The sequence below is a fragment of the Anolis carolinensis genome, chromosome 1 (assembly GCF_035594765.1).
Source record: "Anolis carolinensis isolate JA03-04 chromosome 1, rAnoCar3.1.pri, whole genome shotgun sequence".
Lineage (NCBI taxonomy): Eukaryota > Metazoa > Chordata > Lepidosauria > Squamata > Dactyloidae > Anolis > Anolis carolinensis.
The window spans coordinates 57,712,224-57,972,195 of NC_085841.1; the positions used below are offsets into that span (position 1 = coordinate 57,712,224).

Sequence of the window (259,972 nt, forward strand, 5' to 3'; positions counted from 1 at the left end):
GTCGACAAGATAATGCACATAGTAATATACGTAAGATAAGCAGAGTCCTGTGATTCTGTAGTACGCAGCCAGATGCAAACCGATAATATCACTTGGGAAGAATGGCTGTGGTACTCTGGATGTAGATGATGTCACTTATTTGTGTCTGGCTACAGGAACACAACTAGAACTTCTCCAATCCCCACCTTCTCACCAGCCACAGAATGGCTATGCAGAAGCTACAGCAGTTGAATGGAGATTTGAGCAATGGAGAAGGTGGAAGAGAATATCAGCTCACACATGAAAGGAGAATACAAACCAACAACAACAACAACAACAACAACAACAACAAAGATAGACAGAGGCAGAAGGTGGGCTTGTGCATACATATATTTCTTAACAGGCTTCTAGCATTGTCAGCTTCCTCCAAGCTCAGTCATATTCACATGTTATCCTTATGAATGGGACTCTCCATGATCACCAGGGAAAAGGCCTATCTGCCAGTTCTGCCTTTAAACTACTGGTCTATAAAGTTCCTGCAGAAAGAATAGCTACGCTTGCACAACAGCTCATGAGGAAGTATTATTTGTATGGAAGTTGGTACCAATTCATGAGCATTGAGGTAGCAGGTCCAGTGGTGTGTTCATTGTTTAGAGCCATTCTGATAACTGCATGGAGACCCTTTCACAAAAATCAGCCCTGAAGGACGATACTTCTGTTCACTCAACAAGTGACAAACAAAGCTCCTGGCTTTACAGTCTGTCTACAACTGCTTTACAAGGGTAGCAGATCCAAAGGGACATCTTTGGCAGATCCAAAGGGACATCTGGTAGCTTGCAAGCAGCATATGTACTTAAGGCCCAGAGAGTAGTCCTTGAGCTTCCACATCTTGAAAAATATCCAAGTCAAGTGGGATATCTGCTAGCCCAAGCACTTAAAACGGAGGATCCTCAAGCTCTGGGGCCAAATTTGAATCTTCTGGGTCCCAGACTTTTGCAGTTCCCAGACTGTCACACCCCCTTTTCCATGACGCCATAATTTGGTCATTTCCCAGATTTTATATAGGCTTTCTCCATTTTAAAATATTTGAAATGCCTCTCCTAATACTTAGTTGCTGGTTGTAAGAGCTTTAAAATGGAAATATGCTGGGTTTTTTTTTTCATTCTAGCATTTTTCTTTTGGCAATGCTATCACTAGAATGCAACCCATGAGAACATTTCTGAAACTGAATTTGGCTTTGGTGGAAAAGAGAAGTTTCCCTTGATTGATGATTAGCATGGCTGTCCTTGAAGTGGCTCCAGCACACTGAACCAAAAACCTTTTCACAGCCAGCAATGCAGGACACGAGGCTAACCATGCCAATTTACAATGAACTTTCTAACTGATAAGCCAATGTCATGAGCAAGTTGAAAATAGCTCGTTTCTCATGCTTCTTTGGAGCCAGCAAATAGACTGCTTGGGTGCCAACAGTAATTATAGAAGTAAAAATGTTAATTAAAATCTATTTTCAAAAATGTTTCACAGTTTGGAACATGGCAAAAAGTGTGTGTTACTCATGTGAATTGTCACATTGACTGTACTCAAGAAAACAGGCAGGGTGTGTGTTTTTTTTTTTTTGGTCTTAAATTAAAAAAGGAGAGAATGAGAAAGCATACCCTGCCTGAAAATAAGATACTTTGCATAATCTGAATCTACCATATTTGTTTTGATCTCATGTCAAGGACAGGTTTCGTGGTCAAAATTATCGGTTTTGATATGCTCCATGGACAAGTTGATTATCTATCCATGGTGAAGGGAAATCAGCAATGCCACCTCAGGGGGCCAGTCACCTCTGTCATTTCCCATCCCAGGAATTTTCAAAGGCCAGAAGTAGTACCAAGGCAAAGAGAGTAAAGGGGGTCAATGCATCTTTTAGGTTCTCCCATTACAAAGTAATTCTTGTCTTTTGCCTCTCTACTTAGAGAAAGGGGTGGTTCTATTTTCGATATCAATTAGGGAACAGAACTTACATTGACCAATGCTAAAATTACATCTTCTTTTTAAAATTATATTATGGCCCATACTGGGGTGCTTCCATAATTTTAGAGCCTGAATATCCTAAAGGTACCAGATCCTGTCTGATCATGGAAGCTAAGCAAGGTCAACACTAGTAGGGTTGTTGTATGTATTCCGGGTTGTATGGCCATGTTCCAGAAGTATACTTCTGGAACATGGCCATACAACCCAGAATACATACAACAACCCTGTGATCCCGGCCATGAAAGCCTTCGACAACACATTCAACACTAGTACTTGGATGGGAGCCCACCAATGAAAATCAGGTGCTGCAATGCTATATTTCAGAGGAAAGAACTGGAAAAATGATTTCCGAGAATTCCTTGCCTGTAAAATTCATTGTAACTAGAAGGCACAAAAACACACACAATCACACTTTGGGGTTCTCCTGCTTCAGGACTGAAATATGAAATCAGCCCTCCACATTGACTGGGATTGAGATGCAAGACCTCCATGAAACTGAGGAAATGCAACTTAAAAAGCTTCTTCTTCTTCTTTTTTTTTACACGAATGATCACTTTTGGTGGAAGTTGACCATAGAAATGCATTGAAGGACCTAGCAGTTTCTAGAAAGAACATCTTAATCAAATCCATGAATATCCATAAAAGTCAAACTTTAAAATGTGGTGGGCTGACTGCATAATCTGAAAACATTGCCGTGCAAAGCTTCAAAGCTTGCTGATTATCTTGCAATTTTTAAAAGGAGGGCTCACACTATCAGTTTCCCTGGATCTTTTGGTGGTTTTCAATATTATCCGCCATGGTACTTTACTGGAATGAATCTTTTGAATGGCTGTAGCATAAAGCTACAGTGTCTTGCACAATCACTTGTAAATTCATTATTGATTGATTGTCTGTTTGTATTTATAATCTGCTTTTCTGCTGTGAAAGACACCAAAGCAGTTTATTAAATGGATTACACTGCCTGCCCTCAGGCTTACAATCAAAGCAAAACATAACACTCAAGGAAAACAGTATGAGGAGGAAAGAATGCTCAACGGTTGCATGATCTCCAACATTTCACAGGTGAAAGCTGGGATGATTGTATCCAAACACCAGATGGGTCAAAATGGCAAAATGGCTAGATGAGGAAGAACACACCAGCTTTGTGCTTTCCCTGTATAGCAGGGGGTTGGACTGAATGGTCTATTTCAGGCATGAGGAAACTTTGGCCCTCCAGATGTTTTGGATTTCAACTCCCACAATTCCTAACTACCTGCAGAGTGTTAGGAATTGTGGGAGTTGAAGTCCAAAACATATGTAGGGCCAGAGTTTGCCCATGCATGGCCTATTTGGTCTTTCCCAACTCAATGATTCTATGATCTCTGCTTGCCCAGGTCCTGAACAAAAATCTTGTGCCCACAAACCCACCCTGCTCCAGCTATCATGCCCAATGGAATGGCCTTGAAGTAGCTCCTGCCAAAATAACTTACAAGTAGGCATGGAGAACAGGCAGAAAATATCATGGAAATAGAGTTAGAAGACACTCCATGGGTCAACACATGCAAAAGCCCAGTTAAAATACCCTTGAGAGATTAGCATCCAACCTCCATTTAAAGACTCTGAAAGGAGAGACAATGTCTAAAGTCTTCTGCTTGCAGTAGCTATACCACCACTAAAGTTGCTTCAGTGAAATGTCCAGCCAGGGGTAGGAAAAATGAGTGGACCAGGATGATAGTTCATCTTCACCTGGACCCACTGTCACCAGCAGAGCTGTTTTGGAAGCTCAAGGAAATATTAAATTGAAGACAGCTAGGTTGCAAAGTTCTGAGAAGGGTTTTTTATTGTAAAGTTTACAAAGTGATTTTATAAAGAGCCAATCTTTATTTTCTGTGAATGCTAACTGAATGGTATTTTCCTCTCAATGAATGCTGCTGCTCAGTTGTTTAGTCGTCTCCGACTCTTCGTGACCTCATGGACCAGTCCACGCCAGAGCTCCCTGTCGGCCATCACCGCACCGTTCCTTCAAGGTTAAGCCAGTCACTTCAAGGATACCATCCATCCATCTTCCCCTTGGTCAGCCTCTCTTCCTTTTTCCTTCCATTTTCCCCAGCATCGTGATCTTTTCCAAGCTTTCCTGTCTCCTCATGATGTGGCCAAAATACTTCAGCTTTGCCTCTAATATCCTTCCCTCCAGTGAGCAGCCATTGGGCATTATTTCCTGGAGGATGGACTGGTTGGATCTTCTTGCGGTCCAAGGCACTCTCAGGATTTTCCTCCAGCACTAGAGTTCAAAAGCGTCTATCTTCCTTCGCTCAGCCTTCCTTATGGTCCAGCTCTCGCATCCATAGGTTACTATGAATACCACACACAAAATGAATACCACACACAAAAGGATGCTGAAAGATGGGCTTATGGGATTTCACTGACAAGTCTGAATTTTAAAAATGATGTATCATTTGCAGTGTTATTTATTCCACAAAACACCAAGAACTGTTATGAGGACTCTGCTGTGATTCAGCACAATGCCTGAAGTCTGCCTTTCGAACATCTAGTAAGGTCTCATCAGACTAAATACCATAATTACCACCTTTATTAGCACCACTTATCATTCTTATGAAGACTTGGAATGCACTGCCAATGGTACTGGGGGTTTTAAAAGGAGATTGTGATACTTAGTCAACATATCAGATATATCATATGTTTCTTTTCAACACCCTATTGACTCAGGCAGTAAGAGTTTGCCTGCACTAGCTACTTTCTGAACACCTTTTGACCTGAAGGATGATCCAGCATAGATCTTCCTGAAATAAATAACGATTTCCATGAACTCTAATCTGCCACAACAAAGCTTCCATTCATTTCAATAGGACTTGCACATTAAAACTTCTTGCTAAATTATGCTCCGAGGCTGCAAGTGCAATCTAGCTGAATTGCTATGCATGTTTTTCAGAATTTTCTTACATTCAACCTGTGTTTGGATGAATATCCAGGATGTTGCTGGTTGGTAGTTAAATGGGTAAATCTAGTAATGTTTGTCTACCAGTCAAACAGAAATAACTGGCGGAATGGATTTCCCCTCTTACTTGCAGTATATGTAACTCTGTATTAGCTATTGCTCCTTAGGTGAAGCTCCTAGGTAGCAGCCAGAAGTGGTTCAGTAAATACATTTGAAGCCCAGCAGAGTAACATGGTTATAGGAAATCCTTTTATAATATTTTAAAAGACTGGATAATCATGAAGAAGTATTCCCTAATTGGAATTTGGACGTAATTATTGTGATCTAAGGGCAGGGAGAAGGGAAATAAGGCCATTGCCTGCCTCTAAGAAGAAGTCTGTCCTCCCATGAAATTTTCCTTCAGTTCCTTTTTTTGTTTTTGTTTTGCATTCCAGATCAATAGTCCTTATACTTGCCACTTGGCCACGGGCTGCAAACGCACGCACACAGAAAGTAGATACACACATTCCTACTTTGAGGATTTGGGGATTGGTGGATAGCTTCAATAATCTATGAGTCTCACAACATGGGGAAGACCACACTTTATCCATCTTAGATAACAATTAAAGGTAAAGGTTTTCCTCTGACTTTTAAGTCCAGTCGTGTCCGACTCTGGGGGTTGGTGCTCATCTCCATTTCTAAGATGAAGAGCCAGTGTTGTCCGTAAACACCTCCATGGTAATGTGGCCGGCATGACTGCATGGTACCACCGCCAGAGTGGTACCTATTGATCTACTCACATTTGCATGTTTTCAAACTGCTAGGTTAGCAGAAGCTGGGGCTAACAACGGGAGCTCACCCCGCTCCCCACATTCGTACTGCCAACCTTTTGGTCAGCAAGTTCAGCAGCTCAGTGCTTTAACCCACTGCGCCACCAGGGCATAGCCAAAAACAGGTGCACATAAACAATGGTTTGGGTCAATAGTCAGGAATTATTTGCCACCAATCTTTCCACAATATTTACAATAATGTGATAATGAAGTAAATTGTCTGGAAAATAGTCACTGTGACTCCTTCTTCTGCAAGTAAGTTATGAAGAACTCAATTTGCAGCAATGCAAGTCTTACTGTTGCTTTATTTTTCTTGTTGTATGTAATGGAGAATAGTGAGAAATAATCTGAACAAGGATCATACAGTTGATAAAAAGGAAAGCCAACCCTGCTAGCCATATGAGCAGAAATGTATTCTGCCCTTTAAACTCTAGCCAATAAGCAGGTGCCAGCCATAGCCCTTGTCCACTGAGCCACAGCAGCAGCAGCAATGCAGCCCGCTGCCAGGACATCCTCAAGAGAGGCATTACAGGTGGAAGCAGGCAAAGGTACCACAGAAAATACTGGGAAGTGCACACTTTGTTAAAACTCACAAAGACTGCTGTGTGCAAGAAACAGCAAAAGATGAGATCTCTGTAACATGCAAAAGAAATCACCAAGAGCAGCAGGAGCTGAGGCAGGAACGCAGCAAGGCCAAGGACAAAACTCCACTCACTTTCTGCAGTCAAGTACAACATGTAGAAATAGGGCGAGAAGTTGTGGCGGATATCTCTTCTGGTCAAATGGTAGAGGTAGGTATGCTCCAAAAACTCCCAGCCATAATATAAATAAAATGAAAGGCCCAGGGCAGCAAAAGTACAACCAGAAACCAATCCAAAAATCAAAATATCATAGCTGAACAACTTAAAGAAAAGTTCCCGAAAATCACCTTTTGAAGAGACGCTGCCTGTTTTGCCGTGCCCCGCATCTCTCTTGTTTTGCAAATGGAGAACAAGTGGCAATGCATAAGTCACAGGGTAAATTTTCATGTGCACAGAGAGGCCATAAAAAACAGCTGCCTTTATGAAATGTCTCTTTTCCATATAATACATGGTGCCAAGGACAAGGGCGGCGACAAGAGATTCAGCATTTCCTCTGCTGGACACAGTCATTGGTAGGGGATTGAGGAGCCAGAATGCACAATACCCACATGCGCTTCTACTATCAAGCCCTCGGAGAAGGAGAATTTGGTATGTGAGGTATGCAACAACCATATCCCCAACCACAAAAAGGATCTTTCCATATAAATCTGTAAAGTAAACATTGGGTGTTAAAATCCAGCCCAGTAGCGGAGTGTAACGGTAGGTGGCTCTCAAGAATGGGGATTTTCCCTCTGTGATGTATCTGGCAGCATCAGTGAATACCTGGTAGTCAATGTCTGTATACTTCACCAACATAGTCCTGTCCTGAAAAATGCCATAAAAGACCAGTGCAAGCCTGAGCATGAAAGCAGCACTAAATAAGACGTCCTTCTGGAGGAATCCAGTAAAAATGTGTTTCCTTTGTATTTGATGGGATGCCATATTTGCTTCTCTGAGAGATTATTGTGAGAAACAGAGTTTCCTCTTGGTCCAGACTTGAGTCCTTCGGTTGTGCTGCTCTCTGAATAAGAAGCAGAACTCTCCTTTCATGGTTTTAGTGTTTTAAGAATCCAAAGAGGAAGCATTTCTATGGAAAAAGAAGATAATAGTTAATGTTAGCTAGTATTTTAAAAAGGAGGTGGAGATTGGAGGAACCTATCATTTGAATAATAAAAAGAACTTGTATTGTTTCCTTCGTACTTTGGAAAACTTTGATCAACCTTCAATTGCCAACCCCAACTAGAATAGATTCACTCAGCCAATAAGAGATATATTGCCTGTCCAGCAATTTGTTGGTCTTAATCTATTTAGGACTAGCCATCGAATTTAGACCAGTGGTGGGAATCATCTGTGTTTCCATAGACTTGTGCGCCAGCTGCAACCGTACCTTGAGAAGCCACACTTGGCTATTTGACGAATGACAGCAATACGCAAGCCGCTAAAGGAAACCATGGGATCGATGCAATGTTTAAATGTCTTAATGCATAATGTTTTAATGTTTTATGGTTATGCTGATGGTTTGTGTAGCTTTTAATGATTTAATTTATAGTTATATGTAATTGCTTTTAGACTTATAATGTTCTTTTATATTGGTGGTTCTCAACCTGTGGGTCCCCAGGTGTTTTGGCCTACAACTCCCAGAAATCTCAGCCAGTTTACCAGCTGTTAGAATTTCTGTGAGTTGAAAGCCAAAACATCTGGGGGCCCACAGGTTGAGAAACACTGTTTTATATTGATGTGATGCATTGAATCTTTGTTGTGAGCTGCTCTGAGTCCTCCTTGGGGTGAGAAAAGCAGTAAATAAATAAATAAATAAATGGTGGTCCATGCCTTAGTTACATCCCACCTAGGCTACTGTAAGGGTTCTACATGGAGCTGCCCCTGAAAAGTGCCCAGATACTTCAACTAGTCCAAAAAGTGGCAGCCAGGCTACTCACAGGTACTGGACCCAGGAAGCACACAACTCCTCTGCTACAGCACCTTCACTGGTTGCCAATTTGTTTCCGAGCCCAATTCAAGGTGCTGGTTTTGACCTTTAAAGCACTAAACAGTTCAGATCCAACTTACTTGTCCGATCGCATCTCCTCATACCAACCTGCCCAATCCCTAAGATCGTCAAGGAAGCCCTACTCTCAAATGTGGTTGGTGGTAACATGAGAGAGGGCCTTCTCAGTGGCCATCCTGAGCCTTTCAAATACCCTCCCCAAGGAAATTAAAACGGCACCCTCTCTTTTTTCATTCAAAAAGATGAAAACCTTTCTGTTTAGGCAAGCCTTCAGTGAAGAAACCTATACTGAAGTGACAGGAAGGCTAATTTTTATCGACTGGAGCAAAGTGCAATATGATCTGACAAAACTCCACATTAATGTATATTGTTTTTTAAATGGGACTGGAGCTCCCAGAATCCCTGATCATTGGCTAAAGCAACTGAGCATTCTGGGACTGGATCCACACTGCCATATAATCATAGAATCATAGAGTTGGAAGAGACCTCGTGGGCCATCCAGTCCAAACCCTGTCTGCCAAGCAGGAAAATTGCATTCAAAGCACCCCCGAAGCATGGCCATTCAGCCTCTGCTTAAAAGCCTCCAAAGAAGGAGCCACCAGCACACTCCGAGGCAGAGAGTTCCACTGCTGAACAGCTCTCACAGTGAGGAAGGCCTTCCTAATGTTGAGGTGGAATCTCCTTTCCTGTAGTTTGAAGCTCTTGCTCCGTGTCCTAGTCACCAGGGCAGCAGAAAACATGCTTGCTCCCTCCTCCTATGACTTCCCCTCATCTACAGTATGGCCATCATGTCTCCTCTCAGCCTTCTCTTCTGTAGGCTAAACATGCCCAGCTCGTTAAGCCGCTCCTCATAGGGCTTGTTCTCCAAACCCTTGATCATTTGTCCCCCTCCTCTGGACACATTCTAGATTGTCAGCATCTCCCTTCAACTGTGGTGCCCAGAACTGGACACAGTATTCCAGGTGTGGTCTGACCAAGGCAGAATAGAGGGATAGCATGACTTCCCTGGATCTAGACACTATACTCCTATTTTTGCAGGCCAAAACCCCATTGGCTTTTTTAGCTGCCACATCACATTGTTGGCTCATGTTTCACTTGTTGTCCACGAGGACGTGTGATTTTTTCCCCACATGTACTGCTGTAGAGGCAGGCATCTCCCATTCTGTACCTTTGCATTTCATTTTTTCCTGCCTAAGTGGAGTATCTTGCATTTGTCCCTGGTTGAAATCCAAAACACTGGGAGAATTAGGCTTTAGGAATCACCGCTTCTCTACTACAGAACTAAAGCAGTTTGATGCCTCATGACACTAGAGCAGGTATGGGCAAACTTGGGCCCTCCCTCCAGGTGTTTTGGACTTCAACTCCCACCATTCCTAACAGCCTCAGGCCCCTTCCTTTCCCCCCTCAGCCGATAAGCGGAAAAGGAAAGGGCTTGAGGCTGTTAGGAATGGTGGGAGTTGAAGTCCAAAACACCTGGAGGGAGGGCCCAAGTTTGCCCAGGCCTGCACTAGAGCATGAATCCACTTTAAATCCGGTTTCTGCCTCCTGCATTGTTTGGAAGAAAGAGGAGACGGCACGCCATGTGTGGACACAGCCTCATTTCCTTTCTCATCTAACACCAATTGCTTCCCCATTATCTGAATTGCTGACCCTTTAAGCGGACGCGAGATCTTTTAAACGGGATTGGACTGCAACGCCCATCACCCCCTGCCATTATGGATGACAGGAACTGCATCTAGCAAGATGTGGAAGGGCAGATTTTCTGATTGGAAAGCCGGACTACTTCGCCCCTTCCAAGCCAAGGATTCTGGCCAATCCCTCCATGTCCGAAGGCAGAACGCGCTGCCCAGCAAGGATGGAAGGGGGCTCCCTAAGAAGAATACCTGCGATTCCGCAATGAGGCTTCCGAACTCGAAAGAGACGTCCCCGAGGAAAAGAACCAATCAGCGTTGGCCACACACTGACGCAGGGGATTGTGCGCGTGCGCTTTAGTGCCAACGAAGCCCGCAACGCTTGCCCTCTTCTTCTCACTGCCAGGTTCCAGCAGAGTGAGGCTGAATTGAGGGAATGGAACAGGCAAGATGGGAGAACAGACTTCAGATTGATGTACAGAGCATGCGCAGAAAACGAAGCCGGATTTTATACAAGGGAAGGTGGAACGAACGCCCTCTATCGTTCATGAACAAGATTGTTTCTTATTGTGTTGTGGCCGGAATCACTGGGTTGCTGTGAGTTTTCCGGGCTGTATGGCCATGTTCCAGCATTCTGTCCTGACGTTTCGCCCGCACCTATGGCAGGCATCCTCAGAGGCTGTGAAGATTTGTTGAAAGCTAGGCAAGAGGGGTTTATATATCAGGGTGGGAGAAAGAACTCTTGTCAGTTTGAGGCAATTGACCACATCATTAAACAGGAGCCTCCGGTGGCGTAGTGGTTTAAAGCCTTTTGACTTGAAGGTTGGGTTGCTGACCTGAAGGCTGCCAGGTTCGAATCCCACCCGGGGAGAGTGCGGATGAGCTCCCTCTATCAGCTCCAGCTCCATGCGGGGACATGAGAGAAGTCTCCCACAAGGATGGTAAAAACATCAAAACATCTGGGCGTCCCCTGGGCAACATCCTTGCAGACAGCCAATTCTCTCACTCCAGAAACGACTCAAGTTGCTCCTAACAGGAAAAAAAAAATCATTAAACAGCCTCGCAGCTTCAAGACCTGGTTGATTCCTGCTTGGGGGAATCCTTTGTTGGGAGGTGTTAGCTGGCCCTGATTGTTTCCTTTCTGGAATTCTTCTGTTTTCAGAGTGTTGTTCTTTATTTACTGTCCTGATTTTAGAGTTTTTAAAATACTAAATTTTGTTCATTCTCATGGTTTCTTCCTTTCTGTTGAAATTGTCTCCATGCTTGTGGATTTCAGTGGCTTCTCTGCATAGTCTGACACAGTCTGGCATTGTGCTAATGTGCAATGTAGAATTAATGCAGTTTGCTAACAGCCATGGCTCAATATTATGGATCCTGGGATTGGTAGTTTTGTGAGACGAGCACTCTTTGGCAGAGGAGGCTCAAGACCTTGTCAAACTATAATTCCCAGGAGTCCATAGCCTTAAGGCAGGGCATTTAAAAGTGGTGTCAAACTGCATTAATTCCCCAAGACTCTGGAGACCAGGGATGGTCACACATGTCCTGTTTTTCGCTTGGGACATGTTGGAGGGCAGAGAGTTCCACTGCTGATATAAAGAAATCTTTTATCATTTTGGTTGCCCTTCTCTGGAAATGTTCCAGTTTGTCAATATCCTTCTTGTATCGTGGTGCCCAGAACTGGACAAAAAAAAGCAATGGCAAAACTTTCTTATTTATTTATTTATTTATTTATTTATTTACAGTATTTATATTCCGCCCTTCTCACCCTGAAGGGGACTCAGGGCGGATCACATTACACATATAAGGCAAACATTCAATGCCTTAACATAGAACAAAGGCAGAGACAAACGCAGGCTCCAAGCTGGCCTCGAACTCATGACCTCTTGGTCAGAGTGATTTGTTGCATCTGGCTGCAGCTGGCTGCTCACCGGCCTGCGCCACAGATTACAGTGAAATCTTTACACATGTGGATTTTTAGTCATGCCAAAATCATGCTGGGCAGGACATCCATCAACTAGGTTTTATAACACAAGTATCTTGAGTTAAGTGTTTAATTTGTTCCGTGACTGAGGTCTTAACTCAAATTGCTCTTATTTCAAAGTGAATTTTCCCATTGAAATGCTATTAATCCATTCCCTGGCCCCTCCCCCTCCCCTTTTGTGTGTTTTTAAATAAGAAAGTGTACTTTTAAAATAACAAATACTTTATAAATGCACATTCGAATGGAACAGTAACAAAAGAAAGGTCAACTTCAAAATGGTAGAAGCACAAATTTGCAGTAAGGAAGCACAGAGCACAAAGTGAAGAGGCAGAAGCATCATTTTCTTCATTCCAGCCTCCTTCTCTCTCTCTCTTCATGAAGCCAAACATACCAGGAGTAAAAACTACACAAAGTCAACCAACCCAAAGTTCCTCAAAGCGGGGAAAAGCAAAGCAGACAGCAATCTCCCAAAGCGACAAGAGAATGAGGCAATGAGGCTGCTCCCTTGGAGCCCTAAAGCTCTGCACTCTGGTGCTAGTGCTCCCTCAAAATGCTGTTCGTATGTCCAAGTGAAACCTGGGTCGAGTGACAGCTCTTAACTCAAAATGCTCTTAAGTTGCAATGCTCTTAAGTCGAGGTTCCACTGTATAAGTAATACAGAGGTAGCATACGCACGCATTGAAGTTAACACACTCTGCCTTAATCTATCTTAACCTCATCTACCAACAGGCCTACTTCACACTCTCCTCTCCATAACTGAGAGCTTTTTCAACATTTCATGTTTGGAAAGCACAATTTGTAGAAATGCATCATTTCATAACACAATAATTCAGTCTGACTCGCAAACCAGAGGTTAAACCAACCTCTTGTAAGCAATATGGACACACACACACACTCCCACATTGTAATAAAGAAATGTATGGGGACACAACATATCCCATGAAAATCTTTCGTTTACATATGTTAAAAATATATGATTTACTGCTAGACCCAGAGATTTCCTGTTACATTTGTGCAACACAGCTACATACTGCAGCCAACACCCACAGCTTGGAAAGCTCTGCCCTAACCTGATGGCATACATGTCTTTCTGCAGATGCTTCACTCCATGCCTCTGATGGTGCACTATAATTCATTAATAATTATGCTAGAAATTTATTTTTCTAAGTCTGTAAGATGTGTAAGACTAACACATCTATGCCATTGAATGCTGGCATACAGAGTATTGTAAATGCAAAGGTAAACAGATGTTTGTGTGAGTGGAGAGAGGGAATGCCAAGAATAACAAGAAAACATCAATGGAGGAAAGACATAATAAAAATGTAATACACAAATCTCAGTCAATTTAAAACGAATGACATGCCTCCTTGTAGCACAGATTATGTTTGCACATTCATAACTCCCAGATATCTACTTAAAGAAATGGGAAAATTGGCATTAAATGTTTAATAAAAGTATAAGACTTCAGAACTTCTCAGTGTTATAGCCCCCTAAAATGTAGTCATTTCTAGACAGAGAAATGTTATCCATTAAAAACACACATATACTTGGCAACCTGATGAAAACCAGCCATGAAAATGTATAGGGATCATAAGAATAAAGCATACAGCTTTTCTTAAAGGTGGGTGTTCGTGACATGTCATCTGCAATCCCCTATGGTTTCTGATAATGGGATAAATTATAGAATCAGAGAGTTGGAAGAGACCTTATGGCCCATCCAGTCCAACCCCCTGCTAAGAAGCAGGATAATCAACACCCCTGACAGATAGCCATCCAGCCTCTGTTTAAAAGCCTCCAAACAAGGAGCCTCCACCACACTCCAGGGCAGATAGTTCCACTGCTGAACAGCTCTCACAGTGAGGAAGTTCTTCCTAATGTTCAGGTGGAATCTCCTTTCTTGTAGTTTGATGCTGTTGTTCCATGTCCTAGTCTCCAGGGCAGCATAAAACAAGCTTGCTCTCTCCCTATGACTTCCCCTCACACATTTATATATGACTGTCATGTCCCCTCTCAGTCTTCTCTTTTGCAGGCTAAATATGCCCAGCTCTTTAAACCGCTTCTCATAGGGCTTGTTCTCCAGACCCTTGATAATTTCAGTCACCCTCCTCTGGACACAGTATTCCAGGTGTCAACATCTCCCCTAAATTGTGGTATTCCAGGTGTGGTCTGACTCAGACAGAATAGAGGGGTAGCATGGCTTCCCAGGGTCTAGACACTATACTCCTATTTATGCAGGCCAAAATTCCATTGGCATTTTTAGTTGCCGCATCGCATTGTTGGCCCATGTTTTACTTGTTCCCCACGAGGACTCCGAGATTTTATGCACACGTACTGCTATTGAGCTAGGCATCCTCCATTCTGTATCTGTGAATTTCATTTTTTCTGCCTAAGTGGAATATCTTTCATTTTTCCCTGTTGAACTTCATTTTGTTAGTTCCAGCCCATCTCTCTAATCTGTCAAGATGGTTTTGAATTTTGCTTCTGTCTCCTGGAGTATTGGCTATCCCTTCCAATTTGGTGTTATGTGCAAACTTGATGATCATGCCTTTTAACCCTTCATCTAAGCCATAAAGATGATGAACAGAACTGGGTCCAGGATGCTGGAGGGAAAAGACAGGAGACTCACCAACTAGATGGTCTTTCATGCTGCAATGGAGATAAATTTTCAGATCCATAGTAAAGTGTAATTTGAATGAATCAGTTCATCTTCAAGGCCACTATCACATATTTTCTAGAAAGGGCATAAGAAATGATGCTTTGCTTTTTGTATTCTGTGCACACCCAGTCATGATTGTTCCAACAATGCATTTTTTGTTTACTACCACGTGATTCTACCATATGTACCATATTTGTTTCTGCTGTATATAGGCTAGCTTACATATATGAGAAAACTACCTCTGGCTGCCTATATCTAGCTCAAATATCCATAATGTATGCCCAATTCTCTGTGTGTGCATATTTGCTTTGTCTCAAATTATTCCTCTTTTACCTGAGGCGTTGTTTGGACATCTCAGATAAAAGACCAGCTGGGCCCGCTTTTTGGGCTCTGTCTGGAAAGGCCCTCAGCAATCTCCAAGGAGGGAGCAGTATAAAGCTGACTCCACCAGGCCTGGGAAGATTTATTTTATTTTCATATATCTTGTGTATTGTTTGTGTCAGAAACAGAAAATTAAGTGGATACTGGTCACTGTGGTACTGTTACACCAACCAGTGTTGAGAGAGTCAGATGAAAGACTGGGTAGTAGGGAGAGGGCCACCCAGAACCATCTAGTTGGCTACAAGGCAGCTCCCTGGTAGAAGTAGGATGCTGCTGGACTAGCTAACTATCAGCCTGGTCAACTGAAAATACATCCATTGACTGAGTGTTAAGTGTTGTCATTAATGTCTTATAATTTGTCTTTTCATTTTTTGTTTTTGGTTGTCTCTTTCACCCTGTATTTTTTTTATTCAATGTATTCAGAACCTGGGGTGTCAACAAAAGTCATACAGTGCAGAGGTAGATATGGCAATGGCAGGGTCACATACCCTTATAGAGGAAGGAGAGAAATGTGTTTAATACCTATCCCACCTTCCAGTCACCCTGTGAGCCTGGCAAACTCTGAGAGTGAACCAGACCACCCACAAAAAACTCACCTTGTTATTCAAGTCAGTGAAAATAAGATACATATCATTAATGATCTTCTCAAAGATGAGGGAGATCTTTGGCATGCTTCACAAAAACTTGGCTGGGGGATGATAGTGGGCCAAACTGGGTTCAGACCCTCTTGAGTTATTACCATCATCCCTTCATATCTACAGATTCTGTACCCACAGAATCAATTACCCATGGCTTGAATATATATATATCTCAACAGTAAACATTGATTTTTCCACTTTATATAAGAATACTGTTTTACAATGCCATTGCATACAATGGGATAAGAATCCACAGATTTTGGCACCCAACTGGGGTCCTGGAAACTTTACCCAGTGTATTAACTTTGCCAGTTCGAATCCAACTCAGGGAGAGCTCGGATGAGCTCCCTCTATCAGTTCCAGCTCCATATGGGGACATGAGAGAAGCCTCCCATAAGGATGGTAAAAACATCAAAACATCCGGGTATCTCCTGGGCAACATCCTTGCAGACGGCCAATTCTCTCACACCAAAATTCTCTCACACCACACTTTCAGTTTCTCAAGTCATTCCTGACACGAAAAAAATAATCAATGGGCATGGAAATACTGGAAACAAAACAGAACAGAAGCCTCTTCTTTTATAAACCATTTCATGCAATAATAGAGTTGTAAAGTTGGGAGGGAGCACAAGGTCATGCTTTTCTTGAATAGTGGTTTTCAAAAGGTGGCCTCCACATATTCATGGAGATTAACGTTTGCCAAAAGGACATGTTTCAATGAAAACAGATGTAAGTGTCCAGACCTCAGTGGAGGTGGATGCATGAAAGCTTAGATAGACTGGGTGCAGTTATTTTCCAATAGTTTATGTAATAACGCCCACTTGCAAGTTCTTTTCAATAGCTATACTTCCCTTTTTTGCTGTATCACCAGGTAGAAAGAACTTTGCCCCACAAAAAGGACTCCTGCTGGGCTTGACTGGAAGAAATTCCTTCTTTTTGGTAAACATAAACATTTTCTAAAGGAAGGAAATAGAAGGGCAATTAATTTTAGAATCCAATATACTGATATGACTAAAATGCTGATTGACTCTGGAAACAGCAGTTTTAGCAGAATGAATAATTGCTATTTTAAGTAAAAAGTGCAAGTAATAACATGCCAGATAGATTTAAATCAGACCCAGTAACTAACTAATAATGTTAAGTTTAATGTTTATCGTTGCTGTTTATTTTGTCCAGATAGATGTAGAATTTTATCCAGATAGATGTTCAGATTAGTTGTATAATCTAATAAGAATTTCTAGACAATTTCTTATAGGAAACGGTTTTTCTTGATGTGGAGGAAGAGAAAAAATATTTTCAAAATGTTAAGAGTAACCAAAACATCTCCTGTTTCTGAAGAAAAAAATCAGTAGCACTTCTGAATTTCAGTCTGCCAGAAACAAACATATGGTGGTTGCATTCTTATTGTAATCTTTTTTCAGAAATAAAAAATAGGACCAAAAAGCTTACTTATTGAAAAGATTCTTCATATAAATATATTAACAGGAGACATGCATTGTTCTCTTTTGGAATGTTTCTTCTGGAAATAATTTTGTTTTTAAGAGCCTTTTTTTTTTTACAACAGCACCAACTGTTTTACTGATTTTTGTCTCAATACCAGAATTTCATTATCCTGACATCTGCCAGAAAGTAGCAGCCAACAATGAAAGGACCAAGGCAGTGACATCTCTGGCCCAACCTCTGTTTGGATATCAGCCAGCATGCCAACATGTTAAATCAAGAAATAGTCTCCTAAGATCTACAGAGATGCACGTGCTGGGAAACCTCAGCAAGTGAGAGTCCAAAAGTGGCAGGCTAAAACCTGGAACCTCAAGCCATGGCTGATACCGAAAGAGACTCCCTCCTGGGCACACAGAAGACTGGGCAACTTGGAAGGCTCTGAACAGACTGTGTTCTGGCACCACGAGATGCAGAGCCAACCTTATGAAATGGGGCCACAAAGAAGGTCCTCCGTTGTGCATGTGGCAGAGCTCAGACTGCATTGTAATAGGTGGTCTTCTCCACTATGCGATAGCGATATGCAATAGTGGAGAAGACCACCTATTACAATGCAGTCTGAGCTCTGCCACATGCACAACGGAGGACCTTCTTATAGCAACACAAGAGGCACTCCAAGTGGCCAGCTACTGATCAAAGGACATTTAATATTATGCCAAATATTTAAATTTGTGTTTTTAAATACATTACAACTGTACCCTTGGTTCATTTCTGACACGATAAATAAATTATCAAATTATTTTTATTTGTCATATTTTCCACACTAGCCATTAACAATATGATCCTCCAGATGTCTGAATGGAAATGAAATCTCCTTGTGTTGCCACCAGCTTGTTCCTCGGGGGTTCTGGGCATCTTTGTTGAAGCTCATTTTTCCATTTAATTTCTCTGTTATTGGGGAAGGGGACAGGTTATGTTCCTTTATGACATCTGGCTAGTGTGGGAGGACCCAACAATCTTCCTGATGAGACAGAATTCGAGTGGAGGGAGAAGAAGAAAGGAACATGTACAGAGCTCTACTCTGTTGGTGCATACCTAGCTTGACTCCAGAAGGCATCACAAAAATTAGAGCAAACATTCATTCACTGAAGTGCAGCATTTAAAAGAAGCAAGGGAAAAAAACACAAACACGTTATCAGTTTTGGATCAGATTAGGATTGGATATGGAAACAGAGAAGACATTGCTAACCCTACTTCCATAAATGGCTTCCTTCCCATATGAGAAATAGAACTCTCCCTCCTGATTTTCTCCTTATATCCAATCAATTGCTGAAACAGAAAAAGAAATCATCAAATTTATCTCTCTCCCCTTTAAAAAAAATCCATCTGCCATGAACTTTTCCTACCCAGCCAATACAATGCTTTCTCTCTCTCCCCATCCCAAAATATAGCTATCTCTGATAGGACAAGAGAGAATTTCTTCCTCACATTTTAATGTCTTGTTAAAATATATATTGATAAATCACTTTTCTTCTCACCAGGCCTTTCAAAATTATGCACAACAAAGTTGGCATTTAAAAACAAGCAAAGTGTTTGTTAAGAGTAAACTAGAAATGACTTCAGAAGTCAAAGGCCTGAGAAATAATACAGTTTGGACTGCTGTTGGAAGCTCGATAAAGATGGAGACAGTCTGACTTGTCTTGAAAGAAAGAGCTGCGATCAACAATACCCTTTAAAAAAAAACCTGGCTCCATACTCACAAGTACCTCAGAGTTCCTTCCATGAGTGAAATATTGGCATATTGGGTACATGTTAAACCTATGTACCTACCTATCCATGCTGCATTGGGATCTTTGCTGTCCCCAATGGCAGTTCACCTCTCTAGAACACATCTTTTAACCTGAGATCTGCAGTGCATTTGTCATTTTAATATTTTCATATTCACAAGACAAAGAACTTTGAGCTAATTCTGGTCTTTCTAGCAAATCTAAATCCAATTGTTAGTTCCCACTAAAGCAGATCCACAGACTCAACAGAAATTATATTATCAAGTATACGATATTATATATCATATACTTGATAATATAAGTATTATATTGAATTACTCCATTAATTCAACTGCTGTGCTCTGTTTGAGATATAACAATTTGAATCAGTTTCAGGGAATCATGTGGTTCTCTCCCAGGTTCTTATGCTGCCACTTCCAAACTTCTCCATTTTTGGCCATACTGGAAAGGCTGATGAGAATTGCAACCTAATAACATTTGGGGGGTCATAAATTGCCAGTCTAAATTTGGCCATAATGTCCATTGGCCACAACATCTAGGCTTAAAACTCCTGTCCCTGCTTTGTTCCTAAGAGTGATATATAAGATGTCATTCTGCAGTTTTAAATTATGTAGATTTCTCCAAATTGCATTATTATTAGTGATAGTATAAGCACTGGTACTGGTATTATTAATATTGATAGCTGTGTTTATATGGTTCATGATGGATAGGTTAATATCTTTGTGTATCATAAATTTGACAGGATATTGACAAGCTGGAACATGTCCAGAGAAGGGAAGCCACATTAGTTAAAAGTCTGAAAGCCTGAAGTCCTACAAGAAGTGGCTTAGGGAACTGGGTATTTTTAGCTTGGAGAAGAGAAGGTTGGGAGGAGACATGATCACCATGTTTAAATATTTGAAAGGATGCCACAAGGAAGAGGGATCAGGTTTGTTTTCTGCTTTTCCAGGGATTAGGACACAGAATAATGAATTCAAATTGCAGGAAAAGAGATGCCATCTGAATAGTAGAAAGAATTTCCTGTTGGCAAGAACTGTTTTGACAATGGAATATGCAGCCTTGCATAGTGGTGGAATCTCATCCTCTGGAGATTTTGAAACATCAGTTGGGAATGGTTTGATTGTGCTTTCCTGGATGGCAGAATGGGATAGCCCTGATGATCTCTTCAAACATGATGAATCTATGTCTTTTCTCTTTTGAACCCTTGCTACCTATCCATCACCAATTGGTTCAACCCACTTCCCCTAGCTTGTTTGGTTTGCCTCCTCCCAAGGGGGACAACCCAGAGTCCAGCTCTTCCTAGCCTTCCTGGAGTCTAGCCCTAAATCTCCACCCTCCTTTTAGAAAAGAGAACTTGCCATCTCACCATCCCAATAGAAAACCCAAGCACAGGTGGACATCTCTGGGTGGGAAAGGGGAGGCCTGAGAACCATAGATTCATCAAGTTGGAGGAGACCACAAGGGCCATCCAGACCAACACTACACCATCCAACACACAGACCAACCAGGCTCCAGCCCTCTGGCACCTTTGGACTCCCAAGCCCTATCGTGCATGCACAGATTGTCCCATTTGTGGAGGGGGCAAACTTGTTTTCTGTAGCTCTGAACATGAAGCAATGGATTCAAATTTCAGAACAATAGATTCCACCAAGGACCTCATCACATGATATGGGGGACAGCAGGGCATCCATAGGGCAGAGGGATAAATCGTGGGGCAGTGGGGCAAATCTGTTGCCCAGTGCCCTGTATCACCCGCATCACCTGCTTGCCCATCTACATGCTGGAAAGAAAGTGTACCTTAATGTGTACTCCCATGCCGTCCCCATGATTTTTAATCTGAACACAGGTAGTCTCCCATGTTTATAATTCACAGAGCCCTACTATAAGTAACTGCCATGTGATGAGATCTGGCGGGCTCCATGCTGGCTGTGTCAATAAGTGTTCTACGATGAAGAATTTTCCTAATGCGATGAGGTCCCTAAACATTAGGAGTGGTAATAGCTGTTCTGACAGTGGAATATGCTGCATCTTGGTGGTAGACCTTTGATGTGTTTTAATCATCTGAAAGATTATTTATAATGGATATGTATATATTCCTTCACTCAGCTTTCCTTATGGTCCAGCTCTCTCATCCATAGGTTACTAATGGGGAATATCATTGCTTTAACCTTTGTTCCTAGTGTGTCTCTACTCTTCTCTATTTTTCGAAATTAGTCTTTGCTCTCCTCCCAAGAAGTAAACATCATCTGATTTCCTGGCTGCAGTCTGTGTGTTTTACTGTTACTGTTATTGTTTGAATCTGGCATTGAATTATTGCCATGCTTTGTAGGCCGCCCTGAGTCCCCCTTCAGGGGTGAGAAAGGCGGGCTATAAGTACAGTAAATAAATAAATAAATAAATAATCTTCCGAGTGTGTCAGAGTCTCCATCTCTGGCAGGGTTTTAAGCAGAGGTTGGACAGTCATCTGTCATGGGTGCATTATCACAGGATGTCTATATCCTACACCACTGGAGAAATTATACTGTTTAGCTGGCATTGCAACACCTGACATCCAGTGGGAAGTAGCAGCCAGCAATGAAAGGACCAAGGCATTGACATCTCTGGCCCATCGGGTATCAAGTAACACCCTAATGCCTTAAATCAAGAAATAGTTTTCTAAGATCTACAGAGATACTTGCAGGAACTCCTCAGCAAGCAAGAATCCAAAAGTGGCAGGCTAAAACCTGGAAGCTCAATCAATGGCTGACGCCGGATGAGAGACTCTTTCCTGGGCATACAGAAGACTGGGCAACTTGGAAGGCACAGAACATTCCTTAAGGAATGGGGCCACAAAGTGGAGTCCATGATATGCGAGAGTGGAGAAAAGCAAACCACAGACCGCCTACTACAATGCAGTCTGAGCCCTGCCACATGCACAAGGGAGGACCTTCTTAGAGCAACACCAGAGGCACTCCAAGTGGCCAGATACTAGTCAAAGAACATTTAGTATAATGCCATGTTTTTAAACTTTGTGTTTTTAAAAACATTACACCTGCACCCTCGGTTTGCTTCTGATACGATAAATAAAAATAAATAGCAGAGGTTGGCTTTGTGTATTCCTACATGGTAAGGGCTTGAGGTCTCTCCCAATGCTAGGCTTCTATGATTGTAGGAAAAAAAATCTTGCCCAAAGTCAGAAACAACTTTGAAGGCGTAGAATAACAGTCCAACTTGGCCCCATTCCATACCTCTGCCTCGAGTGCTTTGATTCCTCGCTCCTGCGCGGCAAGAGGTTGGGCGGAAGGGCCCTTGGGGTTTCTTGATGATGCCGGGGACCCTACTCCCCTCGGCGCGTCCCTGCGCAGAACCTGTGCTGGAACGAGAGCGGGAGGCCGTCTGACACGTCTCCCTCCCTCCCTCCTCCTCCTCCGGAGCCCTCCCCGTTTGGCGCGAATCGCTGTCAAGGTTATCTATCGCCAGCCCCGCCGCCCGAGAGCCCAGCCCAACCCAGCCGGGAGGGAGGGAAGGAGGGATATTTCGCAGTGGCGGCGGCGGCGGCACCTTTGACGTGCCGCTTCCCCACGTGACGGGCGGCCTCGCTCCTCCGGTGAAGGCGGAGGAGGACGGAGGCGAGCAGGAGCAGGAGGAGGAAGAGGAGGAGGCGCTGCTGCTGCTGCTGTTGCCGCGGTTGCCTCCGCTTCTGCAAGGCTTCGGAGTAGTCGCAAAGAGAGGCGGGCGGGGGGGGGGAGCATCCGCCTTGTTATTGTGATGCACGGGCCTTGCTTCTTGCCGCCCGCCGCCGGCTGAAAGGGAGAGAAGGGAGCCGGGGAAGGAGGTGAGCTGCCGCCGCAAGCCGAGCCGGGGTGACCTTGGCCCGGGAGGGAAAGGGGGCGACCCAGCCCAGAAGGCGGCCAAGGGGGAGGCTGCTGTCCGTGGTGCTGAAATCTGCTGCAGGGCAGGCGCCTGGCTGGCGCTCTCCCTGCCTCTTTCTCTGCCTCGCCTGCCATTGGAAGGGCTGCCTGCGAAACCTGGGGCGGGAGAAGTGCGGGGGAGACTCATTGAGGGAGGGAAGGGGAGGGAAGGGAAGCCAGCCTCTGGACCTTGGCGGGTTTGTTTTGGAAAATGTTGCGGCAGAGTCCAAAAAAGAAGAGAGAGAGAGAGAGCGAGCGAGCGCGGAATTGGCTGGGTCGCCTTCTCTCCTCCAATGCTTCCCTCTCCCTGGTGTGTGTGTGTGTGTGATTTTCTTCTTCTTTTTTGCTTGGAAGTGGTCTTCTTCTAGGTGGAAGAGGAGTTCTGGAAGGAAGGGCAATAGGTCCCTAAAGAGCTGCTGCTGGCATCAGGGGCAAACAACACATGTCTATTTGTCGCAGAGAAGACCCGGGCTTGGGCCGGTTTTTAGGCTATTTATTTATCGTATCAGAAGCGAAATGAGGGTACAAGTTGTACTGTATTTGAAAACACAAAGTTAAAAAAAACTTGGCATTGTACTAAATGTCCTTTGACCAGTAGCTGGTCACTGGGAGTGCCTCTGGTGTTGCTATAAGAAGGTCCTCCATTGTGCATGTGGCAGGGCTCAGGCTGCATTGTAATAGGTGGCCTGTGGTTTGCTCTTCACACTCGCATGTTGTGGACTCCACTTTGTGGCCCCATTTCTGAAGGTGGGCTCTGCATCTCGTGGTGCCAGAGCACAGTCTGTTCAGTGCCTTCCAAGTCATCCAATTTTCTATGTGCCCAGGAGGGAGTTGCTCAGCTGACGTCAGCCACTGATTGAGGTTCTGGGTTTTAGCCTGCCACTTTTGGACTCTTGCTTGCTGAGGTGTTCCTGCAAGTTGCTCTGTAGATCTTAGAAAACTATTTCTTGATTTAAGGTGTTGGCATGCTAGCTGATACCCGAACAGGGGATGGGCCGGAGATTTCAATGCCTTGGTCCTTTCATTGCTGGCTGCTACTTCCTGGTGGATGTCAGGTAGTGCAATGCTGGCTAAACAGTATCATTTCTTCAGTGGTGTGGGGTGTAGACATCCTGTGATAATGTGTCATGTCTCATTAAGAGCCACATCCACTGTTTTAACGTGGTGAGATGTATTCAACACCGGACATGCATATTCAGCAGCAGAGTAACAAAGCACAAGGGCAGATGTCTTCACTGTGTCTGGTTGTGATCCCCAGGTTGTGCCAGTCAGCTTTCGTATGATGTTAGGTTTTTAGGCTGCAGGCATAGGCAAACTTTGGCCCTCCAGTTGTTTTGGACTTCAACTCCCACAATTCCTATCAGCTGGTAGGCTGACAGGAATTGTGGGAGTTGAAGTCCAAAACACCTGGAGGGCTGAAGTTTGCCCATGCCTGGGCTAGAGGCATTCCTATTGCCCTCTTCGAGGGGACACCCAGGTATTGACCCCCATAGAGTCTGTGGCATCTTGGTTCCAACAGCACTGGTGCCAATACTAAGGTCTCAGAAGGTCCCTCTAGAAACTAGATGGAGTCCCAAAGAAACAAATTTATAGGCTTCACGAGTTCTTTATTGAAACCAAACTCATAATCCCCAGTAATTTTTTTTCCTTCCAAGCATGGAAACAATCTCCTTTGCTAGAAATTTGCCTAATCTCCTTTGCATCGTGATGGGTTTTTTTTTTTTAAGTGGAAGCTCACTTCAATTCTACATGGACTGACCAACCTGCATGCTAGTTTTATACAGGGAGAGAAGGAAGATGAAAATGAGCATAGAACCATAGTGTAGGCCATCCAGTCCAACTGCCTGCCAAGAAGTAGAAAAATTGCATTCAAAGCACCCCCGACAGATGGCCTTCCAGCCTCTGTTTAAAAGCCTCCAATGAAGAAGCCCCCACCACCCTCCGGGGCAGAGATTTCCACTGCTGAACAGCAATCACAGTGAGGAAGTTCTTCCTAATGTTCAAGTGGAATCTTCTTTCCTGTAGCTTGAAGCCATTGTTCCACATTCTGGTTTCCAGGGCAGCAGAAAAAAGCTTCCTCCTTCCTCCCGATGACTTCCCTTCACATATTTATATATGGCCCTCATCATAACTCACCTCAGCCTTCTCTGCTGTAGGCTAAGCATGCCCAGCTCTTTAAGCTGCTCCTCATAGAGCTTGTTCTCTAGGCCCTTGATCATTTTAGTCACCCTCCTCTGGATACATTCCAGCTTGTCAACATCTCCTTTAAATTACAGTGGCCATCTGTTTGGAGTGCTTTAATTGGCAGAATGATGTTGGACTGGATGGCCCTTCAAACTCTATGACTTTATGAAAAGGAGGGAAAGTGGCACTTTGGGAGGAAGTTGGAGCTCTTGGTCCTGGGCATAGAGAAGACAACTGGTAGAAATGTTTTACTGAGACCTCTTTCATTCTTTTTAACTTAGGCACCTTGCTCTGCTAAAGATTGTCCATCAGCTGAAGCCACTGAGACATGGCACAAGGAAATAACTATGGTCAGAGCAGCAACGGGGTAGCTGACGAATCCCCCAATATGTTGGTGTACAGAAAGGTAGGAAGGAAGCTTGTGGGAATTTCCTGGGCACATGGAAATGGCTTGACTCTTTCTTTTCACTATAGTGAAATGACTGCCATATGCTGCCAGAGTGTAGCATTGTTGTGTACAATCACTTGATATCATTTCTGTAAATACAGTCTTCAAACCTCTGTTGTCTAGCATTTGGCACTGTTATATATATGTACTGGAAAAGAATGAAAGTATGAAATAAAGCTGTGTAGAACCTAATGACCCTGCAAATGCATCTTTATGGCATGAAGTGATGCCAAGCTCCTGCATGGATAAGATGAAAATATTTTCACTGTGCATTTCTTTTTGCTAGGAGTAATGGAATATCTTGTCATTTTGGGGACATGATTTTACAAACAATCTTCATTTGAAACTGATACCAGATATGTTCTGAGATGAAAACATGTGTTATTAATTAGTAAAAAAACAAATATGAATTCTAGGTCATCATTCTCAATTCAATACAAGCTTCTGAGTGGTTTTATCTGTACTTGCTCTGGGGGAAAGTGTGTTCCAAGAAGACCTCTGTAGGTCAGAGATGACAATAACAAGAGAAGCTGCTTATTTTTGGAACACAAGGCATAACCCTCTGAGAACATTTTTAAAGGAGCCAAGTGACAACCTTGTGCCCTTTTGCAATTCTGGTTTATTTTGACACAGTCCTTCAGGAGACATCAGGATCTTGTGCCTTGTGTTTGGGAATAGATTTCCTAATCTAATTGTAATATTAATTGTCTTAAGAAGCCAATGTTTGTATGTAATGTGTGTGTGCTATGATAGTCAAAGGATGTCCACTAATTTGAAAGAGGGCACATGATTTTTGCTGCACACAATAGTCCCCTGTATCCTGAAAAACTACTCCTGAGAGCTGAGATATCCCATCAGATTCATATTAGGTGTGAAAGAGTGGATTTCTGCACGTAAGGGAGACAGGCAGAAACTAGATGCCCAAAATCATAAGTTCTGATACACTTCCCTTGAGTATAATTTCCCCTGAATATAACTTGCTAAATATTAATAAGGGAAGTCAAATGGTTGCTACATTTTATTGGATACATTGTGCAAGGGACTCAAAAAGATTTAGACTTTTAGAGTAGTTCTACCATTTCTGTATGAATGTAAATGTCTGGGTTTTCATGGAAATTGTGATTTTAGTATCAGTTTCAACAATATTTTATAGTAATAGTAACAATTTGCTTCCAAGTTGCTGCTGCTGCTACTGCTGTTGTTGTTATTGTGTGACTTTGAGTTGTTTCTGAAAAAGTAGACCTATCATAGGGCTTTCTTGGTAAGATTTTTTCAGAAGGGGTTTGCGTTTGTTTCCTCCGAAGCTGAGAAAACGTGTTTTGCCCAGGAGGCTTCCATGACCAAGGAGGGATTTGAACACCAGTTTCCAGAGTTGGAGTCCAGTGCTCAAACCTCTATATCACACCTACTTTCACTGTAATAGTATTAAAATACAAAGCCATATCAATCTGTTTCAGCATTAAATATAAAGGAATTTTATTGTCAACAGATACCAACTGAGGAAAAAAAATACTTTTAGTATAAATTTTCATGGATTCCAGTCCATCAGCTTTGCATCTGACAAAACTGACTGGAGCTCACAGAAGCTTATGCTACAAATTTCCCTTTTCTCAGTCAGACTTAAATGTGCTATTGGATCCCCCTATATCTTTTTTGCCTCCATGTTACTCTGTTGTGGCACATGTATCAGAAAATCTTGTTGTATCACAAAAGCAAATAATCTCAGATACCATTCCTATTGTAGAAATGCTGTTGCGTGTGATGAAGTCCATGAAAGTTGAATTAAATTAATTTAATATAATCTTGTTAAATCACAACTACATAGGGTTGCAGTTATAAGCATGTGGCTATGGATACGCTCTCAACAGAAATAAAAACAGAGCTATTTAATACAAGAAGAGTAACAGAGCAATCTTATACATTTCTACTCAGATGTAAGCCATATTTGGATGTATTTCCTGGAAAATATGTGTACAATTTTGTCCTAAAATTATTTATTATACTATTAATTATAATATTGATACAAACACTGGGATCTGTTTAGTATCTTTGGAATATACAATCATCCTCAAAACTAGGAATTACAGTGGGATAATAGTCCAACAGGATTCTACCCCCTTAGATTATATTAGAAATATAATTTTATATAATCAAATATGATTTGAGGTTGTAATCTTGAACAATTTTAACCAACATAAACTTACTAGTGTTTCATTGGGAAGTGTGAGCCTGCTTTTGGCTGATGGGATAGTCAAGTTAATTAGGACTGTTGCTGTTGTGTGCCTTCAAGTCATTTAGTCATTTAGGATACTCCTAAGTCTAAAATTTAGGGTGGAGGGTGGGTAAGTGACTTTGGAGGGTCACATCTGGCCCGTGGGCCTTAGTTTGGGGACCTCTGTACTAGTCCAACACTTAAACCACTACACCAGGCTGAATAGATAGTTTTACTGGATTGACTTGTCTTAACCAAATATGATGCCAATTGGGCAGAAAGACTATGTTGGTCAATATTTCTTGAAAGCATCCTGCAATTTGTCTGGTTGTACAGGAATTTTCTTCTCACTCCTTCTGTTTTTATTTAAATTTATAATAATCTACATTTCCACATAACAGTGAATGAAAAAGGCCTAAATGTACTTGCCAGTCCTTAGGAGACCAACTGAATTAATGACTTCCATATATGTTTATTTACTATTGAACTTTACTAATTTATTAATTTGCATTTTTTTCCATTTTATGGAGGCTCTGCACCCCTCATTCCCATGAAAGTGGATAACACACTGTACATATTCCTCTTAAAGGAAGAGATCAGGATGATGGTCCTTATGCTATCTAGTTTACCTTAAGCAGCATCCAGACCTGGCGTCTGTACGCCTTTTTGGGTACTGTGCTGCCAATTACAATTGAATACTGCAAACATAATTGCAATTGAAGTACAAACACACACACACAAACTACATCTAATTATTTATTAAATGCATATACATATGCACAGTCCCCAAAGTTCAATGTATCCAAGGAGATGCATGTGCAGGACCTGATTGCAGGATTCATCTGCCTGTGCTGCTCAGCACTATTGCAGTATTGGAATACAATAATAAAACCGTAAATAAAAATACAATGCCGATGTAAATGCAGTTTAGAAATTACACTACAAAAATACACCAATTTGTTTCTTTCTTAATGTATAATACAATATACTAGAGGTGTGGAATTTGGCCACAAAGCATGGTATTTCGGGGTCCATTTTCAGCTAACTCCATATTCTGTTTACTGGGAAGCTACTCAAATTGGGGGGAATGTTGCCATTTTCATATGGCAAATATTTGGCCCATTGGCTACAATGGGAAACTTTAAAGGCTCAATCCTCTGTCATTTTAAGGCCTATCTCCATGAAATCTACCTCAGTTTTAGAACACATTTACAGCTGCAGGCCTGCCAAGTTTCAGAACAATTCACCAACCTACTGACTTTTTAGAATTATTTTAAGTTCTAAAAATAAGTTTTAAAATAAGACAAACCGCAAGAGAAGGTTATGGGAATTGTAGTCACTGGTTGTGTCCTTTCTCAGCCAATCAGAGCACAGACACAACCAGGCCTTTTATTGGCTAAGAAACAGAGAGAGAGAGAGAGAAAGAGAGAGAGAGGGAAACTCCAACTCCCATGATGCTCCAAGAGGAACTCAGAGACTTTTCAATGTCTGCCCCATGCAAGTGCTGCTGGGAAAGGGAGTTCCCAGCAGGGCCCTCTCTGGAGGAGGAGCCTAGGGAGGGAGAAACGATGCTGTAGGATCTTCTCCAGGAACCCAGTGGCAAACCAAATTGAGCTAGCAAGTACAATCCCTTCCTTAAGGTTTCCTAACCCACTGGATCAAATCAGAAATTCATAGGGGTTACACTACAACTTCTCTTTCTTCATGTCAGTTTAATTCTTAAACCATGTAACTGTCACCTTTTACTTTTGGCCTGCTCCTGGTTTCTAGGTCCATTCATTCTCACACTTCCACTGTCTTTGGTTGTGACCCCTAAAAGAGCAGATGAAAAACACTTTAAAAAACATAGTTAAAATGAAAAGTAGCAACATTAGGTAGATCAGAGCAATGGTGTAACCGACCAAAGAGACGTCTAAATTAAGCATTGTGATGTCACAAGGGCTATTACAAAGGAGGCTAAATGGATTTCACTAGGTTAGAAGTTCAGATTCTGAATACAATAGCAGAAAAATACACTTTCTCTTGAATCACTACTAATCCTATTTTAGTCATTGGTGAGTCAGGAGAAACAACTCGTGAAGATTGTAAAACACAGCCAGATTCATATCATAGAAAGAAGTCCTTGAGAGGTTAGAGATCATGACCACCACTTTGAAATTCATAAAGCTTACTCTATTTTTTTAAGACTGGCTCCTAGCAAAGGACAAATCAGGAAATAGACCACTAGTTAAGGAAGCTGTTGTGGTGTCAGTCTCATCTGCCTCAGAACAGGCTCCAGTCAACAGCCTGTATCCATCCTTTGGATCCTTTAGTTTCAGCCCCATGAAGAGCATCTTACAGTAGTCTGAACAGGATGAAACTAGGATTCACATCTCTGCAAACATGGTCTTAGTTGTGGATGATGGTTGCAGTGCAGGAAAGGGCTGCTTATGATAGACTTACCTGTGGATGGTGACTGTAGTACAGGAATGGGGGTGTCAATAAAATTAGCAACAGAAGTCCTGTACAGATTATGAATGTATCCTTATCGGCAGTCTAGTTCTTGATAATACCTCCCAACACGTTTCTATCTTTTAAATAACATGGATATCTCTTACAGTTCTGGTGTCACACTGTGTAAAAGGTTGCAGGCCAAGATTTCATCAAATAAGTATATCAAAACTCATCTTGCTTTATAAGGATCTAGTGTCTTTTTGGCTTTCTCTTGTTTTTCTGGTAGATGTATGGAACACAATGGATTTTATCAGCTAGTTAGTGTCTAGCTTGATTTGCCATCTACTTCAGCGCTGTCATTTCCTATTTTATTCACCCATGATTAGTTAGATTTGTGGCAGTCGAACAGCAAAAATCCCTTCCAGACTTGTCTTACTGAACAGGCCACTTGCACCCCATGTTCTGGTCATAAAAAAGCCTTACCATGGGATATGTGAAGTTATATAATATAAACTTATATTCCAGACCTAAAACTACTTGCATATTAGAATATTTTACTTTGAGAATAAGCTGATTCTTTTAATCAAATGACAGCTGCATTATTCTTTTAAAATCTAATCTTCATCATTAAAATGACACCAATTTGTCACACAGGCTGGATCTACTCTGCCATATAATATATGTATGTGTGTGTATGTGCACGCGCACACACACACACACACATATATATAATGGCAGTGTAGATCTGTCCATTGTTGTTGTTAGTCTACATTAGGAAAAAGCATATTATTTCTCTGTAGTCATTTGTGATGAACATTAACATAGTAATATTATTTCATTTATCTCCTATAAAAGTTTTTTTCTTCTCTGGTTATGGAATGAACCATACAGAAATAACAGAATTGCTAGCACCTGAATTGAAGTGCTGCCGCTACAATTGTGTGTTTTCCACCTCCTTACCCTTCTTTTTAAGAGAAAAACCACATGTTTTCCCAGTATCATTTCATAGCAAAAAAAATACGCCTTGCTGCTGTGGTTGAGAATTAAACTATGGATAAACTGCATATCCATTATACTGGGGTGCGGAAATTCTGATATTTTGAGGAATGTTTTAGACATAAACTTTCCAAAACTCCAGACAAGTCAGACTTCTGTGAAGCATGCACCTAGACACCAAGTGGATGGTTCTATCTTTCTACCAAGACTGTAGCTTGGAGAATTTGAACTAGATCTTATAATCTTTCTGATTCAGTGATCTCAGAGGGATGCCACCACATGATGCAAAGACCTTAGCCATGTTCTTTTGGCACCTTGTGCCACGCTATACATCTGCATAATCAGGACCATAGCTTCCCTTTCTATTGCTCGTCTTCTTTTGCTGTCTGTCAGCTTCAGGTTTTTATCAGGTGTTAGATGTAAACACCTGGCAATTTAGGAGATGCAGTCTTCAGTTGCAGTTTACTCTCTTGTGTGTTCTTGTAGAAAGCTGCCAGGCAATCTGAGAACCCTATAGTGATGGCTTGAAATTCCTGCTGAGTTGACTGAGGCATTCTATGTCTGAAAAAAAAAGAAGACAAGGAGCAAACCCAGTCATTTAGCAGCTGCTGCTGATCCATGCCATCTCTGTTCAGCCAAAGAGCGGTAGTCTTGGCTAGCTGAGGAGATCATCATATATATTAAAAAGGAAGGCACTGTATATGGTTAATTGAGAGCATTGTGTAACATCTGGGGAAGCCTGAATGCCTTCAATGAGCATTCAGAATTATCTGGATTAGTGCTGATTTCTCAATGTTCAGCATTAGCCAAAGCTTGAGAACATTCTTTTTTAAAAAAAGTTACGGAAACCACCAGCAATGAAAAACTGAGGTGGGGGTGGGGGTATGTTTATAAAGTAAGGATAGAATAAAACAAAATGTTGTTCTTCAAATCAACACTTTCTTTTTTTAGCAATCATGCTTAGTCACAGCCGGCCCAAGATAATTTTCAAGTGTAAGCGAATAGAAATTTTGGTGCCCCCCCCTCCCCCCCCACACACACACCAAACCACATGAACAGGCCAGCAGAGCATTGGATAAGCAAAAATGTTGGATAATATGAAGGCCAAGTGTGAATAACTGCAGTTGATCACCTTGATTAGCATAGAATAGCCTTGCTAGACATGGTTATGGTTATTGAGCATTATTCCTAGCAGTGCAATAATTGAGGACCTTTTAAGTATTGACCACTGGACTGATTCTGGACTATGATTTTGAACTTATGTGGTTGTAATTGTTGTTTTTAGTAGTTTTTGTTTTAATGTTTGAGTTTAATTGTCATTATATTATTGGAATTTGTATGTCGGCCATCGAATTGTTGCCAGTTGTGAGGCCACCCTGAGTCCTCTTCGGGTGAGAAGGGCGGGACAGAAGTATGGGAAATAAATAAATAAACAAACAAATAAATAGTAAAAAAAAGGACAGTAAAAAAGGACAGTAAAAAAGAACACTCAAAAACAGGGGAATTCCAAACATGAAACAATCAGGGCCAGCTAACACCTCTCAACAAAGATATACAAACCCCACTTGCCTAGTTTCCAACACACCTCACAACCTCTGAGGATGCCTGCCTTAGATGTGGCCCTCCTCTGGACACTTTCCAGCATTATTTGGCAGAGAAGGAGAAAGAATTTGGGCCCTTCCACACAGCTCTATAACTCAGGATATCAAGGCAGGATAACCCACATTACCTGCTTTGAACTGGATTGTCTGAGTCCTTACTGCCATATATCCCAGTTCAAAGCACGTAATGTGGGTTATTTGTTATTTCTTCCAAGTTCTAGTCTCCAAGGCAGAAGGCAACAAGCTTGGTCCATCCTCCCTATGACTTCCTCTCACATTATTATACATGGCCGTCAAGTCTCCTCTCAACCTTCTCATCTACATGCAAAACATGCTCAGATCTTTAAACCGCTCCTCATAGGGATTATTCTCCAAAGCCTTGATCATTTCAGTCACTCTCCTCTAGACAGATTCATGTTATCATTTAGTATTACAGTAGAGTCTCACTTATCCAAGCCTCGCTTATCCAAGCCTCTGGATTATCCAAGCCATTTTTGTAGTCAATGTTTTCAATATATGATGATATTTTGGTGCTAAATTTGTAAGTACAGTAATTACAACATAACATTACTACGTATTGAACTACTTTTTCTGTCAAATTTGTTGTATAACATGATGTTTTGGTGCTTAATTTGTAAAATCATAACCTAATTCGATGTTTAATAGGCTTTTCCTTAATCCCTCCTTATTATCCAAGATATTCGCTTATCCAAGGATTAGCTTGGATAAGTGAGACTCTACTGTACTCATTATTTTTCCTGGAAACTTTCCAAGGCCTGAAGATAGGAGGTATGGTGGCACAACGGGTTAAACTCTTGTGCCAGCTGAACTGCTGAACTGAAGGTTGGGTTGCTGACCTAAAGGTTGCCAGTTCGAATCTGCAAGACAGGGTGAGCTCCTGTCTGTCAGCTCTAGCTTGTAGGGACATGAGAGAAGTCTCCCAGTAGGATGGTAACACATCTGGGCATCGCCTGGGCAACATCTCTGTAGATGGCCAATTCTCTGACACCAGAAGCAACTTGCAGTATGTTCTCAAGTCGCTTCTGACAAGGAAAAAAAGCTGATGGTTTGTAGATCAGTCATAAAGAAATTACCATAAATAAATGTCTCTTAAATATTTTGCCAATATCTGCTTATTATTCCTTCTATCCAATAGAGAAAAGTTCCATAATAACCTCAGGCCCATCATGAAAGTTGGGCAAGGTTACCTTCCGTACAATTTACAGAATCTTTCACCTAGCATGAACACAGAACTTTTGGTAGGTAAAGGTAAAGGTTTTCCCTTGACGTGACCGACTCTTGGGGTTGGTGCTCATCTCCATTTCTAAGCCGAAGAGCCGGTGTTGTCCATAGACACCTCCAAGGTCATGTGGCCGGCATGACTGCATGGAGCGCCATTACCTTCCCGCTGGAGACCTATTGATCTACTCACACTTGCGTGTTTTCAAACTGCTACGTTGGCAGAAGCTGGGGCTAACAGTGGGCGCTCATTCCGCTCCCGGGATTTGAACCTGGGACCTTTTGGTCCGCAAGTTCAGCAGCTCAGCACGTTAACACACTGCGCCATCAGGGCTCCCACTTTAGGTAGCTCTGCTCAAATGAAATCATCCAAATGAAATCATTACAAAGGAAATCCAGTTAGTTCATCCTTTCATAGACCAAAACAGTTTAATGGAGACACCCAACCCACATAAACTGGATTACTCAGGATGTGGTCAGAAACAACCAGTCAGCTAATCATAGAATCATATGGGACATCCAGTCCAAAACCCTGCCATACAGGAAAAGCACAATCAAAGCACCCCCAAAAGATGGCCATCCAGCCTCTATTTAAAACCTTAAAAGGAGAAGCTTCTACTGAACTATGAGGCAGTGAGTTCCACTGCTGAACAGCTCTTACAGTCAGTAAGTTCTTCCTAATGTTCAGTTGGAATCTCCTTTTCTGTAATTTGAACCCACTGCTCCATTGAGTCCTAGTCTCCAAGGCAGCAGAAAACAAGCCTGCTCCCTCTTCCTTAAGACATCCTTTTAGATATTTAAACATAGTGATCATGTCTCCTCTCAACCTTCTCTTCTGCAGGCTAAACAGACCCAGCTCTTTAACCTACTAATCATAGGGAAGGTGGGAGCCCCCAATAGCACAGTGTGCCAGCAGGACTGATGACTTGCCCGTTCGAATCCAACCTGGGGAGAGCACGGATGAGCTCCCTCTATCAGCTCCAGCTCCATGTGGAGCGGTCTGAATCAAGGTAAATCAGGATGGTGGTGATGAGGAGAGCAGCCAGTTAGGGAACATTTAAAAAATGGTAATCAAAGATATGGGAAATAAAGAACATGGACAGACTGACTTTCCTGATGAAGAAGCATAATGGAAAACCAATCAAAGAAACAGAAATATATAAGAAAAGGACAGACACAGATTGAAGGAACTCCATAACTGAAATAAGAAATAGCCAACCCAGGCAACATAAAAGGGGGGCACAATCTGCCCCCTAATAAAATAAAACAACTACTCCTCTACATCCAGCAACTTGCTCCACAAAGAGACTAGACTCATTGAACCGAAGATCCAATGGAATGTACCGATCCTCTCCCCCTCACCCAATCCCCCCTCCCCCACCACGAATTCCATGTTTTTTCTTTTATTTTTAATTGTAAATTAAAAAACATCAATTAAAAATATTCAAAAACAATTTTTTTATCATGACTGTATGCATTGCATTGCTGCTGCTGCTGACTGACCTGAAGGTGGGCACTGACTGGGCAGGCAGGCACAAGTGAGATGGTTTTAACAGCAAGATAGAAGCTGCTCTGCTACGATCAGTCAGCCGGGCCCTATCACCTCCTGGCTGGCTGTTCCACGTGGTGGGTGGCTGGAGGCTATGCCTGCACAAAAACAGCCAAAATGGCTGATGGGAGTCCTGTGCGCGTGCGCATAGAAGTCCCATCGGCCATTTTGGGCGATGGCATGTCAGTCCTGTGCATGCGCTGCACTCAGGGCCTCCATTGCCGGCGCCAGGACAAAGAAGCCCCATCGGCCATTTTAGGCGATGGCATGCCAGTCCTGTGCCGTTGTGTGCATGCGCTGCATGCAGGGCCTCCATTGCCGGCGCCAGGACAATTTGGACAAACACTGTGACCGGAGCAAAACAGGGGTGCTGCCAAGGACTCCACACAGCGCCCCCCCTCGCCTGCGCCCGACGCCAAGGCGTAATCTACGTACTGCATTGGACCGGGCCTGTGCTTAGTTTTAAAGATTCCCCAGAACAAGGTAAGTATGATTTGTATTTATTCCTCCCTAATGAAGACAGCTTTGATTGTTTGCCTTTTCATTAAGAGCTAAGAAGTCTAACATCCTAGTATCTCTTAGAAAGATCATCCAGCCAATCCATAAATAGCTCACAGGCTTAGTTTTCCTTATATATCACTCTGAGAAATTCATTCTCTACTGTGGTTATATTGGTATGCTGCCATGGTTAGCTTATATTTTTAGACTAACTATTTGTAATCTAGGACTGAAATATATATCTAGGATTTTCCCCAGAAAGGGTATATCTTCATATCAACAAAATAATCTTAGAACATGGAGTGAAGTGAAATGTTTACAGATCACATGGACATATTGCCTGCAATTGTAATTATCTTTGTGTCCTCATGAACTTTCACTTTGTCCTTTTAAGGATAACTTATGCGATCGTGGCCAAAATATGAAGAGAATTTAAGTCACTGGAATATTCTGTTCCCAACATGTTAGTGAGTCTTCCCACCCTACTCAAGTTATTGATAAATATTATTTGGGAGAGTTTAAAAGAAAAACATATATTTTTAGTTTATCCCCACATGTAAGGACCCTTCTACACAGCACTATATCCCAGAATATCAAGGCTGAAATCCCACAATATCTGCTTTGAACTGGGTTATCTCAATCCACATTCAGATAATGTGGAATTTTCTGCCTTTATGTTCTGGGATATAGGACTGTGAGGAAGGGCCCTAAGCCCCTTTTTTTGTAATATGAATTGACAAGAGAGCAGGGCTGACCAACGATTGGCCAATTTGAAGTTTTGGCTGTTTCAGCTCCCAGAAATCCCTGTGACCAGTGGTAAGGAATAAAGGATCCTGAGTTGGATCGAGAAAGGTCAGTCACCAGGTAGCAGAGTACTGTATATATTTCAGAGGACCAAACTATTTCAGATATGGCAAATAACAGTAAGCAATGTTAGTTGTTATTAACTGCCTGCAAGTGACTTTGATTTATGGTGACTCCATGAATGAGAGGCCTCCAAGTCACTCAACATCCCTACCCAGGTCTTTTAGACTTAGGGCTATAGCTTTCTTGATTATGGTCTTCCTCTTTTTTCTACTTACCAAAGATTGTAACTTTTTCTATTGAGTCCTGTCTTCTCACGATATGGCCCAAGTATAAAAGCCTCAGTTTAATCATCTAATTTTCTGAGAGAATATGGCCTGATTAGTCCATGCATTTGTCTTTCTAGCAGTCCATGCGATCTGCAGAACTCTTCTCCAGCACCACATTGTAAATGAGCTCATTTTATTCCTTTTCTAACTGTCCAGCTTTCACAATCATACATAGTTATGAATCACACAACTGTGGGGACCACCCTAACTTTCGTATTCAGTGATACATTTCTGCATTTCATGATTGCTCTTCCATATCTTAGACTTCTTTTGATATTCATATCTGTAGTCTCCATTCTGAGTAATACTTGAGCCAAGGTGAGAAAACCTTGAACTATTTCAATGTCTTCATTATCTGCTTTAAAGTGGTGTAAATTATCTGTGATTAATATTTTTGTTTATTTAATGTTCAGCTGTGCAAAGCTTGCTTTTGTACTTTCTGTCTTGACTTTGTTCAAAAAGCCTGGTGGAGTGCAATTGGTGAAGACCGCACTAGGAGATAGAGGTGCTACTGATCAGTTGAAAAGCAGACCAATGACCTCATCAGATGCACAGTTTTTCACATTGTAGAACACTTTCGCTCCAGTTCAATGACGAGGAGGAACAAATGCAATTCCATGGGCAGTCCTTCTAGGAACAGCAATTTCTTCACTCTTTTAAAATAATGCTTGAGACTTCTCTGTCTCCTTTTAATAATAATAATAATAATAATAATAATAATAATAATAATAATAATAATAATAGCAGATATAGCAACATAGAGGAAAGGAAAGGACTAGTCCAGTGCTCAAACCGCCATATCACTCTAGTTGGTCCTGACTCCTTCCTCTGCTTAAGGCTCTATTTCAGTGGTTCCCATTCTTTTTTTGATGAGGGCCCACTTTGACCAGGGACTACTTTCCAGCATTAGTACCAAATGGGTTACGAATTAGTTTTTGGTCAACTTTAGATTCGGTTTGGTTACTTGGGGTGCTGATTCAGAAAATTGCATTGGATAGACCACATCAGCTCTAGTTTCTGATACAGAACATATGCCATCTAGTAGTCGCCATCTGCTCACCCACAGAAAACCATATTTAATAATCTAGAGCTGATGTGGTCTATCCAATGCAATGGTCAGCTCTGCGGAAAGGAACGGAAATAAAATAAATAAGATAAAATAAATAAATAAAGAAGAAGGAGGTTTGCGGACTGGATTTTCGTTCTCGCATCCCACTGCTGGGCAGCGGCCCATAGGTTGAAAACCACTGCTCTATTTGAAAAGTCACTAGATGCTGAAGCCCCAGTCAGTCCTTAAAAAGCACTGGAGAGGAGGAATATAGTTTCCCAGGGAGACTTGCATCTTACTTCTTTGCCATTAAGCCAGCCTTTTCTTGGAGCAATTAGGTTTCCCAGGAAGGGCCGGATGGCAGACTGACTGGATGGCATCTTGTTTCCTCCCAGCTGGCAAGGCACAACCACACAGAAACCAGGAGAAGGAGGAGAGCCCAGCTGGTCACAACGCAGGGAGTCATGGGCCAGGAGTGAGTGACAGGCATCTGGAGAGCGAGTGAGTGTATGTGTGTGTGTGTGTGGGGGGGGGGGTAGGCAGGAATCTCCTCCTCCTTTTGGTGTCTGTGTGGTTGTGCCTCGCCAGCTGGGAGTATACAAGGGACCAGCCAGTCAGTCTGCCATCCATGGAAAGGACAATGCGGGGGGAGGGGGGGGGATTAAATTTTGTCATATGATGAAGAGGAATGTGGGCAACAATGGAGGAAAGAGTCCAAAGCAAGACACATGGGATGGGAAGTCAGGGGATAAAATGGGACAACTGACCGCATTAAGGCACAATTCCCTAATTGGATGATACACAATGCCCCCCACCAACATCTGATGAGGTCATAAGAAATAGAAGCTGAAACACAATAAAGAAATTAACCAAATGCAACCTTGATCAAGCCTATCAGCACCTGATTGTGGGTGACAAGGCTGCTAGTTCACAAAATATAACAACATTTGGGAGACTTTCCATTTCAACTGCACGCAGTGTGGACTTTCAATTGCACAAGAAATTTTCTCCAAGGCTTCTTGCAAGAGTGCTTGGGGGTGTTTTCTGGCTTGATGATCTCTTAATCATGGCCTCAGCCTATGAGCAGCTCACAGAAATATCCCAAGATGACCTACAGATATTTGAGTGAGCAGACAGGCTTCACCGTCAAAAGAGAAATTTTATTCAGAAGTTATCACTGCCACTTTCTCAGAGCATTGGAAGTATCTCACTAACCATGTATATATAATTAGCCCCATCCACATTCATGGTTAGTGGCACAGGACTCCTATGAAAGTTAAAACTGGAAATAAAAAAAAATGCCAGAAGTTGGCTAAAGAGTCACACTGGAGGACCTAGAGATTTCTAGAGAGGTGTCCCCCTTAGGTCCTCTAGTGTGAATTGATGGTCAAATTCTGCAAGAAATTCACCATAGAGCAGCACTGGTGAATTTAGATATTCATAGAGAGAACATTTTAATCAAATCTGCAAATAATCAAATCCACAAAACTCTTTTCTGCAAATGTAGAAATGGATCCAGCTGTAATAAATCTGAGAACTGACTGCTGAAAAGCATTGTATTTGAGAACAAACATGTCCAGATGAAAATTGAGTCTGAAGTATGGTGTTATAGATCTGACGGAGACATGCAAATCACAATTCCCGTTGAATCATCCAGTGATGAACATACAAATGTGAACCAATCCACAAAAAATCCTTTGAGGTTTCCAGTGATGTCTCCCTTTGTAGGACCGGGGCATAGGTACACTGTCAAGCTTCATGTACTCTTTTCACTTGGTGTAGGTGATCCTGCATTAAAAGAACAGAAATTTAAATGACCCATGTGTATAAAATTAATTGTCATCCAAAATATATTTCTGCTCGCTAAGGAAATTAGTCTGGCAAACCCAGTTTCCTAGCATGCTGGTTCTTAATGAGTCATAATTAGCTATAATTTAATAGTCATGAAAATAAATGTTTGCTTTATATTACATTTGCATTTATAATAAAGTATCTGTCTCAACCAATTAATATAGCTTGGAACAATTGTTACAGTTATTAGTTAAACTTTAACCTGAGTCCTTTTTTTCTTAGTTGTACATAATTTAAAATGAAACTGATACTCCTGAAACTTTGAGTTTTCAGCAATAAAGCATCTGAAATAATAACTGTGGAATTTAGGTAAATGCTATCAGTTATGCAGTTGGTATTTATTTACATATGTCTTACATTGTTTTCTTTTCTTTTCTGACAGTACAAATTGTATTGTTATCAAGAAATTATATCTCCCAAAATATGAATAGAATAAAATTACATGAAACTATTATGAATTGGCAGAGCTTCAGCCAGGAGGCTTTTTCACCCTGCCTCACGCTGCCTCTGTTCATTTGACCCACCCTGGAATACAGATCAGCCACACACAAAAGGAAATTTATATAATCTTCTTAAGTAAACACATCACCCTCAGGCAGTAGTTCTCAACCCTCCTAATGCTGTGACCCCTTAATACAGTTCCTCATGTTGTGGTGACCCCCAACCATAACATTATTTTCATTGCTACTTCATAATTTTAATTTTGTTACTGTTATTAATTGCAATGTAAATATCTGATATGCAAGATTGATTTTCATTCACTGGACCAAATTCGGCACAAATACCTGATACATCCAATTTGAATACTTGCAGGGTTGGGGGATGAATGATTTTGTCATTTGGGAGTTGTAGTTGCTGGGATTTATAGTTCATCTGCAATCAAAGAGCATTTGGAACTCCACCAATGATGGAATTGAACCAAACTTGGCACACAGAACTCCCATGACCAACAGGAAATACTGGAAGGGTTTGATGGGCATTGATCTTGAGTTTGGGTATTGTAGTTCGCCTACATCTGGAGAGCACTGTGAACTCCAAACAGTGATGGATCTGGACCAAACTTGGCACAAATACTCAATATGCCCAAATTTAAACACTGGTGGAGTTTGATGAAAATAGACCTTGACACTGGGAGTTGCAGTTGCTGGAATTTATACACCACCTACAATCAAAGAGCCCCTTGAACCCCACCAACAATCAAATTGTGCCAAACTTCCCACACAGAACCCGCATGACCAACAGAAAATAATGATCTTTGGCAACCCATCTGAACCCCTCATGACCCCCCCTCCCCCAGGGGTCCCAACCCCCAGGTTGAGAAACACTGCCCTAAGGGAAGTCAGATGAAGAGGAAATGACTAAATACCCCCATGGATTGGGGATAGTCATGTCCATCCACAGGAAAAATTCCATTCACAGACTTCCAGAAGTCTACTTTGTTTCATTCATTCATTCATTCATTCATTCATTCAAAAATTGTTTTAAAACTTTTTCCCCCCACAATCTTACAAGGTCAGTGGGTTGCTGGTCTAGAGAAACCAAACGCGCTATGAAACCTTTACTTCTTTCTTATCTGTAACCTGGGAATGTATGTGTGTATTTTCAATTTACCCGATCCCAATACAAAAAGCAAGCAGAGGCAAAAGTGGGGAGAGTGCTCTAGGCACACACACATAAAGTGCTCCCCACTATCACAGTTGAGTAAGTCCATTAAGAAATACCTCTTCCCATTGATAAGCTAAAATGTTGCCTACTGTTGCTGAGGAAATTTCCTGCTTCCCATTAATATCCCTTGATAAAGGTCAGCAAATAATTTCAGCCATTGTACTGTTCATGTCTCACAATTTCACACAATGTTTTACTAGACTTTTCACTTGAATTGTTAAATCATTTATGGACTCATTTGCATGTTTACCATGCTACGTTCCTGGGGTTTGTGCCCCTTTGGGGGGCAGAATCAGAAACAGATTCAAACTTCAAATCAACAAATGACAGCTGTTTATTTTTCCCACCATGAGCAGACACCAATCGGCAATGACATCAGAGGGAATCCCTTGCAAAAGGGAACCAGATCCTAGCTTTGCTTTTTTTCAGAGATTGACACAGGTATTTGAAATGACTGTCAAACTGAATAAATATGTCCTGTATTTTCCAATGCAATATGTCAGATCTTGGAAGTGCAGACTCTATTCTGACATCCTTTTGGGTCTAAAAGAATAAAACCTTTTTACCCTCAACCTGGTTCGTGTCCTGATTTGACCATTTGTGTGGTGTAGTGTACCAAGCTCAGATCCCATGGATAGAGAAATCACTCAACAGAATCAAAAGGATTGAATGAATAACTGATTTTGAAGAACAGGGAACTCTAATAACAAATCTTTCTCTTCCAATTACTTTAATCTAGATTCCTAGAAGTTGCGTAGTTAAGCTGTTTCTTATTCTACCTTTGGATCTCCCTCATTTATTTGGGAACCATATTTATATCAGAAGAAGTGAAGTGATACCAATGACAAGAAAGAGAAATGAGATGTGCTCTTTATCTTTTCCATGTTTACTGAGAGGCAAGGCCCTTTGTGTTCAAAGAGCGTGCCAGGGAGACTGCTGTATTTTCAGGGAGATTCCAATGCTCTTTGTGTGAACTATAAATTTTTAAATCTCACTTGTATTTTACATTGCTGTAGTCCATTGGGGGGAGTAAACAACGCATGAGATCATTGGGTAAACAGTTCTTGAGGATCTCTGGGGTCCATTATATGATCCCCATGGTTGTCAGTGGAATTTGGAGAGATGTGAAAATGCAGTGCTTGCTGCAGTTGTTTTTCTTCTTCATCTACTTCAAAATCCTCTGTGAAGAATGGTGGGGAGAAAAACTGCAGGACGCAAGACAAATGGTACCGATCTATCTGTGAAAGCCATATGTAACCATTCTCCCAACAATTTGGTTACTCTACTTCCCATCTTTCCATTTCCTTATCATCAAGGGAAAATTCATGTGCTGTAATGAGCAAGCACAAGAAAGGTACTGACCTTTTACAGAGGGAACAAACGTTCATAAATTTTCCCCTCATATGTACAGTCCCTTCTTTCACCACCAGTCCCTTTAATGTTGCTCAGCAGAATAAATAGCTTTTGTCAGGAAGGTCTCCCCTCCCAGCCGGATGTTTGTTTGAGATATTTATCAAGAGCATTTTTTAGCATTAAGGATTTGGATCTGTACTCTGGATCATGCCATAGTTTAATGTTTTCATCAGAGCTGTCAATGAAGAATGACAATGAAGAATCTTGTGGTGCCTTAGAAACTGATATTTGCCATAAGTATTCCTAGGCTGCATCAGTGTTTATATCTAACCTAAAAGCATGAAACTTGATTTCAGAATCACTAAAGGTTCAATTAGCAAAGTTTAAAATAAATTATGTTGCTGTGATGTCAATAGTGTCAAAGGAGCCAACAAGGCCAGTGTCAAAGGAGCCAACAAGACCAGAGTTTCTGGTCGAAGTGTATTAACTAGTGTAGACCTTCTCCTCTCCATATGCTAATGAGCACAAATAAGATTTTAATTGTTTTTTTGAAGGAGAGAAGGGAGGGGGCGATTTTTATTTCTTTAGTGGGGTAGTTCCAGAGATAGGGGCGATCACAGAGAAGGCCCTTTCTCTCATTCCCACCAACTGCGCTTTCGATGGGGGTGGGACTGAGAGCAGGACCTCCTCCGCTGACTGCAGTCTGAGTTGGTTTGTAGTAGGAGATACGATTTATCAAATAATCTGAGCCCAAACCGTTTAGGGCTTTAAAGTTAATGATCATACATTTTGCAACAAATATTGCTGTGTGAAGTTTCCTGTCAATTGTTCATAAACTTTAATTAATTTATGATTTACACATCCACCCACCCACCTTTTTGCTTTACAGCTACTTCACTTGCTGCACATTCTCTTAAACTAATAACATTTTTTTCTGATTTAGCCATAAAGTAGCTTTTTTGGTTTGTTCTTAACTGCCTTCCAGTCAATTTTGATGTATGGCAATATTACAAATGGGATACCACTAAGAATATTTTTACATGGCCTTTTCAGGTCGTGCTGTTGTGCTGGCGACTACTGGCCCATCACATGGTGGGGGTGGGACAAGGGTGCATTGGCACTCTGTCCCCATCAGATGGGAGAAAGGAGGGCAATGCATGGCAACACATGTTGCCCTGCCACTCTTTTCCCTCATACAGGGAAAGGGGGAGGAGTGTGAGTGGGGCCTGCCATACATCATGTGATGGCACACGACAGGCCCCATCTTTGCCTCAGCAAAACGGGGCAAAAATGCCCTGTGTGAAGAGGTGGATATTCTCCCTATCATTATTCACATTGCTGACGTCTTGCAGATTCAGGAATTTGTTTTCCTTGATCGAGTCCATGTACATATTTACTGCTTTATAGCTTCCTAAATGTCACTGCCAGCCCTGTAAACATGATTTGGGTAGTAACTTTTACAGTTTTCTTGATGCTTACTTTCAAAGTGTAAATTTTCCTAATGTCAGGAGCAAATTATTTTGTCCTAATGATTATCCTACCCATCTCAGCTAATACAAGGCTTTTAAAAATCCTTCCAGTGACAATGACTATAAAGCTGTTGGTTAGTTCTAAGTAGAACTCTGACCCCGTGAATCAAATGTAAATGATGAGACATATATAGGTAAATCCATGGGATTCAATGATTTTTCTAAACGGGATTAAGGGTATTATTTTGAATAATATTTACAGAACTATCCCAAAACATATTCTGTTTTAATTTATGATTGAGTCCCATTCATGTGAGAAGTGAGATAAATAAATAAGTCTCATTGTGTTCTATAACTTTGATTCTCTAGGTAAAGGTAAAGGTTTCCCCTGACGTTAAGTCCAGTTGTGAGTTGTGACTGACTCTGAGGGTTGGTGCTCATCTCCATTTCTAAGCCGAAGAGCCGGCATTGTCCATAGACATCTCCAAGGTCATGTGGCCGGCATGACTGCATGGAGCGCTGGTACCTTCTCGCCAGAGTGGTACCTATTGATCTACTCACATTTGCATGTTTTCGAACTGCTAGGTTGGCAGGAGCTGGGGCTAACAGCGGGCGCTCATTCAGCTCCCAGGATTTGAACCTGGGACCTTTTGGTCCGCAAGTTCAATAGCTCAGCGCTTTAACACACTTCACCACCAGGAACCCCCTCTAGTAAATGAATTTTTCTTAATTAAGGAGAAAGTTCCTTGAACACATATGGTCTTATCTCTCAATAAACATGTGAAGCATTGCATTACATGTCCCATAGCCATAAATCTCCCAGTATTTATAGAATTGATCACTTTGGTCTTTTGCTTGACTTAATAGTTGGCTATATTGTTGTGTTTTGTTTATCTGAAGTTTCACTTGTTCATAAAACGCCTTTGCCTTCAGTACACAATTCAAAATTGTGTGCAATTCCATAATGCATGAGAAAAAATAATCTGAAAGGTTTCATGCTGTATCCAGTGCCTGCGATCTTTTATTAATGCCCTTATGAAATTTTGCATATGTTTTCTGAGATGTTATGGCTTAGGCCCAGGTTTTTTTTTAAATGACACTGCTGCAAAAATGATATCTCGCCAATGAAATTGTTCTAGCAAAGATGCCCATAAGGCTTGCACTGCCAACATTTTCCAGCTACATGGGGCACAGATAGTCAACATTTTGATTGCAAATCAATCCAACAATGTTTCTCTAAAGGAAATAAGGTCATTTCAAAAGTCACATATGTATCTCTTCACAATTGGATCAACTCTAAATTGATTCAGGTTTGTTGTTCATTGCTTCTTCTCCTGCCATAGCTCATGACTCAGTCATGCAGAGTTTTATATTTGGCAGATAAACGTATTCTGAGAAGAGAAACGAAACAATGGGGAAAGCTTCTGATTCTTACGTTTTTTCAGTCCGGGCACAGAGGTAGGTCAGAAAAATAGTATAATTTACTTTATAAACAGAAATAGTCAATGCAACTAAAGAGCCAATGTGATGTAATAATGTCAGGGTTCACCCCCATTTTAAGGTTCTCCCCCATGATCTCATCTCATAGTACTTTTAACTTCCTCCATGTTTACAAGTCCCACTTAGCGCACTTTTGCCCAGCTTATTTTATGATTTCATTGCTGTATTTTAACCTGTGTTTTATTAATGATTGTAGAATACATCCATGGAAACATTAGGCATGAAACAAGGTCCTTAAAATGAAGCCAAAGTCCCAGAAACGAGGATACACCCAGGCTATAAGATAATACAGGGAAGCAGACTTGGTTCTTGATTCAAGTGAAGAAATTGCTTTGACGAAGATTTCCCTTTCAGCAGACTGTTTTAATAGCATAACATGAAGGCATTTCTTTGCCCTTTGAACTCCCTCTTATTTGCTATTCTGAGACTTCTGTGCAACCCCCGAAATTCCAAACGACTAGCCCGATCTAGAGAAGCGGCCTCATTGCTTTCGCTTTCAAGGCCACAGGGCTCATTAGTGTTATCAGGCTGAGGCTGGGAGCTGCTCTTCCTTTCTGCTTCTTGCACCTGAAAACCATCATCATTAACAACTACATTTCTTCTCGTGGGAAAGCCTCCCTGCTCCTCATCTCCCACAGCAGGAACACTCTGCACCTGAATCCCATAATTCCCATCAGAGTCATCATGAAACACATCCTGAACCTGAATCCCATCATCTTGAAACTGCATCCCAGAATCCTCATCAGAGTCACACAAAGGCTGAGCCACAACAAGTACGTTCCTTGTACACCACTTCGATTATCAACCTGGCTGCCTCCCGTTGGTCTAATTGGAGCTTCGGAACAAGCTTCAAAGGCAGCCCCACGTAGAGCGCGCTGCAGTAGTCTAATCAGGATGTAACAAGAGCATGGACCACCGTGGCCAAGTCCGGCTTCTCAAGGTACGGGCGCGGCTCGTGCACAGGTTTTAACTGTGCAAAGGCCCCCCTAGCCACTGCCGAGACCTGGGGCTCCAGGCTCAACGATGAGTCTAGGATCACCCCCAGACTGTGAACCTGCACCTTCAGGGGGAGTGTGACCATCCAGCACAGGCTGTAACCCAGTACCCCGATCGACCTTCTGACTGACCAGGAGGACCTCTGTCTTGTCTGGATTCAATTTCAATTTGTTGGCCCTCACCCAGACCGACACAGCGGCCAAGCACCGGTTCAGGACCTGGACAGCCTCCTTAGTGACAGGTGAGAAGGAGTGACAGAGCTGGACATCATCTGCATAGAGATGACACCGCACCCCGAAACTCCTGATGATCTCTCCCTGTGGCTTCATGTAAATATTAAACAACGTGGGGGACAGTACAGAACCCTGCGGGACCCCACAAGTCAATGGTTGTGGGGCCAAGAAGATGTTCCCCAGTGACACCATCTGGGACAGACCCTCCAGGAATGAGTGGAGCCACTGCAAAACAGTACCTCCAAGACCCATCCCCACAAGGCGTCCCAGAAGGATACTGTGGTCAATGGTATCGAAGGCCACTGTGAGGTCCAGCAGAACCAGCAGGGAAACACTCCCCCTGTCCAGTTCCCAGCGAAGATCATCAACTAAGATGACCAAGGTGTCTCGATACCATGCCCCGGCCTAAAGCCAGACTGTGCCAGATCCAGAAAATCAGTGTCATCCAAGAATCCCTGAAGTTGCGAGGCAACCACATGTTCCAAGACCTTGCTCAAATAGGAAATATTGGAAATAGGCCAAAAGTTTCCGAATTGAGTGGGATCCAGTGATGGCTTCTTCAACAGCGGCTTGATCACAGCCATTTTTAGGCTCTCTGGAAACTTGCCCTCCTGAAGGGAGGCATTCACCACCACCTTCACCCACTTGGCCATTCCCCCTCTGGCTTTTCTCACCAGCCAGGATGGGCAGGGGTCCAGGATGCATGTGGTCAGTCTCGCTTCTCTAAGAATCTTGTCCACATCCTCAAGCTCAACCAATTGAAATGAATCCATCAAAATTGAACAAGCAGGTACTCTCGTTACATCCTCAGACTGCCATTAATATGGCGTCAAAGTCGGAGCGGATCAGAGCAACTTTGTCCACAAAGAACCGAGCAAATGCTTCACAGCAGGCTGCCGAGCTATCAGGGATCCCACCTTGAGCGGTGAGAGTTAACAGCCCTCTGATAACTTGGAACAGCACCGATGGTTCTTTGCGGACGCAATGTTGGCCGCAAGGTAAACTCTCCTTGCGGCTTTGATTGCTGCGGCATATGTCCTGAGGTAGGAACATAGCCGTGTTCGGTCTGACTCGTTATACTCTGAACACCACACGCACTCTAGTTCCCTCTTCTTTCGCTTCATCACTGCCAGCTCCTCAGTAAACCAAGGAGCTGGTTTAACTTGGTTACTCGAGAGGGGATGCTCCAGAGTGATCGTGTCTATTGCCCTAGTAATCTCTCCATTCCAGAGAGAGACCAGAGCATCAACAGGATCACCTGCCGAGTAGGTGGGAAACTCCCCAAGAGCCATCAGGAATCCTTCTGGATCCATAAGTTTCCTGGGGCGGACCATTTTAATAGGTCCACCACCCCTGCCGAGGTTGGGGGGTGCAGTAAATCTGAACCTGATCAGGTGATGGTTGGTCCATGGCAATGAAGCAATGGTAAACTCCTCCATGCCGCCACCTTCCTCCCATCCCTGACAGAAGACCAAGTACAGTGTGTGTCCTGCACTGTGAGTAGGGCCTGTTACTAATTGGGACAGCCCCATGGTTGCCATGGAGGCCATGAAGTCCTGGGCCACACCTGAAAGGTTGGTCTTGGCATGGACATTGAAGTCCTCCAGCACTATGAGCCGATGGGACTCCAACGCCAGGCCCGAGACCTCCTCAGTTAGCTCAGGCAGGGAGACTGTAGTGCAGCCGGGTGGTCGGTACACTAGCAGAATCCTTAATCTTTCCTGGTCTCCCACCCTCAAGTGAACATATTCAAACATGGTCGACTGCAGGACAGGGCACCTGGTCAGGGGGATGGGATCCTTATAGACCACTGCGACCCCACCTCCGCATCCTCCAGGTCTCAGCTGGTGCTGTACAGAGTAGCCTGGCAGGCAGAGTCTCCAGGGCAGCAGAAAACAAGCTTGCTCCCTCCTCCCTATGACTTCCCCTCACATATTTGTACATGGCTGTCATGTCTCCTCTCAGCCTTCTCTTCTGCAGGCAAAACATGCCCAGCTCTTTAAGCAGCTCCTCATAGGGCTTGTTCTTCAGACCCTTAATCATTTTAGTCACCCTCCTCTGGACACTTTCCAGCTTGTCAACATCTCTCTTCAATTGCGGTGCCCAGAAATGGACACGGTATTCCAGGTGTGGTCTGACCAAGGCAGAATAGAGAGGAAGCATGACTTCCCTGGATCTAGACACTTTTCTGCTATTGATGCAGGCCAAAATCCCTTTGGCTTTTTTTTGCCACCGCATCACATTGTAGGCTCATGTTTGACTTGTTGTCCATGAGGACTCCAAGATCTTTTTCACACATACTGCTGTCGAGCCAGGCGCCCCCAAGTCTGTATCTTTGTATTTCATTTTTTCTGCCTAAGTGAAGTATCTTACATTTGTCCCTGTTGAACTTAATTTTGTTAGTTTCAGCCCATCTCTCTAATCTGTTAAAATCGTGTTACAAGATCCCTTTGCATATTGATTCTAAGTAACATGGCTCTCTGTTTTAACCCAACAACAAAGTAAATGCAGTAACTCTTTTATTTGACTTTCAGTTGTGTGCAGGCAAGATTTCTAATCCTCATTTCTATCTTTATCTTCATACGAAAGTGAGATAGATGATATTTTAGTGATTAAAGAGAATCTGTACAGTAACATGGCCCTTTGTTCGTCCAAGAGCATGAATATAATCTAAGGAAAGGTAGAACTCTGCTATAAGCTCTGATTCTTTCTACTTGGATTTGCTCAATCCTATCCCATCTGAAACCTACATTAATATGAGTTATTTTAATGACAGATAGCAACACTACCATGAAAATAAGACAGTGTCTTATATTAATTTTTGCTCCCAAAGACGTACTAGGTCTTATTTTCAGGGGATGTCTTATTTTTCCATGAAGAAGAATTCACATTTATTGTTGAACAAAAAATGAACATTTATTATATATTGTACAGTAGTTGTCATCACAAACCAGAATAACCAGACAAACTGTGAATCCTATCAAGAATTTCTTGTTACTATCATTATTTCCATGTGCATTTACCAATCCTGCATGCTCTGGTGTTCTGTTTGGCGGGCATGCTTCCATACAAAAACTTTGCTAGGTCTTACTTTCAGGGGAGGCCTCATATTTAACAATTCAGCAAAACCTCTATTAGGTCTTATTTTCAGGGGATGTTTTATTTTCAGGAAAACAGGGTAGCCTATGTGCAGAAAAGATATTTTGTACACTTCAACTGTCTTGATTAATCTTCTGCTATCCCATATTTCAGCTTCATTTTTCTTTCTCCTCCCACACTTTTCCCTTTCGTCCTCAGTTTACATCAATTACTGAAAATTGAGTTCAAAATTTTAAAACAGCAGGCACTCAACTGACTTAGCTGGGAGATAATGGGTTGGACTCTTGCCTCTCCTAGTAGACTCAGGCAAAAGCAAACTGCTGTAGCTTCTTCTAGCTCAGGCATGGGCAAACTTCAGCTCTCCAGGTGTTTTGGACTTCAACTCCCAGAAATCCCAGCCAGTTTTCCAGCTGTCTGTCTTCTAGGAAGAGTTCAGGCTCAAATTACTACCTCATCAGATGGACCGATTTGCCTGTTGTATGCTGCTTCCTCTCCATTTTCAGCACAGAGCCCTGCACATGACATACATGCACTTCCGATTGGGCTCCGTGCTGGAAAGGGAAAGGAAGCAATTCACGTTGCCACCTTGGGAACACAGGAGCCTTCCTGAGTTACCTTTCCAACAATGGGATGAGGAGCAAGGTAAGGCGGGCAATGCGGGATGTCGGGCAGCGACTTCTTCACACACCTCGCCAGGAGCCCATGGATTCGCCCCAATGTGGGTGAATCCATGAGCCTTTTTGATGAGGTCCTTAGTCTAAAACACACTGAATTGTCTTTTTACCAGTTAGTAGAATGTTTCTTCAGCAACACAATGAACACACTTCATGTCTGTTCAGATTCCATCTCTTTTTTACTTCTCTAACAGTTACCAGTTTTTCTAATAAAACTTAACAACCTTTTGCCTTGTACAGGTTTCCACCAGGAATAACTGAAAGGGCTTTTGCTTTTATGGCTTTACAAGATGATTTCCTTTGCCCTTGTCCTCTCAGTTCTCATCACTGGACAAAGTATTACGATGTGCTTCTAAGTCTTGCTAATGCACTGTATCTATTTTTGCTCACTTTCTGAAATAAATGATACATTAAATTATGTTGTATAGCATTTGCATTTGAAAATCAGCTGTTTCCAGTGGTAACAGTGAGAGCAAGCTTGTAATGTTAGTAGGTCTTGTCAATACAATACATTCAAATTTAGGAATACCTGGAGGCCCAGGGAAAGAGAGGTTTAGAAAAATAGGAAACTAGTGGAATCATTGATGGAGGCAAAGGTGGACGTAGAGACATCTGTTAAAAATGGTGGGTGATTCTGCCAAACAGTTTTATCTTGTCAATGTTGAGAACAGGAGAAGTATGCTTAGGGCCATTTCAGAAGTATGCTTAGGGCTGTGTCACTTGCCAAGCAGGAACATTTTTCCTGACATTGATGACTGACATTTTTTATTTATGAACCCAACTTAGTTTTTAGAATCAAAATTTGAAGGGAAGTATTTCTGAAACTGAAAAGGAAAATTAAACAAGATAGGATGTTTTTCCCTTTTATGAAGTACAGCTGAAGTATTTCTGCTGTAGAGTCCACTGCACAGCATATTGTTGCTAAGAGATTCATGTAAATGTCTGAAATAGCCGTTAGTTGGCATTGAGAAACTTTTTACTGTTGCCAAATTTTTCACAATCTCCACATTCATTTATGGAAATCCCATGTGGGGTTGTGATCCACAGTTTAAGAAGCTTTGCTTAAGCTCAGCAGCTCATGCGGTTTCACAAGATCACCTTAAGATAGCTAAAAATGTTTCTGTTTGTGCAGCTTTGTGGCTGCAATATCAATGACAGACGGAATCACTTTCTCCATTATTTTCTGGTATGAAACTTGGCAAGGCAAATAGCATTTTAGAGCATTGCAGGAGAGCACTCTTTCATAAGAGATGTGACAGTTAAGGGACAGCAGCTCACATCTCTGCTGAAGTGATTTCCTGTGACTCTGCTATCAAAGATTCATTTTATATTAAAGTCAGGGTTTTTTGTGTACTTCTGACACAGATCTGGCTTGGCTTGCTAGATGACAACTGCAGGCTTTAATTGCAGGGCTTAAGGGTGTGGGTTGATACTGGATTCCTTCAACTCCTCTTGGAATATATTCCCCCCACATTCCCCCTGGAATACATTCACTGCTGCAAGAAGGGGAAGAAACATAACAAGGGGAGAAGAAGCACAGAGCATGGGAAGTGTGAAAGATCTGTTGTGGATTGAAGACTGAATGCTTTCCTGTGGATGGTTGAACTGTGAACCAAAATCTTAGTGTGGATATGGTGGGGTCTTGCTGTTCACTTGTGACATTGCCATTTTAAATGCCACCCCTGCCACATTTAAGTACACAGGCTATAAATGAGGTACATATTTGTGTTGCTCAAGAAAAATTCCACCTTCAAGATTCCACCTTCTCTTAACCATGTTGGTGTCATTATTGCTTGAAGACCCCAGTGGCAATCTTTGTTTACTCCTTTGGCCTGTACATGGTTGCAGATTTTATTTATATTTTCTTCTGAAAATGACTGATTGGGGCAGGGAGTAGGACATCAACTACAGATACGACTGGAGAAATGAGCATTAAAACAAAGAAATCTAAAATAGAGGATACCTGTCCCTGGGTTTCATAACAAACATCCCTGGGTCTTTGGTTTAACAAAGCACTAATACAGTTGTGCCCCATTTATCCACAGGAAATTTGTAATTGGTTAAGTGACCAAACCCAAAGGGTACTCACCAATGGTCCATCTTCATCCTGGAAAGAAGTGACTAGTGGGGTGCCACAGGGTGCTTTCCTAGGCCCAGTGCTGTTCCTCATTAATGACTTTGATAAAAGTTTAGTGGGCATGCTGATCAAGTTTGCAGATGACACGAAATTGGGAGGGATAGCTAATACTCCAGAAGACAGGATCAGAATTCAAAAGGACTTTAACAGATTTGAAAGCTGGACCAAAACTAACAAAATAAATTTCAACAAGGAGAAGTGCAACATACTTCACAGGTAGAAAAAAATGAAATGCTCATATACAGGATGGGTGACGCCTGGATCAACAATAGTACATCTGAAAAAGATCTTGGAGTCTTAGTTGACAATAAGTTGAACATGAGCCAACAGTGTGATGCAGTGGCTAAAAAAGTCAGTGGGATATTGGGCTGCATCAAAAGGAGTATAGTGCCTAGATCTAGGGAAGTAATAGTGCCTCTTTATACTGCTTTGGTTAGGCCTCACCTGAAATATTGTGTCCAATTCTGGGCACCACAGTTTAAGAGAGATATTGATTGGGTATGTTTAGGTGGCAGAAGAGAAGGCTGAGAGGAGACATGACCACCATGTTTAAATATGTGAAAGGCTGTCATAAGGAAGAGGGAGCAAATTTGTTTTTTGCTGCCCTGGAAACTAGGACTTGGAGTAATGAGTTCCAATTCCAGGAAAGGAGATCCCACCTGAATATTAGGAATAACTTCATGACTGTAAGAGCTGTTCAACAGTGGAAGTTCCTGCCTCGGAGTGTGGTGGAAGCGCCTTCCTTGGAGGCTTTAAAACAGAGGCTGGATAGCCATCTGTCAGGGGTGCTTTGATGGAGCTTTTCCTGCATGGCACGGGATTGGACTAGATGGCCCATGTGGTCTCTTCCATCTCTATGATACTATCATTTTAAATAGAACAATTACAGTGGGTCCTTGGTACTCTGTTTTGGCTCCAGGACCCCTGATGGATACCAGTATCATGATACTAAAGGTTTTCATAAAATGTTGTCCCTTTTTGAATTCATGGCTATGGATCACCAGCTACAGGCAGTCTCCGAGTTGCAAACAAGATTGGTTGTGTAGGTTTGTTCTTACGTTTAATTTATACATAAGCCAGAATAGGTATATTTTTAGGTGTAAGTCTCTATCTATCTATCTATCTATCTATCTATCTATCTATCTATCTATCTATCTATCTATCTATCTTTGGATAGCATAGAGAAGAGTTAACACCCCTGTGGTGTTCGTTTTGCTGTCTGTACCTGCTTCCTGTCCCTGTGATAATTGAATTGTGGAAAATTTGGCTTGTTGTGGAAACAAAGATTGGTGAGAAAGCTTCAGTGGAGAAACCTTTTCCCCATGATTCCCTTCCTAAGGGTAGATTTCTCTCAATCCTGCTGTCTCATCCACATTCTTAACTGGATTGTTTGTAAGTTGGAAGTTTGTACCTCGGAGACTTCCTGTATGTAATAGTCTTCTCTACTAAACATTATATGACTATGGTGCATAATTTAAAATGTATGAATTGTTTATTTCTAGGAATTATCCATTTAATGTTTTCAGACTACGCAGGTGACTGCGGGTAACTGAAATCATGGAAAGTGAAATTGCTTTTAAAGTGGGGTGGTTACTGCAATTTATCAAAAATGCACCTCCTTAAGAAATATGTTACAGAATAGTTTACATAATAGTTTACCTAAGATGGGGGTTGAGTGGGATCATTACTAACAGAAAGAGAGAAGTGTTGATTTGATCCTTCTGCTCCACAGGTGACTTTCCCTATCAGTGTGAGATCCTACTTGTAATGCATTGTTTCACCAATTACAAAATGTAATATACGGAGACAGAATGCTCATAGTTTATGGGCATTCATGTTTAATGTCTACTAATTTCTTCAGGATGGCATCCCTCCTGGTAGTAATCAATGGAGTTGTTTGGATGCTGTTACTAGAATCCCATCTGCAAGTGACAGGCAAAGGCAAATACATACCTTGGCTGGTGTGTTGTATAAATAAAGCCATCTTACCATCAAGTTTGAAGTAAATCACATTGATTGATGTGAATGTATAGACTGAGTATCACTTCTTGAATTTGTTTCGGACCAGAAACAAATGGTTTTGGACAATCTTTATTGTCATATATGTACATAAAGACATCTTGGAGATGGAATCAAACAGGAATGGAGATGGGAGTGCAAACATGAAATAGATGTTTTTATATGCCTTATACACATGCCTGAAAGTAATTTTATACAATATTTTCAATAATGTTGTAGATGAAAAAAGTTTGTGTACATTGAATCATCAGAAAGCAAATGGTGTTACTATCTCAGCTACTCATATGGACACTTTCAGATTTTGGAATATTTTGGATTCTGGATAAGGGATGCTCAACCTTTTAAAAAGATAGCCCAAGACATGCCACCAGTATATTTTTATCTTTTAGGATATCTTTATGCAAGTCTTCCCTTTCTAAATTGTATTATACAGATTTGTTTGTTTAAGTTTATTTTATTTTGGAGAACTATAATGCTTGCTTAGATGGCTGCTATATGCTCTTCCTCTTTCTTCCACCTTCACCCTTCCCTCTTCACGCTGTCACAAAATCTCATCTGGTTCATAAGGAGGAAGTTCCGTGGGCTCAGGGGAAGTGAGAAGCATATGGTTTGGGCAGCCTTTAGTGCCCAGCTGCCATGATCAATGGAAGTTGGCACAAGCTCCTTTCCGGCTGTGACGCACGTTCAGAAAAGCACAAAGTCCTTTACAAGATTGGTTGCATATTTAAAGAAACATGTCTTGTGGTGTATGTGGGGATGAGGAAGCAAACTTTTAACTGTTATACATAATGACTGTCTTTTTGCTTTCTATCTCCATATGATGCCATATGACAGATCTTTTGAGCTTCAGCCACCTTTTAGTGTAGGAGGCTGGACTAGAAATACTGCTTTCCCCAATGGAGCATTGCATGTTAAATTGATCTTCAGTGTAAACAGGCTTTTAAGGACACAAATAGTGGTTTGGAAAATGTTATTAAATAGATTTTAAAAATTAGAAATGGTTTTGTCTTCCTCAATGCACTTCCATGTTTGTTTATAAATATAAAAAATTGAGACTGTATATGGTCTTTGTGACATATAAACTAATATCACACAGTGTGTACGATCATATACATTTCAGGCTCACTTACCTTGAGGCCAATTTTTTGGTATGTAACAAAGACTAGATCTTGCTGCATGAAAAATCATTTTGTAATGATTTTCTCTGTATTTATTTCAGTTTTGAGGCAGTACAATAGCTTAACAATTCATAAATGATGATTTTGTCAGTTATGAATGAATTCTTGTGGCCCGTGGAAGAATGTTATGAGCCATCACATTTTTGTTTGGGTCCCCTTTTGATGGGAAGGGGAAATACTGGAATACTATGTCCAATTCTGGACACCACAGTTCAAGAGATATTGACAAACTGGAAAGTGTCCAGAGGAGGGCAAGAAAATGATCAAAGATCTGGAGACCATGCCCTATGACAGTGGCTTAAAGAACTGAGTGTGTTTAGCTTGCAGAAGAGGAAGCCGAGAGGAGACATGATAGCCATGTATAAATATGTGAAAGGATGCCATAAAGGAGAGGGAGAAGGCTTATTTTCTTCTGCCCTGGAAACAAGGACTCAGAGCAATGGGTTCCAAATACAGGAAAGGGGGTTTCACCTGAATATTAGGAAGAACTTTCTGACTGTAAGAGCTGTTCAGCAGTGGAACTCTCTGCCTCGAAGTGGGATGGAAGCTCTTTCCTTGGGAGCTTTTAAACAGAGGCTGGATGGACAGCTATCAGTAGTATTTTGATTGTGCTTTTCCTGCATGGCAGGAGGTTGGAATAGATGGCCCATGTGGTTTCTGCCAACTCTATTATTCTATGATTCTACGAAAGTTGTCTCCCAATAGCGAGGGAAATCCAGTCTTGAAAATGTCCTGCCTTTAACTGTAGAAAAGTGTGCTGCTGACGGAACCACAGTATTGGAGATTACATAGAATCATAGAATCATAGAATAGTAGAGTTGGAAGAGACCACATGGGCCATCTAGTCCAACCCCCTGCTAAGAAGCAGGAAATCGCATTCAAAGCACCCCCGACAGATGGCCATCCAGCCTCTGCTTAAAAGCCTCCAAGGAAGGAGCCTCCACCACAGCCCCGGGGAGAGAGTTCCACTGTCGAACAGCTCTCACAGTGAGGAAGTTCTTCCTGATGTTCAGGTGGAATCTCCTTTCCTGTAGTTTGAAGCCATTGTTCCGTGTCCTAGTCTGCAGGGCAGCAGAAAATAAGCTTGCTCCCTCTTCCCTATGACTTCCCTTCACATATTTGTACATGGCTATCATGTCTCCTCTCAGCCTTCTCTTCTGCAGGCTAAACATGCCCAGCTCTTTAAGCCGCTCCTCATAGGGCTTGTTCTCCAGACCCTTAATCATTTTAGTCGCCCTCCTCTGGACGCTTTCCAGCTTGTCAACATCTCCCTTCAACTGTGGTGCCCAAAATTGGACACAGTATTCCAGGTGTGGTCTGACCAAGGCAGAATAGAGGGGGAGCATAACTTCCCTGGATCTAGACGCTATTCCCCTATTGATGCAGGACAGAATCCCATTGGCTTTTTTAGCAGCCGCATCACATTGTTGGCTCATGTTTAACTTGTTGTCCACGAGGACTCCAAGGTCTTTTTCGCACACACTGCTGTCAAGCCAGGCGTCCCCCATTCTGTATCTTTGATTTTCATTTTTTCTGCCGAAGTGAAGTATCTTGCATTTGTCCCTGTTGAACTTCATTTTGTTAGTTTTGGCCCATCTCTCTAGTCTGTCAAGATCGTTTTGAATTCTGCTCCTGTCTTCTGGAGTGTTAGCTATCCCTCCCAGTTTTGTGTCGTCTGCAAACTTGATGATCGTGCCTTCTAACCCTTCATCTAAGTCATTAATAAAGATGTTGAACAGAACCGGGCCCAGGACGGAGCCCTGCGGCACTCCACTTGTCACTTCTTTCCATGATGAAGACGACGCATTGGTGAGCACCCTTTGGGTTCGTTCGCTTAGCCAATTACAGATCCACCTAACCGTAGTTTTGTCTAGCCCACATTTTACTAGTTTGTTTGCCAGAAGGTCGTGGGGGACTTTGTCGAAGGCCTTACTGAAATCCAGGTACGCTACATCCACAGCATTCCCTGTATCGACCCAACTTGTAACTCTATCGAAAAAAGAGATCAGATTAGTCTGGCATGACTTGTTTTTGGTAAATCCATGTTGACTATTAGCAATGACCGCATTTGTTTCTAAGTGTTCGCAGACCACTTCCTTAATGATCTTTTCCAGAATTTTGCCTGGTATTGATGTGAGGCTGACCGGACGGTAATTGTTTGGGTCGTTCTTTTTTCCCTTCTTGAAGATAGGGACCACATTCGCCCTCCTCCAATCTGCTGGGACTTCTCCCGTTCTCCAAGAACTCTCGAAGATAATTGCCAGTGGTTCTGAAATAACTTCCGCTAGTTCCTTCAGTACTCTTGGGTGTAGCTGATCTGGCCCTGGGGACTTGAATTCGTTTAGAGAGGCCAAGTGTTCCTGGACAACTTGTTTCCCTATTTGGGGTTGGATTTCCCCCAATCCTTCGTCCATTCCGTGTTGCTGAGGTTGAAGATGGCTTTCTTTTTCTGAGAAGACCGAGGCAAAGAAGGCATTAAGTAGTTCTGCCTTTTCCCTGTCCCCTGTCGCCATCACCCCATCTTCTCCTTGCAGAGGCCCTATCGCCTCCTTTTTCTTCCTTTTTCTACCAACGTAAGCAAAAAAGCCTTTTTTGTTGTTTTTTATGTCCCTGGCAAGCCTGAGCTCATTTTGCGCTTTAGCCTTGCGAACCTTTTCCCTACAGGTGTTGGCTATACGTTTGAATTCTTCTTTGGTGATTTCTCCCCTTTTCCACTTCTTGTGCATGTCACTTTTGAGCTTTAGCTCAGTTAGAAGTTCTTTGGACATCCATTCTGGCTTCTTTGCACTTGTCTTATTTTTCTTCTTTGTTGGCACTGTTTGCATTTGCGCCTTGAGTATTTCACTTTTGAAAAACTCCCATCTATCCTTAACTCCCTTGTTTTTTAATATCGGCGTCCATGGAATGCCGCTCAGTAATTCCTTCATTTTTTGGAAGTCAGCTCTCTTAAAGTCCAGAATGCGTGTTTGACTTGTCTTAGTTTCAGCATTCCTTTGTATTGCAAACTGCAGGAGCACATGGTCACTTGCCCCTAAGGATCCAACCACTTCAACTGTATTGATCAGGTCTTCCACATTTGTTAAGATTAGATCAAGAGTTGCTGATCCCCTTGTTGCCTCTTCTACCTTCTGGACCATAAAATTATCTGCAAGGCAAGTGAGGAATTTGTTGGACTTTGTACTCTTGGCTGAGTTTGTTTTCCAGCAGATATCGGGATAATTGAAATCGCCCATGACTACTATATCTCTTCTTTGTGCCTGTTTGGTCAGCTGTTGACAGAAGGCTTCATCAAGTCCTTCATCCTGACTCGGAGGTCTGTAGTAGACACCCACGACAAGATCTTTTTGAGTCCCGGTTCCCTTGATTCTTATCCAGATGCTTTCAAGCTGGTTTCCCCGATTACAGTCTTGCATTTCTTCTGCAACGTAACTGTTTTTGACATATAAAGCTACTCCCCCTCCTCTCCCCTTTGTTCTATTTCTGTGAAAGAGGTTATAGCCCTCAATGGTTAAATTCCAGTGATGGGAGTCATCCCACCAGGTTTCAGTGATGCCTATGACATCGTATGTGTGGTGCTGTGCTAGGAGTTGGAGTTCGTCTTGCTTATTTCCCATGCTCTGAGCATTAGTGTAAAGACATGTAAGCCCCTGTGACCTCCCCTCGAACTGTTTATTTGGGATTATTGTGCTCTCTGTACTTGGTCCTTGCTGTGTTTGTGCAGCCCTCCGTTTGGCCTTTCGGCGGTTCCCTGTGGTCGTGGGTAATATAGTGTTCGCCAGGCTGTTGTTCCCCTCCCCCTCCCCCACATAAGGAAATGTGTTGGAGGGGTGCCCCAATTTTTATTATTCTCTGCACAGGGTTGCTATGGGCATCTTTAACCATTCAAGGACATGCATTACCATAAACTCCAACTAAGTCAGTTTGGCAGAGACAGCTCTGATTAATCTCCTGCTGTGTTTTTGAGCTACTTTTCAAATATCCCAGTGTCTTCCTCCCACTTGTCCTCTTTGCATCTCAGTTTACTTCAATGTTTGCAAGTTCAATTCAAAGTGCAAAAGTAATATACACTCCATAAACTCAGCAGAGAGGAGAGAAGAGGAGTGGGTAGTCTTCCCCTTCCCAGTAATCCCAGGCAAAAGAAAATTGCTGCAACCTCTTTTAACTTGGATGTCCTGCCTCACTGATGTCTTTTTCATTTTGACTGTATGCTGATGCTGCTTGGTTACATGTATCCTAGATTTTAAATATGTATTTGTTTAGAAATCAGTTGTTATACTTGGATGGACAAAGTATAGCCCTGGAATTGCATTTAACTCACAGCAGCCCCTGAGCTTTCTGAATCCCCGTAACCAGTGCTTCTTAAGCTATTTGATGTGGAGGACCAGCAGTGCTATCCCCATCACTATCAAAGTATGCCAGTGACCAGCATTCTATTTGTGGCCATGACTACAACTATTTCTTTCTTGGAAAGTTGTCAGGGATCAGCATTCCTGCTCCATGCTGGGCTCAACTTAAGTGGCTTGTGTAAATGAAGCCCAAGAAAAATTAATGAAGTTCTTTTTTTGCACTGTCTAAAGTTCTCAACGAATGTACTGTTCTTTGTTCCTGTTTTGTTTTTTAAGCTGGCCATTGTTTTCATGCTTAATATGGTATTTTATTTATTTGTAGCAGACTCTTGATCTCACAGTTAGAGTGATGCAGTATTTTTACTTCACTCGTAGAAGGTTTAAATAAATGCACAGTGATAACAGTGACGTAGGCCTGCACAAACCTTATTATGGGATCTGAGCAACCATAAGGCAACCAAAAGGGGGAAATACTTTGATTTTCACCATAAAACTCTTGGCTAACAACTTCTGGAGCAGTGAGTTCTTCTACAAGCGGTCTACTCCCCTGTTTAAGGAGCTCCACTGGCTGCCGTTTATTTTCCGGACCCAATTCAAGGTGCAGGTGTTGACCCACAAAGCCCTGAACGGTTTGGGACCCACTTACCTTTCTGACCGCATCTCCCCCTATGAACCTGCACGATCCCTTCCTTCGTTGGGGGAGGCCCTCCTCTCGCTTCCGCCTCCATCACAAGCGCGGTTGGTGGGGACGAGGGAGAGGGCCTTCTCCATGGCAGCCCCCCGGCTCTGGAATGCGCTCCCCAGGGAAATTAGGCAAGCTGCCACCTTGGAAGTGTTCAGGAAGAGCCTGAAAACCTGGCTCTTCACACAGGCCTTTGAATATGTACCGCCCACTATACGCTAAACCCTTGTACTAGCGGTTACTTCTGACCAGTTGTACCTGTTGGTTAACTCCTCGACATAGCCACAGGGTTCACACCAGTTTAAGGTTCTCCCCATGATCTCATAGCACCTTAACGTCCTTCATGTTTACAAGTTTTACTCAGTGCACTTTGCCCAGTCCATTGTATGATTTCATTGCTGTGTTTATCATGTGTTTTATAATGATTGTGATTTTATTTTATGCCTTTTAATCTTATTTGTGTGTTTTTGGTATTTGATACTCTGTATGCTGGTTTTATATTTGTGAGCCGCCCCGAATCCCTCTGGGGAGATGGTGGCGGGGTATAAAAATAAAATAATAATAATAATAACAATAATAATAACAATGGAGCTTTTGCAAGAATTTGAAGAACCAGCACTTGAAACATCTGCTGAACCACCAGGAACCTTGACAGCAAGACAACAAGAGCTCAAGGATAAGATCGTGGCTCATGCTGCAGCAAATGCAATAAGAAAGCGGCTCCCAACTCTAAAAACAGTGCCCAAGAGACAACTGGCGCCTCTCATGAAAGATGTGAATGCAGTACTCTCCACTGTCTAAATAACATCAATTGAACAAACAAACCAGTATGCCTACAGTGCAGCAGTGATAGTAACAGAAGAGCTTGGGCTCCTACAACCAAGTCAGCCCCAAAGAAAATCGACTGGAAAACCAAAGTGGAAGGTCAGGCTAGAGTTGAAAATCAAAAAGCTTAGATCAGATGCAAGTAACCTGAAAAATATGAAAGAGAAGAAACTGAAGAATGACAAAATCAAGCAATACCTGATCCGAAAGTACTGGCTGAACACCAGAAAAATTGAAGAAGCTTTGGAAATTGTGAAAGAACAAATTACAGCAACAGCCAGAAAAATTGAAAGGTATGAAGCCAGAATCATCCAGTACAGACAAAATCAACTGTTTCAATCAGACCAAAGACGGTTCTATCAGAGCCTGAACCAAACAACAGACACAGTAACCATAAAGCCAGAGAAAACTGCAACAACGAAGTTCTGGAAAGAGCTTTGGGAAAACAATAAGAACTACAACAAAAACGCTGGGTGGATAAAGGAGTTTGAAGGAAAATTCTCACAGAACAAAATGGAACAGATGGAAATAACAACTGAAATGATCAGCAAACGAGTGCAAAAAGTCAAGAACTGGACATCGCCTGGTAGTGATCAACTTCATGGATTTTGGCTCAAACATCTGATTAGTTTACATGGAAAAATGGCCAAACAATTCAATGAGATGCTGCAGAAAGGAAGTATCAGTGAATGGCTAACAATTGGAAGAACATACCTGATACAAAAGGATCCAGCAAAAGGAGCAACACCAGGAAACTACAGGCCAATAACGTGTCTGCCCACTATGTTTAAACTACTGACTGGCATCATAGCTGACAGAATTCAAGACTATCTTGAAGAAAAAAACATCTTGCCAGATGAACAGAAAGGCAACAAATGGAAAAGTAGGGGCACAAAAGACCAGTTATTGATTGACAAAATGATTCTGGAGAACTGTAAGAGCCGAAAAGCTAATCTTCACATGACGTGGATTGACTACAAAAAGGCCTTTGACTCACTCCCACACAGCTGGATCATCAAGTGCCTGGACGCCATCGGGATTAGTAAAAACGTTGGCACTTTCATTGAAAACATGATGGAGCACTGGAAAACTGAACTGTTTGTTGGAAATGAAAGTTATGGACTTGTCAACATCAGAAGAGGAATTTTCCAGGGAGACTCATTGTCCCCTCTGCTTTTCATTATTGCCATGATCCCTCTGTCAACAATCTTACAAAAAACAAATCTCGGCTACCAAACATCTAAGAATTCTCACAAAATCTCACATTTGATGTACATGGATGACCTGAAGCTATATGGGAAAACGGAAACTGAAATCCAATCTCTGACCAACACTGTCCGAATGTTTAGCACTGATATCAACATGGAGTTTGGTTTGGACAAATGTTCGACAGTGGCATTGAAGAAGGGAAAAATAATTGAAAGTGAGGGCATCAATATGCCCAATGGCCAAACAATAAGGTGTCACCAGCCAGAGACCTATAAATATCTGGGCATATTACAGCTGGACAACATCAAGTATGAACATGTGAAGACTGTGGTCAGTAAAGAATACACACAAAGGGTCAGAAAAATTCTCAAAAGCAAGCTCAATGGAGGCAACACCATCAAGGCCATAAACACCTGGGCCATACCTGTCATAAGATATACTGCTGGCATCATAAACTGGACACAGGCAGAACTGGACAATTTGGACAGAAAAACAAGAAAACTCATGACCATTCATCATTCACTGCACCCTCGCAGTGATGTTGACCGGCTAAATCTGCCTAGAAGATCAGGGGGCAGAGGGCTCCTACAAGTAAAACAAGCAGCCAAAGAAGAAGAACATGCCCTGGCAGAATATGTAAAGAAAAGTGAAGAACCTGCTTTGATTGAAGTCAAAAATCAGAAACTCCTCAAAGCACAGCAGACAAAAAACCAGTACAAGAAAACCGCACTACAAACTAGAACTGACAGCTGGCACAACAAAACACTGCATGGAAAGTTCCTTGACAAAATTGAAGGAAAAGCTGATAAAGAGAAGACCTGGCTCTGGCTCACAAATGAGACCCTGAAGAAGGAGACAGAAGGCCTGATCCTTGCAGCCCAAGAGCAAGCCATCAGAACAAATGCAATCAAGGCCAAGATCGAAAAATCAGCTGATGACCCAAAGTGCAGACTGTGCAAGGAAACCGATGAAACCATTGATCATATCCTCAGCTGCTGTAAGAAAATTGCACAGACAGACTACAAACAGAGGCACAACTATGTGGCCCAAATGATTCATTGGAACCTATGCCTCAAGTATCACCTCCCTGCAGTTAAGAACTGGTGGGATCACAAACCTGCAAAGGTTGTGGAAAATGAACACGCAAAGATACTGTGGGACTTCCGAATCCAGACTGACAAAGTTCTGGAACACAACACACCAGAAATCACAGTTGTGGAAAAGAACAAGGTTTGGATCATTGATGTCGCCATCCCAGGTGACAGTCGCATTGAAGAAAAACAACAGGAAAAACTCAGCCGCTATCAGGACCTCAAGATTGAACTTCAAAGACTCTGGCAGAAACCAGTGCAGGTGGTCCCGGTGGTGATGGGCACACTGGGTGCCGTGCCAAAAGATCTCAGCCGGCATTTGGAAACAATAGACATTGACAAAATTACGATCTGCCAACTGCAAAAGGCCACCTTACTGGGATCTGCACACATCATCCGAAAATACATCACACAGTCCTAGACACTTGGGAAGTGTTCGACTTGTGATTTTGTGAAACGAAATCCAGCATATCTATCTTGTTTGCTGTGTCATACAACATCATTGTGTCAATAATAATAATAATAATAATAATAATAATAATTATTATTATTATTATTATTATTATTATTATTATTATTATTATATTACAACTTCTTTAAGCCTGAAATGATTGACAATTTTGCAAGTTGTACATCCAGATCCATTTAATAACTTCTTATGTTAAATGTTTGCAACTTCGTAAAGGCACAACTACACGTTATTTTTAATTTTGAAGCACCACATTCAATTCCATGTTTTTCCTTTTTATTTGTCTGCAGGATTTTTCCATCTGCATAATTATCTGGAATGATTTTGTTCTTTTTAGCAGTTCTCTGTGATTCCCAAGGCTATCTTGAAATTAATGTTGACAGGCTTGGTTTGTTCTGTCCACTTTAATCAGAGAAAGCTGTATTAAGTAGTATTTCATCCAAAATCCACAAAGTTGAAGCCAAACGGAGCAACCTGAAAACAATGTGTGTGTGTGTGTGTGTATAAACCAATATCCTTTGAAATGTATTTAATCAGGAAGTTGTAGCACATACAAAACCCTGTGTATTTGTGGAGGATAAACTGGTTCTGCTTTTAGGACAGAATATTAAATGGCAGATGCTTACAATTCTAATACCAGATGCCAATGATGGCAAGGATTTATGACCTAAATACTTGTAAAGAATTTTCTCCTCTAAATACACATTCACATTCATAAGGACAAATGACTTCATTGATCTCAGGAAAATGGGTGGTAGAGGAGATTATTATAATCTTTGAATATGTTCCAAGTCTTCTTTTGTTCATATAAATATACTGTGGACAATACTGTTGATTAAGACAAAGAAGCAATTTCCTTTATTTTCTGTTGGATTAAAGCTGTAGACCTATCTTACTGGACAAAAAATGTAACATTAATCTATACGTTTTGGGTTGATAAGCTGTTGATATATTTGAATTATGTTGAAATATCTGCTATTGTCAGCAAATGGGCTTCATTGCATACATTCAATTCATTTGTGGTAATCATCAGAGTGTTATAGAAGTTTCTTCTTTAAGCTAAGATGTATTCAATTGCTGATTAATATGGTAAATTGACCTTACTGCATAAAAAATCGTCAATGGGAATGATAATAGGATTTGCATTTGCTATAATGAAGAAAAAAATCCAGAAAATGTTTAGTAGCTAGTGAAATGCATTGACTCTGGTTGCAAGAAATATCTACAGGAGGAAAGTTCCATTTTGTCTCTTCTGTTCTACAGGTGCTCTTCCAAAAGCACCTCAGTGTAAAAGTTGGTTTGGATAAAGCACTGGAAACTGCTGTTGGAGAAACTATTCTATTTATTGTATGTTTATTAATATAAGTATCCTATATTTGAGGATTCCAGGATCATTCAATTAGAATTTTTTTTTAAAAAAAAGAAGAGTAATTTGAAAAGACTAAAAGCATATTAAAATATGTATCACTCAAGACAATACCAGTAACATAAATGTATCACATATATTCAGAGTTTTCTGAAAAGAACAAGCAATTTTAGCTGGAATGTACAGTATTATCAGCTGAGATTCAGGGAGGGGAATTATTCCATAACCAGGTTACAACAGAAGGAAGACCCTCTCCCATGTTTTCCCACAATGTATTCCCCCCCACACACACACCGTTGGACATAGTGGAAGAACCTTCAAACAGACCTTAATTCTCAGGCCTGATACAGAGGGAGAAGTACTCTCTCTCTCTCAAGTATCAATGTCTCTAATTGCTTCATTAGTTTTACCAATAAAAATGTTATTTAAGAGAGATAAGCGATAAGTTTCCCATTGTTTCTTCTTCAGAATTCCACAAAGTTCAATCCCTCATGAGGTCCGCATGCTCATGTGTCAAAGCCTCTAGTGGAAGCACAACAGAATATATAATGGCGAGGAGGAAATAGGAAATAGTTGTTCTGTATGAACTTCCATGAGTGGCATTAACCTTGTCTACTGTTACTGAGACTGCACACTCATGCACACATTTTCTTCAGTATTGTGTAGTTGCACATATTAATAGCTGATGGTAATTATGCCATAAATTCTTTTAATGCCAGATTGATTACTGGCCAAAGCTAATTTTTTAAAGGGCATTTTCATAACTGAAAATCAGAACGTTTGCATATTCACTGAGCTGAGTATTCATAGGGCTTGGAATATTACTTCTTAAAAAGAGCTAGTTTACTCATAATTTGATTATCATCAATTATTATTTTAATACAGTTACATTACACTGACTTTGGCGAAGTGTGTTAAAGCACTGAGCTGCTGAACTTGCAGACCGAAAGGTCCCAAGGTTCAAATCCTGGGAGCGGAGTGAGTGCCCACTGTTAGCTCCAGCTTCTGCCAACCTAGCAGTCGAAAACATGCCTATGTGAGTAGATTAATAGGTACCGCTCTGGTGGGAAGGTAATGGCACTCCATGAAGTCATGCCAGCCACATGGTCGACATGGTCCAATTGAAGGCTAAAGCATGAGGTTTTTAGACAAATGGATCTAATTTACATATGTTTTAATTGTTATAATGTATTTTAATGATGTATTATATAGTTTTAATTGATTATATGTACTGTTTTTGTTTTATTATTATGTTCTTGGCATTAAATGTTACCAACTGTTGTAAGCTGCCTTGAGTCCCCCCGGGTGAGAAGGGTGGAGTATAAATGCTGGAAATAAATAAATAAATAAATGACCTTGGAGGTGTCTACAGAAAACGCCAGCTCTTCAGCGTAGAAATGGAGATGAGCACCAACCCCCAGAGTCAGACATGATTGGACTCAACGTCAGGGGAAACCTTTACCTTTACATTACATACATTACATTACAAATAGTCCTTTGATTATGCATACCTGCAGAATGGGTTTGGACTAGATGGCTCTTGTGGTCTTTTCCAACTCTGTGATTCTATAGCCCTGGTTGCAACATGAAAAAACACTGGTCGGCTCTTCCTACAACAAAGCATCTAATTACAAGGAATTACAAGCCCTGGGTTTCCCAGTTTCCTGGTGTAGAGTCTTTCAGTCTTTCAGGTCCCTGCCTTTCTTCTTTTTCTACCTTTCCTACCCTTAATCTTGTATGAGGCACATGAGAAGGCCTTTATAAGACCAATTTCTTCAATTAAATGAAATATTCATATAAAATGAATATTTCATCTCCTGGGCTTTTGACTTCTGGAATTTCTCTTGTAGCAGCTGAGGCACTTAGCTCTGTTGATGGATTCTGATGGATTGTGGCTTTGTCTTAGTCTGATCCCAGATAAAATCAGACAGGCTTTGGTAATCCTAGTTACTCAAAACATCTTGTGTGTGTGAGAGAGATGTGTCTGTATGTGTGTTACATACACAAAGTATTTGTGTATGATAATATATCTTAGTAAACTTAGTAATTTTTCCTGCTATGAGAAGGTCTTTGAAAACCATGCAGTTTTTGAAATTCAGAACGTCTGTGAAAAACTTGCATGTGGCTATTTTGTGCATATAACATTTGTGGGTATGTATGTGTCTATGTTTGTACGTATTTTCCAAATACTGTGGTTCTCATATTAGAGAGCCCTGTGACTGCCAACAATTCCTGCCCCTCCCCTCCCCTATGACCTACTACTGGTGGGGTTTGGGGGAGATTGACCCATGATGCTGGGAGTTATAGTTCACCCATAATCAAAGAACCCAACTTATGATGGATCTGAACCAACCTTGGCACACAGCCCCCCCCCCCCCCAAATGACAAACAGAAAATAGTGGCAGGGTTTGGGGGAGTTGACTCATGATGTTGTGGGTTATAGTTTACCTACTCTGTTATGCATTTTCTAATGGGCCCATTCCTGAAACCAAAAACCAAAGAATGACCCACTTTTAATGCTTATCCCCACAAAATCCTTAACCCGTGCATTATAGGGTACTTAAGCTTCTCTCTCTCTCTCTGTCTCTCTCTGTCTCTCTCTCTCTCTCTCTCTCTCTCTCTCTCTCTCTCTCTCTCTATATATATATATATATATATATATATATACACACACACACACACACACACACACACACACACACACATATCTCAAGCATTCAGCTGGCTCTTTTCAAAGAACATACTTTGTAGCTGACATTGCAGCAGCTATGAATGATGGTTCAGTTGATTCTACCACTTCATTTCTACATTTTTTTCTTAAAACATTATTTCTCAAAAGAGCACCTTGGGAAAAATAGGGACGGGCCCATGTTTGGATGTTGCATGTTTGGTTATAAAGCAAACCAAATAGTACTTCCCTCACGTTTGTCCTGGATCCTTCTGAAACACACATAGACTTACCTCTATTTTTAAAGTTCTGTTTCTGTTCACTTGAACACAGACATCCATGCATATTGACTAACTTTGAACTCTTATTTCAAGTTCACCTAAAATGGCCATATCAGGTCTAAGAGGCAATATTTTAATAATTCCTGTTTAAACAAAAGTGCTGTAGCAGGTGAACAAATATTGATATGCTTGCACATTGTGTGCCCTTTCCACCCATGATATCATTTAATGCTTGAGCGGTATATTAAAGTCAATTATCTGAAAAGAATTCTGTAGAATGATTAGCAACTTCTTCTATTTTTATATATCTCTTTCTCCTCTTCTTTTATTTTTCTTCTTCCTTCCACTATTTTTCTTTCTTCTTTTAATCACAATTATTGTTAACCATAAACGAAGCCTTCACAAAAGGAAGAATTGAGACAGGTTTGAATGATGAGGGAGGTAAGACATGGCAATGGGAAAGGGGCAGACATGAACGTTTGATTTAGATTAGGTTAGTCAACTTCTAAGGCTCATTTTTGCTTGAGTCCAGATCTTAGTTTGATGCACCATCCTCAGACACCCTCATTTTCCCCAGTGACATTCCTCTAACTGTCCCTATATGGCATGAACGGAGATACAATCAGGCCCTATCTTGGAAGGTCATAACCAACATTACAGCTTTAGGCTGTTTGAAATGTTGTATCTCCCTGTATGAACCTGTCAGAGTCTGTAGATATTTAAGGAAACGGTTTTCTCTCACTTCTGCTGCCATCAGAGGTCTTCCTATGTATGCATGTCCATTTAGAACAGTGGTTCCCAACCTTTGGGCCTCCAGTGTTTTGGACTTCAACTCCCAGAAATCCCAGCCATCTTATCAGCTGTTAGGAATTGTGGGAGCTGAAGTCCAAAACACCTGTAGGCCGAAAGGTTGGGAACCACTGATTTAGAAGGAAACCCTACTAGGTTTAGTGAGATTTACATACTACATGCTCCAATTGTATTTTCAATATTTTTGGTGTGCTTTGTGGATTAAAGAGATAAATAAGGAGGGTAGAAAAAGGAAAAGGGAAACATGATAGGCTTAACGAGGAATTAAAGGAGAAAACAATGACCAGAAGAATTGTGGATGCGGAGAACGATAAAGGAGATATGAGGTAGGAAGGAGGACTAGATAAGCTAGGAGAAGGCAACTGGAAATTTGGAGATATGGAAAGGATGCAGAGAAATAGGGGTGGAAAGGGAAGTAGTAAAACCAACAGCATTGCCTGTCAACATTGCTAGCAGTGAGGGTTTATGGGGGTTGCAGTCCAGAAACATCTAGAGAGTCACAACTACTTTCCCCTGAATTGTAAAATAATTCCTTTTTTATTTTATTTTAGTATTTTAGCGCCCGAATGGGTGTATGTTATACTACAACATTTTGTGGAAGGTTCCAATTGTACTTACAATATTTGCTTCCATGTTTTTTTTTTTTAGTGAAAATCATAAGAAGCTGCCAATGCAGAGCAAGTTGCTTCTTCATTTATTAAACGATGCAAACTTAACATATATAATGGCAGTAAAAATAGTAAGAATAAACCAAAGGTCAGAACATCTAAGTAGTGTTTAATCTGATCAGATAAAGGGTCTTCAGCACAGCCTCCAGCTAATTACAACATATGGTTATTTATTGATTTGAAAGTAAAACAAGCAGATAGCATGGTGAGGAAAGACATGGCTGTTAGAAAAATTAAATTAATAGTTTTTGTGTTTGTTTGCTCCCTGGAAAGCTCCCTTCTACTGATATTGGATGCTTGTGATAGTCTGCTGAAATCATTTCCTAAATATCCTTGTTGCTATAGCAGCCAATGTTGATGATGACATTTAAATGCAAAGAGAACTCAGTGCAAAGATTTGCAAGGGAGCCATCGAAAATGGTCAAGTTTGTCAGCTTCTTTCACAGCCCTCCTGCAAAGCAGTTCATTATGCAAGGTTTTAAGGATGAAAAGATTTGTTGCCGCTGGAGTAGCTAGGGCTCTACGGTTTTGGAGGAAGTGGCTGGCATGGTGTTTTAACTCAGGGCAGCTTCTCATTTGCTCTCCTCCATGCACTCCCATATCATGCTGCTCCCCCAGCATGCAGGAAGAAGATACAATGGTGATTTCAACTAGCATCTGTTTTCTTACAACCAAAAAACAACAAGGGTTGGAAACAAGGGCTGCATATTTACATGTTGTAGTTCAAATCAATTACGTTTCCTAACTGACTGAAGGCTGAAATTCTGTGCAGGCTTAGCTGGAAGGAGTCCAACTGAAGAAGCAGATTTCTATCCAAGGAAGCTCATGTGGAGAAAAAACACCTCAGTCTCAAAGGTGCTGTCACCCTTCTTTTTTTTCTTCCTTCTTCCTCTTTCTTTTTATGCCTCAAGGGGTTAAATCTGAGTTCTGGGTTTCTCAGCAAAATGTGTACAGAGAGGGTTGTTTTTTGTTTTCATCTGAGACAGAGAGTGTGACTTGCCCAAGATCTCCCAATGAATTTTTATGGCTGAATAAGGATTTGATTCCTGATCTTCAGAGTTGTAGTCCAGTGCTCAAACCACTTTATCACTTTGATAAAAATTACCACCAATCAATTAAGCTGTGCATTTTTACACACTGTTCAAATTATTAGTATATTTATGAGTTATTTCATTTGCATTATAAGAGACACTGCTGCCAGAACAGTGAGTATGTTTGGATTGGACTGGACTAGATTCATTCATTTATCCACCAACTTTCTTACAAAATTGGGACTCAAGGCATAATGTGTGTGTGTCTTCAAGTTACCTGCCATGTTTGGTGACCCCATGAATACTTGCTCTAAAACCTGCTCTGAAATGTACTATACCATGCTAGTATTAGCCTGGTGTGACCCTGCTTAGCTTCCCAGACCGGACACGATATGTTGCCTTTGGGGCATTTAGTGACTGTACCCCAGTCACTTAAAAAAATTGTCAATGAGGACCAGTAGAAATAGTATGGGGGAAAAATTTCATCTGAAAAATGTTATAGAAGAACCAGTTCTTCCTTGCTCCAAGCATGATGTGGTCTTGATAAGGATTCTCCCTGCAGCTGGGAGCCCCTGGTGGTACAGCAGATTAACTTGCTGACTGAAAGGTTAGTGGTTAAAATCCAGGGGACAGGGTGAGCTCCCACTGTTAGCCCCAGCTTCTGCCAACCTAGCAGTTTGAAAACATGCAAGTGTGAGTAGATCAATAGGTACCTTCTGGTGGGAAGGTAATGGCGCTCCATGCAGTCATGCTGGCCACATGACCTTGGAGGCGTCTATGAATAACATTGCCCCTTTGGTTTAGAAATGGAGATGAGCACCACCCCACAGAGTCGGACACAACTAGGCTTACTGTCAAGAGGAAACCCTTACCTTTACCTTACCTGCAGTTGGATTCTTTCCCAAATAGAAGTTTGGAATCAAAAATCACATACAGTAGACTCTCACTTATCCAAGCTAAATGGGCCGGCAGAAGCTTGGATAAGCAAATATCTTGGATAATAAGGAGGGATTAAGGAAAAGCCTATTAATCATCAAATTAGGTTATGATTTTACAAATTAAGCACCAAAACATCATGTTTTACAACAAATTTCACAGAAAAAGCAGTTCAGTACGCAGTAATGTTACATTGTAATTACTGTATTTACAAATTTAGCACCAAAATATCACGATATATTGAAAACATTGACTACAAAAATGGCTTGGATAATCCAGAAACTTGGACAAGCGAGGCTTGGATAAGTGAGACTCTACTGTATTTCAAAATATCTTTTTGGGGTCTTAAAAAGAGGCACTACATCTTTACTTTTCAGAGGTAGAAACGGCAGTGATGAAAAGGTGTATAATCTAAAATCAAGTCTAAGTATGCATTCTTTTTTTCCAGAGGTGGTGTTTTATTTATATGAACATTGTTACACATTAGTAATCAATTCATTAATTATTTAGCTAGATTTCTTTGAGTGCCAAGGGCATTGTGATGTATTTTCCCTATTGTACATGAACATCTTTCACTTGGTTGGTGACATCATAACTAGTGTGGTTCAAAGGATATGCATGAAGTTGTCCTTGGTATATAGAACAGAACTCTCTCTTTATCCAGTTAAAATGTAGCAAAATTTCAGTGGGTGAAGAGACAAAGAAGCAGCTCATGATTGTTAAGTGAGACTTACCTCACTTCTTGAGAAACCCACAGAGAAACATCATAATGAAGAGTTGAATATATCTGGCTGCTTCATTCCTCTTAGTCATTTATTTTAAAGTAATTTATAACCACAATGGAGCCTCCGGTGGCCTAGGGGATAAAAGCCTTGTGATTTGAAGGTTGGGTTGCTGACCTGAAGGCTGCCAGGTTCGAATCCCACCCGGGGAGAGCGCGGATGAGCTCCCTCTATCAGCTCCATGCGGGGACATGAGAGAAGCCTCCCAAAGGATGGTAAAAACATCAAAAACATCCAGGCGTCCCCTGGGCAACGTCCTTGCAGACGGCCAATTCTCTCACTCCAGAAGCAACTCCGGTTGCTCCTGACACAAAAACCCCCCCACAATTGTTCAGTATTTTAGGTTTCAGGATTGACTGGAGTGCCCTCAAGACAGTTGGCTGGGTCACAAAAGGCATTTCCATAAGGTTAAGAAACAAGAGGTTGGTGCCATTGCATCATCTTGGCTGCCTTGATTTTTTATCTTTCTTTTTGAAGGTTAAGACACATCAGTGTGCACATGTTCTTAAGTAGTGTGGCTTATAAATATTGATGTGGATTGAAAGCATTTGCAAAGATGTTCCAACAGACTGTAACTGGAAGCTACATTTTAAATAGGTGACTAATTATTATAGAATCTTAGAACTGGAGGGTACCACAAGATCTACCTAACCCAACCCTGTGTCATGTAAGAATACACAGTGAATGCTCTCTTGAAGGATGGCTGTCAATTTAAGGGCTTCCAAAGAAGGAAAGTTTGCCATTCTGTGAAGCAGTCCATTCGACTACCAAATAGTCAAGAAGTTCTTCCTAATTTTTAGGTGGAATCTTGCTTTCTTGAAATTTGAATCCTTTGGTTCTAGTGCAGTTTCTAGAGTATCAGGAAACAAATCGGCTCCATTTCCTGCATGACAATCATCCAGGTGGTTCAATATGAACATCATATTCCCTTCTTAATCTTCCACTCAGCAGGCTAAACTTATCCAGTTCAGTTATTTCTCATCAGTCTTGATTTCTAGACTTTAACAACCTGATGGTCCTCTGAAAACATTGCACCTCACCAATATCCTTTCTGAACTGTGATACCTAGAATTGGTTACTGTTTTAGGTGAGCTCTGACCAAAGCAAAACATATTAGTCATACTAGTTCCCTCAGTTTGGATACTGTACTTCTCTTGATACTGCCTAGTATTGCATTGGCTTTCTTGACTGATGTTTATCATATAGTTAACTAATACACCTAAGGCATTTCTAGACAGCCATACACCCAGAATATCAAGGCTGGAAATCCCACAATATCTGCTTTGAACTGGAATATATGGCAGTGTGGACTCAGATAATTCAGTTCAAAGCAAATATTGTGGGATTTCCAGCCTTGATATTCTGGGTTATATGGCTGTGTGGAAGGGCCCCTTGACTCTTTCCACATGTGCCATTCTCAAGCCAGGTGTCACCCATCTGATATTGGTGTGTTTCATTCCCTGTTGGAATTCATTTTGTTAGTTTGAGCCAGACCCTCCTGATTCAGTATCACTTACAGATTTAATAAGCATGCCATCTGTTCCTGCATCCAAGTCATTTATTAAAAAGTTGAATCACACCAGATCCAGGACAGACCCTGCAGTACGTTACTAGTCACATCTTTCTATGATTAAGGAGAACTATTGTTGAGCACTCTTAGGGTTTATTGAATATTCAAAGTGATAAAGACAAATGAATGGGAAACAATGAAGTAATAACACGAAGAGATCACTACTTGTTCGCCTTTAAAACAGTGGCTGAAATCAAGAGAAATATTTAGACATGCTTTAAAGTTGGGTATGTTGAATAAGATTCTAATTCCTTTCTCTCCCTCTGCTTGGTCGCAAACTGCTGCTGGAAAGTCTTCACTGTTCCAAATGAATTGCTCAACTGTGGTTTAAGAAACACGAGCCTTTGGGCTTGTACGAGTCATTGCATGATTCCTTGGATCCCTGTTCGTAGTTTCCTTAAATGTATCTGGCAACCCTGTACCAAATTAAAAAGAGAGATGATACAGGATTTCTAGTTAACCCTTACTCCCAGCAGAATAATTAGAATCTCTTGTTGTGTAGCAAGTTAGGCATATCAACATTAAGTCTTCTGGCAATTAAGCATATAGTAGTTGCAATGACTCCAATTCCTATATCAGCCCACCAGTCAATGAATGACAGTATTATATGCAGTGAGTTCTGACAGGGAGCGTAACCAATGAATGGTTCTGTGCTGTGCACAAAGGAACTATAGGGTTAGTGGTTTTGAATTTTCAAATTTATACTCTTGCCATATATGTCCCTGCTATTAGGAAAAATGAGGGGACTCATGGAAAGGGGCATAGTATGACCATAGAATGTCCAAAGACCGAGCTTCATGTGGGCCACTCAGTTCACTTTAGACCCTTAGCTGTGTACTGTCATCAAAAGTACTGTTCCATTGTGATACCAAAGTAAAATTTCCATACATGGAATAAAGTGGCCAGATGTGTTCTTGAGCCCAGGGAGAAAAATGGCTTAGTCAACCCAGTGGTGACAGTGTCTTTTATTTTGGGGGTGCAGTGAATGTTTTTGTTGTTATGTGCCATCAACTTATTATATGCCATCAACCTATGGTGACTAAGGTGAACCTATCAGCAGTCCCATTTCCAAATGAGGATTTGAGCCCTGGTTTCCCAGAGTCCTATAACTTTATTTTTTTTATATCTCACTCCATCTCCCCAAGGGGACTTGAGGCGGCTCACATGGGGACGAGCCCAAGATCATCAAACATCAAAACACAATTCATAATTTAAAACAGTATAAAACAATAAAAACAATATAAAAATATAAAAAAAGCATAGAACATATCAAATCCTTAGAACCTGAATATAGTATGGAATGTGTAGTGGTGGACTCTGTGTGATGCTCAGGATAATAATAAAGGGGTGATCAGGGAAGGCAGGGAATCTCATTAAAGAATTAAAAATCAACAAGAATGAGGGACATTGATACAGTGCAATAGTTATAACAAGTTAATCCTAATTAAGCCCTTCAACCATGACACCACACTGGTTCTCAGGTGAATGTGCTCTGGGCTTTATGGTACACTTGAACATGTGGGTTCCCATTGGGAGATATGTTTCAGCACTTTGGATCGTTTATTTAAAGTGTCACATGTAGTATAACAAAACTGCACTTTGTTCAGCACCTTGAATAGTTCCTTTATAACCTGACATAGAATCCAGGGCAGATTCACCATACCCTTCACACAGAAGCCACTGACTGGCCCTGTCCAAAATCTCATTCTTTCTTTTCGGACAGTGGGCCAGTTAACACAAGACCACTGGCACTGAGTTTGCCACCAACAAAGCCTGGCCAGAACCAGCATTCTTGCAGCTGTATGCATCATCCACATATACATATGTAGATGTAAACCTCGTATTCTGTAGGATTTTATTTTATTTTATTGCTGAATACTTTGCATGATCACTATTGAAAGCCCCATGTGAAGCTACTAGTTACAGTAAATGGAGCCACCATGAAAATGCTACTTGATGGGCTAATTGCTCAATATCCCTGAAGTCACATAGGATTGTATTAGGTATAAAATAACCCCATTCTTCTAGTACCTGGATAACTACAGCCAAATGAATTTATTTTATAGCATTCTGTTTATTTATATATTTATCTATTTATTTTATTTGTTAGCAGCAGTTCTTTACTAGCTATTTTCCATACTTACAAAAAAGGCTGTTATTTCAATTACTGAAAGAAGATCAAGGGACAGGGTCTTATATCAAGCCATTTGATTTACTAGTTCACCTGACCATGTGCTATCTGTTTATCTTTTTGCAGCCTGGTTGCTCAGGACCTTTAAATTGATTTAATTTATTCTTTTGTACCTTACCATGGAGTTATGTTTCTTGTAATACGCAGCTGTGATGACCATACCAAAACTATATAATAAAATCTGGATTTTGACAGTTGCAAAATTAGATTTGCAGTTGCATTTTGTTGTAATATTTCCTCATAACGTCCATAGCTTTACAGCTCCTAGCGCTATGCTTGAATAAGCTGAGCGAGAAGGTGACCTTTTGGGTTTTTATAGTCTCTGTGCCAAGATGAGCAAGAAACATCTCTGTGAAGCAGCAGCCTCTAAGACAGACGAGGCCCTAGAGCATTTTTACTGAAAATGTCCATTAATATATCTCAGCAGGGAAGTAAACATTTCTTTGCTGAACCTTTTACTAGGTCAAAACAGGGTACAATGAAGCCACAAAAGAGTTGTAGCAATCTCTGGCAGTGAATTAGAGCAAGCACCATTTAGGAAGAAGAAAAGAAAAATAACATTTAAAAATGCTATTGAATGTTAGCCATAGTCACACCTATTAATCATTTGTCCTTATCAGTGTTTCATCCATAAAAAAGAGCATGCCATTATTTAAAAAAAAATTGGTTGAAAGAGGGATCCAGTTTCTAGCTTTAGGAAATGAAAAATATTTTTGAAATTCTTTGCCAAGCATGATTTTCCATCCTCTTTGGAGACCCATTTCCCCCCTGTAATTTGTTGATTTGTTAGAAAATGCTGTCATAAACATTTTTGCTTCTCATTGTGGGGGTTGTTTTTCAAAGAAATGAATGTGCTTTTTATATGGGCCTGACACTCTGTATTGTGTGTATAGGTTGAAAATGAAAACCCAGTGTTGTGTATTTAAAGGCTTCAGTGGACTCTTCCTTTTGTGGCAGAAGTTTATAGATCTGAGTTAGGGATTCTCATGCATGTGGGAATGCTTCAGTCTTGAAGAAGGACCATGCTGTGTAGTGAAGAGTGTTGAATTTGCATTGGCAAATTGTTCATGAGAGTTGCAGAGTAGTAAGACACCAGTGCTCTTTGGTAGAGAAAGCTAAAGACCTTGTAAAACTACAAATCTCATGATTCCATAGCATTGAGCCCTGACAGTTGAAGTGGTGTCAAACTACATTAATTCTACATTGTGGATGCAACCTTAAAGATCGTGTCTGGAGTCTAGAAGAGTGTATGTGAAAAATAATGTCCTCAAGATAGTACCAAGCTCTATGTTGGTTTTACTGGAACAAACTAACATACCAACTCATCTTTAAAAATGTAACCAGACAAAATTGTTGGCAAATTAATTAGCAATAATCTAGCTAACTAAACCATTTCACATAGGAAACACAACTTACAAACTATCCACAGACTCACTAAGAAAATCCAACAAATGTTCTGTTCAGCAAAGGACAAGAGGGATCCTCTCACCTCTGCAGGAATCTACCATATACCATGCGGCTGTGAACAAGTCTACATAGGGACCACCAAATGTACTGGCTACCAGTATTAAAAAAAAACTAAAGCCAGGACAGTAAATAAAGAGCAACACTCAGAAAGCAGGGAAATTCCAGACAGGAAACAATCAGGGCCAGCTAACACCTTTCCACAAAGAATTCCTCCAGGCAGGAAGTAGTCAAGCTTTGAAGCTGCAAGGCTATTCAGTGCTAATTGAGGTTACCAATTTCAACATTCACACGCCTCAAACAGACAAGAGTCCTTTCTCCCACCCTGGACATTTCCACAGATATATAAATCCCACCTGCCTAGTTTCCAACAGATCTCACAACCTCTGAGGATGCCTGCCATAGATGTGGGCAAAACGTCAGGAGAGAATGCTTCTGGAACATGGCCATACAGCCCAGAAAACTGACAGCAACCCATTAAACAATTTCAGTTATTTGAGGTGGTCATTTTTAACATTTAACATTATTAAGTAATTTCCCAGCTCAAAATTCTAAGGTCCGATTGTGAAGATAAGATGGGAAAAATCACATGCAAGCAGAGCTATGTTCCTAGAGGAAGAATGTGAGACAAATGTAATATATATATGCACTCTTTGCTCATTTCTGCTCAATCATGTGGGAATGGGAAGTAAATATGATCTATTAGCAACGTTGTGATGTCATGACCTTTCTCTTGCAACTCAACAGGGCCAAACAGCTGTAACAGGTATGTGCCTTGATCTTGATTCCCTAAACCAGTGGTAAATTTCTAGACATATTGCTGCCTTCTTCAGTCCATTTAAAGTCCAGGAACATTTTTTACTGGTTTAGTAAAAAAAAATATGTTCAGACTGGTACATAATGTGAAACAGAGTGCTTTAGAAAGTTGTGTAGATGAAAATATAAATGCCTAGAAAATTACCCCATAATCACAGTTTCTCTGCACAAAATTGTCTCCACTGCATAGATGACACAATTAGAATAACTTTGAAATCAAACCTCACAGCATTGAAACACTACTTGGTACAAGTATTGTATGAAAAAATACCAGAAACCTCTTTACAGAATTATAATATTATTTTTTTTTGGAGACTTTTATTATTTAGCAGCTGTGGCTGCATTCAAGGCAAGTTAATAAGGGACTCCTTTCCGTGTGGTATTAGCATTTCTCTCTAGCGGTGAGTTGAAATGATTATTTCTTCCTCTTCTTCTTTGTCTACGCTTTCATCCAGGCTTTCTCACGTGGAATGCAGCCAATACATTTAGTGGGGTTTCTCAAAGGATTTATATGTTGCTAATACTTTGACATATAGCCACATATTTGAGTAGAAAGAAGGAAATGAGGGAGTCTAACTATAACTATTATCCCAAGCTTATTTGTTTTGATTTCTGCCAGATAAATGCAACCAAGTTATTTTGGTAAATGAGGGACACAAAGTCCCATATAAGCTTTTCCCGTTTGCTTTAGAAATGCCAAATCTACTTGCCAAGGTGGCTTCCCATTCCACCTAATGATAATTGGTGCTCTCTGTGGCTCCCATATACATTAATAATAATAATAATAATTTTATTTTTATACCCCGCCACCATCTCCCCAGAGGGACTCGGGGCGGCTCACAAATATAAAACCAGCATACAGAGTATCAAATACCAAAAACACACAAATAGGATTAAAAGGCATAAAATAAAATCACAGTCATTATGAAACACATAATTAACATTGCCATATATGCAGTTTGAATTTATGTTATATGGTCAGTGTAGACTCCTATAATGCTATTTAACTGCACTGGACTTTTTAACTGTTTATCTATAGTTTTGTATAGTCAAACTCAGGGGAAAAACATACTTTTCTGGACAAGAGTTTCAAGAATGTCTTGGGCAGCATAGCTGTTCTAAATGTCCTCACAGTTGAAATAATCATAATAATCAAAATCGTAATCATGAATGTAATGACTACTTTGGAAGAGAGGATCTATAACATTCTGATGAAGTGAAAAATATGTTGAGGAGTAACTGCGTTGGCTGTGCAGCAAAATACAGCATAATCCAAAATTCGCAAGCTGCTTTGGAGTGGGCTCAATAAAGGTATCACTCCCTGATGAGATGAAAGTAATAGATGAAAGAAATGGTTTACGGGAAAAAAAAAAGCCGTAGATGACATGGGAAGCCCATGATTTATTGGGAAAGCATGCATGTATTTTCAGAGTATGAATAACGTTCTTCTTGCATCTGGTAAATGCCTCGATTTCATTCTGCATTGTGTGGGTTTATCAATGTAATAAGTAATTCAGCTATAATTTTTTATGATGACTTTGCCATGTCATTTCCTCCCCTCCTCCCATGGGCTAGAATTTTTATTTTGCAGTATACTTTCTGAAAAAGTATAGTTATGGGTATGTCAAAATGACAGCATTCTCCCCAGTAAGGATTCTGGTCCTCTCCCAAAAGGCATATAAAGAAGAGGGGTGACAAGGTTACTAAGGAGATGAGAACACAGAAGAGTTCTCAATTACCGGATTTCAATCCCTCACTTTCTAGACCAGAGTTTCTCAACTTGGGGGGTTGGGACCCCTGGGGGGGTCATGAGGGGGTGTCAGAGGGGTCTCCAAAGACTGTCAGTTCCTCCAAAATCATTCTAGTATTTTCTGTTGGACATAGGAATTCTGTATACCAAGATTGTTTCAGTTCTATCATTGGTAGAGTTCAGAATGCTCTTTGATTGTAGGTGAACTATAAATCTCTGAAACTACAATTCCCAAATGTCACGGTCTATTTTCCCCAAACTCTACCAGTGTTCACATTTGGGCATATTGAATATTTGTGCCACGTTTGGTCCAGGATCCATCATTGTTTGAGTCCACAGTACTCTCTGGATGTAGGTGAACTACAACTCTCAAACTCAAGGTTAATGCCCACCAAACCCTTCCAGCATTTCCTGTTGGTCATGGGAGTTCTGTGTGCCAAGTTTGGTTCAATTCCATCATTGGTGTTCAAAATGCTCTTTGATTGTAGGTTAACTATAAATCCCAGCAACGACAACTCCCAAATGATAAAATCAATCACCCCCAACCCCATCAGTATTCAAATTTGGGCGAATCGGATATTTGTGCCAAATTTGGTCTAGTGAATGAAAATACACCCTGCATATCAGATATTTGCATTACGATTCATAACAGTAGCAAAATGAGAGGCATGAAGTCGCAACAAAAAGAATTTTATGATTAGGGGTCACCACAACATGAGGAACTGGCATTAGGAAGGTTGAGAACCATTGCTCTACACTTTTAGGAACTGAAATAAAATTTAATTGGTGAGAGCAGAATTCTGAATTGGAGGGATTATCCTTTCTTTTAATTTTCGCTTCAGCAATACTTCTATTGTTGAGGTCTTTTCTAGAACTGTTCACATTCTGCAGCAATAGGAGACCTTCCAGTTAGATAGAAAAAGTACTGACATAAGGAAGTCAAAGAAAGAGCCAGACAAGGCTCTAATCTGGTTCCCTGTCCAAACAGCAACAGCTTATTTTCTTACTAGCAGATCAAAAGGTTAAGAAAACCATTTCCTCCTCCAGTGTAGTTTTAAAGAGGTAAAGAACACATTTTCTGTGCATTATAAGAAGTATTGGTGAGCATACATCTATGAGCTTAGCCTAATCTCATGCATAAAGAAAAAATGATTTAATTGGAAAAATAAGGGATTTGCTGGTTTTTCTGAAACATCAAGGAAGATTGCTGTCATTGAAGATTTGGTTCATCCAGCTTTCCTGTCACACTCTGATTCCCCTTCGTGCAGACATTAGTCGGATGGACAGCTTCATAACAAGAGTTGCATTGATTTTCTAATATGAACTTTAAAACCAATGATGGTGTCTGTACACCCCTTTTGGATAGGTGACTTACACCTGAAGGTTGTAGACCTGCACAATTATACTTATTCTTGTTTAAGCAGATTGCATTCTCAAGGTCATTTTCACAACTCAAGTGTTACGCCTCAAATGTTATTGCAAAGAATATTGCTATTACCATTATTTACTGCTGCTGCTACTATTATAGACTGAGTATTCCTTAACAACAACAACAACAACAATCTGTATTTTTAACCTGCCTGCTCTACCTGAGGGGACACAGGGTGGCTAACCAAAATCCCAAAATTCCTTGGCCAGCATTAACCCAAATCAGATCCATGCATCATGAAGCTGATTCATGCCCCCCTCCCCACTTCAAGTGACTGTGTAGATATTAGGGCTGTGCGATCGATAAAAAAATGTTTTAAAACTCTTTGCACAATTATGGGGTGCTAGCGTTTCGTTTCTAAAGCGTTTCTAAAGTATAGTTAGTGAAAATGTTGTTACTATAGTGGAAGTAACAAAAATTCGTTACTTTTTCATTATAGTAATTGCACAAGTGGGGAAACTTCAGGAACTCTATTCTCCCTCATTTTTACAGCTATATATACAGCTATATATGTTCTACAATGGTAGAACATATTTACCACTATTAGCCCATCAAGTTTCAGAAGGTTTCACCTATCCATGGAGTTTTGTGGAATTTTCAAATTTTTATAAACAACATTTTTTTTAAAAAAAATTGACAACAGCTATCTCCTTGAATTTTCTAAACAATGACACAAGATATCAGGGGATCACTCCCCCAACTTTCAGAAATATTCATATGTCTATTAATTTTAGGGATTTTAAAAAAAGTTTTGATAAAACATTTTTAAAGCCTCAACAGCTATCTCATTGAATGTCTCTCATATTAAGCAATAGAAGTTCCATTTAGGGATTTTCTTCCCAGCCCAGCACAGAGACTTACTTACTGCAAGTATCAGTCAGTTCTCCTCTTTACAGATTCAACAGTTCATTGGAACTCTGGCTGGCTGCTGCTATGGAGTGACAAATCGCTTCCCTATCCTGATTGGGGCTTTCTGGTACTGGGCAGAATTCTGGGAAATGTAGTTTAGGGCAGGGCCTTTTGAATTCTCTGCCATAGGGCTCCTCGCCTTCCCAAACAACATTTCCCAAAATTCTGTGCTTTATCTGTCACTTTCCCAGAGAACTCAGCTTTCTCCCTGCTATTTCCCTCTCCTAATGATGAGAGGCCATTAATTTAAAGAGAAAAGGCATCATTTGCTTTGCTTCCTTGTGTTGAAAAGGAAACTGACTTTGGGAGGCTTCTAAGATTTACAAAATACAAATGGAAAAGTATTGGGTAAGTTCCAATTACTAAGTTTTTGGTGTGAGCCATGCCTGTGTATTGGATATTGCATTGTAAGTACGAATAAATAAATTTGATATGATATACGACAAAGGTGCAGACTCAACTGAGGAAGGTCAAACTATCTGCCTGGGTTCCTCCTCTGCCTGCCTCAACTCACACTTTCCTTTTCTGGCTGCACAAAAAATCATTCTGATTGCTTTTGGGACAGGCCATGTACTTGCCCTTCCACATTAACTAAAATTCCATACAAGCAAGGGATTCCCTATGGCAAGTGGTAAGCAAGAGAAAGCTAAAGTACCATTAGTGTAAAATAATTGCAGTCTCCCAAGTGCATTTCTGCATAATTGCCTCTTCACAGATTTTCCCGTCTGGGACACGTCTTTCAGATGGCCTATGGAAAGAAATCATGCACTGTGCCACCTAAATTGCTATAGAGCAAGAGTTAGGGATCATTGTAAAGCCAAACTGCTAGCAGCCATCAGTAAACATTGAAGCCATCAGAGCACTTTTTGACAAATGGTCCCCTAAAGACCTGTGAGGCAGAAGAGGCAGTCAGCTATGAACAGACAATCAAACTGGTTCTTAATCTCAGTGGCTCTAGAATGCCTCACTGATCATTTTTAATGAATTACATAAAAGATCTTTTGTAATGGCATGTTTTCATATTCAGCACAAGTTAATAGTATTTCTTGGAACCCCCATCAGACTTGTAGGAATATACATTACAGATTAGTTCTTTGCCATTGTTTTGTAGAATATGGATTAAAAAAAATAACTAAACATCAATCATTGTTTTTCCTGCTCAGTGCTTGTTTTTATTGGAGGTTCAGAAAATGATGACAAAAATGGTGAAGAATTTGGAAAGGATAGTTCGGTATCTGATGCAGGTGTATTTATACACACTCTCACAAATCTACACAGCCGTACCATGTGACTGCAAGTCATTGCTCTTTATTTAGCACATTCTGTCCTTTCCTCAGACATTTCAGTCATCATTGTCAGAAAACACTGATTGCATGCTGACAGTTTGCATGCATGAAATCATAATTCATCACGTTAAAACCATTAAGATGTGACCTCATGCTTGTCATCATAGTGTGGATAGTTCGCTTAAAAGATCATTCTAGTAGTCATTTCTCCCATGGCTGCTTGTTTAATTCTTCTCTGTCTGCATGTAATCTTTCATTTGCATGTAGTTTTGGTCATGATTTTCTGAGCCTGGATCTACACTGCGATATCCATTTTCTGAATCCAGATTATCTGATTTGAACTGGAATATATGAGTCTACACTGCCATACAATCCAGTTCAAAGCAGACAATCTGGATTCAGAAATTGGATTATAATGCAGTGTAGATGTGGCCTGATATTGAGAATTTTGCCAGATAACCTCAAGGGCCTTTTCTAAACTGCCCTATATCCTAGGATCTGATCCCTGCTTATCCCAAATTATCTGGCAATGGAGACTCATATAATCCAGTTCAAAACATAATCTGGGCTCACATCCTGGGATAAAGGGCAAAATAGAAGGGTCCTAAGAGCCTCCAGTCATATTCTTCCAACTATTCCTTACTTCACCTCCAAAAACAAAATATAACAGTCAAAAGTGTAGTGATTAAAATAACTTTTTGTTAATTTTTGAAATATACTTTATTTGTGAAAAGGATGGAAATGACCATAAAGATGGGAGAGAGAATAGCATAAAGCACACAGGTAGTCCATATTTAGAATAATGGCAAAAATCAAACTTATTTCCATGGAAAAGTCTGTTTTTAATTTAGAGATGTAAAGAGTGCACTTCATTAGCCATCTGTGTTCCTGGTACTCTACACTGTGGCCACTAAAGCCTTAGTTTCCCCCCAATTGATTTTTTCTGGTTGGACCTTCAGCTTCAAAACAAACACATACCCCTACCGTAAACCCATAACTCTATCCCCAGCTACTAAGAACACATGCACGCACGCGCACGCACACACACTTCATCCAAATCTCAAAACCAGAAGTAATATGGCATCATTTCCAGGAGTGCTGTGATCCTAGGTATTACTCATAAAGGGGTTGCGTGTGTGAAAATGACATCTGGCCCTTCAAAGTTGGCTGATCCCTTGTATTACTAATGGGATTAGCATAGATTTAAATGTTACTGTTTATTCTGTTCTCTTAATTTTTACTTTTTATTTTATTGTTTGTATGTTGATATAAGTTACACCATGCATACAATGGTTTATTCTTAGTGCCTTCCCCCTTCCCCCCAAGTATTTCAAGTGTCCAATAAAATGGTGGCTAAGGCTGCATCTACGGTATACAATTAATGCAGATGGACACCACTTTTAACTGCTATGGCTCAATGCTATGGAATTCTGGGAATTGTAGATTGGTGAGGCACCAGCACTCTTGGGTGAAGAAGGCTAAGGACCATGTAAAACTACAAAACAACCATTGAAAAAGGGCTGTTAAAGTGGTGTCAAACTGTATTAATTCTTCACTGTTGATACATCTTTCAGAAGAGATATGTCTGTGTAGTATGTAATGCTGATTGCGCCCTGGAGTCCAGGAAATGATGCTTTCTTCATATTTTCCAAGTAATGTTCAAAGAAAGGCTTGTTTCAATTACTATAATCTACTTCAAAAAAAAAAAGGCATTTTGTTATATTCAGACAAGAAGGTCTGGCAGAAGACATTCTTAGAGCTAAATTACACTTCCAGTATTTTAACAGAGTCCCAGTGCAATTATTCTTGTGTATTAAAGTTCTGCCAGTTGCCAGATAATGGCACTGGTATTCCCCTGCGTCTTTGTTAATCATTCTTTTTAAATGGATGATATTTGGCAGAAGTCTCCCTGAAATAAACCTACCTTTTCTAAATAGCCATTTCCCATGAATCAGTGAAAGAGCTGCATTACCTCAATTTATTAACATTAAGTCAAATGGTGATGAGATGAGATCAGAGTTATACAGAGCTGACCCCTATTGGCGCTCAGTGCAGACATACATTCTGGATTGTGTGGAGGCCCTATAGTTGTTGATTCCAGGCTATGGTCTTCTGATGGAGGGCAGAATGGTGCATTCCCAACTTCCAGGATGTTGCTTTCTGGATGATGGAGAGTGTTGCCTTATCACTGGGGCTGAAGTGAGCACGAGGCACAGAAGCACGGAGGCTGCTCCCTTGAAGCCGAAAACCCCGTACTCTCACGTTAGCGCTTCCTCTGGCGCTAGCTCATAACGCAAAATGTTGCTCTTATGTCAAAGCGAAACCCGGCCAAGCAACAGCTCCTAACTCAAATCAGCCTTAAGTTGGGACACTCTTTGAGATTTCACTGTATTGTGTTTAGGACTACTTGGTTTGAAAATCAACTGTGTTATGGCCGAAAGCAAAAAAAGTAAATTCAACTTTTTTTGTCTATGCATTTAACTACTGAGAGGTGAAAATGTGGTCTTGATTTTTCCAGTAGTTGCTAAAATTGTAGTGGGCATAGGCTTAGAAATATTGCCTTCTCTGTAATTTTATTTCCATAATCAGTAGAATTCATAATGAGATAATTTCATATGGACTGAGGATTGCCCTAAGTCTGGAATGACTTGAAGGCACACAACAACAACAATCCTAATTAACTTGACTATCTCATCAGATAAAAACAGGCACACACTTCCCATTGAAATACTGGTAAGTTTACGCTGGTTAAAATTATTCTTCATTTTAAATATTGTACTGTTCTTTCATCCTTTTTGGCACAACAAATATGATATGTGCAGTGTTCATAGGAATTCGTTAATGCCTTCTGCAAACTATAGTGTGGCCCCTCAAAAGTCTGAGGGACCATGAACCGGCCCTCAGTTTCAAAAGTTTGAGGACCCTGATCTAGATGGATAGAGTCAACCAAGGAACCAGGACCTTGGGTCTACAAAACCTGAGCTGAGTGATTGAGGATAGACAGTGAGTAATGTGCAATGCATTATTTTAAACACAACTAAAGCTTTAGATACTTGCTATTTTTTTTCTATCCATAAAAATTGAGAAACTGACATCCCTTCCCACCTTATGAGGAATATGAAAAAAGGTAGTCACCATTTTCTTTGCCAGCTGGCAAACAACAACAACAACAACAACAACAACAACAACAACAACAACAACTTTATTTATAGACCACCCTCTCCCCCCGGGTGGACTCAGGGCGATTTACACACCAAAAAGGGCAAATATTCAATGCTCTACACAAATACAAACATCTCAAAAATACAGTAATACCAAATAATACAAAATAATAAACATAAACTTGTGACAAAAAAGAAATCAACATCAAAATAGAAAACAAAATATGAATCATCAAATAAACATAATTATACTAATAACATAATTAACAATTAAGACATAAACCCTGAGAGAACAATTAAAATACATAAAAATGGCTATCATGGTTGTTGTTTCTCATGTACTATACTAGCAATGGAATACAAATAAGTCAGCCAGCATTCTGCTGGAATTAAGAATGTCTTCCTCCTCTCCATATGCTAAAGTGCATAAGTTCATTTTCAGGAGTTTTTTTTGAAGGAGAGAAGTGTGGGGGCTCTTTTTACTTCTTTAGAGTGGGCGTTCCAGAGATGGGGAGTGATCACAGAGAAGCCCCCCTCTTTTATTCCCACCAACCATGCTTGTGATGGGAGTAGGACTGAGAGCAGGGCCTCCTCCGTTGACCACAGTACACAGGATGGCCTGCATAGGGAGATGCGATTAGACAAATAGCCTGGATCCGAATGGTTTAGGGCAGCGTTTCTCAACCTGGGGGTTGCAAGGGGGGTTCAGAGAGGTCACCAAAGAGCAGTATTTTCTGTTGGTCATAGGGGTTCTATGTGGGAAGTTTGGCCCAATTTGATTATTGGTGGGGTTCAAGGGCTCTTTGATTGTAGGTGAACTAGAAATCCCAGCAACTACAACTCCCAAGTGTCAAGGTCTATTTTCCCCAAACTCCACCAATGTTCGCATTTGGGCATATTGAGTAATTATGCCAAGTTTGGTCCAGAACCATCATTGTTTGAGTCCACAGTGCTCTCTGGATGTAGGTGAACTACAACTCCAAAACTCAAGGTCATGCCCACCAAACTCTTCCAATATTTTCTGTTGGTCATGGGAGTTCTGTGTGCCAAGTTTGGTTCAATTCCATTGTTGGTGGAGTTCAGAATGCTGTTTGATTGTATGTGAACTATAAATCACAGCAACTACAACTCCCAAATGACAAAATCAACCCCTCCAAACCCCACCAGTGTTTAAATTTGGGAGTATCAGGTATTTGTGTCAAATTTGGTCCAGTGAATGGAAATACACCCTACATAACAGGTATTTACATTACGATTCATAACAGTAGCAAAATGATAGTTATGTAGTAGCAACAAAAATAATTTTATGGTTGGGGTCATCACAACATGAGGAACTGTATTAACAGGCAGCAGCATTAGAAAGGTTGAGAACCAGTGGTTTAGGGCTTTATAGGTAACAACCAGCACTTTGTATTTAGCCCAGAAGCAGACCGACAACCAGTGAATTTGATCCAGCTTGGGAAGTAGTTATTTCTCTTCTATGGATTCTGCTTCCTTCTTATCCATAAAATTACTCTGGCCATGACTTCAATAATATCTTTAGGTATTATCACTATTTAGTAGCATTTTCTCTAGCTTTGTTTCTTTATACTCTGGAGCCTTTGCAAGAGGAGGGGATATAAACATAGCAAACATGTTTTGTTTGGTTTTTAAAAAATAATCTTATAAATTGTCCCTAAAGCTGTTGCCATTTTAAAAGAAACTATATTTTCCATTTGGCTTTTCATGTCATAAAGAAGTATGACATGGAAAATAAGGAAGAACAATGTTTTTTCTACAAATCTGATATGCTGGGATAAAGATTAGTTCTCTAAAGAGAGGAAAGGCACTAAGCCTTTTCTTGACAGCTTTAAGTTTTATATAAAGAAGACTCCTCTGCCAGATTCATCATCCCACATATTTGTTCTTAAGGGACCTTTTCAGCCTCAAGTATTGTGATTGGATCCTCCATATTATTGATTCACTACCCCACTCCCTGTGAGAAACAGGCATCCTTCAAATACAAGAAAAACCTTTTCTAAAATCAATACACATCATCTAGTTATACAATAATAAAGAATAGAGCTGGGGAAAGCAATCTGGATCGGCCACACAGCCGATTGTGAGAACTATAGGGATGGTTGCACTTAGAAAAGAAAGAATCATTCCCAGGATAATTGATTGTGCTGATCTACCAGTCTCCGTTACAATACTGTGTGTTTACTTTTAACAGTTGATATATCGGGGTGGTGATCTTCTGTACCTTTACTTGCATGTAGGCTTACTGCTTATAATGGATTTTGATTCCATTTTGTTAAAAAGTAGGATATATTTTTTAATATGAATTAGCTGTAGTGCTACCCATTCTAATGATTCCATTATAATAGTTCTGTGCAATTCAGGGAATTGTATAGGTAATTGGAATTCTTAGCCAGGGAGCTCTAGGAAACTATAAACTCCACGACTCTATAGGATGCAGTTATGGTAAGTAAATTGGAGTAATAGTGGATAATTATATAGTGTAAAAGGGACTGCAGAAAGGAACTGTGATGTATTTAATAGTGGTATATTGATGAGGACTTCAAGGTCTGCAAAGAAAAAGTACCTGAGGTAAATTAAAAATAAAGGTAATCTATATGTATTTGTAGAGCAGCTAAAAACGCATCAAGGAATCAGATTTAATCATTCAGTGCTGATTTCCTGGTATTGCACACAATCACTGTTAAGTGCAATTGCTTTCAGTGTGTTGAATGAGCTAATTCTCCTACATTAATCCAAATCTACAGTTAGCATGTGATAGTTGATTTCACAATAGTGATATCCATCAAGTGCTTTTATAATGGGAAACAGCCTCCGTGGTGGAGGCTCCTTCTTTGGAGGCTTTTAAGCAGAGGCTGGATGGCCATCTGTCGGGGGTGCTTGAATGTGATTTCCTGCTTCTTAGCAGGGGATTGGACTGGATGGCCCATGAGGTCTCTTCCAGCTCTACTATTCTATGATTCTATGATTCTAGGATTAGATTTTCTCATTCCTTTATTAAACAAATACAGTTGTTCACAATGGTTTTTCTATTTTTGAGCAGGAAAAAGTTCCTATTGTGATTTGTTATTTCTTTGTGGAAAACTCACAACTAGTAAAGGCACTCCAGTTTCATCAATACAAATTGAGGTTTTGCTTAGTAATTGCAGAAATCAGACAGCAGGCCATTGAGGTAATGTAAAGTTAATGGCTCGCCTAGAGAACTTAAAGGCCCTTCCAGGCAAGGACAAAATGCGGCTCAGAACCAGCATAAAAATGCCAGTTCCGAGCCACATGGAGACAACACAAGGCTGCCCTAAGCCAGTTCTATGGCAGAACATTGATCTGACAGTGGAGCCATGCCAAGGCCAGTCAGGAGGATTGGCAATGTCCAGGCAGTCCCCGAGTTACAAAAGTCTGACTTACATACAACTTATAGTTAAGAATGAGGGCGAGACACCAGCAAGTGAGAGAAATTTATCCCTTGGAAGGGAAACTCACTCCTGAAAGAGTTATCATGAGAAAAAGATGTCTCTGCTGTAGCTTTATCATCAATCCTTCTTTCCACAAGCCAAAATCCCATTGTCACAGAGACAAAAAGTGAGATGAAGTCTTCTGAACAGGGGTATAGACAGCAAAAGAAATGTCACAGCAGTGTTAACCCCTTCCCTATGTTATTCAAAACTATATATACAGTATAGTATGTGTGTGTGTGTGTGTGTGTGTGTGTATGTGCATGTGTGCATGTGTATGTCTGGAATTACACTTCAAAAAGTACCTGTTTTGATTTATATACAAATTCAACTTAAGAACAAACCTACAGAAAGGATCTTGTTTGTAACTTGGGGACTGCCTGTACTCAGGTTCTCACTCTCCTAGCACCTCCATCTGTTGTCCCCAGAACTAACAGAAAATCCCACCTTACTGGCACTGCCTGCTTTGTACTTCCTAATTCATCATTCAGTAAGCAAAGGAGTTTAGGAAGAGTAAGCTGCCACCACACTTCTCCAGCTGCCTGAACCCAGGAAGCACAGGTTGGTTGTGGAGATGCGATCCTGGATCCCACATTGGAATACTATCCCAACACTAGGAAAGGTCCAGAAATTGCAGCAGGATTCAGACATTTCCCAGTATTTTTAACATGGATTAAGATGCTTATTCTTAAGTTGTGTGTTATATGGATGTATCAGGCTAATAAGATTGCTAATTAATAATCATCATCATCATCTTTATTTATATCTCAGGGAGGCATACAAAAGCACTACACTGCATTATGTTAATATAGAAATGCAGGGTTGCCTAAAATTCCATTTAAATGATGGAGATGATTATAATGATAATGATGAATATCCCACCTTTTCCCCAGTTTGAAATTCAGTGTGTCTTAAAGCAGATTAAAAAGTCACATAACCAAATTTACAAAATATAAAAGTTACAAGATAATAGATTTTATTAAAACAAAAATCAACACAACAAAACAAATCCAACATATTGTTTAGGTAGGATGGGCATTGTACACTCACTCTTCAAAGGCTTGTCTTCATCAGTCTGCAGAATGAGAGTGGGGAGTCTGCCAATCTAACCTCTCTGGGAAGGGATTCCCTGAACCTGGGAGCAGCCACCCAGAAGGTCCTCTCCTGTGTGTTTGCATTAGATGACTTACAAGGGACACAAGTCACAGGCAGAGAGAAGGGCCTCCATAGCAGATCACACAACTCAGGGCAGTTCTTCACCGACACTATAATCCTCTTCCTAACTTAATTTTAGTGTCTGGATAAACTGCCCCCAGCCAGACAGCTTCGTAAGGGAGGTTACAGTCCTTTGAAAGCACCTGGACCTAAGCTGCATAGGGCTTAGATCTCACTGTGAGAGTATAATTTGAATTTTCAAATTTGAATTTTGAAATTATTATTATTATTATTATTATTAATTTGTGTCTGGGATTGTTATTATTTGTTTATTTAAAACCTTTTTGTAATCAGCTGCCAAGCCACAACAGCCTCAAGGCGATGCACAATAAAAACTAGTTAATAAAAATAAAGATAATGTAAACCATATTAGAATACTCTTCAAAAACTCCTAAAAGCAGCTCTTGAATTGTGAATCTAGCATCTGGACACAACCATGTTGTCAACTCAATTCTAAAACTGCAAAAAGGAAGAAAAGAAAAGAAAAGAAAAGAAAAGAAACTATGTTCATTGTGTTTTTCCTTATAGGTGGTTCACACCTCAGCAGTGCCTAAGTTATGTTTTTCTGTAAACCTCTCCCCCTCCAAAGATCTTTTAAACTTTAAGTCTACTACCCTTCCAGCTTATCACACAAAGATGATATTGCAGACATGATGGCAAAGTATGGATGAGGTCACTATTAAAAACTGTTTTCTTGAGCCCAGCAATTTCAGTGTCATCTCAATTCCAGTGTGTTTAGCGATGTTGAGGGCCAAAATATTTCTGCAGAGTTCTTGGTTCTTTCTTTTAGAGATGAAAAAGCACTTTTTTCAACCAAGCCAACTAAGTACAGTCTATTATCTGTGGATGCTTCTAGTTCAAAATACATTGTTGTGATTAGGTTACATTTCAGGAAAGAGCCATTGCTATAGTGACATACCAAAAGAACACAAAAAAACTGTCAAGCGGCATTGGAGCATTTTGTCCAAGATTCTGTTTGCAACAGTGACTAGCCAGATGCCTCTGGGCACTCACAAACACAGCATTATTAACCATGCATGTGCATTGTTCTGAACATTAATAGAAAATACAAATTTGTAGTGAAAACCTGGAGGTAGCTTTGCTCTGCAAAATGGCTGAATCATTCGCAATAGTGATTGCAAAGCTCATGCCAATCTTTCCAGTTGTGGCTCCATCTGTTCTCATGTTCTTACTGGCACACTGGTGATCCATTCCTTTTGCTCATCATTAGTCAGCTTTCCTCCCACTCTTGGGTAAGAGCATGTGTCAAGGAAAGGGATGTGAACAATCTTTTTACAATTTCTTGTTCTCCTAGAGAGAGACTGCCTTGATATTTTTAAGGCAGCCTGGTCAAAAATTTGCCAGCCTCTGCATGACCTTTCACTTCCAATGCAGTAATGAGAAAATGAATTTTTTGTAGGGATGCAGAGTGGGGAATAGAGTTCTGTAATGTATGCAAACATGTCATTGTGCCTTGAAAAGTGTGCACACATACATATACACAAAGTGCATATACTGTACTTATTTCTGTTAATGGCATATGTCAACCTGAAATATGTTTTGGCTTATTTTGACCACTTTCCCCCTGGATCTGATGTGGAACCACTGAAGACCCCCCCGTGGCCATTCTGTGCCTGTTTGAGATGGAAAGGAAGATTATAGAAGCATCTGGCTATATCCTTGGAGCCAGATGTGAAATGGGTTAATCATTTGCTCAGACCTCTGGGGAAAATCACTGGACCTCATTGGAAAATGTAATGGCTCTATGTCTTACTACAGGGACAAAGCTAAATATTTCTGTAATCTTCTCTGGTGTCCATCAGGCATGGAATAGCCTTAGCAGGGAGGGGGGCTTTGCCAGCTTACCTGTAGGTCCAAAGGGAGGTAAATTGCTCAGTGTAGCATAACCAGGGCCCAAGCCAGAAAAAAAATTCAGGGGGAGGGAGTTTAAACTTTTTTATTAGTGAATCATGAAGAGTACTTCCATAACGCAAAATAATTTAGAAATCAGGCTTCATCAATAAACTCAAGACAGATAAACTACTGAACTATGCTGAGCTATGCAGGATTGCACCCATGGACTGGCTAGTTGAAGGGAAAGTTGCAAGCAGCTCACTCAATACACCTCTTTAGGAGGCATCACAGATCATATTCTGTGTAGGTGTTGTAGTTCTGTGCAAGTGCACAATTGGACTATTTCTCACTTTGTGCAAATATATATATATATATTTAAATGTAGGAATTATGTCGCTCACACACACCAAAAGGCTGAAAATATTCTTCTCACATATGCAGAGAGAAACTTGGTTTCTTGTTCTCACTTCTGAAAGTAAGACAAACAAAAATTCACATTCCTAATTTAAGACGGTAGCATGGGGTCCTGGGTGGAGGAAACACTGGAGATATTCCTGGCACATTTCTTTGACTTTTCACATTTAATTTGGAAAGCAGATCTTTTATCCCCCTTGCTTGTTGGCTTAGAAGGCAAAAAATGAGGGAAATATTTTATGCAGATTAATTAACAAAACCAAAATCCAAACATATTGGGCTATCTAATATCTATATTAATTTATTTGACTATTTGCTGTTCCAGAACAACTCCTTGCTTCCTTAGGCCCCCTCAGTTTTGGGGTTTGCTCATATGAAAGCTTCCTAATTTAAAAAGCCCTTAGATATGAAGGTAGTTTCTGATGACTAGCTTTGTTTGTATTGTAAGAATTATTCCAGTTGTTCTGTGTGGAAGAGAGCTAGACCGCTGTCCCCTGCAACTCTTGCCAAGCCCATCAGTGTAAAAAACATATACAGCCAAACTTTCCAAAGATTTAATGTTGATGTCACACTTTTTAGGCAAACATCATTTCAGGAAACAGTAATACAGATACATATCAGTTATCATAAAATGTATGGGGACACAACACATTTCATGAAAATCTTTCATTGATATATTTTAAAATGTATGATTTATAAGATAATAACATACATTTCTAAGATTTTTGCCATTTCTTGTTATGTTTGCGTGATAACCTAAACCTTGCAGTCAACACATTGGCATGGAGTGACTCTCAGTTTGGAAAGCTCTGTTATACAGGGTTGTGTGGATTGGACCCAAAGCTGAACAAATATGAAGCAAACTTCTGTGTTTGACAGGCTTATACATCATCTGGACCCATCTGTTTCATAGAATTTCATGTTTCACTACCTCCAGATGAGACACCTATCATAGGCAGAGCCTGGAAAAGTTACTTTTTTGAACTTGAACTCCTAAAATTCTATGCTGGTTGGGGATTCTGAAGTTGTACTTTTAAAAGGGTGATTATTCCATGCTGTGAAAGCTACCTACCAATTGCTTGGGTGAGGATGCTAAGCAAGGTGACTGAAAGCATATTTACCTGCTCGCATTTTTTTGTCTTTGTTACAGAAGCAGATGACTTGTCATTACTAGGATATTCAGCATTCCCTATGTTTCACTGACCTTCCTATTTATACTACACATGTGTATTCAGACTTGTATTTCAAATCATAGTATACTTTGGGACAGGGGAACATCTGACCAGACAGGCACATGGCTTTGGAGTTTCACTTTAACATGCTATTTGTATGTTAAATTTATAGCACTCTATTTGTAGCCTTTGAGAGAGGAAAACAACGAAAGAGTTTTGAAGTGAGTAGTATTGTCTCCACAGGATAATGACCAACGAACAGCATAAGCATAGCTGCACAAAATGTGCCATTCAGATCAAAAGCATTGAGATGAACAAAGGCTGGATCTATACTGCCAAATAATGCAATTTGAACTGCATTATATGGCCAGTGAACACCCATATAATGCAATTCAGTTGAGTTAAAACTTCATTATATGGGTTTACCCTAGCCATAAAAAGCGATTCAAGCTGCATTAGCAGCGGGGGGAAAAATCTACCTATACTTTTTGAGACAGCATTCTCACCTTGAGATTACTTCCTCTTGCCCCAAGGACTGGATAAAAGATCCAGGTTTTGAGATTCAAGGCCACATTTTGAAATGTGCAAACTCTACTAGCCCATCTTCCTGCTTAATGCTGAGTTTCCTCAATTACAATACCCCCAACAGATGGTAGCTTGACCTCTGCTTCAACACCTCCCAAGGAAGGTGTTCTGCTGTCAAGAAAGTTTTGCCAACAGGAAATTTAGTTGAAATCTGTTCCCTGTAATTTCTGCACATTAGTTCTCACCTTGTCATTAGCAGCAAGAGAAAGCAATCCTTCTCCATTTTTTGTGTGCTAGCCCTTCTAACAATAGAATATGGGGTGGAGAGCAATGCAGAACTTATTTTCCTAATGGGGAGTTAGAATAATAGAACTATAAAATGCCTTTGGGAGAGTCCAGCCATTTATGTAATCTGAGACAAAGCGAGTGCTTGACAAATATGTGCCACCAATTACCCTAATATTTGCATAATTTCATTTTAAGAGGAGCAATGGGTGTCTTTGGGGATGGAGCTACTACTATTTGGCCTTGGATAGTATGGCTGCTGGCAATGGTTAGATTATATTTCTCAAAGACAGAACTAAGTTGCCACTACTTTTCCTTGTGAGTCTCAGTCTGTGAGACTCTGCTCTGAAATAAATGTCAAGTATGACTCCCCTTGTATTAATCCCTCAGCTTTTAGAAGTTAACGAAGCAGTATCCACATTTTTACCACTTTAACTGTCATGGCACCATTTTAAGGAATCCTGGGATTGGAAGTACATTGAAGAAAAGCAGAATAAAATTTGATTTAGAGTGCATTCACTGAAATCATAACAAATGACAACTGTTATAATTCTGTAGTGTAGATATGACCAAAGATTAGTCAAATATTCTTGTATAAAACTATGATTGAAAACATTACAGAAGAAGGGATTTTGGACCTCAAATTCCATCTGAATAGGTTTACATAAGAATACCAAACAACTTGCATATTTCAGCCTGTTTTCTTTCAACAGTGTTTCATTGCAGACTGAATCTTAAAAATTAGCTTTAGCTGCAGCATTGGTTGGAAGTGTGTGTGTGTGTGTGTGTGTGTGTGCATGCGCAACAATAAAGCTAATTAGTCCTAATTGCATGGCTTGCTAGATCATGGCCAGAGTAATTATCTTTGTTATCCTGAGAGGGAAAAAATAGCTAATAATATAGTACCAGGGCCAGCTGAAGACATTTTGCTGCTTGAGGCAAAGGACAATATGATGTTCCACCCATTTCAGTATGCCAGTTGGCTCTGAATATTAGCTCTGTTAATTACTTCTGCTTAGGCAAAGGTTACCCTCCAGTTGATACAGCCAATGGAAAATCTGCTTGGAAATCTCTTGTGAAGGTTAGATCTGTCCTTTCGCCTTGAATGAAGGACCAAAGTGGGAAAAATGCAGCCCATCCTCTTCAGCAATGTCTCAGAATCATAAAACTGGAAGGAATCCTTGGACCTTGAGCTCAATTACTTGCTTGAGGCAGGAACTCCAACTAAAGCCTCCCTAGCAGGTAGATGTTCATAGAATCATAGAGTTGAAAAAGATTGCAAGGACAATCCAGTCCAGCCTCCTGCTATGCAGGAATGCACAATCAAAGCACACTGGAAAGATGGCAATCCAGCCTCTGCTTAAAAGCCTTCAAACACAGAGACTCCACTGTATGCCGAGATGGTGTGTTCCACTGTCGAACAGCAATTACCATCAGAAAGTTCCTCTTAATATTCAGGTGGAATTTCTTTTTACTCAATTGCTTTGTGTTCTGGTTTCTAGAGCAGCAGAAAACTAGCTTGCATCATTTTAAATATGATATCTTTTCAGATATTTAAGTATGGCAAGCCTGCTTCATTTTTAATATGACAGCTTTTCAAATGTTTAAACATGGCTGTCATGTCCCCTCTTAATCTTCTCATCTCCCAGCTAAACATACCCAACTCCCTCAGCTGTTCCTCATAGGACTTGGCTTCCACACCTTTGACCATTTTAGTTGCCCTCCTCTGGAAACAGTCCATCTTATTTATTTATTTATTTATTTATTTATTTATTTATTTCTGGTATTTCTACCCCGCCCTTCTCCCCTGGGGGACTCAGGGCGGCTTACAAATTGGCAACACAGTGCCATCACATCAACAATACAATACAAAAGGCATTAAAAACTAAAAACATTTAAAACATCATAAAAACCAATATACAATAATAAAACATTACCATGCACTGAGGTAATGTCGTTTCGTTCACATCTTGTCAATTTCTTTCTTGAACTGTGGTGCCCAGAACTGGATACAGTATTCCAGGTGAGATCTGACTAAAATAGAGTAGGACTATTATTTTTCTCATTCTAGACATTATATTTCTACTGATATAGTCTAGAATCACATGGACTTTTTAAAATGGTGCATCACACAGTTGACTCATGTTCAGCTTGTGGTTTACTAAAATTCCTAGATTCCTTTCACATGGACTGTTTTCAAGACAGGTGTCACCCATTCTATATCTCTGCATCTCATTTTTGTCACCTAGATGTAGCACCATACATTTCTCCATATTGAAATTCATTTTGTTAGTTCTGGCCTACATCTCTAATCGGTTAAGGCCATTTTGAATTCTGATTCTGTCTTCTAGGGCCTTCGCTATCCCACCCAATTTAATATCATCTGCAAATTTGATAAGCATGCCTCCTTTTTTATCGTCCAAGTCATTGATAAAGATGTTGAATAGCACTGGGTCCAGGACAGAGCCCTACAAGCCCCTACTGGTCACTTCTCTTCGGGATGAAGAGGAGCCATTGGTCAGCACCCTTTGGGCTTGGCCAGTCAACCAATTTCCATTCCACCTAGCAGCAGTATTGTCTAGCCCGTATTTTAATAGCTTTGTGAAAATATCACGAGAAACCTTGTCAGTTGCCTTACTGAAGTTGATATATGCTATATCTGCAGCATTCCCTTCATCTACCAAGTTTGCAACTCTATCAAAAAAAGAGATAGGGTTCATCTGGCACAACTTCCCCTTTGTGAAGATGGGAACAACATTTGCCTTCCTCTAGTCTTCTGGCATTTCTTCTGTTCTCCAAGAATTCATAAAGATGATTGCCAGTGGTTCTAAAATTACTTCAGCCACTTCTTTTAATACTCTTGGATGTAGTTCATCTGGTCCTGTAGACTTGAATTTATTTAGATTAGCCAGATATTCCTGTACTGCCTCTTTACCTATTCTGTGCTACATTTCTCCTACTGCATCTTCTGCTCCATCCTCCCCAAGTTGAGCACTTTTGGAGAAGCTTTTGGAGAAGACAGAAGCAAAAAGTAGTTCTGCTTTTTCTCTGTCCTCTATTAAATTTCACCAGCACACTGGAGCCACCAGTGGTACAGCGGGTTAAACCGCTGAGCTGCTGAATTTGCTGACTGAAAGGTCACCAGTTTGAATCCGGGGAGTGGGTTGAGCTCCCACTATTAGCCCCAGTTTCTGCCAACCTAGCAGTTCAAAAACATCCAAAAACATTCAAATGTGAGTACAACTCCAGTGGGAAGATAACGGCACTCCATGCAGTCATGCTGGCCAAATGACATTGGAGGCATCTATGGACAGCACCAGCTCTTTGGCTTAGAAATGGAGATGAGCACCAACCCCCAGAGTCGGACACGACTAGATTTAATGTCCGGGGAAAATACCTTTACCTTACAGTACATGTACCCTACCATTTCCTTGTTCTTTCTTTTGCTATGGAATCACAGCACTATATTAGGCCTATCTTATGAACCTCTTCAGAGATTGCCTGGAGAAGCCCTTCTTTCTTCCCCAACACCCTCATAGATATAGCAAGCAGAAACACAGAAGAGGGCCTTCTTCACAAATACTTTTAAGTTCTGGAACTTCTTTCCTCAGAGAGATTAGATTTGTACACTCCATCTTGCTCATTACTGTGGTAGCAAGGTGAATATTATCTTATTTCAATAAGCCGTTCAGAATTTAGGAGTAAAGTAAGTCTTGTTTAATTTCCTGAGTTTCTTTTATTTATGATTTTTAATGGTTTCTAATTTTAAAATGGTTTTTAACCTTTTGAAAGTTCAATATTTTTTAATTTTTATACAGCCAGCCATTTATATTCAGATTCTTTATCCATATATTCAACCAACCATAGCTTGAAACATTCACCCCCAAAATTCTAAAGGCTAGGTTAGATTTCTACCATTGTATACTATTTTACTAGGCTGTTAAAATGGGATTTGGGCATCCATGGATGTAGGGGGGGGGGTTGTCAAACCAAATCTGAGCAGATAGCAAGGGACCATTAAACTGAGAATGTTTTTCTATGTTTGTTTATACTTTTTGTATGCCATCTTGAGTCCCAAACTGCGGGAAACTGGGATGTTGAAAATGAAGACAATGTTGAGGGAAAGGTCCCATGGTGTATGCTGGTAAAAGACATTAAAGGCTTATGAACAATCTCCACAATTTCTCTGAGATGATTGCTAAACATTCTGTATAAATATCAGCTAATTCTTTAAACATTCAAAGGAGCAGACCAAGGGGTCCTAGATATCCTAGCAACCCAATTCTGCTTCTGTCTGCTTCTGTTTAAATGTGAATGAGGGCTTCATTTGCAAACTACTGTATAACTAAAACTAAAAATACTTAGCTGGTCAAGAAAACCATGCATTAAGTGCATGGAGGATTTGGGGGCACATAGATCTCTCAAATAAGATCTGGAATACCCACCCCCCACCCCCTCTATATATATATGCTGTTTTAAATCTCCAAAATATGAAGAAATATTTTGTTAGTTGTTTAAGCTTCACACAGCATGCCAAAAAAAAAAAAAAGCTGACATATCCAAACCTTATTTTCAAAATAGGTTTAGGATCTTATATAGTTTCTTTAAAATTTGAACTAAATCCCAGAGCAGATTCGTCATCTTGTGGACTTGAGAATCATCATTCATTGCTGATTCCAAGCTTGTAAACCTGTGCCCACAAACTTGAGGTAAATATCTGTAGAGTTTACTTTGAGTAAAAATGTGTTGGACTGTATTGTAAGACTAATATTACAAACATGAGTGAGATCCTTATATACCTATGTTTTCCCTTAAAAAGACATATATAAATTATTAAAGCCCCACAAGGAAGTATGGATCCTACTGCTTATGGCAGTATCTATGAAATATGCATTTTACAGGTGCAACTTCAACATATTTTTGACATACGGTCAGCTTATATTAATGCATGCATTTTTTCAGACTTAATGCTTTGGTTCAGTCTGATTTATTGTAATATCTTAAACTGATAAAATAATGAGTGTTTTAAGGTTACATAAATATGTTTTGCTTGCAAATCCTTCTTAGGGAAACAACCACCTGATTTTCTTGTGTCTCTTCTGTTTTGAATTCATTAAGAGAGAATCAGGTTACATAAAACAAACCATCGTTTGGGAAGAGAAATACAGATTTCATAGAAGTGACAAAGAGGTTCCAAGAAAAAGAGGATAAGTATAAAAATACTTGGGTTTAGAGTAGAATGACACAGTTAGGAAGGAAGAGCAATCAAGGCACAACAGAGTGGTTTCATTCAGTTATAAAGTGTCATCAATGTTGCAATCTTGTTCTCCCAACCCTGGTTTTGAAACACATCCTTAGATTGTTCAGATTTAAAACAAACAATCACCAGAAGTGATAAAGAAAATACTTTTAAAACTCATCAATTGATCATGCTTCTAAACTTCTGACTAAGGGGCCTTCCAGACAGGTCCCATATCCCAGGATCTGGTCCCAGGTTTTCTGCTTTAAATTGGATAAACAGGAAACCTGTGATCAGATCCTGGAATATAGAGCCTGCCTGGAAGGGCACTGAAAGGCCAAAGAACAGGTAGAATTAAGTTTTGGTATATAGTAAGAATCCATATTCAGAATGTTAAGAGGATAGGTAATTAAAAGTACAGACAGTTACAAGAACAGATGACTTTCAAGAAGATAAGTCATTATAGTCTTTGTAAAAAGGAAAGAAGGGTGGGGGGGGGGAGGATTCCAGCAGCACCACAGAAACTTTAGCTTGGGGTTTCATGCCTGAGCTTTCTTTCATTGATTTGCATCCACTTCCTCAGATGCACAGATTGGTCAACTGTAATCCAGGAAAATTCTAATTAAAATGAATCACTTAGGGTTTGTCTATGTTGATTCAAACTTTGGTTTTGATAAGAAATTGAATCTAGATGTCTAGATGAAGTCCAAAGACTTCTAGTTCGTAACAGAAAGCAAAACAGGCTAACCTGGTTTAACCGCATATTATGAAAAATTGGATAATGCCCTGGAGTCTTGATGGAACTTCAGAGCAGCCTCACAGTTCATGGTTTGTATGGACAGATGGGGCAATTCTAATACAAACTGGCCCATTATTTACAGGGGCAGATAAAAGGGGATGGATTGGGCACATCTTGCCCTCATATCACCATGATAGTTGTCCATGGAGCTCCAAAGAGCTCCATGGCCATCTGCCATCGCTGGGTGCCTTTGCTGGCATCAGAAGAAACTCTCCAAAAGCTCCATGGCTATCTGGCAGCAGCCCCAAAAACATCCAAGATAAGGCTTATATTGGAAGACAGTACTATGAGGTCAAAACCGGTTTACCCCTGCTGATGGTCTAGACTAGGCCTGGCCAACATATGGCACTTCAGGTGTTTTGTACTTCAGCTTCCACAATTCCTATCAGCTGGTAAGCTAGCTGCGATTTCTGGGGGTTGGAGGACCAAATACTTGGATTGTGTGGTCTAGACTATGGTCTAGACTTTACCCTGTTAACAGAGATGGGCAGTACAGCTACCCCTGGTTCTAGGGTAGCATAAAAATATGCTATAATATAAATACTGTAAATAAATAAATATTGCTAATCCAGACTGGCCTCAGAAAAGGGGCATTTCTAGCTATGCTCATATTCTAAAGACAGTTCTACTCATAAGTTTCCCTCCCAGTTCTCTTTTTTGGGATCAGATAGGAAGTTGCCTGTGTAGTGTGGTGATCTGAATGTTGGACTACACCCGACAACCATTGTTTGAATTCCTGCTTAGCCATGGAAAATGAATGGCAAAATCACACTGTCTCAGCCTTCAATAAAGGCAATAACATATCTTCTCTGAATACATCTTTTAAAAACCTCCATAAGGGTGGAGTTTCTTATAAAACAAAGTTGATCTGAAAGCCCATAACAAACGAAGTTGATGGGGGCAAGGGAGTTTCAGCTTGGATGGACTAGAATATTAAAGAGCACCAATAGAGTAATCTTGCAAGAACAAAACAATACAAACTTCCCATATCATTTTTTTTTTAAAAAAACTGCTCTCTCTAAGCCTCTTGATTTTATCAAGTGATAATGCCAAAATGTAATAATTATGCAATATCCTCAAAGATATTGTGTTAAGTAAAGTCTTGATGACCATTCTTCCTAGAATTTAGCAGGGATTACAATCCTGGAAATCCCTCTTTCATAAACACATAGTAATCGCAGCTTTTTCCTGATTTTTACAGGACCTTGACGTTATCCAGTGAGCAACTCAGCAGATGTGGCTTTTTTTTCCTGCACAGGTTATGGGCCTTCATACTACATTCAAGTCATCTTAGCATTATTTTATCAGGTTCTATAGCTCACCAAGGCTTTCAATTAAAGAAGGAAAATAAACAAGCAAAACATCTTTAGCGATAGGTCTAACCAGATTTGTAGTAGGGTTGTGCATTTCTATGGAATTGCTATCCTTTTCTGTATGTTCGTACCTTTGTATTCAGCTGGCCTATATATGTTATATTTTTCCTACATAACTTGACTTGGGAAGCTTATATGTCCTCATATATGGGGTAGAATCAGATGTAGTCTGGTCATCTCTGGTGGAATTCATAATTAGAAAAGCCATGTCTGCTTCCTGGTCAACAGCAAAAACCATTATAAATATTGCTACAAGAATAGCTACAAAAATTGCAGGGTCTGCAATGGCAAAATGAATTCAGCCTGATTTTTGAATTGGATAATTTTAACCACTCTCATTGCAGTGCCATAAACAATAGGGATAGAAGAATGATTTCCACGTTTACTTATTTCTCTTCCTTATGTATAATGTCTGAAAGGACATTTTCCTCATGGAGTAAGCTCCCTCATGAGGTTACATTTCACATGGTCAGACTTTTTGCTAGGAACTCATTTAGATAATGACTTCCTGAGTTCAAGAGAAAAGCCTTCATGTGGGCACTCGGCCACTTTTACTAAAAATGCCAGCTATGCATTGATAGGATCCTTTGTGGTTTGGCTAAGAATGCTAGTTTCTCAGTCAGCTCTATTGGACAGATAGCTGCTTGTCCCCTGGCAGAGAAGAGTCAAATTGCACTGGGAAGCAATTCCCCAGTACCCCTTCCAGCTAGTCCTCCACACCCAATTATTCACACTATTAATCTTCTAGAAGGATTTATTTTCCCTGAACACTGAGAAATGGTCTGCAGATGTGTTGAGAGATACATATTTTGAGAGATATATCTGTTCTGTCTCCATCTGTTCTGTGGGTGCTGTTCATTATCTGAACATGCTTATGCCTTGAAGAGCAATTAATTTCTTCATAAATCGGTATTTCTCAGTCTGTCTTGATCAGTGTCAACAATGGAGAAGAGAATGATGGAAATGAATATTAGATTTCGTTGCAACTTCAGTGCAGAATTAATGTAGTTTGACACTGTGTTAACTGCCATTTCCCAATGCTGTGAAATTCCGGGAGTTATAGTTTGGTGAGGCACCAGCACTCTTTGGCAGAGAAGGCTTAAGAGCTTATAACTACAACACCCATGATTCCATAGCATTCAGCCATTGGGGTAAAAGTGATGTCATACTGCATTAATTCCACAGTGCAGATGCACTCTTGGTAATTTACTGAAAGTCTGCAATTAGCTTTCAAACCTACTAGGAAAAAACTCCAGTCTTTCTCTTTGGCCTCCTAAAATCTCATAAATGACAATAGATATCATCACCCAGTGTCCCTGACATTTAAATGGACATTTGTGCTATTCATGTATTGGCATTTTATGTTTACTAAATTTCTTTTGCAGCTCTGTTTGAAAAACAGCAGGATGCTTATGCATTGCATTGCAGGGCCCACATAATCTGTGCAGCTATTTTATGCTTTACACACAGAAAGGATTTGCTCCCTTTTGAAAAGAAATGTTCAGACTCAAAATGCTCTACTGCATTGTTGGAGCAGGTCTGGTTTAAACAGATAAGGAGATAAATGGAGCGCAAGAAGCAAAATTCTGAGGCAAAGCAAAGGAGCTTATCCTTTGCTTTGGAGTTTAGGAAGCAAATGGTGACATATCAGGGAGGCAAGCTACTGTGCCAAGGAACAGCTGGCACTCTATAGATTAGACAACTTGATCAAAACTAGAATCTAATTTCATTGTATTGCCCTAATTAAGCTATTACAGAATTGACATTCCCCTAGGCAATGTGGACTAATGGAGATTGGCGGAGTGACTTTAGGTACAATTTTCCAGCTATAAGGATATAATAGTTTACAGTGGAAAAGAACACATCTTCCCTGAATTTAAAGCAGGCAACAGCAGAAACAGAGATAGTTTGTGATGAAAACAAAGTTGTTACCTGAAAGGTATTTAACTTCATGTGCTTCTGCGAACTCTGTGAAGTAATTCTGCAACATGAGATAAATCTGCTAGCAAGGAAAGCACAACATGCTGTATTGGAGGATTGAATATGACCTGTTGTCTCCATATTCAACCCTCCAAATGACTAGTGTGGAGACAAGAGGTCATATTCAGCCCTCCAAACCACGCCTCAGGTAAAAGAAAATTAATTCCTCAGGTAAAAGAGGATTAATTTGGGACAAAGCAGGTAAACCTTGCTTTGTCCAGAAGTAAAGAAATACCCCATTAGATTTGGGCTTTTCTGAAATGGGGTAAGAAGCCCAATTCACCTCTTCAGACTCCATAAATCTGGAGAAGCAAAGAGGGCACTCACCCCCCCACAACCCCCCTCCTGAAAAAAGCCCTTTAAAAAGAAAAAAACTTACATGTAGAAATGATGCACAAGGAGGCAGGCAAATTGGTCATGCCCCCACCACTTCCCCGCCTCCTGGCTTATCACTTCCATGTGCCAGGAGGCCTGCTGAAAAGACCTCATGGTGCCTGGTAGGTTTCTTCTTATTTTAAGGGCTTTTTTGGGGTGGAAGTGTTTTGGTGTCCTCATGCCAGTATGGAAGTTACCGCACTGGCATGGAGACACCAACCAGGAAAACCCAGTTATTTTGGGCAGGGCATGGGGACTTAAACCTTCTTCGGAGCGGGTTTCTTTAACCCACTCTGAAGCGGGTTTAAGCCTTGTCTGGAAGCACCCTTATAGAGGGGAATTTGGAAGAACCATTAAAGCAGAAAAACACAGCATGGTATAGTGGTTGCAGGATTAGATGATAACTCTAGACTATGACTCCAGGGTTTGAATCCTTACCTAGCTTTGGAAACGCACTGAGTGACCATGGGCAAATTACACTCTTTAAGGACCCATCCAGACAGGGCACATAATGTGGGAGCTTCCGCGGTTTTACTAGAGACATCCAAACAATGTCTCTGGTAAAACTGAATTAATTCGAGACACTCCGCATTAATTCACTTTTATTGGAGGCATTATTTTGGGCCTGTCTGGATAGGCCGTCTGTAAGCACTTCTCAATTCTGCACCTTTGAAGACCATGGTTCCTTTTTGCTACATAAATTTACTGCTGCAGTGCAATGAAGACATGGAAACTAATTTGTTTAGACCTCAAAGTCCACAATTATTATTTTTCCATCATCTTTTTAATAAAATTCATTTGCAAATAGTATTGTGTGTAGTTTCAGATTTGAGCACTTAAAATGTCACCTTAACCTTGGATTAAGAATGTGTATTTTTTTTATACAAAAGACTGACCAAATGTTGGCTGCTGTCATGTTTCATAGCATTGAAATACCGTATAGAAAAAAATGTGCTCATTTTTTTCCTTCCACATTATTTGCAGAAGAGATATGTGTGCTTGTGGAAGCTTCTTCTTGTCTCCCATGCCATTCAATATTTCTATAAAACTTCTCAAAGAGGTAGTCTGGAGAATTGGGTATTCGTGCCACCAGTATGTCAATGCCACCCAGATGTCTTTCTCCTTCTCATTTTAATTGTAGATCAGCATCTGGTGTCAGCAATGGATAGCAGGTGTGGCCAAACTAAAGCTTAATCTAGACACAATAACCTTGCCCTTGGTCATTCAAAAAGGGCATCAGAGAATGGGAATTCAATTTCTGCTTAATGGAGCTATACTTTCTCTACAAGATGCTGGTTGAGTTGGCATACTTCTGGATATAACCCTGAACATGGATTGTCATATTTTTATGGTGCCTGAGTGAACTTGTACAATTCAAACTAATGTGTCAACTACATCCCTTCCAATAAATACCTGTCCTGACTGTGATCACTGATCCTTTAGTTAGATCTCACTTTGAATTCTGTAATGCATTGTTTACGGTTTTGCTTTTCAACAGAGCCCGAAAATCTCAGTTGGTTCAGAATGCTGCAGACTTTTGAATCAGCTGATCGGCTCTGTTATCAGGCTGGTTAAAAGGAAGTCTGTGGCCCCATCTACACTGCCATATAAAATCCAGATTATCTGTTTAGAACTGGATTATATGGCAGTGTAGACTAATATAATCCAGTTCAAAACAGATCATCTGGATTTTATATGGCAGTATAGATGAGGCCTAAATCTCCTTTGCTACAACAGCTCTATGGCAGTGGTTCTCAACCTGTGGGTCCACAGATGTTTTGGACTTCAACTTCCAGAAATTCTAACAGCTGGTAAACTAGCTGAGATTTCTGGAGGTTTTAAGCCAAAACACCTGGGGACCCACAGGTTGAGAACCACTGCTCTATGGTCTACCACTCTATTTCCCTTCACACTCTAGAATGATGGCTATGATCTGTAATGCCCTACTTATTTTGAGTTTAGCCTGTTAGAAAGACTGGTAATTTCTCATGCAAACCTATTTGGGCATTGAGGAGTGGTCCTTTTCTTAGAGCAGTGGTTCTCTTAGAGCAACAGCCTCCAGGTGTTTTGGACTTCAGCTCCCACAGTTCCTAACAGCTGGTTTGCTGGCTGGGATTTCTGGGAGTTGAAGTCCAAAATACCTGGAGGCCCAAAGGTTGGGAACCACTGTCTTAGAGTTTCCTTCCAATGAAGATTAAAGAAGATTAGACTCCCACAAGCAGGCTGAGATCCTTCTATGCAGGTGGGCCTTCTGCAGTGGATTGCTAGAAACAGACCAAGGTTTAAATTGATATGCTGAACCTTTTCATATTTTAAAAAGACTGGCAGTAAATACTTATTTTTATTTAGCCAATTTTTTCTTCTATTTCTTGAGAATGTGTTTATGTGCCTTTACTTCACCAATCAACTTTTGGCAACTTATTTTTGTAAGGTTTTCTTAGGCAGTGAATGGTTTTCCAGTTCTTCTAAAATATAGTAACTGACAGAAAAAAATGCTTTGTTTTGTTTTCAATTTTGAGAGTCTTTGCAGTCCCAGGAGCATTGGACACTAAAACCTGGAATCATTACACTTGCCCAGTCATCAGCTAGCATTTTATTGACATGCCCCATAAGCTACTGCAGCTTTCTTCTATGTTTGCTGAAGTTTCCAACAAAATATATGAAAACAGGATGCCTCAGCACCACTGTACCTAAACTCTTGCATATGGTTGCTTTCTATTGAGCACTTATTATGCTTTGAAATCTTTTAAAAATAGTCTTGTCCTGGTACAAGATTTAAACTACATTTCTGCCAAAACCTTTGTTTTGTATTTTCTTAGTTATGACATCACCTGTTTTATTTATTTTCCAACTTTTGGTAGCCCCTTATTCACTGTATTCGTAATAACCCTTTTCTTATGAAATAATAGCATTTCCAGTCATTTAAATCCTGATATTCCTACTAAATTTTCTGTCAATGTGAATAGGCCATTATCCAATTTAATAAACTCCCTGCATGATTGAGAGAAGAGCAAATTTCACTATTGTTTAATTCTCATAAACTGGTCCAGACATCCTTTTCATGAATTGTCTGTGCACCCCCACTCACCACTGCTCCCAGTTGCCCCATCTAAAAATGTGGTTGCCAGTCTAATGTGAAAGGTTATCTGCAAGGCATGCCTATTGAAAGGGAATGGTGGGAAATTCAGGGCGAAAAAGGAAGTACTTTGTTGTGACTGCGCCTTCGGGGATTATGGTTGATGGTGATGGAATTCGAATAGGAAGAAAAAACCCTCGTGATGAGGGTTCACTGGAGGAGTTGCGCAGGAAGCGACTTAGAGAGCTATATGGGGGATCTTCTGAGGAAGATTCAGATGGGGAGATGGATGCTGAGGAACAGGTGGTGGCTGGGGAAGCGGGCACTGAATGGGCACAGCCACCGGAGATGTCTGGGGATTTGGGGTCTATGGATACTTCTGAACCTGGGGTTTCTGCAGGAGCTGATCCCAATTGGGATGCTTGGAGAAGGGAGGATGGTTCTTTAAGTGTTCATGGGGCTAAGTGTGGGCAGGATGATTGTGACTCCGACGAATTGCTAGGTACTCCAGATCCACGAGCTCTAGCTGTGTGGAGTTCAGACTCTGAGTAGATTTGGGACACCTGGTGTTTGGGTGTGAGTGTTTGGTCACTCAGGAGGAAGGGGAATAAAATGGGAATGTTTGGCCACTGCACTTTGCGTGTGGCAAGGTGTTGCTGAGGCGCCATTGGGATCTCTGTGCTTTCGTGAAGACTGGACTTGGATTGTGATTCGGATCTGCTGATACCATCTTTGTGCCTTTTCGTGGACCTGGTTTGGATTACTGCACCCTCTTCGGACTCTGGATTGGTATTTGACCTGGCTTCTGTCTTCGCCCTCTGACTGACTACTTCTCCCGGCTTCTGACTACTGGTTTGTCTTTCGGAATTTCTGCTGCCTCCTGACCTGACCTTGGATTCTTCTGACCACGGCTATTCATCATCCCTTTGAGGCTCCCGGCTTAGCTGCACCGTGGAAGCAGTTTTACTGATTTTCTAGTTTGTTTATTTTCCAGCAATTAACTCTATTTGTTTTCCAAAGCTGAATTGAAGCGTTATTTAGTTTTTTATTGAATGCCAGCATGGGAAATTAGCGTGGCTCGTTTTTGAGTTATTATTGTCCAATCTACTCTCGAAACACTGATAAGTGAAGTGTTTCAAGGATATTTCCTGTGTTTATGTTATTTTTTGGCTTATCTTCGGAATAAACTGTTTTGTAACTGGCGTCTGACTCTTGACAACTTTCAGAGCACATAGTAACACTGGCATTTGCTGCCACAAGATGTAAAGATGCCTACTAGTTTGAACAGCTTTTGAATGGATTTTAAAAATGGTAGAAATAATACCAGTGGCTATATATTATTTCAGTATTCAAAATAGTATGACTTGAACAAATACTAGTTGCTGGTAAATGTGAGCATGAGAGTGCTATTGAGCTTAATTTTGTATGTGGACTTCTAATAGAGAAGCTGGATAAGGTAGACTTTGATCAGATCCAGGATGATGCTACATTTTTTATTTCTTTTCATTCAGATGGAAGATGTCATTGCCCGTATGCAAGATGAGAAAAATGGGATTCCAATTCGGACAGTTAAAAGCTTTCTTTCCAAGATTCCCAGTGTCTTCTCTGGTAAGATTCAAAATGCACATGAATTGATTCTAATAGATATATGTGGCCAGTGATAGACAAGAGAATGAGCTACAACAAGGGTCAATAAACCGTCATTAGACATATGTCTTTTTAGTGTTATGTATATTGAAATTATAGTTCCAACTTTATTTTGAGTGTTCAATAAAATTAAGAGCAAGACCACTGTATATACATACATTAGTATGTTGCATGAACTTGGGAGTCTACAAACCCAGGCTGCCTACCAGCCCTGTATTGTGGCCTATAATGTGCTTGAACTGACCCCCTCCCCTCCCAAATACTTCCTTTTGTTTCAGCTCTAAGAAAGCAATAGAAACAGATATCTTATTGTATTCCTGATGGGTTTTCACATATGCCTGATTAGCTGCATACCAGAAGTTGCATATGGTATGAGTACATTGTCTTGTGGCGCTAGAACCTGGGGGATATGAGAACAAAATATTTGCATGATTTTCTGTTTGTATTTGAAGAGAGGGATAGGTCAGAGTAGGAAGGATTAGAGAAGTGTCAGAGGAGTCTAAGAAGAGAAGGTAAAGCAGAATATTAGAGAAAAGTAATTTTTGATGATAGGAAAGCAGATGGATGGAAGTGCTATGAAAAGCCGTAAACTGGCTTCAGGTTATCCTGTGATCTTTGTCTTTTTGGCAAAAGTGACACCAAATATCACTTGGCACATCAAATAATAAAATCACAGATTTCTTGATGTCACAGTATGTTGAAGAGTTCATGGTTTGACAACAAACATGTTTTATAAAAAGATCAAATAATATCCAATTAGCTATGTTACTTAGTTTCTTCCAAATATTCAAAAGAAATAAAAATGATTTTTGGAGGATTAAGTCTCAGCAATTGGCCACTGTTAGATCCAGTTCCAGGGTTCCCAATTGGGACAGGTTCCCCATGTTCAACCCCCAATTCCTTCAAAATGCGTTGAATACTGTGTGCTTATAATCCCACAAAACCAAATTCTCCTGATATACAGAGATACTGTATATAGACATATAATCAGTAGCTTTTCTGTTGCTACGACAAAGGGCAATGGCAATAAAATTAGAATCTCCAATGTGAGATAACTATATTCAGCTTTCTCAAACACTTTAATGACCTATCCCCAGTTAGTCAGTGAAGAATAAAAAGGGCAAGGATGTTTTAATGTAATGTTGCAGATAGAGTTTGATCAAGAATTGATACACAACTTGTTTCTAAAGTAGTTTGACTGAAACAAATTTAGAATATCTTTACCAAAAGTTTTTATTTTCTTTTGATGACGTAAATATGGATAGTTTCTAGCCTCAGCTCCGTTTGCTCATTTCACCATTGCGTTTTGCTTTGTTTTAATAGAAGAATGCAACTGCCTCATTTCACCAAGAAACCTTAAATAAGAAAGGCCCTAGGGCATGTTACATTTGTGGCAGATGTAGGCCTAAGATAATTAATAATAATAATAATAATAATAATAATAATAATAATAATAATAATAATAATAATTTATTTATACCCCGCTCCATCTCCTGAAGGACTCGAGACGGCTTACACTGGGACAAGCCCAAAACAGTATTACATCAATAAAAACAGTAACACAATAATCACAATGCAGTTTGCTATTGTTAAGGCTGAAGTATCAGTGATGCTCTTGGACCAAATGCCCTTAGTTAGGGCGCTTCCAGACAGTGCCAAAATCCACATTTTAAATGGTGGGTAAAAATCCTGAAACCTCACTGCAGCTCCCCACAGAGACCTGTTATTCCCGGGATTGGGTCCACCACCATCCTCATCGGCTTCCTCTGTACTGGAACAAGATGGAGGGTGGACAGGGGATACCTGGTGGAATTTCTTTTTTGAAAAAATCACTCTGTTATGTGCTGGACTGTATATGCACACAGGCGAATATCTTAATTTTAAATATAAGCAGCTTTGCCTGTGTGTATATGAGGTTTAGCACATAACATAGGGATTTTTAAAATAAAAAACTGCCAGATCTCTCTCTCCTCAATTGTTAATTCAAGTTCTGTTTAATATTCTGTTCTGTTTAATATCATAAAGTTTAAGATAAAGATTTTCAGAGATTTCTAATTGCTTTCCACTTGTGCTTTCCTTGAGCCACCTGTGTATCTGTTTGACAGCCCAATCAACTGATCGGCTGTTTGGGGTTTTTAAAAAGCGCTCATGCTCTGGAGCAGTCTACACAGGGGGAGGGAAGGAAAATATGTGTTTTTCGGAGTGCAGGGATATGCAGTGATGCAAATATGCACATTTTCTGGCCAAATTGGGATATAAGCAGACCTTTTTGACACCGTTTGTTGTCTGTGGCAGAGAATCAGTAACTTCTGCATTTTAGGGCTGTGTAGAAGGGCCCTTAGCTGGGGAACCTATGTTTGTTCTACCATTAGTACTACTCTGATAAGGAGAAATGATCCTGCATAGAGGAAAATGCTTTGGCTCCAACTCTCTCTGCCTGCCTCCCTCCCCTCTTCTAAGATTAATAACATTTATCTTTGACTGGGGGCCCATTTCTCAGCTACACAGAAAGTGAAGAGGTGCTCAATGCAGTAGGACTGCTGCTTTTGAGCTTGTGGTCTTGGTGGCACCACCTGGGATATATTGAAAGCTGTCTCAAACTTGCCTCACTTTTATATTGTTTCACACTTGAGCTGAAGTTTTGGACATGGATAGATTCTAGCCTCCATGACGAAAACCCATAGAGCCCATAATCATAGCTCCCCTTCCCCTAAGACGTTTAAACTCAATGTCTAAATGCTTGGGAAGAGATGAGGAACCTGTGTGACATTTGGGGTAGGGTCTTGCTGCCTCTTTTATATGTGGATTCTTTTCACATAGATGCTTGTGTGTGAACTTCATCTGTGATAAGAGATGGCATGAAGTCATTGGTGATTATTTGGTCTAAACTATGGTGATGTGAAGCAAGTGCATCTTTTGTTTATAAATGTCACATAGGAAGATATTTAATATTTGATCACACATCCCTTGTTACTAAAATGATATACTGTATATACTGTGTCTGAATTTAAATTTTCAAATCTGTACTGGAATATAATATATTAGTTCCTCTGAGATCAGCCAATTACAGAAATTATATTCATCTAAAATGGGACTGAACCAGAACAACGTCGCCTTCAGCATAACCAGAAGTGGAAACAAACCAAGAAAGATAGAAGATAATGGTCTTGTTTAACCTGTGACTGGAAAGCTGTAGCTTTTTTTTCTAGCCCCACTCCTGATTCTGTGCATGTCTTGTTATCCTGCCTTAATATGTGTTAGTACAGGCATTTTCTGAGTTATAACTTACAAATGACTCATAGTTAAGAATTGCGATATCAACAAGTGAGAAAAATCTACTCCTAGGAAAGGAAATTCACTCCTGAAAGAGTTATGGGGGGAAAGGTGTCTCAACTGAATCCTTGTTTCCATAGAAACATTTTTTTTTCAAAATCCAATAATCACAGGTACAGAAAGTGAGGCGAAACATTCAGAACAGGGGTACAGACAGCAAAACAAAAATTATTTATTTATTTATTTATTTCCATCATTTTTATCCCGCCCTTCTCACCTGAGGGAACTCAGGGAGGCATACAAAACTGGCAGAATTAATGCCAATACACCACAATACAATAGAATAAAACTCAAAACAGTTAAAAACAGTTAAACAAAGTAATAATATACAATATACAAAATTTAAAACAATACAAAGTGCTTGAACCATTCATCCACAAAATCTTGTACAAAAACCTTAATCCAGACGAAGTTGAAACCAACAGAACTTATTCTTTAAACACTTGCGCACATAGGTCTTCAGTTTCTTTCTGAAACCCAAAAGGGATGGAGCCTGCCGGATGTCACTAGGGAGGGAATTCCACAGCTGAGGAACCACCACTGAGAAGGCCCTGTCTCTCGTCCCCACCAGCCTCGCTTTCAAGGCAGGTGGGATTGAGAGCAGGGCCTCCCCAGATGATCTTAAAGTTTTCATAGGCTCATAGGAGGAGATACGTTCGGACAGCTAAGTTGGGACAGAACCGTTTAGGGCTTTGTAGGTCAAGACCAGCACTTTGAATTGGGCTCGGTAGCATATCGGCAGCCAGTGGAGCTATCTTAACAAGAGAATAGTACGCTCCCTGTATGCCGCACCAGTTATTAATCTGGCTGCCGCCCGTTGTACTAATTGAAACTTCCGGGCCATCTTCAAAGACAGCCTCACGTAGAATGCATTGCAGTAATCCAGGCGGGATGTAACCAGAGTGTGGACCACCGTGGCCAAGTCAGACTTCCCAAGGTACGGGCGCAGCTGGCGCACAAGTCTTGATTGTGCGAATGCTCTCCTGGCCACTGCCGAGACCTGGGGTTCCAGGCTCAGCAATAAGTCCAGGAGAACACCCAGACTGTGAACCTGTGTCTTCAGGGAAGTGTGACTCCATCCAAAACAGGCTGTAACCCTATACCCTGTTTGGCCTTATGACTGACCAGGAGGACCTCTGTCTTGTCTGGATTCAATTTCAATTTGTTCGCCCTCATCCAGTCCAACACAGTGGCCACACACCTGAACCTGAACAGCCTCCTTAGTGACAGGTGGGAAGGAGTGACAGAGTTGGAAATCATCTGCGTACAGATGACACCGTACCTCGAAACTCCAGATTATCTCTCCCAGCGGCTTCATGTATATGTTAAACAACATGGGGGACAGTATTGAATCCTGCAGGACCCCCCAAACAATGGTTGTGGGGCCGAGCAGGTGTCCCATAGTGACACCATCTGGGAACGACTCTCCAGAAAGGACCAGAGCCACTGTAATACAGTACCTCCAAGCCCTATTTCAGTGAGGTGTCCCAGAAGGATACCATGGTCAACGGTATCGAAGGCTGCTGAGGTCCAGCAGAACCAGCAGGGACACACTCCCCCTGTCCAGTTCCCGGCGTAGATCATCTACTAAGGCGACCAAGGCTGTCTCGGTACCATGCCTCGGCCTGAAGCCAGACTGTGCCGGATCTAGAAAATCAGTGTCTACCAAGAATGCCTGGAGTTGCGCTGCCACCACACATTCCACAACGTTGCCCAAAAAAAGGGAGATTGGAAATAGGCTGATAGCTGTCCAATTGAGTGCGGTCCAGTGATGGCTTCTTCAACAGCGGTTTGATCACAGCCAATTTAAGGCTTGCTGGAAGTTTGCCTTCCCAAAGGGAGGCATTCACCACCACCTTCACCCACTTGGCCAAACCCCCTCTGGCTTCCCTTACCAGCCAGGATGGGCAGGGGTCTAGGATGCATGTGGTAGCCTTCACCTCTCCAAGCACCTTGTCCCCATTCTCGAGTTGAACCAACTGAAAAGAATCCATCAAAATGGGACAATCAGGTGCTCGTGTTACATTCTTGGAAGCTGCCGTTAAACCATAGACAGGGGTGTTAACCCTTTCCTATGCTATACATATCTGGAGTTACACTTCTTAAATGTACCTATTCCGACTTACATTTAAATTCAACTTAAGAACAGACCTGCAGAAGCCATCTTGTTTGTAACTTGGGGACTTCCTGTATTGCAAAGACATTTTCAAAGGGAGGCCTGTACTTGAAATCACTATACAATTCAGGCTTGATAGCAAATAATTTATTTGGAATTAAGTAAAAATTGCATCTGTACAGGATAACTCCTGTATCTGTGGCACTGATATAAGTTTTACTTACTTACTTAGGGCCTCCTGTACTAGCTACTCTTTCTTTTCAGTACCACCATCACTTGTTACATTGAAAATAATAGGGTTTGCTATTATGTTCCATTTCATATGTTCACACAAAGTCCAGGAATGTATATCCTGGAGATATGCAGGAGCATATTGTATGTGCAAATATAAGAAAAGCAAATATATGGCATGACCTCAGTCCTTGAAATTATTCAAAGAGAGCTACTTCTAAACACTTGAAGTATTCCTTACCCCAGGTTTTTTTTTTGGGGGGGGACATTTTCTTGCTCATCACTGAAAATCAGAATAAGGCCAATAAGTCCTCTTCCCTCCAAAATCCAGAGAACTTGTATGGCTGTGTTCAGTATATGTTCTGACAGGAAAGCTGCCATTTAATCTTTTAATCATCTGAAACAATCAGCAGAGATAATCACATTGAAGAGTTTTAGGTATATTTTTGACTGATGCTGATTAGATGTGAATATTGGTAATAAGAAGAACCACTTGATTTATATAGTACAGGTTTCATTTCCAGCATGGTGATTGCTTGCCTTGAACTAATGATAAATGAAGAGAATATGGTGTATTAATCACAGAAATGTAGATAGAACAGAGCAATATCAGATATTTTATGTAAGAACACTGTAAAAATATTCAAAACCAAAATATTTCCAAAGCACAATAGCCTTCTGGTTGATTTTCTGTTAATTTCAGTAAGAGTTTCAAAGTTGAATTTGACATTGAAGATGTTATGGGGTTATTGGGACTTACCATTTCTGGTATGGTTCATCGGTCCAAGTAATCTGTATTAATTATACCTTTGTGTACATTGTCCTAATTAAATTTCATCCCAGCCATTTACTCAGGTACAGTTTACTTGATTATTCTTCAAGATGATGTCAGAATCAATTTGTGGGGCTTTTGTCAGTTTGGCACTTTGAAGACTTTGAAGAATTAAATCAAACAGAAACATTCAATATGATTTGTCATGAAGACGCACTATCAGTGGGGAGCCAAGTCCCAAACAGCTGGAGGGCCACATGTCTGACACCACAGAAAATAGCTGGACACAATGCTGCTGATCTTTCTGCTCTCTGACAACCTATAAATGGTCATGCAATATGGTACCATTGAAAGACCTAGCTATATGAAACTGTTCAATGATTGGAAGAAAGAAATAATCAAGTTTATCTGGAATAATAAGAGACTGAGAATAAAATTTGAAATTATGATTGATTTGGAAAAAAGGGGATGATTTGGTCTCCCGGACTGGAAGATATACTATGAATCATGTGTTCTATTATGGATAAAAGAGTGGGCAAACCTCAAAAATATAAAAATTTGAACCTTAGAGGGGTTTGATTTACATAAAGGTTGGCACTCCTATCTATGGTATGGGAGGTCAAAACTCGAAAAAAATTGGAAATCATTTTATTCAATCTACGCTCATAAAAATTTGGAATAAATATAAAAGTTATTTATATACTAAAACTCCAATGTGGATCTCCCCTTTGGAAGCAAACCAAAGGAGACTCTTGGGATGGGTAAATTGGCCTAGTTATAAAGACATTTTAGTTAAAAGAAATAATATATGGCAAGTACAACCTCAAGTAGAAATATCTCAACAATTCAAACAGATTACATGGTTCCAATTTAGGCAAATTAAGGAAAACTTTAAGGAAGATATAAACATTGGATTTACAGAGAAAAAAGAATTTTGGGACAATATACTGGAGACAGAAAAGAAAACAATATCAAAAATCTACGAAAAGTCAATTGGCTGGGCAACAGAAACAGAAGAGATTAAAAATTCAATGATTAAATGGGCAAGGAACATTGGAAGAACAATAAATTTTAATGAATGGGAAAAGATATGGACTAAACATTTAAAATATACATATGCAGCAGATTTAAAAGAAAATTGGCTCAAGATGCTGCATCGTTGGTATATTACACCAAAAAATTGGGGATAATGTATAAAAATGTAGATAAAAACTGCTGGAAATGCCAAAAGCAAGAAGGGACATATTATCATTTATGGTGGACTTGTGAAAAAACAGAGAAATATTGGAAAACGGTTCATAGTGAATATAAAAAAATATTGCATTTTGACTTCCCAATGAAATCAGAAACCTATTTGCTAGGAATGTTCGACTTCCAGCTCTTTAAGGATCCCAACAAAGATAAATTGTTTACTTTTTTTGCTATGGCAGCTAGAATGGTTTTTGCAAAATTGAGGAAACAAGAATTAATTCCAACAAAGACACAATGGTTAGATAAAATTTTGGAAGTAAAGAATATGGACAAACTAACTCTTTTACTAAAACAGAGTAATGGTATAAAGGCATAACAATGACCGATTGGTCAATCTCTGAAGATCATATAAACATGAGTAAATACAATATTTTTGAAATATAACAAGAGTGTTAAAAAGGAAGGAAAGAAAAACTTGTAATAATACTATTGGGTAATTTTTACTGAACTAAATGGGGTTATGGATTTATATCCAAACCATCAAGGCCATAAGGAGGAAGAACGGAAGTAAAAGATCTCTCTCTTTTTTAAAACTACTTTTTATTTTATTTTAATTTTATTTTATTTTACTTTTTATTTCTTATTTTTCTTTTTGGATCAGGATGAACTATGGGGGTGGGTATTTTTCTCTTGTTCTTATTCTTGATCTATACTATCTTTTCACTCACTTTTTCTATAAAAATGTTCTCACACTTTTGTTGTATTTAATAATTGAAATTTGAATAAGAAATAATGAGAAAAAAAAGAAAGACTTAGCTATAGAAATGCTGCTACATGAGACATGTACATATCATGATTTTGGAAACTGGTGATGAAAATACTCTACTCTGTACACATTCTACTCTAGGAAATGTATTGTTATTTCATTTGTAAAACGCGATATACAGTGACAGCACTATATAAATACATTGATGATGGTGAGCACATGCATAGCTCTGTTCTAGCTCACTTTCTGTATTCCACTCCAGGGTGTCCCTCAGTAGGAGTTTAGAGATGAAGGAGAAAAATTTAATATTCAACAGCCTCATTCATGCCTTGCATGCATTGAGAACTTTATCACATTATTAGTTTTCAGTGTCATAGGATCCTTCGTCCCCAATTGAACCATGGAGCTCTACGCTGCCCATTAGACGATGTAGCCTCACCTCTGGTGGGACACCATAGCTCAATTAGGGTGGCAGTATCCTACAACACTGCACCGGCAATATGGGAGTCTCTCCGTGTTCCATTTGGACCAATGGGGCTAGCACAGGGGAAAGCCACATGGTGATGCTTCCCATTTGTGATAGGGAAGTGTCGGTGAGGTGCCAGGATTGCCCTGCTACCCCTCCAATTCACCACAGAGGCTGAAAAATTGGTGCAGGGGCCCTTATCAATGTGGTGAGGTCCTTACATTGTAGTTTTCATGAAGTTTGACCACACTCTGTCATGGTTCAATGCTATGGAGTCATGCAATTTTACATGCTCTTTAGACTTCTCTGCTGGCCCCTCACTAAACTACAACTCTTTGGATCCCATAACATTGAGCCATTTTAAAATGGTGTCAAATTGTACAGTTTAAATTCATCCCTTATGGTTCAACTGATGACCAGAATACTATTTTCAGCTTTAATATTTTACAATTATCTGCAGCACAGTTTGCCAATCAAAATGTCTATGAAGAGTTCTGATGAATAAAATGGAGCAGTGTCTCAGCAAGTAGGCTAAGCACTGGAACATTCTTGGGCGTTTACCAAACATATGTAGTTGACCAAAAAAATTCAAAAAGAAAAAGGACAGACACAACCCTCTCAAGCTTCAAAGGATCTCATTTTCTCCCCTGAAACAGGAGGAGAGAGAGAAGGGGGAGACATTACATACCCCAGCGATGTTGACATGCAAGCAGATGTGGACAGAAGCAGCTTCGATTCACTTCTTAAATTACTATATGTATACAAGGTCTGAAAAAATGAACTAAAAGATTGCCTTAAATTTGCTGTAAGCATACCTACTTCATAGACAAAAAATCTCTGATAGGTAAACTGTATTTTTCTCAGTTTAAAACTAGTAATAAAAAGGACTTTCAAATCAAATTAGTAGATTCAAGAATTTTCTAGGTTTGCTAAATGAAAATGTCTAGTGAGACCAACAACAAGTGAAAGTGAATTAGTTTGTTAAAGCATATGCTGTAAGAACAGTGGGAATTAAAATTGTTTAACATACCTGAGAACTCAATAGCCAAAACATTCGGGACCTCATGGAATCTCTGGACTGATTGCAAAGAGAAAATAAGACAGGAAGTAACCACAGAGATGAAAATCATAGAGAAAACCACAAAGCTTGAAATACAGAATATAGGGAAACAACTAAAGGGGCTGTAAGCAACAGCATACTAAAAGTGAAAGTGGCTGAAGGATGCAGTACAACAAATCTTCAAAAATTAGATGTCTTTTTAAAAATACAAAGATAGCTTGACTGCAGAAATGATTATAATGTCAACAAGACCAATTCAAAGATCAGAAAGAAACTTCTAGGAGATGATCTCTTCCCCAAGAAGAAGCTCCAATGAGGAAAATCTTCACCCAATTAAAAACCATTACAGATTGAATGAAATTTTTTGATTTAAGCATTAATAAGAGAATTACACAGGCAGAAGATTATTTAGATAAAGGTCAACAAGATATGAAGAAATATATGCAACAGATGGCAGACATAATGAATGGTATATTGAAGCAGCAGGAACAGTAAAAACAGAATATAAGGATAATTGAAGAACCACAAAAGAGAATGCAAATGTATTTCCAAACATATTCAACCAAAATCCAAAGATTAGAATATTCCCAAAGAGAATTGTTATTGAGGTTGAGAGAAATACTGGAACCTGTACAGGAACTTGATATGGTAAGAACTGAAGTTGTGACTGGAATCCTTGGTAGAGCAGAGCATGTGGCTGAGACTCAAATTGATAGGGCCTTTAAGGTCCAATCCCAACATGCAATAAGGAATAAACTCCCATCAGATATGATTGTGTACTTTACAAGAAAGAAAGTACGAGACCAAGTTTTGCAAATTCATGCCAAAGATCTGATTCAAATAGGAAATACCAGGATTGCAGTAATAAGAGAACTTCCACCTCAGACACTAAAGAAAATAAGGTATTACTTTTTTCCGACAGATAAACTTAAGAAGAAAGGCTACAGATTCAGATGGGAAAACCCAGAAGAAATGATGATATCATACAAAGGACAAAGGTATCAGTTAATATCTGTCAGGGAGACTCAGAAGTTTTATGAGAAATTAAAAAAAAGACCTAGATTCAGAAGAAAGACCAAAAGACCTAGGAGAAAGAGAACATCCAAGAAGGCAAGAAGAGATGGCAGCTTCTAGAGATCCTAGATAAGGAAGACGTTCAGCAACAGAAACAGGACACTTCACATGATGACGAAGAATTGGATGATCATCTTCTATCTCAAGAAATAGGAGCCTAAAGATACTTTTAAAAATATAAATAGACTAAATTCACCCCAAAAGAAGAGAAGAACTTTTCATTATATGCACTTACATAAAACAAGAAGAAATTTTCACTCAAGATTTATGGATTACAAAATGATGGATCTGGTAGAAATTGACAATTCATCGGGTTTATACAATCACCAGACCCTCCAAAATTTAAAGAACTAATACCGTAATAATTAGAGATGGACAAACTGACTAGGCTTATACAATCACCAGATCCTTCCAAATTTGAAGAACGGCAGTCTTTTATTGACTTTTAAAACATGATAGTAAAATGAAAATATTGGGTTTTCTATAGCATCAAGTGAAAATTAGTTGTATAGGGATGTAGGTATAATAAGAAAAGAAAAAAATAGAGAAGCTAGTGACAAGAATAACAGGATCCCCAATGATATCCAAAGGATTCTAGAAAGTTAATCTACCAGAGATAAGAAGTTTCATGACAAAAATAATAAGACTTTTTAGTACGAAGAAGACGGCAGATACAGGGCAGAAAACATTAGATAGAGCTTTCTAGTTCCCATTTCTGAACTTTTCTATCTCCTTTGTTTCAAAATACTGTACACCAATTTTTTATCTTTCCATTTTAGATTAGAAAATACATGTTCTTTCCCCCCTCTTCTTTAACATCATAGAAACAATATTTATGTTAGATAACAATGGAAGAAGATGATGTAAGAAGTTAAAATGCCCCTGTTCTATATTCACTCTTGTAACCTTTCCCATTCCTCATTTGCAATAAAAATGTGAAAAAGTCTACAATAATATGCTGCCCCCACACACATACCTCATATCTGTTAGGGTCTAAGATGAAAGCCCTTTCTGCCGGACATCTAATTCAGCAGCAGAATTGGAGCAGCAGCTTGACCCTGAAGAGACTAGTTCTCCAAAGCTAATGCAGGAGCTTCAGGATAATACAGTGGATGAGTTACTGTAGGATCAAGGACTCTCAGAGAAAGAGCAAGAGTTAAGCATCCCAGCTTGGCTACAGTTGAGGATTGATGGCATTCAGCTGAGGAGGTGTAATTGGTTGGCCCAAAGAAGGGCCAACAGATGAGAACATTCAGAAAAGAGGCATTAATGAGTTGGGAGTGTAACGCAATTTGCTGAGAGCAACCTTTCTGGAATTCCACAGCCTGGATCTCTGTTTGTGTACCATTGTCTTGGACCTTGACACTGATTGAATTGATGACGTTTTGGACTACGGCTTGTACTTAGTGAAACTACGTATCTTGGACTGAACTTTGACTATCCCTCTGCTTTGCCTTTGTTGGACAGATTTTCTGTTGCTGACCATGGAATGTATGACATTGAGGCAACAAACAGCATTTGTAAGGACTGACTGTACATATCATAATAATATCCAAATTTGTATGCATTGCTCCCATTGTTGTTTTTTTTACTGTATTCATTTTTGTATGCATCTCATCTAATCAGTGTATGAACATTGGCCCATTTTTTCTGGAATGACAGCTGGGCTTCACAGCTTGTGTTGAACTCTCTTTACAGGCAGAGTTCAGTGGTGAATTGATGGAAAGTCTCACTGTGCCAAACAGGTTCTATGAATTGTGTTCTGTGCTTGAAACCTGTCACACTACTACCATGTCACAGGGATGATTCCGAAGAAGATGGCACTAACGATTCAGGGGCTTCATCAATCACTACTTGCATGAAAAAAAATATCTCGACAAAGCAGGCTTCAGAAATCTATAGCCTCAGGCACTTCATTCATTTGAACCCAGTTAGTTTTTTAGCTAACAGAGGGGTCTTCCTTTGAGTTGTCACTCAGTTTTGAGATGTTTATACCCTTGATGTGAGATGTATACTTTTGTGTCTCTGTGTGCCCCCAATGGGAGGGTTCATTTTCAATCCCTCCCTCCCTCCCTTTCTCTGGAAAAGAAACTGTTTGGGAATTATGTGCATGAGAGAGAGTAGTTGGGTTTTTTTTAGCTCTCTGTGAAACAGGCAGGGAAAAGAGTGTTTCAGCAAGATAGGACAGACACATTTGTATATTTATGTGTGGGAAGGGGAGGATGACAGAAGTATTCAATTTATATGCACATCTATTCAAAAGTAAGCTCCAGTAAGTCCAGAAAGACTTATTCCTTGGTATGTATTTGAGCATCATTCTTCACTTGGCCAGTGTTCCCTTTCTCATTTGTGAAATGCTGTCAGAGATTATGCTTCTCTTATGGAGGACATGGCATTCATGACAAACTTAACGTTTGTCCAAGCAAACCTTCTTGGCAACTGTTCTTCACATGCAGTGCTCAAAAGGGGGTAAAAGAAGGAGGAAGAACTTTACACTGAGGATACCCAAACTGTGGGCAACTTTGGCATGTCAGGGAGAGGGATCTTTCAGACTGTCAAAATGCCAAAAGGAAAAGGCAGAAGTGACCAGAAATATGAAAAACATGAATTCTAACAAGTTTTTTCCCCATGAAAATGGAAAAGAAGAGCTGCAACTTATTTAGATGATGAAATGTTGCTCCTGGAATCTTCCAGAATGGCAATTCATTTTTCCCTTTTGCCATTCAAAAGAGCATGAAATCAGGGAAAGTGTTTTGGGATCCTTATGGGGAAGCATGTTTGTCCAGCACAGCATTTTGTCCATTCTGACTTTAACTGAAGAATATCTATGACAGTAGGGTGGTTCTATTTTCCTTCAGATATGCACTCATTATTTCCCACCGTGGATATAAAAATGTGGGCCTTATTAAATAATAACATGAACATGCATACTTCAGTGTGTCTGCATTTACATCACCACTATTTACTAATATGGGACATGATGATCAATGGAAATCATGGGTCTGGATGGAACCAGAGGACCCTCTAGAAACTTAAAACATGCCTTTTTTAATTGATTTTGCCACACATTTTTAACTGGCAGGATTTTCTCTTGCTATCATTTCTGGAATGTTATGATAACACTTCAATGTGTCTATCAATTATCTTGCAATATATTTTATTGCTTCTGTAGACTGCCTTTCTTATACTTTACAACACACAAGTACATGAACATTTGGGTGAATTATAGTTCTCTATTTTAATGAGCAGCACGCTTCCCACTACAGAGTGATTTCACAGCTATAATATTTTAAATTGCGAGACTATATGGGATACAAATATGGCTATCTTACTGCAATTGTGGATCACATTTTTAAATTGTTGGGTAGAAAGTTTACATCCAAAGGATCATATGTAAAAGCATAAATGTTGTCCCTTAATATCTGGAAATAAACTTTATAACCTTTTAGATTTCCAGTGGTCTCAAGTGTCAAAGTAATTCTATAGTGACAGATTCTGATCCTGGTTTAGCCTTTGGCTTCTTGTGCAGTGGAACTATAAGCTCCATCATGTCCCACTTCCTGGTTAAAACAGATGTCAGGAAATCTGTACTGACATGTCAGAATGCTGTTTACCCTTGTGCTCATGAAAAACATATGTTGCACCATTTGATTTCCCCTTAAGTGCTGTGGAATTTATATCTTGCAGAATCAAACAATATTCATCCATACAGGTCTGTGATCTTCACCCAATGGCCATTGAAGAATATTATTTAGAGGCTTACATTGGCCTGGCATATTTGATCTTCTTTTGGGTTAAAGCCCTAAAGACAACAGTTTTTGAGTCAAAGTCCAAATGTGCCACATGCCACTTTTTCTCTGTTTTTAAGCTATTCAAAAGCAAGTGTCTGAGTTTCCTATCCAAACTGAGATTACTACATATAGTAAAGGAGGCCTGATTCATTCCTTTTTCTTTAACTGTAGACCCACATCCCCAGATCTGCTGTTAGCCACATCCATCTTACTGGATAGAGGGATTTTATGCTTTTCAGGACATGGGCTGTCCGTTTCGCCCATCATTTAAATAGCCCCAGGGACATTCATACCACTATATAAATAATAAAAATAGAGCACATTTTTTTTGTTTTTTAAAAAAGAGGAATCAGTGTCTGGAATACTGTGCCCAATTATGTGCACCACAATTCAAGAGGGATATTGACAAGCTAGAACCTATACGGAGGGCGACTAAAATGATTAAAGGTCTGGAGACCATGCTTTATGAGTAGCGGCTTAAAAAACTGGGTATGTTTAGGTTACAGAAGAGAAGGTTGAGGGGAGACATGATAGCCATGTTTAAATATGTGAAAGGATGTCATAAGGAAGAGGGAACAGGCTTGTTTTCTGCTGCCTTGGAAATGAGGACTCGGAGCAATGAGTTCAAATTACAGGAAACGTGATTACACCTGAATATTAGGAATAGCTTTGTGACTGTAAGAGCTATGCAACAGTGGACGTCTCTGCCTCAGTGTGTGGTGGAAGTTCCTTCCTTGGAGGCTTTTAAACAGAGGCTGGATGGCCGTCTGTTGGGAGATACTTTGTGCTTTTCCTGCATGACGGGGTTGGACTGCATGGCCCATATGGTTTCTTCAAGCTCTGTGATTCTATGAGTCTATGATTCAATGAAAAGATTTGATGGAGGCATGATAATTGCTGGAAGCAGATTTCTTTTCATGGAAAGCCATAATTTCAATTAACATTGGCATTCAAAGAAAATGTAACACTTGGAATTCCATTTTATAATAGGGGGATAAAATAACATTTACCCTTTAATCATTTTCTTTAAAGCCAGAATGACAAGGCAAGTTCATTGGCTACCTATTTTGTATCCAAATAAAAATGGGGAAGACCTCAGACATCTTGTTTGTTTTTTCAGTTCTTATGAATACATTACAATCCAGTAGACAGGACTGTACAGAGCATTAACAAAACACAGACAAAGCAAAAGTAATTGCAGTCTATAGCAATTTTGGGGGAAAAAAATCACAGACTTAACACAACTTATTATTAAAATATCCAATAATGCCTAGTAATCTGAAGTGACAGTCATTCATTTTAATTATCTGAACTCCTACTCAGAAAATATCAAATGATATTCAATTTACATGTTACTGTATCAAACCAAGGTGAAGATAGATGGCAAATACAAGTTGAAAACTATTGGATTGACTTGAAAATAACCGCTTGTGGACTTTGTGTGAGATTTGGTTTTGTTGATAGATCTGAGGCATATTTTCTTTCCCCTTTCCCCAAATTAGGACTTTTGACTCTTGTAAGTGTAGTTCCAGCACATCATGATTGTTTCTTTAAGTCACCCTAGTTTATCTGTTATAATTTTATTCAAGAAAATGTCTTTCTGTTGTTTTTTTAGCTTGAGGAAAGCTGAAGTATGAAGAAACAATTCTGCTGATTTTTAAAAACTCCTTTGAATATTTCAGAGTGCAGAGCAAAGAGCTGCAAAATATTATGAGCACACCCTCAAGCCACTCAACCAGTAATAGCATTAGAGCACTGCTGCTGCATTTATTTAGAGTCCATGTCATCTCACTGCACATTAATGCATGCTCCAAAGACTAAAAACACAGGGACCTCGTGAATCCGCCATTGACATGGAGGCACATTCCCTGTTTCCAGGTAAAGGGTGCATCTTGGTCTCCGTGCCATCTGTTCCCTATCTCATGACGTATACGAGGCTGAGAGATCTCTGTTGGCTGAGTCATCTTGTTGATGCTGCCCTGAAGTTCCCAGGCTGTTTCACTTTGATAAGTGCTTCACACATTAAACCAAGAGCATGTTGTTGGGTCAGTAGTCATTTGAGCACCAGGTCAGTTTTCAAACTATATTTCCTTTCTTCCTTCACTGAGGAAATCAGAATCTGCTTGATACATGAATATTTGAGCATCTTTAAGGCATAGTTAGATAGACCATTCCTATTCTGAAAATACTTTGAAAATAATTAAACATATCTATATGTTTTAATATCTCTGCTGAGATTTGGTTTATATGCATCCAGTAGGGCTGTCAGTCAGAACTATTTCATTAGTTTTGTACTTACAAAGCAACATCAGGCATGCGGGCATGGCCTACACCAAAAAACTAAAAATCAAAACTTTAGCCTGATGTTTCTTTGTAAATTGTGTAACCTTCATAAGTCTGTGATGCAATTAAAATTCACAGAGCAACCAAGTACTACAAGGTGGCAAAGCAAAATGTATTACCATGCCTCTCAGCCAATCAGGGCTGGGGGGAGAGGAGGTGGAGCCATGGCCATTGGCCTTTAAATTCCCAAGCACAATGGTGCAGGCTCCATTCACAACTGGGAAGGGATCAAAGAGCTCCAGGCAGGCAGGCAGGCAGGCAGGCAGGCACTGGAGAAGGGAGAAAGGAGAAAGGAGAAGGGATGGAAGACCATAAGCTAGGTTGCACTGCAGAAAAGGAAACGAGACCAGCTGGGTTGCACTGGAGAAGGAGAAGGGAGACCATTAGCTGGATTGCACCAGAGAAGAGAGGGAGAAGGGAAAGGAGATCATTAGCTGCTAGCTGACTGCTGCTTTAGTTTAGTTGGAGAAAGAGGAGAGGCAAGCTAGTGTGCATACTGTACCAACAGAGAGACACACAGTCACTTGCAGAAAGGGGCAACCTTATGCTTTTTTGGTTTCGTTAGGCACCTTTAGACTTTTGAGTTTTATATTATAGCTGCATTTTTGGGAATAAGGATACTGCCTGCTGGGTTACATTGCTCTCTGTCAGAGAAGAACACAAAACACTTGTTACACTCAGACAAAAGTAATGCCAAGCATTTCAAGAGTTACTGACCTCATAATCCAGCAAAACTGAATACAAACATTTGTTACACTCAGACAAAAGTTATTACATTTAGGTCAATGCTAAATATTTTGCCATCAGCAATATCTTCTTTTCTGATTTTGTTCCCCAGTACCCATTCTTAAAATTGGACTGGTTACCTCATCAATATACCGACATATTTTGCATTTCTATGACTATTTATATATATAATCTATTTGTGAGTACTTCACTTCGTGCAGCTAAGGAGCTAGACTTACGGTGCATGTACACTGTAGAATTAATGCACTTCGACACCACTGACTGCCATGGAACAATGATATTGAATCATAGGAGTTGTAGGAACTAGACTTATACTGCATCTACATTGTAGAATTAATACAATTTGACACCACTTTGACCACTTTGACTGCCAAGGCACAGTGCTATTGAATCATATGAGTTGTTGTTGCTTTTACAAGGCCTTTAGCCAAACTCCAAATCCCAGGATTCCATAGCACTGAGTCAGAGCAGTTAATGTGGTGTCTACTGTATAGATGCAAATTTAACTTTGAATATGTTTCAATGGATTTGAACTGTGAATTTTTATTATTGTTTGTGTTTAGTTCTGGTTTAGTGTTTGTATATTTGTATATTTTAAATTGTATATGACTGCTTTTATGTCAAGCTGCTTTGAGTCCCCTTTGGGGAGATAAAATGGGATGATGATGATGATGATGATGATGACTTCAGTCTACAAAAGCTGCTGCCGCCAGCTTAATTCTCTTACTTGGTATCTAAGGCACATGTCTTCTAGTCACACTGTTTCAAAGGGCACTGACTTGAAGTGGTTCTCATATAGCTCAGTTTTCAGCATTCTGCAAACTGTGGGATACATATAAAGTCCTGTGCAGAAAAGCACTTTTTCATGATGGCAATATGCCAATTTGAGCCAAAAAAGAAATGTGATTCACAAACCCACAGAAGCAGTTCAAAGCAAGAAAAGCTAATCAAAACAAATAAATAGGAGATTAAGTCAGTGTTTATTCACATGAGCTTGCTGGGGAGTCAAACAGTTTAGGAGTATATCAGTAAAATGTTCTGTTATTCCAATTATGGACAGCAGCTATCCTTTCTTTCCTTTTAAATCTCTGTAATTTGTCTTTAAACATTACATTTACATATTGTGTTTCTTTACGATTGCTCTGAATTTAATAGGCTAACCCTCTTCTTAGGTAGCAGCAGAAGCAGTTATGAGGTATGTTGAAATCAGAACTCCCTGAGACTGTCCTGTGGCTCTTTGACTAGCAGACTGGCTTTAATAAGCATAAAAAAATTGCAGCAGCAACCTTAGATTATTAGTTACACATTGTCTGAAGAGTTCTTCTGTATAGATATCTGCAGTTCCCACCATGAGTTTGGTGTACTTGCTTTGTTGGTTGACCTATTGGTTTTGATTTGCTTGGAAGATGCTTGTACATGAATTTGTTTCATGTGTGGAGATTAGTGCACAGTGACCAACACACAATCTTCACGGAAAGAGGTTCTAATCCAAAGGCATGAATACCATAATGATTGGTGGTTTCTTATCTGTTGCAGCCTTTGTCCACCTTCCTAGTTGTCTTAACATATGCCATGCTATCATCCTCCTGTTCTACCATTGAAGACTTCTTTGTAGGTTCCTCCCCTATGATCATCTCACCATGGGTGACCTTGCTGGGAGTACATGACTCATAGGTTCATTGTAACACACAAGTCCACTCATCACAACAACGTAATGATTTGGCAAGGAAGGCTTGACCTGTACAAGGAACTACATCTTAAGTTCCTTTTTATGTGGAACATAGTAGAGCAGTGGTTTTCAACCTGTGGGTCCCCAGATGTTTTGTCCTACAAATCGTAGAAATCCCAGTCAGTTTACCAGCTGTTAGGATTTCTGGAAGTTGAAGGTCAAAACATCTGGGGACCCACAGGTTGAAAAACACTGTGGTAGGGGTTGGTAAGGTACTGAATCCATTTCAGGTTTTTGTTACTCTTAAAGGCTATCCATGGTGCTGAACCTATTTAGGTACAGCTTAGTACTTTTAAACCTAGATTAAAATCTGAAATGGATTTACCACTCAAATACCAATGGACTCAGCAGCCACCACTGATGGGATATGTTGTTGTCTTTTGATACTACTGAACATGATCCTTTCCTTTGAAACCACTGTTTGGGACAGTACCTGAAAACATCGTTTCTGTTTTTACAACTTATAAAGCCCCACATGCCTTACATTCTCCCATATTTGCTAGTTGAAGTTATCAGATCTTCCAAGGAAGTACCTGTGGTCCCTCACCATCAAAGCGATATTTTGTAGGGACATTAATGGGATTTCTTGGTGGCAAATCCCAGCTTACATGATTCCTTCTTGAAGAAGTTAGGTTGTTTTTAATCTCTGTGTTTTATTGAGTGCCATTTTTATGTCCTATAAAATACAGCCTGTTAAAAAAAAGGGAGAAAAAGTAAACGAAAGAAAAGAAAAGAACCCTCTGCTTGGTATCAATTCATGAGTGGTATAATAATTGGATTTGCTAAAACTAGTTATCAAAGCAAAATTGCAAGACTTTCCAGAGCTTTCATTAAATGCTGCAGGAAATGAATTTCTTGGTTGTAGTTTGGCTACAAAAATGATCAATCCTGACTTCATTGCACATGGGACTCTGGCAAAGAGGTATTGCAAATGCAAGCCAAACTCACAACTGTTGAAATGTAATCTTCAGGCTTCTGCAGTTTCAAGCAATTGTGTTCCATACCACAGAGGGTATAGAGTAACTGCTTGGCTCTGATGCTCTTCAAACTGCCATGGCAACAGGATTGTTTAAACAACATTGCCCATGATTGGCAAAACAATCCAAGGTGCAGCAGAACAGAACAAAATGTCTTGGGAAGAGAGTTCCATTTCCCCCTCCTTTCGCCTTTACATTTCATAACTGACCTCATAGAGTAACCTTAGTTGTGTATTTGCAGGCAAAACAGATTGGGAATCTATTACCTAGGACAGTCTGATGCCCAAGGGAGGCTAGAGAAAAGATGTTCCATGAGAAATAAGCACCAAGAGAGCGTTGTTGGGGCTATGAGCTCACATCTGGCACTCAGTAGGCCACCTTCACAAATACTGTCACTGAAGTTTGGGAAAGTGAATGTTTTGAGCAACACCCTTAATCCTTTAGCTGACATCCAATGCATTAACTGTTGTATCCCAGCCACAGGCTGGCCAGATTCTAGATGAAGATGAAGGGGATTCTGGGTTTGGGATTCAAGATCAGCAGTCTGAAGCTGAAGTCAGCTCAGACATGCAGTTTCGGTTTGAGCAGGATGAACTGCTGATTCCAGGAGAAACAGATAACGGTCAGGCTGACATTCTTCTTCCCTTGAGAATTGATGAGGGAGAGACTTCAGCCTTGGAAAATAATGAGGGTGACGGTTTAGCACCTGACCAGGTGCAAGATAACAGTAGCGCAGGCAATGAGTTATCCAGAGAGGACCATTTGTCTTGGATGGGTTCCCAGGTCCGTAGAAGTGAGTGTTTAGCGCGCAAACGGGAGTCTAGCTGTGGGAAGAGAAATGCATTCCTGAGTTGTTATTAAAGTATGCTTTCACAGATTATTCTCTGTCAGTGCAATTCATCGCTTCATCTGTGTGGATGTCTTACCTTGCCAGCGTTCTTGGATCCTTGGGCCTTGCTCTTCGGACTCTATGGACTAATACCTTGCCTTGTGGATTATCTTGGATTCTTGGACCTTGTTCTTCGGACTCTATGGACTAATTCTTTGCCTTATGGATTATTGTGTTTGCCATGCTCTTTGAACCCATGGACCTAGCCTTTTGGATTATTAGACATTTATATACTTTGTGAATCTATTGGACCTATAGACTCTTTCACTACAACTTTGAATTACCTTTTGATTGCTTGCTTGATTTATATTCTGTTTTGCTGAATAAAAACCTCAAAAGACCACCTGTGTGTCTGAATGAGTATCTATAGCAAGGTGAACTTAGCCTGAGGTGCGACATTAACTATCACAGTTGCATAATCATATAATCATAGAATAGTAGAGTTGGAAGAGACCTCATGGGCCATCCAGTCCAATCCCCCGCTAAGAAGCATGTAATGCTGATCACAGCATGTAATGTTGGTGCTGATTAATTATTTTAAGTGTTAAATAAGAATATGACTACAGTAATCAAATAATGGAATTTCCCTGCATGATTTATCTTGTTTAGCCTTATCTATTCAACAGAAGATGACCTATCGAGGTCACAAACAAATAAAACAAGCCAAAGCACTTCTGTTAGTTGCTCCATCAGCTACTTGCCATAGAATCAACATAACTCAGAAAAATGTCCATGTTTAGGAGCAGTTTGTTTATGCTGTAGATTAATTGCTTCTGAATAGGGAAATTGCATTCTGAGCTCTAAGAATTGCTCCATGTAACTCAGTGTCATATAATTATTAGAGGTGTGTGGTATGCCAAAAAATCTGCTTTGTTTGTATTTATGAAATTCGGGCAAAGTGTTTTGAAAAATTCATAAGAGATCCCTATCATATCTAGTATGAAGTTCCAAAAATGTTGTTAGTTTTTATTCACACATTTGCACCAATGAGGACACTTTTGAAGCTCCTTTCTCCTTCGTTTTTAGGGCTATTGGGATGACACTTGCTACAATTGTAGCACACATTTACCTCCGTAAACCTCCAAGATTCAGAATGTTTCACTAATCCACTGATTTTTAGGAAAGTTTTGAATTGTTTATGAACAACATTTTTTTCAAAACACTGCAAGAGCTATCCCCTTGAATTTCTCTACAATGACGCAACATAACCAGGGTATCACTCTTCTGAAGTTTCAAAAATATTTGCACATATACTGATTTTAAGGAAATTTTTAAAGTTTTGGCCAAGGAATATTGGCTCTGCAACAACAGCAACAGTGACAGCAGCATCCCTCTGGCAACCTGGGATATCAGAATTTATTAAAGTAAGCACGTACACACTGCACTTTGAAGAATTGAATTATATTTTAAAACCAATAGGAAGCAAAGCAAGGAGACTAGATTTAAAATAGATTAGAAAATAAAGAAAACGGTTTTTAGAATTTTAAATTAAAGAAAGCCAAAGGAGAAAAAACAGAATCCCGCCTAATGAATCCTAAATGGACCCCCCCCCCCCACGCACACACACATACAAACACAAAGAAAAATGATCCTAAAAGGATCCTAAGATCAGGTGTGGCATTCCCAAATGGAATCCTAAGCTGAAGCAAACTAAGCTTGCATAGCACAAATAAAAGCCTTCGAGAACAGATAATTCATCTCCCTGCATTACTCACAATCTCTCTGAGCTCGCTCACACAAAAATGGCATAGTCAACATGGCTCCTGGATTTAAAGGAAATGCCAAGAGCATCTCCTCCCTTCTCCTCTCCCTCAGCCCTGATAGGCTGAGGAGAGCATATGACATATAATGTTTGCACTGCCCAGTAGAGTTTGCTTGTGCTGAACAAGAAGCTGACACGCTACGACTTATGAAGAGTAACAAACTTCTTATGAAACCTCAGTAAAAGGCTGTTTTAATTGGTTTTATTCCTTTGTTCTTCTCTGCCTTTGTAAATCGGGTCGTAAATACGAATTTTCTTTTACAACTTACAACTTGTGTCTGAATTTTTGCACAGCCCTAATAACTATGTTGTGCTATAACTGCTATTATCTTGTAGATCTTGTAGTTCAAAGCACTGTAGAATGAAGAAAAATGCTTTAGACAACTATAACATGTTTAATGTAAAAACAATTGGATTGCAATATAGTTATGTACATACATATCTGTTCAATATATCTTTGAATAATTAGCACCTGTTCCTGTATCATCTGGGATGTTAGACAGGTTTGGCTCTTACTGGTATTTGTACAGGAGACCAATAAGAAATACATGTGATGTAGCCTATATTTCAGAAGGAGGAACTGACAAACCATCTCTCAGTATTTCTTGCCTAATTATTTATTTGTTTTACCATGTGAATGTGAGAAAATGTGTTCATCAGACCTATAGTTTTTGGTAGAATTCATCACAAAATGTAAAGTAGCTTGCTAACTAAGCAGTTCATCTAAATTTTCATACTTACTTTTGGTCTGCTCAGAATGGTGTAAATGAACAGACCCATTCAGAAGGGAAAAAATGAACCAAAATCAATCTTGGATGCATGTGCCAGGCTCATTGACGTCAATGCTTCATAGCCTATCCTCATGCCACTATTTTTCCCTTTAAACATCTAAATTTGAGCACAGAATAGCTAAGAATAAATTTTTAAATGCTCTATCAGGCATTTCCTCTTAACCTTTATGAGCAAACTGGCTTTTAGCTGGTGGTCTCGAAAATCATACTGCTTAAAAAAATGTTTGCAATCTATTCAGCTGGACAACTACTGAGCTGCAGCATGTTTATTTGCACAACAGACTGTATGGCCAAGGGGAAATAAGCAGCATTTCTACCAGCAGGTCTGATCATAAATTGTTCTGTGAAATGAAATAGTATACTTGTACTCCTTTATCCATTTTCAGACATTTAAAACGAAAACATAATGATCTTATTTGTAGCCATTTCTCTGTTAGTCTCAATTTGTTGGCAGTATTTTGGCAGGCACAGACCTAAGTATTCTTCTATTCTCTCACTTTTTAGCTACTTCCAGAATGTCCCAATTTCTCTGACCTCCTCCTGATTTCTGCCTTTATCCCTGGTATACCTCAGTTACTACAAATTGAGTTCAAAGTAGGCAGTTCCCAGGGTATGAACAAGATAGGTCTGTAAGCTTGTTCTTAAGTTGAATTTGTATATAAGTCACAACAGGTGCATTTTTAAAGTGTATCTCCAGCCACAAAAAAACATTGTTTAGCTTTGGATAGCATAGGGAAGGGTTAACCCACCTGCGGTTTTTGTTCTGCTGTCTGTTCCTTTGTCCAGAAGATTTCACTTCACTTTCTGTCCCTGTGATAATTGGATGTTAAAAATGTGGCTTGTTGTGGAAACAAGGACTGGTGATAAAGTTTCAGTGGAGACAACTTTTTCTCATGGTAACTCTTTCAGGAATGAATTTCCCTTCCTATGGGTAGATTTTTCTCACTTGCTGTTGACTTAACTCTGCTTGTAACTGTGAATCATTTGTAAATTAGATGTTTGTAATTCGGGGACTGCCTGTATAGACATAGTATGGGTTCATTTAACCCAGCAGGGTAGAAGGAGAGAAGAGGGAGCATTTTCCCCCCAATAAGCTCAGGTAGGAGCAAGCTATTGCAGTTTCTTTCTCATTAATAAGTTTTGCCAATCTTGGACACTCTGGAGTAGCTTTGCCACATTTGTCCTGATTTTTATCTGTGAAATGTTGGAAGGCATGTGAAAATACCTAGAGAAATGCAGGTATATAACATTTCAGATTCGGCCTATGCTATTTTAGTCTGAGAGATTTCAGACAGATATTTGATACAAGCCACTATAATAAGGGCAGTGTATTGAGATCTACAATAAAGATGGATTTTCTGCTTATTTATTTATTTATTTATTTACAGCATTTATATTCCGCCCTTCTCACCCCGAAGGGGACTCAGGGCAGATCACGCCGCACATACAAAGGCAAACATTCAATGCCATAACATAGAACAAAGACAGAGACAAGACGCAGGCACGGGCTGGCCCCGAACTCATGACCTCCTGGTCAGAGTGACCTGCTACAGCTGGCTTGCTATCCAGCCTGTGCCACAGCCCGGCTTACTAGTAATAGTAATCATTAAAGGTCGAGCATACCTTATCTGAAATGCTTGGTACCAAAATTGTTTTAGATTTGTTTTGGGTTTTTAAAAAATACTGAGATATCTGTATTTGTATTTACATACATAACGGGATACGTTGTAGATGGGACACAAGTCTAAATATGAAATTCAATTATGTTTCATAGACATTTTATGTTCATAGCCTGAAAGTTATTTTATACACATTCTTTTCAATCATTTTGTGCATGAAACAAAGTTTGTGAACATTGAACTGCGAGGAAGCAAAGCTGCCACTTCTTCAGCTGATGAACATTTTTGGATTTTGGAGTATTTTGTTTTTTTGTAATTGTGGATAAGGGATGCTCAACCTGTATAAAAATGAACCTCCAAACAAATAAACAACCTACCACATTGTGTGGATGCGACAGACTTTGTAATATCAATCCCAAAGGGCTATTGAAACAAAAAAGGTCCCTACCTCTGTGGAAAGGGTTTGGAGGTGATTGACCCTGACATCCAGGAGTTATAGTTCACCTGTATTCAGAGAACACTGAACCTAACAGATGAGGATCTGGACCAAATTTGGCACACAGACCCAAGATGGCCAACCATGAATACTGGCGGGGTTTGGGAAGGATTGACCCAAGATTTTTGGGAAGTGTAGTTCACCCACATTCTTATGCATTTTATAATGGGAACATTCATAAAAAATAACAGGCAAGATTAAGATTTTTAATAGTGTAAACTGATATTACCTAACATTCAAAACAAACAATGTCCTTTTCAAATAATCTGGGCACCGCCGGGTACCCAAGGTAGTAACACTATAAATTGCAATGAAATCCCAAACATACGCCATTCACTATCCCAATGGTGTACCTCAGGTGCAACACAGGAGTGTAATCTGGTGAATCAAAGGGAACATCTTCAATTCCTTATGGAAATGAGTAAGATCCTCCTACAGCCAAAAGTCCAAATTACCATTCTACAGGTTCCGAGCCAGGACTTGAAAGGCTCGCAGTCTTTGTAGTGTAAAAGGATTATTATCTGTTCCACCGATTCTAGATTTCTAGATGGTGCCAACCATGTTGGGAGGTTAAAGTAAAACTTTAAAGAACAAAAATGTGAATTGACCGTGACCTAAACTGAAAGTTAATGAAAGGATTTATGGGGGAAAGAAACTCATGAATATTTAGGGAGATGTTTAGAACAATTCTCTTCTGGATTAAAAAAAAACCAAAGGAAGAAGAGAGCACAAATGCAAACCTGCCAGTAGCTTAATAATAGCTATAAAAGTCTACAATTCTGTAGTAGTCAAAGGGCAAACTCATTTGGAAGAGGTTTAAATAAGCACACAGCATGGAAAGAAGAAGAAGATCAATTGGGAAATCTCATTTTGCAGCAGAGTACAAAGTGTGCATGGAGTTTGCCCTTTGTTCAGACATTTGCCATGCTCTGACACAAATCTCTTCAGTTCCATCTCTAAATATAGAGGAACTTCAGAAGATCCTGTTCACAAAAGATACAGGGGGAAAAAATCTCCAAATCTGTCTGACAACTACGTTATAAAATTTAAGGGTCAGAATGAGCAGGCTGCAAGCTAAAGTTTCTAGATGATGAGACAAATTCTCTGGGGTTGAATCTGTTAGTTTGTTGTTAGAAAAAAAACCCCATCAAGACCTATGAGTTTATATCTTCAAGGCTGACAAATGTGCTTTTCTAGTCCAGAGCCCATTCTAATAGATGCTTATAAATGTGTTATACCTGGAGCAAGTGTTGCATTCATTCCACATAAAATATACTTTATATACATTTCTTTTTTAAAAAGTGGTATTTAAAACATGCACAGAAAAAAGTAAGACCTATTGGGATATGGGCAAGCAACACCAGGAGTATAGGGGAGTAGAGGGTGTTAAAAAAAACTGCCACTGAAGATGCTATTTGTACTAGAAATAACACCTGCAATGCATTGAGCTACCAGATTTCAGAGAACCAGCATGGCTAAGTAGCTTGACAACATGTTTGAAGACTTATCCATGAAAACCCTGCAGTTTAAAGGGCACTTGTTTTTCTTCAAACAGGTATAGATCCTCTAGGACAGTGGTGGCAAACCTATTGCACGTGTGTCAGAAGGGGCATGGAACATCCTTTGCCCTGGCACACACGCTGATACCACCCCCCACCCGTCATCCCGCCCCTTCTCACTCAACCATCCCTCTCACCCTGCTCATTCGCCTGTCCCTTGCTCATTTGCTCGCTCACCCCCACTTGCTTGCCTGTCAGCCGTTGCCCCCACGTATACCTCCCCCCCTTGCTGGCCCCCAGAGTGCTCTCCCCTTGGTTTTGGCACTCCATCTCTAAAAGGTTCTCCATCACTGCTCTAGGAGTTCAACCCTTACCTCCACTTCTCAAACTGTGGATGGTCTGCCCTCCTGTGACATCTCCAGCAGCCATCCCTGGCTGGACCCTGAAATCTCAGGGCCTGGGATGTTTCTGATCTGGCAATCCTAGGGTGCATCTATACAGCTGAATTAATGTAGTTTGACTTTAAATACCAAGACTCCATATTATGGAATAATGGAACAAGTCATTTTGCAATATCTTTTGCTCTTTCTGCCAAAGAGTACTGTGTCTCACCAAACTCATGATTCCATAGCATTGAGCCATTGCAGTTAAAGTGGTGTCAGACGGCCTTAATTCTACTGTGTAAATGAACCTGCAATGTTCATTGTTCTCTGCAGACCCGACGGTCTACAAATGGAAAGAAGGAAAGGAAGAAAGGCAGAGAGTACTATCTGTATTTAAATATATTACTATTAATCACTGGTATTACAAGAACATGAAGGGTATCAAACTAGAACGTCACAACGTCCCCATAGTGTTGAGTTTCATGTGGAACTTTTTATTAATCTATTATTTATACTACCACTTTAGTGTTTGTGACTTTGCTCATGAATCTGACCAATAATGTAGTCAGGGCCAATAGTGAAGGAATAATTTGTCTTTTTTAAAGGGGGCAATTACATTCAGCATTCATTACGCAGCTAATTTATAATGTAACTATTGGTGGAGGACTCAAGGCAGCCAAAGTATCCAGGGCATTGGCCCACCTTTTGTGGGACATAATACCTAAACTGAACTTTTATCTGATCAAGGAAGACTGCTTCATATTTTCCTCTGTTCCAGGGCTTAACAAATTATGAAGTTTTAAAAGAAGCTGAGGTTTAAAAAAGTTTTTAATTAGCAATTGACATGTCTTCAAACAATCCAAATTAAGGTAGTCATCAGTATAAGTGAAGTAAACATTTGAAATTAGCACACATCCAAATTTGCCTTTAGATTTTCTTCTTTCAATACAATTTTGGCAACCCTATTGACTCATAAGAAGTTAGGAGAGTAGAAATTGCAAATGTCATCTAAAACTGATAATACTTATCTCAGAGCCAATCTATACTTTCTTTATCTTTGTCAAAATTTATATGTCTAACAATCTTCCCTGCAGCCTTTGAGCCCTTCTCAAAATAGATTAAATGATTAGAATTCTCACTGGATTAAAATAAAAATAGTTAAACATTAATTCAGGAGTTACCTAACATCCAGTCCAACCCGTCTACATAAGCAAAATACCATTTTGGATTATAATGTTCATTGAATACATTAAATTTAATACTGAATACATTAAATTTTACATTCAAGTTACATAAACAACTGAAATACAATAAAATAAAAGTTCAAAGCAATAATATGCTAGCCATTTTAAAAAATGGATCTATTGCATGATAAGTTATAGGGAGGTCAGAGACCGAGCTGAAGACTTACATGATGAAAAGAAAAAGGTAGTAAAATTGTACTGTATTTCAGTGTCTAGGTGTTTATGCACTCTACATATGGTATCATCTGTGTTTTTTCACAATCCTCTACATTTTTATCATGACATTTTGCTATGATGATAACTCCAGTTGAAATGTTATCTCTGTGTATTGGACCTGCTTTGGCAGGAGAAAGGAACACACCCATTCATCTCCCACTCTTGTGCTTATTTATTCACATTACCAGAATAGAGTGGAACTCCCCTCTGGCAGAAGTGGCTGCTTCATGAAAAATCGAATGTTTGATTTTGACCTTTAGTTTGCTCTAGAAAAACAATTGGTAGGGGAAGGGAACAAATTTAAAATGTTTCCAGCCCTACCAGAAAGCAGATGAAATGCCAAGCTCATATTTAGAAAGAGGACTCCCTCAAGTGGTGAAAGTCATCTACTTTTAAAATCACGCTACAACCCCACTTCCAACTGCACATCTTGCATTTCATGTGATTTGTTTTACTTGTTTCATTAGGTCCCAACCTTTAGTTTTTGGGCTACAGCTCCCAGTATTCCTGACTGTTAGTCAACCTGGCTGGGACTTCTGAGAATTGAAGTCCAAAACACCTGGAGAACGAAAGGTTGGCACCCACAAAGCTGTATGTTTCTTAAATAATCCAATATAGCTTCTTATCACAGTGATAAATAAAATAGCATCCAAATTAACCCCATACCCACTCTTGTCCCTACTTCTATTAAAGAAATCTTTTTTTTCTTTGTAAAAGAAAGCATGTTCTCAAAGTAGAAATGTAACCCATACCTACAGATTTGCCCAGAGTGTGGAAGGATGTACATTATGAAGAATACAGGACTGGGAGAGGGACATAACTAGTGAATCAATGTTTGCATAAGTGTTAGGTTTTAATTCACACATTGTTGTGGTTTTTATTATTAGCCACTTGGAATCTCCTTTGGCAAAGAAAAAGGGGGGATAAATGCATCATCATCATCACTGCCACCATGCCTTCCCTCCTAACACACATCCCAACCATTATGCAATGATATAAGCACCCTTCCCCTCTCTCTCTTTTGCTGTATGCCCCCCTCTGCCACCCATAGGTTTAAATTATTGACTAAAGAAAGCATGAGGTTATACTCAAGAAAAGTATACAGTTTTCAGAGACCGTTTGCCAGCTCTGAAATTCATGTTTACATTTATCATTGTGCCTCTCATTTGCTTTTAGAATGGGAAATAATTAATGACAGCCATGGCAGTAAAGCATTACATAATAATATTCACAACAAAATTGTATATGCATATCTGTGTCTATTTTTGAACTTTGGATTTTTCCTCCAACTTGAAGGGGGATTCAACCCCTCCAACCTCGTTACTTCCTAATTCTTCTTCCACTCAACCCCACTCAACAATCATATCTCATTGTACATGGATTAATATTAGGGAACAAACATTTTCCCTTCCTGTTTGCTGTATCAGAGGAATGAACCATAGTTAAACACTTATTCCCCATCTCTCTCTCCATACTATTGCCCAAATCATTCAATTACAGTATGAAGCAGAGGACAAAGCCATCTCCTCCACTTACCACCTCTTCCCCTACCCCAATTTTCTTAGGATCTTCAGTTAGAAGAAGACAATGTAACAGATACAGTTGAATTAATTACCACTATATAGGACATTTATTTTTCCCTTTCCCTGTTAAAGAGGAGTGTGAACCAAAAATGTTTGCACACTTTCAAATGTGAGAAAAAGATCCACCAAGAGTAATAGACAAACAAAAAATAATACAGAATTATGGAATATTTTGGGATGCCATGAAATACTTCAACAGCAGAAATGTGATTATTCATTGAAGGATAAAGACTGGCTTTACATACAAATCTGATTGCTTAAATTCACATTTCTGAAGCAATTCTGTTAATGAAGGGAAATGTCCTCACAGCTTTTCATTATGTACTGAGAATCTGCTTTGTTTTGATCCTAAGTATTCTTGATAGCTTGGATTCAGGCATAATATCTCAGCTCAGACTGCTACCAGAATGCAAGCAAGCAGCTCTAGCCCCATGATCCCAATATGTACGCACAGAGCAGTGGTTCTCAACCTGGGATCCGCAGATGTTTTTGGCCTTCAACTCCCTAACAGCTGGTAAACTAGCTTGGATTTCTGGGAGTTGTAGGCCAAAACACCTGGGGACCCCAGTTTGAGAACCACTGGCATACAGAGAGCGTGCAGATAGAGCTGCTTGCTTATATTTTAGTTGGCTCTCATATTCAAGTAACTCTTTTCCAATTGGCCTTTAGGGAGGTAGGGCAAGAACAGGAGTAGGGTGGCTCAGAGAGTTACATGCATACATGCATCATAAACTCTATTTGTTGTGAGATAGATTTTGTGATACAGAATGGAAGTTTAAAGAGGAATTGCTCCTTGCTTTATAAGTTGACATGCTGAATGATGGATACAGAAGAAGACTTCTGCCAGGACAAAGTTAGGATTTTATCTTACTAGGCAGATACATTGGCATTGCATCTGGACCAGCACCAATGTTTTCTGTAGCAAGATGCCATGTGCATTCTGCTGCCAGTCTGCCTTCTCCTTATTATTCTTCTGTCAATGGCTATTAATAGGTAAACTCTATCAATAGCTCTCAATCCCACAATATTCCCATCATCTACTTTGGTGTGATGGGTTTCTGCAACTTCCATGCCAGCACTTAAGTGATATCAGTGGGAGAATTTTCCTCCTCTGCTGCCTACCCTTCACTATTCCCAAGCTGACCATTTTCCATTTATTTTTTGTTTTACAGTTTTATAGTCACCCTCTTTTGCTTATTTAAAAAAAACTGGAATTGCATAATAATATTAATAATAATAATAATAAAAACAACAACAACAACAACAACTTTATTTTTATATCTCGCCTCCATCTCCCAAAGGGACTTGGGGCGGTTAACATGAGGACAAGCTCGATCCAACAAAAATGAAAACAATTGCTCTAAAAGTAAAAAAACTGGGAGTGCAGAAAGATGGGGTTATGAGGATTTGTGGAAGTATAATCATGGGACCGTGAACTGGTGCAATTGCTCAATTAAAGAAAGGTACAATATTAAAACCGCTCAGCTCAGTATATGTCTGCTAACAATAACAGTGTGACTGTAATGGAACAGCAGATTCACACAATAAAGTCTTAGATTCTTCTCTTTCATGTTTTTCTCTAGTACCATGGAAAAATACAAAAGCCTGGTTTCTTGTGGGAACTGGGGTGTGAACTATGTTGCAGTTTTCATATATTCTATCTGGACACTTTTTTTTTTTGCTAAGGTAAAAAGATAAACAAGTCGGGCATTCACATTTCATCAACTTTTCATCATATTTGCTATTCAAGAATCAAGCTGAACAGAGAGGCAAATGGGCTGTGTTCAATCACAGGAAAGAAAGAGGAATAGCAGCTTTATTTCTAGCCTGCTAACCATTTGTGACAGTATTGCACTGAACAATAGTTTTGAAGAAGGTAGATGTAAACGTTATAGACAGAGGTTAGACCTATAGAGAAGTGGAAAGGATAGGTTAAATAGGTAGAGGAAAATAGGGATCACTGTGTCCAATCCTTCAAAAGACAGCGAATTAAAATGTTGTTTTTATTGGTGAGAAAGCTTAAGATCATAGGTAAGCAGTCGTTGGTTTCTACAGCTACACTACAAGAGTTTCGTAATAATCATTCAGCTAGCGAGTGTACTTTTGGTAAACAACAGAAGTTTTTTGTACAGAAAATATTGGCTATGTTGAAGATTTTTTAAGAACAGAAGGAAAGAAACAAAACTAAAATACAGTAGAGGTAATCTACCTTTACCTATATCTTGTGTGTGTGTGTGTGTGCACACTAATGTGCCTATTCAAAAGTTAAATGGAACATGCTGTCTAAATATGTTTATAGATACTCAGGAAATAAAAGAAAATATTAATTGTCAGAGATCACTAGAATGCAGCCTTCATTATATCACATTACACAGAAAGATATTCTGTTTCTTGGCAACTCTTCCATGGGATCTTTAAATAGAAGTATTGCTGCCAGAGTGTCAACTTAGAACTTGATTAGGTTCAGCAAGGAAGAAGGGAAAGTAGGGTGAGACAAAAAAAGGTAAGCAGTTAGCTGAAGATACCCGCTCAAAGTATACAAAATTTCAAGACCACTGTAACTATTTACAGTTACCCAAGATCACACTCCCATAAGGTTTGCTGATAAGCAATTTTGTGCTTTTGCAAGCAGACATATCATATTTACTCAAGTCCAATATTCACCTTTTCTGGCTAAATCACACAGCTAAAATTGAGGTACACATTAGATTTGATGGTGCCTTAGAATTGTGCACATAAACCTGCCTATGCTGTTGGGCAAGAGATCCCAGCTGGAGACAGAAGAGGGAGAGGCAGTGATGTCTGTGAAAAGGCTGGTGGGAAGCTGATGGTGTCTGTGAAAAGGCTAGTTGGAAGGCTGATGGTGTCTGTGAAAAGGCTAGTTGGAAGGCCAGATAGAGGGGCACAGTTTCCCACCAGCCTTTTCACAGCCATCACTGCCTTGCATTACATTCCACAACAAATCTTTTTTTTTTTGTAATGCACACCTTCAAAATTGAGGTGCACATTATATCAAGTGAATTCTATCTGCAATCTTCCATGCTTACCATATGTAATCATTGAGTGATATTCTACGTGATATGGTTTGCTAAACATTATTAATATAAGTTATTCCTCTCCTACTCTATTATTTTCCCCCTTGAAGTTGAACTGAATGGTTTAGAAAACCATACCTTCCAACATGTCACAGGTTAAGTCTGGACAGGCATAACTGAACAACATTAGAGTGTGATGAAAAGGATGTGGTCAGGCAACTGCTAATAAAGCAGAACACACAGAACTACAGGGTGTTTAGAAAAGATGGACCCTATTTGAAATCGTTATCTCCACAATCACGGTGAAACCCATGAGTGAAACTTTTACCACTTGAAGGAATGGGGCACAGAGTTTCAAATGATTACCGTGAGGTGCCTCTCTCAATGCACAAGCAGGTCCTAGCCTCAGTCATTCACAAAATGGTGATCCTACAACATGAGGCATTTTGTGTTCTGCAAGACTCTGTTGATGTTGTCTGTACAGCAGGTGAAGGACACATAGAGCATTTATAAAATGGTTAGAATAACTGGATAACTCATTTCTAACTTTTGGTGTAATTGTAACATGTTGCTATTATAAAACATACTGTTTTGAAATTGGGCTCATAATTTTGAAACACCCTGTACTTGGGAAGTTGCATGAGATCCCTGAGCCATACTCTGCCCATCCTGATATTGAACATTCAACACATTTGTAGAACATGAATGTCTGCTCTTATATTTGGTACTTATTTTACTTGGCAATATGAATGGATGACAATAATTGTGTAGCTGGGAACATGGTTCCAACTTGGGCCTATCATCTGTTGGGGTATAATTTGGACACAATATTTTCTCAATTCACAGAAAACACTGCTAAAAATGAAATCCTTATGACCATTCCTGATTTGCCTCTTATATTTGCATGTAAGCAAGCTGTCACATTTTTTCTGATAAAGAAATCCCCAAGAATATGTTCTTTCAGTTTTATGTGGTTATTGAAGTAAGCAGCTAAGACAGCTGACTCATGTTCATGTTAAATGGCATGAAAATTGGCTAATTTAACCAAATTTGTTCAGTGCACATTTCAAATTCACCTGTTGTTTCACTGACCTCTTACAGAGTGTTATGACATTTAGGAGACGGACAAAACAAGATTAGTCATTAAGCGATGTCAGCCATGTTGCCGGTGAAGAGAAGCAGAGCTTCATTAGGCTGATCTGAAGCAGAGGGTGTTTGTTTTGCTTCATCCATTAAAGCATTCATGGCTTCTGATCTAGAAAGGCCACTGGAGATTTCTTCAGGCTAGTGCATAGGAGCAGGCTATATAGCAAGCTGACTTGGGCTCACTGGAGGGGGAACAGAAGTCATAGAGGATTTCATATCATAGTCTAGTCAACAGCCTGAGCTACAAATGTAATTCTTTGCTTATTTTTTGCTCTTTTAAAAAAAAGCAACAACTGATTTTAGGATTATAAAAATTTAGCCTTCACAGCAAGAAAATGTTAAATTCTGTGTAGTTCTTGAAGATTGTGAAGTTTGTCTCTTATTCCACCTAAATTGTCAAATGGTTTCATCATATGGAAAATAATAACAACTAATGCAACATCAGCAGCACAATTAAATCCTATTACCTGTGTAGAAAATGCTATTGTTGTAAAAAATATCATTTTATTTGATGCAGAAAACTATTTTTTCACAGAATAAAAGTTTCTATTCAGAAAGGTAAACTATGTGCAAAATCTTGTACAAAATAAATCTCATCTGGTGAGAAATCTTGTCTGTTATAAAATGATGGAGAAACATGTTTTTGCAACCATGTTATTGAATATTCTTTCAATTCCTAGTCAGAACATGGTTACCAGTGTCATGGAGCACTAAAACTAAGCATTTGAGTGATAAAGCAAGGTATGAGAACTGGAAAGCAGTGGCCTAAAATGAAAAAGGTGGAGCAAAAGCTTCCATTTAAGGTCACAGCTGGCATGGAAACTTTGTAGTTAGGAAGCCAGTGAGCTGATTGAGAAGCAGAATGACATTGGGATGTGGGAGAGCAGTGCTCCTCCATTGTTTGCAGTACTTGCAGCCTCAGTTTATCACCAAGGACACAAACCATGCAATTAAAGGGGCTCCTGATTCAAATCCCGATCAGTCAGGTTGGCAAACTGGTAGTTATACACATGTTATGTCCAACCCTAGTAGTTTCATGTCCTAGAATGCCAGCTGAAGTTGCAATTCTCTAGATACCCATCTTCACCCATTCCCGGTTGGCATCTTGGCTTCTTTGTCAGTACAAAACTGTAATGTTGCATTTGTGACACATACAATGTCAAAACACTAAATGCCATTCATAAGAAGAAGGGACTAGGGAGAAAGAGTGGATGGATACACTTGAGCCCATTGTGTGATATAATATAGGAATGATAGCTACTGCTGCTGGTGTCAGAGATTACACATTTTCTTTCTTTGCTTCTGATATAATCCCAAAGCATTTGCCCAGTAATTATTTAATTTATTATTGCAGTAACAAAACTGTGCATATCAAAATAAAACAAATAAGCAATTGCTCTGATTGATGAGCAATTAAAGCTACACAAAAAGCAAAGAATAGAAACTAATTTGGGACTAATTTGGGGCCCTTCTATATATGCCCTAAAACCTGGAAGAAACTGAGATAAAAAGGGGGGTGGTTTCGCAAAAATGTGTGCTGATTTGGGTTAACAGCTGGAAAACACATGCTAAAAAAGTGTGCTTAAAACCAGATTCCAGCCAAAAAATGTGCATATTTGCATGACCGTGTGTCCCAGCAGTCATGGAAAACATGTGACTTCATTTTTTTACTCTGGTGTGGACTGCTACAGCACATGTGCACATCTTAAAGTCTCGAAACAGCTAATCAGAGCTGTCAAAAATGGAGCCATGAAGACACAAGTGGCTAAATGGAAGCACAATTAGAAAGAAATTACAATTGGAACTCTCTGCAACCATTCCTTTGTTCTGATGTTTATGATATTAAACAGATCTTGAATTTACAGTTGGGTGAGGAGAGAAAAATAGAAATCTGCTTGTGTGTACATTTAGATTTCTTCATGAGTACATATAAGGTCCAGCGCATCTCAGAGATAATTTTTTTAGAAATGTAAACTTCTGCTGGATGTCCCTTGTCCATCATGTGAATTTCTAAAATCTGCTACAAATGAAGTTGTCAGAATAGTGGGGGACCATTTACTGAGATTAACAGGACAGTGTTTGGACTTGCTGTCAAGTTCCATGATTTTTTGCACCAGTTATTTGATCCAGATTTTGATGCTGTCTGGAAGCCCTTAGGAAACCTGATGGGGTGAAGAGAATCCAGCTATTTATAGAAGCAGAAGTTAATTTAAATGGTAGTTATAATGAGGATGGGAAAGTTATATGGAGAATACTTTAGAATTGTGATGGGATGAATAGATCCATGAAAAATGAAGCACATGTTATGTGAAGGACATCACTGTTTTAAAATTGCATCATGCAGAAAAGTGGTGCCTTACCAGCACTAAAGAGTCATCACTGGAAATAACCCAAAATAGCTATATAAAATCTGATGTCTATTGCATAATGAATCTTGGCACTAGAGAGAGGAAGTGGTTGCCACTGACAATGATAAATTGCAGAACAGCAATAGAACAAATGTTTCTTTTGTTCCCACCATTATGGCAATGTTCTATGGCAGCTTGATTTAGCCTAAAGCTTAGAAGTGTTATTTTTTTTTTATAAAAAAAATGACAGCTTCCAGATATCCACAGCCAGCCTGGTGATACCACTGGTCATAGTTGAGGGATTCTGGGAGTTTTACTGCAAAAACGGAATATTTACCAGGCTGTTCTCAGGCATTGATGTGCACATAGTTGTAATGCGAAGACACCATGGTTACATGATAGAACAAGCATTTCATGCAAAAATAAATTAAAGGATCAATCTTTGGGACCCTTAGCAGAGCAGAAGGTAATGGGAAAGTTATCTGTCTGGGATCCAGGAGTGCATTTAACCTATAGGACTGATGTAGTTTGAGACCTTTGACCTTGAAGGAACTGGGGGCAGCGACGGCTGACGGGAAACTCTGGCATCGATTGGTCCATGAGGTCACAAAGAGTTGGAAATGATTGAATGAATAAAGAAGAAGAAGTTTGAGACCTATTTACCTGTCATGGTTCAATGCTATGAAATCATGGGACTTCTAGCTTGATAGGGTACCAGCATTCTTTAGCAGAGAAGGCTAAAGACTTTGTAAAACAACAACTACCATAATTCCACAGCATTGAAGAATTTCCACTTTTTGAAACACTGGTATATGGACTAGCAGGTAGGGAATGCTATATTGTTTATTTAAGGCTGTGTGAGGGCCAATCCATTCCATGGTGGCTGATCCACCTTAACCTAGGGCAAGGCTGCCATAATGTGATTTTCTTCTGGGTTAAGCTAATTCAGGAGAAAACCAAAATACTGAAGTAGAGTTTGGGTTGTCCTCTGCATTGGGGGGTGCCAAGACATCTGAACCAATCCCTAAATGGCCTGATAGTAGCTGTCCTGATAACTATCCTTCCAGCCTCAGGCAGCCCAGGGATGCAGGATGGCAATCCCTTCTCATTCTCCTCCCCATGCAGAAAAAGGATATGGTAAATTTGCCCTCTACATGTCCAATCTCCTTACTGAGGGCAATTTTTCCCTCCATGCCTCCTTGGCAAACTGTGCACTGCTTGACATCAGCTAGTGCTACCCAGGGAATAGGTAGCTCCGGGTGTGGCAACTGTTAGCAGCCACAAAACAGGGGGGGGGGGATGTGTCCCCTCTAGTGCCCCTGCCCAGTGACACTAAACTGTGTTTGTGTAGCTGAGTATTGGGGACCCCCTGCTGCCTCCAAGGCATCTTAAAGTGTTCTTATCGGACTACCAAGCATGTACAATATAGCATAAAGGGATGCTGGATCAACTCTCCTTGTTGGGTCACTGCAGATTTGGCAATGCCTCTCCAAATGATGACTGATTATTAGGTATTTTGGCAAGTAATATCTTGTACCAATGTGTGTGATACTGCTTTTGAGAATTTCCTCAACATTGCAAATGTGGCTACCCATACAAATGCAACAAATCGAAACATCCTCTGGTGACTAAAACCCCGTATTTTAAGAAAATTAAGAGTTGCAACGAGCTGTTACTGTCTTATGGAAGAGGCTACTGATGTGTAAATTGCATGGTGTTATTGATACATTTTAGAGAAAGAGATGAGTGTGTCTTGTGTGTGGGACATAACTTGGAAAGAAAGAGATGTGAAAACATTCTACTGTTGTGACACCGTTAATGAAGGCTAATCAAATAGCCTATGTGACAGAGCCTAGTGTTGCCCTTCCCAGTTCTACCTCCTTTATCTCCTCTCTTTTTCTTGATTTACTTGCAGTCGAGCTGTGAAAAGTTTCACTCAGTTTATGCATTAGAGGAGGATCACCTCCAGGGAAGAAAGAGGTTGTTTTGCACAAGTTCTAAAAAGAACAAAATTAAAAAAAAATCCCAATTTAGATTAACAGAAGTGGTTCAACACTTTAGAGGTAGATAAAAAGCTATTTTATTTATTTTCAAATAAGAACACTGAGCCAAACAGAGATTTTTTTTTTTGGTACAGATATCAATTTTCAATATATTTTAACAAGAAAGTACTGTTTTTGCTCCAGTGTGCTTGGTAAGAGAAGTAACGTAAATATAATTGAGGAAGGCATTCTTAAAAAAAATGGAGAGGGAAGCAAACCAAGTCCAACTCTAAAGGGTATTCACGCTACACAGATACAGTGCTTTGACCCCACTTTAAATGCTGTTTCTCCGTCCTGTGTAATTTTAGGATTTCTAGTTTGGAGCAACTTGGATTAGTAGTCCAGCAATTGTACTTTGGGAGGTCCTTCAAAATCCCTAGTGTTACAGCAGTTAGAGTTTTAAAGAAGGTAAAGTGGGGAGATGGTCTATTTTTGGTATTTATATACTTCTTAATCTTAATCTTTTTAACTTCTGTTTTAAATAAAAGCATGTTAACTGTATTTTAACTTTTGTAATGAGAATTTTAAAATTGTATTGGGATGATCTCTTTTGTCTTTTACAATTGAGCTGAAGGATTCATTTGGGCACACACACACTTATGTTTATCTGTGTTTCACTAATTGCAAGGCCTAAGGCTGGTTCTACACTGCTATAAAATCCGGTTTCAGAATGCAGATTAACTTCATTGGCAGCAGGGGGGGTGATTGAAGGAAGAAAACAAATTTTCCTCGTTTTTTGCTGGTTAGCCCCCCTCCCCCTCCCCATATCATAAACCAGGGTTGTTTCCATGACAGGGACATGGGTGGGAGGAATAACAAGATAAATGGGAAAATAATTTTCCTTCTTCAACCCATTTTCAACCCCTATAAAATGAAGTATTCTTCTCTCTCTAGCACCCCCTGGTGGCCTCCGCCTGGGTAATGGAACAGTATCCTGGATTATATGACATTATAGATCCAGCACCAATTTAATCAATCCTGAGAAGATATGGAAAATATGTATATTTATTAAATGTCTTCAGAAGCTAGAAAACATAATGAATACATGTTTATAGATATTTTTCAGTATAAAAATGCCAAAGCAAAATTAATTTTATAAAACCCACTTTGATTAAATTGTCAATCCTTAAAATAGGGGTGGGCAGGGCAACTGCGAAGGAAGTGGGGGCAATATCTGCCCTCAAAACCTCTGTGGATCTTATATTGCATTTTGAGTGCTCAAGAAGTGGTATGTGACCATTTGGGACCCTTTTGTCTTTACTGTTTAGGTGCTTATAGCAGGCTCTGGCAGTACAACAACCACATTATCACACCAGGGCTTTCAAGCAGGCAGTCCCGTATTTCTGCCTCCTGCAGAATTCTGGAAAATGTCATTTAGAGTGGGGTCTTTTGAATTCTTAGCTACAAAGTTCCTCGCCTTCCCAAACTACATTTCCCAGAAAAGTCAACTACTGCATTTTTGGCAGCATTTTGTTTATTTGGACTCATTTTAAAATGAAAAATCGCCCCAAATTTTTGGGATTTAAAAAATTATAAATTGGTGGGATTGGAGGGACACCAGGCAGCTTTGTTGACTAAAACAATGTGGCTCAGGGACTAATTGCATCCTGTGGACTGCATTTTCTCATACCTCTTTCAAAATTTTATAATTAACTGAAAGGGAGTAAAACGTTCAAACATATTTTGTTTATATAAAAGCTAGTTTGTATTTTTATTCTGATTAATAACATAACTGCAGGGCAGACTTTATTTTTCAAATGTTCCAGCTCAAAAGCTTTTATTGATAGCATTATAATGCAAAAACATAGAAAAATCACATTAAAATTATTTGTTCTTTTCCATGCCAGTTCTCATGGCTGTAGATAATTCTAGATTAACACTGAAATAAATTAAAGATGTTTTTTAAATCATGGATATTTAGTAACTGTAATCAAATAAGAACTTCATGTGCCCTATGCTGTACTTCTTATTAAAATACAGACATTTGATTAGCATAAACCAATCAAATGAATTCGCTTATAACTCATATATGGACAAGGGCCATGAAATTATCTATTACAATCACATTTGATACTGCATTTTGTGGAGCTATCATCATGGCAAATGAAGATGAACAGCATATATGTTGCTTTCCTGGTGTCACTCTGTGATTAAGTTTATTACATCAGATTAACTGATCTGTGAATTACGGTTTTAAGAGGACTTACCAACAGCTTTTAGCCAAATATATGGAACTTTTGTTCTATGTGTTGTTTATATGTGACATGTTCGCACTTGAAATATCAACTACATCGAAGGATCTGTTAGCCAGGGACACTGGTTCAGTCATCAGCTGTTTTCCTATGGATGTTCCATTCACATTATAAAATAACATTTTGTAAAATATATAACAGAAAATTAATTTCCTGGCTACTCAGAAATGATACACATGAGAGTAATCTACGTGAATTATAGTTCAAATGTGCATGTACTATACGTTTAAGAGAAGACGATCTGACATCTTTTCTTAAGTGGGTGGACAGGCTTGTGGTGACTTAATAATAATCTTCGGCATTTTTGTCTGTTACTCCTTATTAGCAACACTGTTTTATGTAACTGAGGTTCTAATTAATTTTTTTCATTAAATGAACACTTGAAAACTATTACTTCAGCCATGTTTTGTTGTACATTTTGTTCATGAACATTGCCCAAGCTCCATTCTAATGCAGATACGAACTCAGTTCCATTGGAAATGTACAAATTCCAAATAGTATATGAATGACAACACTTTCAAAAATATGCAAAAGCTGACATAATTTAGGAGCAGGAAACTTGATGTATCCAAGAGCCAGTTTCATACTGCTAAGACCCTCTGGTGAGCAACAGGAACTACCCAAAGGGAGAAAAAAAAAAAGCAAAGCAAATTGCCAGTTGAAAAGATTATACAATTCCAGTGTAAGTCCATGCCTTCCTGCTTTTGTTAAATTCTGAGTCTTCTCCAGAAATACTACTAAATGCCTCATCTGTTTTGCTTCCTTGTATCAGTATAAAAGACCTTCGGCATATTAAGCAGGTGCCAGTCATAGAACAATATTTTTCAATTGTATTAGTCACAATTCAAGTGGCTTGCAAAGTCTCATAAAGAAGGGAATTATTGCTAAAGTTATAATGTTTAAAAATAGTCAATTTTCTACTTCTTAAAAGTAATTAATCTTGTTTTAAATGATTTCGATAACTATTAATGCTACAGTCTGTTTGCATGTAATACAAAACAGTCCATTCTTCCACACATTTTGTTATCAACTTAAAAAAGTAAAGTAGCACAAGATACACAATGAAATGCTTAAATCAAGATTACTTCTCTACTACTGAATTATCTTGTAAAAAGGCTGAAATTATTCATCTGCAAGTTACATTTACAACATGTTTTTAATGGAGACCCTGACGGCGCAGTGGGTTAAACCCTTGTGCTGGCAGGACTGCTGACTTGCAGGTTGGGTTGCTGACCTGAAGGTTGCCACTTTGAATCCAACCCGGGGAGAGCGAGGATGAGCTCCCTCAATCAGCTCCAGTGCTGACTGAGTACTGCTGGTGAAGAAAGCAGTGTACTCAGAGTGGCCTTGCTATTTTGAGGTCTGTTTGTTGCTGTGAAAAAAGGGTGAAGAAACAGGACTGTGTTCTTCTCTGAAGCAGATTTGTGGACTGAGAAAGGACTGTTTATGACTGTGGACTTCTGTAAGTGATCTGAGGGACCATTGTAAATATTACCTTTTTTTGATCTCTTGTAATCCGTAAAGTTCCTGTATTTTTGTTCTGCAAACCTGAGTGACATGTTATTGTTCTGCGGGTGACTCTGGATTGCGGCACACATAAGAGCTTCCATTTATCATTATCAATCTGTAATAAAGTGGGCAGGGCCTGCCGTGTATTATGTGATGGCACACAGCAGGCCCTGTCCAAGCCACAAAATAAAGTGGCAACATGGGGCGTTTTTGCCCTGTGTGAAGAGTTCCCTAATCAGCTAATTTATAAATTCAAGGTTGCAACATCTTGCAATGACAGACACATTCAAGGGCCAAGTTTATTCAGGCTTAGCATTAGCATGAGCCATGAAAGAACTCCTTGTGTTGTCGAAGGCTTTCATGGCCGGGATCACAGGGTTGTTGTATGTCTTTCGGGCTGTGTGGCCATGTTCCAGAAGCATTCTCTCCTGACGTTTCGCCCACATCTATGGCAGGCATCCTCAGAGGTTGTGAGGTATGGAGAAAACTAAGCAAAGAGGTTAATATATATCTGTGGAAAGTCTAGGGTGAGAGAGGTCAGTGTGAATGTGTAGTTAATCACTTAAATTAGCATTGAAAAGCTTATCTGCTGTCTTCTTCCTGCCTCTGGGGCATCCTTTGTTTAGAGTCGTTAACTGCCCTTGGTTGATTCATGTCTGGAAACCCTCTGTTTTCAGAGTATTGCTTTTTATTTACTGTTCTGATTTTTGAGTTTTGTAATACTGGTAGCCAGATTTTGTTCATTTTCATGGTTTCTTCCTTTCTGTTGAAGTTGTCCACATGCTTGTGGATTTCAATGGCTTCTCTGTGTAGTCTGACATGATAGTTGTTAGAATGGTCCAGCATTTTTGTGTTCTCAAATAGTATTCTGTGTCCAGGCTGGTTCATCAAATGCTCTGCTATGGCTGATTTCTCTGGTTGAATTAGTCTGCAGTGCCTTTCATGTTCTTTGACTCTTGTTTGGGCGCTGCGTTTGGTGGTCCCTATGTAGACTTGTCCACAGCTGCATGGTATCCGGTAGACTCCTGCAGAAGAGAGAGGATCCCTCTTGTCCTTCGCTGACCGTAGCATTTGTTGGATTTTCTTCGTGGGTCTGTAGATAGTTTGTAGGTTGTGCTTCTTCATCAGCTTCCCTATGCGGTCAGTAGTTCCCTTGATGTATGGTAAGAACACCTTTCCTCTGGGTGGATCTTTGTCTTGACTCTCCTGGCTTGTTCTTGGCCTTGCAGCTCTTCTGATGTCTGTGGTGGAGTATCCATTGGCCTGTAGAGCCCAGTTTAGGTGGTTGAGTTCACCTTGGAGGAGGTGAGGTTCGCAGATTCTTTGTGCACGGTCTGTCAGGGCTTTGATTGTGCTCCTTTTTTGACTTGGGTGATGGTTGGAGTTTTTATGAAGGTATCTATCTGTGTGTGTAGGTTTTCTGTAAACTGTGTGGCCCAATTGTTGATTGGGTTTGCGGATGACCAGAACATCTAGAAATGGCAGTTTTCCTTCCTTTTCTTTTTCCATGGTGAATTGGATGTTTGGGTGGATGCTGTTAAGATGGTCCAGGAACTTGCTGAGTTCTTCCTCTCCATGGCTCCAAATTGTGAAGGTGTCATCTACGTATCTGAACCAAACAGTTGGCTTTTTTGGTGCTGTTTCTAGGGCCTGTTTTTCAAAGTATTCCATATAGAAATTTGCTACTACTGGGCTGAGAGGGCTCCCCATGGCCACTCCATCCTTCTGTTCATAGAATCCAGTGTCCCACTGAAAGTAGCTAGTGGTGAGGCAATGGTGAAACAGGGCTGTGATGTCTTCTGGGAAGTTTTGTTTGATTAGTGTGAGGGTGTCAGCTACTGGGACTTTGGTAAAAAGGGACACCACATCAAAGCTGATCAGGATGTCCTTGGTGCTTAGATTGAGGTTGCTGATCTTTTCTATAAAGTGTGTAGAGTCCTTGATATAATGTGCAGTGAGCCCAATGTGGGTTTGTAGCTGTGTAGCCAGAAATTTTGCCAGGTTGTAAGTCGGCGATCCAATGGCACTTACAATGGGTCTGAGTGGGATGGAGTCCTTGTGGATTTTGGGGAGTCCGTAAAGCCTGGGTGGGAGGGCTTCTGATTTGCACAGCTGTTGGCGTATGTCAAAGTTAATGGAGGAGTTCTTGATTAGAGTGTTCGTTTTTCTGGTGATTTTGTTAGTGGGGTCTTGTTTCAGTTTCTTGTAAATTGTGGGATCTAGAAGTTGTCTGATTTTTTCTTTGTATTGTTTTGTTTCCATGATTACTGTGGCATTCCCCTTGTCAGCTGGAAGAATGATGATTTCAGGATCTGAGTTGAGATCTTTGATGGCCTGTCTTTCTTTTCTCGTTATGTTGCTGGGGGGGAGTTTTGCATTTCTCAGGATCCTTGCTGTTTCCATTCTTACTTCCTCTGCTTCTTCCTCAGGGAGCTGGTAAATTGCTGATTCAACATTGGCAATGATGTTTTCTACTGGGATCCTGGTGGTGGTGACTGCAAAATTTCCTCCTTTTTCTAGAATGGATACTTGGTCTTCAGTGAGTTGTCTGTCTGTCAGGTTGATGATGGTCCGTGATTTATCCAGTTCTGGCTTTGGCTGTTGCTTACGGCATTTGTCAAATTTTTGTTTTTGTCTCTTGGTGTGGAGAACCATGTCTTTCTCCATTTTCTTGTAGGTAAGGCTGTCTATTTTATCCCAGTCCTGGGTATTCATCTTTTGGCTGATGTTGATGTGGAGGTGCAGCAGTTCTTTGTCTGTGTTTGCGAGTTCTTTACGGATGGTGTGGATTCTCTCTCTCAAGAGGTTGCGTTCCAGGCGGTTGTAAATGCGATGAGCCTGTGGTGTTTTGAAGGTCCTTTTGGCTGCAAGAAATTGTGGGATGGTATCTGTGTCTCTGCAGCGTAGAAGGAAGGTCAGGGAGCACAGCAGATGTGCTTTCCTGGTCCTTAGTTTTTCCAATCTCCGTGTGTCTTGGAACAATTTCTCCCCGTAGAGATGTTCAATGTGTTGTCGAAGGCTTTCATGGCCGGGATCACAGGGTTGTTGTATGTCTTTCGGGCTGTGTGGCCATGTTCCAGAAGCATTCTCTCCTGACGTTTCGCCCACATCTATGGCAGGCATCCTCAGAGGTTGTGAGGTATGGAGAAAACTAAGCAAAGAGGTTAATATATATCTGTGGAAAGTCTAGGGTGAGAGAGGTCAGTGTGAATGTGTAGTTAATCACTTAAATTAGCATTGAAAAGCTTATCTGCTGTCTTCTTCCTGCCTCTGGGGCATCCTTTGTTTAGAGTCGTTAACTGCCCTTGGTTGATTCATGTCTGGAAACCCTCTGTTTTCAGAGTATTGCTTTTTATTTACTGTTCTGATTTTTGAGTTTTGTAATACTGGTAGCAACCTCAATCTAAGCACCAAGGACATCCTGATCAGCTTTGATGTGGTGTCCCTTTTTACCAAAGTCCCAGTAGCTGACACCCTCACACTAATCAAACAAAACTTCCCAGAAGACATCACAGCCCTGTTTCACCATTGCCTCACCACTAGCTACTTTCAGTGGGACACTGGATTCTATGAACAGAAGGATGGAGTGGCCATGGGGAGCCCTCTCAGCCCAGTAGTAGCAAATTTCTATATGGAATACTTTGAAAAACAGGCCCTAGAAACAGCACCAAAAAAGCCAACTGTTTGGTTCAGATACGTAGATGACACCTTCACAATTTGGAGCCATGGAGAGGAAGAACTCAGCAAGTTCCTGGACCATCTTAACAGCATCCACCCAAACATCCAATTCACCATGGAAAAAGAAAAGGAAGGAAAACTGCCATTTCTAGATGTTCTGGTCATCCGCAAACCCAATCAACAATTGGGCCACACAGTTTACAGAAAACCTACACACACAGATAGATACCTTCATAAAAACTCCAACCATCACCCAAGTCAAAAAAGGAGCACAATCAAAGCCCTGACAGACCGTGCACAAAGAATCTGCGAACCTCACCTCCTCCAAGGTGAACTCAACCACCTAAACTGGGCTCTACAGGCCAATGGATACTCCACCACAGACATCAGAAGAGCTGCAAGGCCAAGAACAAGCCAGGAGAGTCAAGACAAAGATCCACCCAGAGGAAAGGTGTTCTTACCATACATCAAGGGAACTACTGACCGCATAGGGAAGCTGATGAAGAAGCACAACCTACAAACTATCTACAGACCCACAAAGAAAATCCAACAAATGCTACGGTCAGCGAAGGACAAGAGGGATCCTCTCTCTTCTGCAGGAGTCTACCGGATACCATGCAGCTGTGGACAAGTCTACATAGGGACCACCAAACGCAGCGCCCAAACAAGAGTCAAAGAACATGAAAGGCACTGCAGACTAATTCAACCAGAGAAATCAGCCATAGCAGAGCATTTGATGAACCAGCCTGGACACAGAATACTATTTGAGAACACAAAAATGCTGGACCATTCTAACAACTATCATGTCAGACTACACAGAGAAGCCATTGAAATCCACAAGCATGTGGACAACTTCAACAGAAAGGAAGAAACCATGAAAATGAACAAAATCTGGCTACCAGTATTACAAAACTCAAAAATCAGAACAGTAAATAAAAAGCAATACTCTGAAAACAGAGGGTTTCCAGACATGAATCAACCAAGGGCAGTTAACGACTCTAAACAAAGGATGCCCCAGAGGCAGGAAGAAGACAGCAGATAAGCTTTTCAATGCTAATTTAAGTGATTAACTACACATTCACACTGACCTCTCTCACCCTAGACTTTCCACAGATATATATTAACCTCTTTGCTTAGTTTTCTCCATACCTCACAACCTCTGAGGATGCCTGCCATAGATGTGGGCGAAACGTCAGGAGAGAATGCTTCTGGAACATGGCCACACAGCCCGAAAGACATACAACAACCCAAAGAACTCCTTGCTCTCCAGTACAATAGAAGCCATTTTGAGAGGGCACATCTCCGCTGGCCGAATAATGTGGGACAAAAGCAGCAGTGGCAGAAATGAAGTGAAAATGCAGCTGATTGCATGTAGAAGCCAGTTAAAGGTTTGGTGCTTATATGCACTGGAAAGCTCGGTTCTGACTTGATTCCAGAATCTGAAGTGTCCACAACTTCATAGCCATAGAGGATTTGGATTTTTTTCAACTCTTCACCTCACACCACTGAGCATATGCAGATTGCCAGAACACCTGTCCCTTAATTGGTTTTGCCATGCAATGTGGCTTACACCTGTTATGTGCTGATGCAGATTATGGTGTCTACTCTGGAGTATCCTGCAATTTTGCTTATTCAGGTTAAAGGGCTTCAAAGCGCATTCATGCAGTGCACCATTCGAACACTGCATTTTAAAGATGTCTTCAATCTGTGTTAAGTGATCAGTATAGATGGGCCTTTAGTAGGAAGAATTAACTAAATATTGACCATTGTGTGTTTCTTTATTAAAGTAATGTTCTTCCTTTACAAACAGAATGTGTTTCTGCAGAAGCCAGTTCTGTGTTCAGTAGGGCTTAATCACATCTTTTTGTGCATTAGCCTGCAGCCTTACTTAGCTTACAAATTTAAGAAGTATTTAAGAATTTAAAAATGAGTTTTCTAAGGAAATTATTTTTTTTTCTTTTAAAATGTTACTAGAATTTCAAACATGATTGGAATCAAGCAAACACAGTTTATTAACACAATCATTTTCTTTCTAGGTTCAGACATTGTTCAATGGCTAATAAAGAATTTGTCAATAGAAGACCCAGGTAAATGCATTATTTTAATTTATTGAACACCTTTGTCTTTATGCTTTTGGGTAATGATTTATAATTGTTTTTCTTCATGATATTATTATTAAGAGGCACAACAATATAGAAAAACAAAATGAGAGCCATTCTCACAAACTACCAAATCATACAGGCTTTCTATGATCCCTGGCTGCTTAGCTACCCACCAAAGATGAAGATAAGAGACACTACATAAGTAGAGTAAGATACACTTTTATTATTGTAAAATAGACTGCAAGGAGAAATATTTTCATAGCAGAATGACTTCAAATAGGGGCGCAAAGTGATCTTCATTTGGGAGAAGAGGTTTGCTCCTCCTTATCAGCCTGTCAATGTGCAAATTTATCCTGGCTTGAAAGTGGGACAGGGTGGAATCTTTGTGTCTTGTCCTAACTAGTTCCAAATAAGTACATGGGAAGTCACAACGTATCATGGCAGCGTATCTAGGTCCAAGCATAGCTTCCATTTACAAAAACTCGCTTTCCAATGGGTTTGTCAGACTGAAAGCTGGAGAAGGCTGACATACCTTCAATGATAATGACTAATCTTCAGTTGTTTTATTCATATTACATATTGTGGTTTTTATGAACTTTGTGTTTATTTAGTAATTTATGAGTTTTATAACGATGTTATCTTGCACTGTTTTAGATGTATGTGTTTGTCTATCATCAAGGCATTGAATGTTTGCCCTTTTTTTGCTTGGAAGCTGCCTTGAGTCCTCCTGGGAAGATAGGGCAGCCTATAAATAAATTGTTGTTGTTGTTATTGTTGTGTAGAATTTCAGCGGGTGTTGCTGGATCCTATCTTCTACGCAATCATTAAAAGTATAGGAACACTCTTCAGTTTTCAATCTGGAATCCTGGTTAACTATAAGCAGATGGTTCAATTACCAGATCTTTCTGGGATCACTCAAGGTGTTCATGGAACAGTCCTAAACAAAAGTCTTTTCTTGCATGAATTAACTAAATAGCCATCCAACCAAATCAAAACTTGAGTTGGGTGTCATCTGCATAGAGATGTCACCAAACTCCAAAACTCTGGATGACCTCACCCAGCAGTTTCATGTAGATATTAAAAGGCATGGAGGGACAGAATAGAACCTTGTGGGACCCCACAGATCAATGGCCAGGGGTCCGATCAGGTGTTCCCCAGCTTCACCAACTGAGAGCGACCCTCCAGGAAGACTGGAGCCACTGAAAAGCAGTACCCCCAAGGCCCATCCCGGAGAGCCGTCCCAGAAGGATACCATGGTCGATGGTATCGAAAGCCACTGAGATGTCCAAGAGAACCAGCAGGGTCACACTCCCCCTGTCCATTTCTCTGTGGAGGTCATCCACCAAGGCGACCAAAGCCGTCTCGGTGCTGTATTACTTAAATTGGTAGAATCCAAAGAGGCCTTCTTCAAGGCTGGCCTCACTATGGCTTGTTTTAGGCAAGATGGAAATTTACCCTGCTCCAAAGAGGCATTATCCCTACAAACCAATCTACTAACCCACCACTGGCCTGTTTTAAAAGGCAGGATGGGCAAGGGTCAAGGGCACAGGTGGTCGCCCTCACTGCTCCAAGGATCTTGTCCATGTCATCAGGTTGCACAAGCTGAAACAAATCCCACAAGCTCGAACAGATAGATGCCTTGGTTACCTCCCCTGGTATTGCATCAAGGCCGGCATCCAAGTTGGAACGAATCTGAGCTACTTTGTCTGCAAAATGGTGAGCGAACTCGCTACACCGAGTTTCCGAGTTGTCAGGTGCCCCCCCCCCCCCAGCCTCAGGAGGGTGAAGGAGCTCCCTGACAACCTGAAACAACTCTGAAGATCTATTTGTTGCAGACGCGATGAGGGCAATCGAGAAAACCTTCCTGGCTGCCCACAATGCCATGGAGTAGGCCCTAATAGTGGCTCTAGACCGTACTTTGTCAGAGATATCACTAGATGTCCACCAGCGGCACTCTAGTCTCCTTCTTGCACATTTCATATCCGCCAGCTCCCTAGTAAACCAGGGGGCTGGGGCAACTCCACGCAGTGAGAGGGGACATTCGGGGGCGATCATGTCTATTGCCCTGGTCATCTTGCTATTATAGCGATCGACCAAGGCATCGACAGGATAGTCAGCTTCCATGACAGGCAGATCCCCAAGAGACCTCAGGAATCCATCAGGATCCATAAGCCTCCTGGGGTGGACCATCTTAATGGCCCCCCCCACCCCTGCGGAGGTTTGAGGTCACGGTGAGTCTTAAACTGATCAGATAATGGTCAGACCATGACAATGGAAGAATAATTTACTCTTCTACTCTGACCAAACCATTGCTCACAACAAAAACCAGGTTGAGTGTATGTCCAGCTTGATGAGTGGGACCGGATATTACTTGGGACAGTCCCATGGTCGTCATGGCGGCCATGGATTCTTGAGCTGCACCTGTCAAGGTGGTCTCAGCATGAATGTTGAAGTCACCCAGCACTATCAGGCCATAGGAACCCAACACTACGGTAGAGACCACCTCTGCTAGCTCAGACAGGGAGACTGCTATGTCGCGAGGTGGACGGTACACCAGCAGAATCCCCAAACTGTCCCAGGTACCCACCTTCAAGTGGAGACACTCAAACCTGTCAGATTGCAGAACGATGCATCTGACCAGGGTGATGGACTGCCGAAAGACCACCGCAACCCCACCTCCCCGCCCTCCAGGCCTGGCCTGCTGATGCACCCCAAAACCCGAAGGACAAAGCTGGGTAAGACTTACCCCACCCAGCTCATCCAACCAGGTCTCGGTGATGCATGCCAGATCTGCCCACTCATCCAGGATTGAGTTCTGGATGATTGATGATTTACCATTGATGGATCTGGCACTAAGCAGCAGGACCTTCAGCACAGAGGGCCTGCCAAGGAGGCTACCACACCTATCCTTCTCCAGGGTTGCAAGAATCCTGTTGTGCTTCTCCCTGGGAATCCATTGACCATGCCTCCCCCTCCCCCACACGACCTCGATGGAACCCCCCCCCCGGCCCCAGCCCCCACCCCAAAGGAATCTGGCTCTATGGGAGCATTGTTAAAAGGTCCTAGTCAGCTCCCTGAATTCAGAAGGTTGCAAGGATTTCTAACTTGACTTGTATCTGGAGAAAGAGACAGATGGAACCTATCAGAGGGGGAAGATCTCCCGGAGAAGCTAGGTAGACTAATAGAGGACAAGGATTGTGGGCGGGATACAGAGGAAGGTTGGGCAGAGGTATCTGAGTGAGAATTTACCCGGGGAAAGGACCTACACAAAGGATTAGGCACCCTGTTATCCCTGAGCCTAATGGAGGCTTGAGCATGTGAAGACAGGTCGGCCGGCCACATGACCTAGGAGGTGTCTACGGATAACGGTGGCTCTTCGGCTTAGAAAAGGAGATAAGCACCAAACCCCAGAGTTGGACACAACTAGACTTAATGTCAAGGGAAAACCTTTACCTTTACTGGTGTATCTGCACTTTGTAATTACACAAGTTTGATACCACTTTAATTATCATGTTTCTATTCTATGCAATCCTGGGATTTGTAGTTTTATGTAATATTAGAACTCTGCTAGAGAGCTCTAGTGTGACAGTTCAGGGGAAGTAGGTGACCATACCAAATTACAATTCCCAGGATTCTGTTGGATAGAGCAATGGCAGTTAAAATGTTAATCCATTCTACGATTTGTTTTAACTAATGGTTTGTATATGCCCTCTGAGATCCAGAAAAATATTTTGGAGCAGTAGAAGCAAACAAGACCAGAGGGAATTCTTCACAACAATAAAACAAACTAAAATGCCGCTACCCTGTAAAATTTGTAAAGAACTAAGAATGATCCTCAGACCCACAAAGCCTCATAAATTAAAATATTGGATAAGATCCAAAGGTTGCCTGCTGTTAACAGAAGGTGCTTCCATTAACGGAAGAAGTGTTCTGCTAATGGAAGGAATCCTACTGTGAGTAGAACAGTCTTTCTGGGATTGGAAGACTCTTTCCAAAATAAAGAGAGGTTCAAAAGGGGAATCTGTCTTCATATTACCTTTATCTCTGTATATGTAGACATTTTTAAATGGGACAAAAATAGAATAAGCAGTCTTCTAGAATGCCCTTCCTATGTCTATTCACATGAGCCTGACAACTTCTGTTTAGGCTGCTGTTGTCTGCTTTCATTTTCATTATTTCAGTTCTTATAAATGCTCCAATTGTTTTCCTTATTGCAAATCATTCTTTTGCTTGCAATAATCCACCTCAAACATCAGTAAGATTAATAGGCAAAAATAAAATATTTTAGTAAATGTTGACTAAAATAAAGAATAAATAATTTCATTACAGTGCTGATAACTGAACATGTGATACAGAAGAGACTGTAAAGACTTCATCACATGATTTTTTTAGAATCCCAGGGTGATTCCATGACAGCCCAGTGATGGATGGGCATGCTGCCCATCACATGACATCGCTGGACTTCAGACGGAGGCCCCACCCACAACCAGAGTGGAAACATTGCACAACACTTTCCTTGCAACACAGAAGGCTTCCCATGTTGTGCTGGCACCAATGGAGCCAGCACAGATCCGCGTGGGGGAAGCGTCACTGCAACAAAGCGGCATGTGGGGTGACAGTCACCCCTCATCCTTGCCATTTCACCACAGAGGCTGCCGAAACAGCACCGGGGGGGGGGGGGATTCCGCCATGAGATGAAGTCCAGAGAGAGAGAGAGAGAGAGAGAGAGAGAGAGAGAGAGAGGGGTAGAGACAGAGATGGCGGCCCCTTCCACATCTGTATAAAATCTCACATTATCTGCTTTGAACTGGAATATATAGCAGTGTGGACTCAGTGTGGATCCAGTTCAAAGCAGATATTGCGGGAGCTTTTGCCTTGATATTCTGGGTTATATGGCTGTGTGGAAGGGCCCAGTGAGAGAAGGAGGGAGATTATCCCCACACATCAGTGAGAGCAGTATTTTCTTTAAACTAACAATGCCTTGGGCATTATGGTACATTGTGATACCTTTCTCATTAGGCAGCTCTGAAACAAACAAGAAATGTTGGTGTACTGCATCAAAATACACCACCTTCTGACATGATAAGTTATCCTTGCCTTATCCTTCACCCTCCCTATTCAACTTGTACGCAGAACACATCATGCGACATGCGGGGCTTGAGGAATCCATGGCTGGAGTTAAAATTGCTGGAAGAAACTTTAACAACCTTAGGTATGCAGATGATACCACTCTGATGGCTGAAAGTGAGGATGAGCTGAGGAGCCTTATCACCAAAGTGAAAGAAGAAAGTGCAAACGCTGGGTTGCAGTTAAACGTCAAGAAAACCAAGATCATGGCAACTACACCTATTGATAACTGGCAAATGGAGGGAGAAAACGTTGAGGCAGTGACAGACTTTATATTCTAAGTGCGAAGTTCATTGCAGATGCAGACTGTAGCCAGGAAATCAGAAGACGTTTACTTCTTGGGAGGAGAGCAATGGCCAACCTTGACAAAATAGTGAAGAGCAGAGACATCACACTGGCAACGAAGGTCCGTGTAGTCAAAGCAATGGTATTACCCATAGTAACCTATGGATGTGAGAGCTGGACCATAAGGAAGGCTGAGCGAAGGAAGACAGACGCTTTTGAACTCTGGTGCTGGAGGAAAATCCTGAGAGTGCCTTGGACCGCAAGAAGATCCAACCAGTCCATCCTCCAGGAAATAATGCCGGGCTGCTCACTGGAGGGAAGGATATTAGAGGCAAAGCTGAAGTATTTTGGCCACATCATGAGGAGACAGGGAAGCTTGGAAAAGATCACGATGCTGGGGAAAATGGAAGGAAAAAGGAAGAGAGGCCGACCAAGGACAAGATGGATGGACGGTATCCTTGAAGTGACTGGCTTGACCTTGAAGGAACTAGGGGCAGTGACGGCCGACAGGGAGCTCTGGCGTGGACTGGTCCATGAGGTCACGAAGAGTCGGAGATGACTAAACGACTGAGCAGCAGCCTTGCCTTAAAAATGCACACACCTCCAAATGCCTCACGTTTGCAATAGCATAGCATTGGCAATTTTGATCCAGCACCCTTTTTGATAGCCACCAATGAATAATATTACGAACTGCATTAAACTTTCAGTTGTGATGTTTCTTTTTCTCTACCCATTCCTAGTTTTTCTGTTACATTTCCCCATACTTCTCTTGATAAATGTCTTTTTGAAATCTGCTTGGTAGATTGCTTCAGCGGAAAACCCATTCCAGAATAATACTAATAAGCTGCTACATCACCAATGCCTCTCATCAAAGTTTTGCTCTAATTTGATTGTGGCCAATGCCATCAAAGTAATGTTTTAATGCAAACAAAGCTGAACTGGGCTCAATAAATTGGGTTCAAGTGGAGGTGGCCCATTTTTTTTGGTTTACAGTTTTGGTTTTCTAATCTACATTTTTGAAGTATGAATGTTATTGTGAGGTTGTTACTATGTATTTTCAAGTCACTTCTGACTTATGGCAACACTAAGGTAAACCTATCACAGGATGTCCTTGGCAAAATTTGCCTTTGCCTCCTTTGAAGCCAGGAGCTGGGTGGGGGAGAGGGATGCTAACTAGACCCGTATAGGTCCTTTTTAACTTGTAGAATTGTGCAATACAATAATTCTAATTCAGCCAGCACCTTAAACACTCTGACTGACACTACCTCAGCCCTGTTGTTTGGTTGCAAAGTGCCTTTTTATGTTTAATCTTTTAACTGTTTACTAATATTAGATCTGTTAGTAAACATGTACCAAATGTTTGATTTATACATTTAAATGTCTAATGTTGTTATTTTTTAGTTGCTCTATAAGTACACCTGATGTTGTTTATTTTATGATTTATGATTCGATCTGTTATGTTTTCACATGTATGTTTGGCATTTAATTTTGCCATTATGTTGTAAACTGCTTTGAGTCCCTCCAGGGGTGTATATAAATGCAGTAAATAAATAAATAAACAATAGCAATAGAGCAGCAAAGAGTCTTTTTAAAATATTAAGAGGACATGAATATATACTGCATCAAAGCTTGCTGTGTTTCAAGCCACAGAACTGAGATATCTGTTCTTCACACTACTGAAAGTCTGTGATATGGTGTTAATGTGTTAGCAGCTACAAATAACTCTTATTATTCATATAGATTGCACTGCATTTATAAAACTTAAACTACAGTAGTGCTTCTTTTCTTTTCAGATTGGAAGCATTAGAACTCAATGTTTTTGTTTAAATTATTTAAGGACAGACGCCATTCTAGGATCTGAAATTTTAAGATGTCTCCCATAGTGTCCTGTTTGCAATAGCATCATCCCTTTCCCCTAAACTGGCAATTGCCAAATTAAATCCTCATTAATGAAGTCCCAGAAGTACACCATTTGCTGTAGTAATGATACTGAAGTCATTTTCCTATCATCATGCAAAGAATTAATAGCGAAACAGGTCTTTAATGGGGTGAATTGAGGCCAAGTTGTTCAGCACAAGTTAGCATTAGTTTCCACATGGAATTGTATACAAGAGCTGGAATTTTGGGGTTTGTTCCATAACTAGGATTAACTTGAATGTGTACACAGAGATTCAAGTTCTGCCTTATGTTATTAATTCCAATAGGACGTGTTGTCCTTTTCCATTTCCACAATAAACGGTTGTAGACTGCAGTTTGAAAGGACAAGATGGCTGATTTTCAACAATTCATAATTTGGTGTTTGTTTTGAAGCCAGCTATAATCAGACTTTATGAGCTTTTTCCAAGAGTTAAAAGGGTTAGATGTTTTAAGTCAATTCTGGTATCAGTATACTAAGGCTTTCCAAGGATAAACAACATTATTGGCAATTTTCCTTGGTGCCTTTTATCGTATGCTATTTTGGCCACATCTGTGTTGGCACAATCATTCTTTTCCACCATTGTCACAACCATCCTATGATTATTATTACATAAGGACAAGAGCAGAGAAAGAGCCCTATCTTTTGCTCATGTCCTTGTTTATTTTGCCTTAGAGCTGAAATTTTGTAAAGCTGTAAATGACACTGGGAGCTTACATTGAGTTTGGAAAAGTTACATTGGGGCTTCCTGAATCCTCTAACCACTATACAGTTAGTGTATAGCAACAGCATTTAGAAATACCATTTGGGAATCAAAAAGAAACTGAGGTAATGTATGAAAGGAGAGATAAAGTTATCAAGGGGATGCAAAAAACAGCAAATACACATACTCGCCAACTGTCTTGATTTGGAAAAGGGTCCTAGTTAACCTGGTTAAACTCTCTTCTCCAGTACCACATTCCAAATGATTTGATTTTCTTTTTGGTTGTACTTGAGTAAAAATAGGGAGGAAATGTAAGAATAAGGTCAGGGATGTTCAGGAGGGAAGAAGGCCAGTGTGCTCATCCCTATCTTTTTTCTTTCTTTCTGTACTGTGATAATCCCTTTTAGATGAGAATTACTGATTTCTTTCCTCTCTAGTGGCATCATTTTTAGAAGGTGTTAAAACATGAAAGATGGCATTATATTCTTGCATATGGTTTGGCACATGTGTATGTATAAACTTATACATAAATCTCTCTCGGTGCCTCACCAAACTACAGTTGTCAGGATTCTATAGTATTGAACCATGGCAGTTGGTGTCAAACTGCATTAGTTCTATAATGTATTTCCCTAAGAAATCTGCTAGATAATACATTAGCACAGATTTAGAAGATGTAATGTTCTCACTCAAATAGTGAGAGGTGTATATGTGTCATAGCAGATGCCCATCTTGCATAGTGTGCTTGTTTTGTGATTTGCTAATGGAGGATAGACATGTCTTAATTTGCAAGTGTGACTGCTGAATAATTATTTCCAAAGAAAATCTATTATGTGGGGGTTATTTTTTCTTTAAAAGTTAGCAGTTCTCTTAACTTCTAATTAGCAAGTTCTCAAGTTCATACCACCAGTAAAAGATGCAGCAATTGTTTATTTGCTGTGCACAAGGTACACTGTCTCCTACATTTGCATTAGAGTGACCGCCTCCCATTGTTTTACATATATGCTATTTTACACATCTAGAACTTAAGGAGGTAAAAAATAGTTTACTTGTATGTGACACATAAGGGCACCCAATCAGAGAATGTTCAACTGTTACTAGATTTTTCACATTTGAGGACTTTTTTGTGAAAATATATTTCTGTAAAACCACTTGGAACTAAAAATGATGGTCTTTTGTTGTTGCTGTAAAAACATGTTTGTGATTCAAACCCCAATACAGTGGAGCCTCTATTTAAAAGTGTTCTGTTGCTTGGCCCAGGTTTCACTTTGACATACAAGCAGCATTTTGAGTTAAGGGCTAGTGCCAGAGGGAGTGCTAGTGTGAGAGGGAGTGCTAGCATGAGCGGGAGTGCAAGCGCAAGAGGACAGGGTTTTAAGGGCTTCAAGGGAGCAGCATCTGTGCCTCATGCTCTTGTCCACTTTGAGAACTTTGGCTTGGTTGATTTTGTGTGGTTTTTATTCCTGGTATGTTTGGCTTTATGAAGAGAGAGAAGGAAAGGGAGCAAGAGAGGGGGTGTGCTGGAATGAGTAGAGTATGAAAAAATGATGCTTCTGTCTCTTCACTTTGTGTTTTGTGCTTCCTTGCCACAACTTTGTGCTTCTACTATTGATCTTTCTTTTTAATTGTTCCATGTGAATGTGCAGGTTTTGCCTTGCTGTTACATTGGCCAACACACATTTTGTTGCCTCAAATGTGCTTCCTTGCCACAACTTTGTGCTTCTACCATTTAAAAGTGGATCTTTCTTTTTATTGTTCCATGTAAATGTGCATTTATACATCATTTGTTATTTTAAAAATACATTTTCTTATTAAAAAACACATAACAAAAATGGGGAGGGGGGTGGGTTTGGGGCCCCAGAATTGATTAATAGCATTTTTTTTTTCCAGGGATCTATTCCAGTTGTGTTTTACAGTAAACACATTCCACTGATCTGATGCTCCACACACTCTATTAAAATGAGGAACACACCCTTCAGTAAAGAAAATGTTTACAAAAAGTCTGGACTAAAGTTTTATAACACATCTCCTAAGCCAGTTATTCTGGCTTTTAATGAAGTTTCTACACATAGTTTCTAGGATGTCAGTGTTTCCAGCAGTGATTTCACCCATCTAGATTTGGATTATATGAGTCCCCACTGCCATATACTGCTCATCACCTGCCCCTAAGATAGGTATATAAGTTCTCATCTACCCTTAAAATGGATTAATCCAAAACCCTAGCTCCTGGAAAGATATTGGCATACTGCACATTTAACATAAACCAAGTTGAAGCATGTATAATCAATTACAGACTTCATTGTAAGAACAATAGTTCTGGGATCTGCCTCACCTTGATTGAATCTGACACTAATTGCACTTTTTTGGCCCAGTTCTTTTTTAGAGCCAACCCAGGATTTTATCATAGTATATTTACTGTATCTTGACCTATGACTTGTTTTATTGTTGATTGATTGTTTTATTGTTATGTTTTTATATTGTTTGTGACCTGGGCTTGGCCCCATGTAAGCCGCCCTGACTCCCTTCGGGGAGATAAAAAGAAAATAATAATAATAATAATAATAATAATAATAATAATTATTATTATTATTATTGTGGCAGAATGATATAACTATAGCTAAAATTTGATTTTATTGTAGGAACAGGTAGAAAATGGTCTAGCAATGATTGATTGTTCTCAAACTCAACTTTGCTGAGAAATGTGAAAATCTATTGAGAAATGTTAATATCTAAATACAGTAGAGTTCCGGTTAACCAACTTAAACGGGTGGGCCAAAAGTGGGATAACCAGATCTGTCAGATAACCAGATCTGTGGGCAAGCGCCCCAGCTTAGGGAAGCATGGGGCGTGTTGCTGCTTAGCAACATGCTCCGTGCTTCTCCAAAGGCCCCGGCCCTTACCTTCCATGGCTGCCGCTGCATCTGCCTCCCCCTCCACTGCCACCTCCTCCTTCACATCCTTTTGGGGCAGCCCGATGAGGGAAAGTCCTCCTCTCTCTCACTAGCTCCCTCCGGCTCAGCAGTGCTCCCTTCCTCAGGCTGCTCCTCAAAGGTGAGCAAGCGAGGTGCGGGGAGAATATGACACTCCGCCAAGCCCCTGGCGGCGCGTCGGATAATACGGATAACCAGAACTCTACTGTATTTTGCTTTTTTAATCTACACATTTTAAAAAACCCATCTACAAGAAGATGGAAACTCATATTTGGAGATGAGGATTCCACCACTTAAAAAGAAGGTTGGGGAAGGAATTTTGGTTGTTGCGTGGACAAAAAAGACCTCCAATTTCCACAAGTGACCAAGAAAGTGAATTGTAATAGTCTTAGTTGTAGTTTTGCATTTCTTTGCAAAAATTGTAACCAGAACCTTTTTGTGTTTACAAATATTGCTATTTTTTCTGTCAAAAACTGATAGTTGTTGGAGACATGGTGACATTGTTTACAATTCTTGGTATGGCAATATTCTAAATGGTTTGCTCTGTGAGTCTCATTCTGTGTGAATTCTGCAGTAAAGATGATGTTGGTGGAATAAGATGCCCAACTATCTAGATGAGCATTTATGTCTAGAGTCCTCCTGCCTACTACCCTTGCCATATAGAATATGGAGAAATTCTTTTCAGAATCCAAAGAGAAACAAAATCTTCACCAATTCCATCCCTATCACTTTTCACAAATAGAAATCAATTCAACTTGTTTCTTCATTGTTAAATACTGCTTCAAAGACTCAGCAAGTAAAATTGGACTCTTGGGTGCTGCATCCTTGAAAATGATATTCAGCTCTCTGTATTCTGTATCAGTTAGGCTTTGACTGACCTGGAGTGATCTTGTTTTGACCTGATCACTCTAGAGGTCTCTTTTGCCATCTGCTACCTCTTCTTGGGTCTATTTATGAAAGAATGTAGTCACAGGAGAAGAACTGAATTGGGATTTACAGAGCTGAGAATGCAGAAGGGGTTTGTACAGAATGTTTGAAACTGAGTCTTGTCTGTGTGCGGAGCTACCACTAAAATAGATATTTATCTTAGTTGTTAGATAATGCATTGGTTTTATTATTGGTTTTGTTTTCTACAACTGTGTCTATTTTTATTTAAAAATTGGTAAAAAGAACTGGCTTTTCCACACCGAAGCAGCTGATCGACAGTCACAACCATTTATGGAGTATAGCTGCCACCTTCACTCCAAATTACCAAATGCAGCTCTTGATAGTTAAAATGCAAAGATGGGTGATCGGAGCCCTGATTGGGATTCTGTTACAGAAGTGTAGCCCAGTCTTTTTGTCAAGGTGATATTTCATTTGTGAATGGAAGATGTTGGTCAGGTTGCAATAGGCCAACTGACATTGAATTTAGATTTAGGGAAGCCTGTGAAATTTATGGGATCACCATATGTTGGAAGGCAACTTGAGAATACACACACATACACAGGTAAGAAATAAACTTAGAGGCTTAATATGACTAAGCACCCTTGCCTGCTTGCTCTCCTGCTGTTCACCACCTTTGCCTGCTTGCTCAGGAGAAGGAGCCTGTCCTGCTGCCCCTCCCCCATGAACTGGTAGAAGGGGAAGAGAGTGGAGGAGGAGGCTTTAAAATATCTGCTGGCTGGACACTCACCACCCTTGCCTGCTTGCTCTCCTGCTGCTCGGACCAAGAGGAGCCTGCCCTGATTAGCCCGGAGGGTGGCTGCCTTTTGGCCTAGGTTCCTTGCTATCAGTCACACTTTGCCTTGGCTTTATGCCATTTTTACCATATGAGTCCTATTCCGGCCATACTGCCATCTTGCCTGTTTTATATATTTTATATATTACACCCTTTTGTTGTAGAACTACTCAAGGGAGCGATCTGCAATTGCTCTTACTAGGTATTATATTGTTTTAAAATGTTGGAATTTTAAACATGTTTGTTAATTGCTGTTATATTGGTTTTTTGTATTTTGTATTCTGTATATGTATTGATTGTTTTTATGATGTATAAACCGCTCTGAGTTCTTATCGGAGATAGAGTGGTATATAAATAAAGTTTTTGTTGTTGTTGTTGTTGTTTATGCTGAGAGCTGAGGAAATGGTGAGAAATTCTTGAGGGCTCAGGTCTCTTTTAGCAAAGAAGTGAATAATATCTCCTGTGTTGCTTCAGTGTGTTGTTAAAACCTCCTCCAGTTTACCAATAATCTCTCCGATATGCTAGGCAATCTAATGTATTCCAGAGAAAAGAGGGCATTTTGACAGCACAGGGCAAAATATCCCATTTTGCTTGACCAAAATCTGTTATATGAATCACTGCTCCACTAACACAGCAAAGGTAAATGAGCTCATTTGCTTGGGTTGCTGGAAGAGCATATTCATGAAAAGTCTGCTCCAAATTGTCCCTTACAAGCTGAAAGCTTCTATTCACAAAATGCAGATCAAAGGAATATTTCTGATATTTAGCTTTCGACTGCTACGAAGCAAAAAGCTATATTTATATTTTGGAAGTGAAGGCTATATTTATATTTCTGAAAGTCATTATTTCGAATATGCCCCATTATACTCAGAGTATCTTTCAGGAATAGCTATTGTGAGATGCCATTCAAGTATTTATTAGTTGAATTTCCATATGAAAAGAACAGGCCCTATCTCCAGTTCCAGGTGGTCCTCTTGTAATTTTTGGTTAACAAATTATATCTAAAAATGGCCTTCCAGCAAGATAGAAATTCCCCTTGCTGAATCAATAATGTACATGTTATTCACTCAAGATAATTGGAAGATGTCAGTCCTTTAATCATTTTATTCATTTTGGGTTGCAGTTTTATATTATAAAGCTTTTAAGGTGCATACATGCATGAAATCAACAAACATTGAATATGTTGCTGATAATAAATAAATAAATGCAGGACAGGTTGGCTGAAAAGGGATTCATAAGGGCTGGTAGCAGAAGTAAGTTCACCTTTCCTGGTTTTTGTCTGATCAGATGGCTCTTGGGGCCCTTTCCTGGGAAATCGCATTGCGCTGGTCCTTGATGATGAAAAAAATGGTTCACTTACATGAAGTTGAGAAACAATAGTTAAACATCCACCATGCCCCCCCCCCCCCCCCCCCCGGTTCTTTAATGTAGGTGAAGAAGTAACCCTGGAAGAAATATCAAAAGAGCATGAAGCTAGGAAAGGCATACTCTCCAACATTTCACAGATGAAAAGCAAGACCTATGTGTCCTAGCAACCCAGAGTGTGGTCAAGATGACAAAGGTTATTAATGGATGGGAACTCATTAACTTATAGAAGCTGCAACACTCTGCTTCTGTTTGAGCATATTGTGAAGAGCTAGAGTCTCCTCTTCTCCTTCTGAACTAATTAGATAGACGCTATCTTTGAAATCAAATTGTAGCAACTAAAGTATGAGGATAAGGTAGAGGGAGCTGTAGAAAGAGAAGGACACCAGAATGTTTTAAAAGCAGCTGAAAAACTAGGAAGTCAGTGAATTGATCAGGACTTTCCCTGTCAGATTGGCAGCACTGGGAAGTACAGAAAGGTGAGTTTCTTTAACTTTAGTGTAGGCATATAAATCTTTACAAGAACATATCCTTTTATCAGTTTTCTCCTAGAAGGCTGTAGGCTGACAGCCTCAGGGGATCTTTTTCTCTCCACACAGTACATTAAAGATTACATTGTAGATATTTCCTCCATTGATTTTTTCCCCCATGTCATGAGTGACTTGAGAACTACAAGTCACTTCTGGTGTGAGAGAATTGACCGTCTGCAAAAACATTGCCCAGGGGACTCCCAGATGTTTTGATGTTTTTATCATCCTTGCGGGAGGCTTCTCTCATGTCCCCGCATGGAGATGGAGCTGCTAGAGGGAGCTCATCTGTGCTCTCTCAAGGTGGGATTTGAACCAGCAACTTTCAGGTCAGCAACCCAACCTTCAAGTCATCAGTCCTGCTGGCACAAGTAGTGAAAGTTATGGCACCTAAGTCATATCAGAGCAGATTTGGAAGAACAGGGAGGTTAACAACGGCATGTTTCCTAGTCTTTACCATGGGTAAAGACTTTCATTGGGCTATTGTAGTGCATTTTCAGTTATAAGCAAAGCTTTATGAACTCTGGTACTAAGCAGCAAGGAGGCATTTTAAAAATCAAGATTTTACTTCCAAAGATTTTACTACACCAAAGGAGGACAACATGTCCCCTCGGCATTAAAAATCTTTAATGCCAAAATTGCCTCAAAACTTCTTTTTGATGCAGCTATCTGGTGGGGAAAAACATATGTAAACTTAGACAGAGTCCAAGCAAGGTTTATAAGAGACCTGCTAAATGTGCCGTACTGCATTCCTAAAGCGGTCTTGTTTCTAGAAACAGGCGAATGTCCACTAAGCACAAGGGCCTGGATTCTGAAACTGAATCTCTGGTAGAAAACAATTGTATTCAAATTGGGAATGGGCCTATCACATTTTATCCCATCTGAAACCACTCAACCCATTTGAGCAAGGAGGGCCGATTGGAAAGCAACCGCAATTGGTCTATCAGCATCCCTTTTGCTGCACCTTGGTTTCAAAATGGCACAGAAATTACTGAAGCAACGGATGAGGGACATTGCCCTGGGAGAGCTCAGAGCTCACTCAAATTCACCATGTTCCCCCAGGGCCCTGAACTTACTATACACTGAGCCATTTAAGTCATGTAATTATCTTAACAATCTCACAGTATCTAACTACCATAGATTCTTCACAAAAGCGAGACTACATGTACTTCCATCAGAGCTGCTAAATGGCAGACTATCTGGTATCCCCTACTCCCAAAGATTATGCCTGTGCAGTGGAAACGAAATAGAATCATTAGAACACATCCTGTTGCAGTGCCGCTATTACTCAGCCCAATGAGGTCAACTCATAAACCTAATCCTGACCCAATTGTCTGACTATGCCCCGCAAGGGAAGGTCAGATATCTTATGGAGGATAAACACCACGAGGTGACCCTCACAGTGGCAAAGTTCCTTGTAGTGGCAGCAAGGCTGAGAAAGAGCATAGTAAGGGTATTACCAGATATTGTGTAGTATGTGTCTGTTTAGCACATTTCTGTTTTGATTGTTCTGTAAACTCCTGTATGTTATATACTTAACAGCTGCGGGTCCATGGACCGTAATAAAGTTTATTATTACTTGATATGAAACAGTTGAGATGAACTATTATTTATTTATTTATTTATTTAATACATTTATATCCCACCCTTCTCACCCCGAAGGGGACTCAGAGCGGCTTAAAAATTAAATTTACATACAATATTATATTATTAGCATAGCACAATACTAGCAATAAATTATTTTGTGTGTGAAAAATCAATTGACCCCTCTAGGCATTTTCAGAATGTAGCCATGTCAAAACTGCTATGTACAAAATCCCCTTGCCTTTTAAACTGATTGCTAATTAAAAATAGTTTTGCGCTCTCTCTCTCTCTCTCTCTCTCTCTTTCTTTCTTTCTTTCTTTCATTCATTCTTTCGGAAAGATGTTATTCTGGAGGTGTTCCACAGCAGTGACTTCTATTGCTAGTCCTGATCTCCCATTGTTATAGCTGACAGTTTTCATCTTGCATCATGTAGCTTAACCTGCCAATCACCTATTGATAAGCAAAGCATACAATGAGCTTTGTTTGGATTTCCTTACTTGTATATTTTTAATTTTAGAATTTCTCTTTCTACAGTACCCATCATCAGTAGCAACCTGTTCTATTTCAGGACATTCTGGATAATAAAAGTAGATTTTCCCATCCTTTAAGATCAGGTCTATCGTTATGCATGTGGGCTTTGGATGTGTGGGGGAGGAGAAGAAGCTAGTGACAGCAGGAAAATAAGTTGCATATCCCAGATCTAGGCTGTGTAGCGAGATGGGCCTTGACATCCGGGCAGATGTGATTTGGAGCATCATGGCACAGTATTAACAGCTGTTTAGTGGTACAGAAAGTTTTAATGACATTTTTAGATACTTTCTTTTTGCACTACCTTAGAATTTTGAGGCTGGGAAAAGACATGGGAATGAACTAGGAGAATGAATGTCCATCTGTTAGTAGTATTTAGGTGAAATAAGCTTCCCTGTTATTTCTGCCTATTGGTTGTTGTATTGTTGAGCAGCAAGAAGCTAGTCAACTCCAACAACTGTATGACAAGCTTTCAGTTACCAAAGACCACTATTCTATCTCTCATTAATCTTGTCTTCACCAGCCCAAGTGTACTTGCTTCCCTAATAGTCCTATGTCTCTTAGCTATGTGCCCCCTAAACTTTCAACAAGATCATTCATTAAAAAATTAATTTAAGACAAATTCTGAAGCATTCCATTGAGGATACTACACCATAAATTGATATTGGTTGAGTACTTACAATCAACAAGTTATGGATCAAGCTAATAGTAATAATATTTTGCTCAGATTTTGCCATCTTACTTGTATGAGAGCATTTTTTTCCAAAAGCCTTTCTGAAATCAAGATAGACTAAATTCACCACTTTCCCATGATCCATTAATCTGGTATATCAATAAATCAACCTATCAATTAAAAAGCTGTAATGACTGATTTGCGATAAAGTGTCACTGACTGTCCATATTGATGCCTGATGTTGTGTAAATGGATCATGAATAAAACAGCCTTATATGGAGCCACACATGGAGATTCAGGGTGGGCTCAAGAAAGTTGGATGCCATCTTTTACTGCCTTTAAATGCATATGGGTAGATAAGTGAATGGAAATTCTATAAAGCAGCACCCTGACAGATACAAATCCTGTTATATTTTCCATAATTTCTGAAGGATTTATCAGAAAATGCAGAATATTTGTCTTTGTAGACTAGTTTTGGGCAAGTTAAAATTTGCTGATTTTCATGTAAGGCAGGGTGCAGATAGGTGAGAGATTTGGTAGTTCAAAACAACACTTATACAAATAGTGCTAGGATTTCCTGCCTTTTGATGTAAAGGAATCAGAATCTGCAGCATTTGGTAAGAGTTTTCTAAACCTAAATCCAGTAAGAAGGTTATAGGCATTGCTTGTTACTTCCTACACTCAGTATGTGCTAATCAGACATTTAATACCTCTTACTAAAGAGGGTTTATGGTAAGAAATGGATAGACACAAGTTCACACACATATACATGCAGCTGCACACACACATTAGTCTTTTACCCTAAAATATCACAAATGAGGAAAATAATATCAGAAACAAAAAATGTTGAAACTGTTTCAGACAATAAAATCACATGAAATTAAGACATTTACATGTTTTCTCTCTCCTTCTGACACAGTGGAGGCCCTTCATTTGGGAACATTAATGGCTGCTCATGGTTATTTCTTTCCTATCTCAGACCATGTTTTAACACTGAAGGATGATGGTACATTTTACCGGTTCCAAGTGAGTATGGTTGCATTCTTTGATTTATTCTTTATACTTTTCATGTTAATAGCAAGAGATTTGGCCATGATAATGTAGTCATTATAAGAGTGGTTCAGGACTAATAGAGGTATGAAATGTCTGAGAAAACAGTGTGATTTGAAGAGCAGGAAGAAGAAGAGTGGAGTTGAATAGGGGGAAGGACTCCTAGACGTTTAATAGATATTGGGGCAGCAATGGCATCACTGAGGTTGGTGTCACCTCCATAGATTTTCCAACAAACTGACATATTGTCACTAAAATACCAGAAAATGTGGCAACATCCGTGACTGTTTAAAAAAATCTGCAATGAAAACAACATGTAATTGTTATCCATGCAGAGGAAACAATGTGATTCCGGACATTGTTGTGCATGGATCATAGTGATAGCTGTGATCAGATTCAAAAAATAAATTGACATATAGTTTTAGCCTTGCAGGTATATTGACAGGATACATATGAACTAGGATTACAAAAAATGTTATTTCTAACTATATAAATTTTTAAAAATAAAAATTTCTACACTGTACTAAAAATGTGTAGAAATGGTATCACTCAATGCTTTAGTTTGCACTCTGTCACCTGCCCAGCTACCATGCCCCCCAGATGGCACTATGAACAGGAAAACATAATGTAAAATTATACCTAGTGTTGTTCATCTAGTTATAGGAAGATGTCTGGGTACATCTCTGCCACCACACCACTCCCAGTTCCTAGTGGCCAATAAGTGGCTGTTTCAGAATGGAGAGATACAACAGCTAAAAGGAGGATTTGGGATGAGGGAAGAGATGTTGTGTAGTTCCACTTGTTTAAACTGTATACTGTGTCTCCGTGCTCCAGGACATTGAATGTATAGTTGTGTCCCATATTCAACCTGAAAACCCAAGGCAAGAGACAGAAAAAGAACAAGGAAGAAGGAAGGAAAACATTTGCTCCAGATAGTGCCCGTGACCATACAGAAGCACAACTTCTATACATGTTTCACTTTTTCAATTAAACAAATATTGTTTTTGTGCATCCAATTGTTAACACTATGTGCACAGCCATATTACAAAAGTAGTCATTGCAACAAGCATTTGACAAAGATGACCATGGAAATGGGAGATATTTTAAACAAATGCACACAATGTGTGTCTGAAGATTGAGAGACAAAAAAGGCCTTTGTGTTGCACAACTCAGGCAGACTTATTTCAGAAGATAGAATCTTTCAGATGGGAGCCTATTTGGGAGTTATAGATCATAGACAGCATTTTGGCAATTCCTTTTTGCACGTAAAACTTTATCATCATATGCAGATGCTTTGATATACAGAATTTTGTTCTCCCTTTGAATAATCCTAGAGGTTGATTAACTCAATTTCTGAGAGTAGTACTGACCAAGCAGTTCTAGCTAGATAATAGTCCAATGTCTACTACATGCTATGTTAGTTTCTAACTTCCCTGAAAACTTGCTTTCCAGCAGTCTTTATAGGCAGGAAATCAAAGCAGCACATAGAAAATATGAAGTTATCTGTCTTATGCTGGGAATTAGTTCCAAAATTCCTAATCTTGTACAGTATAGAAGTGGTGAATGTGGCTGTAGAAAATGAAAACAAACTACTTCTAACTCCTGGTCTTAAGTCACTAAGAGAGTTAGGCTGAATATCCACTTACTTTCACTTTATGCCATTTGAATTTGTCATGCAGATAGTCTTATCACTTCCTTGGAATGCTTAAAGTCAAAAAACAAAACTGATACGTACAGTGTTAATATTCAGCCTTTTCTCACCAAATTTCTCATTTGCTTTTATTTGCAGACCCCCTATTTTTGGCCATCCAATTGTTGGGAGCCGGAAAACACAGATTATGGTCAGTGTGGATCTCTCTTCTCTTTCAGTCCGGAGTCTTGCATTGTATGGATGAAAGTTCATTTAAACCATCTTTGCTCCTTACTAAACCACCCTTGACCTTAATTTCCGAACCCTGGGCAAGAACTGCTAATGCTGAGCTCAAGATTGGCTTTGGTTTACAAAGTTTACTAAGGCAGAGGATAAATCTGCTCATGAGCTGGGAATACAAAAATAGTACTCTTTTTGCCAAATGTTTTGTAAATGCACTGACTCAGAAAGCTAATTCAAAGGTAGTTGGCATTGTTACTTAGGCTGGAACAACAGTAAGCAGCCAGCTGAAAAGTATCGACTGAGAAGTGGTTCGCAGCAGGACAGCAAGACACAACTTTGTACATTTTCCCTGTATCCATCACAGAAATCATTGTCCTCATATGCTAATATCCAGGGATTTGAGTTGCTTAGGTGCAGGTTTTCCCCCTCTTCCAAACACTGATATACCAGTCCCAGGACTTTGGTTCACTCAAAGGCGAACCAAGAATGCATGGTCTGTTGAAATGGAGACACAGGTATACCACAATGTTGGTTTATTGTTTACATAAAAGTGTTAAAAGGAGTGCAGCAATAAAACCTAAAACCTAAAAAGTTATCACATGTCTCTTCATCTTACTTAAGTTGTCACAACCCATTTTCACTGAGTTTGCATGATGAACTAGATGCCAGCTCAATGGACCAAGTTCCTAGGCTGGGTTACACACATCCTCTCAGGACAAAACCACAAGTTTGATTTTTCCTGATCTTTTCAATTATTTCTTTCCCTTGTTCAGAAAAGTCTGACATTTTTATAGCGAAGGGAGAGGAGGTCACTCCATTCTAGGAAAGAAAATCTTATCTCTACAATGTGAGTTGACCTTGGTTGAGAAACTGTAAATACTCCATGACTCATTATTATTATTATTATTATTATTATTATTATTATTATTATTATTATTATTTGCTAAATTTCTGCTTGATAATTAGTAATATTTAAGGTACATCCACCCTAGAATTAATGCAGTTTGGCACTACTTTAATCATCATGGCTCAATGTTATGAAATCACAGGATTTGTAGTTTGGTGAGACAGTCATCAGCTGAGAAGGGTGAAAATTTTGTGAAAGTACAACTCCCATGCTCACATGGCGTTTAGCCATCGTTGTTAAAGGTGTGCCAAACAGAATCAATTCTAAAGAGTATATGCACCCACAATTACTATGTTATACATAGTAACTGTTGCATACGACAAATGTAAGAACTCATCTAAGGACCCCCACTAAATGATGATGATGATGATAATCTTTATTTATATCTCGCCACCATCTCCCCGAAGGGACTCAGGGCAGCTTACAAGGCACTCCAGGGGGCACATATAACAAGCAACAGGTAAAAACTGTACAAAAGTATAAAACAAGTCACATAAAATTATAATAACAACCCCCCGTTAACACATATAGCATAAAATCAAAATAGTACAATTTTAAAACAACAGTAGATAAAACTGCCATCAATTCACAAAGTTCCAAGTGTCAGCTTCATATGGGCCAATTCAGCCTACTCAAGGACAAAGGCCTGTCTGAACATCCATGTTTTCAGGTTGGGGCTAATGTAATCTCTTTTGGGAGGGTATTCCAGAAGCGGGGGCCATCACAGAGAAGGCCCTGTCGTTCCCACCAACCATGCCTGAGACGGTGGTGGGACAAAGAGATGGGCCTCCCCTGTAAATCTCAGAGTCCATGCTGGTTCGTAGAGAGAGATGCAGTCACAAAGATAGGTTGAACCCAAAGTGTATAGGGCTTTAAAGTAAATACAGAATTATTAGGTTACTTCTTGTTACACTGATCAAATATAGCAACCCTATAAATAATTAGTTCCCATATTCCCTTGGCTGTAAGGTGAGGCTTGTATAGCGATATTTGCATGATATTTTGGACTGAAGTCTCTAAATGTTAAATGTGAAATATATTCAATTTATTTCAAAAGGTATTTTAAATGTTTTCCATCACTTAGTGCACTATTGATTTATTGTGTTAGGCTGGGGCTGTTGCTATTCTTTTCCCCAGTTATAATTTCCTAGATTATGTAGCTGAGAGAAAAGGAACACATGGCTTCAGTTAAAGACTTAAGGTCAATCAAGATTTGAGGGTCTATCTTCTGATAAAGTCAAAAATATCTGATAACAAAGCTTTCAGAAATTTTTAAATGTGGTCTTTTAAAAGCTCAGCGTTTCTAAATATTTTCAACAAGTGCAGCATTTAACATATAAAAATCCTGACCTCCAATTAATACAAAAAGAACTACAGAACTGAATAGCAGTAATTTTTAAACTACCCCAGTTGTCACGATACAAATGTGATGTTCCTGCCTTCGGGATATGGAGACTGATGCTCTGCAACAAGACTTTTGGCAAATTAGGCATGTGCTAAAATTGATGGCATTTTAGAGGTCTTTGGATAAGGAGGAATCAAGATACATCACTGTGTTAACTATAGTTGGAAGAATAGTTACAATTCTATGTGCAGTTTTCAGGGAGCAAGGTTCAATGACACTGGCTTCTAAATAAATATGAAAGATTTGCACTAAGACATACCTCCTTCAACCATAAAAGAATGAGCATTTTAACTAATCCGTCTTCAGTGATGATAATGAAGTGAGATATGATTTTGTAAACAAGAACACAGTCAATTATTGTATCCTTCTATTGACTAAAACTAAACTTGTATTAATATTTTCATGCCAAATGATACCATCCACACAGCAGCTTAACACAACTTTAAATGTCACAGCTTCATCCTATGGAATTCTGAGATTAGTTTTTTCAGTCACCAGACCTCTGTGACAGAGAAAGGCAAATACCATAGATAAAAAATTACATAACATTGAATCATGGTGGTTAATGTAATGTCAAATTGCTATAATTCTGTGCGGTGGATACAGCCTATTATAGAAGGCAGATTATTCAGTAGCCCATACATCAAATATAGGTTTCTGAACTAAAAGTGAGTAAAGAATCAATGCAAAAAAAATATCTTTATTAAGAAACATTATGTGTTCAATTAAAAACACCTTTTTTGTACAATTCAGTATGTATACAACCTGTATTAGTATCACTTTTTTAAAGGCTGTGTTCCTATTCTTTTAACACAATGTGCATAAATTAAGCAAGTAACTATGTTCTCATAACTTTACTTCCCATACTAAATTGTTGTGCATCATTATATGGTAGGATTATATTAAAGCAGGAATGGCGAATTTTGACCTGGCAGAACTACATTTCATTTCCTAATATTCCTGGTTGGGTGGGAGTTCCAGTTCATAGATCCATTCAATGGGTGGAGATAAAAATTGTTCTAGTTCTTAACTCTGTTGATGGATCAGATACAAGACCTGGATTTCTTAGCTCTTCAGTCCAGAAAGGCAGTCCTTTCTGTAGGGCTGGACTGGGGATTGGTGGGCCAGATAGATTTCTTCTGTAGTACAGTTTGCTGATCCCTGAGGAAGTGCATGCTATTGAAGGGAATGAACAGTGTATGTGTTAATGGGCAACTGAAAACACAATTAATTCTACAACTAAAGAATGAAATATTCCTGAAACTATACAGGATAGGTTTCTTTTCCACAAGTTGCATATTCTTAATAAGGAAGAATAAAATTGTGGGAAATTAATACCATTTGTAGTAATTAATTTAGAACATTAAAAGGGTGAAGAATACCAGTGGTATAGAACATCACTGCTGTTTGCATAATAGTTCAGGATTCAGAGCGGGAAGTGTATTGACAGCTGGAATTTTTGATTACATCTACTGGAAGCAATCTATTCTAGGGAAGTATAGATCCTGAAAAATCTACACCAGGCCTGCACAATCATATAATCATCAAACTTTATTTCTAGACCGTCCTCTCTCCCAGAAGGGACTCAGGGCAGTTTACACACAGAAAAAAAGGCAAACATTCAATGTCCAAAATAATACATACACATTAAAAATCAAAGTAATACATAACAATAACAATGAACCTATAGCCAAAGTATTTAAACAGTATAAATAATCCAATATACATAAAACCAATAACTTGACAATTAAAATACATTAAAATAGCTGTTATAGATGTTTACCTAAAATATGTCATAGCTGCCATGAGATAATCTGATAGAATCAATTTAAAGTGTCCTAGTCCTCCTCCTCTCCATATGTTAAAGTACATAAGTGCATTTTCAAGAGTTTTTGTTTTAAGGAGAGGAGTGTAGGGGCTGTTTTTATTTCTTTATGGAGGGGCCAAAATTATGTATTCTAAGCCTTTTGAGATTGCAAATACGTTTTTAGAACCTCACTTTCCACATGAGATATAATTAATGATTAAGCAGGATTGTTGTGTGCCTTTGAGTTGTTTCAGACTTGGGATGAAACTATCATAGAGTTTTCTTGTCAAAATTCTTCAAAGGGAATTTACTTTTGACTTCCTCTGAGGTTGAGTGAGGTTGAGCCATAGTCCAGGTTCAAATGAACACACCACATTTTCTGAATTCTGAAATCCTTTCCTTCTGTTTCCTACCTACCATTCTTTCTTCCTTTTCTCCCTCCCTCCCTCCCCCTTCCCTCTTTTCCCCCTTTTTTCCACCTTTTCCTTTTCTCTCTACTTCATTTCCTCTTTCCCTTCACTCATTCCTTGCCCCCTCCCTCCCTCTCTTCCTTTCCCTTCCCTCCCAGTGGCAGCAGGTACACAAAGGTGGTAGCAGGGATAGTGGCGGCGGTGTAGTTATGCCTTAGGGAACCAATATGATGCAGTAATTTGAGGAACAGGCTGCACCTCTGGACAGCAGTATTCAAATTCCATGCTCAGCAATAGAAACCAAGCTAGGCATCCATAGGCCAGTTTCTCTTAGTCTCATAGGAAAGGCAAAAGCATTTCTTCTCTAAACAAATCTCGCCAAGAAAACACTGCAGTATGTTTTCCTTAGGGTCATTGTTAGTTAGAGTCAGCTTGAAGACATACAAGTTCTGCTTATGCCACAGCATACAAAATCTTTTAAACATTTTTTTTTGGGGGGGGGTGGGGGGAGAATCTAACTGCACCTTTACTACCATCTTATTTTAGAATGAGCTTTCATGGATTTCAGTCCATTTCTTCAGAGGCTCTGAAGGAGTTAGTATCAAATCTCAGAGTTACATAGTTGAGGTGGTGAGATTAGAACAATAATAGGATATTTTTATGTATGCCTAATTACACTATGTAACACAACTTTGGTTCCTCATTTATAAATGTCTTTTTCTAATTGGTTCTCTCATAAAAACATGGGAAAAGTTTACGAAACTACAAAAACTTTGTTTTTGCTGGCTAACCTGTAGCACATTTTGTTTTAGTTTTTCAGTGAAGATCTCATAGGGTCTCAACCAATTCAATATAGTTTGTGGCAGCCACAAAAACAAAGTTTCTGGAGCATAACTACTTTCAAAGTAAGTATTATTTATTTATTTATTTGTTTACATCATTTTTACCCCACCTTTCTCCCCAGGGGGGACTCAAGGCAGCTTACAATAAATAGGCAAAAATTCAATTCCTAAAAACAGTGTACAAAACAACAATTCATATAAAAGCAGATACCATTACAAAATAAAATCACATTATATAAAATTTTAAACATATCCAAGGTTAAAATCCATTCATCCAGAATCCTCAACATAAGTCTTGGTACAGGTCATGTGAAGTCCATGTTCTCATTCATTAAAAGCTTGCGTGCACAACCATGTCTTTAAGGCTTTCCTGAAGCCTAGGAGAGTTGGTATCTGCCGTATGTTGCTGGGGAGGGTGTTCCACAGCTGAGGAACCACCACCAAGAAGGCCCTGTCCCCTGTTCCCACCAGCTGTACCTGCGAGGCTGGTGGGACCGAAAGCAGGGCCTCCCCCGATGATCTAAGAGTTCTGGAAGGCTCATAGGGGGAGATCCGTTTGGACAGGTAAGATGGGCCAGAACCGTTTAGGGCTTTGTAGGTCAAAACCAGCACTTTGAATTGGGCTCGGTAGCATATCGGCAGCCAGTGGAGCTGGCTTAACAAGGGGGTAGTACGCTCCCTGTAAGCCTCTCCGGTTATTAATCTGGCTGCCGCCCATTGTACTAGTTGGAGCTTCCAGGCCATCTTCAAAGGCAGCCCCACGTAGAGCGCGTTGCAGTAATCCAAACAGGATGTAACCAGAGCGTGGACCACCGTGGCCAAGTCAGACTTCCCAAGGTTCAGGCGCAGCTGGTGCACAAGTCTTAGTTGTGTAAATGCTCCCCTGGCCACCGCTGAGACCTGGGGTTCCAGGCTCAGCGATGATTCCAGGAGAACACCTAGACTGTGGACCTGTGTCTTCAGGGGGAGTGTGACCCCGTCCAACACAGGTTGTAACCCTATACCCTGTTCGGCCCTATGACTGATCAGGAGGACCTCTGTCTTGTCTGGATTCAATTTCAATTTGTTCGCCCTGATCCAGTCCGACACAGGGTCCAGACACCGGTTCAGGACCTGAACAGCCTCCTTAGTGATAGGTGGGAAGGAGTGACAGAGCAGGACATCATCTGCATACAGATGACACCGCACCCCAAAACTCCTGATGATGTCTCCCAGCGGCTTCATGTATATGTTGAACAACATGGGGGACAGCACTGAACCCTGCGGGACCCCACAAGTCAATGGTTGTGAGGACGAGCAGGTGTCCCCCAGTAACACTATCTGGGAACGACCCTCCTGAAAGGACCGGAGTCACTGTAAAACAGTACCTCCAAGTCCCATTCCAGCAAGGCACCCCAGAAGGATACCGTGATCGACGGTATCGAAGGCCGCTGAGAGGTCCAGCAGAACCAGCAGGGACACACTCCCCCTGTCTAGCTCCCGGCGAAGATCATTGACTAAAGTGACCAAGGCTGTCTCGGTACCATGTCCCGTCCTGAAGCCAGACAGTGCCGGATCTAGATCATCAGTATCTCCCTAGAATGCCTGGAGTTGTGCAGCCACCACACATTCCACGACCTTGCCCAAAAAGTACCACACAATTAAACAGGAAATTACACTTTCAAACCACAAACAGAATTTTTTCCAATTTTGTTACATAGTGTTGTGAGCAGCGAGCAAAGGCCGATACTTTTAATAAGACTGGGATGATTGCATCAAAAAAAGCATCTGAAGATGTTATCTTCCTGTTATTTTGATGAGGTGGGATACAAAATCTGGTAGATAAAATAACTTAAGAGGAATTTCCCCTCTCCTATGTGCTCTCCATGAGAGTATGATCTAGTTTTATCAACAATTGACTAGTTTGGACTCTTTCTATTGAAATATGTAGGTTTCATATAAAATACTGCAGATGTGAAGTCAGGTATAATTGTTCCACTTTTTCCTGGTTTGAAATCTCCTTTTTTTGTTCAAAAAGGAAAGCTAGACCCAAAACAAACATGAGCTTTCAATTGGGTTGATGATGCAAGTATGTTGCCAAGGGAACAAAAACATAGCCAAATAAGAACCTGACTTTTAAGGACTTTTATGCTCGATTATATTTGTATTCTGTTCCTAAGAACGGAACAAAGAAGTCTTCTCTTGGATCTATAATTCTTGAGAGGATTTCTCAGTAACAGACACTTTGCATTCTGGTAGGCACAATCTTGCTTTCTTTTTATCAATTTATTGGTCCAGTGTAATAGGTACATTATGAATTCTGTATGAATATTTATTTCACAGGACAGTTACTCTGACTGAGATACAGCACAACTAATTTTGCACTGCCCTTCTCTTTCCACGCCTTGGGAAGTGCCCCTATGGCCATTAAATGGCTGTGGATGGTGATGTCCAAGCTTAGGAGACTACATTTTGTCTGTGCCACAGCTTGTTAGGGAAGCCGAATGGGTTTATGGTTCTTCTTTCTCTTTGGAAAACTACAGCAGAGATGAGAAGATGACATTTTATTTTAAAAATCAGCCAGGGGCTGAATCAAGGGGGAAATAAACAAAAGTATGTTGATGTGTTGAAAGGAAGCAAATGCCAACACAGTCACGCTGATTGTGATATTATTTTCTCTCTAGTTTTTATATTATCTCCTGGTTAATATAATGTAAGCCATACACTTATGTAAGCTTTCTGATTAGATTTATGCTCTTTGCAATCTGTCTCTAATTTCCACATGGTGCTCTAATCAGCTCTAATCACTTATAAAACAGACAGGATAGAAACCTATTATTGTTTGTTTTACAGGGTGGCAATCACATTGATTATAACAATCATGTTAAATATGCAACCCAAAGAATAAGCCTAGGTACAGGCCAGTCTCCCAGGAGTTAAAATTATAAATAACAGCTAGAATATTAAAACTACCTTTCTAAATCCAGCTGTGTTCTCTGGGCAACTAATTCCATGCATCAATGAACATCCTCAAAAGAAGGTATCTCTCCTGATCTGTTTTGAACCATTGTAGTTTAACATGCGGATCTCACTTTCTGGATTAGGGCCCATGGCTAACATCTAATGTAGTTCAGTAAATTGGTGACTAATCCAATTAAATGCTCTATTTTGACTGAATCTTCATTAACTCACAATGATTTCATTGTCACGTTGATTTCAATAGATTGGGGCCATCATAGATTCTAAGAGTCTAAGCACACTGTGTTGCCAAGGAGCTACATCCTATTATTTTTTTACCATGAAGATTATCTTTTATTAGCTTTCTTATCAGCTTCCATTAGTTTCAGCTTGAACAAATAGGTCTGAAAAAAGAGTTCTTCCCAACTTAAAGGGTTTATGAACAGAGTCTGATGGCTGTTGAATAACATAGTGCTGAGATTTATTGTGGCTTGGAAGCCCAGAGTTCCACACTAAACAAGCTACTAATATTTCTATTTAACTTTTTGTTATTCAGACTTTTAATTTTTTTGAAAAATATAGAAAAACGGTAATAGAGCAACAAAAAGGCAATTGTTGGAGAGTTAAACATGGGGATAAAAATTACCAGGTGACCTTAGGCATGTCACACTTTTCAGTCTCAGGAGTGGCAAAGGCAAACCTATTCTGAACAAATTCCATGAAAACCCATGATAGCTTTGCCTTGAAGTTTCACAAGTCAAAACAACTTGAAGGCACAAAACAACAATACACTTTCCCCAAATTATTTATGTCACTTTTGTTTTTTTATATTTTGTCTGTTACTTTACCAGTGTGGAACATATCAGGAGGCAGGGAAGAGGTTGAAAGGGGCTCAATAGTCCCTCAGCTGCGTCATTGGGTTTGGTGTCTCACACACACCTTCCATGAGACCATGAGTTTCCATTTAGTCTGGACTGAGCTTCTGTCTATTGGGCCCCAATTGCATTGAACTGGATTATATGAGTCCACACTGCCATATAAACTGAATTCTAAAACCGCAGAATTATATGACAGTGTAGATGTGGGCTTGGATGTTATCTAGAAGCACAGTTGGGAAACTATAGCATGTGTAAGGATAGATAAGTTTTCTTCGCTTAGCAGAAGAGAAGATCTAATCATTAGTTTATATTTCAGGCACAATACAGTTTATCAGCAGAATATCTAAGCCTGTTGGCACAACATCATAAAAATCTTCTCTATTTGTAAAACTAACTTACATTTGGTCTTCCACTGTGGGTATGAACATTTCATGTTACCGAGGAAAGAAATTCAAGCAGACTTCATGCATTTATTTTATTTCCAAAATGCCCATCAAGAAAAAGGTTCTCTGGACACTTCACTTAGGCTACCAACAATTTTAAATAGATTCACATTCAAGCGCCATTTGTTTCACTTCTCATTTATTACATATGTTTGTTTTTCTTCTTTTATAATATTAAAAAGGCAAAAGACATAAACAGATGAATACTCTGAAAGAAATAAACAAATTAATGCTTTGAATGCATTGCTTCTTAAATAGCTGAATCACTATACATTACACATAAAACAGTAGCACTTACGAGCCTTAGAGATCTGGGATTTCAAAATCATTAACCATTATAGGGCCACAGTTCGTATCAGGGACTAAATATCCTAAATATCTTAAATATCCTTAATGAATATCAGGTTATATTTTAGAGGAAGGAAGTGGCAATGAATATCCTTTGCCTCGGAAAATCCAATAGAATTAATGTGATCATATGTTTACAGGAAACTTGAAGGCACATGCACACACATATAGCTCATATCCATCTATGTTTAGGAGTAGGGTATTTTTTCTCACACATACATGGCAAAAAGCAAAGTGAATATAAAAATCCCCAGCCTACTCAAATGTACATTCAAGAAGAGACAAAGAGTTATTAAATTATTGCTATTGTGAAACATAGCCCTGGTCTGGATTAACTTTTCCCCTTAAAGCTAAAACAGCAGATGGAGGCGCAATGGTCAGAAATTTTTGATTGATTGGAATTCATATAAGCCTTAAGATCATGATGTCTGGAGATCAGATAGCATCTGAGATAGTAAGAAATGATTGATTATTTTTTGTGTTCCAGCGGTTTACCTCTGCAAGCGAACAATGCAAAACAAAGCACGGCTTGAGCTAGCAGACTATGAAGCAGTAAGTACCTGGGGCCTTTCCTAGAACTGAGATGTCAAATGAGTGAGACTCTGAAAATGGTAGAGTGCAGGGATAAAAACCACAGCGCTGTTTAAAACACACAGACACTCACAATCCTGTTTATGAAAATAATAAATTTAGGAACTTTAACTCGTTTGGACATCTACTGAAACTGATACTTGAGTCTCAGGATTTTGAAATTCTTGAGCAACAAAGAACTGCAATACATGCAGCATTACGTTGTTCTATGAATAGAGAAGGGAGCAGTGGAAAAAATGGGAACAATTTAATTTTGACCGTTGCAGAGATATAGTAGCATCTTGATTCCTTAGTAACTGTTCAGATTCAGCTCCAAGGTTTCTCTTTGCATCAGTAGTGGATCCCTGTTTTGTCTTATGGAAGCGCTGAATCAAAAAAGTTGCATCATAGGACAAAATTGGCATCAATGCAAATTATATTTTCAAAGTGTAGAGCAGATTAGATGGAGTTTGCCCTCTTACTATACATGAAATAATGTTTGAATGCATACATTGACCTAATGCCAACTCCTTACCCTTGTGCTTAGAAATTACTGTTGTAATCTGTTATCACTTTTAGTTAGTGCAGTGGTTCTCAACCTGTGGGTCCCCAGACGTTTTGGCCTTCACCTCCCAGAAATCCTAACAGCTGGTAAACTGGCTGGGATTTCTGGGAGTTGTAGGTCAAAACACCTGGGGACCCAGAGGTTGAGAACCACTGAGTTAGTGTAAGTTTACATATACTTAGCTAAGTAGTATAAATGTTAAGAAACCCCATTAGTGAATGTGAAGCTGCATATTAGGATACCAGCAAAAAGTCTTGATGCATATCAGGATCAATATTCTTTGCTGCACGATGAGCAGTGGACACTTTTCTACACAATGAGCATCGGGCACTTTGCTGGCTCTACAGTAGTCCCCTACTGGACATGGGTAGTATGAAACCACGCAATTCTACTATGTAAATCCACTTACAAAGATTAAGACCCCAACATAATTCTGGGAAATACCTTTCAATGCAAAAAATATTACTTAAAAGCATTACGATGGTCTTTATAAAGAATTTCCTACTATTCTGCAATACTAAATACAGCAGAATATTTCCTTAGTATTTGGCTACACTTCCACCAAGATTTCTAGCACCAGTTTTATGCCTGATTCACTTTAGCTGGTTAAGAGGAGACTTGCAATGAAATCCTATGCATGCTTTATTCAGAAGTAAGTCCTGCTGTGTTCAGTAGGCACTTACTGCCAGGTAAGTATGCACAGAATTTCAGTGAAAATGAGCAGGCTGATGTTCTATTTTTGGTTTATCAAGCTAAATGCAGAAGGGCATTGTCAATACCTGGTGCTTTCTATACTACACTGTTAATTTTACAAGTTTTCCCACATGTCATTCCACAATCTAAAAAAGCTGCATTTATTTATATACAGTTTTTTTTTCTTAGAAAAGCCTTGGTATGCTTGAAACCAGAGAAGCATAGAAGTGCTGAATATGTCTTGGAAGTGGAACAATAAGTGAAAACAACATGTACATTTTGGTTTTTAATTGTAGAGATGATCTGTGGGAAAAGCCACTGTTGACACTTACTCAGCTATCCTTGTCAATATGGAGGTTCCATTGTCCATAGAGAACTTTCCCATAAGCAGAAAGAACACCCCATCCAATTAATTGGGTTGAAAAGGTAGGAGGTTCAGTATGTGAAATGGAATGGAAAGGGAACGGCAAATACAAGGGTCTTCAGAATGGGACATTTCTGTGAACAAAGGCCCTAGGGGTCCTATTAAAACCCATCAATAGAAATCTTTTCTTATCTAAAGACAGAGTAATTTAAGTCTATACAAACAAAACAAGTTCAGATGAATTCATTTTGGGAAGATTTGAAGTTCTTCAAGGCTCCCTTCCAAAGCTCTCTTCCCTATTTCATTAAATGTGACATCTAAAAACGAATGAACACCCACTCCTTCACGTAATCAGCAAACAACTTGCATAGACCATAGCAGGAGTATATAATGTGGATCAGTGATAATGTCAAGTTACAGCAACTCGATGGAACAATTTCTCTGAAAAGCCAGTAGGGAATTTTGAAAAAGCTTCCCTAGAAACTTGCTAATATGTGGTATGTTTTCAGGAGAGCTTGGCCAGGTTACAGCGAGCATTTGCACGGAAATGGGAGTTTATTTTTATGCAAGCAGAAGCACAAGCAAAGTGAGTTCAATTGATGTTTTGTTGCTGGATTTGTCACCTGCTTTCTTAAAAGGTATTTCAATTTACATCTTTTATGTTACATATTTACCTCATCATCAACAGAGTGGACAAGAAAAGGGACAAGATAGAGAGGAAAATCCTTGATAGCCAGGAGAGAGCATTTTGGGATGTGCATCGACCAGTGGTATGTCAATTAATGAATCTTTTAAAGCAATTTAAGAGTTGGGTTATTCTATATAGGATCATCAGCTAGTACTGTACAGGTTGGAACATTTCTCATTGAAAATTATGAAATCCAAAATATTCCAAAAGATGAAATTAACCCCATGAATGGCTGCAGTAGTGACACTTTTGCCATAGATAGATAGATAGATAGATAGATAGATAGATAAATAGATAGAGAGTGTGTGTATATGACACATAAATCAATTTTGGGTATACACCTGGGTCTCCTCTCCAAGGTATCTCTTTATGTATATGTACATGTTTCATAATCTAAAAAGCTCAAGTTCTGAAATACTTTTGGTCACAAGTATTTTGGCTAAGGGAGACTTCACTTGTAACTACAGGCAGTCCCTAGATTTCATACAAGATAGGTTCTGTAGTTAAATTTGTATGTAAGTCAGAAGGTACATTTTTAGTGTAACCTGAGCCATTTCTTTCTGTTTCAGATAGTATGGAGAAATGTTAACACTCATTTAACATCATTGTTTCCAAATTGTTCAAAATCCAGTTGTCACGTGGACAGAAAATGAAATCTTCTGAGCAACCCCATCCAACCCCATCCATGTCCAGCCAGGGAAAGGGAGCTTGTTGGCTGCCCCAGGGGAGGGGGGTTGGTGCTCCCCTTTCCTGCAGCTGTGCATGAGGGGTGAGCCAAGGCTCTAGTGAAGGGCAAGGGAGGATAGCAAATTGACTTGCCTTAAGCCACAGCTGTGGAGAAAGGGACAGCGAGACTGCTCACAAGCTCCCTGGTCTTCCTAGGGAGGGAGTTTCAGAATAGCCACCAAAAACTCTTTCTCCTCTGGCGCTACCAAAGCAGCTAAAGAGAGTGTTGGGATAGAGGACTTCATCACACTGAGCTAGGAAAAATGTTGGAAAGTGAGGGAAATCATCTTCTTTGTGCATAGAATCATCTTCTTTGCGTGGGATTCCATTTTTAAAGATGGAGTATTTACTTACCTCCATCACACAGAATTGCCTCCTACCGCCTCTACCTCAACCATTCATAGACAGAAGGCAGACGCCACTTCTCTGGGCTCATCTCTTTACTCTCAAGGAGACATGGGGCGTCATTCTTAAGGCAGGTGCCACTTATCTGGGCACCTCTCCTTTCCCTTCCAATCTGTCATGCAGGTTTATCCAAATAAAATTAAAGTATACAGTTAATATCTACAAACATGGCAGACATTAGTCTCGTTCCAAACTTTTGATATGGTTATCTTACATAACAGTGAAGCACGTGGCTATGTGTCAAGAGTCTTTTCTCTGCATAAGGTATATAAGCACAGTGGATTTCCTGGTGTGCTCATGTCATGCACAGTATGTTTTAGAAATTTTGTGGCTTCAGGATACTATAATCTGCTACACATCTTATTATGTTTCTGTATTTTGAGGAATACAAATAGCATCATTTCAGCAGAAAATTAGCCAGAGCCAAGTGGAATTGGTTGTTATTGTATATTGTTTTACAAATTTCAGTTGATCACAGGGAATAGTGGTCGCTTATACCTTGTCCAAAATACTTGAGACTAGTATTATTTTGGAATTGTTTTTATTTATTTATTTAGGAATTTTCATATATGTACATACTGAGATATTTTGGAGGTGTAACACAAGTCTAAATACAACATTCATTAACATTTGATATATGAGTATATCTAATATATGCAGTCTTAAGGAGCCTCCAGTGGCTCAGTGTGTTAAAGCGCTGAGCTGCTGAACTTGCAGACCAAAAGGTCCCAGGTTTAAACCCGGGGAGTGAGCACCCGCTGTTAGCTCCAGCTTCTGCCACCGCTCTGGTGGAAAGGTAACGGCATTCTATGCAGTCATGCCGGCCACATGACCTTGGAGGTGTCTACGGACAATGCCAGCTCTTTGGCTTAGAAATGGAGATGAGCACCAACCCCCAGAGTCGGATACGACTAGACTTAACGTCAGGGGAAACATTTACCTTTTTTAAAGGTAATTTTATACAATATTTATAATAAATTTATGCATTAAAAATTGTGTTCACTGGATTGTCAGAAAGCTAAAGGGCTGTAGACTGCCACAGTTCCTTGTTTTACTTGCTTTATATAAATAAGTGGAATGTTATTATACTCTCTGATGTTAGAGAAATACAATCTGCTGTCTTATCTGTTCTCAATTTGTCATAGAAACAAAATAAATTTTGTTCATCACAAGAAAAAGAGTAAATGTGTCACTATCTTGTCTACCCATTTGGATATTTTTTTGATTTTGAAAGATTTGGGGATTCTAGATAATTTATGTTCAACTTGTAGTAAGTTTGTAAATCATGTTCAGAATAGTTCACCTCACTTTCTGCCCTTATGATACTTTTTAGGCTGACTTTTTAGTTCTTACCTATTTAATTGTTTTGTTTTGTTTTTGAGATGAGCAAAGCTAGATGGTGGGGTGGAGTAAGCTGGTGTGGAAACGGCTGGAGTGGTAATCTCACCCAGACTACATATCCTAGCTTCCACAGGATGATAACATTGCAACCTCAACCCCTTGAAACTCAGATTGCTTCCAAACTAGCTACAAAGGCTGACAAGAATATGGACAGGTTGCTTACCTGTAACCATGTTTCTTCGAGTGTACTCTGTGAATTCACACTAATGGAGAAGCTGCGCCTGCGCAGGTTCCGACGGAAACTCTTCCAAGCTGAAGTTCAAATTTTGGCGGTAACCACGCCCCCCTTCCCAAGGGGCATATAAGGCAGCCCCAGGCGCCCGCTCTCCAGTTCCTACGCCGCCAAGGCAACGAGAAAGGGAGAGGTTTGCCAGAGGGGAAGGAAGGGCGGGTTTGTGTGAATTCACAGAGTACACTCGAAGAAACATGGTTACAGGTAAGCAACCTGTCCTTTTTCTTCGTGTACTCTGTGAATGCACACTAATGGAGACTGACACGCTAAGGTCCCGGATGGTGGGACAAGGCAAACTCGACAACCAGTGAATGTCCAAACATAAGTTTATTAGGACACATTGAGATAACAGTCCCAAGAGACCAGTGCAAAAAGTTGTCCAAAAGGACCAGTGCAATGCAAACATGAGCATAGTAGAAGAGAAAACATAACATATAGAAAAATTATTCAATAATCATAATAGAAACACGCAATTGCGTATAGTGCATATAAACGCTCTCCCAGGGGGGAGAGGGGAAAAAAACATCATGCCCTTTGACATACCCGCCAGGGTCAATAAGGCGTTACAAAGCAACAGAGCAACTGCTCAACACAATCAGGGAAAAACATATCCCCAGAGGTAGGTATGGGGAGAAAAACTGGCCCATAACTTGAAGGAGAGGTATAGGGAGTCACCTGCAGGTGAGTATAGTCAGGATAGGCAAGATGAGAGTACTGATCTTGCGAAGGCCGAGTCCTTTAGGGCTTTATTGTCTAGCCTGTAGTGAGAGACAAATGTAAGAGGGTTCGACCAGATTGCCGCTTTACATATGGAGTCAAGCGGAATACCTCTAAGGAAGGCGGTCGAAGCCGAGAGGCCTCTAGTCGACCTCGGACGGATGGATGGAGGAGGAGGGCGCTTGGCTAGTTCGTAGGCCAACTCAATGGCCTGCGCAATCCAATGGGACAACCTTTGGGAAGAGATGGGGTTACCCAACTTGTCCGGGGCATAGGCGACAAAGAGTCTTTGAGTCTTACGGATGTCCTTGGTACGGTCCCTGTAGAAGAGGAGTGCCCTGCGAACGTCGAGAAGGTGCAGTTTTTGCTCGAGAGGAGAGGAGGGGTTAGAGAAGAAAGCTGGTAGGACAATGTCCTGATTGAGGTGGAAAGCTGACACCACCTTAGGGAGAAAGGTAATGTCCGGGCGAAGAACAGCGCGGTCATGGTGGAAACGTAGGTAAGGCTCATCGACCCTGAGAGCAGCAAGCTCGGATGGCCGTCGTGCCGACGTGATTGCCACTAGAAAGGCCAGCTTCCACGAAAGCAATCGGAGATCGGTCGAGGCAAGCGGTTCGAAGGGAGCAGAAGTGAGTTGAGAAAGTACAAGTTCGAGGTTCCAGCCCGGCGTAGGTGGTAGCGACGGTGGGCAGATGTTGTTGTAGCCTCGGAGAAATGTTTTAATCAAGTGGTGAGAGAAGAGAGATGGCTGACCATGGCGTTGAAAAGACCAGGAAAGAGCTGCGAGATAAGCCTTAATAGAAGCGAGAGAGAGTTTCTTCTCGACGAGGGTCATAAGGAAGTCGAGGACCACCGATACCGAGGTTGGAAAGGTGTCGACGTTACGGGATCGAAGGAAGGCGTGAAAGCGAGAGAGTTTGTAGGTATAAGCCTTGGTAGTAGACGGCTTATGGGCTGCTCGAAGAACATCTTGCAGGTTCTGCGGAAGGGAGGCTAGGTAAGAATCCTCCATGCAGTGAGATGAAGGGAAGGAAGGTCCGGGTGAAGAATTTGGCCGTCCTCTCTCGAGAGAAGGTGCGGCGAAGGAGGTAGAGGGCGAAACGTTCCTCTGGAGAGACGAAGAAGGGCTGGATACCACGGTTGGCGGGGCCAGGCCGGAGCTATGAGAATCGCTGTGACCGAGATCGAGAGGAGTCTTTCGAGAACCTTCGGTATGAGGGGAATCGGTGGAAAAAGATAAAGCATCTCCGCTGACCAGTCCAGCAGAAAGGCGTCCCCTAGACAGCCGGGGAAGGAGTTCGGGGGAAGTCTCGCTCCGTAGCGGGGTAGCTGAGCGTTCCGGGGAGACGCGAAGAGATCCAGAGTAGGCCGTCCCCAGTGTAGGAACAGATCGCCGAGGATCTCGGGATCGAGCTTCCACTCGTGAGAGGAAGATGTCATCCTGCTGAGGGCATCCGCCAAGTCGTTCTGGGCACCCGGAAGGTGAATCGCGGAGGCCTGTACGTCGTGGGCTATGCACCAAAACCAGAGACGGGAGGAGAGGTGCATCAACTTCCTCGAGCCCGTACCGCCCTGTTTGTTGATGTAGAATACTGCTACCAGATTGTCCGATTGAATGAGGATGGACTTGTGACAGATGAGGCGGGAGAAAGCTTTCAGAGCTTTGAGAATGGCGAGAAGCTCGAGGAAGTTTATGTGGTTGGTCCTCTCGGATGGGGACCAAAGATCCTGGACCGTTAGACCGCTCATGTGGGCTCCCCAAGCGTAGGTGGATGAGTCCGTGGTTATGGTTAGCGAGGGCGGGGTTGGATGAAATGGAAGGCCCCTGCACACGTTCCGGTGAGACGTCCACCATGAAAGGGACTGGCGGACGATCGACGGTACCGACAAGTACTTGGAGTTGTGGTGGTAGAACGGCTTGAAAGTGTCTATAAACCACCTTTGTAGGACCCGAAGATGCAGCCTGGCAAAGGGGGTCGTGAGAACCGTGGAGGCCATGTGGCCTAGAAGGACTTGAATGGCACGGGCTCTGACCCTCCAGGCGGATCGACATAGGGCGATCTGGTGGCGGAGAGCTAGGAATCTGTCGAGCGGTAGTGAAACAGTCTCTGCGACGGAGTCGAAGAGGGCTCCGATGAACCGGATTTGGGTCGACGGGGAGAGATTTGACTTCTCGGCGTTGAGTTGGAGGCCGAGAGATTTTAGAAGACGCAGCGTGAAGGAGACGTGGCTTTCGAGAAGAACAGGGTCGGGCCCGACCAGAAGCCAGTCGTCCAGATAAGGAAAGACCGTGATGCCATGTAGCCTGAGGTGGGCCGCTACGGCGGCGACGACCTTGGTAAAGACCCTTGGAGCCGTGACAAGACCGAAGGGTAAAACGGTAAATTGGTAGGTTTGGTCGAGAACTTTGAAACAGAGGAACCGTCTGTGAGCCTCCCGTATCGCCACGTGGAAGTAGGCGTCTCGTAAGTCTATGGAGGCAAAGTAGTCTCCCCGCTGCAGCATCGGGAGGATAGAGGCAATAGAGACCATCCTGAATTTGGAAGGGCGAATGAATATATTGAGGGCCCTTAGGTCCAGAATGGGGCGTAGCCCGCCCCCCCTTTTTGGGACTGTAAAGTATCTGGAGAAGTACCTTAGAGGATCCAGTTCGGGAGGGGAGGGACGGATGGCCCCTTTGGCCAATAAGGCATCGATTTCGGCCAGTATCTCTGGAGAAGGAGTTGAACAGAGAATGCGACCTGTAGGTGGGAGCTCTGTGAACTCTAAGGCGTAGCCGTCTTGGACAATGCGAAGAAGCCATGCATCTGAAGTAATGGATTCCCACCGACTGTAAAAGGGGGCCAGGCGGTCGGCGAAGGCACAGGAGGGTCGAGGTAGCGTGGGCTCTACATCGGTAGCGGACGAGGAGCTTTGGAAGGGGATGGCGTCAGGCACGCCGGTTAGCCTGCAGAGGAGCGGGGGTGGTTCGACCGCGTTGGTTTTGCGGATGAGGTCCCCGACGAGGTTGGTGATGGCTTTGATTGTTCGAGCCCGAGGGCCGCTTGAAAGAATGGTGTCGGAAAGATTGTGGCGGGAAGCGGCGGAAGCGGTGAGGGAACCAGCGGGTGCGCTGTGGTTGCGGTTGGTCGCCACATTTAGACGCAAGAATTTTAAAGTCATGATTAGACTTGAGCTTGTCGTCGGTACCGGAGTTAAATAGTCCGAGTGCATCAAAGGGAAGGTCCTCAATGACCTGTCTGGAAGATGAAGAGAGACCCGAAGACCTCAGCCAGGCGTGACGACGGATGGATATCGCGTGAGCAATCATCTTGCCCGCAGTATCGCCTGTATGCTTCGCCATCTGTATTTGGTGGTGGGCAAGCGAGTCAGCTTCCTGTTGGAGGGTAGTAAGGACGGAGCGGTCTTCGTCCGACAGCTTAGTGAAGAAGGGCTGTGCCTTCTCCCAGATAATTTGTTGGTAGGCGCCCATGCAAGCTGCATAGTTTGCCATCCGGCAAAGCAAAAGGGCTCCAGAGTAAAGTTTTCGACCCACGGCGTCGAAGCGCTTCCCTTCTCTGTCGGCCGGAGTGTTCGACTGACGACCTGAGGATTGAGAGGCCTTGACGACCAGGGAGTCGGGGTCGGGGTGGTGTTTGAGCCACTCCAAGGTATCATCGTCGGTACGGTACCAAGTCTCGATCCTCTTCGAGGTCGGAGGAATGGAGGAAGGGGTTTTCCAGGAGGCCTGGATAACATCCAAGAGATAAGGCAGGAAGGGGAGTAGCGTGGCCGGCGGAGCTTGGGCCTGCACCCTTTTGAAAACTGGATCAGACACTGCCTTAGAAGTCTGTTTGATCTCCAAACCCAGGGCGTCGGCCATTCTGTCCATTTGATCAGAGAAAGCACGAATATTGTCAGTAGGAGAAGGCGGGTCCGCCTCATACGCATCGTGAGGAGGAGAGAGGTCGAGACCGAGAGAGACTACCGAAGCAGAGAGAACAGAGTCTGGGCGGTCAATGTCAGCATCTTCCTCCTCAGGCCCTTGGGGGGGACTGAGGGGGAGAAGAAAGCACAGTCTCAGGGGGAGGCATGGCCTCGCGAGAAGAGAGTGCCGGGAGCCGAGAATCCTTAGAGGCTGAGGCCTGGGCCGCCCGAGCCAGGCGAGCCGTTTGTCTACCACGCTCCGGTGTCGAGGTGGGAGGGAAGAGCTGTTGGCGGGAAGAGTGAGGCGGCGCAGGCAGCTCCGGTACCGGCACCCTGACCACCGTTTGGGTAGAGTGGTGGGGTGAGTCCTGCAGCTCCCCGTCGGATAGGGGGTGCAACGGAGATTGAGAAACGTCTCTAGGCCTCTGGGCTGGTACGATAGGAGAAGACCTTCTCGAGGAGGTTGCCGAGGAGGACAGCGGGTCTCTCCTTGAGGAGGCCGAGGAGGAGGAGCGCTGAGTCAGCCGTTTTTTTGTCGGCGGTTGCTTGGATGCAACCCTCAAGGACTTGCCAGGTGTGGGAGGAACCACAGCTGAGTCAGATTGCGCTCGACGAGACTCCTCGTGAGCCCTCTTAAAGGCTATCTTAATGGCAGAGGAGGAAGGCAGGGAGCCGATACGAGAGCGGATCGACGTCACCGAAGCCAGAGAGCTCGACGTCGAGGAAGGCCCCACCTTCCCGGAACGGGTCGATACAGTAGCCGTCGTCACAGTACACGGCGGTTTTTCCGGTTTAGCAGTCCTGGAAGTCCTGGACGCCCTGGACGAGACCGAGGAGGCTTTAGTTGTCGGAGGCTTGGCTGTTGGCGCCGACATCGCTCTCAGAGCTGAAGAAGACGACGCACCCGACGTCGACGGAGTCGGTTCTGGCGCGAGAGACCTTTCGTAGAGTGCCGCTCTAAGCCTAGCGGCTCTGTTCTTTCTGGCCTGAGCTGTGAGAGCTAGGCAGAAACGGCAGGTACCGACCACATGAGCCTCGCCAAGACAGAAGAGGCACTTGGCGTGGCCGTCCGAATCAGGAATTTTAGCAGCACACTGCGTGCAGCGCTTGAAACGAGTAGTAGACATGCGAAGAGTCCGAAGTGAACCTTGCGGCGGAAAAAAAGGAACTGGAGAGCGGGCGCCTGGGGCTGTCTTATATGCCCCTTGGGAAGGGGGGCGTGGTTACCGCCAAAATTTGAACTTCAGCTTGGAAGAGTTTCCGTCGGAACCTGCGCAGGCGCAGCTTCTCCATTAGTGTGCATTCACAGAGTACACGAAGAAAAAATAAGCCAACAAACCATGTGGCCCATAGAGAGGGCAGAGACAGAGACCAGCCCCACAGGTAGGATAGGTGATTTTTAAAAAATCTTTATGAAGAAGAAAACATTCTACCCAGCCCCAAAGTGACCAGAAGATTTACACTATGAAAGGTGGGTCAGCCGTTTCCAAAGGGGGGAGAAAGGGGGTGGAGCTGCCTTAAGTAGGCCATCCAAACCCCCTCCCTTTCTCCCTTTTATCTCTCTAATCTCTCCCTCCAACCATTGCACTAAGGTGGGGGAAAATTGCATTACATTTGTTTTATATACTCACTGACATTATATATTACATAGCTCTTCCTTGGGCAACCGCTTCCTGCAGAGCTCAATAATAATTGGGGAACTGCCAGACACATTTCTATCTCCCTAGCCACTGAACTACTACAAGGGTGCATCCAGACTAATTCTACCTGCTCCTAAGTATGGAAGGAAGAAGTAACATCTTTCATCACCCAGCAAAAATCTGTCTTTTCTCCCCTCAGTGCTCAAAAACAGCTGGAACAAGCCCGGGCCAGTTGAGATCAGGGATGGAGTTATACTCAGAACCTCACCACCCTTTATTTCCTGGCATTAGAACCTTTCTAAAGAAAGTACTAGATACTTCCTTCCACAAAAAGGACATATTGTTTGTGTAACTTTCATTTATTTCATTCTGGCTATGTGTGAATGTGTTTTGTAGTAATGTAGATTTCATTTATTTTATCCATGAACACAAGAATGAATGACTTTAAATGTTTTCTTATGGAAATTTTTTAAACATACTCAATATATTTTCCCATCTCAGGACTTCTTTTTAAAAATGTCATTTTTACAAAACCAACTTTGGTCTCCAGAAATAAAATCAATTTTTTTGCATGAAAAATACAATATTTTATGCAAAGTATTTTAACATACAATGTATTGTTTTCTGTACAAAATGTCATTTTTTTAAAAAAAAAATCATGTTATGCAAATGAAATTTGATAAAACATTCTGAAATATGAAGAATCTCACAATAGTTGACATTTTTCATAGTTGAGAAAAATAAAATTTGTGGATATTCTATTTATTTCCAGTACGCACACAGTGCAAGCTATATATTCAACACTTCTACATAGTATAAATCATAAAATACTCATATATCCTGTATTATTGATTTCTTAAGTGTTAATCTAGCAAAGGGGTAGAGTGCCAGCGGACTCAAGATACTGTTTTCTATCAGAGACAGAGACTATGACAAAGGCAAATTTGCTTTGCAGTGTCTTCCATCAACAATTTGACTGGACATTATAAGTGAGAAGGATTTGTTTGCTAGAACATCATCTTGTTTTTTTAAAAAAAATCCCTATCCTACAGTTGGCTTGGTTTTGATGATCACTTCTACTGTTCACTGATCACTCCTACTTTATAAATATTTGCCTTGAAGAAAGGCCCACTTTCAAATAAGTAAGCTCCACTGAATTGCCAAGGAAGAGGATAAGAACATGAGAATAAAAAATGCTGTTGACTGAAGTCTAACTTCTTTAGCTGAACATCTTATATAAGTTATCATATGTTTTTATTTTATTTTTTAGCCTGGATGTGTAAATACTACTGAAGTGGATATTAAAAAGTCATCTAGAATGAGAAATCCTCACAAAACAAGGAAGGTATATATTAAGACTTTGAAAATTTTATTATGCTGATGATACATAGTAAAAAAAACCAACCCTTTTCCTCAGAGTAAAATGATTGTAATATCCTGAACATATGCAGTCTTACTATTTCTAAAAAGGAAGTGAGTTTCACTTGAGTCTTGACTTATCCAATAGCAAAACTTTTTACAACCTGGTTTTTCTTATGAACTTCTTAGACAATGAAAAGTAGGAGCGGATTTCATTGGCATGTAACAAATGGTCAGATCTTGATCATTGTTCAATATCAAATGAACTTTTAAAACTTAACCATGCTGTCATTAAAACTTACAAATGGTGTATTATATGAGGACTATCCAGAAAGTACATTACATTTTGGAATTTAAAAAGAACAAAGTATAGGATAAACCACTTACGATATGCAGTTGAAAGCCACACTAAATAGTACATTTCAACATAGTCCTCATTCAGATTTAGGCACTTATCACAGTGAGGAATGACTTTGGAAAGTTCATACCCTCAACACTTTCCCGCCTCTGCAACCCGCGTTATTGCAACGCTGAAACTCAGCCAGGCTGAACAATGAATGCAAAAGGAAGCAAGGAAAAACTCAGCTCTCGCTTCTTTAGCAAAGGGATCTGAAGAGAGAAAGCATTGAGGCTTCCCTTCGCTTCCCTTCCTGCCAGCCGATCCTGGTTGCTTGCAAACCCTGGCCGATTGTAAACCTGGTCAATCCTGGCTGCTGAGCAAGCTCCGGAAAGCGGCCTGGAGGAGAGCAGCTCCCGAGGAGAAGCAGGCAGGATCGACCAGGTTTGCAATTACAGTAAAATGCTGTATTTAATGGACATTAACACCACATCAGAGTAAGGTATTTCATGTTGCTTAGTAGAAGCTTTCTACTAATGGTTCTCAATGCAGTCATGCAATTATATGCACAATCAGGGCGTATGTATACCAGACTTAGTTCATGCCAAATCCAGGGCCATTTGATGGCCTAGGAGCACATCTGTTCTGCTGGAGTGGCTGACATATTCATGCCACTCCTAGCCAGTTATAGAGCTCAATGCTGCTAGCTGTTGCTGTTTCCTCTTCTAATGTTAAAAAAGAGCATAACCAGGAACAAGGAGGGGGAGTTGACCTGACATCAGCAGATGTATTCCCAATGACCAGGAGCTTGGACAGAGCTCCATGGCCAGCTATCATTTTCTGCAGCAATGACATGGCCAATGAGCACAGAGAAAGGGTAATAACACGAGGGATCAGTATGTATAATGGATGGGACCAAATCAAGCCTAATCCCACCATCCAGACATGACACTCTGGAGGTTCCAGCAAACTCTGGAGCATCCAAAAACTTTGCCCAAAGCATGACAAGGTTGGTTTAGACCAGGGGTCCCCAAACTAAGGCCCGGGGGCCACATGCGGCCCATCGAAGCCATTTATCTGGCCCCTGCGGTGGCAGCTCCCTCCTCCTCCGCCGAGGAAGGTGCATGTACCGCGGGGTAGGAGGAAAAGGTGTGCACCTTTCCTGTCTCCTCCCTCGCCTTGTGCGTGCCTTCCAAAACTTTGCTTGTTTATAATGGTGTTTTAATTATTGTTTAATTAATAATTAAATATTAAGGGGTGCTTTGCTAGTGCTTTTGGTGCACAAAGGCAGAAGGAGGTTGGACTAAATGGCCCAAGGGGACATTGTATTTATTCCTGTTTTGTTTTTTTACTTCAAAATAAGATATGTGCAGTGTGCACTGCATAGGAATTTGTTGATAGTTTTTTAAAAAAACTATAGTCCGGTCCTCCAATGGTCTGAGGGACCATGAACTGGCCCCCTGTTTAAAAAGTTTGTGTCCCCCGGTTTAGACAAACAAAAACCCAGCAATACTAACCAGAAGTTATGAGGCAGCCAGCAGTCCATTCGTGACAAATCCAGGTTATTGTGGATGTCCCCACTGTATCTAAACAGAGGAAAATGGTTAACAAAATAATTTCTCTCTTTTTGTATTGATGTGTAGTCTGTCTATGGATTACAGAATGACATCCGAAGTCATAGTCCTACACACACACCAGCGCCAGAAAGTAAACCTCCCACAGAAGAGGAATTGCATGAAGAGGTTTGTGGTGCCACAGCTGCCTTGTTCATTAGTTAATGATGTGATTGACTACCTATCAAAATTAAACTGAATCAAATCATAATGAATGTAGATATAATGCAGCACATTCTATGGCATTCTTTTAAGTTACATCTCTAGAATGACCTTAAAATATCAGATGTAAACAATGCATTTTTTTCAATTGTATCACAAGGAATTCAGATCCAATGTCAACCGGAATTAACTTGAAGACACATCAGCTTGTTCTGTAGACAGGTTTGCACAGGTTCTGTTAAGAGAGGAGCTTTTGATGAAGGGCATGAAAAATAAATAAGCACGGAGAGGGTATTTAAGTGTGGCCTAAATGTCTGATCCTCCTTTAGCCCATCAATAAACTCACTAGATATAGTCTTAAATTAATATTCTTTCAGGTGTAGATAAGATAATCAATTTTTACATTATAGGTCTGCTGTAAGGGTTATTTCTAAGGAATGAAGTATTCTGAGCACTAGAAAGGATTAATATGTGTATTACATACAGAATTTCAAAAAAGTCTCAGCGGGATCCCTTTCACTCTACTGAGTTATAGTGCTTTGATTTCAACTGTAGTGTATCACCAAATTACAGATCCTTGGATTCCATAGGATGAAGTCATTACCATCAAAGGGAAGCCATTGTGCTATAATGGTGTTATGTTACAGGTTTCCCCATTTCTTGAGCTTTATAGAGAAATTCTATGCACTTTAGAGTACTTTACAATTTCAACAGTGCTTGGGAGTATGACCCAGCCAGTTTGATACCTCGATGATTTTAGTGGGAGAGGTTTGAGCTGATAGCATAACGCAGAGAATTCACTCAATTTGCTTTCACTCACACTGCTACATTTTCAATACAAAATGATAGTGAGGTGTTCTGAACAGAAATGACTCAAGGATAAGCACATGTTAATTCTACTGATTTCAGTGCTGAAATAACACATGCAGTCTCAATAATATACAGCCATATGGATTTGAATGCAGTGTTCCTCTTTAGTTTGATGGTTCTGGATTGCACTTATTAGGATGAATGTTACCTTCAATTGATTTGCTCCATCTTTTTTGTACTGTCAGTAGGTTGGTCTTAGCCCCATAAACAAAGTCACTTAGCCTGTAGTTTCTTGTGGTTATCTTTTTTATTAGGCAAAATCAAGTTCTGTATGTTCCAAACTTATGAATACATTTTCAAGAAGGTTTGTCTCATCTTACTTTGCATTTTGTAGATAAAGTATTGGCAAGTACAGCTAGATAGACATCGATTAAAAATGTCCAAGGTTGCAGAGAGGTATGTATATTGCCATGTCTTTTTAAAAAAATGTAGATCATGATTGTCTTTAGGGTTTTTGCATATTCTTTTGACACAAGGGTAAGAATGGAAAGAATGTTTGAAAATATTTATAAAATGGTCAGCAATGTTTTTGAAAATAAAGAAACTTTAATAAAAAGGATCTTAGACTAATCAGAATATTCACAGTTCTGGACATATTATATGCAGAATTCACATGTGGTTGTTTTAAGACAGAATACAGCATTTTTATCACAGAAATATTCATCTACTAAGCAGAAAATGCTGTAATTGGTCATTTGTTCTCCTTAAAATTAATACAAGGTTATTTCGAAAGTGATACAGCAATACAGCAATTAATATTTCTGTTTCTAAATACTGATTTCCCATACAAGAATTACTGTTTTCTGCACAAAACAACAATGTGCAATTTTTGATTGAATTGCAAATAGTCTCCCAAACTGTGGTTTTCGGAGGTTTTCTCTCCACAGGAATGAAATTTTATAATTATTTGCCACTACCTTCAGGGAAAAAACTTACTGAATTAATACACCAGAGATAGTGGATTTCATAACTAGCTTTCTATGGGTGGGCGGGGTCTGTATCCTATCTTTCTTCTAGTAAGGGATCCAAAGATAAAACAAGATACAACTAAAAACTGATGTGAGAAAAGTTAAATGAATGAATAAAACTAGTTATTACATAAACAAACATAAAAATTTAAACAGTATAAAATAATTTAAAAGACATAACAACAGAAATAAAAATGCACCCTCTTGCCATTAAAAGTCCTCAGATTTATGTTTAAATTTGAAAAAAAAGGTTTTTCGCTGCTGAAATAAGGAGAGCAAAGACTGGGTCCACCTAGCTTTCCATGGATGAGAATTCCAATAGTTTCCAAAAAAGGCCCTTTTATTATTTATTATTATTTTATTATTATTATTTACAGCATTTATATTCCGCCCTTCTCACCCCGGAGGGGACTCAGGGCGGATCACATTACACATATAGGCAAACATTCAATGCCTTTTAACATAGAACAAAGACAAGACAAACATACGCTCCGAGCGGGCCTCGAACTCATGACCTCCTGGTCAGAGTGATTCATTGCAGCTGGTTGCAGCTGGCTTGCTCTCCAGCCTGCGCCACAGCCCAGTGTCTTCACCAGACAGGCCTGGGTGTGGTGGGACTGTGAACAACCCTTTTCTGAGCATTTTAAGACTCAGCCAGGATCATTTAAGTAGATACAGTCTTTCGATCTCTAAGATCCTCTGGGGGGGGGGGCCTCCTCTCACTTCCATCTTCCTCACAGTTACGACTGGTGGGGACAAGAGAGAGGGCCTTCTCGGCCGTGGCCCCCTGGCTCTGGAACTCCCTCCCTAGGGAGATTAGGTTGGCACCCTCTCTATCCTCCTTCAAGAAACAACTGAAGACCTGGATGTTTAGGTTGGCCTTTGGTGAGACAGTCACTGGATGACCAGCCTCAGTTGGCATTATAACTCTATCCTGAATTTTATTAGGTCCCTTTTATTCTGGTATTTTAACTGATGATGTTATTTTTATATTGCTGCTGCAGTCCCCCCCACCAATGAAGTCGACTGAATTGTACTTGGTGGTTGATTGATATTATTACTGCTGTATTAACTCTTGTTTTATTGTCTTACTGTGTTTTATTTTTGTTTTTTTGTATATTGTATATGTATTTATGCTGTTGTTTTTGTAAATTGTGCTAGTCGGGCATTGCCCCATGTGAGCCGCCCTGAGTCCCCATGGGGAGATGGTGGCGGGGTATAAATAAAGTTTTATTATTATTTATTATTTCAAATAGTCTGGAACTAAGCTATAGATCTTAACAGCCACTTTGAATTCTGCCTGGCAATGAACCAATACTTAGTGAAGCTGTTTTAACAACGGATTTATATACAGTAGAGTCTCACTTATCCAACAAAAATGGGCCGGCAGAACGTTGGATAAGCGAATATGTTGGATAATAAAGAGAGATTAAGAAAAAGGCTATTAAACATCAAATTAGGTTATGATTTTACAAATTAAGCACCAAAACATCATGTTATACAACAAATTTGACAGAAAAAGTAGTTCATTACACATTAATGCTATGTAGTAATCATTGTGTTTACGAGTTTAGCACCAAAATATCACAATGCATTGAAAACATTGACTACAAAAATGCGTTGGATAATCCAGAACATTGGATAAGTGAGTGTTGGATAAGTGAGACTCTACTGTACTTCCTGTAACCGATCTTACTACAGACCACACCTAAAAGGCCACTGCCAATCATACTGGGAGCTTTCTTTATCTCCAGTTGCAATATGCATTAAAATCTCAATGATTGCATGCAATGGGTTTGATATTTTCTGTCAGTAATCACAGTGCACCTTAAGTGTTGAATTGCAACTCTGGAGACCAAAGTTTGAATCTCTGCTTGACCATGGATATGTAGTGGATGGCTTTGGGCAAATCCTAATCTGTTAGCCTCAGAAGAAGGTAATGGCAAACTTTCTCTGCCTAAGTCTTGCCAAGAAAACCTCATGGTAGGTTTCCTTGAAGTTGTCATAAGATAAAAGTCACTTGAGGGCACACAATCACAAATTAACACCAACAGCAGCGGGGGGGGGGGGGGGGGGACAGAGAGAGAGAGAGTAAAACCAACCCATGTTCTGAAGACATATTATAAGGCAGGCTAATTTGGTCCACTATCTTCTCTCCTCTTGGTGATAGGCAAATAGACAAAAAAGCCAGATGTAATTGGAAACTGCTTTTTAAAGCATTATGTGCAGTTTGGCCCTTACCTAAGCAAATAAAGGTAGAAAAGTAATAATAACAAGCATGTCAAAAAGTGTCAGGTGATTTTGTTTTTCTAGCCTATTAGCCTATACTGAACAGTACGTGGAATACGATCCCTTTCTGATGCCACCAGATCCATCCAACCCTTGGTTGTCAGATGATACTACATTTTGGGAAGCTGAAGCCAGGTATGCTTTATGTCATTTTGGATCTATGTCTTTAAAAAAATAAATAAAAAAAATCAGTGGCATATATTCAACAAGCCTGGGCTTGAAAATTCACTTTGCAGACAATAATGGGGACATGGATTTTAACCCAAATTAAATTCAAATTCAGACATATTCCAAGTCTCTCCTTTCCCCACCCCTATTAAGGGAAAATTAAGAAGCATGGTTTGGACAGTAGAACTTATCTCTGATTTGCTATCACTATTAAGGAAAATTCTGGCCTCCTTGTTAGTAGGAAACCTCCTTTGATGAGTTGCTGTGCCTGATATTTTATACCCAGGAGTAGAGTAGAAGAGTGCAGGACAATCCAGGATTAGGCACTAACATTAGTATTGCTCAGAACAGTTAAAATGCAAAGATGGAAAAGTATCATGGGTTGAAGCAAAGCCTGAAAGCATTGTGCCACCTCTTTCTATACTCATCATACTATACAAGCACCTTAGAAAACAGTCCTTCCTTTGTGTTGTCGAAGGCTTTCATGGCCGGGATCACAGGGTTGTTGTATGTCTTTCGGGCTGTGTGGCCATGTTCCAGAAGCATTCTCTCCTGACGTTTCGCCCACATCTATGGCAGGCATCCTCAGAGGTTGTGAGGTAACCTCTGAGGATGCCTGCCATAGATGTGGGCGAAACGTCAGGAGAGAATGCTTCTGGAACATGGCCACACAGCCCGAAAGACATACAACAACCCAGTCCTTCCTTTACTAAACATGCTTAACTGAACCAGTACCATTGCATAAACTATAGGGATAGAAAGAATATATATATATATATATATATATATATATATATATATATATATATATATAAATAAAAAGAGCAACAATATTTTTGAGTGTTTAAGAAACCCTGACAAAAAGTTTCATGGACTGATGAGAATTTTTGCACCTTCAGGACTTATTCAGTGTACAATTTGCATGTGGTTGCTTTGCACAGCAAACAGAAATGTCTGCATGGAAAAACAATATCTCAATACTATTAATTTCTACACAGAAATTAGCTCTGAAATGTATTCTTTGTAAAAATTGCACATGAGTGCTGTCTTTTTAATATTTCTGCATTGAATTATTATTTTCCAAATAGAAAATGCTGTTTTCTGTACAAAACACATGCAGATTTTGTACAGAATAGCCACTAAATTGTGGCAAGCCTCAAAAAACTGGTTTTCACAGACTTTCTCACAGCAGCAAGAAAATTACTGAAATTACTGCTACTATTGAGGAGAAACTTAGTGAAGTTACATCCCTAATGTGTTATCACTCTCAATGTCAAAGGAACTTTAGAAATGGTCACGAGGATATGGTACATGGCTTAAACCCTGTTATTAGTCCTCACTAGAGAATTAACTAACAGGATTTGTGTTTTTAAGTCTGCAGGTAATCTGTTATTTCATTTTTACACATGAGAACGAAATATCTGCTGGATGAGATGCTAAGTGGTGTTACTATTTATTTAATTATTTGAATTTCAGACTTTTAGGAGTAAAAATTACATGAAGGGTTTTAATGCAAAAATACTTTTTTTTACAAAAGGCAATGATATGTAAACATTTTGAAAATCCACACACACAAAAATGCTTCTATCTATATACAATAGAGTTTCAGTTAATTCGAATTCAAGCACAAAAAGAAGCAGCTAGCAATATAATCAAAGACATAAAATAATTTTTTTTAGTAAAAATGTAAAACTGTTACATTGTTTGTCTTTATTTGTTTTTAATTACTGTATTTCAATATTAATATCAGAACAATACAGAATGAATGGTATGGTATCATATGGGGTACAGCATTAGTTAAGTATAACTCTTGAGTAACCAGAAACTTCATTTATCTAGCATGTACCAATTCCCCATGGGTGCCAGTTAACTGTGTCTACTGTATATATGTTTTCCAAATATAACTTTTTGTGAAAATATATTTTTTGCTTTCTCTATTTCTGAAAAAAAAGCACTGGTCTTTACACACTTTCACAGATGCAAGAAAACTCATGCATGCTATTTGGCTTTTTTCTTTTGCTAGATCTCTTGATATGTTATGTTGCCCTTTCTCATCACAGATGAGGAAATTTGTCATTTACATCCCAAGTTTCTATCACATATTTTCACACATTATATTGTGAAATTATATAGGGAAGAATCATAGCTTATTGTTGAGTATCTACATAGTATAAAGAAAATCCAAGTTTCAGTCCTTCACTCCAAAGTACGGCAACTCCATTTGAAATCCCAAAGAGTTGCTGTTAGTCAGCAGACTGGAGAAAATACAGAACGAAATGAAACAATAATTTAAATCTACTTTTATCCATCATTTCACAATGCAAGCATTATATTCCAAAAATAAATCAAACAATAAAATAAGCATTCACCTCTGATGAGTTAGACCGATTTACTTAAAAATGGAATTATTATCCTATAAGGAATGTTTTAAAGTCATATTTGATGTAATCCTTAGATTACTCTGATACAATTTAAAATAACATTATTGAAGGTAGCAAAAAGAGGCATTTTGGTTGGTGCATAACTGATCAAAGAAATTCAACAAACATGTATTAGCTCTCCATGTAACTTTTTCTTGCCTTTTCAGTAAAGAGCCAAACCAGCAACGAGTAAAGCGATGGGGATTCAGCATAGATGAAGCCCTGAAAGATCCAGTGGGAAGAGAACAATTCCTCAAATTTCTGGAGTCTGAATTCAGTTCAGAAAATTTAAGGTAAGATCTTCACTGCATCCACTAACATTGGGGATGCACAGAGAATATTGAGACAAAGGGGTGCAAAGGTTGCTGTAAGGCAAAGGTTCTTTGCTGTCATCTACAAAGGCAGTGCAACTTGGTTTAAAGCAAATTATCAGCATAAAGTGCTGTGTGATTTACACAGAAGAATTTTTCAGTCCATTAGAGTCTGCATCTTTTTATTTCTTCACAGTCTGTTTCAACAAATGCATGAAATAACTCTTAAGCAATACTCTGGAAAGATCTAAAATCCATGGATCACGATTCACCAAAATTAACACAAAGTATTACACACACATCAAGGCTTTCAGCCTTCCTTAATTCGCAGTTCTGGAGATATCAAGAACAACATTTGGCCCTCTGTACAGGATGCTTTGATTATGCTTTTCCTGAATGAACACCTGAACATATGTAAGCACCAGTACTTGGGATGCATGTCAGCAGTTCTTGGAATGTTGTCACAGAAGGAATTTTTAATTAACCTGAATAGTACCATAGCATATAAAAAACAACCAGTGACACAAAAAGTGCATAACTATCAATAAAAATAAGCAAAAATAGCTATATTGAATTCTAATGGTCAATAAGGTATTTCATTTAAAAAAAGAATAAGGATTTCCAGAAGAGACACGAAACATCTTCTCAAAAGTAGGGAGATGTTTGGTAAGTGGATCAAAAATAAGATGATGTTTGACAAAGGATATGTATAACTTTTCCATTGATTACGAATATATCTTTCTATATTATTGATAGTTAAAACAAAACATTGAATATTGCAGGGGCCACTGATTTTGAAATCAGTGTCATAACAGCTGCTTTTAAAAATATCATTTGTATTTAATTCTGTTTTAATGTTTGTATATTTTTAGATTTTCAGTTGTATTGGAATGCTTTTAATGTAAGCTGATTTGAGTCTCCTTGTGGAGAAAAAAAGTGGGGTTTAAATAAACGTAATAAATAAAATGCACATTTCCTTATACAGATTCTGGTTAGCAGTAGAAGATTTGAAGAAGAGGCCTATGAGGGAAGTTCCTGCCAGAGTACAGGAGATCTGGCAAGAATTTCTTGCTCCTGGAGCACCGAGTGCCATTAATCTAGATTCAAAAAGTTATGACAAAACTACACAGAATGTGAAGGAGCCAGGACGACATACATTTGGTGATGCTCAGGTTTGCAGAATTCATTCAATATTCCACATAACACATACAGTACAGTCTCACTTATCCAACATTCTGGATTATCCAACACATTTTTGAAGTCAATGTTTTCTATACATTGTGATATTTTGGTGCTAAATTCGTAAATACAGTAATTACTACATAGCATTACTGCGTATTGAACTACTTTTTTTGTCAAATTTGTTGTATAACATGATGTTTTGGTGCTTAACTTGTAAAATCATAACCTAATTTGATGTTTAATAGGCTTTTCCTTAATCCCTCCTTATTATCTAACATATTCACTTATCCAACATTCTGCCAGCCCGTTTATGTTGGATAAGTGAGACTCTACTGTAATCCAATCATTTCCATATTTTCTACAACCTTTTGCTTATCCTTTTTGTACTGCTTCCTTTATCCCTTTGTTCCGATTTAGTTCTCCAGATGTTTGGGACTTCAACTCCTAGAAGTCACAGCCAGCTTGGCCAGCTGTCAAGGAGTCTGGGAGCTGAGGTCCAAAACACTGGTGGACCAAAGTTTGGGAACCCCTGCTTTAATATAATATTATTAGCTGATGTTCTTAATCTTTTTTTCTCACAAGAAGAGGTTTAGAATACGTTTTGAAAGAGAAATAATACCTCTTTTAGATGCATGTTGGCTACCATTAAGAATACTCGGTGTACTCCAAGAAGAAATAAATGTGTTCTGCTTAATCAGCTTGTTTGAGGACATTCTAAAGTCAGACCAAAAATATATTTTTTAATTTGAATCTCACTAAAAATGTTCCTACATAACTACCCACCTCTCCTAGAAATACAAGAGTGCTTATATGTGAGACATTTTCTATTCTACCTTCTCATATTATTCCAGTGTTCAATAATTTATTTTGGAGAATAGATAAAAAGTCTCCCCCAAATTCCATCCTATGAGATTATCAGTAGGATCATTTAGTAGGCATGTGAGTGTGTGTACACAAACACAAACACAAACACATACTTGTTGGAATGGAGCCCCCAGATGGCATAGTGGATTAAGTAAAATAAAATCCCACATTATCTGCTTTGAACTGGAATATATGGCAGTGTGGAATCAGGGCCCATCCAGACAGCCCCTTTAATGCGGGACTTCCCTTATTAAAAAGGAGGATGTCAAGATAATGTTTCTGAAAACCACGAATTAATTCACCACAAACGAGGAAAACCCTGATAGTGGGTTTATTCCACACCTTCCAGGAAGGCTAAATTAGCCTGGAAAACTGTGAGGACACCTACCCCCTCCCCAAAAGCCCCCCAAGCCCCCTTTAAAAAGTAAGAAAAACTTACTGAGCCCCTCCATTAGTGGTCTGACCGCTGTCCTGGCATCAGGAGAATGGGGGGGGGGGGGGAGAAGCAATTTTCCTCTTCTCCCCCCCCCCCCGGGAGGGGGTGCCAGGGTCCGGGTGTTCTCCCGGAAAGTTCTGGGAGAACATCTGGCCACCCGCTGCAGAAAGCATGGGCATCCTGGGTTGTGTGAACAGGCACTCAGGAATATTTGCATTTTTAAGCACAAATTTTCCTGGGATAAATGCCTGTCTGGATGCGCCCTCAGATAACCCAGATATTGTGGATTTTCTGCCTTGATATTCTGGGTTATATGACTGTGTGGAAGGGTCCTTGGATTGGGGATCAGTAATAGGGACCTCAAAGGCAGTGGTTCTCAACCTGTGGGTCCCTACAACTCCCAGAAATCCCAGCCAGTTTACCAGTTGTTAGGATTTCTGGGAGTTGAAGGCCAAAACATATGGGGACTCACAGGCTGAGAACCACTGCTCTAAGGGAAAAAGTGAACTGAAGCTCAGGCTTTTACATCCTTGCAGAACACAGGTCTGGCATACTTGTAACAGCTATTCCCTTCCCAGTTGGTGAGTTTGGATCAAAAACTGTGAGGTAGGTAGATAATGATCCAAAAAGCAAGATCAAATTTTATATTTGACTCTTGATCCAAGATACCACTCATCAGTTCTGTCATTAAGGTGGGCTAGCTTGCAGTACAAATTCACCAAATGGCAAATACAAAACAGAGGTATTCCTGGACAGAACGTTTGGAATTATGGTGAATTTGACAATGGCATATGGTAGTTAGGTGTGCTTGCCTTTTTGAATACCACCATATATATTCATATATGAGTTGGCATCATGTATAAGTTGAGGGTAGGATTTGAGTACAAAATTATGGATTTTTATATGACCCATGGATATGTTGAAGGCCATTCTGTGATGAGGAGAAAACAACAATGCCTCTTCAGTGTGCCAGCCATCCCTGGCCACTGCTGCCATTTTCCTGCCCAGATATTCAAAAGGTCCTGAAGTGATACCATGACAAAGAATGTAGAGGGGCTAGATGCTTTTTAAGCATCTAGCTAGAGGCTTAGAGGCTTAAAGAGCTGGGCATGTTTAGCCTGCAGAAAAGAAGGCTGAGAGGAGACATGATAGCCATGTACAAATATGTGAGGGGAAGTCATAGGCAGGAGGGAGCAAGCTTATTTTCTGCTGCCCTGCAGACTAGGACATGGAACAATGGCTTCAAACTACAGGAAAGGAGGTTCCACCTGAACATTAGGAAGAACTTCCTCACAGTGAGGGCTGTTCGGCAGTGGAACTCTCTCCCCCGGACTGTGGTGGAGGCTCCTTCTTTGGAAGCTTTTAAGCAGAGGCTGGATGGCCATCTGTCGGGGGTGCTTTGAATGCGATTTCCTGCTTCTTAGCGGGGGGTTGGACTAGATGGCCCATGAGGTCTCTTCCAACTCTACTATTCTATGATTCTATGATAAGGTTCTCACAGGAAGGATTTTTTGCTTTTCATCATTCTAATCAGAGAAGGGAATAGTTTCTTTTTCGATGAGATTTAAGGCACAGTACTCATGTTGATCTGTGGATTAGTCAATCCAATACTTTTGGGTTTGTTTTTTGAGTAAAAATTCTAGACTTATAGATGAGTATATAAGGTAGTCAGATTCTTAACCTTCAAACTTTGAATATGTTTGCACAGATACTCTCTTCCCAACCACAGTACCTCTACTGTCTACTTTAGACAGTAGAGTATCACATATTAGGCTTTCAATAGCTCTTATACTCCCAAAATAACTTCTCCAAGCTTTGATAGAATATGTATTCTTTCTACAAAGTTGATTTGGTGCTCCACCTCTGAACTCACTCATCTCATTGGTTTCTGTTCATAGCTCAGCTCTTTTTCTCTATGACTCATTCTTTGTCTCTGATATCAACACTGCAGTCCCTGTAGCCATATGGTACGAGAGAAAAGAAAATGATTCTCACATTCTAAAGACGATTTTTTGCATCTCTTCCAACTTTTGGTTGCCATTGAGAAAACATCAACCAATCAACAAAACAAATGAACTAACAAACCATATGAAGCTATTATAATTCCTTTGGGTAAACGCAGCTGTGATCCATCATTGCTACAAAACAAATCCACAGGGATACTGCAACAAATTCCCGCCTATATGTAATCCTTAAATAGCTTTTTGCTGCTTTGAAGAATTTGATTACAAAATCATCTGGTATCACATGGAATATAAAGGTTTTCACTAGTTATCTTCAGCATAGTGTGTCCAGAAGCAAACTTTTAGCCTTCCAGAAATATTAACATGTAATAGTATAGTATATGCAGTTTTACATATGATCTAGTTTCTAAAGTGTGTGTGCGTGTATATGTGTGTACATGGTTTTATATATTCCTTAAATATTTTCCTTCCAAAATATTTTAGGAGCACATCTACAAATTGATGAAAAGTGACTCCTATCCACGTTTTCTACGATCCAGTGCCTACCAGGAACTACTACAGGCCAAGAAGAAGGTATTGGTTTATCTTCTCTATGTATTCTCAGTCTTTTACTGGTAATTTCTTCCTTACTATATTGATTACTTTCTCTCCTTGTGTAACTCAACTGCACATCTGATAGGGGAGAAGGTTACTTCAGTTCTGAGCATCATACAACACTAGAGGGACAATTGTTTATTTTGCATCTCACATGTCTGAATAGGCTGAGTTAAATAATTCCATTTTGGTTCTACAATGATCTGAGTCAAAAGTTTAAATTAAAGAAATGTGTATGCTTCAAAGATTTTACCTTTTGCTTATTTAATTTATGTAATTATGTGACTTACATCCAATTGCTTATCACATCTAAATTAGATCCATTGAATGAAAGGCTAAATGCTAAGTAAAAAATTATCAAGATCTCACTGTTTCAACTTTTATATCCTATTTAGGACTAGCAGTTGGATTAGATTTTCTTTATTTAAGTGTAGTGTGCTTCAGTTTTGGGCCCTCCCAGAAGTCCAAGCCACTGCCATGCTGGTAGCTGAAGTCTAAAACATCTAGAGGCCCAAATGTGGAGAACCTATAGTGCAATCCTAATCATGTTGAATCAGAAGAAAATTCTACCAAAGTCAGGGAACCATGCACTTAGATTTATAATTTTACAGAGCCAATATCCCATGTTCTACATATTACTGGGAATTATGTTTGTCTTTTCATATAACCTCTGTTTGTGCATAATGTCTGGATGGCCAATCCTAGAACATATAGGGGGCATGGGCCCATGCAACTACCTTTACCTTATTATTCTCTCCTTCTCATGTTGAATGGCTGGATATTATTAGAAGGGTCTACTCAGTCAGAAGCTCTTCTTTATTAGCATTCTTGCATGTACAACCAAATGCTCATAGAAGCACCTTCTGACTTTCTTATTCAACAAAGAAGGTTCAAAAGTGAAGGCTGACTCTACTGTAAGGAAATGTGAAGTATATTTCATAAGCTGAAGTGATGGTGAAGCTCAAATGCCTTAGCGTTTGGGAATGGGGCCAGATTTACATATCATCTAATTTTTAAAGTTTTTCCTCCAGTTTTTATGGTTTCATACATTCATTAATTAGAATTCTTCATTTTTCTAATACATTAGTTGGAATACTTTTTTATTCTCTTGATATAGGCATAATACATAGGTCTGTAGCCTTACACTAGAGTTTCATCATTACTCAAAGTTGGGCTATTCTGTCTTGGAAGTATTTCCCATGGAATGATCATGAACTTCAAGGACAAAAAGCCAATATGTGGGCCCTCTAGCATGCATGGATATTAAATTTAACCCAATGAGAACAGAAAGGTTTGGGAGAAAAGAAAGTAAGAATTTTCATTATTATTTTCCTTTCTGCCAAGCCTCCTGCTCTGACTGGGTTAGAGAGAGATTGGAATGAATTCAATGAGATATTAGGGAAAGACAACATTCAAGTGAGAATTCTTGTATGATTCAGCTATGAAATTATTGCTCTTTTAATACCCCTCCCAATCTCCATTTAGTTCCTCTATCTTAGTTTTACCACTGTATTACCACTTCACCACCAGGGTTCTCAGAGCAGATAAGTGAAAGGATTAAGAAGTACAGCCACCCACAAAAAAAACAACAATTGAAAACAAGAAATATAAGAGATAAGAAGAGCACATGAAACACATCCCAGTGCCCTCTCTGTTCCAACTCTACTAATTGTCCCAGCATACAAATGATCTGGCTTTGAAATATCAGCAGGGTGCAGTGGCTATGTGAAAGGAAATCTGAGCATTTCTAGTTATTGAGAAATATGGAGAAAATAAAATTGTCAGCAGCTTAAGGATACTATAGAAATCAGTAGTGTGCTCATTGGCACTCACTGCATCCTCTGTGTCCTGAAAGACAACACCTCTGCTGACCAAGTGCATAAACTGCTTGTAACACAAACACATCAGATTTAGGATATCATCAGATGGATTTTACAAAGCCGGGGACAGTGGGGAAAATTGTGAGGCAGTTTCATGCTGCATTCCCTATCATCGGGGCTTATTGGGAGTCATGGTATCGCTTCCATGATGTTTCCTCACTTCCCCTGTTTCCTCTTCACCTCCTCCAGCTTTCTTGTGTGAGGAGTCAGGTGTATACCCAAATTCTCTAGGCTCCATTTCTCTGCACTGCCTGCACTCTGCCAGTACGAAGCCCCACCAGAAGTAGTCCTGAGTCATAGGATGGGCTTCAGGGGACTCCATGCTGGCAGTGTGCCAGCAGCACAGAGAAGCAGGGAGAAGACACTTCTCTTTCTTAGTGTGATGAGGTCCTATATTGTCTATATTTCTTAGGGTACATCTACACTGTAGATTTCATTCTGCTTTTCACCGATTTAACTGTGATGAGGTTGAGGGGAAGCAACAGGTGCCCAAGCACCCTGGGCAGGTGTTGCCAGGATCGCTGTGATCCACAGCAATTCTTGGCAATTCCAGTGGCACATGTGACAAGGTCATAACACTCACAGTAGGTTGAACCCCTAATATTTAATAACTCATACACATATAGAATAAACATTTCATACAATGAAACAAAACAAACCATCTAGTATTTAAGTTATATTTTGCAGAATGTCAGCCCCCATTTTGTTCCACTTTCACATTTTGTTTAATATCACACTAATCTGATCTACATATCACTAGCCAAAGATCTTGATCCAAAGAACATTGCATTCATTGGCGTACTCTCTCAGCACTATTAGGATGGTTCTACACTGCCTTAAAATCCACATTATTAAAACAAATAATCCAGTTATCTGCTTTGAACAGGATTATATGAGTCTACAGTGCCATATAATCTAGTTCAAATCACATAATCTGAATTTTATGTTTCAGTGTAGCTCCAGCCTTAGTGACACATGGACTCTGCTGGAGCTGTGCAGTACTTTTCTGCATATCAGAGACCATATTCCAAAGGGCAATTTGGTCCTATAAACCTGCTTTTGTGTGCAGATTCTTCTTCCTGGATCAAGAGAGAGAGAGAGAGAGAGAGAGAGAGAGAAAAGCAAAACCTTTCTCGTTATCATCCTGTGAACATAGGCATCTTTTTTGGTACTTGTCTTTTGTTTTGTGATTTGTACATGAGCTTTGTGTTTTACCATCCCAGCCCATCACATCTTTATTCCTTTATTTTTCTGGTCTATTCTTTTTGGCTTCTTTTGTTTGGTTTTCTGTTCCTTTATTATTTTTCTTTCACTTTAAGTTGGGAAACACATTGGATCGCCGAACGTCTTTTGAGAAATTCACACGCAGTGTGGTAAGTTTATAATCCTGTAAGTGAGCCTTATGGTTAACTGATTTTTCTCCAGTGTTTCAGTGAGAAGCCAGCAAGCACTGCTTCAACACAGGCCCCAAGGAAATTGTTATAAATGATCATTTGAAGGGCAGCTGTAGTGTAGGCAGACAAATGTCCATATCTTTTCTCTTTTTCTGGAAAAAGAAAAGTGAAATCTTTTCCTTCAAAGAGGGAAAGATTGAGATGAAACTAAGGCCCCATTTACACTGACCATTTCATGCAGTTCAAAACTTGCTTCAAACTGTGGTGGCCAGACATTAAACTCCCACAAAAGCGTATGAAAGAAAGCCCCTAATTTGCATAAATGCTTTGTGGTTTGGCATCGTGGCTTCAAGCTGATTCTAGATTTCCTATGCAATAATCTGCACAACACAACCCAGTTTCAAATTACATTGAATGGTCAGTGCAGATGGTGTCTGAAACAAAGTAACAGTCCACATCTACAAGTCATCCTTTAAAATGTTGCATTTGTTTTGGTATTATTATTATTATTATTATTATTATTATTATTATTATTATTATTATTATTATTTTGAAACATGTGTCAGTGCCTATGGATCACTTTCTTTCAGTCATGTGCAAGTTCAAACTAAAGAATTCAACACATTTATTTTTGTAGGGCAGAAACATCCCAATTTTTCCTTGCCATAAAAACTGTACACCAACACTGAGGGCGAGCTCTAACCTGTTATGAAAAGAGGTAGAAAGATCTTGGCTTCTACTCCAATTTGTTGACATTGTCTGCTGAACCGTGTGCATTTAATGTATGCAGGTGTGTGTATGTGTGGGTTTGTGTGCGGGTTTATGCATTTGGGTGTGCGTGTATACGTGTGCTGTGTTGTGGCTTTTGCTGTGACAACCAATTAAAGAAGCTGTTTGATAATTAATAAAGCACATCAGCAAAGATCTCGGTTTTTGTTTTCATTTTCTTGATAAGGGATCAAAATATAATATTTATAAATCACATTTCTTAATCATTTCCAAATAAGCAAGGGTTTAAACACAACCTAAAAAACAGTTACTAACAAAAACAGTTAACAAAAAGATTGAGAGCTGCCTTTGGTGCCTGCAAGCACTTGGGGAAAGGAAATTAGATAGCAAGATTTAGAGAAACACATACTTTAAATCAAGTATCATGTAAATTTAAGAACTGCAATGGCTTTGGGACTCTCACTCAGATCCTATTTATATCCATGGGCCTCAGTTACTAAGACTTATCAACCACACAAAAACAAGTCATTAGTGGGGACTTTGAAACAAAAACCCCTATTTTTGCATGGTGATTTTGCCACAGCATGTTCTTCTGTGAGTTCTGTATTGTCAAGGGTGGGCAGCTAACTGTGGAGGGGTGGGTCTATAAAAGATTTGGATATGCATAACTATTTTTCTTTACTTATAATTATAAAACAAAATGTGAGGCTCATGTAGCATTTCATGGGAGGCTTTTTCTTTGCAATGGCTATGACAGTGCAAATAATAACATGAGCATAAAATAAAACAGCACTGCAACTCCCTTCTGCTTCCTTCCTGTGCTAGCATAAGTGGCAAAGTCTTTAAAAAACCTGAGCACAGGTAAACATGATTTCAATGTGTGTTGTCTTCAAAAAGTGTTCAGACCCTTGTAGCCAAGCTGTTGGAGCCAGATGGCCAAATTACAAATGCACATGCCTCTCCTGCTTAAATAGATTTCAATATCTTTTCTATCCAAAGCTCTGGTATGCTATATAAAGCTCTAAATGATTTGGGAGTCAGGGCTCATCTATAACAGGTAGTTTAGCCCAGTGTAAATTTGCTCTGCAGCAGCCTTGGATTGATCAAGTTTGTGTTGAATTAGGAGCCATTGTCTAGACCACATCCACTCCATTGGACTGTCAGCTCCTCTTTGTTGCCGCCACCACTTCTAACCAGCTGCAGAATACTGTGGTTAGCTGTGCTGGTGCTAGAACAGAGTTCCCATGTGACCAACAAGAAGGAGGATGTGTCTTTCCCCCATTTCTTGCGGGGTATGCGGGCACCCGATTCTGACATCACCATACATGATTGTCAGGACCACTCACTTGGACAGAGCTCTGGCCAGCTAGGAATGGCAACAGGGCATGGTCAATTCTCTTTCCCTGCATGGATAACTACAAGAAAAGGATGATAGTGGCAGTGTCCTTCTGCACATCAGATTGGACTGGAACAGATATGATCCAGTTGGCCTGACTGACCTGAAGTCCTGGGATATTCTAGCATTTCAGGCAAACTCCAAAAATGCTAGAATTTGGAGCAAAGTCATTTTAAAGCAAAAAACTTGGAATACTAACCGGAAGCTGCTGGACATTATGAGGTCTTCAGCAGTCCTTTCCCAGTGAGTATGAGTTTTGGGAAAGTGTAGACAGGACATGTATACTTTGATTAAAATGAAAGACGGCCTTCTAAATGGCTGCCCCCATTATGAGGCGCTTCCTGCTAAGGAAGGCTAGGTTAGTTCACTTTGTGTTGTCTATGTGACAACAAGCAAAGGCCTACTTATTCACACAGATTTTTGGTTTTTAAGATTATTTGTTGGCAGTATAGATTTTTAACTATGGTTCCAGGCTATGCATTGGTGGCAGGGAGGGAGAGCAGTGCTGAAGGTGGAAAAAGAGTAGTCTCTCTTCCTGAGGAATGGTTTCTGAATCTCTCAATACTTCTGATATTAATATTTGGTGTGTTGATATGAGTCACTTAGTTAGCCTAGTTGAAATTGCAAGGTTGCAAATGAGTTCAAACATGGAGATTTTGATGCTACTGTCTGTCATGCTATTTAATTTCTGTGCCACTGCTTCTAAAGTAAGTTACACATGTGCACCAAGGGGACCCTATTTTGGGAATAAATTCTGGGTTCCAGTCTAACATAATCTAGCCTTGGTTGCTAGTATTATTTATTTATTTATTTATTTATTTATTTATTTATTTACAGTATTTATATTCTCACCCCAAAGGGGACTCAGGGCGGATCACATTACACATATAAGGAAACATTCAATGCCATAACATAGAACAGAGACAGAGACAGACGCAGGCACCGGACTGGCCTCGAACTCATGACCTCTTGGTCAGAGTGATTTGTTGCAGCTGACTACTAACCAGCTTGTGCCACAGCCTGGCCCTTCATTTCTATCCTGCTCTTCTCACCCCGCAGGGGGCTCAGAGTGGCATACCACATACATCTAGGCAAAAATTCAATGCCGCATTATAAAAACCAAATAAAACACAACATGAAATCACTAGAAACAATTGACATATAAATGCAATTTAAAATCATTAACATACTTATACATAAAAATAGCATCTAGATACATCGCATTACTAGATACATCTAGAAATGTGGAGGTTATCTACTACTACTGCTGCAAAAATGGTTTTGCTGTGACTTTTCCAGGCACAATTCTGCTCAACGAACAAATTGTTGTTAAGGTCACAGAACCACATGACCAATAGAACTAACTTGACATAATCTCAAAAGCACTAAATTAAAGACAACATTCAGCAGCACCAAATCATTTACCTCTATGGCAAGAAAAATCTCTAGTAGCATATGTTATGTAAGTGCTACTAGGAGGAAGAAAAACCAAGTGAAAAGGAAAAGGTTTGTGGAAATAATTTTACTAGGGGAATGCTTTCAAAAATGGTCTTAGAAATCTTTGTTTTAAAGCATTGCTTACTGATAGTTAATAGATTTGCAGCCTTCAATGCTATTAAAAAGACATAGAAATTATGGGTTTTAAAAAAGTAATTCTCACCTACTAGTGCTGCCAAGCACCAGAAGCAATTCACACTGGTTTATTTTTCACACAATGACAAATATAGCCATTATTGTTATCTTAAGCATACATTGTTCACTGGCTAATGTCATAATTACTAATTGATGCCAGCAATAACAATTAAGGAGGAATTAATTCTTGTCCAGATGTGGCCTCCAGATGTTGGATCAACATCTATTAGACCTATACCAGTATTGCCAGTGGTGAAGGATTACGGGAGTTGCAGTCCAATAACACTGCAGAGCCTCTATGTTCCCATCCCTGGCTTAGTCTGGGGTGACCTTACAGCTATGCAAGACTGATAATGGTCTCAATGAATTCAAGTGCCATAATGAGGAGCAACCAAGCAATACCTTTGATTGATTTGTGTGTTATATTTTAAATGTAAGCAATATCAGAACTCAAATTATTTTGAAACATACATTTGACTGTGTAAATGAATGTATTTCACATCTTAACTGAATAATTTTAATGGGAGGTATTCAGATCTTGAGGACAAAGATCATGTTTGGGTGATGCCACTACTGAATACTGAGCAATGAGATCAATATTTTACTTGAGGGGTTCGAGTGAGCATTTGAAAGATGTGTGTCATTATTTTTGAAAAGCATAAAATTGATCTTGATAATGCCAAATTAGTATAAACCGCAGAATTTAAAATGATAAGTTTTATTTATCATTAGTAAATGTTTAGCTTTGTCCAGGATACTTATTATTACATCAGGAGCCCCTGGTGGCGTACTGGATCAAACCCTTGTGGCAGCAGGACTGATGACTTGAACATTGGGCTGCTGGCCTGAAGGTTGTCAATTCGAATCCAACCCGGGGAGAGCATGGATGAGCTCCCTCTGTTAGCTCCAGCTCCATACAGGGACATGAGAGAAGCCTACCACAAGGATGGTTAAAACATCAAAACATCTGGGTGTCCCCTGGGCAATGTCCTTGCAGATGGTCAATTCTCTCACACCAGAAGCGACTTGCAGTTTCTCAAGTTGCTCCTGACACGAAAAAAATTAATACATCACTCAAATTCTCTGCTCCATCCATTTTTGATGAGTGATAGTTGTCTGTGTGAATTGATTCAATAGTGGACTTGCATCTGAACTGCCCTGTCAGTGGCATTGGAACTATAGTAGTCAATTTATTCAAGGTGATATCTCCTGATACTATAATAATAAAGTGATGAACCATCCATATGTGAAATAGCCTTGGGTTAGGCTTGACCATATTTAATGTACTGAGGCACAAAAGTTAGCCTTTCCCTGCAGAAAGGTAGGTTCTTGGTGTAATGAACGGGGGTTTTCAGTGATCATGCCTCTATCTTCTGTCTTCTTTTGTTTGTTTTGTTTTTTCCTCAGGGGAAATCGCTCACATCAAAGAGATTAACCAGTCTAGTGCAGTCCTACTAAAAGGATCGCCTTGTAGCATGGAAGCAGACTCAATCATGACACATACTTTGTAGCTCACTAATTGCCTGAAATCAGAGGACAATTGAACAAGATGTTGCATGAGCAAGGACCTGACTTGTTTTCTTTTGTGTATATCAAGGCATTACAGACTCCAAGGGACTCGCTAAACTTTCGATGCCTCCATTTTGAAAACTCTCTGCTCACTTTCGCCTTCATATCAAGCTGGATCTGTGTCTTTTAATTTTCTGCAAGCTCAAGTACAGTGAAAAAAAAAGGCTTCTGTTAGGCACAGTTGATTTACAGTACTGTCAGCCACAAACTGGAAGAAATGTTTTTAAAAAAGAAAAGAAAAAAGAAAACAGAATATATTAATAAATATATCTACTATGGCATCACAGCTACTGCACAAAAAATTAGCACAGAAAGTTCCATCTCACAGATGTATTCACATCAAGAAAGAAAGGCTGTGTCTTTGTCTGTTGTCTGTATAGTCTATGTTAATGTTTCTTGCATTTATTTTTATACCATATTTTATGGGGGAAAAGAACATCTTTTACTCCAAATGTATTAAAGCTAATCCTTCCTCTGTAAATTTGTGTATGTTTATATTGTTGTTTTCTCTTTCATTAAAATATGCAGAATCTCTTCCCTTTGGTAGTAAAATGGTGTTGATGAACTTTTCTTGAATTGGTCAAAAACCCATGTTTTTTCTTCTTTTTGAATGATGCAACATCCTGGCAAGAAGAATCCTGCTCTGATGAGAATCTTCACAGTTTGGGACATAGTCTATACAAAAATTATTTGTGGTTGTGCTGTATTTTCTGCATAGGAAACAATATTTTCTGTGCCAAAATGTTGCTCGGTGCAAAGAAAATGATGTTTTCTGCATATAGAATTGTGTTTTCTTTGTAAAACACTCACATGTTAATTTTGTGGTGAATAAGTTATGATTTTGAATAGCTTTAAAAGACTCCTCAGTATGAAGAAAATTGCTAAAATTGCTCTCTTTGGGAAGAATTAATGAAGAAATACACCTCCAATTTATTTCCTCTTTAACAAATCACATTGCATCAGAAAATTACAGAAAACCAAAACATTCACAGGCTAGCTTTTATTGGTGTATTAACTGCTTTTCCTCCCATCATGCAAACAATGTAATTCCCAATAATGCATGTCAATTACTGTAACTATCTATCATTATGGTTCATTTTGCCTTGTTTTCGAGGACTGCTTTCTGTGTGCAGTAACTTTTTCATGCTCCGCTTACAAACACCTTTCACACAACATGTATGAATGTAGGATTTTTTGTGTCTTTTTATGATATACAAACAACTGGCAAATACATTTGCCTATAACTATCCTCCTCACAAAAAAGGAACCATTATTTAAAAAAGAGATACAAGGGGGATAATATGAATTTGAGAGTAAATGTACATAGCACTTCCCACTTTTATTTCACATTAGTTCCTTGCATTACTCACACAACATACTTGCCAACATGTTTCCCCTTTTCAGTACAGTATATTACCAGGCAGATAGCTGTTTCCTCTAGAGCATAAGCATTAATCTTATAAGCTACTATGAAGGTAGCACTGTGTTCAGTCCCTCACCATTTTCCCAAATTGCAGGAAAACATGGAAACATCCCCAACCCCATGCATACAACCCTTAGAACAGTGTTTCTCAACCTTGGGGTCAGGACCCCTTGGGGGTCATGAGGGGACTTTCAGAGAGTTTGCCCAAGGCCATCAGAAAACACATATTTCTGATGGTCTTAGGAACCCCATTGGCAGAGAAGACTGGAGATCTCTCCACCTATCCTTCTCCTTTTTGGAAACAGACAGCAAATCCTCTCACCAAAAGCCCTCCTCCTGCTCTGATTAGCTGGCCTCTGAACCGGCCTCTCAGCCAAGCAGAGGGCTATTTCTGAAACTCCAAGTGGAGAGGGGAGAGCACTATGTGCCCTTCCCTAAATCATTGTCAGTTCCTTCCAAATCCCTCCAGTATTTTGGTCATGGGGGGTTCTGTGTGGGAAGTTTGGCCCAATTCTATCGTTGGTGGGATTTGAGGGGCTCTTTGATTGTAGGTGAACTATAAATCCCAGCAACTACAACTCCCAAATGTCAAGGTCTATATTTCCCAAACTCCACCAGTGTTCAGATTTGGGCATATTGACTATTCATGCCAAATTTGGTCCAGATCTATCATTGTTTGAGTCCACAGTGCTCTCTGGATGTAGATGAACTACAGCTCCAAAACTCAAGGTCAATGCCCACCAAACCTTTCCAGTATTGCCAGTTGGTCATGGGAGTTCTTTCTGCCAAGTTTGGTTCAATTCCATCATTGGTGGAGTTCAGAATGCTTTTTGATTGTGGGTGAACTATAAATCCCAGCAACTACAACTCCCAAATGACAAAATTATTCCCCCACCAACCCCGACAGTATTCAAATTTGGACATATCAGGTATGGGTACCAAATTTGGTCCAGTGAAAGAAAATGCATCCTGTTGTGATGGAGTCTTTAAGTAGAGATCCTACTAGTTGTATTAGAAGAGGCAGAAAAACTGCTTGTGAGCAAGACTCTGATGAGGAGCAACAAAGGAAGCGAATCAGAGCCCTCTGATGATGATATCTTTGAGGGTTTTGAAGGGGATTGTGGGACTGGGAGTCAGGAGGATAGGATGTCAGACTCTGGGAGTGAGGTGATGGATTGGACTAAGGTTCAGGAGATCCGGGAGATTCTTGAGGCGCCCACAAGCAGTGGTACATTTGAGAGATGGCATGGAGAAGATACAGATGGATCCTGGGGAGTTATGGGTTTGGATAGAAGGTGGTCTAGCTGGAGAGATTGTAGAAGGGCTGCAGCTGGAGGTGGGGTGTTGGGTGACTCCAGCTCTGATGAGGATTTGCAGCAACTAGCTGTGGATGGGGTGTTGGCTGGCTCAAGTTCAGAGGAGGACTTGTAGATAAAAGTAAGTTTGTTGCTAATGTAACTTTGCAATTGGCAAGGTGTTTGTTGGGCGCTTTCGGGATCTCTGTTTCAGAAGACGTGTTTGGAAGACTGCTTTGGAACGTAAGTGTTAACCCGGGTCTTTAGTGGCAATGGGGGCTGGCATTGTGTGGGTTTGCGCTGGATTGTCTTGTGTTGGTTTTATGCATTAGCTGCTGGCTTGCCTCTGTCGCTTTGGCTCTTTGTGTTTACCTTGGACTGGAATTCGGTGACTGTGACTTCTTCCTGACAACCTGAACTGGAATTCGGTGACTGTGACTTCTCCCTGATGATTTGGACTGGAACTCGACGCCTGTGACTTCTCCCCAACAATGCGGACTGGACATGGCAGCTGTGACTTCTCCTTTACAACTTGGTTTTGCTTTAGCAACATTTTGGGGCATTGTGTGACTGTTGGTCACTGTGGGTTACTGCTGGTAGCTTTCATGTGTTTGTTTAGCTCCAACCAGCAGGTGGAGCAAGTTTCCAGCCTTTTCAAATAAATTTGTTTTAATCTGGATTATTTCCCAGGATAATCCAGATTATATCCCAAGTTTGGGTCTTTTGAGTTCTTTTTGGACATTGTTACCTTACACTGAAGAGAAAGTGTTTTGAGCCTCCTTTTGGTTGTTTCTTAGGCTCTTTTGTGTTGTTTTTGCAATAAACTGAGTTGTTTATATTGGCTGGCGTCTGACTCGTAACACATCCTGTATATCAAATATTTACATTAAGATTCATAACAGTAGCAAAATTACAGTTATGAAGTAGCAACGAAAATAATTCTATGGTTGGGGTTCAGCACAACATGAGGAATTGTATTAAGGGGTCATGGAATCAGAAAGGTTGAAAACCACTGTCTTAGAACCACCTACTACCTTCAAAAATTTCATATCTGAGATTGGTGATAGGAGTGATGTCATATTATTTCCTTCTGTCATTTTAAAAAGGATTACAGAGGACAATAAAGAGTGAGATGAGGCTGAAGAATGCATATATTCATTTAATTTCATAAAATGTATGAGAGCACAATAAAGGTATTTGGGTTTGTTGTGTGTAGATGGGTGCAAGCCATGGGGGGGGGGGATTCTTGAAGGAGTGATTTCTTTGTACTTTCCTCCCTTTGCTCCCATGTCATTTGACTGATTTCTACCAAATGGTCTTCTGAAGCAGGAAGGGATTCTAACCAAACTTCCTTCTCTCAAATCTTTCTGAATAAACTTCAGAGGCTTGCTGTCAACAATGGGGTGTGACAATTTTCAGATGCTCATAAAGTCAAACTAAAATGAATTTCTGAAGAAAAAAATAACTAGCAAATCTGGGATGGTTGTTCATAAGCAGGGCCGGCCCCACTATAGAGGCCACGTGAGGCCTTCGTCTCGGGCGCAGGTCCGGGGAGGCGCCGTCAGGCTGGGCGGGAGGCGGGGCACCACCCTGACGGTGCCCCGCCTCCCGCCCAGTGCGCCCTGGCCTGGCTGGCCTTGCCCGGCCAGCTGCCGGCTGGGTAAGGCCAGCCAGGCCACAAGGCTTGCCCGGCCAGCTGCCACAAGGCCAGGGTGCACTGGGCGCGAGGCGGGGCACCGTCAGGGCGGTGCCCCGCCCTCCCGCCCAGCGTGCCCTGGCCCCGCCTCCCATGCTGCGTGGGAGGCGGGGCCAGGGCAAATAAAGTGGCCCCGCCTCCCACGCTACTCCCGCTCGCCCGTCTGGCCTTTTCTAGCTGGCCAGACTGCAGCGGAGGTCCCTCCAGGCCGCAATCGTGGGCGGGGCCAGGGCACAGGAGGCGGGGGCGGTGGCGGGGGCGCTTTTCAGCACCCCCGCTTAACATTGAAAAATATCTCCGGCCGGCCCTGTTCATAAGAGAAGGGTTTCATTGAAGTTTTTGTACTTCTACAATATATTACATTAGACCAAAAAGCTAAAAGAAAAGTATTATGACTGAACTAATTCCGGGATGCTTTTTAAGTAGTTGCCTAAGAGAACATAGGTTCCTTGCCAAGAAAATGTGTTGAAGAACATGTATGTTTGTATGTATATAAGCTTTCTGTTGTATAACTGCAAGGTGACTTTTGGTTATGGCAACTCTATCATGAGATTTTCTTGGGAAGAGTTACTCAGATGGAGTAAGTTTCCATGGTAAAGTGAAAGACAGAAAACATTTTTTTCCAGGAGTCTTATTCTAGTACTAAAACCACTATACTTTGTTGTTTATTTGTTCAGTCACTTCCAACTCTTTGTGACCTCATGGACCAGTCCATGCCAGAACTCTCTGTCAGCTGTCCACCCCAGCTCCTTGAAGGTCAAGCCAGTCACTTCAAGGATACCATCCATCCATCTTGCCCTTGGTTGATGCATGAAACCTTAGAAATATCATCTATGTTGAACATCCCTCACCTAATAGTAACAGTCTGGTACAAAAACCAGAGTTAGACATTACACTTCATATAAATGCTTGATGGGAAGTGGAAGAAACTGCTCCTATGCTTTGGGACAATCACTTTAGCAAAGCAGCAAGTAAATAATTTTTTTATCCAGAGAGGCTTTTAATAAAATGGCATTGTTGTAATTATGTCATTGTATTGTGTAATTTCTAAAACCCATTTAGAGTCTATTTTTTAAATGTAGTAACAGTTAAACTATAGTTTAAATGTTGATTTTAACGGTTATCTTCTTAATATGTAAGGTACATTAAGTTCATCTCTTGAAAAGAAAGGTGGAGTACTAATAAAGATGATAAAGATGATGAAAATGAAGAAGACAATAACATAGTCACAAATACGGTTGGTGGGAACGAGAGAGAGGGCCTTTTCAGTGGTTGCACCATGGCTCTGGAACTCCCTTCCAAAGACATCAGAATGGCCCCCTCCCTACTAACTTTCAGGCGCCAAATAAAAACGTTTCTCTGGAATCAGGCCTTCAATAAAGAATAATACGAGAGCGATAGGCGCCACAGTAATATTTGGGCTGAACCTTTTTTGTGCAATATCTTTATGGACAAGTGGCAATTGGGCGTATAATGGTTTCAGTTTATTTTATTTAGTTTTAACTATACCTAAATGTTGAATGTATTTTAATCTGAAACGTGTTCTATTATGGTCTAACTGCTTTAGTATGTTTCAATAGTTATTTTTAATTATGTCTACTTCTTTTATCCCCATGTAGCTTGTATGTTTTATACCTTGTTGTTAGCCGCTTTGAATCCCCAAAGGGGGAGAGAAACAGGATATAAATTAATAATAATAATAATAATAATAATAATAATAATAATAGTATAGGCTGGTCCAAACCAAAGGACAGTATGTTGCTCTTTGTCCCCAACCCATATGCTGAAGTTGATTAGACTAGTTAGCTGAAAATTACTTAAACTTTCGCAATAGTTTCATGTCCTCCATGACTCAAAAAACAGCATGTTAATTTAGAGCTTCTAAGAGAAATTGGGAAACTTTCAGGGGAGTTAATAGGTAAGACTTGAAAGGCTATATTTCTGTCTGTCTTCTACAACTTCATAAGATGAATCTTAATTTGGCGTTATATGCTGGTTCTATGATAGTTTAGCCACAGAGCCTGCAGGCTCCCATCCCATGATGTAACACTACTTCTGGTGGGGCTCTGTAGCTAAACCATCGTGGAACCAGCGTATGCTGCTATGGCAGCAACATGGGAGTTTTGCACCAGCAACAGTGGGGGTAAGCCAGGCAGCTGATGTTTCCCCCATGCGATGGGATTATTGGTGAGTTGGGTGATGTGGAGCCAGGGCCGGCCGGAGATATTTTTGAATGTGAAGCGGGGGTGCTGAAAAGCGCCCCCGCCACCGGCCCCGCCTCCCGCGCCCTGGCCCCGCCCAGCGTGCCCTGGCCCCGCCTCCCACGCAGCATGGGAGGCGGGGCCAGGGCACGCTGGGTGGGGGGGCGGCGCCAGAGTTGGCCCCGCCTCCCACGCTACTCTCGCTCGCCTGTCTGGCCTTTTCTAGCTGGCCAGACTGCAGCGGAGGTCCCTCCAGGACCTGAAGGTACCTCCGCTGCAGTCTGGCCAGCTAGAAAAGGCCAGACGGGCGAGCGGGAGTAGCGTGGGAGGCGGGGCCACCTCTGGCCCCGCTCCCCCCTGCCCAGCATGCCCTGGCCCCGCCTCCCACACTGCGTGGGAGGCGGGGCCAAGGCACGCTTGGCGGGGGGGCAGAGTTGGCCCCGCCTCCCACGCTACTCCCGCTCTCCCGTCTGGCCTTTTCTAGCTGGCCAGACTGCAGCGGAGGTTCCTTCAAGCCGCAATCGTGGCCTGGAGGGACCTCCGCTGCAGTCTGGCCAGCTAGAAAAGGCCAGACAGGCGAGCGGGAGTAGCGTGGGAGGCGGGGCCAACTCTGGCGCTGCCCCCCCCGCCCAGCGTGCCCTGGCCCCGCCTCCCATGCTGTGTGGGAGGCGGGGCCAGGGCACGCTGGGTGGGGGGCGGGGCCAACACTGGCCCCGCCTCCCTCACTATTCACCCTGGCCCCGCCTCCCACACAGCGTGGGAGGCGGGGCCAGGGCACGCTGGGCGGGGCCAGGGCGCGGGAGGCGGGGCCGGTGGCGGTGGTGCTTTTCAGCACCCCCGCTTCACATTCAAAAATATCTCCAGCCGGCCCTGCCTCCCGCCCAGCCTGACGGCGCCCCCCTGGGCCTGCGCCCGAGGCGGCGGCGTCAGGTGCCTCTATAGTGGGGCCGGCCCTGTGTGGAGCATGGGGCGACAGGTTGTCCATGCCCTCCAATGGGCAGTGCTGGATTTGCCACAGTCCTTGGCAATTCCGATGGCCTGGATGATAAAGTCACTAGTTGTGTACTCTGAATCAGTTGGCTTCATTCTGCCTAATTGTAGAATTGTTCCTGAATGTGAAGGTTCCAGTCTGTTCGTTGTTTAAAATATTGTTGGGGAAAGAGCTGTGAGATAAATCTGTAGACCATGCAGCCTACTCTTCATCCTCTATGTAAATTTATCCTCAACTAAATTGGAAAGAGCTCAGAAAAGTTACTTGCCTGGACTATAACAGAATCCCCTAACCAACATATATCAATTTATTGCTGTCACCTTCTCCACAACCCTGGGCTCAAGGCAGGTTGGAAAACTAAACTTATGAATGGTACAACTCAAAGTAAACATCATATGAAAGTTAAAATACAATTAAACTATTACCAAAATTAAAAGCAGTTAAAGCATGCTCATTAAACAGAAAAAACTATCAGCCTTTTTCTGTTTTTATGGCCCAGTTCTTCCTCTATTTCCTTTCATAATAGGTAGCTGCTATTTTCATTCCTGGAAGTTCTACTATTATGGCTTAAAACAGTGTACATATTCTTGTAGTTTTAACTAAGAATAATTCTTCTGTAAAAGATTCTAGTAAGATTTGACGTGAATCATCTAGCTATTATTAGACTGCATATTCTGTAATAGGGTTGCCAGAATGAAAACTGGAGAGAGTTTTTGTAGCTGTGATTATTACTAAAACAGTTGGGGTTTTGTTTCTGTTTTTTTCCTAGATGTACAAGTAGCATGTGCTGAAATTTGTCAAGAATGTGAAAAGCACGATCAGTGGTGCTTTTTATGTATGTTTTTTTAAACAACTCATTTGTATAATCAGAATAACTAAAACTGGAGTTACCTTTTGTGAGATTATTGAAAAACACACCACAATCACTACCTCAGTTTATTTCACTGTCTATATCTATGGAAAATTCACTGTTTGCCTTCTGTGCTACATACACTGCATAATGCTCATGAGGATTAGCCTTACCATGCCCAGACCAAATGCGGTCTTTTCTCCACTCAGAGCAATGATGTTCTAATAATTCTCATGAATGCTTGAAATCAGTTTCAGAATATGAGAGATATTACAAAATTCCTCATTAAAAGATATCATATACTTTCTTAATTTACATGCTTCAATAGATAATAGCCCGGAGAAGATAGGAAATGCTAACAATGAAAAACTAGGCTATATAGACAATCCCTTTGTTTGCAGACATAGGTGTGGGACAAAAAGAAATGCTGTCAAAAAGCCACACTACATCATACTTTATACTGTCACTTTTCCAAATAACATGGCGCAAGATGTTTCCTATTGTAGTATGTATTGTGCAAAAAGCTAAGTCACTGAATATTGGGAAATCAAGCTGTTAGCGTAGTAGAGTAAAAAAACAACAAAAAAATGCCTGTAGATAAATTACCAACATGCTGTTCCTGGCACAAAGTCACCCAAACAAAAACAAAAGAGATAAGAGGAGAAGACTACACAGAGAAAATAACAAATAGTAACCAGAGTAAACAGAAGAAACAAAAAAGGTGTACTGCATAATGTTACCCAAGCTGATGTGATCAACTCATGGCTGACTCACATCTGGTGCAATCCTTGGCAGACAGCAAACATGGTTATGGTCAATGACTGAAACCTTGGAGACTTCATAGAGAGAGCCAATAAGATCTCATTTCTGATTAGATGGTGCACTTTGTTGATATTAATGGGTATTACTTGCCTTCATTTCTGTTTGAACAGATAGAGGTTGTGGTAATATAAAAGCTATCCACTGAGACACAAAATTTTGGCTGTTTACTACCATTCCAATACAATCAGATCTTATTATCTCTGACATCTTTCATACTGCTGATGCTGTTTCTAGTTAGCAAATATTTTTAAAATATTTCAATGGTAAATAGACTGTAGTCAACAGAGTGTATTATTTTTATGGGTACCTATATGTTACAGATGCCTATAAGCTTAATACATAGAAAACATGTAAAGTTCCTATTCTTAGAAGTATACTATATAGAATGTTTCCTCAAGTAGATATGGATGAATCTTTTGACAGTGCTTTTATAACTGAAGTGTAATGCCTTATTTGAAATGCAAAGTCAGTGATAAGTTTTGTGCTCGACAAATAAGAAATCTCTCCTCCATGGGAATTTGTGTGTTTGCATACATGCTTGTCTATTTTAACAAAATAACACATCCATTCTTCCAAGTTCAGTATCCTGGAAGTGTCCTAGGCTCATGTGTTGTGTTAATGTTAAATCTACCTGTTTGAACTAGTCTATTGTTCATTTGTTGAGAGCCCAAAAAAACAGAAAGGTCCGAAAAGGGGCTTGGCCAGATAGATACAGGTTGGTATAGACCTTCAGTTTCTCAGTCTAAAGAGATAGAGGTGCACATTTTGCCTGTGTGAAGAAATATTTTAAAACATTTAAAAATGCCTTAATGCCATGTATGACTAAATATGAAGTTTCTAGTTTATCATTTTTCAGGTTGAAACTGTACAGAGATGGAACTGGGTAAATCAGACAAAATATAACTTTACACTACCTGAATGGAACCCCAAATTATCCTGTCATTTGAATGGAAAATGTGAAAATCCATCCCTTTCAAAAATTCCTATTTTTATAGCTCCACCATCACATCTCCAGATTCTTCTGCGACAGACATTTTGTATATTGCAATGCAGATGTTCCCCAATACATGCATTTCCTTCCTAAAGTTTATTAGTGCACAGATTATTTTGCCTATAATTAAAAATGGGAGGAGGAACTGTCATTTATGGATTTCTCTTAATGAAGAGAACCAAAAGACACAAATAACATGCATAGCATGAAGTGCATAGGCGCATTTTTATTTTTATTTTTTTAAAACTGTTAATGAGTCCCCATCTCTAGATTTGATATGTATTTGTTTCTTGAGGGAATGCAATAATGTTTCTGGGGTGCTTGTAACTGTGCTGATTTAGTGAGTGGCTAGGAAAATGTATATTGTACATGCTCAATGGTGTGATCGTTAACTAGAATGCCACATGGTACAGTACAAAATATTGGCAGGCTTGATTGCAATATATCTGATCAATACTGTATCTGAATTCTGACGGAAATTAAGCTCCCTAACTGCTAGTAAAGCAGTTGTGCGAGTCACAACCCACTGAGTAATAATTAGAATAAGCATATTATGGTTGGCATCTTATTAGTGACATATACATGCATAAGCCATGCTACACATGTGGAATGAATTATTTGCTATGGCACAGCAGTGTATTCTGCCAACAGTAGCAGAAATTAAATTGTTCATGTAGCAATGCTGTGCATTCTGGTTTCACACTACAATTGCTTGTTACAGTTGTGCATTGCACAATAGCATCCAGTTGTGTAGTGATGGCTTGCCATATCTCCCCATGCAAATATTTATACTGTGGTGATGTTGGGTTATAGCCAATGTTTGTGAAGTTCAGCTACATTTCCAATCATGGGTGGGCAAGGCAAAAATTTAGTTCCACATACAAGCTGTGTGGTGGACCTTAGTGTCTGCTGGGTTTTGGTTTCAGGATCCCTCATGGATGCCAAAATCTGGATGTTCCAAGTCATAATATAAGTAACATCGTAGTAAAAATGCTGTTCCTTATAAGAAATGGCAAAGTCAATGTTTGCTTTCTCCATATTTTTTTTTAAAAAAACTTTTGTTTTCAAGCTGTTGATGGTGGAATCCATGGACACAGAACATGTGGCTACTGAATATTGAGTAATAATCTTTACCATATATATATATATATTTTTAAAAAAACAAGCTTTTCTCCCTTCTTTCTCTCCCTTCCTCCTTCCTCACCCATTTCATTGTGTTGTGTTTGCATTTATGAAGTTGATCTCCAAATTCCAGTTTCTGGCACTTGGTGGATCCAGCCCAATCCAGCAGATGGCAGCATTGGATTGCATAAGGTTTTTCCTCAAAGGGATGATTATAATCTTAGCTGCAAAGAGAACATCTTTTTTCATTTGTCTCTTGTTTTCATGCCTGCTATGTTTTCATTTTCCTCCTTTCATCAGGATAAATGATTTGTCACATGAAAAATACCAAAAGGGAACCTGAGCGTCAACAGTCATTATGATACAAAGCTTCTCTTTGCTGCAAATGGCTTCTCACTGAATTCCACCTGGGTCTCTCTATTTTAAATTTTAATAAAATTGCTATGACCTTGTTTATCTGTCAGTCACTGAGGGAATGAAACATGTAGATGTCAGCCTTCCTCCACTGTTCATCCTGCCTGTTTTTTAGGATTTGTGGGAATTCTTAATGCATATGATGGCTTTCAATTGTGCCTAGACATAATGACTATGTTCATCAGAGGGGGTTAAAATCCTCATAGGGAAGTGGTTGGCAAGTGGCTGGTCACTGTAAGAATCTGAAAGATACATTTCTTAAGATTGAGCAGAGTTTTTTTTCTGTTTTGGTTGATGCGTGTTTGTTTTTAATGAACCTTTGTAGTATTTGCCACTCTGGGGGCAAAAAGTACATTACTGGTATAACATAATGTTATGGTACCACTTACCAGGAGCACAATGAGTCAAACCTTTGTGCTGGCTGGACTACTGACGTAAAGGTTGGGTTGCTGACCTGAAGGTTGCTGGTTCAAATTTGTGAGATGGGTTGAGCTCCCATCTGTCAGCTCTAGCTTGCATGAGAGAAGCCTCCCATTGATAGCGCGGACCCCCCCCCTTTTTTCTTGAAATTCATCTGACCTGCAGCGGAGGGTTCCACAAATCCGGATCGCCTGCAAAGTGGGAGAACGTTCTGACCGCAACAAATTATTATTATTAAATTCTTTTCATTGCTTTCCCCAGCCCTAACATTGTAACTAATCCTTAAATAAAAAGTATCCTTTCCTTTTAACTTGAAATCCTCTCCAGTGGTTTTTTTGTATCCTTTTTGACTCCCTTGCATGAAATCCCCCCCTTTTTCCTCCATTAACCTCGCCACGTTCTCCTTGCCATTGGAACGGAACAAATTGGACCATAACTTCATCAAAAATACTCCAAGCATGCCTGTCTCTTATATTTAACACTCTTTGAGGCTCCTGGTTCCGGCACCACCAACAGCACCCGAATGGGTCCAGTTTGAAGCTCCAAATCAGCTGACTGTCAAAAAAGCCGGTTCCGTTTGCCTCTTTCTCCGCAACAGCCGCTTCTCGGCTCTCACGGCTGGCGGGCTGTTTCCAGGGAACCTGGGTTTCTCTCCAAGACTGCTAGTGGTGGACTGCCACCCTCCCAGAGAGAGAGAGAAATATAGTTTCTTCAAGGACCAGCTGCGATCCTTGCAATGACAAGAACTCCCGGACGGACTTCTTTCATTCATTCCTTCATCTACATTATTATGAATGACCGGACTCCTCATTCATATACTTGTCTTCAGTTCTGTGAATCGCCGGGCTACCAAGAAAAGAAATCAACCGGAATCCCTTCACTTTGTTATTTTCATGAACCTCCTATTGCCTGAACTGCTTATGAACTTTCCATGAATTGCATGCTTATATGTTTATGAAATATTGGAATTAATTCTTTATTAACTGTTTAACCAAAGGTAATTTGGTCTATGGGTTCCCTGGAAGACCCCCAAACCCACATATTTCCCTTTTATATAAAATATATTACAGAAAAAAACCTGGGTTCCTTCCTTTGCTTTAAAACCGGAGGGAATCTGAATCTCCTCCCGATCCTCAGGAAACCCGCGATATCGCCAGATTGTTTACCCACACCCCCCCAGCCTATACTTCCACTCAGAACTCACTCAATTTCGCACCAAGAATCACCCTAATTCATATTTATGTCTAAAATCGCCTAACCTTTAAAAGACAACCAACAGAGATCATTTTTTACCATTTCTTCTCCGATCATCAGCTGATTGTCAAACCTGCGTTCCTTGCCTAAATCGCCTTCTGCCGTGCGCTATTAGCGCAGGAAAGGAAAATAAGCTACAAACGCTAATATTCAGTATATTTTTCGGCAATTTTGGGTGGAAATTGATAAGATATGATTTTCTATATCCCCTAGTATATTTTAATCAAGGAAGGCACAGTCTGAACTCTAGCTGACCTTCACCATAAAGATTTAACCTATGTTGCATCTGCATGGCCCATAGCGAGAGATTGAGTCACTCAGATCGGAGCAGCCCCACAGGTGATAAGATCTTATATGGTAATGTTGACCACAATCCCATCCTGGACCCCTGGGGAGCCAAAAGGAAGACTCCCCACTGGTCCTGTCTCCGTAATCCCATAGTGTCAATATAAACGGACATCTCCGCCATACCTCAAGGTATTCATAAACTGTGTACGTGCGTAAAGGACCCCGGACATCCCAAATGACCCTATTCAAAAACAGCAATAATCTTAAGATTATCTTGGAAGGCGCTAGCCTCAGGTGGTCACTTTTGCATAAGATAACCCCAATGATTCATTCACCAGAACCCATTGTCTAGCTGACTCCCACCTTCCCCAACCTGATTGGCCCTGGCAGAGGCGAAGGTTGTCCCTCATTGGCCAAGACGCAGAGCGGGAAGCCTAGCTCCCGCCTAGTGTGACACCCTCGACCTATCAGCAGCCAGATGAGCAGAGGGACGGGGCGGGAAGTTCAAATAGACTTCAAACTTGTAAAATGTATAAAATGGCTTTATTTCCAATGTATCGTTACATCTCGCATGGCGATCTATCTCGGCGGATGTCCTTTTCAGCTGAATCGCTTTAATAAACACTTTGGCAGTTTTTTTCCTTCAACTTGGCAGAGTTTTTTTCCTTTCGGTCTCAGGTAAATTTATATTCCGGGTTATTTTCTGCCTCCGTGACGGCTCACCAAGGCTCGTTCCCTCCTCCTCGGAGCGGTCGGATCTCCCTCACAGGGCAGATCTGGGCTAATTGTGGTCTCGATAACACCAGCAGGATAGTAACATATCCAGGCATCTCCTGGGCAATGTTTCTGTAGCTGGCCAATTCTCTCACACCAGAAACGACTTGCAGTATGTTTGCTTTTGACACAATTTAAAAAAATCTTACTTGTAAAACATTACCTAGGACTATGGCTGTAAATGCAGAACACATGCTGAATAATGGAGTTTTTAATACCACTTTACTATATAATACCCTCCCCAAGATTCTCTGGGGGATACGTGCTGAAACTCCAGACCTAATGTCAGAGAGCTTTTTGTACATCAAATGAAGTTTTTTTTTCCTTTTTTGTTGCCTCATGAGTTAACCTGTCACTTTTAATTCATCTACCACAAATCCACATTGAGACAGACACTTGGTCCTGAATAGCTTGAACACCTGATTCAGGTACTATCCAGATTAGGGCAGACCCAGAATTTCATTTCAATTCATTTTTTGCCAGAATATACTGAAAATTCATAAAATTCAAATGTAGAAGAAAATAAAATAAATAGACATGCCCATCTCTAATCCTGAAAATAATCTACGCCTTCACTCAGTAATGTCTGAGTGGATATGCTTAACTAATCCCAGTGAATTCAATTGGACTTCATATTTTCCCAAAGGCCTGACTTCTAGATGTCTCGGACTAAAATCCCCATCACACCTAGGCAGTGGTTAAAGATAATGGGAATTGTAGTGCAATAAGTATGGAAGCCATTATTTTGGAGATTTTATCTTAAAATATTCCCATAAATGTGTGTGACAAAAGATTCATGAGCCACTGGCATGTGGGAGTCAGATGACATGTTGGAGGAACAGGCTGACCCCTTCTCTCTATGACACCAAAATGTTTCACTTGAAATCCAGATGGCCCTTCAGTTATTTTAACAACACTTTCCCTTCTAAATGCCTTTATGAATCCTCTGTGTTAAAGATTAGGAAGAGATTATTAACTCAGAATCCACATTTGGGTTGTGGAGTCTTGTAAATTTAACAGGGTAACTTTGCACAGGCAGGTCAGCAATCCTGTAAGCATAAGGTTTCTGGAAAGACGATTGTATCAAGGGCCTGATCCTCTGAATCTTATTACAATAAAGACTTTGCCCTACTAAGGCTCAATCTTCGCTGTCACATAATGCCATTTCAGAATGCAAATTAACAGCATTGAGCTGGATTATATGGCAATGAAGACTCATAAAATCCTGTTTAATATAATTTAATCTGCATTATATGAGTCTACACTGACCATTATAACGCAGTTCAAACTGCATTATATGGCAGTATAGATGGGGCCTAGGTCTTACCCAGGGTTTGAATCTGCCTAAACTACAGATGAGGGCTTCATTCTGTTTTGGCATACTGTCACTCTGGTCAGATTCTGCAAAACCCTCATTGGATGGATTCTGGATCCAGCAGAACCTGTCTGACTTAAGCCACATCTACACTGCCATATAATGCAGTTTCATAATGCAGTTCAACTGCACTGAACTGCATTATATGGCTGTGTAGACTCATATAATGCAGTTCAGTCCAGTTAAACTGTATTATATGGCAGCCAAAGAAATGTGTAGGCACAGTTCTTTATTACTATGCTTGCACCAATTTAATCAGAATGATCCCACACCTACATGCTCTTTTCAATGGCAAATGGTAGCTGTCATCAAAAGTGGAACATCTAGGACAAGGATGTTGGTGAAGTAATTTGGTAAAGAGAAATGGGACAATAGCAGTTACTGCAAGATGAAGGCTAGAGCCTATAATGGGATCTTCACAATAAAGAGCCTTGGGCCTCAAAACACAGATTGTGTGTGTTTTGGAAACTCATGGTAGACAGTTATTGCAAGACCAAGTTATCTTCTACACCATATACATCATTCTTCCGCTGCAAGGAAATCAGAAATGGTTATTGTGGAAATAACTGCAGAATTATTTGCTACATGCAGGTACATTATTTATTTATTTATTTATTTTCTATCTATCCTGCTTTTCTTCCAAAGCAGGACTCAAAGCGGCATAAAGCATATAAAATCAGAAAGCACTTACATAACATACAAAAACAATCACAAACCATAAGATGCATAAAATTAATAACTTACATCATTATAAAACCCTGACACCCATAAAACCCATAAAACAACTAACACATAACATAAATTAGAATTATAAATTATATGAAGCAGTTTTGAAAGATTACTTGCTTCTCTTAATTTTTTAATCGAAAATGAGTTTTCAGTATCAGCCCAGTGGATCTTCCAACAAAAAGATGAGACAGGCCTTCCTGGGTTGTGAAATCTGTACAGACGTAAGGTAAAATTGAAAACAGATCATTTGAAGACCAAGCCAACTTTTTTTTCAATTCACTTTGATTGTGAAAATGTTTACATAGTTCTCTGGACTAAAATACAAGAAACGCGGAGGCTTGGCTGCACTCTTCACATATGATGCCATTACATGACTGATTCTATGAAGGAAAATTTTCATTCCCTCACAACTTCTCTGATTTAAACAAAGCAAAACCTGTTCGTTTTAACATTGATAGAAACTGTGCTAAGTTAACTGCCTTGAATGGTTTCCTGTTTAATGCACAGCTACCATGCAGATGGCAAGGAGGACTTTCTTTGGAAAGCAGAAATTAAACTAGTCTTTCTTATTGAAAATGTTTGGTTGAAGACCTTGGAAGTAGCATGCTACAGTTGGATTGTTGCATATATTTTGTGGTGGATAGTGAAAGAGTAACTGCACAGATGTATTTTTTTTATAGATGTGTCATTATCTAGATTGCCTTTTGTATCCCCAGATCCACAATATATTTGCTTCAGTGCTCACTACATGTTTTTGTTGCACTTCTTGTACTTTTTGCAATATGAGCATATTTTCCCATCATGAAATTGAGCACCATATAGGCCATCATCACATTACAATCGCACATTTTCACTCCATAGAGTATTTATGTACAGATCTATTTTAGTCGTTTACTTTCAGCTTCTTCGGCTTCCCTGGACAGCTGTAATGGCACAGGCTCAGCTGCCATGTTTTTCACCTGAAATGGCCCATGTGGCTGCCAGGAGTGGTTTCTTCCTTTCTATTCGAAAGCACATGGTTCATGCTTCCGTAACCCTGTTCCTCAACTCAGGCTTCCTTGAAAGGAAGAAAGAAAAGGAGCCCAGGAAGGATGTTTCCTTAATCTCCTTCTTCAAACTCAGACTCTCTTGAAAGGCAGAAAGAAAAGGGTCCCAGGAAGAATGCTTCCTTAACCCCATTTCTCAAACCCAGGCTCCCTTGAAAGGAAGAAAGGAAAGAGTCCCAGGAAGAGTGCTTCCTTAACCCTGTCCCTCAGACCCAGGTTCCCTTGAAAGGAAGATAGGAAAGGAGCCCAGGAAGGGTGCTTCCTTAACCCTGTTCCTCAAACCCAGGCCCCCTTGAAAGGAAGAAATGAAAAGATCCCAGGAACTATTGTCGCCAATTGGACAAATCATCCCGTATCTTTCGGCTGCCTAGCCAAAAACAGATTTTTCCATTAGCCTATTTTTGAAAGGCTCCTGAAAACAGATCTGGATACCCAACGAAATTTGGATACCAAAAACAGATCAGCCTCTAGCCAAATTGCACAAACCTACTGTATAGCTCTCTGCAAGAGCATGCAAAGTTGACTCAGATCATGACTTATATCTCTAAGAATGTTGCCATTATAAAAGTAACATAGCAAGTGAGAATACTGTAACTATCTATGTGACTATGTTATTTAACAATCTATGCTTTTCTGTTAAACTTCATCACTTTATTACAACTTTTAAAGGCACTTTAAGGCTGATGATTTGATAAATCCTAATGTTTTAAGTTACAAGACTGTTTTTTTAAAGTGACAAATAGAAGTGAAAAAGTAATTTGCAGTACAGTGTGTAAAATAACAAGTTACTAAAATATTATTCAATACATCTGGTAACAAATTATCTTTCTCCAGTTATATGTTATATGGCAAAGTTCTGGCTGGGTATGTTCACTAAATATAATTTTATATGGTCAAATCTTCATTGCCTGGCTGTTCTTCTGGAAACAGAGATTCCCCCAGCCTGTCCTTTCACATTCAAGAAGCTCAAGGATATGCACTTCTTGAAATGACCAAAAATATAGTCCCAGTACACATTATTTATCTTAGAATCTGCAGGGCTTTGCTTCCAGGATCCCCCAGTGGATGCTGAAGTCCCCAAAATCAGTCCTATCCAAAACCCATACATGCAAATACCAACATGTTTGGAACATTGCAATCAATGATGAAATATGACCACAGAGGTTACATTTCATCAGTATGCTGTATCTGTTTAAATCCTCTTTCTTCTTACTATTCTTTTGCTGTTTTCATTACAATGTGTCTGCAGCAATTTGTTTCACTGAGTGATGGTCTAATGAGGATCATACCCTGTTTTCCCCAAAATAAGACCTATCCTGAAAATAAGACCTATCGTGATTTTTCAGCATTTCAAAAATAAGCCCTAGATATAGTTCATTTTAAAAGTCAATTTGGAAAAATCAGACTGCCCCTGAAAACAAGCTCTAACACATCTTTTGGAGAAAAATTAATATAAGACACTGTCTTATTTGGGGAGGAAACAGGGTATATGTGGAGAAACACATCAAAGAAAATTTCTGGCTTCTTTTCACTTCACCAAGTATGAACACCTTCAAACCTCTAACCCCCAAATGCTAAAGTTAGCAGATATACTGTTGGGTGGGAAAGCACCATGCTTTTTTTTTATTGACATAGAGAAGGGTTCCCTGAATGACCACTAGATGGTATAGAGCAGAAATTACTCTTCCCCATTCATATTGTGGCCTGATCAAATTAATTTTCCTTGTGTTTTTCATCCTTCTCTTTGTAGCTCAAGGCAGGAGAGAGCAAACATCAGATTAATGGAATCCACTTTATGTTAAACTAAAACTCACCAAACAAAACATAGGTATTCTAAGTACAACTGAATTGAGCTCTTTGTCTGTCAGACATAAATTTATCTTCCTATTATTGTAAGATTCATACATTTCAAAAGGATAATTAGTGGGAAATTGAAATATTCAATTTATTGTTAACATTGTTAAAAAAACCTGGAAACTACCTCTGTCAGTAGATTCTGAAAGATCTTGTCCACTTCTGGGTGAAAGCAATCTGTTAACTGTCTATTAAGGTAATGCATTATTCATTTATTCAACAATTAATCTCAAAATAAAACAGTTTAAAATATTGTCTCCAGGCTACCTGTTTAGTACCATTGTTCTGTACAAAGAGAACTTCTATGAGAGCTTGATACATTGTCAGTCACAGTTGCTAGAATCATGCCTTTAAAAGGAGAAACACAAAGTTTAACAGATGAGCTAATATTTATCAGATTGGAAATTAAGCTTTCTAAATTGTGTGTGGAAGAGAAAAAACACTTTCTGACTGTTTTTAAGATCTCTGTAATCATTGCTCTTAACAGCAACAGCAGCTGTAGTCCAACCAAGGACCTTTTCCAAGAAAAGGCAATTTTTGAAGCTGTGAATTTATTTGAAATCATCCTTCTCCTTACCTTCTTCGTTTTTTCTGGACTAGACAAATGTGTTGCACAAATACTATCTCATGAATTCATGCAATACTGTGTGGTAGACTGGATTATAAATGCATTCAATGAAACATATCATTTCAGATGTAATGCTCAGACTGAAAGACATAAATAATATCACTTGGATTTATGGCTGAGCTGAAATTCATGCCCCAATACATTTCTAACCCAGAGTAAAAACTTTTATTCACTGCCTCAGCTCCTAGACTACATACCTGTTCAAACATTTCCCAAAAGAATGGGACTTAGGTCCCTTCTACACAGCCATACAATTCAAATTATCAAAGCACATTATCTGCTTTGAACTGGATTATGTGTGTCTACACTGGCATATAACCCAGTTCAAAGCGGGTAATCTGGATTTTATATGGTAATGTAGAAGGAGCCTTAAAAGCGCTTAACTGTGGCTACCTTATACTCTTAATGTTTAATTATCTAGTCAGCTGAGGTGATTCATTTGTGGAATTAATGTTTTGCTAATTTTCTCCCTTATTGGTATATACATCAAAGTAGTACCACGTGGAGCACATATTTACCAAGGTTGTCACTGGAGTCTTGCCACATTACATTAGTTGTGGTAAATGATGCAATCTTTGCAATTTGTTTTGCTTTGCCTGACTAGTTCTTCCCACATCTTGCTTAGCTACCCTCTTTTTCTTGCATTTCCCTTATTGCATTCTGCTAATCAGCAGAAACTCAACATGGTTGGAAGACCATGAAGACAGATCCCCCCCCCCCCCCCCAGGGATGGGAATACTTCCTGCTGAATAATAGAACTCTTAAAGAAATTTTTTTGTGTAATGTGAAAAAGTGGCTGGATGTAATTATTATTAGAAGATATCTTACTAATAATATAATAACCTTATTTTTGTACCCTGCCTCCATCTCCCCAAGGGGACTTGGAGCGGCTTACATGGGGACGAGCCTGGTTATCTTACTATTGTACCTGTGCATTAGATGTAATCTTGGTTGAAGAAGAATGCAGACACAAATATGCTAACCTGTGAGTAAACTCGCTAAAAGGAGAAAGCTCACTTCATCTATCTCTCACTTCTTCTATATATACTGGAATTCCTTCTTCTGGGCACCTTCCATGAGAATTTGGGCAGGGCAGGAGGACAAAGCTTTTCTTCTAACATTGTGAACTGCAACCGCCTCTAATCCACTAATCAGCATTTGGAGGGTCTTAGGTTTTCCATCCCTGGCTAGGACTTGACTAATACAGATTCTTAATGATTTCTCCTGTTCTGACTAAATATGAACCAAGCTCATAGAACTGAGATGAAAAGAACCACAGAATATATCTGGTGAGGTTTTCGTAAGAGATAAATAGTATGAGAAACTGAATTCATTTACCTTGAAACAGGCCAATAAAACCATAATTTAAATGGGAGATCTCATTCTGATAAACTTGCTTAAAATTACCATGATGGCCTTAGTTCCTTACCTTTTCTTTAGAAATGTTTTTCTTTATATGTAGCAATTCAGCTAGAAAAGAGCTACATTCAAAATCCAGACCCAAAGTCATCATAGCTTGGATCATAAAAGGAATTTGGTCCACTTATGTCTAATCCTAATTTTCTTCAAACAGAAAGTAAATAATATGATAATTAGAATTAGGCCACATTCTTTGGAACATTTGGGGACTAATGTCAGAACTATATCTTTGTATCTTTCCTTCCTATGGATCAGAATTAAGCTAGTATGTCTGACAGAAGGCTTTAAGGCTTAAAATATTGGAAGGCCGATCTTTTCCGGTGAAACATAAAAAACATTTGTTGGGATTTCAAGTTCCATATTTTTTCTTTTCTTTTTCAAACAACAGTTGCCCGAATCTTTCTAGTATACATATCAGAACATTTCATGTCTGCTTACAATCGGGAAGGGGCACTAAATGGACATCATGTGAACCATGCTTCATACATGCATCATGTGAACACTCCTTAGAAGTCACGTTTTGGTTAGCTTTTGTTAATGTACCATGTAAGGCTCTCCATATATTGTGAAACCAAAGGGTTAGAGCCCAAGAACTACAAATACAAAAAATATATATCCACTGAGCCTGTTCTTGAAATCCTTGATTAATATGAAGTTATATTTGGATGGAGGTAACAATTTACAAGTAATGTAATTTACCTGTTAACTAATTTCTTGAGGCTAATGCAGCTGTAATAAAGTCGTATTTCAAGAATTATGAAATGAATGAGATAAAAGTTGTTTCATTGACATAATAAGTAATAGATTGTTACTTTCTAAAACTATACTTAAAGGACATTTAATAATAATAATAATAATAATAATAATAATAATAATAATAATAATAATAATTTATTTATATACCACTTTATCTCCCCGGAGGGGCTCACAACGAATTACAGTACATATAAGGCAAATATTAAATGCCTTTTTACACAATGACATACAATACAATACACAGACAAGGTAAAGACCTTCCTTCCCCTTTTCATCTCTGATGTCTGGAGGCGATGCACAACTCCAACCATGGAAAGGTGCTCTTATTCCATTTTTCCATGTTGAGTCTGTTGTCCATAGACATCTCCAATCGTGTTTTTCTAGCATGTCTACATGTCTGCATGGGGCGCCCTTTTACCTTCCCACTGTGGTGGTACCTATTTATCTACCTGCATTGCATGCTTTTGAACTGCAAGGTTGGCAGGAGCTAGGGCTGACAGTCTGAAGCTCATCCCGACTCATGGCTTCAAACTCTTAACCCTCTAGTCAGCAGCTTTTCTTCAGCTAGCGGTTTAACCTGCTGCGCCACCACAGCCCACTGTTTCATGGAAATTTCTTGAATTTTGTTCCAGTGTAAGGCTTAATGGTTCTAAGGGTTTTTCTTTCTCATATACTAAAAAACAACTTTCTTTTTCATCACTGTGAATAAAAAACCCCACTGTTTTTTAAGCTGAGACCACCTCTGTAAGAATCTCTCAGGACTTCATCACATCAACCTACCCCTGCGGTGCCTCGTGCACCCTCCCTTCTTCCCCCATCACATAATGTGTGTTACACTTTCCCCCATCATTTGGGGGAAAGGCCTTAAAAATGCAGGTAGCTCTATTTGAGCTACTCAAAACACAGCTTACCTTCTGTAATTGGTGAGGAAGCATCTTGCGATGCTTCCTTGCTACTTCAGCTTGAATGGGACAGAGCCAAGCCAGCGACATGTGATGGCACTCAGCAGGCCCCATCCCCATCCCCAAAAGCCCTTAATGTGACAAGGTCCTAGATTTTCTAATGTGATTCTATGGTCACGTGGAGTTTTCAGTTTTCAATTTAATTTCATTTTTCTCATTCAGTGTTCCAGCTCAATAGCAGAATACTAAATAATATAGAAAGGCTGTTCTATGAACTGAAACTGTTTTCTTCAACCTTTGATTCAAGACAAACAATGGAAAAATCATGAAAAACTATGGAAAAATCCTTTGGCACCATAGCAAGGATTCATAAATGGATTGTGACTAAACATTGAATGTGTCAGAATCCTAGTTGCAAAATGTGATATTTATCTGACTTGTTGGGTATCAAAAGCAAATGTATTTCATTCTCAAATTTGCAGCAAGCTGAAGATGCCTTCTTTTGCCATTTGCCTTCTCCATGGCGGCCCCCCGCCTCTGGAACGCGCTCCCCAGGGAAATTAGGCAAGCTGCCACCTTGGAAGTGTTCAGGAAGAGCCTGAAAACCTGGCTCTTCAAACAGGCCTTTGAAGAAGTACCGCCCACTGTATGCTAAACCCTTGTACTAGCGGTTTCTTCTGACCAGTTGTACCTGCTGGTTAACTCCTTGACATAGCCTCAGAGTTCACCCCAGTTTAAGGCTCTTCCCATGACCTTGTAGCACCTTAACTTCCTTCTTGTTTACAAGTTCCACTCAGTGCACTTTGCCCAGATCATTTTATGTTTTTATTGCTGTGTTTTTCATGTGTTTTATAATGATTGTGATTTTTAATGCCTTTTAAATTTATTTGTTTGTTTTTGTATTTGATATTACTATATGCTGGTTTTATATCTGTAAGCCGCCCCGAGTCCCTCTGGGGAGATGGTGGCGGGGTACAAAAATAAAATTATTATTATTATTATTATTATTATTATTATTATTATTATTATTATTATTATTATTATTATTTGTAGAAGTGGATTATTTACCATTTAGTAATATGCAAGTTTACTTGGGAAACTTTCCACAGTGCTCAGTGGGATTTTACCACCAGTTCAGTGTGTTCAAGATAGATGCCCTAGTTCCCTTGTTTTAATGGTCAACATGAGAAAGATTTTTTTTTCTACTGCAACTACATTGAGCAAATTACCTACATTTCCTCCCAGCACAGCAGAATAGGTGCCTTTATTCTTATCCTCTTTTATTTTTTATTTATTTGCTTTATTTCTATCCACCCTTTCTCCCAATAGGGACTCCAGGGGGTTAATAATAACATGACACAACCCACAGTCTAAAGGGGGCAGATCTCTGTTTCGGGCCATTTTAATCTGCACAGATACTGTGCATCTTCTGCTGTTCCACACACCATTGCCAGAATAAGAAGTGAATTAGAAGGGAAAACAATGGATTTGATGACAATCCAGTGTTCTACATACACTGATAATTCATTGAATTACTACTAGTAAACTATGAAACCAAAATGCAAGCCAGATCCTGCATCACTAGGTATAACTATACTGAGGGAACTGAATTTGGTCATTTGGAAATTGTGTTACCCATGAAAGTTTGAATTAGTGAGCATCTAAAATCTAGTGGTGAATATGGATCCCAATAATTGTGAGTTCTTTAATTCATCATATAATAGTGTAAGTATTGAAGAGGATGCCAACCCAAGTGAAGTCACAGTCAGAAGAATTAAGTCTTACTGAGTTCAATTGACCAAAGTCCTAGGTAAGTATTATAAAATACATAGATAAGTGTGTGAGCCCTAAATGATAATAAAACTCACTGCTATATTTACTCTCCCCATGGTAAATAAAATAATGAAGATCAGTGTATCTAAGAGGCATTCTGACTCTGCAGAGCATATGTATACACACACACACACATGTATATACATACACAGACACATAGATAGAGAGATGCATAGAGATAAAAACATATTCTATTTGTTTCTTTTCTTTTTTCTTATTAGCTGCAGTTGGATACCTATTTTTGTTTAGTTCAGTCTTGGTCAAGCATGATAGATATCAATGTGCTTATCATATCTTTCTTAGGCTTACTGATTCAACTAATCGCAATTCACCAGGTAGATAATCAGCTGGGAGTTGGAGGTTTTTTGTTTGGAGGGAGAAATATTTCTCAGGCCTCTTCCAGATAGGTCCTTTATCCCAGGATCTGATTCCAGGTTTTCTATTTACCCCAGATTATCTGGCAGTGCAGACTCCTATAATCCAGTTTAAAGCAGAAAGCCTGGGACCAGATCCTGGGATAAGGCCTGTCTGGAAGGGCCCTTAATGACTCTGTGCCTGGATTTAGCAATATTTTTACTTTGGTTTGAAAGCAACTATGGAGAATTAGACCAGCAGCAGTGCAGAAGGGGGTTATTCCCACACATTGTGTCATGGGCAGACAACCTTGACCCAGGTTATGCTTGTTAGTAGTTTCAGACAGCATGATTTAGAATGGCAAATATACACATGGAAGAGAATTTTTAACTTTTCCTTAGCCAGGACCACCAGTACAATCATATTTGGAGGGGTACTTTTGTGTTCCAGCAAATATGAAAAGAATAGTACATGTTCCATCAGTTAACACTATATCAACGTTTTCTCCTTAGCTTATTATGTTGGGTAGGAGGTGGGAAGATGTAAGAAGCAATGGAAGAGCACTGAACTTTAAAAGTTGCAGGCTTTGGTTCCATTCACACAATACATCTACAGTGCTTTTACCTTATGTACTCATGTATAAGTCTATATGTCTAGAAATTTTAGACAAAAAAATCAACCCAAAAAACCTGGTCAACTTATTCATGGGTCAGAATAAAAAGAAGAAGAAGAAAAGAAACCAACTTCTTCTCTGTGTGGACCTTAGACTGTACTGGGAGGACCTAAAAGAAGCTTCAATCCCCTCGACTCTCTCCGCTGTGGCACCACTTCTGGGTTTTTTGAATGCCTGGGCAGGGAATGGTGGTGATGACCAGGAGCAGCTACCCCATCGAAACAGGATTGCCCCCCCCCTTTCATGGAATGATCCTTAACTCATCCATGGGTCACACCAAAACCCATAGTTTTGACCCCCAAACCACTTATACATGAGGTTGACTTGTACATGAGTATATACAGCAGTCACTTTAATTGGGGGTGTGTAGTTTTCTGGGAGACTACAACTCACTGTCTGAGAATTCTAAATGCCCCTCTTCAAGCTCCTATTCTCAGGATCCAATATGATAGAATCATGGCAGCTAAAGTATTGCTATAATTACGTGGTGTGAATGGGTCCATTGCTGTCTTGAATTTTCCCTTTCCCAGCTCAGTGAATGAGGCAGAGATCTTGTACCTTTAAGTCTCCTCTGGAAGCAGTCCAGAAAAGCCAGTCATGGAAAGTAGTTCTTTGGCTTGTCAAGTTAGGGTGAATTGCTTCTTACATCATGACTTCTATATTTACTAGAACAATTAACATATTTTTCCATGTTGTGCAACAAGGCACTCTTAAATTACTGCTTTTAAATCTCTGAAAGCTTATTTAGCATCTTCTTAACTGGTCAGAATGGAAGATTTAAACATTCATGCTTTATTTCTAAGAGTGGGGGAGCCCCCTAAACCTCTATTTCTCTACTCTGTTCCCAAATAAGCCAGATAATTGAGCAAATAAAATTATTTGCAAAGTCAAGTGACTTTAAAATACCCATGTTCCTAATAGGATTACAATAGCCTGTGGAAGGTCATTATAATTATGAAGGAAAAGATTACATATGTAGTAAAGCAGACATAAATTAAACAGACATATTGAAAATGATTAAAGTGAGGGGAGTGGCAAACCAAACCAAAGGTGAAAAAAAAGGAAGCCAGGGTAAGTTTGAGAAAAACATGATATAATACTATCAGTTGAGGAGGAGTCAGCTGGGAAGAAATTGTGTTATCCATGAAAATTTGATTTGGCTAACATATAAAACCGAAACACTTCAGTCTAGCATGACTACAAAAGTGAACTGTTAGATCACTTTAAGTAACGTGCAAATAATCTTCAAATGAATTTACCTTCTATAAATATTTATCACTAATTAATGTCAAAATCCCATGCTTTTGTATATATCAATGAGTTACCTTAGGCTAGAAACTGATACTTAAAGATGATTTTTAAAGGAAAAGCTAGGATATGTGTAACACTTCCTACCCCTCACCTCCACGCTATTTCCTTGTGAAAAATTGATTATGAAACATGGCAGTTGGGAGGAGGACACTAAAGTAATAGGATCTTCTGCTTTGCATTTTTAGGCCCATCTAGACAACCCTGCTTTGTCTCAAATTAATTAGATACCTGGTAAGACACAGGTCTATGATAAGATCTATGTCTTTCTAGATGTGGGCCCAGTGTGGATTGGGCCTGGGAAACGTGTCACGCGATCCCCGGGCTTGGTTCATATAGCCATCACATAGCCATCTTGGGTTTTTTGGGCTTCATGAGCCCAAAATATCAAAAAGGCACCCACCCCCTCCTCAAAAACAAGTCCTTAAAATTAAAACAACTTACCCAGCTGCCATTAAGGTACTGCTGGAGTCCTCCTGCTACATTGACATGATGCATCAGGAAAAGGTTGGAGAGGCTCCTGCCCTTCCCTCTCCTGGTGCATCATTTCTACATGCCAGGAGGACTCCAGTAGTGCCTTAATGGTGGCCGGGTAAGTTGTTTTAATTTTTAAATGCTTATTTTGGGGAGCTTCTTGGTGTCTGGGTGCCCTCCCAGAAGTTACTTTCCCCCCGGGAAAACGCAGGTTTTGCGGGGAAGTGTGGGGACTTCAACCCGCATTTCTTAAACCTGCTTCAGCGTGTGTATAAGTGAAGTCTGGAAACACCCTAAGTGACCAAGAAGTGTGAAATACTCTAGTCTCAGGACCTCATTGCATTAAGGTCCAGGTGCTGGGCTTGTGGAGATTGACTTTTGGGACTACGAAGGAGCAGAAGGACGCCACACCCTAGCCCCCATGCCCTCATTTGTTTTTGGCCTACAACCCCCAGAAATCCCAGCCAGTTTACCAGCTGTTGGGATTTCTGGAAGTTGAAGGTCAAAACCATCTAAGGACCTCAGGTTGAGAACCACTGGAAGCATATGTTTTGCATACTGAATGCCTTAGGTTTCATCCCTGGCATATCCATTTAGGGCTTTAAAAAAACCTGGCAAATGTCAGTCTCGGCCAACAATACTGAATCTGATGGACCAAGCACTGAAGACAGTTTCTTTTGTACTCGGGAGACAGGGATAAGATAGGATCTCATACCTCTAAAGCAGAGTTTCTCAAACTGTGCTCCTCCAGATGTTTTGGACTTATGATATCACAATTCCTAACAGCTGGTGAGCTGGCTGGATTTCTGGAAGCTGAAGTCCAAAACACCTGGAGGAGCATAGTTACAAACACTCCTCTAAAGGGTCTCAGAACACAGTAGTTGCTGCTGGTATACAATGCTAACAGTCCAATACTAAGATAGAGTAAAGAAGGAAGAACAGTAGAACAGCAGTTGCCAGACTCTGGGGAGCCAAAGGAAATTTTTTCCATCCCCACAAAATGAAACCACTTCCTTTGTTAAAAGTATATATTTTTAGCTTTAAAAAGATGGAAGGTACAAAGCTTACCCCACCCAGAAAATTCACACCCCTAAAGAGCAGAGTCAAATTGTGGGGGATATATCCCCACACGGGACATTGAAAGCAATAGAAATGGTCTTGGTGGAACCAACTGTTAAGTACAAAATGTCTTGTCTCTTTGTCACAGCCTGTCATTTAATTATTAACGGAATGAAGATAATGTGGAAAGTGTAAGTCAAGTCAATAAATGAAGCTAAAAGGAAATGTTCTTTCTTTTGTTAAATATTTCTAACTGAAATGATAACTTATTTGATTTCAGTTAGTGATTTCCAATCATTGACTGCCATCAGGATGCTGCCACTACATTCAGAGGATTTAGATTCATGAGGATAGAAGCTTGGTTTTAATGCATTAGAGTTGGAAGAGACCACAAGGGCCATCCAGTCCAATCTCCTGTCATGCAGGATCACCCAATTACAGTACCCCCAACACATGGCCATCAGGTCTTTTTTAGAAACCTCCAAGAAGGAGACTCCATCACATTCTGAGGCAGCATATTCCACAGCTCTTACCAAAAGCAAGTTTTTCCTAATGTTTAGATGGGACCTATTTTCCTGCCATTTGCACCCATTGCTCTGTATCCTAGTCTCCAGAGCAGTAGAAAAAATCCTGCCCCCTCTTCACTGTGGCATCCTTTGAAATATTTAAGCATATTTCTCAGGCTTCTTTTTTCCAAGCTAAACATGTCGAGCTTCCCCGGCCATTTCTCATAGGGCTTGGTTTCCAAATCTTTTATCATTTTGGTTGCTTCTCTTTGGACCCATTCCAGCTTGTCAATATCATTCTTGAATTTTGTTGCCCTGAATCTGGACATAGTACTCCAGATGTGGTCTGACCAAAACAGAATAGAGTGAAACTATCGCTTCCTGTGATCTAGACCAGGCATGGGTAAATTTTGGCCCTCCAGGTACTTTGGACTTCAACTTGCACAATTTCTCACAGTTTGCCAGCTGTGATGAATTGTGGAAGTTGAAGTCCAAAACAACTGGACTGTCTGGTCTAGATACTTATGGATGCATCATTATACTCCGGAGTTCAACTAACCATTAAAGGATCTATCCAAGGTTCTGACAATAACCTCCGAATAGATTCTGCACCATGGAGAGAATTTAACCATTCTGTGTTTAAAGAAACTGATAGTAGACATTTAAAGTTCTAAATGGCTTGGTGGGACCTTGAATATTTAAATAAATAAATACATAAATAATAAGTATATATTATTTGTGTTGACTGTAAACCTAACCCACCTCCATATGAACTATATCAGCCCCTTTGTTGTTACAGTAGAGTCTCACTTATCCAACATAAACGGGCCGGCAGAATGTTGGATAAGCGAATATGTTGGATAATAAGGAGGCATTAAGGAAAAGCCTATTAAACATCAAATTACGTTATGATTTTACAAATTAAGCACAAAAACATCATGTTATACAACAAATTTGACAGAAAAAGTAGTTCAATACGCAGTAATGCTATGTAGTAATTACTGTATTTACAAATTTAGCACCAAAATATCATGATATATTGAAAACATTGACTACAAAAATGCATTGGATAATCCAGAACATTGGATAAGCGAGTGTTGGATAAGTGAGACTCTACTGCATATCACTTTGTCACTTGTATGGCATTCTCAGGAGCAAATGACAAGACTAGCTAAGTGGACGACATCCCTAACAGGCTGTCTGGGAAGCTAACATATAACCAGCTAACAAGCCATAGTAGGTACACACTAAGAAACCTACTTGGAATATCAGAAGCTGACATGGAAGCAGGAAGAAGTAGTCCTATGGAGACTGAAAAATATCAAGTATTTCTACACACTTGGAGGCTCCCTAGTCACGCAGAAGTAGTATATATGTCTAACACTGCAAGGAATAAGCAAAGAGAACTCCATGAGGATCATCTGTGATTTCTAGAAACTGCAAAATGTTGAGCATTGGTTGGAAAAATGCCAGCAGTAAGGGAATAGGCTTTCTCAATCTTCTGTCAGCTTCCACAATCCCAGGAGAAGGTATCACTGAGCGGGCAAACCTTGAACCTATTCCACATTGGGAAATATGTGGTGTGATTATATAATCTTAAAGATGATACTTTGCTTCTTCTTCTTTCTTTTTTGCTATAACCAACAAATAAAAACTACTCTTTTATAAAACAGAAAAATCTGTTTTCCCTTTATCAACTACTTTAGTTAAGTATACAAAAAGATCTCAAAGTCTGAGAGAAAAAGTTGGTAGCATAAGCTTTCCTAGACTTAATTCTACTTCATCAGGTGCTGCAAGTTAAAAATACTTATTAACTAAATAATCCTTTCTGCCCTTCCTGGATGGAAACTTCATTCACCTGTGCTCCAACTGCAGCAGAATGGATCCCCTTCTTTACATGAACTTGATGCCTAGTAAAGTAGGTGTGGGAAGTGAATTAATTATAAGGTTATTTGTGTGTGCAAGGCAGCATGCCCCTTGGCCCAAAGAATAAGATATACACTGCAGATGGAAAACAAAGGCCACAATTTGAATTTTAGGATACTGTTCCATTATCTGGGCAGACACCCCAAGGGGAGCTAGACAGAGATGGATTTTATGTTTGTGTGTATGTGTGTGAGGGGGGGGCAGTTGAAGGAGGAAAAGATTCCCTGTGATGAAAGATTCAGACAGTTAAACAGCAGATGGTGGCCAACAGTAAAGATCTGCATCAGCTACAAATTGTGTCTCATAGACATGATTTAAACTTTATCTCAATGGCAGACAGAGACTGCCGATTGAATGTCAGGATTTGGAAATTTTCAGAAATTCATGGTGAAACTTTTAAAAATCAAAGAGAAGAAGTTATAAAATGGATTCAGGAAATAATGAAAGAGGATTGGCAGCAGTCTCAGTTTGACCGTATCCATCGTGTTAGACCCAGGAAAACAATTTCTAATCCCAGGGATATCATAATAAGATTCTCAAGTTACTACTACAAAGATCAATTTATGCAAGCTACCAGAAACCAACCCAACTCACAAATAATTCAAGAAAGTAAAATTCAAAATTTTCAGGACTTATGTCCAGAGACTGTGAGCTGGAGAAGGACTCTGCGCCCTTGTAGCACAATTCTCCACAATAAGGGTATATCATATAAATGGGGGTACCCTATCTACCTGAAATTTAGATCCGCAGGGAAGAGCTACAATATAACATCAGTGGAACAAGGACTGAAACTATTGGAAGCATTATTCAAAGAATTACAATGCCCCCCTGATGGAGAGTCGAGAAACGCAGAAGGAAGAAATGCAGGAGGTGTAGAAGGAAGGGATAGAGAAAAGAAGAAAAAAATTACAGATAAAGAGAAACAAAAGGATAAAGCAAAGAAGTAATGAAGAAAAGAAGAAAAGAAGAAGAAATAAAAAGACAAGAAAACAAGTACTGTGTGGACGGTGATCCTAATTAATAATCTTAAAGAAATTGTAATAATAACATCAAGCAATATAAAGGACTAATTCGATTAGTTGGGTAGATAAATAGTAAAGTGGAGAATTAGAATTGTAATAATAATAATGAAGCTCTCTCCTCTCTCTCTCTCTCTCTCTCTCTATATATATATATATATATATACACTGTATGTATATATATATATATATATATATATATATATATATATATATACACAGTGTATATATATATATATATATATATATAGAGAGAGAGAGAGAGAGAGAGGAAAAATCTGTTCATACTTCTTTAATTACTTCTTTATTACTTCTTCAATATAAAGGGTGAAAAATCTGTTCTCATATATATATATATATATAAGAACAGATTTTTCACCCTTTATATTGAAGAAGTAATATTTTAGAAATCAAAATAAATAAATTGGAGAGGAAGAAATGCAAATTCAATATAGAATCCTCAGGAGGTTGTGATTTGGCTAACAGCAGGCGCTCATTCCGCTCCCGGGATTTGAACCTGGGATTTTGGTCTGCAAGTTTAGCAGCTCAGCACTTTAACACACTGTGCCACCAGGGGAGTGATACTGGAACTGAATTTTAAACATGCTTGATTGATTGTTCTCAATAGTAATAT

At 40.2% G+C, this 259,972-nt stretch overlaps 4 protein-coding genes across 12 annotated transcripts; 1 reads left to right on the forward strand and 3 right to left on the reverse strand.

The window, feature by feature from the left end:
• Positions 1-3,799: 3,799 nt before the first annotated feature.
• On the reverse strand, positions 3,800-10,444 carry pigm (phosphatidylinositol glycan anchor biosynthesis class M). 2 transcript variants are annotated; one of them, XM_003215841.4, is made up of 2 exons: positions 10,251-10,444; positions 3,800-7,449 (listed from the first exon to the last, which is right to left on the reverse strand). In XM_003215841.4, the coding sequence occupies exon 2, from the start codon at positions 7,302-7,304 to the stop codon at positions 6,036-6,038; it is 1,269 nt and encodes a 422-aa protein (XP_003215889.1). In that variant the 5' UTR covers positions 7,305-7,449; positions 10,251-10,444; the 3' UTR covers positions 3,800-6,035. The 2 variants fall into 2 exon arrangements, with proteins under 2 accessions (XP_003215889.1, XP_008122107.1); XM_008123900.3 differs by lacking the exon at positions 10,251-10,444 and adding an exon at positions 10,018-10,229.
• A 7,431-nt stretch (positions 10,445-17,875) lies between these two features.
• On the reverse strand, positions 17,876-22,916 carry LOC134297466 (WAS/WASL-interacting protein family member 1-like). The gene is made up of 2 exons (XM_062975114.1): positions 22,106-22,916; positions 17,876-18,420 (listed from the first exon to the last, which is right to left on the reverse strand). The coding sequence occupies exons 1-2, from the start codon at positions 22,914-22,916 to the stop codon at positions 18,404-18,406; spliced, it is 828 nt and encodes a 275-aa protein (XP_062831184.1). The 3' UTR covers positions 17,876-18,403.
• Positions 22,552-227,470, forward strand: rgs7 (regulator of G protein signaling 7). 8 transcript variants are annotated; one of them, XM_062975075.1, is made up of 18 exons: positions 22,552-22,692; positions 25,234-25,358; positions 111,312-111,408; positions 160,572-160,622; positions 178,912-179,018; positions 180,832-180,883; positions 191,380-191,444; positions 193,594-193,670; positions 193,773-193,854; positions 204,070-204,144; positions 206,139-206,237; positions 207,475-207,536; positions 210,422-210,532; positions 213,153-213,278; positions 214,282-214,468; positions 218,226-218,315; positions 221,536-221,589; positions 226,775-227,470. In XM_062975075.1, exons 2-18 carry the CDS (start codon positions 25,281-25,283, stop codon positions 226,823-226,825), a joined length of 1,464 nt encoding a protein of 487 aa, XP_062831145.1. In that variant the 5' UTR covers positions 22,552-22,692; positions 25,234-25,280; the 3' UTR covers positions 226,826-227,470. The 8 variants fall into 8 exon arrangements, with proteins under 8 accessions (XP_062831145.1, XP_062831148.1, XP_062831149.1 ...); XM_062975078.1 differs by lacking the exon at positions 221,536-221,589 and adding an exon at positions 222,248-222,328; XM_062975079.1 differs by lacking the exon at positions 221,536-221,589.
• Positions 155,193-158,250, reverse strand: LOC134297461 (uncharacterized). The gene has a single exon (XM_062975070.1). The coding sequence runs from the start codon at positions 157,978-157,980 to the stop codon at positions 155,440-155,442; it is 2,541 nt and encodes an 846-aa protein (XP_062831140.1). The 5' UTR covers positions 157,981-158,250; the 3' UTR covers positions 155,193-155,439.
• Positions 227,471-259,972: the final 32,502 nt, after the last annotated feature.

What these genes read in the sequence shown, in the direction of transcription:
- pigm (XM_003215841.4), bottom strand. Translation starts at nt 7,304, where the DNA reads ATGGCATCCCATCAAATACAAAGGAAACACATTTTTACTGGATTCCTC.
- LOC134297466 (XM_062975114.1), bottom strand. Translation starts at nt 22,916, where the DNA reads ATGAGTCTCCCCCGCACTTCTCCCGCCCCAGGTTTCGCAGGCAGCCCT.
- rgs7 (XM_062975075.1), top strand. Translation starts at nt 25,281, where the DNA reads ATGGCACAAGGAAATAACTATGGTCAGAGCAGCAACGGGGTAGCTGAC. An exon ending in GCCGGAAAACACAGATTATG is followed by an intron (nt 180,884 to 191,379) that starts GTCAGTGTGGAT and finishes TTTGTGTTCCAG; the next exon opens with CGGTTTACCTCTGCAAGCGA. An exon ending in AGAAATTCACACGCAGTGTG is followed by an intron (nt 221,590 to 226,774) that starts GTAAGTTTATAA and finishes TTTTTTCCTCAG; the next exon opens with GGGAAATCGCTCACATCAAA.
- LOC134297461 (XM_062975070.1), bottom strand. Translation starts at nt 157,980, where the DNA reads ATGCCTGCCATAGATGTGGGCGAAACGTCAGGAGAGAATGCTTCTGGA.